We start from the raw sequence: 288,358 nt of genomic DNA, 5'->3' as shown, positions 1-288,358 counted from the left end.
TCTCGGTTTCCATGGGGTTAAGACCATGAAATAAAACTTAGTGGCCAGGGTCCACCTTGGTGGAACTTGAACAAAAAAGTACTAACCACAGCCTGGAACATCAGAGTGGAAAGAATATATACATAAAGAAACATGAATTATACTTCAGAAAGAGTACAGAGCTATGAATTTTGGCCTAAAGATGATTTCTTGATCTCCTGAGAATCTCTAGAGCACTTTTTATTGATGAGACAGAAATGAAAGCAGTCATTAACTTGTGCAACACTAAAAATAGTGCATAAATGGGAGGATGTGAGCACCATGTATCATTCTGGATAATGATGAAAGATAATACATGGCTTTAAGACATTGACTTACCAAGGATATCAAGTATTCTTTCATAATAAATCCCAGTCTCCTTGCATTTCTCTGTGGACCATATTTAAGGCCAAATGATAAATCAAGATTACTAAAATGAGACTCCGTATTCTAGATTACATTAAAATCTGAAAGCATTCATGCCATGTAGCTGAAATTTGAGAGGTTACTTGTATATAAAGGATGAATAATAGAATAGCCGTATTTCTTAGCACTTGCATTTTGAATATATGAATTTTTGTAGCAATAAATAGAAGGGCAAGAGGAATGGTAAATACATTTTTTAAATAATTTCAAGTGATTTGTTCATAAATGTGAAATATTGAGTATGGTATATTATATAAAAAATTAATACTGATCACTTTATAACTGAAACTCATTGTAAGAAACACCTTATGTTTCCAGACAATCTTGGCTTTCACGTCAGTCTAGTTCAGGAGAAATAGAAGATTGATGAAATTCAGCTTTGCTACAGATTTAATGGATTTATAGAGAAATGGTTATGAGAAAAGGGAAAAAGGAAAAAAGAAGGTTTGATGTGGAACTATGGAACCACTGATCCAATAATATGAAGGAGGAAAATTTCCAGTATAATCTAAAGTAAAGAGATTCATCTTCTCAGAGTTAGTAAGAATATATTAAAACTCTCATCAAGGAATATCTAATAATTGACAAGGTTTATGTACACCAACATATATTATATATAGGGACATCAATTTATCATATTTCACTACATTTTTCTATTGTTAAAAGAAAAGCAATTGTACTTACTTGTTTTGGTGGTTAGGTACACAGATTTCAGGTCTTAGTTATTGACTTATTTTTGACTAATTTTGGGAGAAATCCCTAGAACAGCAGAGATAGCAGTTGAAAATTGTTAAAGATAAATTGCTTTGGTGATGAGTTTCTTAATTGAATCTATTGAAGACATAAATATAATTGAGGTAAATTATGTCTGTTATATGAATTTAGAGAAGAAATACTATCAGCATTCTTTTAACATGCCAACTTGATTGTTAAGCATTGTAAGTGAGTTAATGATATTTTTCCATTTTCTTCTCCTTATATTTCATGTTAAAAATGAGTACTCACAAATATACAATTTAAGTCACTTATATTATATATTTTTACCATGTTTATTTATAAAAATTGATAATTACAAATATATGTATACATATAAAATATATTCTAATTAGTTTGTGCTATTAAATTTCAATAATCAAGATAAAATTTTAAGCATATGTGTTTATTTATTTGACTTCTGTGATTCTTCAGTCATAAGCATATATGTGTACATATTTACATTTATAGCTCAAAGTGACATAGATTAAATTGATATGAATTGTTGCTGCCTTCAGTACCTAGAAATATAACAAAGAATTTTACCTGTGTTGAGAGTTTACTCCACAACCACATTGGGCGTCATGTCAAATGTTTGTCTTATCTTTTCAAATTGAAAGCCAGATTTCTTTTCTAAGACAGAATATATGCTAAAATCCATCTCAGCCTAGTTGCATTAATGACCATTTTCTTTTCTCATGACACTTAATCTTATTATGTGGGGGGATGTCTTAGAGGAGATGAAAGATGGGAGATGATGCCCCAAGAAGATTTTATTTAGAAACACAGACTGAATATAGAAGAGTATAGGAAGTGGTTTGGATCTGGGAAGTAGAGAATAGCTTCAATTATCCTAGAAAATAAGAAAGAAATGTATTTATGGGAAACGTAAGCCTGAACTGAATTAAATATGTATAGGTCAATTTTACTTAAACTTTTATCTGGAGTATAAGGCACTATAAAAGCAATAAACAGATTGATATCTATTACACTAACTTGACAGAGTAAGTAGAAATTAGATTTGGCTTAGCAAAAAAAGCTGGGATGTGAGAATCATTCACTTGCTGTCTCATCCTAGTTTTCTGACTCCTAGATATAAAATTTGAACAATTTGTTTTGATAGTGATGGTGGTGGTACTCATTGAATACTAAATACTTTCTAGGCAAGAATCAATGCTTTACATGACCTTAAAAGTCCTTTCAAGTCTTATATTTGGAAAACAGTAGATGGAAGCTTGCAACAAAGAGGGACAGAAAGTAATGACTATGGATTTTATTTGAGACTATTGAGAGAACTGAAATCTATAGCAAATGTATAAGAAAGTATCATTAACACTTAATGATGGGATGCCTGTAGGCTGTTACCTCCGGAAGTAGGTAAAGTGCAAAAATGAAAGTTCATCTCTGGTGAATTTAAACTAAATAAAGCTCATTCTAGATAAAATTTATATATCACTTCTGAACCTTGAGTCCTAAGTTTTCTAGACTGGAAATTCACTGCCCATAATGATTAATTGCCCATTTTTCCTTCTCATTCTGTCTGCACTTTTTAAAACTAGGTGCTCATACAAAGTTTAGAGTATAATGCATTTCCTGGGGATTTGAATTTTAAAAGCCAGTTTTATACTGAATCAGACATCAATACATTATGGATTAGGACTCAAAAACCCAGTGCAATCTTAAGACAAATCTTGTGATATCTAAGAAATATTATCTTATGCTCCCAAGCTCCCTAAATTCCAGTTTGAGAAACAGGAGGTTGACTTACGTGTTTGGGATTTGTCTGTCTAGGGAAGAAGAATTTTTGTGGCATAACAGTATGTATTCTTTTTACTGTTCCCTATTCTCATAACATTCAACATTTAACAAATATTTATACAGTGTTCTTGTGTTCACAATATCTAGTTATTCTCTCCTATCTGGGCTAGCAGAAAAATACATATTGTAGCTTATTTGAAATCAATCAGGGTCACGTGGCTAGTTCTGGTCAATCACATATGACATAAAGTGAAAATTGCCACTTTTATTCTAAGACTATAAAAATATGTTTTACAATTATACAGAGTCTCTATTCTTTATATCAAGAATGGAAATGGCCATGGACTTCAGCTGGTGCAGCTAAAAGTCACTGTGCAGAGCAGGGTACCACATTAACCCGTGCATAAGCACATTTGTAGGAATTGCTGCATGAGCAAAAAGTAAACTTCTGCTTTATTAAACCACTAGGATTTGAGTGTTTCAAATAAGGCATTATAATGTAATAAATACAAGCACTGCTATGTTTCCAGCATGGTTCCAGATCCTTGGAATTCACTGAGGGCCAAAATGAGACAAAAATCCCTCCCCTGCTAGAGTTTACTGTATAGAGGATCACAACATATGCAGTAAATATATTGGAAATAAATAAGGGGCTGGTGAAGGTGTGGAAGAAGAGCATAAGTAATATAACATTTGTGGTAGGTAAAATAATGACCCCCCCCCCCAAAGATGTCATTCCCGATCACTGAAAACTTTGAATATATTTCCTTACATGTCAAAAGGGACATTACAGATGTGTTTAAGTTAAGGGTCTTGAAATGGGGAGTTTACCCATGTAGGTTAAATGCAATCGTAAGAGTTCTTTTTTTTTTGCTATGTGGGCCGCTCACTGCTGTGGCCTCTCCCGTTGTGGAGCACAGGCTCTGGACGCGCAGGCGCAGCGGCCATGGCTCACGGGTCTAGCCGCTCTGCGGCATGTGGGATCTTCCCGGACCGGGGCAAGAACCCGTGTCCCCTGCATCAGCAGGCAGACTCTCAACCACTGCGCCACCAGGGAAGCCCCGTAAGAGTTCTTATAAGAGAGATACAGGGGGCTCAAAGTCAACTAAGGAGATGTGATGATGGTAGCAAAAGTTGGATAACGGGGACAAAAGCCAAAGAATGTGGTGACCTCTAGAAGCCAGAAACGACAAGGAAATAGTTTCATCCCTAGAGAATCCAGAAGAATGAAGTCTTGCCAACCCATTTTAGACTCTGACCTTCAGACTGTAAGATAGTACATCTGCGTTAAGCCACTGTGTTGTTTAAGTTTATAGTAATTTACAGCAACAATGAGAAACATATACAATTACTTAAAAAGAAGTGCTACAAGATCTGCCTACTTTTTTGAGAATAGACTATATTTGGGATTGTAATAATTCAGGTGAGAGGTGATGATAGCTAAAACCTTGTTGGTAAAAGTAGTTAGAATTAGTAGGATTCTGTATATGTTTTGAAGGTAGGAATTCCCTTATTGGTCAAATGTGATGACAGAAGAGACCATGTGAAATAATCTAAGAAAGTAGAGGAATGAGTAGACTAATAAAATATATTGTGATATACTATAATTGCAAGGTGAACCAATGGTCCACTTAAGCTGTGTGTGGACATGAATTTAATGTGGTATCAGTTAGTACATTCCCCAAAGTCTAGTGAGGCACCTTGCATATCATCATTAAAGATCTGATGAATAAATTTAAAAAGGCTTGAAGTCCTCTAAAAGATACTGAATTCATATCATAGGGATGACATTTGCCTGTTTGATTTTCTACTTCTTCTTGTCCTTCTAAGGCACATTTCACACTAATAATGGGGGAAAAAAAAAAGAACTACTCTGTTCTAGATGCTTGAGAAACAAACTGAGATCTGCATACAAGAGGTTTATTTGAAAATATTTCTAGAGAAACATAATTGGGACTAGGGCAATCGAATTGGGATATAATTCCAATTAATCCTACAAGGAGTTGGAATGTATCTTGAAAATTGTTGCAATTGAGATAAGATAGGTGGAACTCCGTACCCCTTTATTAGCCTATCATTGGATATAGGCTGCCCAGGGAGTGGGTGTAACATTGTTCAAGCCAACATATTTCAGCCTAGGGCAATTCCAGAAGAAGGACTAAGATGTCAGATAAACAATAATGTTAGAAAAGTTCTTAGAGAGATAATTTTCAGTTACTAAATTCTCCACTTCTTGGTAAATATCCAGAACACTTTGTAATATAATTACCTCTTTTTCCACAGTAGCAACATTTAAATCTTTATCCAATACTAAGGTCTAAAATATAGAAAAAATATAGGGTCATTGAGTCAGATAAGGATTATAAAACACTTATTCTGGCTGTTCAGTAGTTGGATACAATAATCCAAACCTTTGCTTCTAGCTTCTCTAACTCTACATTTTGAAATTAATAATAAATAAATAAATAAATATCTAATTATAGTCCATTAAGTTGATTTTATAACCTCCTGATGATTTTCAATCTGAAGTTGGAAAAAGATGGACTACAAAACACAGAAAAACACTTACTCTTCATCCATTTAGCAAGAATTCGAGAAATTTCCTGGGCACAGGTTCTATCCATAGGTAAAGTGGTCATAGAATATATCATCCAATCTCAGATTCTTTGAGAGTAAATGAGGCATAAACAAGGACTGTCCCACTCTACATAGTGGGAGTTTTCCATCGCTAAGCCAGGTCAAGGGTCAAAGTAAAGAAACCAGAAAAGCACAGCAGTGAGATCCCAGCAGTTGTTTGTTCTCTTCCCTATTATTCCTTTTGTTTCTTGTGTCCAGAAAAAATAGAAAAAGAGGAAATCAAAAGACATTTGCTATGTACTAGAAGCTACTAACCGAGCTTGGATAAAACAGGGGAAAAATATTAATTTGCAAGTTAAAGTCAAACCCAAATCAAAAAGTATCAACTACACTTGAATTGGAAAAAGCCACACTTGCCTGTGAAATGACACACAAGAAAGCACTATGTTACCAGGTTATGATGCGCTGAATAAAGTAGCATATGCATATACCTGATGTCTCACTGAAACTCTCAGAGGTTGCAAGTCATGGAGAAACTATCTTCATGTGTAATTATGAGACAAAAAAGCAACCAAGGAATTTAGCTTTATTTGGATTCTCAAGGTTTTGTTTTGACTATCAACTTTCCCAATTCCTCATACAAATCTAGCATACTTCTTTGTAACTGTATTTAATCAAAACTGGGTTTTAATTTTTTTCAGAATTTTATAGAATTTTATTTGGTGTGATGGTTAATTTTATGTGTCATCTTGGCTGGGCTAAGGGATGCCCAGATAGCTGGTAAAACATTTTCGCTGGGTGTGCCTGTGTGGGTGTCTATGAAAGATTAGCATTTGAATCAGTAAACTGAATAGAGAAGGTTGACCTCACCAAAGCGAGAGGGCTTCATCCAATCCACTGAGAGACTGAGTAGAACAAAATGGAGGAAGGGTGAATTTGATCTCTCTGCTTGAACTAAGACAACCATTTCTACCCTTGACATTGGTGCTGCTGGTTCTCAGGCTTTCAGTCTCTGACTGAATTACATCACCAGCTTTCCTGGTTCTCCAGTTTATAGATCATGGGACTTATCAGCCTCTATAACCATATGGGCCAATTCCTACAATAAATCTCCGCTTATTTATATCTATATCTATATATATACCTATATCTATATCTGTCTATCTATCTGTCTCCTATTGGTTCTGTTTCTCTGGAGAACCCTTACTAATATATTTCATTAAGTATTTCACAGGAAGGGGTTGAAATGAATGCAGTAGGATACATTATCTTTCCTTCTCCCACCAGATCATTTGAATTTATATTTTTACCCAAATAATTTTCACAGAGTACTAATCATTAATGTTTAGCTTTTCTAATTTGAATGTGATTTCAATGGAACTTAAAGCAGAAAAGGAAGTATATTTACTGGAGACTAACTGAAACCAAAACCAAAGATATATTTTAGGAAATAGTATAGCTCACTTCATAAGCTCTTCTTACCTTCAAATTCAACACCATCTCCTGGTCAAAAGGAGGAGAGGGAATTCCCTGTTGATCCAGTGGTTGGGACTCTGTGCTCCCACTGCCAGGGCCCCAGGTTCAACCTCTAGTCAGGAAACTAAGATCCCACAAGGCGACGCAGCCAAAAAAAAAAAAAAAAAAAAAGAGGAGAGTTTCAGAAGGAAATTTCAGAAACCTGGAGCTTTTGAAACTAAAGCACCCCATATATAACATGGAATAGAAAATAATATAAACCGTTCTCAGTCATGCCACTGTTTTTCTTTACTATAAAAGCAAAGTTTTCCTGGCTTCTTTCTTATTTGATGATACCTAATTAAGCTATGAATTCATTACACACACTCCATGGTTACAACTTTAAATGTTTTCCTTAAACAACAGTGAAAAAACTGGTGAATCATATCACTTCCATACTATGGTAAACTTCCCCTCTCACCTACTTACATACTTATACTACATACTTACATGTAAACGTATCTGAATAAATATGTTCCTGCTTACAAGGTTTTTCTTGCATAACAAATCAAGACTGTTGTTATTCATTCATTGTGTGTGCCCAAGTGTTTAGAAACTTAGTATGCACAGGTTCACATTTGCACATTCATAGTTCATTTCTGCTCTCATAGTGTAAATTGTCATCTTGAGAAATCTATTGTCTGTCACTTTACTCTGCAGAGTGGCCATTCTTTTGATAATGAAAACTATTGAATAATGTGATTCTTTTGTAGAACTAGATAATAAATTAAAAGAAAATAATAAACATCTGAGTGGTAAGAATAACAGAAAATCTATCTTATTTTCTGTTACCTATTATTCATTAGAGTAGAATTGAGTAATTTTTCTCAAACAATTGATTTTAGAAATGTAGACTTTGTGTTCATTTTGCAAAACTTTGCTTTACTCATTTTTATCATAAGTAACATTTAAAAATTAGTGTTTTTTAAAATGTATTTTAATTTTCTCTTAAAGAAATGTTAGTGCTTATGAAGTTTAAAAGCTAATTAATAAATACTAAAACATACAAAATAAAAGTATTAAGTTATAGCATGGAAACTATACATAATCCAGGACATGAAACTAATATTGAATTAATGTAATAATCTTAGAAAATTTGGAAAACTTTCTATTTTATTTTTATTTATTTTTTATTTATTTTTTTTAACATCTTTATTGGGGTATAATTGCTTTACAATGGTGTGTTAGTTTCTGCTTTATAACAAAGTGAATCAGTTATACATATACATATGTTCCCATATCTCTTCCCTCTTGCGTCTCCCTCCCTCCCACCCTCCCTATCCCACCCCTCCAGGCTGTCACAAAGCACCAAGCCAATATCCCTGTGCCATGCGGCTGCTTCCAACTAGCTATCTACCTTACTACGTTTGTTAGTGTGTATATGTCCATGACTCTCTCTCGCCCTGTCACAGCTCACCCTTCCGCCTCCCCATGAAAACTTTCTATTTTAATACAAAGTTTCTTTTTTAAAAAAACAGTAATATTTATGTAGCTGCTTTTGTAGTAGAATAATTATTTTAAAATTCAGGACAAAAACTAATTTGCAGGAAAAAACAATAACACAGAATCACAGGTAATTTCACTTAAAAAGTCTTCCATTCTACTATGGTTCAAAAAGGATATGTTTTCATTTTAAAAAATGGGCCATAAAACTTTATAACAGGAAAAATTTAATAACTCTTCTTTCCAAAAAAACAGATTTTTAAAATACCATGGACTCAATAAAGAGTCTTAAGAATTATTTAGGAAAAATCCTTAATATTAACATTCACACAGCTTATAAACAAAAAGCATAGCATCTATGGCATCCCTGAGTACCATACACTAAGCTCAATGAAGGATTACTACAAGCAACAAAATGCAAATAAAATGAACAACCTGGAAGAAATGGATAAATTCTTAGAAAAGCACAACCTTCTGAGACTGAACCAAGAAGAAATAGAAAATATAAACAGACTAATCACAAGCACTGAAATTGAAACTGTGATTAAAAATCTTCCAACAAAAAAAAACCCCGGACCAGATGGCTTCACAGGCGAATTCTAGCAAACATTTAGAGAAGAGCTAACACCTATCCTTCTCAACACTTCCAAAATAGAGCAGAGGGAGGAACACTCCCAAACTCATTCTACAAGGCTACCATCACCCTGATACCAAACCCAGACAAAGATGTCACAAAAAAAGAAAACTACAGACCAATATCACTGAAGAACATAGACGAAAAATTCCTCAACAAAATTCTAGCAAACAGAATCCAACAGTACAGTAAAAAGATCATACATCATGATCAAGTGAGGTTTATCCCAGGAATGCAAGGATTCTTCAATATATGCAAATCTATCAATGTGATACACCATATTAACAAACAGAAGGATAAAAACCATATGATAATCTCAATAGATGCAGAAAAAGCTTTTGACAAAATTCAACACCCATTTATGATAAAAACCCTCCAGAAAGTAGGCATAGAGAGAACTTACCTCAACATAATAAAGACCATATATGACAAACCCACAGCCAACATCGTTCTCAATGGTGAAAAACTGAAACACTTTCCACTATGATCAGGAACAAGACAAGGTTCCCCACTCTCACCACTATTATTCAACATAGTTTTGGAAGTTTTAGCCACAGCAATCAGAGAGGAAAAAGAAATAAAAGGAATCCAAATCTGAAAAGAAGAAGTAAAGCTGTCACTGTTTGCAGATGACATGATATTATACATACAGAATCCTAAAGATGCTACGAGAAAACTACTAGAGCTAATCAATGAATTTGGTAAAGTATCAGGATACAAAATTAATGCATAGAAATCTCTTGCATTCCTACACATTAACAGTGAAAAATCAGAAGGAGAAATTAAGGAAACACTCCCAATTTACCATTGCAACACAAAGAATAAAATACGTAGGAATAAATTCACCTAAGGAGACAAAAGACCTGTATGCAGAAAACTATAAGACATTGATGAAAGATATTATAAAAGATAAAAACAGATGGAGAGATATACCATGTTCTTGGATTGGAAGAATCATCATTGTGAAAATGACTATACTACCCAAAGCAATCTATAGATTCAGTGCAATCCCCGTAAAGCTACCAATGGCATTTTTCACAGAACTAGAAAAAAAAGTTTCACAATTTGTATGGAAACACAAAAGACCCCGAATAGCCAAAGCAATCTTCAGAAAGAAAAATGGAGCTGGAGGAATCAGGCTCCCAGACTTCAGACTATACTACAAAGCTACAGTAATCAAGACAGTATGGTACTGGCAGAAAAACAGAAATATAGATCAGTGGAACAGGATAGAAAACCCAGAGATAAACCTATGCACATATGGTCACCTTATCTTTGATAAAGGAGGGAAGAATATACAATGGAGAAAAGACAGTCTCTTCAATAAATGGTGCTGGGAAAACTGGACAGCTATGTGTAAAAGATTGAAATTAGAACACTTCCTAACAGCATACACAAAAATAAACTCAAAGTGGATTAAAGACCTAAATGTAAGACTGGACACCATAAAACTCTTAAAGGAAAACATAGGAAGAACAGTCTTTGACAGAAATCACAGCAAGATCCTTTTTGATCCACCTCCTAGAGAAATAGAAAGAAAAATTAAAATGAACAAATGGGACCTAATGAAACAAAAGCTTATGCACAACAAAGGAAACCATAAACAAGATGAAAAGACAACCCTCAGAATGGGAGAAAATATTTGCAAAGGAAGCAACTGACAAAGGATTAATCTCCAAAATTTACAAGCAGCTCATGCAGCTCAATATCAAAAATACAAACAACACAATCCAAAAATGGGCAGAAAACCTCAGTAGACATTTCTCCAAAGAAGATATAACAATTGCCAACAAATACATGAAAGGATGCTCAACATCATTAATCATTGGAGAAATGCAAACCAAAACTGCAATGAGGCATCACCTCACACCAGTCAGAATGTCCATCATCAAAAATCTACAAACAATAAATGCTGGGGAGGGAGTGGAGAAAAGATAACCCTCTTGCACTGTGGATGGGAATGTAAATTGATACAGCCACTATGGAGAACAGTATGGAGGTTCCTTAAAAAACTAAAAATAGAACTACCATATGACCCAGCCATCCCACTACTGGGCATATACCCTGAGAAAACCATAATTCAAAAAGAGTCATGTACCACAATGCTCATTGCAGCACTAGTTACAATAGCCAGGACATGGAAGCAACATAAGTGTCCATCTACAGATGAATGGAAAAAGAAGAAGTGGCACATATATACAATGGAATATTACTCGGCCATAAAAGAAACAAAATTGAGCTATTTGTTGTGAGGTGGATGGACCTAGAATCTGTCATACAGAGTGAAGTCAGAAAGAGAAAGACAAATACCATATGCTAATACATATATATAGTATCTAGAAAAATAAGGTTCTGATGAACCTAGGGGCAGGACAGGAATAAAGAAGCAGAAGTAAAGAATGGACTTGAGGACACGGGGGTGGGGAAGGGTAAGCTGGGACGAAGTGAGAGAGTAACATTGACATATATACACTACCAAATGTAAAATAGATAGCTAGTGGGAAGCAACTGCATAGCAGAGGGAGATCAGCTTGGTGCTTTGTGACCACCTAGAGAGGTGGGATAGGGAGGTTGGGAGGGAGATGCAAGAGGGAGGGGATATGTGGATATATGTATACTTATAGCTGATTCACTTTGTTATAGAGCAGAAACTAACATAACATTGTAAAACAATTATATGCCAATAAAGGTGTTAAGAAAAAAAAGAAACAATATAAAAATATTAATATTGGTGGGAAAAATATAAATAAAGTACAGGATGTTTTCATTTAAATTAAGATCAAGGGAAACTGATAATAAGTTGTTAACCTCCAAAAAATTTTGTAAGATTGGTTGAACAAGGATTTTTGAATAGAAACCATTTTCATTTTTGTGTGTTCTGTCAGTCAAAATCACAGCAGGTTTTTTGCTTGTTGTTTGTATTTGCTTTGTGGAAATGAATATGATGATCCTAAAATATTTATGCAAGTCCAATGGACTTAGAACTGACAAGGCTGCCTTGAACAAGAATAAAGATGGAGGATTTACACTAGTAGATATAGATTATTATCAATTTATAGCAATCATAATGTGTGGTATTAGCACAAGTATATAAAAATACACTCATAGAACAAAAGGGAATGTCCAGAAGCAGATCACACATATACAGTCACCTGACATGGTCAAAGAAACATTATAGTGCAGTGGGTAAAAGATAGCATTTTTAGTAAATGTTACTTTGGAAAAACAATGAATCTTTTACTCTTCCTCACACATACACACAAAAACTATAAATTGTATATAGCTCTAAATGTAAAAGTTAAATAATAAATCTTTTTAAAAATTTGACTGAATAGATTCATGATCTTGGATTAGACCAAACTTTCTTAAGCAATACCCAGACAGCAATAAACCAAAATGATAATATATAATACATTGAAATTAAGAAATTTTAACAAAAGTAAAATTCTGAACAAAACAGAAGTAAGAGAGAAAAGCAAGTTACATAGTAGAATATACATCTTAATATCATGAATGATCCGTTGGATGAATCAATAAAAAAAGAAGGCAGGGAACCTAATACCAAAAAGGAAGAACAAAAGAAAGATTTTGAGCGACTTTATATAAAAGAGGATATCTATTATCTACACTGCAGTACACATGTGAACGTACTAATCTTCATACAAACCCGTCAGAATAGCTCAATTGAAAAAAAAAAGAAACCAAGCAAAACAAAACAAATAAACTAAAAGAAGGGTTGGCAAGAATTCAGAGCAGCCAGAAACCTGGAGCACTGCTGGTGAGAGTATAGATTGTTAAAATCACTCTGGAAAATTGCTTGGCAGCATCTCTTAAAGCTGCAAATGCACCCTCCTATTTCCAGCATATGTATATGCCTCACCAAAATCTGTATACACGTTTACCGAAAATTATGAATAATTATTTCTATAACAGCATTAGCCAAACATTGGAAACAACTCAACTGTGCATTAACAAGAGAATGGATATATTGCAGTATATTCATACAATACAACGGAAGATAGAAAACAGAACAAGCTACCATTTAACACATGATAGGATACACCTTGCAGAGATGATATCGAGGAAGAAAACCCAGCAAAAACCAAAAAACCAAAAACCAAAACTCAAAAAGGGGAGCAGCCACAAAAAGTACATTCAGTGTGATTCTATCTAATGTGTAAAAGCAGACCTCCGTAAACAATGTTAGAAGTAAGGATGATGGTTACTCTTAGAGGAGATACTGGGAAAGCACCATAAGGAGGTTTCTGGGACACTGGTAATGTTTTTCTTCATCTGGATGCTGGTTAGAACATGTGTGCTCTCTTTATGAAACTTTATCAAGCTATATACCAGTGATTTCTATATCTTTCTGTGTGTATGTTATGCTTCAAAAAAGTTTACAAGAAACACACACACACACACACACACACACACACACACTACACCTGACAGTACATAGCAAGTGGATAGTATTGGAATTTGCAAGCATTTTTAATAATCTTAGTAACAGATGAATCCCCAAGGAAGTGCTGAACATTGCAACCTGGAAAGAATTCTCTCATTTCATAGTCATTTCAGCAAGTGAAGTATGTATGATTTCATAGTCATTTCAGCAAGTATGATTAGGTAATGCAGCCATAAAGGTAAAAAGGAAGTGAATACTTTGACAAAGTTGCCTCTGGATTCCATGGACAAATATTCATTTGGGATGCATGCCTTCATTTAATAGGTGGTTTACCAAGTGTTGTTCCCAGGCCAGCAGCATGAGTATCTCTGGTAAGAGACATACTGAATTCTAAACTCTGGGGGTGGGTCCCAGACACCTGTGTTTTAACAATTTCTCCAAATAATTCAGGTGCATGCTAATTTATTTTTTTGTGTTTTGCCATTTAGTAAGTTATCTAGTACATTGTCGATGATGAATGAACAGCTTCTGAATGAATAAACAGTGATTTGCATGATAAATGATATATAATTATTTATCGAATTGCACTTAATTAATTGTATCTAACATACAGGAATGAATCAACAAAATCTGAATAACTTTCATGCTGTTTTTTGTTACTTTAGTTCAATAATCATGCATTGACATGAAAAAAGGCAGAGAAAGAGTGAGGAATCTAATTTTTGTTGGCATTTGAGTACCACATTTCCATAGAGATCTTGATGTAGTTCCTAAAGTTTTAAAAGAACTCCAGACAGAACTTCTTGATCATGGACCATTGATTTGGACACAAGATAAAATAGAAGTGGAAAAAAGCACTCAAACACTGACTTGTGAGGGAGTGAAGCTTTACTTAAAAAAGAATGAAAAAAAAAAACCTTCTCTAATGTAATAAAAGAGTAAAAAACACAGAATACAGAGTATCTTACTACTAACCATCATGAATTAAAGTGAAATACCTAAGGCTATAGCAGGGAATCAAGCTAGTATAATCAGAGAAATGATCTGTCTGCCTAAATCTGAATGCCTAGCACTATGTGCACTTTCTGAATAAACGTTATATGTGGCATCAATCTCATAGAATAAGCAGAGTTTGAGCTAAGGTGTCATAATTCATAAATCCGTGAAAATTTCATGAGTACCAGAAGTCAGTTATCACTGAAATGTTTTCTCTTTTGAAGCTGAGGTCACAGATCATTAAGCAGCTATTTAGGTATAAATGTTGCAATTAAAAACATCAAAGTTGATGTGCAGCTAGAGTCTCTGGCTTAGTAGTTGACTGTTAATCAGAATTGGTATACTGCTACTGAACTACACATCTTTTTTTTTTTTTTTTTTTTTTTTTTTTTGCGGTACACGGGCCTCTCTCTGTTGTGGCCTCTCCCGTTGCGGAGCACAGGCTCTGGACGCGCAGGCTCAGCGGCCATGGCTCACGGGCCCAGCTGCTCCGCTGCATGCGGGATCTTCCCGGACCGGGGCACGAACCTGTGTTCCCTGCATCGGCAGGCGGACTCTCAACCACCGCGCCACCAGGAAAGCCCTGAGCTACACATCTTTGCGAAAAGATTTCAATTCCCTTTCACAGACACTGGACGGTAACTTGAATTCTAAACAAAATAGAAATTAGAAATATTCAATGGCATCTGAAGAGGAAAATATTTAATAAAGTCACTCTATTTCATTATAACTTGATTTATTAAACCAAAGAAGACACCCATTAAGTTGTGTTACTTCTATTATATCAATCACTTTACTTATGAGTTAATGTCATAGAGATGCAAAAAAAAAAAAGATGCCATTATATATGGAGATTTTATTAGTTTTAGTGCTTGTATCATTTAACATTTTTGCAATAATAGGCTCATTTCTGTAGCCACTGATTAATTGATTGGTCGATTGATCTTCTACTCACAGTTTAATAGTAAAAATGTAGAAGTTTGAACTCGAATCCCCCCAAGGGTCCTCTGTGTTGAAATTATGCCTATGTATTAATAAAGTAACCTCATGTTTCTATATTTTCTTCAAGTAAATTATGCTTCAAATGCTATCATGATTTTTAAATTTTACTGTGCAACTTCTGGTCAGATTTTGACTCATTTGGGTAATTTTTCATAGCTTACACCAAAAGTTTCCCCTCTAAGAAGGAGTATCAATAATAGCTAAGTGTTAGGAGTTCAAAATTGTGTTTGAAAGATTAATTTGTAATATTCCAATATGTAATATAGCTCTACAGCTTACATTTTCATCATTGGACACTCTTTCTTTCTATATTTATTTAATATCATCAGTTCTCCCCTTCATTGTAAGAGAACTGGAGTCATTACCTTGGAAGCTAAACAACTCTCTTAAAAATCGATGATTCATATAAAAATTGTCATTTTGTGGACCAAAAATTATTAAACCCGATAATTTCTTATGGTGCAAACGAATGATATATATGAGATTGATGAATTAAATTATATCAGTTTAATAGAATTTTCTCAGCTTTTTTAAGGTACAATTGACAAGTAAAATTGTAAAATATTTAAAGTATACATGTGATAATTTGATATACATATATATTGTGAAAGGATCCCCCCATTAAGTTAATTAACACATCCATCACCTCATATATTGTGTGCTTTTTTTGGGGTGGGGGAGGATATTGCAGTTCTATTCTCTTAACAAATTTCAATTATACAGTGCAGTGTTATCAGTTATAGTCACTATGTTACACATTAGATCCTCAGACCTCCTTTATGTTATAACTGAAAGTTGGTAACCTTTTACCAACCACTCCCTATTCTACTCCTTGTATCTATGAATTCATCAGCTTAACTGGTTTTTTAAAACGTGTAGCATTTGTCAAGAATTTTGCTAAATATTAAGAATACCATGGTAAAAAAAGAATCATCTGACAAGTAAGAACACATGGTCCTATAAACAAAGTCATAATGCTAAAAAGGTTTTAAGTTTATTTTTATTTATATTATTGTAATAACTCCATACATATTCAGATATAGCACACAAAAAAAAGGGAAAGGATAATTTATGGTCCAATAAGAGAAGCGTGCAAGTGGGACGCAGAGAAGAAGGAATCTAACGTGTCTTCCTAGTCCTCTTCATGTGAGATTCTTAATAGCCCACTCTGATAAACCCAGAAATCTCCCTCTGACAATTAGTCCCACTTTTATATAAAAGGCTCTTTTGTTATTTTACCTGTCTACTGGCTCTTTTATTGCAGATAAGCCTCCTTAAAGTCTATTTTCAAATTTTCTTATTTCATCTCTCTCCTTCCCATCACAGCCCAAGGTGTTTTGGGATATTCTACTTTTTACATCAACATCTTCAACATATAATATTAAATATATACAAAAATATATGAAACATATATGTAAGTTATAAGTATAATGCTAAATGAATAATTGAAAATGAACAATTGTAAATCTGTATCATAACTCATGAAGTAGAACATTACTGGTATGTTTTATTTACCAGGTGCTCTTTTCATGTCCTGCACTCTTGCCTCCCCTGAGGTACAAAAACCTCTAACTAGAATTAGTGTTTACCCTTTGTTTTTTAAAAATTAGTTGTACTTATATACATGCCTAAATATTATACTGTTTAGTTTTTATTGTTTTGGGGATTGTTAAAATTTTATCATGCTTTGTGTAATCTTCTGGGACTTGATTTTTAGTCAACATTTTATTGCTAAAATTAATCCACACTGTTGTGTGTGAATGTAGTTTATTTGTGTTCACTGATGTATGACACTGATATATAACGTGTTAACATACCACAACTCATTTTCTTGTTGACCTGTTGATGAATAGTTGACATATTTTGTCTTTACTCTTTTTTCCTTTTTTTAGCAAATAATGTAGATCTGGGCATTTTTTTACATGTCATTTGTTGAATATGCTCAAGAATTTTTCTGAGATGCACACTTAGGACAAAACTAATGCATCACATTTGAACCATCAACTTTATTATATGTTTTTACCTTGTGATACAAAGTGATTATAATGATTTACCTTCCTACCAGATTATAGAAAATGAAAAATGGACTTTGTCCTTAAGATCATGAACATTGGAGCCAAACTGCCTGGGATTACTTTTCCTTTGAACTAAAATGCACAACTGAAGTACACTTAGAAAACCACACAAATGTAAGTGCACAGCTTGATGAATTCTCATAAATTGAACCTATCTTTATAACAAGCACCTAGATCAAGAACCCCCAAATTACGAACACTCATGGGTCTCTGCCTGTGTTCTTTTCCACTATTACTTTCCCATCCCTTCAGAATAACTGCTATCTTTACTTCTAATTCCATAGATTAGTTTTGCCTGTTTATAAATTTTATAATACTGGAATCACAGAATGTGTATTCTTTTCTGTCTGGATTTTATGGCTCAATTCATATTGCTTAATATAATAGCAATCCATACGTTCTCACAGGCAAATAGAATATCATTGTATAAATACACCAGGATTTATTCATCCATTCCATTGTCTACTAGCAATTAGATAGATTTCTGTTTGGGCCCATTTCTAATAACGTTGCTATCAGCATTCTCGTACATGTTTTTTTGAGAATGTACATGCATTTTTGCTGGGTTACTTAGAAGTAAAATTGTTGATTTTAATATGTTCATCTTTAGTAGATACTGCTGAACAGTTTTCCAAAGCAGTTCTACTGATTTTTGCTCTCTGCCAGCGGTGCACGAGAGTTGCAATTGCTCTACGACCACAACTTATTTGTTTTATTTCTACTTTGTTTTGTTTTGTTTTCACTTTAACCATTCTGGGGGTATATTTCGGCATTTCAATGCAGTTTTATTATGTATTTTACTCATGATTATGTTAGTAGAGCCCTTTCAAGTCGTTTATAGACCATTTGCACTTTCTTTTTGTGAAGAACCTGTTAAATCTTTTGTCAATTTTTTAAAAATTGATTTTTCAATATTTTTTCTTAGCAATTTTATTTGTATTCTGGATGCAAGGACTTTGGTAAGCTATTTATTTTAAAGATTATGTCTGTGGCTTGTCTTTTTTAATCATTTGATGTTTCTCTTTGATGATGGCTTATACGATATAGTCCAAATTATCAAGTATTTCCTTCATGATTATTGCTTTAGAGTCCTATTTTTTTAAATATTGGAATATCCCAAGTACAATATGTTGTTTTCCTATATTTTATTTTAAAACATTATTGTTTTCCTCTTTGTATTTACACCTCTAATCCATCAGGAACTGATTTTGTGTATGTTACGAAGTGGGGGCGAAACTCCCTGGTTTGAATCCTCAGTCCAGTAATTTTGCTGTGTAAACAGGGTAAGTTACGCAACATATTTGTCCCTAAATTTCTTCATCTGTAAAGTTGGGATAAGAATACTGTCTAACACTTGTTATGACAGCTGCTGGGACTGTTGTCAACACTTAGCCCTCATCTGTCAACTTCTTTTAGGGAGGAATTCAGCTGAAGAGAGCTGCCTCACTAACCCCCTAGCCTGGGGTGTCTGGCATCCAATGGCTGATCAACACAAGTGATAAAGTCCCAGGTCTCTGTCACTTCAACTCAGACAGTTCTCACAGTCATTCTATTTTCACAACCACCATCTAGTTGGCTAAGGAGTGTCTTGAGATTACATCACAGCTTGATTCCTTTTTCTGTTCAACCTGACTTCCTTCTTTTCTCTTCCTCAGGTGTTGTTCATAGGAGCAATCACTAATAAACCTCCTGCATGGCAAAGTCACCTTCCTTTTGAATAAACCAAACCTGTCACCCTACCTTGTGGGAATCTTAGTTATGAGGATTAAGTAAGTTAATATATGTAAAGCCCTGGAACACTGCTAATTACTGTCTAGTGTAATCAAAGGAAGACCAGTGAAGGCTCTTGGGAGAAAATAGCCTCCACATTAAGGCAGGAATGGTAAACAGCTCTTAGCAAGTTTAAGTTTGTTAGGTAGAAGGAAGTATGTTCCAGGCAGTGGAAATAGCACATGCAAAAACTCTAAGAGAAGAACTAGAAACTGAAAGACATTCCGTATGGCCTGAGAACAATATGGGAGGAGGTAGTGTGTTCAGAAATAAGGCTGGACAGGAGAGCAGGAGTCAGCTCTTTCAGTCTGTTGCCAACTTTTCCAAGAGATTTGTATTTTTTTACTAAGAGGATGAAATTGCCAAAAAGAAACCATTACAGGAATTCATAAATATCGGTGTTGTGTATTTCCAAGATTACTCTAGCTCCAAAGAATTGAATAAATTAGAGAAGAGGTATTAGTTGGAAAACTATATTAGTCTAGTTTATCAGTGAGAGTGACATAAACTAAGTGCCAAATGATCCAGAACCAAAAGTTAGGTGCTAGCAATAGAGAGGAACTAAAATTAACATGATTTAGTAAATTATTTGTTATGGGGAGGGTGGGAGACAGAGGTCATGGTTAATGCTCTTGCTGATGGCTTTAGTAACTGCATGTGTGGTATACTCTTTGTTGAGCAAGGGAAACAAGAGGAAGAGGTTTGACACAAAGTGAAAAACTTATTTTCAGATATGTATTAGACTACCTATTTGAAAATCCACATGGATTTTTTTAAAATTAACATTGTAAAACAAAAGAGGTTTACATGGTAGGTGCAAATTTCAGTGTTTTATATATTTTAGTGTTAAAAGCACATACTTATTAATTTAAATTAGGGAGTGAATGAACAAAAAGTAGACAAAAAGATATTATCACTGGATCAAAAGGTATTTTATGACTGTGGTACTTCAGACAATGTAATATTATTCAGTGCTAAAAAGAAAGGAGCTATCATGCCATGAAAACACATGAATGAAATTCAAATGTATATTACTAAGTGAAAGAAGCCAATCTGAAAATGCTACATACTGTATGATTCCAATTTTATGACAAAGGCAAAACTGTAAAGACAGTAAAAAGATTAGTGATTACCACGCATTTGGAGAGAGAGAGAGAGATATGAATAGGCAGAGCACAGAGGATTTTTAAGGCTGTGAAATGATTCTGTATGATACTATGATGATAGATATATGTCATTATACATTTGTCCAAATCCCTAGAATACTCAACACTAAGAGTGAACCCTAATGTAAACTATGGACTTTAGGTAATAATGATGTGCCAATGTAGGTTTCATCAATTGTAACAAACGCACCACTTTCATGAGGGATGCTGATATGCTGGAAGTTACACATGTGTCAGGGTAAGAGGTATACGGGAAATCACTGTGCCTTCTGCTCAATATTTCTGTGAACCTAAAACTGCTCCAAAAAACAAAGTTTACTTTAAAAAGGTATTTTATGTAGTCTAAGTTTCAGTAAAGATTTCTGCTTATATGGCATATATTAAAAGGACAATAACATAAATAGATTGCCAGGTATCTTTCTATTTTACATCCATTCAAAAACAAACAAATAAATATTATCTATTAAAAGGCAATTAACCATTTAACATTAACCACAATTTAAAAATGGCAATTAACATTAACCACAAGGAAAATACCCATGAGCAAAATTACCAAGAATCTGTGTCATATGGCTCTTACATTTTAGTAGTAAAAATCACACCCTAAAAAATTAGTATAAGAGTCAGTAAACAAAAGTAGTAGCACTGATATAAATGACTCCACAGCTCCTCATATCACTCACACTGAGAGACCACCTGGGTTGAGATTTGGAGATTTCCAAGTATCTTCAGGGCTTGTGGAGCTGTGCATGAGTCCCTTGGAGGGAGTGGGGAACAGAACCGTGAGTGGTGGTGATTATTCCAACCCTAAACCAACAAAAAGAGGCTCTAAGGAGACAGCATGAAGTGCTTAAGTTGTGTTTCTCTGCACTTGAGGGAACACCTTGAGCTCTTGTCTGATTTACAACTAAGAAAGGGGGAGAGACTGATGAAGTTGTTTATTGAAGCAGAATAAAGGTGATTTTTTGGTGTTTGACATTTCATAGTTTGTGAGGCAGAGCATTTGAGAGCATTTCTCTTGAGTCATATGAATCAACTCAAGAAAGAGAGCCAGAAAGGCATCATTTTAGGTTTTGCCCAAGAGAGGGAAATAGAGCTCAGCAGAGAGAATCTAAAAGGATTCCTGGTGCTGAGAACTGAGGGAATATCCAGTGGGAATTTGCTCTACAGGAAACTGTAGGTATGAGATCCCCAGAACGAGGCAACTTTTCTCAAGACAACACACCCAATTAGTCACCTGCTAAATCTGAGATTGTTTGTGTGCATCATGGTGAGATTTCTTAAGTGAAATTTTTCCTGATGCCCTTCCTTTGCACCTTTATACTCTAGGTCCTATGTCAACATTATCAGATACCACAGTTATTTTTCTGGGGGAGAAGAAGCATTATGTAGGGGAAAGAAAGAGAACAACTTGGTCATAACCCCACTTTCTTGAGAGTGGCTTATATAAATGAGGAAACAGTCTCAACTTTAGATCATATTGTGTTGTTTGATTTTTACCTGGTACTAGACATTTAAATTCTTGAATTAGAAATATATTTTATGGTCTAAAGTGCTTGTAATGTTTTAAATTGCCTAAAAGTAATCATAAAGTTAGGGACACTGGCCAGCTTTCCATCCAGGAGCAGGGAAAAAACAAACAAAGCTTTCAATACAAATTCCAGGAGATAGTGGGAGAAAATGATTTACCATTACAATCAATGAGTTGTGTGCATTGTGCCTTTTCAGTGAACCAGAAACCCACACACACAGACGTATACACACACACAGAAACTATTTTTGTTGCTGTTGTTATTGATAATGTGAAGGATGAAAGAGTAATCCATTGACTCCATGTGTAAAACATGAATACTAAAATTCTACAAAATTTCCCCATATACCCAACAGGCTTTTTAAAATTAAATGTGAGATATTTAAGTGCTGGTAAATATTAATTGTATTTTTATATTATCTGTCTTCTCTTTTAAAAGGTACTCATAATTGATTACTTTTACATTTTAGAATATATTTCATAGGCTTATTGTATAGTTATGTAGACATGACTCTATATTTAGTTGGTTTTATCGCCAACATTAAGCTCTTTTTACTCTCTTCCTCTTCAGTTTGCATTTTGGTTCATCTTTCATTCAAAGAGAGATTTTATTTATGTAATTTATTCAGGAAGTTTACTTGAGTGATATACTTACTAAAGTCTTGCTTCAATGATTTTAATCAGTGAATAATTTATAAGCACCTACTATGAGTCAGGGAAGTCTGTTTGCTTAGTGCATGACAGGTAGTTTGGCTGAGTAGAGAATTCTTGAATTTTGAGTCTTCTTTGTATAACTCCTCAGCTACCACCCCCCAAAAGCTCTTGAGTTGTATTTGCATTAGAAATGTCCTTTAAGGTTTCCAGTCTGTTTTGTTTTTTCTGTGTATTTCGCTCATCTCCATTCTGCATAATTTGGATGCTTACACAAGTTTTGAATATTTGGAATAAAACCATTTCCATGAAATAACACTTTGTATTAGCATCTTTTACTTTTACTCATAGATTCATGTTAGTCTTCATTCAGAAGAGTTTTTATTATTAACTTGAGTTATAAATAACTTGAATTTCCTGTTCTGTTTTATCTTGTTTATAGGTTGGATTTTCTTCATCTGTCAAAGGTCTTATATTTTCTTGTAATTATCTTTTTTTCCCATTAATTTGTCATTTGTCATTATTTTTCTGTAATTTCCAATAGGTTGTTTGATGCTTACTGGACAAAATCATGCCTATCAAACTTTAAAAAAAAAAAAAAACTTCTCCATCTTTTTAGACTGTTTTCTCTTTATGATCAATTGCTCTAGCTTTATAGCCAAGATATATTCTCTTGAATCTGGAGGACAAAATAAAAATTGTTCTGAAGTTTTGTTCTGTTTATGGCAGTGAAAGTGTTTTCATGGTACTATCTCCTTTGATTAACAATAGAAGACTCTGGCTTTTTGGGTAAAAGTCCTAGAAATAATTCTCTCCTTGTAGTAACTGCTCATTCTGGAAAAGGACCATATTTGTGACAGCCAAACATGAAAAGACTTTTGATTTGTTGTGGCTACCCAGTCTAAAAGTAATGCCTACTTCTCAAATACTCTGCCTCCTAGGGCTGCCTTTTATCATTCATTGAACAATTAGTGATGCCCTATATCACTTGAGGAACATAGCTTTAGGCTAGGAAATACTGTTTAGAAGGAGAGGTACTCTGCCCTCATGGAGTTAAGAACATGCCCAATACTTCCCTTTGGGTTTATCAGGATTCCTCTGTGAATGCATAGCATTCTTTCTCAAAACAGGATATTCCATTTTCAAAGCAAAAGAAATCAAATGTCTTCCTTCTCTGTCAGGTGTCTGTTACTCTTTTGAGTGCACTTAGCAGAAATCCCTGGTGACAAGTCTTATAAAATGTCCTTTTGAGTTTGAAGCAGTGATATGGATTTCACCACATTTTTATTTATGTTGGTCACAAATCTAGTGTCTGTCTGGTGGGATAAGAAGGAAGATGAACACCCATGTTTATGTTGTTTGTGAGTCAGATGTCACTGTTGTCTCACAATTTCTAAAACTGTTCAGACTTTTTTCTGTGGCAGAAGACCTCTCTATCAAAGAATCACTTTGTCTCATGGAAATTAATGTACTTGATTTTTATTTGAATTAATTGAGAAGCAACTCTAGATATATGGCTATTAATGCATGTAAAATATTGCATGATTTTGTTCAACTTTAAGTGCAAATATATGCTCACATTCATTACCAACCATTAAGAATTTGATAAACCTATCCAGCAGATGGCAGTGTTGCCCCAATTTGGTGGATGTTTAACTGATTATTTTGGTCATAGCAGTTGGGGGGGGTACAATTTCATTTAAAGGGAATCTTTTTCAAGTATAAAGAAATATGGTACCATCTACACAGAGATTCAATAATACATATAAACTATATCAAGAACTTTTCTGTGTAGAAATGATAAAATAGCATAATAAATATAAGAAAATCAATACAAATAATTTTCAAAGAACATGTTTTTTAATAAATTATATATAATTATAATAAAAGTATATGCAAATATAATTTATAAATATAGTTGATAGTTATGTATAATTTATTAAAATAGACTTTTTAGAAATTAATGATTTTTATATATTTATTTTGCTTATATATATACATATGTAATACGATTTATTTTATAGCTTGAATAGACATAATCAATAGATCCATATATATGTTTTTAAAATATTTTTGTGCCAATTTTATAGTATAAAATAAATCATATTTATTTAACTTACTGAATCCATGGACTAGATTTTAATTGAAGCAGTTAATACAAGGAAAATAAATGTTAATGGTTCCTCATACCTATTGGGAAACTTTATAAAAGATCTTGAAGAGTGACATGAAATATGAATTCTAAATATGATAGGATGTTGACAAAGACAGTGTCAGCATGGCAGGATAAGAGAATTAGCTAAGGAAGTGTACGTATCATCAGGACTTAGAAGGCCCATACGTACTTTGACATAAATTTTTGTTTGTTTGTTTTTTATACTGTGATTTTCCTGTCATTGGTTTCATTTTATATTTGCTGGAAAAGTTAACATGACCCAAGGAATTACATTTGGGATTTACTTTTCCCAGAAAAACATTTAGTAGACTTTTTATAATCAATTTTTTTTTCTAATCAAAACGTGATCTATAAGCTTTTCATTTAAGGGGGAGAATAAAGGACATGTGTGTACTGATCGGTTTTACTAGAAAGCATATATTTTGAATTTACTATTTCTGGCAGTAACATGAGACTTTCATTTTTGATTGGGAAATATGCACTATAAATTAAAACATAGTTGAACAAATATATGTAAAAATGTTATTCAAAATTTACTCTACCATAATCATTCTAATGTTTTGAGGAAACCTTAAATACAGTGCTTTTCAAGGTGTGGTCCCTGTGCTAGCAGCATCAGTATTACCTGGGAACGTGTTAGAAATACACATTCTTCGACCTCACCCCAGACTTAAAGAATGAGAAACTCCGGGGTTGCTATAGAGCCCACCAGCTGTGTTTTAACTTCTCCAACAGATTCTGAAGCCATGAAAGTTTGAGAACCATTGCTCTAGTATAGTGGTTTACAACCTTAGCAGTGGAGTAGAATCACCTTGAGATCTTTTTCAAATGACTTTGCCTGATCTCAACCCATGTTGGTTCTGATTTAGTAGGTTTCAAAATATTTTTAAGCTTTCCATTTCTTACAACACTGTACATAACACAGTTACACTGTAATATGTTACTGACCTAATATTTTGTATGTTCCACAATGCTTTTTCTTTTTTCTCTTTTTCTTTCTCCCTTTTTTCCTCTTTTGTCATAGGCTACTGCTATACATCCAAAGGGAAAAACAACAACAACAGCAACATTTCTACATTTTAACAAAATCTATCATTATACCATGTTGACTTCGTAAACTAACTTTTCTAAATTAATCTTATAGACTCACACATGGCCCACCTCTAAATTAAATTGGCAACTGTACTCCACTGGGAAACAAATCATGGAGAGCAAACACTGAATCTCTGTCCAAAAAAAAATGTAATCTATTATTTTGTTTGATTATAAAAATAACACAAGCTTACTATATAAAAGTATAAAGAAAAAAGTAATTTACCCACAATTATCAATTTTTAATACACACAATTTATATAAATATAGAAATTTATAATATATAGTATACACATAAAACAATTATAAAAGTTAATATATTGCTTTGATGTATATAAAATTTTATGCAAATGTATTTATTATATATGTGTATATTGAATATTAAGTAAATAAATCTATATAATCTCATTAATGAAGTACATTATGCCTTATTTAAACATTATTATACTAGTTTTAATTTTTATAAAAATTCTGCAATGGTAATTGTATACTTTTTCTGCATATCTATATATCCAATCAATAAATACATAGATACATAAATAAATAAATTATTATTTTTGGCATTTTAACAATTTATATAAATGGTAGAATCATACTTGTCTGTCACTTTCAGTTTCCTTTTGGCTCACAATTATATTTTTGAGATTTTGTTCCATGTCTATCCTCTTATTTATAATATTAGAGTTTAATGCAAGATTAAAACATACTTTATTCATACTCCTAGGTACTGTTCTTTCAGAGAAAATTATGTTTTGCAATATTTTATGACATTACTAGAAATGAATATTGTTGTATATATTTCTTTGTCCACATGTGATCCTTCTCTCCAGAGTAGAAATCTAGATTAATCAATGCTGCGTTACATAGTCAACAGTTCTGCAATCACTAAAATGCTTTTCCCAAGTAATTGTGCTAATATGAACTGCCTGTGAAAAAATTTTAATGGTCCATTACCCAATAAGCTCACTACAGTTTTATATAATGGCTTTTTATTATTATTTATCTTTTGCTCCACTGATGGTTGTGAAATAGTAACATACTGTTTTAATTTACATTTACATGTCACTGGAATTTAAACATTTTCTCCAATTGTTATTGATTAACAGTTTGATTGTTAATCAAATTTTGAGTTTCTCTGTTGTAAGAGAATTGTTGTAGGTGAATTGTCTGTTCATGTACTTTGGACTCTTCTTTGTTTGTTAATTTTTTATTAACTTATAACAGCTTCTGTCATGGCTGCTAAAATTGTTCATTATTTACCTATAAATATGTTTTCCTAGAGGGGCATTTGTATACTCACTTTGCTTAATGGCTTTTGTTATTGATAAGTTTTAATTGTATAATAGATAACATTTTTTTACATTTTGTCCTTTTATTTTCTTAAGAAAGCTGTATTGTTACATATTCTCCTTTGTTGTACTCTAAATGTTTTACTTTTCTTATGTTCATAATGTGGCCTTTATTCCTCTCAAATTTATTTTCTTCATAGGTAAGACAGAGACCAGATGAGGTTGGTTTTTGTTTTTATACCTGTATAAGTAAATTATTTTTCTAGGACTGTTTATTGAACATAAATTTTGGAATGAAATCTTATTTTCAGTTTTGGTGAGTCTCAGCCCCAGAATCCCCTATTCCAGAGCATCCAACTGGAATGTGTGTGTTCACAGGGTCCCTCCCTCTGGCACAATCTGAATTCTAATTCCTGTCTACTCAACATGGTGAGACTGCAGAATATTCCAAGCAGTATTTTTTGGGAGGTTATTAAACATTTCAGCTTCTGCCCATGCAATGAAAATGAGTGTGTATCAGGCTTAGTTCTGCATCTCGCCCTTCTTACTGAGCCTGTGTTCTTCAGTCTCTAATTTTGTCTTAGTGAATCAAGGAGGCCACCAAAAGAACTCTATTGCTTTCTTCTTGAGCAGCCTCCCTCTGCCCACAAAAGGCTCCTGTTCTCAACCTCTATCCTGCATATGGGATGGATGAAGGGGCTACAGAATATCAGCTCACCTCCCCATGGTTTCCTGGCTCCCGAGTCTTGGTCCTTGTGGTCCCAGTTTCTCCAGAAGCCCCCTTATGTCCTTAAATGGATTCTAAATGTTTTATCTGTGTTTTCTAATTATTCTCAGGAGAGTTTTATTGCTTTAGGCTACTCCATTATAACCAGAAGCAAAAGTATAATGTGATTAATTTTATATTTGAATTTGTTTAATTTATTTTATATTCTTAATTTGTGTGTCTTGCATTTACTGTGCTTTATCCTTTATTTATATGGAAAAAGCATTCTCTTTTACTCTGTCCTTCTATTTGTGTTTTAAAGTTCTTATTACCCTAACCCCCAACTCCCTCCTTAGAAGATGTATATTTAAGGATATACTTTCAATAATTTTCTTTACTATTGTAGCATGCATAATTGCCATAGGAGGTCTGAAGCTAATAAAGAGTTCTATCCTACTCCTAAGTAAAAGAAGAGACTGATAGCTTTAACATCGCGTACCTGCTCTCCAGTTGCATGCTATTGTACTAGTTATTTTATTTGAACAAGTTTTTAAACCGCCAAATAGTTCTTATTAAGATTTCAAATCTTTTTAATTTCTAAAAACCATTGCAGGCACAATATTTTAAAAAAATTACATGCTTCTTTCATCTTTTTTCTCTTCTGGTTTCCAAAATACATCCTTTATTTAACTTTTCATGAATAGCAATGGATAACATTTTCAAGTTTGACAATGTAAAAATGTTTGTATTTGTCTCACTCTTTACTTGTAATACAATAGGACATGAAACTGCTTTTGGTCAGTTCATTATTTAAGTGCTTAATAATTAATAATTGTTTTGAAACCATGTATGGTGACTGATGTCAACTAGATTTATTGTGGTGATAATTTTGCAATATATACAAATATCAAATAATTACTTCATACAGCTGAAACTAATATAATGTTATATGTCAATTTTTCCTCAATTAAAAAAAGAAAAATAATTAGTAATTGTAAGCTTTTTGGGGTAAACTTGTTTTCACAAGGAGACCCCCTTGTTGGTTTGGCTGGAGGAACATAATCACAAATAAGATTTTTTCAAATCTTCTTTATTTAGTTTTCCTCATTATATAATGAAGACAACTTTGAAGTTTCTGGACTATGTGGCAGTGGAAAGAAAGCAAATCTCAAACGAAGCACAGGTTTTGATTACATTTACTTCTGAGACAAATCTTTTCTACCTGAACTCCAAACAGAGTTCAGTAATAATTTCAAATTGTCCCTTTACAATGGTAAAAACTATTTTGCTTAGTTTAATGTTTAATTCTGAGTACAATTTTTCAAGCTTTAACTAAGATCCCAATTGAAACCTCTGCCTCACAAGAGTCCAGAGAGTTGATCTATGGCCCTCACATAGTTTAAACTGAAGTTATGTGTTACCAGGATCATAATCCCCACCATCGGAATCCACGGCTCAAATCTATTATCTATGTATCTATGTATTTACCTCTCTCTCTCTCTCTCTCTCTCTCTCTATATATATATATATATATATATATATATGTAGCGAGCAAGAGAGACCACAAAATGTAAGGACTTTAAATGACCCTAGCTCTCTAGCAATTATGTAGTTCAGTTTATCACTGTGGGACAGAATTATAATATTTTTGACAGATGGTCATCAACCTGTTTCTGTTAGGCAGCACACTATACATATTAACTGCTCATTTCGTTCCCCAATTGCTTTAGTTGCTGAGATAGTATATCAAATCCACTGATTTTTATTATCTTTATTTTGTCTTTGTTTCTGAAATCAATATCTTCAGGAAAATGCTATCATGAATGACTGGAACTATAAATGGATACAGCTAAAAATACACTCCTAAGGATAACAATTCACTGGAGCGTTTTTGGATAGAACCAGCCAACTTCAATAAGTCACTTTACTTTTTTTTTTTTTAATCTTTTTTGAGGTATAATTGCTTTACATTGTTGTGTTAGTTGCTGTTGTATAACAAAGTGAATCAGCTATACGTATACATATATCCCCATATCCCTCCCTCCCACCCTCCCTATCCCATCTCTCTAGGTGGTCATAAGTGGAAAAGAAGAAACCTTTATTTCTGGGTTAGTAGCTAAGTATAAGCTTCTTTTTACTTCCAATGTAATATTTAGATAAGTAAAATATCCTAGCATATGATGCAGTATTGATTAAGAATGGGAGCTTTGGGCTTCCCTGGCAGCGCAGTAGTTGAGAGTCCGCCTGCCGATGCAGGGGACACGGGTTCGTGCCCCGGTCCAGGAAGATCCCACATGCCGCTGAGTGGCTGGGCCCGTGAGCCATGGCCGCTGAGCCTGCGCGTCCAGAGCCTGTGCTCCGCAAGGGAGAGGCCACAACAGTGAGAGGCCCACGGACCGCAAAAAAAAAGAATGGGAGCTTTGGAGTGAGTTCATCCCAAGTTGTATCTGACTCAGCACTTACTAGCTTTGCCTATAGATATTGGGAAAATTTCTTACACATTTTACCTAATCTGTAAAATGGGATGAAATGATATCTTCATAATGAGCTCTTGAGGAAATTAAATAAAATAGCACATATAAAAGATTTAACACAATGACCAGCTGTTGATGGGGAGGAGAGTCATATTGAAAGATATTTAGGAGATATATAGAGACCACTCCACAATTTTTATATGATAATGGCTTACAGAAGAAAATTTGATTGGCAGAAGGTGTATTACTTAGGACACAGATTAAGACAATGGCATATGTATTGTGGATGCATTGTAGCAGGACCCATACATAGGTACTGAACTCTGTATTAGTTATGGTACAAGCTCAGTTACTGTGACAAAGGTTCAAAAACAGCAGTGGCTTAAACAAGATAGAAGTTTGTCTGTCAGGTAAGAGTTTTATTATGGACAGTCCAGTGTTGTTATTGTGGTTGTATTGTATCTGGGACACAGGCACTTTGTATATTGTTGTTCTGCCATTTTTCACATGTGGCTTTGACCCCTTTGCATAATAAAGGTGTTATATTTCCACCATATCCATATTCCACGGGGTAGGAAGGAGAGAAACTAATGGAGATCATAATCCCTTCCTTTAAATCTGAGTCAGGAAGGTGACCATGTCACTAACATTCCATCACCCAAAACATAATTACATATACCCACCTGCAAAGGACATTGCAACATGCAGTATTTATCTCAGTTACTAGGAGATCAATTAAACTCACAGAACCTCTGTTATTTAAGGGAAATGGGGAAAGTGGGTATTGAATTTCTTCCATGGTTTACCAGTTTAGCCACCCAAGTATACTTTTCTCACTCCCTCACTTTCCAAATGAGAAAATGACAATAACATGTCTTAATAAGTTACTTTATCCTACTCCAAGTCAGGATCTTTAGTTTATGAATGATCCTCTACATAAAGGAGAAATTACCTGCACCCCCCCAAACCAGATATAAAATGGTAGACTAGCAGACAGATGATCACAATTAAAATCTTCCTCTAAAAAGGAGATAATGGGAAACATAAATTAATCATCAACTCATGATAATGATCATATTACAGAAATTATGGGAATTTCTTGCCCTAAACATTGAAAATGAGTTAGCCCATGTGACAGCCTGGATCTTGTTCTGTCCATTGCTCTCTGTGGTCCCTGGCTTTGACCTCTGAAGGATGTTTCTTGCCCATCATTTATTCTGGAAGTATTTAATGTGGGCATTGGAGAATATAGCTGTTGGGGATGTAAGATATTGCAACCCATCTTTTCCTGCAGGCAAATTTGGGATTCAGAGGATCAAACACTTCCAATAAATTACCCTATAAAATAAGAAGACTATCAGTTTATTGGTGGACAGGAAGTTCCAAATGCAAATAAGCACAGTTAGAGGTCACATTTTGACAATTTTTTTAAGAAAACACTGACTTTTGATTACTACCTTCTGTGCTCTTTACATTATTCTTTCATTTGGCTTATTAAAGCCATTCGATATAGTAGGCTTGGATGGAAGAGTAACTGTCTTAATCTCATTTGTTATCATTTAGCTGGCTTCCAATGTCCATCCAAGAATATAGAGGGAACTTCTTAAATAATGGGAGAATCTAGAATAGAAGTTATTTGAAGCAATACACCTAAAGTTGTGTGTAGCAATTGCCATCACAATCTGTCAGTCAAAATATAACTTCCCTGGTGGTCCAGTGGTTAAGGCTCTGTGCTTCCAATTCAGGGGACGCGGGTTCGATCCCTGGTCAGGGAACTAATATCCCACATGCCGCAAGGCAAAATAAAAATAGAAATAAAATCAATAAAAAAATAATTATATGGCCACCTCTAGAGGTAAAGGCATATGAGAAATGTATTCTGTGTATGGGGAGTGACACATCAAGATGTTACTTAGGATGTTATTAATAAAGAAGGGAAGAATTGATATTAGAAAATAATTAGCAATCTCTAACACTGAAAGATGAACACTTGTTTTGAAGCACAGTGCTTTTTATATTAATTAAATTTAAATGGGTTAAATCTTTCAATTAAAAGACAAAGATGTTGATATGCCATTTACAAGAATGATATCTAAAATATAAGGATGAAGAAAGGTTGAAAGTAAACAAACGATGTGTATGAAAAAATTGCTAGGAATATGTTAGTATTAGAAATCAGTATTTAAGACAAAAGAGTATCCAGGAACCAAAAGTGAATGCCCAAGCAGATCCTATACCAGACTTGCTGGAACAATTTTTATTGAGAGGAAATCACAAAAACAGCAGTGGTGGCAAGTATGTGGACCCCCTGTTGCCCACTCAGGAGCAGATATAACCAATTTGCTTTGCTGTACTCCTGAAATTAACACAAAATTGTAAATCAACTATACTTGAATTTAAAAAATATACATGGGCAAAGAAGAAATAATATTGGATATTATAAAAGTTTCATATGGATCTTATGGTAAATAGTATATATCTTAAGTTGTGGCTTATATCTAAAAATTATCAGAGAGAACTATTTACCTTCAAATACAAATGTTAGAAAAAAAGGGTAACAGTTAATGAGCTAAGCATCTATCCAATAAAAATGCATAAAAAGCAGCAAACTAAACTTGAACAGAGGAGTAGGAAGGAAGGAGGGACAAGTATGAATAGAAATTAGTACAATAAGAAAAGATCAAATAATAGAAGAGATCAACAAATCCCGAAGAGTTCTGAAAATACTAATAACCTTGGTAAACCTCTTGAGAGAAGGATAAAGAAAAAAGAAAAAGCAAGAACAACCAATTTGAGGATTAGTTATAAATTAGAATATATATATTAGAAAAATATAACTTTCCAAACTTACCAAGTTGTATCACAGCAATAAAATTTCCTCTCACATTTCAATTACAGTAACATATGGCTTCACAAATTAATTAGTCCAAACATTCAAAAAAAAAAAACAATACAAATTTTTAAATAAAATACTAATGAAAGAACACTTCAGCACATTTGATGAAAATTTATAGAAAATTTTAATAGAAAAAATTTGATGCTAACATCTTGGACAGTCTGAGAAAGGAATATAATAGCCATTCTTGTTCATGAACAAAGGTACAAATATTCTAAAGAAACATTATCAAATCAATCCCAGAAATTTATAAAGAAGATAATAACTTATCAAGTAATAGGGTTTGTCCCTGGGATTCAAGATTGGGTCACACACAAAGACATCAATTGATGTAAACCACAACATTGATAGAGTGAAGGAGAGAGAAATATATATTAATTTTCATAGATGCAAAAAATATGTTTGATGTAAACCACAACATTGATAGAGTGAAGGAAAAAGAAATATTTATTAATTTTCATAGATGCAAAAAATATATGTAATAAAAGCCATTATCCTTTTTTTTAGGTGGAGGAAGATGATGGAAATCAATTTTTTTCACCCTTCCAATAGGACAACTGGGCAGGTTCTACTGTCTACACATTTTCCTAAGACAGTATTAAGGTCACTTACATACATATTAACTCATACATATTTGGCAATGAAAATATTGAGTACTATGTCCTGTGGCTATTTTTGTTTGTTATTTATTGAAGTACAACTGACATATAACATTATATTAGTTTCAGGTATACAAAATAATGATTCGATAATTGTAAACACTGCAAAATGATCACCACAATAAGTCTAGTTAACATCTGTCACCATACATAGTTACAAGCTTTTTTTTCCCTTATGCTAAGAACTTTAAAAATTTACTTTCAACAACTTTCAAATGTGCAATACAGTATTATTAATTATAGTCACCATACTGTACATTACATCCCTAGGACTTATTTTATAACTGGAAGTTTGAACACAAGGTACAAACTGCCAGTCATTATCCTTTCTTGATTAAAAAATGTCTCTAAGCTAAGTACTGATATGGAGAAACTCCTTTTTCTAATAAAGAGTATCTTCAAAAAATCAAAGCAAGCGTACTTATTAGGGGATCATTGAAAGTTTACCTTTTGATAACAAGAACAAGACATTAATGCTCGCTAACACAACTTCTATGTATCACACTGCAATTGTAAATGCACAATATAAAAAAGAGAAAAGTGATAAACAGTGTCAAGATTAAAAGTCTACAACAAAATCCTTATTATTGGCTGATATGATTATATTTATATATATACATAGATATTTCAAAGAATCTTCATACAAGTTATCGTAATGAGGGCTTAGGAAATTTTCTAATTACTATTTTAATTCTAATAGAATTTATTTTTATTTCTAGATTACAGAAACAACCAGGAAATAACACAAAACTAACAGTAATAAATCTGACAAATAATGTAAGGACCTCTATGAAGAAAATTGTATAAGTTTATTGAGAGACATAAAAGAAAGCTAATAAGTGGAGAGATACATCAGATTCTCCATATTCAAGAATTGCAAGAATCAAATATAATAGATGTCCACTGTTTATAATTTATATTTCAATGCAATTTAAATCAGTCTCACCAGATGTGTGTGTGTGTGTGTGTGTGTGTGTGTGTGTGTGTGTGTGTGTGTGTAAATAGTCAATTCTCTCTGGACAAAAAGGAAAAAGGTGGGGCTTGCTTTGCAAGAATCAACATATAGATAAATTGATAGAATAAAAACCTCAGAAGGCCCACGTATATATCTTAATTTGATACACAAGGATATTATTTTTCAGATCAGTGCATCAAATTTTTTTGTTTTAATAACAGTGCTGAGAAAATCGAGTAGCTAAATAGAAAAATATAAAATTGAATTAATATTTCCCAACATACAAAAAATGCAGGTAAAGAATGTAAAAGCAAAGCTACTAAATTTTAGGACAAAATGTAAGTAACTTTAAAAAAATCTTGAGATAGGGAAGAATATATGAAACAAAACATTAAAAGCATAAACATCAAAATAAGTTTAACTACATTAAAAAAAAAGACATCTGTTCATTAAATAACACTAAAATGAGAGTGAAAAGACAAGCCACAAAGTGGTAGAATATATTTTCAGGGACTATAACTAACAAAAAAAAATTTAAGTTCTTAAAAATTAATAAAAATAGAAAAAAATACAAATACCACACAGCAAATTAATTTAGTAGGAATATCATACTATGAAGAATACAAATACCCAATAAAATATCTGAAGATGTGTTAGTCTTAAGAGACAAGTATACTAAAACCACAATTAGGTATTATTACACTCCCTATATATTGGCAAAATACTTAATTATGAAATTCTAAGCACAGGAGTGGAGTGGGGCACACACGCTGTCACATACTGCATGAGTAAAATTGGTCTAAGAACTTTGGAAAACTATTTGGCATTGCCCAGTAAAGTGTAAGATGCACAAACTCTACAGATCAGCAATTCCACTCTTAGGTACAAACCTTAGAAAATTTCTTGCACATGTGTGCAGAATCATGTACAAGAATGTGAACAGACACATAGTTTATTATTGCCCAAATCTGACAAATATTTTAAGCAAACAGTAACAGTAATAAATAGATTATGGTAGATTCTAAAATGAAACAAAATATAACAATTAAATGCAATACAGCTATAGGCAATGCATATGAAACTCAATATTGAGTGAAAATACATGCAATATGATTAAATTTATATAAAGTTTGGAAAGAAGCAACAGTATGCATACAAAGTTTATAAATGCATAAATTTAGAATTATTAGCATGGTATGATGACAATAGAAATCAGAGCAAAGTAGTTCCTCTGGGAAATGTGGGGATTCATGTTCAGGAAGGGGCACTTTTGGGACTTCTGCTATGATGGCAGTAATTTATTATTTGAAATAAGTGATCAATACATCAATGCTTGCTTTTTATTATTCTGGAAACTCTGCACATATATTTTATGCACATCACATTAAAATATGTGATGAACCAAAATAAATGAAGAAAACATCTTAATTACTGACACTGTAAGTCCCATAGACACACCATATCCATTGTTTGTGAAAAGAAATTGATATGGTAGTTTTTTCTACTTTAGGTAATGCTTCTCTTTGGATGAGATTTATGATGGAAGAAACCTATAATGACTCTCTTTTATGCTCCTTATCTAATTAAACAAGTAAAACAAATGCAAAAACGTTGTACCTTAGCTTCTCAGGGAGAAAATTAAAGCAATATATAAAAAGCAGTATGCTTATTTGAGAAGATAAGTTCAGTTTTGTTTTGTACTTGTTGAGATTGACATAAACATTATCTTTGCAAAGAAAGTTTTCCTATTTTATTGATTAGTGAATTAACACTCCCAGATCGAAATGCTGATGTCCATGATTTAAAACCAGTTGTAGAGTAGATGTTTTGATGTGGATGTTAAAAGGGTCCTTTAATACTACTAAATTTTATGCAGTTGACTTTGAAATATAGTTAATAAAATTTTGCCACTTTGTCATGGTCCAAATGTTTACATGTTCTTTACTAGAATTATCTACTTATGCTATAGTTGCTAGCAGTGCATAGCCTTCACAAAATGACTTAATCATGTAATGTAGGAGATTATTCTTTGCAGTAGGAAGCATCTAAATGTTAGAATAGTTTGGTGTTTATAGCTTTTAGTTTGTCAGTATAGTTCCCCAAACTATATAACAATCTTATTTCTCCATCTTCTTTCTTTTCTTTATCAAAAAAGTAAATATTGGGCTTCCCTGGTGGCGCAGTGGTTGAGAGTCCGCCTGCCAATTCAGGGGACACGGGTTCGTGCCCCGGTCCGGGAAGATCCCACATGCCACGGAGCGGCTGGGCCCGTGAGCCATGGCCGCTGAGCCTGCGCATCCAGAGCCTGTGCTCCGCAAAGGGAGAGCCCACAACAGCGAGAGGCCCACGTACCGCAAAAAAAAAAAAGTAAATATTTTAAATTATAGTTTTATAAATATCTCCAGGGAAGAAAGATGGGCAATTATAAAAGAAGAGGACAGAGAAGGAGGAGTAGGAGAAAAAAAAGAAAGAGGAGAAAGAAAGAAAATTACAAAAGGAAGGAAGAAGGTGGGGGTGGGGGTGGGGAAGGAAGGAAGGAAGGAAAGAAGGGAGGGAAGGTGGAAGAAACAGTGTCTTGCATCAAAGTTGCTTATTACTTTTTGTATTTCAATGGAGAAAATACTACGTATAAGCTACTTAATAAGGAAAACAGGTTTGGGTATGTTCAAAAGGGCTTGGGTAAGAAATATCTGTGGTGAATTGACAAAATGGGACCACTCAATAAGCACTAGAATGGCTTAAGAGGGAAACATAGGTGAGAGAAAGTTTCAAAGTTTTTCACTTGTGAAATAGAATTCATGTTTTTGGCAAGACAAGAAAGTTTTACACATAAAAATTTTCTCTGCCCTTTGGCCTCCTTTCTCCGCACTACTGTGCACTGTGTATTTGCATTATGCTTCAGCCTAACCTTCCCCATCAGCAGAAATACTTGCTCAACCATGACGAGCAACATTCCTCTAGATCAACGAGACAAATCCTTAAAAGATAACATGCTTTCTTGATCTTGTAAGGGACCAGATGACGCTTAGATCTGGATTGTGTAAACTGTCAGTGATAGGTCATTTAATGTACAGCCCCGTCTCAAAAAAACTTAAATAAATGTACCTTGATTTCTAACACGTGGAACAGTTCTCAGAACCTTCTGAGATGAGATGCTCTTTCCTGTGCTATAATCCTCAAATTTAGCTCGAATAAAATTTTGTACTTCTTTCATAGATTGGCTTTATTTTATTATTATTTTGCGGTACGCGGGCCTCTCACTGTTGTGGCCTCTCCCGTTGCGGAGCACAGGCTCTGGACGCACAGGCTCAGCGGCCATGGCTCACGGGCCCAGCCACTCCACGGCACGTGGGATCTTCCCGGACCGGGGCACGAACCCGTGTCCCCTGCATCGGCAGGCGGACTCTCAACCACTGCGCCACCAGGGAAGCCCTGGCTTTATTTTTTGAGATTAATTTTTGTTGGCACACTGCAGAAAAATAATGACAAAGGGAAGGAAGAAAAGGATTGGCATATTTATTTGCTAATTTGCTGGTTCCATGATACAAACACTGAGCTTAAAGTGGGGGTGAGGCTGGGAAGTAACACTTGAAACTCTTGTTCTAATCTTGTATAAAACATTGAAATTTGATTATAGGACAAGCAGTCCCAGAGCTAAATTAAGGTATAAGAATCTTTCTTGTCAGAATACTCATTCTCATCATCACTTGAGTCTTTTCATATTCTTCACAAAATCAAGAGTGATTTTATGTCAATCGCAGAAGTTTAAATCTGTAAATAATATAGTACCTGATAATTTTTTGCTTAGTTGGTAAAAGCTTCATCTTTTTCTCCTGAAATATTAAACATAATCCATCAAGCTTGCTTCCCAAACTACTGTAGCCTACATCCAGTAGGATAAAAAGTTTATAATTTTACTTCTTTATTCTCCCTAGCTTAAATTCCAGGTTTTTCTGACATTTTATACTTTCTTTGGTTCCTTTTTTTTTTTTAAATGAGTATTCCTTTACTCTGTCACTTTCATCCTGAGTCATTATTTACCACAATATTTCACATTCCTAGTCCTTCTATCATTATCTGCTCACGTACAACATTTTCTGTGCAAGTTTCAGTGTTCACCAGCTTCCTCTCCACTTCCACTCTCCCTGGTATAAGAAATAATTTGTAAAGTATTGTTTAGTTACAATCCTTTCTCATGAAATGTATCTTGGCTGGGTGTGGAATTGTTGGTTTGCAGTTCTTTTTCTCAAATAATCTCTGGGAAGTTGTTTCGAAACCTGATTGCACGTTAGAATCACCCAGAGAGATTCTAAATAGTATTGCCCACTGATCTACTTATAGAGATCCTAATATATTTGCTCTGGGGTTAGACACATTGTTACTGTCTTTTAAAACTCTGAGACGATTTTAATGTGCATATAGGTTTAAAAACCATTGACCTAAAATAAGGGTTTATATCTTTGTTTTCATTATTTCTTCAGCTTCTAATTTTACAGATAAGGTTTTTTTACATCATATTATTCTTCCCTCCAACTTTTTTTGGAACATAATGTGTGTTCTTTCCATTTTTGGAAACCATTTTCTTTTTTTTTTTTTTCATAATCCAGGTACCTCTTATCTTTCTCTGGGTGGGTCTTCTCTTTACCTTGTCTACAATTTGGTCACAACTACCTAGTTCTAGTCACTTAAAATTGTTCCAACTCAGCATGCAGCCATTACCTATCACTCTCCTATTCCCAAGAATTTGGCTGTACTTCATACATACTTATAAAATCTTTCCCATGATACTGGTCTTTAAATTATTTTATCTCTTTATACCTCTGCATAGTGCTTTATAGATTTTTGTATATGAAAACCATAAAAGGGATTTTGTAAGGAGTAGGATATTTTATTTACAAACTTCTCCAACAAATAAATACTGGGCTGAGATACTCATAATTCACTAATGAGTACAATTAGTTTCCATGCCCAAGTAGGACTAAGAAAGTGAATTTGCTGGCCTGGGAAAAGAATCCAGTTAATCCTTCCTGCAGTATATGCTAAATCTGGGTAAGCAGGAGCCATATTCCAAAGAGTTTATATAAGGGGGCACATGCTTTAGTTATCCCAAAATGTATTAAATACTTATTATATTGGACTAATCAATTCTGAGACCTTAAATTCCTCAGGCACCAGTTCTTTTGCATTCTAACAGCTGAGTGCCCTGAAAATTTTCAGTATCCTATAATTGCCCTGTTTTAGGTGTGCCAAAAATTAAGATAATACTTATTCAGAATTTCTAATATGAAGACTAATCCAAGGTATGGGAAAATTATGAACAGTCACATACACTAGTAACTTCTAAAATTAATTTTAGCGAATCTATATTTGCTGTCATTTTATCTCTAAATTTACAATTGTTGTTAGTATTTTCACATTACTTTTATTACATTTATAGCATAAAATATAAATATATAAATGTATTATACGTACTATTACCTTAGGTTCTAGAGGCAAGAAGTTCAAAATCAGTTTCACTCAGCTGCAAACAAGGTGTCAGTAGGGCCACAATATCTTTAGAGACTCTAGGCAGAACGAATTCCTTGCCTCTTCCAGCATTCCTTGGCTTGTGGACACAAAACTCCCATCTTTGGTTGTCTGATCCTATTACTTTCCCTCCCTCCTCCTGTGTGTCTAATCTCTATTTTTTTCTTTTTGTAAAGATACATGTGATTGCATTTTAAGGTCCATCCAGAAAATCCAGAGTAATTTTCCATCTCAAAACCTTACATTTAATCACAATGCATAGTCCTTTTTTTGTCATAAAAAGTGGCATTCACAGGCTTTAGAAATTAGGACATGGATATCTCTTGGTGGGTCATTAGTCACACCTTTCTATTCAAATGATGTTCTTAATTATGATGTCAGAATATGTAAATATATTTAGCATCTACAGATAAAAATAAACATGGTTTTATTGCAGTATATGAATTAGTACAGATAATACAAAAGGAAATTTATCCCATTTATATAGTTTTTTGGTTGAAACATCTATAATTGAACCTGTTAACTAGAGAATCAGTTGTCTGATTATCCTTTGAAGAAAATTATCCTTACAATATATATGTTAGAATGAAAAGCAAGAATTTATTTTCACTTAAGCCAAGTTCATTTACTTGATAACTCTCGCTGAACATATACCCTTTCTTTTGCAATATAAAAGTGAGTTTTTGCTGTAACTATACAGTATCTATTATGAAATTACTTCATGAGCTGTTATATGAATGTACAACATGTTAGCAAAATACTAAGAAATTTATAATATTAGTTTTCTTCCAAGTGTGTGCAAACCATTATAAAGTGAAGGAAAAACTGAGTTAACAGAGGTTCCAAAATTTAGTGGCTTAGCAAAAATAAATGTTTATTCACTTACTTAGGTAACAAACCTATGGTGATAGTCTTGGTTGGTGAATGGCTTTGTTCTACATGGTTATTCTGGGAAACTGTTTTTTTTGGCTATTCTATCTTCTCTTAAGCTGTTCGCTTCATATGCCATGGTTCACAAGCATATTCATTTTTGTGTAAGGGAAGAAGAAAGAGATAAAATGTGAGATACTTGAAGCTCACATGCTGTTATTTCTTTTTATGTCTAATGCAGGATTCTGCATATTGAATAAATGTTCATTAATTGAATATTGTTTAATTACATTAAATGTGTTTTTATTTTATACTATTCTCCAAGTCTCATGCAATTGAGGATTTATTGACTGAGAAGATTTTTAAAAATCCTCCACTAAAAACACATTCATTATCTGTTCCTTAGTGGGATGATATCTAAATTCCAGTATCATGATACATTATATTTTAGTCACCTTATTTATACACTGTCTTCCATATTTTAATTAAGGTATTTAATTATCATTCCAGGCTTTACACTTTCTGATCATAATTTGTTAACTACTTTGATATGTGTTCATCACCAGCCATTTAAACAAAAATCAATATGGATATTTTTAATTAAAAAGGATAATGCATGTAAAATATGATCTCTTAGCAGTGGAAATAATATTTTTTATATCAAATACTAAAAAAAAATGTACAGCTTTGGGGAAGTTTTATATTGATTTTTCTAATTCATCAGGCTAAACTTCATTTGCAAAATTTTCAACAATTATTCTATTTTTACTGTTACTAAGTCAGACTGCTTTAGTCTGACTTAGTAACAGAATTGGGTTTTTTAGTGTTAAATTGATGAAAATTATTATTTCTCTATTCATTGTATAGTTTTGCCACTCATTTCTACATGCACCTAAAGCAACAGTGGTGTTGATAAATATGTAGCCTGTGTAGCTACATGACGTTTTAATAAGAGGATCTCCTTGGAGGTCAGTTGGTCTGAACTTCACAGAATGTTTGAGTAATAAATGTAAACTTTGGCAGGAGGTCTCAGGAGGTGAGGAGAAGCGTTATTTACCCCATCCATAAAAGTAAGGGGGTAAATGAGATTTTTAATCTTGTAAATTATTTTAGTTAGGTGAATTTGCTAATACTTTTCTCACTTGTTGAGTGTGTATGTGCACCCACATGAGTATATTTAAAGAAAGTTTTTCTTTTCAATTGTTTCTAAGTTTCCTAGTCCAATGTGATGTTGATAGAGCAAAAACTGAAGCCAATAAATAGTACCCATTGCTATTGAACTATTCACATATTAATAAAATCTATTACTTAATGGCTAATTAAAAATAACTTTGAACCACAGTTTTCATTTGGAAGGGTCATTTTGAATTTTCTATATCTCAGAAATTTGCATTCAGGATTTATGAGTGTGAATGGATTTTTTTTTTAAATCTGATGGTTAGAATGTGTTTGCATATTTATAAAGCAATAGTTTTTATTTTTCTTAAAATCCAATGATTGTATATAATCACAACTATAAAAAAGTTCAAAAAATTAAAAATAGTACATAATATATAATGATAACAAAGGAACAGCTGGGAATAGTTGAGATCAGGTTTGGTTTTGCAAACAAGGTTATCTCAGTTAATACTATCTTTAGAAAAGATTTTTACCTTACCATGTTATAAAAATTCTATGAATGAGATGATTCTAAAATCTATTGGCATTGCAAGTTAATTATTTGAACTTTTGTTAAATTTAAGTACTATTTCTATTTAAATATTCTTAAAATAAGAACCATATAAATTATCATAATATTTTCAAAGAAAAAAGAACAATTTCTAATTTTCACATTAATAATTATAGAGAACTTAAGAGAGAAGGGGGAAAAGTAGGGAAAAAAAAGAAAAACAAGTTTTTGACTACAAGGTTGATTTTTTTCACTTACCTAAGGTCAGGGAGTTGGTTTTCTGTCCTTCCTTCCATCCCCTTCGCCTAAACAAAAGCTGGGTGGTGGTAGATACTCAAATATTCCCAAATTACTAAATTAATGAGTGAGTGGAGGACAGTCTTCTTACTCCTAAGTTCCAATTTTCATGCTCACACTCCCCAAATGAATAAAATTAAAACAGATTCAGCTAGGATTCTTTAAAGTACAAACATCTTGTTCAAAAGAGAGATGAAAGTCTTTTTTGCTCTCTCTCAATTGGGCCTCATCATGTATATTCTTCTTGCTTCTTATCTACCAAACCAGCCAACTAGGATTTTCCTGCTTCCTTCCTAAATTGATTTAAGTGAGTCCTACATAGAGAGTTCAATAGTATATCAAAAGCAATATATATCAAAATTAGTATGAGAAGAGCAAAGGAAGCACAGGTGAGTACTCCCTATAAGTTTGTATAGGTTTGCAAGAAAAAGGTCAAAAATTTAGTTCTGATCTGTATATTCAAAGCAAACAAAGAAGAATATCCTCACATGTCAATATATAACACATTCTTATTACTAAAAATAAGTGTAAAACTCCATGCTTCTGAGATCTGAGCAAAAGTTCTTCTTTTAAGCCTCATTATTAGATACTAAAGGTGCCAATGACCAAGGAGGGGAAGTACTTTTCTTTCAAACAATTACATTTATTAGAGTATAGGTAGTGCAACAATAATATAAAAGACATTTTCCACATATAAGCATCTGTGAATAACTCATTTCTTATCACCCTAAGAATCTGAATTGTTTTCTGACAGTCAATACAAGTTTAAATTGCTTTAGTTTCTTCTGTTGAAAATAATTTTCACATGCATCAATCAACTTAAAGAAGCCAATAACTAGAGAAACAAATTGAATGTGGATTTTGTGTTAAATGAGTACATGGGAAAGAGAATATTTATTGAGTATTTATTATGTCATATTTTTGTTAGGCTATTTCATACATATGAGGTATGAGGCAGTGTGTCAGTGAATAAAGAGGCAGGACATAGAAGTTATCAGGAGGCTGACTCTGGAGTTATTTAAAGATTCTTAATCTCAGGTCTCTCACCTGTGAGATGGATATAACAATATGTTTCCCAAAAATACATATATGGGAAATGTTACACCCTTCCCCATGTGCCTAACATACATGAAGATGAACAAAACCAGTCAGGGCAGCAGGCTGGTGGAAGAGCTGATGGGGATGGTTACTTGGCCCCTTCTCAGGGATCTTAGGGGAACTTCAATATCAATGTCACACAAGTATGTGTTTTTCCAGACATTTAAATTCAGGAAGGAATTGAACTAATGAGCCCAATCTTCTCTACCTTTGAAGCTGGAATAGTGAGGGAGACTAATAAGCAGATAGGCATTTTCTGTGTTCTTCCAGAGAGCACTGGATATGGTAAGATACTCACTTGCATCCAACCTATCTACCCCAGGAGTTCACGATGGCAAATATTTAAACAATTGAACTGGAAACCACAAAATGAACTCACAGTAAGAGACAATAACCTATGTGAGGGCTCCAACTACTAGGGAGGTATGTATTACAATGAGAATACTTGTCAAATGAGATGCAACTATTGAAGGAAGGATAAATGGATGACATACATCACACATACAAGCACACCCACACACAGACACACACACACAAAGAGATCCATCTGCAACAAAAACAACATTCTCTGGAGCTTAAATATATGATTATTAAGCTAAAAATTAAATACAGATTAAGTACAGTATAGATGAAATAAATGATTTGTAGTTGCCCTCTGAGGCTCGAATTAATGATCTGGAAAATCAAGGGCAAGAAGATCTCAAAGCACAAAGCAGAACATTAAGATGAAGGAAACAATTTATAAAAAAAACTTTGAGGGCTTCCCTGGTGGCACAGTGGTTGAGAGTCCGCCTGCCGATGCAGGGGACACGGGTTCATGCCCCGGTCCAAGAGGATCCCACATGCCGCAGAGCGGCTGGGCCCGTGAGCCATGGCCGCTGAGCCTGTGCATCCGGAGCCCCTGCTCCACAACGGGAAAGGCCACAACAGTGAGAGGCCCGCGTACGGCAAAAACAAAAACAAAAACAAAAACAAAAAAAACCAAAAACTTTGAAAGATAGAGCTGAAAAGAGAGAATGGAACAGATGTGGGAGAGGCAATAATTAAACAATTTATAGAAGAGAATTTCCCCTTGGTAGGAAAGATCTGAGTCTACAGATTGAAAGGTGTCACTATTACTCAGGGTAAATTAATGAGAAACACACAGAGAGGACAAATTCTGGTTAAACTCCTGAGCTCTAAATAAGAAGATTAAAAATATTACAACTTTCCAGGCAAAAGAACAAAGATGGTCAACTGGCCTTGGACTTCTGATGTGTAACACTGGAGGTGAACACAGTGGAATCCTCCATCCCCATGTTATCATTCAGGGTGAAATGGATTCTTATCTTACTGTAAAGTATGTGGAAACAGTATATACTGATTTTAAAGAGAAGCATCATAAAAGTATTTTAATATTAAAATAAATTCAAATGGTAAAATACTTGTTACCTGGGGAAAAAATACATATTTTATATTTATAAAGAAGCTACACAATTAAATAAAAAAAGGGCAACAATGAAATCTAAAACTCAAGAAAATAGGGCATGAAATTTGATATTAACAGTATAGAATTTAGAAGTTTTGTAGCATGAAAAAAATCTTCGAATATAATGATCAGACCCTAGTGTTGGTTGATGATTTGTGGCAGAAGTGACCTATATTGGTCCTGAATATTGCTGATAACATAAGAATGAAACAAAAAACAAACAAAAAATAAATGAAATAAAATTTCTAAATGAATAACAATTTTCTAAATGAAATGAAACCTTTAATGTTTTCTAGAAATTTTCTGTTTATTAACAGGAAAGCAGACCAAAAATGAATTGAAGGATAAGGAAAACAACCTCTGGAATACATGACAGCACCACTGATGGAATAAATGACAGAGAAGACTGTCAAAATAATTCAGAGCTTGCAGTAAGATGAACAAGGTATTAGTAAGAAGGAATAAGGCAATAATTCTTCTGCCACCAAGAGTACACCAAATTAATTCCTGATTGATTAATTCTTGCATATAATACAATGTTTTATATTTTGTTTGTTTTTGTGCTTTGATTTTATCGCAAGATCCCAAGTTATACTGCACATAATTTAAATTACTCCCATTTAACCACTTCCCTATCCCATCTCTCTGGGTTTCACACCATGGGGTTTGCCTAAAGAATATTCTAGTGCCCTTTCTCTTCTTTTTAATATCTTTATTGAAGTATAATTGGTTTACAATGTTATGTTAGTTTCTGCTGTATAACAAAGTGAATCAGCTATACATATACATATATCGCCATATCCCCTCCCTCTTGCATCTCCCTCCCACCCTCTCTACTCCACCCCTCTAGGTGGTCACAAGGCACCGAGCTGAACTCCCTGTGCTATGTGGCTGCTTTCCACTAGCTATCTATTTTACATTTCGTAGTGTATATATGTCAATTACATTCTTTCACTTCATCCCAGCTTACCCTTCACCCTCCCCGTGTCCTCAAGTCCATTCTCTACTTCTGCTTCTTTATTCCTGTACTGCCCCTAGGTTCATCAGAACCTTTTTTTTTTATACTCCATATATATGTGTTAGCATACAGTATTTGTTTCTCCCTTTCTGACTTACTTCACTCTGTATGACAGACTCTAGGTCCATCCACCTCACTACAAATAACTCAATTTCGTTTCTTTTTATGGCTGAGTAATATTCCATTGTGTATATGTGCCACATATTCTTTATTCTTTCATCTGTCGATGGACACATAGGTTGCCTCCATGTCCTGTCTATTGTAAATAGTGCTGCAATGAACATTGTGATACATGACTCTTTTTGAATTATGGTTTTCTCAGGGTATATACCCAGTAGTGGGATTGCTGGGTCATATGGTAGTTCTATTTTTAGTTTTTTAAGGAGCCTCCATTCTGTTCTCCATAGAGGCTGTATCAATTTATATTCCCACCAACAGTGCAAGAGGGTTCCCTTTTCTCCACACCCTCTCCAGCATTTATTGTTTCTAGATTTTTTGATGATGGCCATTCTGACAGGTGTGAGGTGATACCTCAATGTAGTTTTGATTTGCATTTCTCTAATGATAAGTGATGTTGAGGATCCATTGCTGTGTTTGTGGGCAGTCTGTATATCTTCTTTGGAGAAATGTCTATTCAGGTCTTCTGCCCATTTTTGGATTGGGTTGTTGTTTTTTAGATATTGAGCTGCATGAGCTGCTTGTATAATTTGGAGATTGATCCTTTGTCAGTTGCTTCCTTTGCAAATATTTTCTCCCATTCTGAGAGTTATATTTTGTCTTGTTTATGGTTTCCTTTGCTGTGCAAAAGCTTTTAAGTTTCATTAGGTCCCATTTGTTTATTTTTGTTTTTATTTCCATTACTCTAGGAGGTGGGTCAGAAAGGATTTTGCTGTGATTTATGTCATAGAGTGTTCTGCCTATGTTTTCCTCTAAGAGTTTGACAGTTTCTGGCCTTACATTAAGGTCTTTAATCCATTTTGAGTTAATTTTTGTGTATGTTGTTAGGAAGTGTTCTAATTTCAATCTTTTACACATAGCTGTCCAGTTTTCCCAGCACCATTTATTGAAGAGGCTGTCTTTATTCAATTGTATATTCTTTCTTCCTTTATCAAAGATAACTTGACCATAAGGGTGTGGGTCTATCTCTGGGCTTTCTATCCTGTTCCATTGATCTATATTTTTGCTTTTGTACAGGTGCCATACTGTCTTGATTACTGTAGCTTTGCAGTATAGTCTGAAATCTGGGAGCCTGATTCCTCCAACTCCGTTTTTTTTTTTTTTTTCTCAAGATTATTTTGGCTATTCGGGGTCTTTTGTGTTTCCATACAAATTGTGTAATTTTTTGTTCTGTGAAAACTGCTATTGGTAGTTTGATAGGGATTGCATTGAATCTGTAGATTACTTTGAGTAGTATAGTCATTTTCACAATTTTGATTTTTCCAATCCAAGAATATGGTATATCTCTCCATCAGTTTGTATCATCTTTAATTTCTTTCATAAGTGTCTTATAGTTTTCTGCATAGGTCTGTTGCCTCCTTAGGTAGGTTTATTCCTAGGTATTTTATTCTTTTTGCTGCAGTGGTAAATGGGAGTGTTTTATTAATTTCCCTTACAGATTTTTCATCATTAGTGTATAGGAAAGCAAGAAATTTCTGTGTATTAATTTTGTATTCTACTACTCACCAAATTCATTGATTAGCTCTAGTAGCTTTCTGATAGAATCTTTAGGATTCTCTATGTATAGTGTCATGTCATCTGCAAGCAGTGACAGTTTTACTTCTTCTTTTCAAATATGGATTCTTTTTATTTCTTTTTCTTCTTTGACTGCTTTGGCTAAAACTCCCAAAACTATGTTGAATAATAGTGGTGAGAGTGGGCAACCTTGTCTTGTTCCTGATCTTAGAGGAAATGCTTTCAGTTTTTCACCATTGAGGATGATGTTGGCTGTGGGCTTGTCATATATGGCCTTTATTATGTTGAGGTAGCTTTCCTCTATGCCCACTTTCTGGAGAGTTTTCACAAAAAATGGGTGTTGAATTTTGTCAAAAGCTTTTTCTGCTTCTATTGAGAATATCATATGTCTCTTATCCTTCAGTTTGTTAATATGGTGTGTCACATTGATTGATTTGCATATATTGAAGAATCCTTACATTCCTGGGATAAACCCCACTTGATCATGGTGTATGATCCTTTTGATGTGCTGTTGGATTCTGTTTGCTAGTATTTTGTTGAGGATTTTTAGATTTATGTTCATCAGTGATATTGTTCTGTAGTTTTCTTTTTTTGTGACATCTTTGTCTGGTTTTTGTATCAGGGTGATGGTGGCTTTGTAGAATGAGTTTGGAAGTGTTCCTCCCTTTGCTATATTTTGGAAGAGTTTGAGAAGGATAGGTGTTAGCTCTTCTTGAAATGTTTGACAGAATTCACCTGTGAAGCCATCTTGTCCTGGGCTTTCGTTTGTTGGAAGACTTTTAATCACAGTTTCAATTTCAGTGCTTGTGATTGGTCTGTTTATATTTTCTATTTCTTCCTGGTTCTTCCTTTCTAAGAATTTGTCCATTTTTTCCACGTTGTCCATTTTATTGGCATAGAGTTGCTTGTAGTAATCCTTCATGATCCTTTGTATTTCTGCAGTGTCAGTCGTTACTTCTTTTTCATTTCTAATTCTGTTCATTTGTGTCTTCTCCCTTCTTTTCTTAGTGAGTCTGGCTAGCAGTTTATCAATTTTTTTTATCTTCTCAAAGAACCAGCTTTTAGTTTTATTGATCTTTGCTATAATTTCCTTCATTTCTTTTCATTTATTTCTCATCTGATCTTTATGATTTCTTTCCTTCTGCTAACTTTGGGTTTTTTTTGTTCTTCCTCTAATTGCTTTAGGTGTAAGTTTAGGTTGTTTATTTGAGATTTTCCTTGTTTCTTGAAGTAGGATTTTATTGTTATAAACTTCCCTCTTAGAACTGCTTTTTCTGCCTCCCATAGGTTTTGGGTCATCATGTTTTCATTGTCATTTGTTTCTAGGTATTTTTTGATTTCCTCTTTAATTTCTTCAGTGATCTCTTGGTTATTTAGTAGCATACTGTTTAGCTTCCATGTGTTTGTATTTTTTACAGTTTATTTTCCTGTAATTTATATCTATCTCTTAGCCTTTATATATATCTCTTAGCCTTGTTGTCTGAAAAGATACTTGGAATGATTTCAGTTTTCTTAAATTTACCAAGGATTGATTTGTGACCCAAGATATGATCTATATGGAGGGTGTTCCATGAGCACTTGAGAACAAAGTGCATTCTGTTGTTTTTCAATGGAATGTCCTATAAATATCAATTAAATCCATTTGTCTAATGTGTCTTTTAAAGCTTGTGTTTCCTTATTTATTTTCATTTTGGATGATCTGTCCATGGCAAAAGTAGGGTGTTAAAGTCCCATACTATTATTGTGTTACCGTTGATTTCCACTTTTATAGCTGTTAGCATTTGCCTCATGTACTGAGGTGCTCCTATGTTGGGTGCATAAATATTTACAATTGTTATATCTTCTTCTTGGATTGATCATTATGTAGTGCCTTCTTTGTCTCTTGTAATAGTCTTTATTTTAAAGTCTATTTTTTCTGATATGAGAATTGCTACTCCAGCTTTCTTTTGATTTTCATTTTCATGGGATATCTTTTTCTATCCCCTCACTTTCAGTCTGTATGTGTCCCTAGGTCTGAAGTTGGGTTCTTGTAGACAGCGTATATATGGGTCTTGTTTTTGTATCCATTCAGCCAGTCTATGTCTTTTTGTCGAGCATTTAATCCATTTACATTTAAAGTAATTATCAATATGTATGTTCCTATTATCATTTTCTTTACTGTTTTGGGTTTGTTTTTGTAGGTCTTTTTCTTCTGTTGTGTTTCCTGCCTAGAGAAGTTCCTTTGGCATTTGTTGTAAAGCTGGTTTGGTCATGCTGAATTCTCTTAACTTTTGCTTGTCTGTAAAGGTTTTAATTTCTCCATTGAATCTGAATGTGATTCTTGCTGGGTAGAATAATCTTGGCTGTATGTTTTTCCCTTTCATCACTTGAAATATGTCCTGCCACTCCCTTCTGGCTTGCAGTATTTCTGCTGAAAGATCAGCTGTTAATCTTATGGGAATTTAAAATGAGTTATTAAATAGTCCTAAAATGAGTTTATTTCTCATAAAAGCACTAAAATATTAGTTCAGATGTTGTCCCAAGAGAAAGAGTAAATGAATGTGGGTGTTCACTATTGCTCATTTGGAGATCAGTTTATTTATAATGAAAAGGAATCACCTTCATTTCTAAACGTTTTTATAAAAACACCTATATTTAAAACCATAGTGTCATTTAGACTTCTAAGCTGGAACTATGAATTCCTCTTTGAATCAAATACTGTCTCAATTAATGCCAATTCACAAATGCTGTATTAACTAGTTTTTTGAAACATGTAGCTGCTTTTATAATTAATACAATGCTCTTAGTTTAAAATGAGTTTATTGCATCTGATATTTGTTCTCATGAATAAGGAAAATAAGAATCCTATTACCCAAGAATCACAGAAATATTTTACACTAAAAAATACTTTTAAAATACAGAGGCACTATCCAATTATTATATGCCTTAACTCTTGTTTTTCTCTGCACTCTATATTAATGTTGACAAATCCTTTTTACCATTATGAATGAAAAAGCACCATAATGGAGCCACTGATAAATGGAAATATGCATTTAAATTCAAATCTCCCTTGCTTTTCTGTTAAAGACTTGTCACTAAAATAAAATGAGTGGCATTTCTCTAATCCAGAGAAAATTAAATTATTGGACAGAATTTAAATTTATTTGGGGGTTTTTTCCTCTTTGGTTTTCCTCAATTTGTCTATGTATTTCTTCTATTTTGGAAACTGGTATAAGACATCTAATTAATGACCATAGCTAAATTCTTTTTGCATTCTTTTAATATACAGACACTGTAGTAAATGTTTTGCATACTTTATGACATGAATTCTTCCATGAAGTTGGTTATATTCTTATCTTCATTTTAAGAAAGAGAAAACTGAGGTTTGGAAGGAAAAATATTTGACTTTTATTACCTGACTCAAAAGTCATGATCTAGCACTCAGTTAGGCAATCTGATACCACAAACCAAAATGTAGATAACTCAAATTGTGAGGGATTAATGTACAATTCTATACAAAGTTTTTTTTTTAATATATTGGAATTTTTTTTATTGTTGCTTTTACAGAAAACACTATGAATTCCTGGTGTGACACTGACTCAGAAATTTTGTAGTGACAGCCTTGATGTTTTGTTCCTTTTCTTCTATTCTTTACTTTACTAAGGGCCTACTGACTCATATACTTCTGAAAGGAGGCTTAGAGAGCTTTTATATTAAATCAATACACAAAACATCTCTAGGAAATAATCTTATCACAGTTGGCTGTAATTTAACAAGCCCTGATCATACAGGACTTTAAATGATATATTAAGCCAAACACTTCTATCTGGATAAAGCATAAGTAAAAGCATATTATATTTTAAAAATATGTGCTTTTCCATATTGGTAAATGAAATGGTGTGAAAATTAATTTATTCTTAATTTTGGCTTCCATGTTTTGGTTTCTTATTGTGTTCAACCACTAGGAGTTTTTCCTATTTAAGGAACTTCATATCAATTTTTATTTCAGGTGAAGTGTTTACAGGAATATACTGTTTTTATTTCAGAAAGTTTTTCAATATTTTAGCACCCCTAGTGAAATTTTTTTATGTTTTATTTGTATTTTTATCTAATTTTTTCCTAAATTTCACACATATTTGTTTCTCATTTTGAAAAACTTCAAACATATATAAAAGTAAACAAGACTATAATGAACCCATATTTACCTATCACTTAGCCTCACCGATTATTAACACATGGTCAATATTGATCATCCATAATTTTTAGTATCTTTAAAAGAGAAGAATTGAAAATATAATACTATTATCACACATAATTTTTAATACTTAATTCTTTACTCTCACTTCTGTTTCCTAATGTCTTTCATCTTTTTTGCAAATATCAGGTTAAGCTTCAAACTGTTTGTGGGCACTTCTTCCTGGCATGTTTTCATTTCTAGATTTTATGGGAAAATGTTTTCCTGAAATTCTAAGATGGTGAGGTATGAGGACTGTTTTTCAGACTTCATAGTGCTATAGCTCTTTCATCTCTTTGGTTCCAACTCTTAGCAGTGTTTCCTTGCTGTGAGGTTTTGTCCTGGGTGGATGTTTTGGTTTATTAGTTTAAAGAATTTACAGACTCAGCATTCACCTTTTCAGTACTTACCATGAATCCATGAACAGGAGTGCAAAATTCCCTCCCACTTTCACTCCCTGTTGACTCATCACTTTCCCTGATACAATTTCTAGAATGTATTTGTTGGCAATTTGTTGGTTGCCCTCTTCTCAGATTTGTCAGATGCCCTTTGTTTCCATCCTTTTCTCTCATACAGATTCTAATATCCTGTGGGCTTGAAGCTATGTTTTTTCCCTATATGCTTATATTTATGGATTCCTAAATAGTTACATATGGCACTATGGTAAAAGTCATTGTATATTTTTGGTTTTGTTAGTCTTGCTGTCCTGCCACTACCTTCCACCAATTCCTTATTTCACACGTACTCTTGAATTGTAGTTTAGTTGAACATAAAATTTAGATGGTTGGGTCTTTATTTGGTTTGTTTTTTTGGTCTTCAGATTTTGAAGATATTATTGCATTGTTTTCTGGTGCTTATTGCTTATTGGTGCTTATTGCTGTCAGTGAGAAAAGTATTAACTCTTTGTTGTTATAATTGTATTTGTCCAATAATTAACAATGAGATTAAAAAGAGACACAAAAACTATTGGCTGTTTCTTCATATCACAGGTAGTTTCATTCAACACTTTAATGTACTGTTTATTTAAATTTTCATGTATTTACATTTTCTTTTTTGTTGAAAAAATAATTTATATTTTCTTCAGATATGACATTTCTGGTAATAAATTTGGTGTATACCAGGAAGAATTATATGATGGATTCACAAAGCTTGGACTTAGAAGTCGGGAGGTACATTTTTGTCTCTGTCATTAATTAATTAGATCATTTTGGAATATTTCACTTAAATATTTCTTCTTAGGATATTATATCTTTTATGAGGACTAATAATTTATTGTTCCTGCCTTATAGGGAGTTTGGAAATACAAAATTAAATTTTAAATATGTACAGAGAAGAAAATTACTCTATCAACATAAGCATTATTTGACCATTATTGTTTTTTGTAATAATATTACAAAATAGTATTTTTATAGGACAAAATTGTATGATGCTTACCTGAAAATAAATGTCATAGCTGTAATTATATGTACATATGGATATATACACATATAAAATACTAATATGTAATACAGCTTTTTCAGTATCAGATAATTCTTAGGAGAAAAAATGGCATGTTTTGATTGGCCCCTATTCGAAATTAATATGTCTCCAACTATGTTATGTATTCATACATACATAGGAAAAATACATAGAAAAAATAGCATAGAGAGTAATTCTACAGAATAAAAGACATTATTGCTTAGAGGAATAGAATACGAACAATATACAATATTGTTTAGCTTATTACAGCAGAAGTTAGAATAAAAATAAAAGTATCATGATACTTATATTACAAATGTTATATTTTCAGAGTCATATTCTTGAGGGACTCACTAAACAACCAATCACGTTTCTGTTAAAATGCAAGATGTTATGTTTTATTTAAAATTGTTTTGGGAACAATCATTGAAAGTTTCACTAAAATGAGAAATATTTTTGAACATATTCCTTTCATTTTTTATCAATTGAAGAATTTATTCACAGTGTTAAGCTGGAAAAGGATATGACAACTTCTTTTTTATTCATTTTATAGTGATACATATCAATCATGTATGAACAAGACAATGGTTCTTTTTAATAATCAGCTAGGCATATAAAGTGTACTTCAAAAAAATTAAAAAGTAATAATATTATGATTTATAGTAAATCTGCATGTAGCAGTATTGCTTCTGACAAGGAAAGCAAGAAACACATGGGCTATATCATTATGAGTACTTATGCTAACTAGAGTGAAACAGAAATGTTCAACCTATTTTTTTATCATCAAGTTCAGGCAGAAGGAAAAACTTAGTTCAAGCTTTCAAACTTTACCTTTTTAAGAGGATTTACTATCTTTTTTCCTTCTCAGTGAGTTTTTGTTTTAACCAACCTCAACACACACTCTGTTCTGCTAGTTGCCAGGACACTTTGCATTTGAACTCAGAGTTCAATATGTCAGTTTCATTTTGGTTAATTAAAATATTATCGCTAAAATCACAGCTGTTGCTGGGGGTAGGGGTAAAAAACAAGTTTAGAGAACAGAATGTTGTGTATGTGCTGCGTATCAATGTATGCATTTTAAAATTACTTTTTTTCTAATTATAATGCAAAGCTATTTTGCGTTGAGATGATTGATATTTAAGTATTGCAACAAAATATAAGCAGGATATTTTCAAACAATTTCAATAATGTATAATCTTTTACTTGTATGTTTCTTTTATATGTTAGGTATAGTAATTTGCATGTATTAGATTATTACCTAATATTTTTATAACAAAAACCAAATCTTATTGCTGATCTATAAAATCCTTCCTTTTGTGAGTTTATATTTTAAAATAGGACTTAGTTTTCTGTAAGAAAAATGTTCTGAAAAAAAGAAAATCTCATTGAATCTTTTTATGATCATACATTTAATTAAAGCCACATGATCCCATACACATAAAATAAAATTAGGATAATAAATTTATTATCCATTATGAAGTCTATTTTCCATTATGTACAATATAGTGAAGGTCCAAGAGGTACAGAAAAATCACATCAAAACTGAGAAAAATACATTTATCTGAAAGACTTTTTTTCCTCTCTACCCAACAAAATGTTCCTTAGAGAACAGTATGATGACTATTGCTCAAATGTTATTTTCAGGAGCTTTGCAGAAGTTATTTTTAAACTAAAGGTTTTAATTCACTTGTTGCAAAGAGATTAGGTGTCCAGTTTTTGCATAGTCCTGTCTGAGGCCTGCAGGGAATGCTTGTTCTGCATCTACACCAGTCTTTGTGATAGAAGATATGTCATTTTTACATTTATATATATGTATAACTGAATCACCTTGTTGTACATCTGAAACTAACACAACATTGTAAATCAACTACACTCCAATAAAATTAAAATAAAATTTAAAAACATGGTATTACAAGGCAGAAAATAAGTGTCACACAAAAATTTGTAAGACAAAGTACTATAAGAATACAAAAGTGCTAAAAGGTACTTTCAACTGAAGGCAGACAAAGACTGGGGGCAGGGTGGGGGGCGGGGCAGTGGTCATGAGAAAACTTCAAGTAGGAAGTTTTATTAACGTATATTTTTATCAGTGCTAAGGAAATCCAGTTGCTCTTGCCAAATCTCATCTTTTACTTTGTATTTCTTTTTTGCTAGAAAATTTCCTAAAAATTTGAACATTTGTCAGGAAATTTTTGAAATTCAAAGTGACTTAGTATACCAAATCTCATGCAAATCCATTTCCATTAGCAGTGTTCCTCAATTCAAATGAATGAAGATGTATTCACATAAGTGGACTGGTGAATCCACTTATTTTTTTTAAATATAAGACATGGCCCAAAGGATGAATTGGGTCTGAAAACATTTCCAGAACATCCATTTCCAATGTATCACATATCATCTGGACATATCTAATATCATTCACATTAGCTATTCTAATGATGATCTTGTCCCTATTTTTTTTTTGAGGTCTATCAGAGCATTAGGCGGCTGTGTTTCTCAAGGACTAGAAGTATGTTTCTGTGTTTTGTTTTGTTTCAATTGTTTAAGAACAAAAGTTTACCAGTTTTCATGCACCTGAGTAAGAGTTTGATGAAAAAATAATTAATAGAACAACAGTATTTTAAAAATTAATAATTTTCTTTAAATATTGAATGTCAAAACTTCTTTTGGAAGTAATTCTTTACTATGAAATTTCACCAAGCTAAACATTTAGATATGAACATCATATTGCCTGGTTCCCACTGAGAAGCCAGTGACCTGACCCATCCCTGATTTAGATTTTTTTCATTTATTTATCAAACTCCGTAGAGTGCTCTTTGTCAAGCACTATTTTAAGTGTTTACTAAAATACCCATACAGTATGCCAACCACGAGAGAGAAAACTATTGCTATTACTGTGCTTTTATTACAGGTGAGGAAACAGAAGCAGAGTTATGTACCATGCCCAAGGTCACACAGCTGGTAACTTGATAGATCAGGATTTGAACCCAGGCAGTCTGTCTCCAGAAGCCTCCCTGATTCTGACTGGATTTTTCTCTCTTCAAGAAAATTCAGTCAGCCAATCAGTGAGCCAATCCCCAGCATCTTTTCAGGCGGTTGAGGTCAAATGATTTTTATAATGATACTAAATGTTATTTGTCATTTTTTACCTTGATACCCTCAAAAATGTACAGTGGAGTTTTCCAGAGGTTGCATGATATCTGATTGTAACAGCAAATGTTACATCATTAAGCCAAATGTTAAAGAGTTTCATCAAAATGTAAAACAATGACGTTCTTATTACTATATTTTTGATTGTTCTGGAAATAAAGTTATCTTATAAAAACATATTACATTGATATAAGTAAAACATATTTAAATAAGTAAATATATTTACTTTCTTATTTTAAATAATTATTAGTAAATATTTTCAAAATGTTTCATTTAATGTCTAATGTGGAATATATATGTAACTTTGTAAATTTCATTCCGTGTAAACAAAACCCCTTTGAGATTCTGAAGTTTTAAGAGTGTAGAGGGGTCCTAAAACTAAACATTTGAGAATCACTGCCTTTGGAACTTGTTTGGGGACTAAGTCACACATAAATTAATTACAGTTTGGGGTTAAATATACTCTTTGATGGAGGATTATTATTTTATCTCCCTGATTAAATTTTAATTTTATTATGGAGTTTCATAGCTTTAAGACAAAAAAAATAAGTTTTTAAAAATAAAATAAAACTTGAAAGTACATACACAAAAATTCGACTGGTCTCAATATCTTTTATTTCTTATTCATAATTATAAAGTTACTTAAATCTCCCCCTAGGAAAGGTGACTTCTACCACAGATGATTCTTACTAGACCTCACACATCATGCTCACTTTTACTTAAGCTGAATTGCTTATACACGTAGCACAACATGATGGAGAAAGCACAAGTTCTTGAAATGAATAAAGTCTGAAATAAATTTATTTTCCACTACTTACCAGGCATAGTTGGTGAATTTGCTTGAACTCTCTGATCAATAATACTGACCCTGAAGATCTGCTGTGATAATTGTATGAAACACACATCATTTAATCCTAGCTGAATATCAGTTTTATTATCAGTAAAATTATGATAAAAATTGTTTTGAAGATTCTTGCAACTCATCCATAAATAGCACTTTGGATACTTTTATCAGTGAGAAAGCCTGGAATAAATATTAGTGATTAAAGTAATTACCTAGTATGTTGTAGGCACTAATAAATGAGAATTTCCTTCCTACTTCTTCTTTAGAAATTTACAGCCAGATCTAAGTTTCATGACCTAGATCAAATTTAATGTTTTCACTAAATTCTACACTCTTTTCCTTCAGTAAATTTCAATGTTTAGACATATTTATACTTATAAGCATATACATGCTCATAAAATGTAGTATTATTTACATGTTTATATGTTTACTGTGTCATAATGTAGTAACAAGTATATTTTAGAACCATATTGTTAAATTTATAAAAATTCAGGATTTTTATACCCTCCTGGTAAGTGGGCATCAGGCAATAAAATTCTTTATTCCAAATAATTGCTTTTTTTATCTTGAAGTCTAATTTGTATGATATTAACATTGACTCATAAACATTATTTGGACAGTCAATATATTTTAAGATAACTTCCCTCTTGTAATCCTTATATAGTTAAATTTATTGTTTCAGAAACCTGTTGCAGTAAAATTGTTCTTTAATATTATGCACTAAGGCTGCTGTTTAAGATCAAGTAATGATTCAGTGGAAAAATATTTTGTGTATTCAATTTTCCTGAGCACATTCTTTTCACAAGTGCTATAACAAAAGTTAATATGGACTTAGTCATCATAGTCACAGGAAACTATTCCTCATTCCTCTAAAAATGGAGGGGTATAAATGCTGGAATGATCCAGGATGACCTGAACTCTGGTTGCAGGGTCCCACTTCTACTAGGTCTTTGGTCCTATTCTCCAATCATCCCGGACCTAGTGTAAACCATACTTTTTTCCAAGGGTGATTTACAGATTAACTGCTTTATCTAATAATGTGTTATGCAAGATATTAATAATGACTTGGTCAATAGTAATCCTGCAAATGGTACCTAATTTTATTTTTCATTATAAATAACAGTTGCCCAGACCAATATTTCATATTAGGGTATCACTTCAATTCTTGCAACTCATGTGGATTTAAATCACTCTGTTCTTAAATTTTTTATGTTTCAAAGTATCATTTTTTTTGCTATAGGATTGTATTTAACTGATTAAGAAAGCAAAATAAAATGTTGTAAGTAGTAAATATAGAAACTTAATTCACTAAAATTGAATTCATAAAGGAATTTATATTTCAACATTTTTGACCATAAATTCTAGAACACTTAAAAAAATTGGCTAATATATGTAATTATTTCTTTTCAAACAAGCTTTGAATCTCAAAACAAAGAGATTCTCAAAAACAAAGATAAACGATGAGTCACTATCTTTACATGTGAAGCTATAGAATACTTCTGCAATTTAACTACTTTCACTATTTTTCTTAAAAAACTATTTTTGGAGAAAAAATAAAGCAGACATGGGAACACATATCTGTTTCAATATCAGTGGTGTTGAAATAAGGTAAAATATGTATGTGGGAGGGGTATGGGGGACCAGAAGACAAACAAATCTTATAAACAGTGATAAATATTAATAAAATATTAATAAAGTTAGTCTATGTACACTTAATGTTACATATTATAAAGATGATTACTCAAAATAAACTACGATGTCATTAAACGTGAGCATATTGGAGAATAATATATTGAATAAATGCAATAATGCTACCAAAGAAGTATTTTGCTTTACATTATACAATATTCTAAACATGTTTTTCTTCTTTTGAATTTTACTTAGAGATTTTTAAAAAGCTATAATCATAAAATGTATATGATAAATTTTAGGAACTTCTCAAAGAAATTATAAAGTTATGAAATAATGTAATATGCTTACAGTAATAAAATCATATGAAATAGAAAAAGAAATTCAAGATAAAATGAAAAAAAGAACATATTTATCTTTTCCAGTTTATTTGCAAAAGTTAAAGTTACGTATTGTGAATTTTTCAGTTATCACACTTCAAGAATTAGACTTTCTAAAAATACATACTATTACCTGAGTTGTATTAATGTTTCCCTAATACTTGTCCATATGTCTGATTAAACATTCAATTTCTAGTTCCAGATATGAAATTCAATGGAATTTTACACAAGTTCCAGGCTTATAAGGCCTGGGCAAAACACCAACTGGTTGTAAAGATGCCATTTCCTTAAAACCTGATGGAAAAGAAGGGGAGGATCTGAAGCCAAAATCTGGAAGTTTTTTGTTTTTTTTTTTTTTACCACTTTTTTACCACTTTTACTGTGATTACAGTTTTTCTACCATCTTATGTGGAAACCTATATTCTAAGTCAGGAAAAAAACGGTCAGCTTCTTTTGACAGCTTGTGAGTGTAAATGCAGTTTAGTGACATTTCTTTTTTTAAGACGCTGATTTGTTTATGTGTATTACACAAAGTGAATTTTCATTAATTATGCCATTATTATTATTTTAGAAGCATCAGGCAGATCTGTAGTGAAACAAAATGGTAGATAGGTCTTCCCTGAATGTAAGGTAAGGTTTGGAGTCAGGCAGATCTGAAGTTCAAGTCTCAGGTCTGCCATTTGTTAGCTATATCACCTTAAGTAAGAGTCTCTGATTCTTAGATTCTTCATCTTTAAAAATGTTAACTTTCTTGACAATAAGCTGCTATTTTTATAGTGCTTAGGAGCTTGTTTCTAACATCCAACAATTAGAGGTGGCTATTATTTATTTACCAGTTAATTCATATATTCTGTTTACATCATTGTAAAATAGGTAGCTGATCTTGTACATTTTTTACTGAAGTATAGTTGATTTGCAATATTATATTAGTTTCAGGTGTACAATATAGTGAGTCAACATTTTATAGATTATACTTCTTTTAAATTATTACAAAACAATGGCCATGTTTCCCTGTGCTGTACAATATATCAGTGTTGCTTATTTATTTTATATGCAATAGTTTGTACTTCTTAATCCCATACTCATATCTTACCCCTTCCCCCTTCCTTCTCCTCATTGGTAACCACTAGTTTGTTCTCTGTATCTGTGACTCTGTTTCTATTTTGTTATATACATTTATATGTCATATGCTTCAGATTCCACATATAAGTAATAACAGAGTATTTATCTTTCTCTGTCTGACATATTTCACTAAGCTTAATATTTTCTAGGCCCATCCACATCTCTACAAATAACTCAATTTCATTCTTTTTATGGCTGAGTAATATTCCATTTTATATAGGGTACCACACCTTTTTTATCCATTCATCTGTTGATGGACAATTAAGTTGCTTCCATATCGCGGCTATTGTAAATAATGCTGCAATAAACATTGGGGTGCATGTGTCTTTTTGAATTAGTGTTTTTATTTTCATCAAATAAATACCCAGGAGTAGAATTTCTGCCTCATATGGTAGTTCTATTTTTAGTTTTTTGAGGAACCTCCATATTGTTCTCCATAGTGGTTGCACCAATTTACATTCCGTCCAACAGTGTACAATGGTTCCCTTTTCTCCACATGCTCTTCAACATTCATTATTTGTAGATTTTTCCATGATAACGATTCTGACAAATGTTTGATGATATCTCATTGTGGTTTTGATTTTTATTTCTCTAATGATTAGCGATGTTGAGCATCTTTTCCTGTGTCTGTTATCCATCTGCATGTCTTCTTTGGAAAAGTATCTAATCAGGCGTCTGCCCAGTTTTTAATTGAACAGCTACATGTAAAAGAAGAAGATTAGAACACTTCCTCACACTATATACAAAAAATAAATAAACTTGAAATGGATTAAAGATCTAAATGTAAAACCTGAAACCATAGAATTCCTGGAAGAAAACTTAGACCACTAAATTGTAGCAATAGTTTTTTGGATCCCTCTCCTAAGGAAAAGGAAATAAAAACAAAAATAAACAAATAGGACCTAATTAAACTTAAAGACTTTTGCACAGCAAATACAACTATTGACCAGAGGAAAAGGCAACCCACAGAATAGATAAAATATTTGCAAATAATATGACTGATAAGGGGTTAATATCCAAAATGTATAAACAGCTAATACAGCTGATCATGTACTTTTGATGGTGGTAAAAATGACCTTAGAGAATACTGAAGAAATTGGAGCACCATCTCTTTCTTCTGAGTCCTCATGCTTCTTATGGATGTAGATGAGTCTATTTTCTGGAGTTGAAATTTTTGAGTCTAATCTATAGGATTATACTTTAATATATATAACTTGATCCTTTGACTATTGATACAAAATTGTTTAGGCCAGTGGTTCTGAAATGTGGTGTGGATTTGCGTAGGAGTGCCCAAGACTCTTTGAAGAGATTTGCAAATTACTTATTTTCATAATGCTACCCGGATGTTGTTAAGCCTTTTCACTCTTGTTTTCTCATGAGTGTACAGTGGTGTTCTCCAGGGACTACAAGATACCTGAGATCACAATAGATGAAATCCAGGAGCAGATATGAGATTCCAAGCTGTTTATGAACTAAAACATTACAGAGATTTGCAAAAAGTAAAACAATGCAACTTTTCTACTTTTCTTTTAAAATATAATTATTTTCCAAAAACTATGTTACTTATGTTAACATGTGGTATTATTTCAAAACAAATCAAAAGTACACTTAAAATATCTATTATTTTATTTTCTAATATCTGAAGTAACAACAGATAATCCACCAAACCAACAAAGTGCTTTGTGTGTGTGTTGTTCTCAATCATTTTTAGAGTCTAAACAGGTTAAAAATAAAATTAATAGAGAGTTTTTATCCAAGAATCAAGGAAGACAATTAAAGAATAAAATATCAGGGTTAATCACAGTAAAAAACATTAAGGGAAAAGGAGAAAAAGAAGACATTTCTTACAAGTTATGGACAGCAGAGAAAAGACAAGCAGAGATAGATGGAAGAGAGAACTGATCTGATCTCTATTACAACCCTGTTATCCTGGCAGGTGTTATTTCAGGAAGACCTGGCTTTCTGTCTGCACATGCTGCCACATTAACGCAAAAGATTATTGTTGGAAACGCCATGGAATGTCATTGTTAAGCAATCACAGAGCCAATTAATTGTCCCTTGTGCAGAAGGGTGTTTCTTTGTATTCAGTATTGATTTACTTTAACAAAATTCTATTAATACATTTAGGAGTGAATTGCATTATTTATGATGTATTCCTCAATATTTTGAATGTGTTTTATATTTATAAAGTACACATTTATATATTTAGAAAATGTGTATGCTTTAAACTGATAATAAGCTTGGTGACATGTGGATAGCTTACATATATTTAAAGTTTGATATTTTAAATAAGTAGAACCATAATACACACTTGCTTTATTAGGGATGTAGGGATTAGAAATTTTTATTCTATTTATTCATCCTGAACATTAATACAATTAAATATATTGTTACTTATAAATAGTACAATTATTTTATTTTAGAATAAAGTTTTAAGTTAAACCAATTACTCAGTAAAAGGAAACTTGAACATTTTCTCTTGATCCAGTGATGAAAAAAAGAACTTACATTGAATCACACTATTAACAAAGATATATCTTTTATCTCATTAAAGGAAATTATAAAAGTAGAAGAACAGATAAAACAATTAGCATCTCAACTCTTCTTATTTTGTTTCTAATTTTCATAGCAAGATAAAAAATTCAGAATATCCTATTTATATACTTATTCTCCTTTACTGATAAAAAATAGAAGAGATCAGATTAATTACATTATTATGAACAAGTGAGATTGTCTGACTTTAACCACAGAAATCAAATATGAAGCAAGTAGTATTGACTTTCTAGGTGACAAAATTTGATTATGCAATTGTACAAGAATGTTTCAACATATGGTATATAATGATAAAATAGAGAAGTGTTTATTTCATATGATTACATAATGGATATATACTTATTTTGAAAATTTGAAAAGTACAGAAATCTCTAATGAAGCAAAATCATGAATAACTATTACATCAAGATTATCAGCATGGATAGTGAGATGTGGCCAGTTAATTTATGGGACATTTAATCTTTAACAAAGTGTAAATCAGGTTTCTTCAGGTCAGTGTCAACTGGACAATGACATAGGATCCAGGATTCAGCATCAAGTTATAAACTGTTAACTCCATGAGCTCTCTATAAAAATCCATCAGAGGCGATATGATTCCCTCCAGCATTAATCGGCTTCATATTCTGACAAAATCTTGGAAAAAATAAAAATAAATTCCTAGAACTTCTAGTTATTGCTCAATGGAACTTGTTCTTTTAAAATTCTTCAGGAGTTTATGCTTCAGTAAACTCTTTCAACTATTGATTCATTTATATGAATTGAAGATACATGGCAGTATATAATAGTAAAAATAAAAAATGCAGATTTAACTAATATATAGACATTTGTCAAGAAAATATGTTATGCTAAAAGAGAGTACAAATTAGAAATTTAAATTTAGATGGATTTGCAATGAGCAATCTGAGTGTAAGAAACTTGGGGGGAGGTTATGACTTAAGAGTGGGTGTGACTCATACAGTTCTTAAAGGACTGTATAAGCCAGCTCAAACAGATGGCTGCCTTGTGGCAATGCAGGTCCAGTACTGACATTGCCAGATACCAGGTACTCTCATTTTTTTTTTGAGAGATGGAAAATATGGATCTTTAAATAAAATATCCTGTTTTTTAAAATATGTTGACCAAAGACAAACTAACCAACAAACTGCTGTGTGCTTCAGCAGGCATACATCTTCCTCTCAGACACCTGGTTTAATGAACTGTTTACCATTGAGAGAATGTTAGTCAACGTTACAATTCGTAAGTGAAATTTTAAGCGTATAACACTGGGAACTATATTTGGAATTTACATGTCCAAAATTATTTTATAACTTCTTTCTTTTAAAAGCAAATAACCATTAAAACAAAATAGCCCTACCTGCAGACTATTTGATTAAATCCTTTATTGTTTTTAGACTTCCTCAGATTGACTTGTAAACATACTTTCTGAAATTCCTAAAGTTTCCTTTTCAGACCTCCTGTTCTTGAGTCATAGAAGAAATATTATCTTGTTTCCTACTGAAGTCATAAAACAGAGGCTTATAATAGTGTAAGAATTTTTTTTCTTGAGCACTTCAGGATGCTCCACTATTTATATTCTGCAGATATAGATTTTAAAGATAAAGAAAATTCAGAGAGAGAAAGAAGAAAGTTTTTATTGTTTTACCCATAGACTAATGTTACTTTTGTTTGTTTTAAAAATATGCTTACTATTTCCATCAAGGTGAATTCCACCCAAAATTGACATTTGTAAACAAAAATATCTTGAAAATTTCTTACCTTTATTTACTGTTTATATGGGTAGAGGAAGAATTTTTCTTTCTGAATGAAAGTTGAAAGGTGGCTACCAGAGGATGTTCTTAAGCGTTTTCCAGTGTCTCCTATGTGATTAACTCTTGGGATTTTGCTGGATTGAAATAGGGCTTTCTCAAACCTTGTCTCCAATCCAGTATCTGGCTGCACAAAGGGTAGTTTTTGCTCCAGTTGCCCTTAGTCAGGGATTTCTTCTTTTACCAAATATAAGCCTTAGAAACCTATACTCTGTTCCATGGGCTTTTCTTGTCATTTATATTAGGGAACTGCCCATTTTACTGAGCCTTACTGTGTTATTTTTGAACACAGAAAGAAATAAAGCCATTCACTTTTGACAGAATGGATGGCACGTGACTCTGGAGCCTTATATGTCACAGAGGTTGATTCTTCTGGTCGGTGCAGATTACACCTCAAGAGACTTTGAGTAAATGGGAGTGGAAGGTGGGGTGGGAAGGCAGTGAACAGACATCTCCCATATATTTCCTAGCAATCCATACTCCTGTGCACCAGAGTGAAGACTGTGTGTTAACGATTATGTTTTTTGAATCACAGTTTTTCTGGTTGCAGTAGTTACCAGTCCTAGGGTACTTGTATAATTATTGACTATTTTCTTTATATTTATATCCTGGTGAAGTTTTAAGTATTTTAAAAAACTATTCATCAGTATATTGACAGAAAACAGTGTCAGGAATTATAAAGGAATGCTAGTCTGATACCATTTTTATACTGAACTTAAATTATTATATTTCAAATTCTATAGTATGACTCTTTTTAGGAGAAAATTACACTTAAACATAGTGATATAAATAAATATTAACAATAACGAATACACATTGGAATAGAGAGAATATACATAGTTGAAATTCATAAAAACCGTAATGAATGCTGCATAGTTAAAATTTTTTCAGCTTCCTTCTAAGTGATTACCAAAGACAAAATTTCTGTAATTTGTGTGCTATGGACTCCCAGCAGGTCCTTGCTGACTCAGTGACTGAATAATAAGTAGACTAATTTAAGTTTAATATCTCTTCTGTGCATCCTTTATTAGTGGTGTGGAAGAGCATTAAAAAGGCCAAAAGTCAGTCAACAGGAGAGATAAATAATAATATCCTGATAATCTACTGAATTAGAGAACTCTGTGTACTGTATCTGAGAAGCATATACATTCAAATTGCCTCATCCTGAAAGAAAGACACTCAAAGTTTGAGTTTTAATTTAACCAGTAATTTAAATGGTTATATTCATGTTTAATTAAGTAACTAAATCTGGGCAAATAAACAAAAGAACTATACCATTTCAGCACACATTTCTTCAGTATTTACTTTGAACTCCAGAAAAATCATATTGCAATGGTGTCCTTGGAAGTATTACAAACCTATTAATAGGTTAATTTGTCAAATTATCTTCATTCCTAAGTGACTGTGTCATGATATATAAATGAAGGATGAAAATATATTAAATCAACTTGTAGTAAAAGATAAAAATTATAGGAAATAATTTTAATTTCCTCTTTGAAAAAAAGGAAGTTTTGAACTATTAAATAAAATGGCATAGACAATTTTAAATCTAGCAGTGTGAAAAAAGAAATTGTTCCTAAGGCTTTTTATCTCTAGATAGAAACCAGAAGACTTGTTTACACTTTTTGGATGTGAAAATCTAATGAGTAATGACAACAGCTTCTGGGCAGATGACTCAAATCTGTTAAGAATGGGTGTGTCATATAGATAAAAAGGAAAGAGGACAACTATAATTAGGAAAGCCATTCTGATCACTGGTTTGAAAATCAGCAGTACTTATCCTTTGGTCTTTGGATCAATGAGCCCAAGACAACTTGCCTACTGAGACTTACATGTGTTGTCAGACTAATTGGAGAAATTGTTACTGATGCCGTAAATGGGATTGAACTATAGCACCTTTAAAGTGTCAACACTTATGTAGAGGAGGGTTTGGGTTAAAAAAGAAAACAAAACATCTCTCACATTAGACAAATCAGAAATATAACAATTCTACAGGTGATATGGTGACCATTAAAGAAATATGGAAGAATGAGCAGTGTACAGGCTGTGGGATCGTGATTGCATCTCTTAATTTTTCTGAGATTACTGTTTCATCTATAAAGAGAGAAAACAGTATTTTCCTCTCAGGTTTGGAATGAGGATCACTTCCTTGAAGATCATCAAAATTATAAATCGCTAATCAATCATTTTTTTTATAGGTTACAAAGGCTTCTGCATGCATAGTGTTATATAAGGCATTTTGACTTCACTCCAAAAGGTTTTCTCAACTCCTTTATGGATGAGAATGCTCCGGTGTGTATTCTTGAATATTGTGGCTAATTTTCCAGTAAGTTAGTAGATATGTCCTAGGGGCTCAAATGAGTAAAATTTGGAAAATGTAGAGATAAACATATATAAAGGATTTCTTTCCTTCACGACTTCTCAGAGCCTTAAATATGCTGATGTGCTTTGTGACTTTCCAAGGGTATGTGGGAAATAAACTCTGTTGGATCTCAAATATGTTTGACCACAGACACTTTTATTTATGGACTATTTTGAGAGACTAATATGCAAGGAACACTTTGGGATGTGGTGCTCTAGTTTTCAGATGTCCTTGTCTTCAGAAGCAGCTGTATTGTTTTGCAAAGTCTGTGATAAGGCGCAAGGACAAAGAAGATAATCTGCCTCTTTTCAAATCCTGACATCCCCACTTACTCAACTTTTTAACCATAGGCTAATGTTATGCTTGTTTTGTTATGTTATGTATATTACATATGGTATGTTAAAGATATAAAGGATTCAGAAAAGTGCCTGATATGAAAATGCTCAATACAAGTTACAAATTTGGGAGAGTTGGAGAGCTATAGGAAACAAAGACAATGCTCTAAAAGAGTGCATGTAAATTATGGTTTTCTCAGGGTATATGCCCAGTAGTGGGATTGCTGGGTCATATGGTAGTTTTATTTTTAGTTTTTTAAGGAGCCTCCATTCTGTCCTCCATAGTGGCTGTATCAATTTACATTCCCACCAACAGTGCAAGAGAGCTCCCTTTTCTCCACACCCTCTCCAGCACTTATTGTTTGTAGATCTTTTGATAATGGACATTCTGACCAGTGAGAGGTGATACCTCATGGTAGTTTTGATTTGCATTTCTCTAATAATTAGTGATGTTGAGCATCATTTCAACTATAATTCAAAGAGAGACATGTACCACAATGTTCACTGCAGCACTATTTACAATGGCCAGGACATGGAAGCAACCTAAATGTCCATCGACAGACAAATGGATAAAGAAGATGTGGAACATATACACAATGGAATATTAACCATGAAAAGAAAAGAAAGTGAATTATTTGTAGTGAGGTGGATGGACATAGAGTCTGTCATATAGAGTGAACTAAGTCAGAAAGAGAAAAATAAATACCATATACAAACACATATATATGGAATCTAAAAAAAAAAACAAAAGTACTGATGAACCTAGTGGCAGGGCAGGAATAAAGACATAGACATAGGGAATGGACTTGAGGACTTGGAGGACAGAGGGGGAAGCTGGGGCAAAGTGAGAGTAGTATCGACATATACACACTACCGAATGTAAAATACCTAATGGGAAGTATTATCATAGCACAGGGGGACTGGCTCGGTGCTTTGGGATGACCTAGAGAGGTGGGGTAGGGAGGGAGGGAGGGAGGCTCAAAGGGGAGGGGATATGGGGATATAGGTATGGGTATGGCTGATTCACTTTGTTGTACAACAGAAACTAACACAGTATTGTGAAGCAATTATACTCCAATAAAGATCTGTTTTAAAAAAAAGAATACATGTAAAAATCTCACAGGCTCTGAATCCTAGCACAGAGGCAGTAGTTTGAAAGCCACCTGGGTCAGAGCTGATAGTGATAGAGCAGGATAATCAAATAGTTAGCTTAGAAACCCCATTAGGGGATTGAGGATAGAGAGGGAAATTTAGGGGGCTTTGGGAGACCACAGTAAGCTTAATGATCACTCAAGAAAGTAATGGGAAAATCATGAAACAATGTAGGTTTGCTTGACTCATAAAGCAGAACAAGTCATTTAGCATCAAAGCCAGATTGGCTTGCTTAACAACAAAATCAATCAATCAGTCAATCACTAATTGTTAGAGAAATGCAAGTCAAAACTACAATGAGGTATCACCTCACAACAGTTAGAAAGGGCATCATCAGAAAATCTACAAACAACAAATGCTGGAGAGGGTGTGGAGAAAAGGGAACCCTCTTGCACTGCTGGTGGGAATGTAAATTGATACAACCACTATGGAGAACAGTATGGAGGTTCCTTAAAAAATTAAAAATAAAATTACCATATGACCCAGCAATCCCACTACTGGGCATATACCCAGAGGAAACCATAATTGAAAAAGACACATGCAACCCAATGTTCATTGCAGCACTATTTACAATAGCCAGCTCATGGAAGCAACCTAAATGCCCATCGACAGACGAATGGATAAAGAAGATGTGGTACATATATACAAGGGAATATTACTCAGCCATAAAAATGAACAAAATTGAGTCATTTGTTGAGACGTGGATGGACCTAGAGACTGTCATACAGAGTGAAGTAAGTAAGAAAGAGAAAAACAAATATCGTATATTAACACATGTATGAGGAACCTAGAAAAATGGTACAGATGAACCAGTTTGCAGGGCAGAATTTGAGACACAGATGTAGAGAACAAACGTATGGACACCAAGGGGGGAAAACTGCAGTGGGGTGGGGATGGTGGTGTGCTGAATTGGGCAATCAGGATTGACATGTATACACTGATGTGTATAAAATTGATGACTAATAAAAACCTGCAGTATAAAAAGAACAAACAAACCAACCAAAAAAACAACTAATACTAAACTTTCTTTAGGTTATTTGTATGGAAATATGTTGATATAAATGTTTCAGACATTACATGAAATTTCTAAAAATCTTACATGTTCTGGTATAATGTTGTAAGTCATAATTCTAGTTATTACTTTAAAATGTATATCTCAGAAATTAAATTTTTTTTAAAAAAAGCTAACTTGATTAGCAACAAAACCATGCAACAGAAGCATGAGACATGCCCCAAAACAATAAAACAACTGTGGCATGAGACCTACATCCTGCCCAGTGAGCTCAGCAAGTTAATGACCTCCAAAACATGCTCTTTGACCCCTGGGTCATGCTTTTTGCACAGTGCCCCCAAAACAATAAAACAATAGTGGAGAATAAGGCCTACAACCTGCCCAGTGGTATCAAGTTAATGACCCCCAGGATATGCTCTGTGCACACAAAGAAACAATCATTTATGGAAAGGTGGCATTTCAAAGTGAGACCTGAAGTAATTGTACTGAGACCTGAAGTAATTGTTCCAAAGTGCCATGACAGTCCTGGCCTGACCATGTAGGGACAAGAAAACTCCCCTGCCCACCCTGGAGGAGGAGCCAGTGATGGAAACGTGCCGTCTACTCAAGAAAGACAAAGAAGGTATTCTACATCTCCTGCCTCTTCCTTTGATTATAAAAACATAACCCACTAAGTACTCGGGGCAGCTGCAACATTTGCCTGCCCACCTGTAAACCTCATAAGTGTCCTAGTCTAAAAAAATTCACTTCTTATCTATCACTTTGCCTCTCGCTGAATTCTTTCTGCACTGAGACACAAAGAACCTGAGTCTCAGTAAGTCCAGACACCAGGTGAGGGATTCTAATTAAAGGACCGTGAGTTCAAGTCCCAATCTAAGTTACATCAGTTTCAGACCTACTTGCGAATCTTGGAGAGGCAGGAGGCAGCTGAGAGGCCCCTGCGGGTGGAGACTCTGGCTGCAGCCATTTTGGGGATCTTGTTCTACCACACTGACACTGGGGCTGGCAAGTGTCCTTCTGGAATCTTGCCTCTAGCCTATTAGTGCCAGGGGCTGGCCCCACCCACCAGTGGCCCCACAGCAGTTGTACTCCACCAGGCATTGTAACCAGCTACACTGGGAGCCTGTGCCACCCAACAGAACACCCACAGCACTGCACAAGGCAGGGCCTTACAGCCAGCCAGGCCAGGGGCCCACCCCAATGACCAGGGTGCCCACAAAAGTCTGCCTGCTGCAACAGAAGGATTCATGAAGCCCACAGAGGGAACACCCCTGGAACATCTAGCTCTGGTGGCCAGAGGAGAGAAATGATACTTAGCAACCATTGACTAAGGGGCATTCTGGCTCCATATTATATGCTCTTAATGACTATGTCATGCTCTCTTTATTTTAAGCACCTCCAAGTCCTTTTTACATAGTCAAACTATTAATACTTACACAAGTTTTGAGTCTGTGGAGCAAACAGAACACAAAGGCAATAATTCCAGAGGGGAAAATTACTAGAAAGAGGAAGTGTCCAGATTCTTTCCATTATGTATCAAGGACTAAAAAGCAATACAAATGGAAAAAGAATTTTTTTCATAATAGCCATTCTTATAGGTGTGAGGTCATAATCTCATTGTGGTTTTGATTTGCCTTCCCCTGATGATTAGTAATGTTGAGCATCTTTTTTATATACCTGTTGGCCGTTTGGATGTCTTCTTAGAGAAATGTCTATCAAGTCCTCTGCCCTTTTTAAAATTCGGTTATTTGATTTTTTGTTACTGAGTTATAGGAGTCTTATATATTTTGGTTATTAACCCTTTATCAGATATATGGATTGCAAATATTTTCTCCCATGTTGATTGTTTCCTTTGTTGTGCATAGCTTTTTAGTTTGATGTAGTCCCACTTGTCAGTTTTTACTCGTTGCTGTGCTTTCGGTGTCATATCCAAGATATCATTTTCTTGACCAATGTCAAGAAGTTTCCTCTTGTGATTTCTTCTAAGAATTTCGCAGTTTCAGCACTTTGTATTTACATTTTAAGCTAATTTGATTTTATTTTTGTGTATGGTATAAGATAAGGGTCCAATTTTATTCTTCCACATGCAGATATCAATTTTTCCCAATACCATTTATTGAAGAGTCTATCCTTCCCCATTGTTTATTTTGGCACACTTGTTGAAGATTAGTCGACTATATACGTGTGGATTTATTTCAAAAAGCAGAAGATAACGAGAATTAGTGAAGATGAGAAGAAATGGGAACTCTCAGACCGTATTGGTGGGAATGTTAATTGGTGCAGCTGCTATGAAGAACAGTATGGAGGTTTCTCAAAAAAATAAACTAAAAATAGGACTCCCATATGATCCAGCAATTCTACTTCTGGGTATATATCCAAAAGAATTGACATCAAGAACTCAAAGGGATATTTGCATTCCTATGTTCACTGCAGCATAGTTCACAAGAGCCAGGCTATGGAAACAAACTGCATGCCCATCAAAGAAAGAATGGATAAAGAAAATGTGGTAATGTACCTACAGTGGAATCTTAGCCTTTAAAAAGGAGAAACCAGAGGGAGGAGATTTGGAGATATATGTGTATGTAAAGCTGATTCACTTTGTTATAAAGCAGAAACTAACACATCACTGTGAAGCAATTATACTCCAATAAAGATGTTAAAAAAAAAAAAGGAGAAACCCTTGTCATATGTAACAACACAGAAGAACCAGAAGGACATCATGCTAAGTGAAATAAGCCAGTTACAGAAGGACAAATGCAGCATGATTCCATTTATATGACATATTCAAAATAGTCAAACTCATAGAAATAGAGGGGAAAATGGTGGTTTGTGGGAACTGGGGTGAGGGGGAAGAGGAGAGTTGCTCTATAATGGGTATAGAGTATCAGTTGTACAAGGTGGATAAGTTTTAGAGATCTACTGTACAACATTGTATATACAGTTAAGAATTCATTTTATGCACTTAAAATTTGTTGAGTAGGTTTCATTTAATTGTTCTTACCACAGTTTTTTAAAGTTACCATCTTTGTTAATTTTTATAAACTAGACTGGGGCAAAATTGTGGAGCAAACTAAGCTTGTCTCAATTTTTCATACAAAATACATAATGTTAACAGTATCCCTAGCCAATGGGATGGCACCAACACCATCGCCATGACTGAACTTCTTTCTTTAGGTAATGCATCCTACTCTAGAATCCTCAAATTTAACTTCCCCAAGCCCCAGTTTCTGCTAGATAATAAATTAACCCATGAATAATGAGTTTATGTGCTTCTCTTTCTGAGTCATATAGGTACTTTATCATTATTGTTTGGAAAGTATTTTATTCAAAATATTGCTACGGATAAAAATTCTAGGTTTGTAGATTAATTTTGAGGGTATGAAGTTTCCTTTGTCATCTATAATTCAACAGAGTGATTTGAGTCAGTAAATACTAAGTGCCAAGTGTTGGTAATACAGAGAAAAAGAATATGAATCCTAACAGTAGCTACCTGCTGAATGGGGGACAGATGAAACAACATAAAGAGACTAAAGAGTCAATGGATACAGGTTTTATTAAAAAGCCTATTATTGTGATTATTTGATTAATGAAATATTTCAATGTAGACAAAAGAATTGTTTGACAAATGGTTTTTCCTCACCCAATTAAAATATTACAATCTTAGATTTGAGATGGATGCTGACAGTTGCTAGTGAGATTACTTTCCTCATGATACAAGAATCTACTTTACATCATGTGACTGAAAACGGTAATGTATGTAGCCTTTGCTTAAATATTACTCATAATGGGCTGAATTTTTAGGTAATTATTCAATACATGGAAATAAGAATGTATCTTCTTGATTTATCTACATGTTTATTCTACTTTTGACCTCTGGAGTAAAAAGAGCTTATTTCTAGAGGGGAGCTTCAAGATGGCAGAAGAGTAAGACATGGAGATCACCTTCCTCCCCACAGATACACCAGAAATACATCTACACGTGGAACAACTCCTACAGAACACCTACTGAATGCTGGCAGAAGACCTCAGACCTCCCAAAAGGCAAGAAACTCCCCACATACCTGGGTAGGGCAAAAGAAAAAAGAATAAACAAAGACAAAAGGATAGGGACGGGACCTGCACCAGTGGGAGGGAGCTGTGAAGGAGGAAAGGTTTCCACACACTAGAAGCCCCTTCGCGGGCAGAGACTGCAGGTGGTGGAGGGGGGAAGCTTCAGAGCCGCGGAGGAGAGCACAGCAACAGGGGTGCGGAAGACAAAGCAGAGAGATTCCCGCACAGAGGATCGGTGCCGACTGGCACTCACCAGCCCGAGAGGCTTGTCTGTTCACACGCTGGGGCAGGCGGGGCCTGAAGTTGAGGCTCGGGCTTCGGTCGGAGCACCGGGAGAGGACTGGGGTTGGCGGCGTGACCACAGCCTGAAGGGGCCAATGCACCACGGCTAGCCTGGAGGAAGTCCGGGAAAAAGTCTGGAGCTGCCAAAGAGGCAAGAGACTTTTTCTTGCCTCTTTGTTTCCTGCTGCGCATGGAGAGGGGATTAATAGTGCCACCTAAACGAGCTCCAGAGACGGGCGCGAGCCGCGGCTATCAGCTCAGACCCCAGAGATGGGCATGAGACGCTAAGGCCGCTGCTGCCGCCACCAAGAAGCTTGTGTGCGAGCACAGGTCACTATCCACACACCCCCCTCCCGGGAGCCTGTGCAGCCCGCCACTGCCAGGGTCCTGTGATCCAGGGACAACTTCCCAGGGAGGACACACGGCACGCCTCAGGCTGATGCAACATCACACCGGCCTCTGCCGCCGCAGGCTCACCCTGCACTCCGTACCCCTCCCTCTCCCCGGCCTGAGTGAGCCAGAGCCCCCGAATCAGCTGCTCCTTTAACCCCATCCTGTCTGAGCAAAGAACAGATGCCCTCAGTCAACCTACACACAGAGGCAGGTCCAAATCCAAAGCTGAACCCCAGGAGCTGTGCAAACAAAGAAGAGAAAGGGAAATCTCTCCCAGCAGCCTCAGGAGTAGCGGATTAAATCTCCACAATCAACCTGATGTACCCTGCATCTGTGGAATACCTGAATAGACAACGAATCATCCCAAATTGAGGAGGTAGACTTTGGGAGCAACAATATATATATTTTTTCCCTTTTTCTCTTTTTTGAGAGTGTGTATGAGTATGCTTCTGTGTGTGATTTTGTTTGTATAGCTTTGCTTTTACCATTTGTCCTATGGTTCTGTCTGTCCATTTTTTTGTTGTTGTTGTTTGTTTGTTTTTTATTACATAAATTTCCTTCTTAATTATTTTTTATTTTTTAATTTTAAAAACTTTATTTTATTTTACTTTATTTTATTTTTTCTTCTTCTTTCTTTCTTTTTTTTCTCCCTTTTATTCTGAGCTGTGTGGAGGACAGGCTCTTGGTGCTCAAGCCAGGCCTCAGGGCTGGGCCACTGAGGTGGGAGAGCCAAGTTCAGGACACTGGTCCACGAGAGACCTCCCAGCTCCATGTAATATCAAACAGCAGAGATCTCCATCTCAACACCAAGACCCAGTTTCACTCAATTACCAGCAAGCTACAGTGCTGGATACCCTATGCCAAACAACTAGCAAGACAGGAACACAGCCCCATGCATTAGCAGAGAGGCTGCCTAAAATCATAAGGCCACAGACACACCAAAGCACACCACCAGCTGTGGACCTGCCCACCAGAAAGACAAGATCCAGCCTCACCCAACAAAACACAGGCACTAGTCCCCTCCACCAGGAAGCGTACACAACTCACTGAACCAACATTAGCCACTGGGGACAGACACCAAAAACAACAGAAACTATGACCCTGCAGCCTGCGAAAAGGAGACCCCAAACACAGTAAGTTAAGCAAAATGAGAAGACAAAGAAACACACAGCAGATGAAGCAGCAAGGCAAAAACCACCAGACCTAACAAATGAAGAGGAAATAGGCAGTTTACCTGAAAAATAATTCAGAATAATGATAGTAAAGATGATCCAAAATCTTGGAAATAGAATGGAGAAAATACAAGAAATGTTCACCAAGGACCTAGAAGAACTAAAGAGCAAAAAAACAGTGATGAACAGCACAATAAGTGAAATTAAAAGTTCTCTAGAAGGGATCAATAGCAGAAAAACTGAAGAAGAAGAATGGATAAGTGATGTGGGAGATAAAATAGTGGAAATAACTGCCATAGAGCAGAATAAAGAAAAAAGAATGAAAAGAATTGAGGACAGTCTCAGAGATGACTGGGACAAGAGTAAATTCAAGAACAATCAAATTATAGGGGTCCCAGAAGAAGAAAAGAGAAAGAAAGGGACTGAGAAAATATTTGAAGAGATTATAGTTGAAAACTTCCCTAATATGGGAAAGGAAATAGTTAATCAAGTTCAGGAAGCACAGAGGCTCCTATACAGGATAAATCTAAAGAGAAACATGCCAAGTCACATATTAATCAAACTATCAAAAATTAAATACAAAGAACAAATATTAAAAGCAGCAAGGGAAAAACAACTAATAACACATAAGGGAATCCCCATAAGGTTAACAGATGATCTTTCAGCAGAAACTCTGCAAGCCAGAAGGGTATGGCAGGACATATTTAAAGTGATGAAGGAGAAAAACCTACAACCAAGATTACTCTACTCAGCAAGGATCTCACTCAGATTATATGGAGAAATTAAAACCTTTACAGACAAGCAAAAACTAAGAGAATTCAGCACCACCAAACCAGCTTTACAACAAATGCTAAAGGAACTTCTCTAGGCAGGAAACACAAGAGAAGGAAAAGACCTACAAAAACAACCCCAAAACAGTTAAGAAAATGGAATAGGAACATACATATCGTTAATTACTTTAAATGTAAGTGGATTAACTACTCCAACGAAAAGACCTAGACTGGCATAATAGATATAAAATAGAGACCCATATATATGCTGTCTACAAGAGACCTACTTCAGACCTAAGGTCACATACAGACTGAAAGTGAGGGGTTGGAAAAAGATATTCCATGCAAATGGAAATCAAAAGAAAGCTGGAGTAACAATTCTCATGTCAGACAAAATAGACTTTAAAACAAAGACTCTTACAAGAGAGAGACACTACAAAATGATCAAGGGCTCAATCCAAGAAGAAGATATAACAACTGTAAATATTTATGCACCCAACATAGGAGCACTTGAATACATAAGGCAAATACTAACAGCCATAAAAGGGGAAATTGACAGTAACACAATCATAGTAGGGAACTTTAACTCCCCACTTTCACCAATGGACACATCATCCAAAATGAAAGTAAACAAGGAAACACAAGCTTTAAATGATACATTAAACAGGATGGACTTAATTGATATTTATAGGACATTCCATCCAAAAACAACAGAATACACATTCTTCCCAAGTGCTCATGGAACATTCTCCAGGATAGATCATATCTTGGGTCATAAATCAAGCCTTGGTAAATTTAAGAAAATTTCAATTGTATCAAGTATCTTTTCTGACAACAATGCTATCAGACTAGATATCAATTACAGGAAAAAATCTGTAAGAAATACAAACACATGGAGGCTAAACAACACACTACTTAATAACCCAGAGATCACTGAAACAATCAAAGAGGAAATCAAAAAATACCTAGAAACAAATGACAATAAAAACACTATGACCCAAAACCTATGGGATGCATCAAAAGCTGTTCTAAGAGGGAAATTTATAGCAATACAATCCTACCTTAAGAAACAAGAAACATCTCAAATAAACAACATAACCTTACACCTAAAGCAATTAGGGAAAGAAGAACAAAAAAAACCCCAAAATTATCAGAAGGAAAGAAATCATAAAGATCAGATCAGAAATAAATGAAAAAGAAATGAAGGAAACGATAGCAAAGATCAATAAAAATAAAAGCTGGTTCCTGAGAAGATAAACAAAATTGATAAACCATTAGACAGACTTAGCAAGAAAAAAAGGGAGAGGACTCAAATCAATAGAATTAGAAATGAAAAAGGAGAAGTAACAACTGACAGTGCAGAAATACAAAGGATCATGAAAGATTACTACAAACTCCTATATGCCAATAAAATGGACAACCTGGAAGAAATTGACAAATCCTTAGAAGTGCACAACCTTCTGAGACTGAATCAGGAAGAAATAGAAAATATGAACAGACCAATCACAAGCACTGAAATTGAAACTGTGATTAAAAATCTTCCAGATGGCTTCACAGGCGAATTCTAACATTTAGAGAAGAGCTAACGCCTATCCTTCTCACACTCTTCCATAATATAGCAGAGGGAGGAACACTCCCAAACTCATTTTACAAGGCCACCATCATGCTGATACCAAAACCAGACAAAAATGTCACAAAGAAAGAAAACTACAGGCCAACATCACTGAAGAACATACATGCAAAAATCCTCAACCAAATACTAGCAAACAGAATCCAACAGCACTTTAAAAGGATCATACACTACGATCAAGTGGGGTTATCCCAGGAATGCAAGGATTCTTCAATATACGCAAATCAATCAACGGGTTACACCATATTAACAAATTGAAGGAGAAAAAACATATGATCATCTCAATAGATGCAGAGAAAGCTTTCAACAAAATTCAACATCCATTTATGATAAAACCCTCCAGAAAGTAGGCATAGAGGGAGCTTTCCTCAACATAATGAAGGCCATATATGACAAACCCACAGCCAACATCGTCTTCAATGGTGAAAAACTGAAAGCATTTCCACTAAGATCAGGAACAAGACAAGGTTGCCCACTCTCACCGCTATTATTCAACATAGTTTTGGAAGCTTTAGCCACAGCAAACAGAGAAGAAAAGGAAATAAAAGGAATCCAAATTGGAAAAGATGAAGTAAAGCTGTCACTGTTTACAGATGACATGATACTATACATAGAGAATCCTAAAGATGCTACCAGAAAACTCCTAGATCTAATCAATGAATTTGATAAAGTAGCAGGATACAAAATTAATGCACAGAAATCTCTTGCATTCCTATATACTAATGATGAAATATCTGAAAGTGAAATTAAGAAAACATTCTCATTTACCATTGCAACAAAAAGAATAAAATATCTAGGAATAAACCCATCTAGGGAGACATAAGACCTGTATGCAGAAAATTATAAGACACTGATGAAAGAAATTAAAGATGATACAAATAGATGGAGATATATACCATGTTCTTGGATTGGAAGAATCAACATTGTGAAAATGAATCTACTACCTAAAGTAATCTACAGATTCAATGCAATCCCTATCAAACTACCAACGGCATTTTTCACAGAACTAGAAAAAAAATTTCACAATTTGTATGGAAACACAAAAGACCCCGAATAGCCAAAGCAATCTTGAGAAAGAAAAATGGAGCTGGAGGAATCAGGCTCCCTGACTTCAGACTATACTACAAAGCTACAGTAATCAAGACAGTATGGTACTGGCACAGAAACAGAAATATAGATCAGTGGAACAGGATAGAAAGCCCAGAGATAAACCCACACACATATGGTCACCTTATCTTTGATAAAGGAGGCAAGGATATACAGTGGAGAAAAGACAGCCTCTTCAATAATTGGTGCTGGGAAAACTGGACAGCTTCATGTAAAAGAATGAAAGTAGAACACTTCCTAACACCATACACAGAAATAAACTCAAAATGGATTAAAGACCTAAATGTAAGGCCAGACACCATCAAACTCTTAGAGGAAAACATAGGCAGAACACTCTATGACATGAATCACAGCAAGGTCCTTTTTGACCCACCTCCTAGAGAAATGGAAATAAAGACAAAAATTTTAAAAATGGGACCAAATGAAACTTAAAATCTTTTGCACAGCAAAGGAAACCACAAGCAAGATAAAAGACAGCACTCAGAATGGGAGAAAATATTTTCAAATGAAGCAACTGATAAAGGATTAGTCTCCAAAATTTATAAGCAGCTCATGTAGCTCAATATCAAGAAAACAAACAACCCAATCCAAAAATGGGCAGAAGACCTAATTAGACATTTCTCCTAAGAAGATATACAGACTGCTAACAGACACATTAACGAATGCTCAACATCATTAATCATTAGAGAAATGCAAATCAAAACTACAATGCAATATCATCTCACACCGGTCAGAATGGCCATCTTTAAAAAATCTACAAACAATAAATGCTGGAGAGGGTGTGGAGAAAAGGGAACCCTCTTGCACTGTTGGTGGGAATGTAAATTGATGCAGCCACTATGGAGAACAGTATGGAGGTTCCTTAAAAAACTAAAAATACAACTACCACACGACCCAGCAATCCCAGTAATGGGCATATACCCTGAGAGTCATGTACCAAAATGTTCATTGCAGCTCAATTTACAATAGCCAGGACATGGAAGCAACCTAAGTGTCCATCAACAGATGAATGGATAAAGAAGATGTGGCACATATATACAATGGAATATTACTCAGCCATTAAAAGGAACAAAACTCAGTTATTTGTAGTGAGGTGGATGGACCTAGAGACTGTCATACAGAGTGAAGTAAGTCAGAAAGAGAAAAACAAATACCGTATGCTAACACATATATATGGAATCTAAAAAAAAAGAAAAAAATTGGTCATGGAGAACCTAGAGGCAAGATGGGAATAAAGATGCAGACCTACTGGAGAATGGACTTGAGGATATGGGGAGGGGGAAGGGTCAGCTGGGACAAAGTGAGAGAGTGGCATGGACATATATACACTACCAAATGTAAAATAGATAGCTAGTGGGAAGCAGCTGCATCACACAGGGTGATCAGCTCGGTGCTTTGTGACCACCTAGAGTGATGGGATAGGGAGGGTGGGAGGGAGGGAGATGCAAGAGGGAAGAGATATGGGGACATATGTATATGTATAACTGATTCATTTTGTTATAAAGTGGAAACTAACATACCATTGTAAAGCAATTATACTCCAATAAAGATGTTAAAAAAAAAGCTTATTACTTATTTCACATGACAGCTTTTAAAATCCATCTACACTTTGACGTTCAGATCAATGATTTTAAGACAACTTGAGCAGCAAGGCTACATGTGTTGTCAAATAATCAGAAAAATAGTTATCAGTGCATTGAATACTAATGAACTTGAGCAATGTAAGAAAATTAAGACTGAGATGTTACCTTTCCCTCACCCACAGTTCTTCTCTTTTCTTTGCTAAGCACTTCCGATTCCAACAACTTTTATTTATATGACACAGTTGGCAGTGCTCTTACCATTCTCACGTCCCTGATTCCAATATTTAGTGCAATTTTTTAGTAATCTTATTAAAGTTTGCTATGCAGACACACAGGTGTGGTCAGTCTTACACAAAAGCGAATGATCCAGATTGTCTTCTTGTCCTGTGAACCTTATTGTCTTATTACGAGATGATAACTAAGATAACTTTTTTACTTGAACTTTTTACCAACCTGCTTAATGCATTTTGAAATTTATTCTTTCATCCTGGATGGAAGATTTTATATTGATTCAGGTTTATATATACAGTTGTATCGCTCATTTCATATTAATTTTCTATTTGGTAAAGATACTACTGATATTAATTCTTTCATTCAATTCATTGGCTAATATTAACAACTCAGTTTTATCTACAAGTTTTAATCATATGTTTGTGTTATCATCTAAGTTAAACATTTATTAAATATCATAGCACCATTTGGCTCTTTATTATCTTTTCTCTAGCTCGACCTCACTCTAATAATCAACTTCTTGAAATTTAATCACACAGATAGTTTTAATTATACCCGCTTATCATCAAGCTGTTGTTATTCAAACATCATCTCAAGGATAATATGAGAAATTGTGTCAAGTGGCCTACTGAAATCAAGATACATCAAAACTATATTATTTTCCTGAAATCTAAAACAAATCTTTGAAATATAAAACTAATTTGTTGCAAGCCAGAGAGAGATGCATCAAAGGGTAGAACACTCAGGGCCTCCAAAAATAAATAAATAAATAGACAAAAAAGACATTATTTTGGCATAAAGTGATTTCTTCAAATTTGTCTCTAGACCTCACCCTGTGATTTAATGTACCTTATTCTATCATGGTTCTTGATATTTGGCCTTACTAACCTCACTTAATTGGTTTCCTTGTTTTTCCCTCCAACATTATCAGATTTCAGTTTCTTCCTACTACTGGTTGTTTAATCATGCCTACAGATCTAGTTTCATGATTTGTCTTCCATGACGGCCTTCTAGTAAAACACTATCCTTTAGACTGACTCCAACTACAAAACTATGCCCCACCTCCAGATTCTGATAACCTTTCCCAAACTTGTTCTTGCTGAATTCTAAACTTTCATGGTTATGATAACATATGTTGTATTTATTTATTTAATATTTATTTATTTATTTGGCTGTGTCAGGTCTTTATTGAGGCATGTGTGATCTTCCTTGCAGCATGTGGGATTTTTCATTGAGGCTCTCTTTGTGGCACATGGGCTCTTTGTTGCTGTGCATGGGCTTCTCTTTAGTTGTAGCGTGTGGGTTTTCTCTCTCTAGTTGTGGCACGGGCTCCAGAGCATGTAGGCTCTGTAGTTTGCAGCACATAGGCTCTCTAGTTGAGATGCACGAGCTCAGTGGTTGTGGCGCACCGGCTTTGTTGCCCTGTGGCATGTGGGATCTTTGTTCCCCCACCAGGGATTGAACCCATGTCACCTGCATTGGAAGGCAGATTCTTTACCACTGAACCACCAGGGAATTCCCAACATTTGTTGTATTTAAATTCTTATTTTGATGTAATTCAAAAATGGCCTTAAAATGCTAACTCAAATACATATACATTGGCACAATATCAGAATTCTTGACATTTCAGGCAGATATTGGTATAGGTATCTTTTGGCAAGAATGATTATCCTATTTAATATGGTGCCAACTTTTGTCAGTAATGCTAATTAAGAAATTCTAACCTCACTTCTACCCACTCCTGAAACATTCACCTGACTATTTCACTTTAATATTTTTTCAGAATTTTGAGATAATTTTTATTTAAGAAAGAGTGGGGTCCAAATGACTTTTGTCTGTGAATTCTTTCAGAGCCAATAATACCTATTTTATCCACTTCTGTTTATTTCCATAGACTAACCCATAATATAAAAGTTTTTAGCTAATATTTATTTTTCTAAATTAATACATTAAAAACATACATAATTTAAGCCAATGAGCCTATTCCCAAAGATATTTGTGAGAACTACTAGATAATAAAGATGGGTGGAAATTATTTTAGAACTCATTGAAATAATGGTTCTTAAACTTTTATGTTCATCAGAATCATCTATGATGTATGCTTAAAGTATAAATTACTGGACCTCTCAAATAAAAATTATTAAAAGATAATCTCAAGGAATAATCATATTTTTTTATAGTTCCCAAGTGATATCTATCTACTGTTCACCAAAATTTGTGCTAGAGTGAATATAAATTTTTTGTTCTATATATAAAAACAATAAACATAAAGAAGTTAGAGTTGAATTAAGGGTGCTCTGACATAAAGAACTAGAAAGAAAAGAAGGCAAGCACATTGGTAGAGAGCTTTATTTACAGTTTAAAAATTGGGGTCAGGATATATTCTGTGGACTCAAAAGAATGTTGGAGACATTTTGGAGACTGAAATAAAAGGTATGAAAATTAGTTACTTTATTTTTAGCTAAGTTTATTTTAGTGGAGGGATAAATAAGCTGAATATGAGGAGATCTGTAACAAGGATATTTAGATGAATTGCTTTAATTATTTTAACAAATGGAAAACATAACTGCTAGATAATATGAAACAATCACTTTAAAGAAAGAGACATCCATGAATTGTAACAAAATGTCTTACAAATTGGGAACTTGAAACTGTATCTTTTTTTTTTTTTTTTTTGTGGTACGCGGGCCTCTCACTGCCGTGGCTTCTCCCATTGCGGAGCACAGGCTCCGGACGCGCAGGCCCAGTGGCCATGGCCCACGGGCCCAGCCGCTTCGCGGCACGTGGGATCCTCCCAGACCGAGGCACGAAGCGGTATCCCCTGCACCGGCAGGCGGACTCTCAACCACTGCGCCACCAGGGAAGCCCTTGAAACTGTATCTTGATCAATGTTACACTCTTTGTTGTTCTACTCACTCCACTATTTTGCTGAAAGCTTTCAAAGGTCTGCTAAATACTTCTCATAACAAGGAGCTCTTGACGTTCTGAAGAGAATAGGATTAGGGCAAATCCGATTTTTAGAAAGTCAATTTTACATTTGTTCTGTTTTCTTTAGATTTCACATCTTTTTTTTTTAATGTTAGTAGTATTCTTCACAGTATTTTAAAGAATTGCCTTTCTATGTATTACTTTTGAGGAAAGTCTGAAGAGTGGAAAAATTGATATATCTCACAAAAATCTTAAACCTTTGCACCTTAGATTTTTCTCATTCTAATAATAGTTTCCATTTTGCATGTAACAGTTAGATGCAATCCTCATCTTACAAGGCATTTACAATATTCTCCAGAGCTCTGTGGTATGAGGATTTCTTTTGTTAGTTATATTATATATTATTCTTAATTGTCAATATGTTTTGTGTTCATCTGGCAATTCTAATTTTTACTTTATCTTATTTTATTATGTTTTCCCAACATTTCATTTTAAAAACATTTCAAAATTACAGCAAAGTTAAAAGAATTTACCAGTGAACACCCATATACCCACTACTTAGATCCTACTATTAATATGCCTATCAGTCCGTTTTGGTTTTGGATGCATTTAAAGGTAAATTGCAGACATTAGCAAACCTCTCCCTAAAAACTACAGCATTTATATCATTTAGTACTCAATACTTATTTTATGTCTTTTGAAATAAAATGAAATGCAAAAATATTAAGTGCACATTGCCTAACTTTAGGCAAATGACTTCACCTGTGTAGCCAAATCCCCTATGAAGATATAAAATATTACCATTTTCCCTGAAAGTATCCTCATGCCACTTCCAAATCAATTCCAATCCCAACTTTCCAGTGACAGCTACTGTTATGATATTTTGGCCCATTCTAAAATTTCATATAAAGAAAATTATATGATATGTTCTAGTTTGTAAAGCTTCTTACCATGTAATATTCCAGTGCATTTTAATTATGCTGTGTAGCTTTTACTATAAGAATACATATACATAGAAATTTCATTAAACCTCATTATACTCCATTGCCAAGACTTTGCTTATTAAGAAAAAATACTTTAAAAAAATCAACACAAAATATACTAAAATTACATGTGTCATAAAAAATTGGGGAATAATATTTTTATTATATGATAAAAATGATACAAGAAAAAAATCTGAATTTGAATTTCAAGTCAAGATTAGGTGACACTTCATTTCCCAAGTTTTTTTTTTATTGTGCATAATCTTAACTATCAAGAATATAGTATCAAATCAGTCTGACTTTTTCTCTACAGCCAAAAGCATTTAATGATAATGCCAGTATTAACACCCATGAACATTTTGAGATTTAGTTGAAATGTCATGTAATATATCTTCATTAGAATACATGTAGTTTATATACAATGGAATATTACTCATCCATAAAAAGGAATGATATTGAGTTACTTGTAATGAGGTGGATGGACCTAGAGTCCGTCATACAGAGTGAACTAAGTCAGAAAGAGAAAAACAAACACCGTTTGCTAACACATACATATGGAATCTAAAAAAATGGTACTGATGAACCTAGTGCAGGGCGGGAATAAAGACACAAACATAGAGAATGGACTTGAGGACACGAAGAGGGAATGGGAAGCTGGGACGAAGTGAGAGAGTAGCATTGGCATATATACACTACCAAATGTAAAATGGATGGCTATTGGGAAGCTACTGCATAGCATGGGGAGATCAGCTCGATCTTTGTGATGACCTACAGGGGTGGGATAGGGAGGATGGGAGGGAGGCTTAAGAGGGAGGGGATATGGGGATATATGTACACATACAGCTGATTCACTTTGTTGTACATCAGACACTAACACAACATTGTAAAGCACTTATACTCCAGTAAAGATGTAAACAAATGAACAAACAAATAAATAAAATACCACACACACACACACACACACACACACACACACACACACACACAATACCTATAGTTATACAAGGACTTTTAAAGTTTGATTGATTATATTAATGATATTTTGAAGAGTCCCAACATATTAACTACTCAAAATAATGTTAACATATTAATATTTCTTTGTAACATATAAATGTGTTATAATTATGAGTATATTGAAATGATAGGATACGAAAGTGTCAGAGAGAGACACCACTAGTCACACACCATGGATATAAAATAGGCTTTACTGGGGGAAAATTTACATAAAGCTTAAGTAGAAAAACATCACAGTCTCAAAAGTTTAACCCTGAGCCTGAAGTTAAGGCTGAGTATAGATGGACTATATCCACCATGGTCAACTTCTCAGCAGAGAAGCCACCATTCTTACAATAATTTCATATTTATTGAGTCAACTGGTAGCAAACAGCTATACAAACATGAAAAAATAGAAGTGCTCTGGTTGAGAAGGTGACCAGATAAAAAGGAGAAACATTCAACAGCAGTTACAGGTATCAGCTTATTCTTGTATTGTGCCAGGCCAGACCTGCTGAGTCAGACTTTTACTAACCTACCAAAGAGGGGAGGAAATTAGCCTCCAGGACAATCCAGATTCATCTCTCCTTAATTTAGCCCTCAGTGTTTGTGGAACTATTGCATTTTTTTCCCCCTTCACCTGTGTTTTACTTCAGGTTACAGAGATAGTTGAGACATTTTCTGGGATACAAACATCAATAAGCTCAAACAACTGGACCAGATGGGAAGTGACATATCCAACATTGTAAGGAAGTTAACTTATGAGCTATTGCCTTTGAAAATTAAGGAAGGTTGATTGGAGCTTTTCGTCCATATCTATAAAGAAAGGAGAGAGATATTTATCACCTTCCTCTGGTCTCCTACCATTTCCCTGGACTGGATATCATGCCCTCTCATGGAAGAGATAGACTGTCCCTGTTCCATTTTTGGAGTGATGTGTTCCATAGAAACCCAATAATTGTCTTTTTGTCACCATGAATAACATCTGGAGGCAGAATACTGTGGTTGTGGAATCACCTGAAGCAAAGTCTGTGTCCTTGTTTATGTTTACCCTGGTGTCCACCATCTGAGCAATATTATCTATCTATCTGCTGAGGTCAAACAAGGTACAGTAAGTCCCCTTCATATGAACCTTCAAGTTGCGAACTTTCAAAGATGCAAATGTGCGTTCCATCAACGTCATGTGTGAGTGAAATTGCAGCTCGCCCTCTATGTCCTGTTGCTGATGATTCTTCAGCTCTACCATCTCCCACTTCCTCTCCCTCCACTAGTCAGTAACTCTTCTTGCCCATTCACTTGATGCCAACCCCGGTATGCCAGCTGTTGTACTGTACTACTGTACTTTTCAAGGTACTATACTGTAAGATTAAAAATTTTTTCTTTATTTTTTGTGCTTGTTTGGTTTTTATATATTATTGTGTGAAAAGTATTATAAACTTTTCACACAATAAAAAAAGTATTATTAAAGTATATTACAGTACAGTACTATATAGCTGATTGTGTTAATTGGGTACCTAGGCTAACTTTGTTGGACTCAAGAACAAATTGGACTTACGAACGCACTCTCAGAATGGAACTTGTTTGTATGCAGGAGACTTACTGTACTCTAAAGTAGGAGGATCACTTTGGTACTTACTATCTCCTCTCACAGTCTCTTTGTTTTCCTGGCTCTTGGAGGCATAGAGAATCAGCTAAGCCTGTATGTTCATGTGTAACTTTATATAGCTGACTAGAATTGGACCAGTTGTTCCTATAGTGGTATCATTGAGAAGACCCACAGAGCAGCAGTTACATAAGTCAGGAAAATTTCATATTGGTCCTTCTAATTCTTTTTGGCAGTTCCATTACTATAATGGCTTACAACACGGATTTAGTGGGCTACAGAAGAGAAGATAGCTAACATGTTTAAATGGCTTTGTAAGTCCAGATGGTTTTCTCTATATGTGTCACTTCATACAGGCATTTACAAGAATAATATGAAGATCAAATTCATGAATAAGTTGTGCGTGTGTTTCCAGAGGATGGTAACCAAATACTTAAGCTATGTAGTCCTGAGTAGACCAACAGTCTTACCCAAACAGGCCATTAGTAACACCTCTTTCTACCCCCTGCTTCTTCCCAAAATGAATAAAGATATATGTTAGTCATTTTAAGGGATGTATAGTGTATAGCTCTGTTTCTCAACCAGGGTGATTTTTCCTGCAAGGGACATGTGCAACATCTGGAGATATTTTGGTTGTCACAATTGGCGGTGGTAGACGATGTTATCAGTACCTGGTAAGTAGAGGCCAGGGATACTACTGAACATACTACAATGCCCATGATAGTCCCCAAAAGAAATTATCTGATCCAAAATGTCAACAGTCCAACACTGAGTAATTCTACCTTATCTTTAGAAATAGTATTAGAAGAAAACGCATTTAATAGATTGGGGCATCAACAATTTATCATCAGGATGAGTAACTATAATATTCTATTAGTTTCATCACAACTTCAGAGGTGGAATGTTTTATCAGTCTACCATACTATCAGTTAGGTGTCAAGTGTTTCAAGTAGTGCTCCATTGATTCAATTATTATTATTATTATTTTTCAAAGGTTTCCCAATGTATAATTGGAAGCAGCTATCTCTTTACAGTGTCCAGTTAATTAGAGTTATAGTTTTCATTTCACAGTGGAACTATCTGAAACTTGCCCCACTGTATGGTAATTTAATTTTGAAAGGACCTGCTGCATAATAAGAATATTTAAGTCATAACTTTTCTTTCAGTGAAATGATTTTTCTCAATTAGGGCTTAGTAATAGGCTGGCAGTAATTGCTCAGAAGCAATCCAAAGATCCAGGAATCTCAGAAAACACAAAGTAGATTAATTAAAAATAAAATCATACCAAATGACACTTTTCTTAAACTGCTAAAAACTATAGGTTAAAAGAAATCTCAAAAACAACCCAAGATAAAAAGTCATATCATGTGCAGAAGATCAAAGGAAAAACTAACAGTTGACTTAGAAACAATGGACCAAAGAAAATAGCCAGCACCTTCAAAATGCTGAAAGAAAAAAGAAAAACAAAAACTATTGATGCAGAGTTCTCTAGTCAGTGACTATATACTTCAAAATGAAAATGAAGAAAAAGGAATTTTGAGATAAATGAAATTTTATGCTAACTGCACAAGTTGAATTTCAAACATAAGATCATAAGTTGATTGAGAATAAGAAGATGAAAAAGATAAAATGCACAACACAAATTATAAAAAAGCTGGAGTGGCTGTATTGATATCAGACAAAAATAGAATATGAGGCAAAGAGTATAATGAATGATAAAGAGGAACATATAATTCTCATAAAAAGATCAATTCATCAAAAAGGCATAACTATCCTAAATATATATAGATTGGACAACAGCATTTCAAAAAAAAAAAAAATTAAAGCAGAAATTGACAGAACTAAATGGGGAAAGAGATTCCAGACATTTATAGATGGAAGTTTAAAATCTTCTCATTCAAAAAATCAGGAAGGAGAGAAACTTGAATAATATCTATCCACTTAACCTAATTGACATTTAAAGTCTTCCCTCAACAAATTTCAAATGCTTGAAGTCATACAGAGTATGCTCTCTAACCACAATGAATGAGATTAGTAAACAGTAACATGAGCGACCTAGAAAATCCCCAAAGGATTTAAATCGAACAACAGCCCTCTCGTTAACTCATGGATTACAGAAGAAAACACAAAGGAAATTAAAAGATATTCATAACTGAATGCTTATGAAAGTAAAACTGAATTTTGTGGGAGAAGCTAAAGAAGTACCTACATTTATTTCTTTTTATGTTTATATGAGAAATAAAGCATCAGTATCTTCCCAAGGGTAGGCATCACTGTAACAGTTTGCCAAACATCCATGAGCACATCACATTGTACTTGGGTTTGTCCATGACTTTGATGACCTGTCACTGATGAGCTCAGGAGAGTAAAGTTATATAACAGGCTTGTTAATTAAAGGCAAACTGATTTTGGTTTTATTCACAGAGTAATACAATAAACAAAGCATTAGCAATGTCCAGGGCTACAAACCAAGTGCCTGTTATTACAGCAAAACTATTCTGATATCCAGCTGTAAAGGCACAATAGTGACTACTTTCTTATCAAAAATTTTATAGGGCTTCCCTGGTGGCGCAGTGGTTGAGAGTCCGCCTACTGATGTAGGGTACACGGGTTCGTGCCCCGGTCCGCGAAGATCCCACATGCCGCGGAGCGGCTAGGCCCGTGAGCCATGGCCGCTGAGCCTGCGCGTCCGGAGCCTGTGTTCCGCAACGGGAGAGGCCACAACAGTGAGAGGCCCGCGTACCGCAAAAAAAAAAAAAAAAAAATTATAGCCCTCAGTAGTTCTTTCAGTGGCCAGACAGCTTTGGCAGCTGGAGACATCATAGCATAGAGCCTCTCCTATACTGAATCTTGTATATGAAGACATATTAGTTTACTAGAACTGCCATAACAGAAAAGCACAAACCTGTTGGCTTAAATAGCAGAAATTTATTTTCTCACAGTTCTAGAAGCTTGAGTTCTAGACGTTTAAGATCCAGGTGTTACCAGGGTTGGTTTCTTTAGAAGATTGTGAGGAAGAATATGTTCCATGTCTCTCCCCTAGCTGCTGGTGAGTTGGTGGCAATTCTGGATGTTCCCCGGCTTGTAGAACTATCATGCATTCATTTTCACATGGTTTCTCCCTGTGTATCTGTGTACAAATATCCCCCTTTTAAAATGACCCCAGTCATATTGGATTTAGCTACCCACAGCCCACACTGAATGATCTCATTTTAACTTGATTACTTCTGAAAGACTCTATCTGCAAATAAAATCTCATTCTGAGGTACTGGGAGTTAGACCTTCAATGTACAATTTACACAATTCAACCCATTGTAAGGTTTATTACATTCTCTTCTTCTGGGATGAGATATTGTTAGAACTTTACAATATTAGCAAGCTTTTTGAGTACAGACCATTTGATGTTATGAATTTTCCAACTTTCATAGTAGACAAAAGCAGAGCCTGTAATGTCTGTAGCCAAGCAACATGTCTATGCAATCTTGCACCTACAGTATTTATATAATTTTACAGCTTAACAAAAGAAGAGCAAGGACAAACCAGACACAAAATAAACTGAAAGCCATGTCAGCTCCAAGGTCTAGCTAGTTCAGGAATGTTTTGAGCACCACTCGCTCCTCTGGGAGGAAGTGCAGAGATCTGTTCCCTGACCTGGTTCTTGTCTCTACCTCATTCATACTATTAATTCTCAAAAGCCCAAGAGTTGACTTATTTAATTTTTGCTCCATGGGAGAAGGCAAATACATTCTGGGATTTTGTATCAGACCATCTGCTTGGTTGTGCTTCAAGTCCTCATATTTATGAGCTCTGCTAGTCTCGTTGATCTTATTATTTCCCCAACCATCAGCCATAGAGTACATATACTCTTGCGGGACTTTTCTGAGCTCCAGTTGTCTGGCCTCCTTTTCTCTGCTACCATTCTCACTACCTAGGGTTTTCGTCTGGTAGAAAATCCACCTTTTTGTTCAATGATCTGCACATTTTAGGAACATTATTTGCTTTAAGTTTCTTATGCTCTTTCAACTGCCTCTTGTTTGGGAGTTTGGGTGACTGACAGACTACTCTGCTGCTGCCTCGTTACCCTTACGGTCTGGAGCAAAGCTGTCTGAGGCTTTGATGGTCCTCGTCTAGCACACCCTGTGGCTGCCATACTTCCTCTGGGGCTACCAGCCATCACATCTATGTTGCTCTCGACAAGGTTTAGAATGGATGTCTCAGTGGCCCTTATGGAAAATGCTGAGTTGGGACACTTCACAGCTATTCTACTCACTTGGAAACCTGCAGAACTCAGTCACCAGCATTTCCTATGACCTGCCACTGTCCCTAGAAGGAATATTTTCCACTATGATGTGGTGTATGTGGGTTGGACAGACACTATTTTCAAAAACAATAGCATTGATACAATAGAAGTATATCCTTTTATGGCCATTACCCATCTTTTATAGGAGTTATAGATACGCAGTATGTTATGAACTGAATGTTTTTCCTCCAAAATCCATGTGTTGAAATACTAACACCCAATGTGATGGAATTAGGAGATGAGGGCCTTTGGGAAGTGATTAGGTCATGAGAATGGAGTCCTCCTGAATGGGATTAGTGCTCTCACAAAAGAGACCCAGAGAGTTCTTTCATTTTTTTCACCATGTGAGGACAGAGTAAGAAGATGTTTGTCTAAGAACCAGGAAGCAAGTTTTCACCAGATACCAAGTCAGGTGGCACATTGATCTTGGACTTCCCAGCCTCCAGAACTGTGAGAAATAAATATTTGTTGTTTAAGCCACTCAGTCTATGGTATTTCTGTTATATTAGCCCAAGGGCCTAAGTCACGCCACTAATGCCGTATGTGCAAATATAAAGTGAGGTTTACTAGGAAAAAAATGTACTAGCAGAGAGGTAATAAAACCTCTAATTTATCAAATCTATATTTACTTATATAAACTGCACAGCTTATTCCAGACACAGATAGGCTGCATTAAAGTCAACTTTTCAGTTAAGAGGAATCCTTCCTTGTAATTCTCACTATATGTTTAGGGGCAGTGGGTGAGAAACCTCTGTGTGACTATGTAACAACAGAAGCTCTCTAGTTGAGGAGGGGAACTTCTGAGAAAGAAGAGCCTCTAGAATTTGCAGCTAGAATCAGCCTGTTCTTCTACTAAGCTAACTTGGACCAGCCGAGCCAACTTTCTACTAAATTACTAAAAGTTTTTCTTGTGTGTGGAAAATGGGGTGGGGAATGAGTCTCTTTGACATTCAGATCTGTCTCTTCTTAAAAAGCTATAGAACTAAAATATATTAAAAAGAATAACAGTTTTTAGCAATGTTTATCCATTATACATCTTTAAGGAAGAAATCTCTGTATCACCACTAATATATTGATGACTAGCTCCTTCTTCAAGTTACCTGAGCAGTTTTACTTGACTGCATGCTAAGCAGTTTTGCCTCCAGAACCGTGGAACATCACAGTTGAGTTTAACTTAACTGGATATTGACACCTTTTTGTTATAATAGTCTAATTGTCTAAAAAGCTGCATTAGAAGAGGCAAGTGGGCTTTGAAGAGATGGAAGATAAAGAGTTTCTAAGGGTCCTTTTGTCACTTTAAATTGTCCTGAAGAATCAGGGTAAGAAAAAAGTATTTTAAAGGTATATTGGAGCCATTAAGAGAATTTAGAACATTTTTGAAATATCTAGTCCTTTAGAGTAATTCATAGTCCTTCATGTTACATAAGCATATTCATCAGTTAACCAAGGCACACATTTTATATTAATCCACAAGTCAGATTTTTCAGGAGCTCCTTTTATATTTCCCCAATCCAATACTTTTTTATCATTTGAAGTATGCGTGTTATTTATTTACCTACTTAAAAAGATAAACTGTTTTTATCGTAAGCCGTTTAGTGATAGCAGCAGTGCTTTTTTATTTTTGAAAAATTGTCACATATTATACCAAATACAGAAGCATTTGCATGTGCAGAACTAAAACTATTCCCTGCAAAAGAGCCTAAAGTTAGAGTAAGGCTGTGTAATGTCAAAGCTCTAAATTAAGCATGACATCTTGCTATTGACTCATCTGTCTCTTCTTCTAATTACAGATATTTATATACTAATGACCATAAAATAAAATCTGGAGCTATGCACTAGCAATGCCTTCTCTGGAATCTTTCTCCTCCTAACATGAATAGTTATTTTCTAGATGTCTTCTTGTGTTTTTAAATACTACTGTTCCATCTAAAGAAGCTCTTGTATTGGATTTTCATTAAATTGTAACCAGTAATACGTAATGAAAGGCTTTCTCCCGTTTATCCTCATCTATTTTCATATTCAGGACTATTTCCCTCCTGCTCATATATTTATGTTTCAATGTACTTTGCATCTCCCTCAGGCTCCATAAATCATCTATGCCAGTTCTTCTGTGGTTACTGTGTTACGTAACATTTCTTTAGAGCAGCCAGGTCTCTCCCCAGGTGAGGCTATTTTTTTTTCTCCTGGGAAAACTTGAATATATTTTCCTTGTTCAGTGACTGATTTTTATTTTATCTCTGTGCATAGCTCTAGCCCTGACACTGAATTTTAGCTGCTTTCTTGCATCACATCTAGAAATTAAATAAAACACTGAGAGAGCACTGTACAGATTTAAGAGATTTTGATGCTCTTAATCTCACTAACACATAGATTTTTCATTTCATGAATGATCCAATTTTTTCCAAAATCTATTCATTACAGTAAGCCAACATATTTCTACAAATGTCCCATTTTTTAAAACATTGGATAATTAGTGGACTAGAGGAATGTGAATATAAGTTATTTAGCATCACATCTTTTAACGAACAGCCTATGGTCTCCTAGTCCTAACATTAGTGGAAAATTAAAAAGACACAACATCAGTTTGGAGCTTCAGATATGGCCTTTGTTCAGAGCAACCCCAGATGGTCTACTTCTGGTCCCCTCAGTGACATCACCAATTCCTTGGAAAGATGTGAGACAGCGTTTCATAGCTGAGTGTGTTTACTGTCAAAGGAAATTATAACCCAATGGTTACCCCAAGAAGGCTAGTTTTCTGAGAAATGAATTATAATGTTCATACCTCCAGGGTGACCCTTAGAATGACCTTTGGCCTAAGACTATAGAACAGAGAAAAATTCAACTTTACGTGTTGAGCCATACCATTTTTTACTTTATAATATTGTTTTCCATTAGGTTATGTGCTGCAAGGACTAGAGACAGACTTTTAAACACATTCAGTAAATATGTTTTAGGAAATAATTATAACTGAGAATATCATACCATTGTTATGGGTCATATCCTTCATTTCATAAAGGTCTTATTTACTAAAAGACCTTAAAAATTCTATCTTAACATACAACTGAATTCTAGACACCCTTAGTAATTGTGCAATCTTTACTCTGTAGTATCAAATTATATATAAAATATTTTAACACCAATGGCAAGAGAAATAGCACATTTTTGTTGTTGTTGTTAGGAGTCTGTAGAGTTTGGGGAACTCCTAGGCTCATATGCTTTTTGTCTGGTTACCTTCCATGGTGTTTTGACAAGCTCCATACTTGTTAGCACTATCAACAGAGTATAGAGAGAAATGAGACAACCCTCAAATTCATCAACTTTCTATTTTCCTCTATTGGTCAAACATTTCTAAAGAAATAGGCTAAGATGATGACTTAAATAAGTAGCAGGACTGTACTTACCTTGCACATAAGGGAACCATGTAGAAGAAGCCTGGCATGATACACAGGAATGATGATGAGGGTCCAAGTGAGGGGTTGACAGTACACATGGAGAGGAGAAATTTATTCAGGATACATTTAAGGAGCCAAACCTGAAAGATTGCTTGGGTATTTAAAGTAAGAAAGAGGGTTAAATTCCAAATTTCTAGCACTGGTTGATATATAAATAAAAATAACATTTACATAGACCGAGGCCAGAGATGGAAACTCTGGGTTGGATAGTGGAAGAAAGTAAAGATTAATTCATTTAATTTTGGATTTGAGTTTGGTATATGCATGGGATATCTTGATACCTTCCCTTTCTTAAATTATTCTCAATAGCTAGAAATGAAGGAAAAGTCATTGAATACTATTCAATTGACCTTTTGACCTAAACCCTGACTGACTTTTCCAGGTGACATGAAAAATATTTCCAGAAAATATGTCAACAAAATAATTGAATGTCTTTCTTAACCACAATTATCATGGCTTCTAGGATCATTCCATTTACAAGAAGATGCTAAAATCATTATTAATTTTCCTGCACTTTGAAGGTTATTTCCACATAAGTTGTTGCCAGAAATAAAAGCTTTTCTTTTATGAAATGATACAACTCAGAATTCAAAGGAAGACAGGAAAATATGGAAAGAAAGTAGGGCTGTCTTTTTTCTACATCCACTTCAGCCTTTCTTTTTCATCACATATACAGAAACACAATGCTTTCCTCTTTCCAGATAAGTATGGCTTTGGCTTTCATATATTGAATCTACAGTTAGTAAAAAGGAGTAGCAATAAACTACAATGAGCAGGTTTGAAAATTTCCTGTCTTAAATATTTCCATTGTTTTGGACCGTAATTGTAAGTGATAGAACAGAGGCTGTTCACTAAAGATTGTAAGCATTGGTTTTGAACGTAACCTCAAATAATTGGTTGACTTTCATTTTCTTTTGCTCGTGTCTGCATGTATGCTCACATGCGTGTGTGTGTGTGTGTGTGTGTATGTGTGTGAATGTGCATGCTTTTATGTGTCCATTGTAAGCAATATGTTTTTCATGACTAGAAAAAAGATTGAAATAATACTTTAAATATAATCTTGAGAGTTTTTATTCTCGCTTATGAAAGTCCCACACTATTGTGTTTCGTAGGAAGCCTCTAGAAACTCTCAACTGGTCCCCACGAGTTAGTGGTGGAGCATCACCTGGCCCAGGGAAGCTCTCCACCAGGTCTCACTCTTGTGAGAACTAGTAGCATCAACATTACCTGTAAGCTTGTTAGAAATGCAGACTCCCTAGCCCCACCCCCGAAATATGGAATCAGAAACTGTATTTCAACAAGATTCCCAACTACTACGAATGCACAATAAATTCTGAGAATTCTACTCTACATCAAGTTTCTGTGTGAATTGGAACACTCTGTATGACAAATACCATGAGAAACTAAACACTGATGCCTTTGGCATTAATTTTTTGAATACCTGGCCAAATGAGATAAAATAAAGAGGCCTGGAGTCAGAAAGAGCTGTTTCACAGTTGAAGCTGAGACATGTGTTCATCCATACACTGCTGCATTCACCAGCTTGACAATAGTGCTTCTTCTGTCATTCAGCCTAGGCTTCTCCTTCCAGTCCATTCCCTGAATACTCTTATGCACCTTCAGGTGTTGTTCACAATGCCGTGTGACATTTTTATAGCAGTTAACTATCTACGCCAAGAAGTCTAGTAAAGGAAATGACACCAGTGATTAAAAATAATGGTTATAATTAAGTCTTAGTTGTCTTCAAGCACAATTTGAGTTATTTTTAATCAATGTTTCACATAAAGAAGGCATAATGATTATCCACATCCTGGGAGAAAGGGAGACTGTGAATAATTGATACACATGACTAATTATTGTCCACTGATGTTGCTACATTCTATATAGCCATGCATTAGATTGTTAGCACTTGAAAACATTGACCATTCTAAATTTTAGTTCTTGACTCTGTCCATTCCTGAGTATAGACGTTAGCCAGAAATGGAATAATTCAAATTTGGTGACAAAGAAGAAATGGTACAAAAGGAAAAGGACAATTCACACAAATTCTATAGCTAGCCTCTAACTAAGTTCAGGGTTTGCTTTGTAAGCATGTATGCATTCATCCATTTCTAAGAATTGTGCAGTGTTCAACTGTTTTTGGTGCTGTATTCAGAGCTGGAGAGCAAGTAGAATCAAGTACACTGACTTAGAGCATGCATGCTCAACAGGGGGGATAAGGCACCCAAGAGAGCAAAAACTGGTTCTTTAGGAGAAAAAAAGAAGTTTTACTCTTTTTTTTAAGTATGAAGCACAGGTATACATATAATACATAAACAGACATATACGTGTTATCTGCGGTATTAAATTATCATGTGGGGTGATTAGAAAAAGCAAATGTCTAGAAAGGCACCATAGGGGGGTGATAACAAAAAAAGAAAGTTGAGAAATGCTGACTTGAAGGAAAGTGAAACCTAGTAGCAGCAGTTGCAACTCCAGAATTTCTATATTGAGGGGAAGGGAACTTCAGAATGATAGTCTGGTTGGAAATGGGACAGGATTAGGGGGTGGTTGTAGAAAAGAGGCAACTTTGCTTGAAGTTTTATTCCATTTGCATACTGTGGAAGCCAGAATTCTAAGATGGAATCCCAAGATTCCTGACACCTAGCATACATGGCCGGTGTAGTCCAATCCCCTTGAGTGTAGGCAGGATCTGTGAGTATGATGGATATTAATTTCATGATTCAGTTACACGGCAAGGGTGAAGTCATTTTGCAAATGAAATTAAGGTTCCAAATTAGCTGACTTTGAGTCGATCCAAAGAGGGATTTTGCTCAATGGACTTGCCCTAATTAGGTGAGGTCCTTAAAAGAGGGCGAAGCATCAGAAATATTCTCCTGGTCACCTTGAAGAAAGCAAACAACCATTTTGTGAACTGCCTATAAAAAGAGATGACTTCAGGGGCTGAGGGCTCCAGTCCTATAACAGCAAAAAAAGGAATTCTGCCAACATCCACATAAACTTGGGAGAGGACTGTGAGCTTCAGATGAGAATGGCAGCCCTGGGTGACACCTAGACTGCAGTCTTTTAAGACCAGAAAGAAGCAGCTAAACTGCACCTGGACTCTGGACCCAAGGAAACTGTGAGAAAATAAGTGGGTGTCTTTACGCTGCTAAATTTGAAACAATTTGTCACACAGCTGTAGAAAACTAATACACACTCCAAGTACACTATTTTTATTTAGATTTGTGTTATTTGATACAGATTTAGAGGGTGATATTAATACTAAAATCTACCTGCCACAGCTGTGCTACCACTGGCAGCAGAGTAGTTTTATAGAAAAAAAAACTTGATGAGAGGTGAAGTGCTAAAGTTAATCATCATTTTTAAGTATTGCCTAGGATGAACATTCTTTTTATGGTGATTTCAATTGGAGTTTTTAATTGTCAAAATTCACATAGTACTCAAAATTTAAAACTATGTTCCAATACACACCAATTGATCTGTCTTTCCACCTAAGGTAGGTATTTTAATTAAACTTGGGAGTGGGAAACAGTAGCATCTCTACAACCAAGCTGACTAACCCAAGATGAAATGGTGCTTCAGTCATGGGTCAAAACTTAGGACACAGTTCTTTCTCAAACACTTTCCCACTCTAGCTCATTCTAGTGATGTTTTATCTATTCGTTTAGAATCTAAACTTCATCTGATTTATGATATTGCTTACCAGAAAATTTCACATTAGGAGAAGTGAAGAAGAAAAAAAATTTATTGTAAAGGCAGATAAATATGCATGACTGGAATAAATAGATACAGCTATGTTTAGTACTTTTATTTTAATGATAAATGTTAATTCTCTTAAAATGGCTCTAGTTATGATATGCTTTATGTTTCAACTTAAAACTGACACATCCTATAGTAGTGGCTCCTTTACAAGGTAAAAAATTGAGTGTTCAATTTTAGATCTGATTATTGATTATTGATTAAGAAGTTCTATGCTGGGGAGATTCTCTGTCAGTAAAAGTTACAAAGAAATAAGAAAATATTTCAACCCTCTGTGATGTAGAAAGAAGCCCCATATTCTGTATACTGAGGGAATCCACATATTTGTCAATATTTAATAAATTTCTTTACCAAACATTACAATTACTTCTTTTTCTCAAAAATTGTATCTGTGTCCCTACATCCTCAATTCCTAAATCTCACATTATATTTCACACAGTTTACACTCACTTTTCAAGTCTGAAAAATGCTTCTATTTCTGTGTGAAGTTAACTCTGAAGAACTGAAAAAAGATACTTATATAAGCTGAGTGCATGGTACCTTTTAAGCTGTTTATAACTCACACAGAGCAATGCTACTTGTAGCACCTCTAGGAATCTCTTCTGTACAGATGCCTGGGGTATATTGAACTACTACAGTACATACTGTGTCCCTTTGAAAGATTTTCTGAGTCATCCAGGATAAGCAGGTTCTACATTAACAACTTTGATAAGCGCCACTGTAGAGGCATTTGAAAGCAAAAAAATCTTGTTCTATCATGTCTCCATAAGGGTCCACAGAATGGTGAACTATAAGATCACAGACTGGAAAATTAGGATAAAAATCTCTGCCATTCTTGGTCTCCAATTCATGAAACTGTATTGTATTTCCCCCTTCAGTTTACCCAAGCAGCTAGTTTCTGGCAAATTCCCAGTCATCATCTCTCCAAGTATTTTTTCTTGTTGGGGGGTCTTTTTGCCTGGTCATCAAATGGTGACTCCCAAACTGTTCTCATGAAATTGACTTTCAATACTTGTAATAGGCTGAATAATTGCCCCCCAAAGATGTCTGTATCCTAATCCTTGGAATCTGTGAATGTTACCTTATATGGTAAACAAACAAACAAAAAATCTTTGCAGTTGGGATTAAGATAAGAATTTGGAGATAAGAAAATTATCTAGGTGGGCACAATGTAAGCTCAAGGATCCTTATAAGACATAGTCAGGAAATCACTGAAAAAGGTAATGTGATAACAGAAGCAGAGATTAAAGTGATATAGCCAGGAGCAATGCTAGCAGCCTCTAGAATCCAAGAAGCAAGGAACTATTCATTTTGATTCTAGCCCAGGGAGGCCCACATCAGACAACTTATCTATAAGGCTGTAAAAGAACAAATTTGTGTTGTTTTAAACCACTAAGTTCATGGTAATTTGTTACATCAGTAATTGGAAACTAACACAATATTTTTCTTCCTAGACATGTATTTGAGGAGGGCGAATGTAATAATTTTAAGGGAAAGAAGTATGAAGCATTTAAATCTCTTGTGAGGCTAAACCTGCCATATATCAAAGCTCATGAACTTTAAGAAGTAATTCACATAATTTTCCAATGTAATCCTATGTAGTAGCTGCTATTTTAATATGCATATTCACATACTTAGGCAATAACAGAAAGACATTCGACCTCAGACAATGTGGCTTCAGAACTGATATTCTTAACAACTGACACTATGCTGTCTATATGAAACTATACCTATCTTCATCAAAATCTTCTCCTAAAATCTTAACAGGAATTCTATTAAAAAATCAGTTGTCGCCTGCCGATGCAGGGGACACGAGTACCGCAAAAAAAAAAAAAAAAAAAAAAAAAAAAAAAAAAAAAAATCAGTTGTACATTAGTTGAAATAACTAATGTACAAAATGAATAATGTAACGGAAGCAACACAATTCAGCAAAGAATGTAAAATATGTGCATATGATGCCCTGCTGTCACACAAAGCAAAAAGCTCTGTGCAGAACTTAGCCTTCCATGCGACACACTGATGACTATCTAGGACCGATGTGGCCAGGAGCCAAGTTTCTTCATTCTTTGATTCTGCAATCATTTCTCATGGACCCTCTACATGCTTCTTCACACTATGCAGGTCCATTACACAATATTCACTTAAAAAATATCGACCGAACACTCCATGTAACAGCGTCAGAAACTCTAATAGTAAATACATATTCTCGAATGTGGTTTATTTTATTATTTTTTTTTTTTGCGGTACGCGGGCCTCTCACTGTTGTGGCCTCTCCCGTTGCGGAGCACAGGCTCCGGACGCGCAAGCTCAGCGGCCATGGCTCACGGGCCCAGCCGCTCCGCGGCATGTGGGATCTTCCTGGACCGGGGCACGAACTCGTGTCCCCTGCATCGGCAGGCGGACTCTCAACCACTGCGCCACCAGGGAAGCCCTCGAATGTGTTTTTATTACAACTGTGGTAAGGGTTACAAACATCCCCACAAAATATCATCCTTGTATCCAGAGGTGATAATTGCAGAAATTATTTATTGTGCAAAGATAGTCTTAAGAGCTTAGAATTTATCTTTTTACTATGCACACCCTATCAATTATATTTGCATTGCTTTAGGCATATCTTGAGATATGTTAAAATAATTATAAATATAATTTATCTCAAGTACAAGGGCACTCTACAAAGTTGCCCCTGCTTTCTAATGTTATTAGAAATTCATACTAAATGTGAGAAGCTAATCCTGAGGTTAAGAAAATACTAGCTGGTTAAAAATAGTGACAGGGCTTCCCTGGTGGCGCAGTGGTTGAGAGTCCTCCTGCCAATGCAGGGGACACTGGTTCGTGCCCCGGTCCGGGAGGGTCCCACATGCTGCGGAGCGGCTGGGCCCGTGGGCCACGGCTGCTGAGCCTGCGCGTCTGGAGCCTGTGCTCCGCAGCGGGAGAGGCCACGACGGTGAGAGGCCCGAGCAAAAAAAAAAAAAAAAAATAGTGACAAAAAAAATTCTATCGTTACTGTTACAACTCCCTTCTCTACATACCTATTATTTAATTACTGAAAGTCTTGCCATTTCACTCCCTGGCCCCATTTCTCCCCAGCTATCTATCTAAACCTCTAAATTCCATACAAGCTTTTAATATACTCTGATTGATACAACAAAAGTGGCTTGTTTCACCACCAGAGGCATTTTTGTCTCTGGTATTAGAATGCCAACATGTAAACATTCCACTATGACTGGAATTTCAGGCCATCTGGGTTATTTTTTAAATGCTTCTGGTTCTCAGCTCACCAACTTAATCATTTCTGCTTGTGCTACTTACAGTTAATGACCTAGTCATATACCAGAATTTATTTCTGTCCTTATTATACATCATTTAGCAGAGAAAATTCCAGTAAAGTGGGCAAAGTCCGAAATGACAGGTGGAGTATGATTTCATAGGCCTCTTGAAATTTATGTGAGCAATATTAACATTTCCTGGCTGCACACTGTCCAGAAGATTATCTTTATTGAGAAAGAGCATTTTCTTCTGTCGTTGATTTTTATTACTCAATTGTTCTCCAGCTGCAGTATTAGGATTTAAAAGCATAAATATCCTAGCTAGAAGATGCCTGTTTGCTCTTGTTGGGGTTTTAAAATTTGAGAGTTTATGTCTTTGTTTACTAAAAATATAAGTTGTAGTTTCCATAGATGTTATTATTACCATGCTATTAAAGTTGTCAGACAACATCCTTATTAATTTATTTTTATTCCCTCCAATTTATTCTCTCCTATTTTGTAGCAGATCGCTCTGTCCTTAGTAAAGTATTTAGTGGGTTCTGCTATATTTATCATGATTACAGAAACAGTAAATACAATAATGACTATAAAAAAGTTAAAGTCAGTCCATGGTGGCTAATATTATGGGCCCTGGTTATAAACACCAAAAATCAATTTAGCTGAGAGAGAAGAGCTTGAATTTAAAGCAAGCTGCCTCTATGGGCTTTCTCCCAATTAATGAAACTCAGTGCATCTTCAAAAGAAAATAAAGGAGTATGGATTAGGAAAATATTAAGTGCTCCAGATATCTTTTGTAAAAATAAATTTAATTTTTCTTTCTCAGCTAAAAAGCTATTTTATCTCAGATATATCAAACAGCAGACCAAAATGAATATTTCAATTTATTTTGGCAACATTTCCTTGTAATTATTTTGAAATGAGGAACTTGACTTCAAATTATTTTCTGACTACTAAGTAGGACACTGTTTTTAATGAGAAAATTTACAGTAGATTAACTGTGTAAGTTATCATAGGCTCACAGTGCTAAAGATTGCTTTCTACATAATGATTTCTCAAATGCTTTGGTATTACTGCACTGAATGTTACCACTCAAATGTAATGCTGTAAAAGAAAACAGCTTTCAAAAGCTGTTTATATACCTAAAGGATAAAAAACCATGATAAAGGGGTTTCCCTGGTGGCGCAGTGGTTGAGAGTCCGCCTGCCGATGCAGGGGACGCGGGTTCGTGCCCCGGTCCAGGAAGATCCCACATGCCGCGGAGCGGCTGGGCCCGTGAGCCATGGAGGCTGAGCCTGCGCGTCTGGAGCCTGTGCTCCGCAACGGGAGAGGTCACAACAGTGAGAGGCCCGCGTACCGCAAAAAAAAAAAAAAAAAAAGAGTTGTCATGGCCCTTTATTCTTGGCAAATTCAGCAAGACACAGGAAAACAAAAAGCCCACAGTGAATTTCCAGCACTCAAGCACTCATATACGCATCTCTCCACCACATAATAGAAACAATTGATGACTTAACTTTTCATACAGCTGTAGTATACTTTGGAAGAAATTTTAGAGTACTAGTGATGTACAAGTGATGTATAACTACACATTTTTAGATGAATTTGTCCTGTTTTAGAAAAGATGGACTACTTGAATAAAACGGAAACAATCAAAAGCCCCATTTTGTTCAAATACTGAAAATATAAAATTTTAATTATAAAATTTAATTATTTATTTAGCAAAGTAACTGTTAAACCATATGATATGGTTTCATACTATTCAAGATTTATAGGTAACTGAAAGATTATTAGCATGAAAACAAAGTATACAATTACTTCTCTCTTAATTTCTCAAAAAAAAAAAAGTCCCCTGGATGAATTTAAGGAGAAAATAGATAATCAAGTATCATAGTTAAGACATCTGTTTATCTGAATACCAGAAAGCTAGATGACATTACATGAGACTATAGTCACTATATTATTTTATAAGTAATAAAATATACTAGTTTTATAATTTGAATAAAATTTTAAAAGGTATTCAAAGAGATACAGTATATTCTAAGAAATAAAATATGACTTTTAAAATTATTTTCAACTTGAGGTAAAATACGGAAAAGTAGGTTTTATTCATTTTAATTTTGAAGAAGCTGAAGTTCAAATTATTTAAGTGCTCTGTCTAATTTCTAGGGCAGAACAGTTGCTTGCAGAGACAACAATTTTAAAATTGAATCTTTGAAAGTTTCTAAGATATGGCAAATCACATTATTTCTTCTTCCTGGTTTGAAAATAAAAAGTGTATAAAATCAGAATAAATCACAATTATTACTGGTGTGTCATTTACCATATCAAATAATGTGTTAAAATCTACAGTCTTTCTACAACTGGATGGTAACTGTCATTTTATATGTATATGTCTTACCTTCACACTGAGTACATTAACTCCTTTGGAGTAAAAATCTTTCAAAGTACAATTATTTATTGAAACATTACTTTTGTTTTCTCCTTGTATTTTCTCCTTCTTCTTTAGTTTAAGCTGGTTGCTAGGGATAATAATTCCTTGCCTTGTGGATTTGGGCCAGGCTTGAAACATAAGCACCAGTGAATTAAGCTTCTAAATATTTTTTTCTAATACCCTAAATATATTCAAGGGATGCTCACTAAGGACTGGAAGAGAGAGTGAAAGAATATTTGGAAACTAAGAAGGAAGTAGATTTTCAAAAAAACTGTGAAGGTAGCAGTAGTCTATGGTCTCACTTCTATTTCTTAATGAGGTCTTTCCTGACCATCTTATTAAAATTGCTTACATTGTTTCCTCCTCTATTTTTCCCTTATATATAATTACCTTCCAACATACTATATAATTTACTCATTTGCTCCATTTCTTATAATAGTCTGTCTTCTTCCCCTAAAAAGCAAGTTCCGTGAAAGCAGAACTTTGTTTTATTTATTGTTGTTTCCTATTTTACCTAACTTTAAGAGTAAAAGCCTATTACACTTTTTTTTTTTTTTTGCGGTATGTGGGCCTCTCACTGTTGTGGCCTCTCCCGTTGCAGAGCACAGGCTCTGGACGTGCAGGCTCAGCGGCCATGGCTCACGGGCTTAGCTGCTCCGCGGCATGTGGGATCTTCCTGGACCGGGACACGAACCCGTGTCCCCTGCATTGGCAGGTGGACTCTCAACCACTGCACCACCAGGGAAGCAGGCCTATTACACTTTTTAAAATGATGACTAGCAAGACAAAATAAAGAATAAGGACATCAAAAAATCTGGAGTTTTCTAACTTGAGGGTAGGCCAGTAAAAGAAAGATAAATATAGCTCAGATACAAAATTTTAATTCAGCATGTCTTATAGAGGTATATGAACTGTATCCAGTTATTTTATGAATCAATAAATAACTGAGTTTTAAATTAATTGGACTAATGGATGACATAGGTACAGTGTATGAATATTGTAACAGGTGACATTTACACTGATTAACAGGATAATTAAAGAATGTTGATAGTCACAGTGCATGAAAATGATTAACAATTCACTACTTAATCCCTTTTACGAAAAGAAGGAATGCAGCAAAGCTGCTTTATTCAGAAGATAAAAAGAGAGAGAGGTCTATTTTTGTCAGACATATTTTTAAAAATCCATTTTGTAAGTAGTTTCTTTTTCTATGAATATGTATTTTTTTAAACAGAAGGAAAAAAGAATTTGAATTTCTTTAAAATTGTGCTAGATCAAGTTCTTAAAAACCTATAAACGGCCAGTCTAAGTATTTTGTAGCCGCAAGGAATGAACTCATAAAAATGAAAGTGATCACCTGTTTATTGAAACTCATTTGTTAATGTTTTCTTTTTAAAATACACCTGAATATCATGAAAGCTAAATAAGGTGATGATAACCTGCTTTTCACTGTTCTACTTCAGATTAGTCCAAAGAGAATAAAAACCTGTCAGAATTTAAAGGTATAGCTTTATATCTTCATTCATCTCTAGTTATTTTTTTCAGTTAAATTCCTGTCTAGCACAGTGACAAAGAACAATTTTCTAAGTACAACCTCTGTACTTCCTCTTCTACGTTTTCATATTCCTTACCTCAGGTAGGCATTTCGGAATAGTGAGAAAATACAAGATACTGGAGGGGGCTATGAATTCTAGTTCATTCATTCATTAACTCCATGTAGTAACCAGAGCAAGTTGGCAAACATTTCTGAGGACCAGTAATTTTTTTTTTTTTTTTTGGAGAAAGATGGATATAAAAAGAATTTGGCTGATTTTTTAACATTAAAAAATGCATATAAAGTTGAAAGTACATATTATGTATTCAATAAAAGATCATTCATGTTTCATTTCCCCAATCCCCAATCCCAGTAACTAACAATGCTCTCAGTTACCTTTGCTTTTTTTTTCTACTGGATCCAATAAACGCAATTAGTGTAAACTAGATGTTTATGATTCATTCTTCTCTAGGGGGTATTTTTATTTTAGTAACTCTAAAGGGATATGTTAAAAGAAAGAATTGAATGTCCTTTCATAGAATAGAGATGTTAGCAGATGATTTAGGAATGGGAGCAATAATACTTAATCACATTATATAGACAATTGCCTTGTTCTATGCATAAATCAGGTAATAATATCTGTTGTATGTTTTCCCTTTTTATTTTAACTTATTCTAGTTTATTCCCTGAGTTTCATAAATTTTGTTTTGAAGGGTGAGATTGAATGATGAGTAAATATATTTGGTAGAATTAAACACTACTAAGTAAATGTTAATTGAGTATCTACTATGTGCATGACATACTTATAGATGCTAGGAATATAAATATAAGGAAGAAATAGACACATACATTTTCCTTAGAGACATCTGTAACACAGAAAAATGGAAGAACAGTGGACTTAGGTAACTACAGCTGGATCTGCACCTTAGAGTTAATTTATTTTTGTGAGATTTAAAGCCCCCATCTATCAAATGACAAGGTGGAACTGATTATTTTAAGTTTTCTCCAGTCTTAAGAAAGTATATATAGGCTTTTTATACCAGAAGCCAATAAATCCAGTTAGAAGAAATCAGCTAAAATGTTTAGCCAATTGCCAAAGACAGAATGTGGGCTAGTATGAGAGTATAGAATTTCATGAGCTTCATACACAGGGAAATTCATACCTGTTCTCAGGCTCTTCTCTACAAACCTCTAAAGACACATGCAAAAAAGATAAGGGTCAAAGCCAGAGACTGGTGAAAGTTTCCTCTGTGGCTCAGCCCTCAGGGAAGAGAACAGCAACTGCTGTAGAGATGGCATGAGGTCATGCAGACCTCTTCTCCCCAACTCCCTTGTGGAAAAAGGCTTTAAGCTAAAGTGGGGAGAGTGCTGAACCTCATTGCCAACAGGACACAGGTAACACACTGCAGCCAGAACTAGGCCATAGACCACTAAGAACCACATTCTGCTGGGAGGGGAGGGCCAAAATCACTGAGAAAACCCCATCCATGAGACAAAGACACACAGCACCCAGACTGATGCTGAACAATAACAGAGCAGCATGACCAACAAAAGGCTAGTGAGAACTGAATAAAAAAGAACCGCAGGGCTTCCCTGGTGGTGCAGTGGTTGAGAGTCGCCTGCCGATACAGGGGACATGGGTTCGTGTCCCGGTCCGGGAAGATCCCACATGCCGTGGAGCGGCTGGGCCCGTGAGCCATGGCCGCTGAGCCTGAGCGTCCGGAGCCTGTGCTCCGCAACGGGAGAGGCCACAACAGTGAGAGGCCCGCGTACCGCAAAAAAAGAACTGCAGTTGACCATAAAGAAGGGGGAAGAGCAAGGAGAGACACACTCTCTGAGTTGTAGATGAAAGAGAAGATGTAAACTGAGTATGGAGAAAACATTATAAAAATATTTATAGAAAATCAGCCTCAATCTAACCACAAGGCAACGCCAGAGGAATTTAAAGCTGGGCTTCACTGAGAGTAACTGTGGCAACAACAAATGCCAAATACAGATCAGGTTCTCAGTGACTCAGAACCCGCACCAGAAAGAAAATGTATGCTCATTTCCAGGAATGAATAATGTTTATTTCATTTTCTACTGTCATACATAGATATCTGGCATTCAATCAATAATGATGAGTCCCATAAAGACCAAGTAATTATACTTCTGGGAAGATGGCCTCCGCAAATAATCTGAAAAGTTGAATCGTTTTTAAGAACAATAATTTTTCAATAGACGAGTTTTTGGTGCCAGTCATGTCTCACTCACCCTCCCTCCCAAATTATTTCAGGACTGCTTCTCCAACTCATAGGTGAGAATCTCAGGAATTTCTACCCAAGCCACAAAAAAAATTAGCCAGGATGAAACACTTGACCTACCTAAAGAACTCTTAGCTTTGGACCAATTATATAACCTGTTGGTGTTAGTTTTCTAGTTTATGAACTAGAGATAATATTTAGTTTATGGTTTTGTGATAAGTATGAGATGTATGTAAAGTACAGTGCTTAGCTTGTAAGTGCTCCGTGAAGTTAATTTTCTTGAATTATTATAATTCGTCAAATAAGAGTCACTAGCAAATGACGGATTAAAGCATAGATCTTATTAAGTTTTGATATAACAAATTTATTTAGTTCATGATATTTAATATATATTTATTCTGTTTTTAGTGTTCCATTAAGCTCCCTAAAATTGCAATATATTTAGGAATAAAACATATTGCTCCTTGGAGTTTATTGTAGATACCTCTTATTACCTTAGTTACCTACCTTAGTTACCTTAGTAGAATTATTTAAGTCCTCATAGTAAATAGCATTTTTAGTATTGTTAAAAAGAGTTATAGAAAATATAAGCAGTGATTTAAAAAAGATTAAATACTATATAAATATTTTGATATTTTCATATATTACTTTCTTTTTAAATCTATTTTCTAATAAAAATCAAATATTCTTAAGGTATACAATATAATGTTTTGATATACATATACAAGTGAAATGATTACTAGTGTCAATCTAATTAACATATTTATATATTCATATGCTTATATAGTTATCTTTTTTTGTGATGAGAGCACCTGAGATCCAATCTCTTAGCAAATTTGCAATATGCAATACAGCATTATTAACTATAGTAACCATTCTGTACATTAGAGTCTAGATATTATTCATCCTACATAACTGCAGTTTTGTATCCTTTGATCAACACCTCTCCATTTCCCTCAACTATTTTCACCTGGTAACCATGGACAAAATGAAAAAGCAACATACAGAATGGGAGAAAATATTTGTAATCCATATATCTAAGAAACAATTAATAGCCAAAATATATAAGGAATTCCTACAACTCAATAACAAAAAGACAAATAATCTGATTAAAATATGGGCAAAAGATCTGAGTAGACATTTTTCAAAAAAAAGACATATAAATGGCCAACCCATACATGAAAAGGAGCTCAACATCACTAATCATCAGATAAATGCAAATCAAAACTTCAATGAAATATCACCTCACACCTGTTAAAATAGTCCTTATCAAAAAGACAAACAATACCAAGAGTTAGAGAGAATATGCAGAAAAGGAAATCTTTATTCTCTTCTAAAAACAAACATAAAATAATGGAAGGCTAATAGAAAAGTTGACTTGATTTTATACATTTATAAATATAGTTCCTTCTTAGCTTTAATTCTTATTTTTAGATTCATAAAATTCTTTTCTTTAAGATTTAAAATCATTGCAGAATTATTGTCCTTCCTAGTTATAGATTTGTAGACTCTTTTAAAGAGTATCTATACTGTTATCAAAAACAGTGTTTGATAGTATATATGTGTTTATCATGTAATTTCAGCTTTTCTAGGAATTTTATAAATGCAATGGGAGATTTCTTTATTTATACTGAGATGTTATTGTGTTCAGTTAGTTCTGAATAGGTCAAATACCCTCATGTGGTTTAACCTGGGCACCAGCTGTTAATGTTTACACATAAAATGCAAAGTGCAAAACAGAAATTAGCTTAGCAGAGCACTGATCATGAATGATGCAAAGGCCAAAAAGAAAAAAAATATTTACAAGGCTTTATCTTCAACCATACTTTTTCACTTCAGATCTGAATCTGAGCTTTTTCTCTCCCACCTTTATCAAGTTGATCCAATTTTTTTAACAATAGTGTTTATTATTTCCAAAGGAATATTATAATTTAATAGATAAGGAAACAGTCAAATAACCTCCCTGGAAGGATAAGATCAGATGTTTACCCAGTTACATTAATTAAGCCTGGGTATGTAAAAAGCCCTCCACCCAAATCTTTCCTTCCTTATTCTACAACTAAGTTCTCACAACTAGTTATTTTTACTAATTAAGATACAGTAGTTGCCACTTTATATCATATTTGGGACCAGTTATCTATTATACAATTATAAGCATTATACTTGATCCATTTATAAGATCATTTAACCTCTCCTCCCCAAACTGTGAAGGCATTGGAAACTTTGGGAGAAGGATTTTAATAAAATAAGAAAGAGGATTCTATTCCAAAGGATTTGAATTTGCCCCCAATGAAACATTGGAAATTTTGTGAAGTTGAGAAACAGTAGTTTACTAGAAATCAGAATGAGCTTACTATCTCATGCAAAATCATCTGCATTTCATGAAAGTTCAGAAACTTTTGACTTATTTCATATTTGCTGTAGTGAACGACAGCGTAAAAGTGTCACACATTGTAGATGCAATTGCAAATATAAGCAATTAAATTTTTCATTTCAGTGAAAAAAACCAAACATTTTCCTCTATCTAGATCATTGAAAATATTTCAACAATAACAATTTCAATCCTCATAACCACAGGAAAATTTATTAATTCTTTGTTTTATTCCCTATTTTTTTCCACCTTTCATTAGTCAGTGGTGGTTCACTTTCAAAGCAGAGTAGAGATTTACTGGTACAGTCATTAGTGCAACAAATTCTAAAATATAGAAATGTTTTTTCCTTAGAAATAAGATGATAGAGCAATTCAGGCACATAATTAATATACAAAAGTCTGCCGATTTGTATAAATATTTAACAATGTATAAAATATATATAAGGCTGTTTGGCAATAAAAATTGCACATTTTCTGCTCCAAGCAAATCTTCACAACCAAATTAAAACAAATATATTAGAAAAAATGCTGAGAGACTCTTAAGTTTGCTGCTACTAAAATATTCATACTTACGCATCAAATAATATGCCCAGGTCACTAACAGTTTATTGAGTTTTCCAAAGTCACGATTGGTTTATTTGCTACTTTCCAGAAGTTTTTTCTGTTTAAAATTTGCCATTTTCTCTCCATGGGTTTAAAAGAGTTTGCATATCTTATTTGTTTTGTTTTAAGTGTATTTTTGTTAACATTGTCAACATTGCATAGAAAACTTGATATAAAGTGTTAATTTACATAAAAACTCCTGTTTGCCTTTTAATTTGTTATAGCTTTAAGTTATTTATTAAATCAGTTCTTACATATAGTTACTTTAAAAAGTTTAAAAGATGACCAAATGAGCTGAGAAAATAGACCTATTTTCTAGGTCTATTCTATTATTAACACAATACTGGAGAATAAATATAAACCAATCTTAGATTTAAATTGAGATCATTTAATAGTGTTGCTTATTAAATTTATCTTCGTAATTGCACAGTTATTTTCTTATCAGAAAAGATAAGAAAAGAACAGTGCTGCAAAACTGTATTTTTTCTTAACAATTTCCTATATAATAATAAACATTTAAATAGAGTCGGGTCAGAATAAAGGCAAATATTTATTTGTGGTTGATTGATAAAGTAGTAATTGATAATAAATATCCCTAGGGTTGGACACAGGAAAGTTCATTTAGAGTAAAGTGTGACAAAAAGGCTACTTTTAGAATAGCAAAATTATTGGCTAATCCAGTCCACCTGCATAGGGTTGGGGCTCAATAAATGTATCAGTTTTCTGTTGTGGCTGTAAAAATTGCCAAAACCTTAGTGGAGTAAAACAACATAGTCATTTACTATCTTACAATGGTAAAGATCAGAAGTCTCAAATGGGTATTGTTGGGCTAAAATCAAGGTGTCCGCCGAGCTGCATTCTCTTTGAAGCCTGTGAAAGCTCTAAAAGTCTCCTCATTTCCCCACCTTGTCCACTTTCACCAGGGGCCCCTGGTGGATACATCTGGCTCATCCAGATAATACAAGATAATCTCCTTATTTTACAGTTAATTTGATTAGCAACCTTAATGACAACTGCAACTTTAATTCTCCCTTACCATGTAACAGCACATGTTCACAGGTTTCAGGGAGTAAGACATGGACATCTTTTTTTGGGGAGGGGAGTGCCGTTATACTTCCTACCACAATAAGTAATCACAGTATACGAAAAGATATAATATGGTGTTAAATGTTATGATATGATGGCAAAAACAGGAATTAATATGTGTGAGGGAAAGGCAGAGGAACAAATGTCCTAATATAAAGAAGAGCTGAAGGGAAATCACACTGGGTGAGATGATAATATTGCATGTTTATGAGGTGTTTTCAACCATAATTGGGGGAATTACTATAACTTTTATTATTTATTATTAACTTTCCTTCAGCTTAAATCGAAGTCAAATTTACTTTGTTTAATATTTCTTCTTCTTTGTTTTCCAGAAGCTTACATTGTTTACCCTGCCATTATGCTACATTTCATGGTATATTTCACAGGGTGGTTAATTTAATTTGTACTTCTTTTTACCATAAAAAAGTTATACTTGGATATGTCACCCAGTTAATATGTATAATTAAGGAATGTTTTACTAATTTGATCTAGTGAGTAGATGCTAGACATGGGGAAAACACAAAATGTATCCTTGGTGTCAAAAGTAAGGAAGGTCCATATGCATCTGGAAACATTTCATTTCAGTGTCCTTTGTAAAGCTAAAATGTCCTAAAATGCTGAGACTCACAGACAAAAGGCTAAAATCCTATAAATCTGAATTCAGATTTAGTAGGCCACTCCTCTCTTTTTCCTTATGATATCACTGATATTGTGGGTACTGAGGCACTGATTGCTGTCAGAGTGGGAGAAGGGAAAGGAGATGAAATGAGAATTGCTGCTACTAAAATATTCATACTTAGGCATCAAATAATATGCCCAGGTCACTAACAGTTTATTGAGTTTTCCAAAGTCACGATTGGTGATTGGTGCAAGGACAGAGGCTGCCTTTTCTTTCTTTCCTTCTTTCTTTTTTTTTTTTTTTGACTTTTATAAACCTTTGACCTAGGATTGACATAGGAATATAATGCACTCACATGTGACTAGTTAGCCTTATAACATGAATAAAATTTTAAATTGTTATTCTTTTTTAATTCATCCTGTGTTTCCAAGAGACCGTATCCTGTTACTTGTAAAAATATTGACCTCTGAAAGCACCAGATGACCTAAGATAGAATAAAGTTGTTAATTAGGTGATTGTACAACTGGGAATAAGAAATAGGCATAAAGTGAAACTGACTGGGGATTTTATTTGTTAAAAATGTTATTAGATGAAGCTCCAGGCAAAGTTTACTAAATACTAATATAAAGATTATCTGATTTATCTATTGCAGTTTCTTAAGGAATAATTCAAATGCATCCTTCTTATATAATCAGCTTCTCATAGGAGAAAAAAGTGTTTTGTTCAGGTCAGAGACTCTTAAATTCAGGGAGTATAATAGTTTGTCTATTCTTTTTTTTTTTGAGGCTTTCCTCGATAGATATCAGTAGACTTTGGTCTTTTTCTTTTTTAGAATACATTACAACCACACAAAAAAACATGATCAAAAATAATGTTATTCATAATTTTCCAGCCCTGGTATAACTGGTTTTGTTTTGGCATACTGGTCTGAAATTTTTCTTGTCACATGTACAAATTTCACATTATAAAAATGACATTGTACAGATCATTATGCTTTCTATAAACCATCACATGATGCATGTTTTACTGTTTGTTCCAACATCTTCATAATAAAATAATTAACATGTGATATTTTATAATATAAATGGGCATGTACCTTAATTCAATAAATATTTATTGTCAACTAATATCTGACAAGGGAGCCGAGAATACTGAATGGAGAAAAGACAGTCTCCTCAATAAATGGTGCTGGAAAAATTGGATATTTGGATGAAAAGAATGAAAACAGATACCTACCAACACCACTCACAAAAATTAACAGGAAATGAATTAAAGACTTAAATGTAAGACTTTGTAAGACCTGAAACTGTAATGTCCTTACAAGAAAACAGGGAAAAAGCTTCTTGACATGGGTCCTGGTGATAATTTTTTTGGATATCATACCTATAGTACAAGCAGCAAAATAAAAAATCAACAAATGGGCTACATCTTTCAGAAACTGAAAATCTTCTGCACAGCAAAAGAAATAATCAACAAAATTAAGAAGCCACCTACAGAATGGGAGAAACTGTTTGCAAATCATATATCTGATAAGAAGTAAATATCCAAAATATGTAAAGAACTTAATTCAATAGCAACAAACAAGCAAATAACACAATTAAAAAAATGGGTAAAGACCTGAATATACATTTTTTTCAAAGAAGATATTCAAATGGCCAATAGGTTCATAAAATGTGCTCAACATCACTATTCATCAGGGAAATGCAATTCAAAACCACGAGATACTGCCTCATGCCTGTTAGAATGGCTATCATCAAAATGACAAGACACAAGTGCTGACAAGGATGTGGAGAAAAGGGAACACTTGTGCACGGTTGGTGAGAATGTAAATTGTATAGCCACCATAGAAAACACTATGGAGGTTCCTCAAAAACTTAAATAGAACTACCATATGATCCAGCAATTCTACTTCTGAATATATATCTGAAGGAAACCAAAACACTATATCAAAGAGATATCTGTACCTCAATGTTAACTACAGCCTATTAACAATAGCCAGGACATAGAAACAACCTAAGTGTCCATTAATAGATGAATGGATAAACAAAAGGATATATATATATATATATATAAAGGATATATATATATAGGAGATATATATATAAAGGATATATATATATACACACTAAACTGACTATGGTAATCATTTTGCAATATATGTAAGGCAAGTCATTATGCTGTACACTTAAACATAGAGTGCTATACATCAATTATATGTCAGTAAAATTGAAAGAAAAAATAAAGTCAACCAAAAAATATATATATATATTATTTTCTACTCTTGCACAAACTGTGATTTTTTAAAGGAGTATTTTAATGAATGAAAATAAATTTAAATACTCATTCATAATTCTTTATTCAAATTTATTCTGAAAAATGTCATGGAAAGCATTTCATCTTATTTGTTAAAATATATCAAGGATCATTTTACTGAGACTATTTCTCCATCTACTTCTTTCCTAGTACATGGGATGTCCTAAATAAAGCAAATTCAATCTAAAAAAACACATAGTGGATATTACAGTTTGCTAAGCATTCTGGTAGTACTGTGTGTGTGTGTGTGTGTGTGTGTGTGTGCGGTTAATGGGAGTAGAAGCAGAGTAGAAAAGACAGGGAACTTACTTTAAAATGACTTACAATTTGTTGAGTAAAAGTAGTGGACGAATTGTTATGAAGCATCTAGAATTACTTAGTTCTACAAGTCAATGATTATGACTGAAGGATTAAATTTGAAGAGGGAAAAGCCCATTTGAATTGGGTTTTATAGAATTTTTACAGGCAGAAAAGAATATGTAGAAAGAATATTCTAGGCTTAGGAAACAGTGGAAAAATTCAAGGTATATTTGGGGATCTGTATGTTTTTAATCAAGCAAGAAATTCTCAAGGAAATTATGATGAATTTGTGGTGATTATAAAAGCATTTCCCCCCCTGGCTGAATGCTATGTCTTAAATGCAGGCATTTCTTGTTTACCTTTCAAGGGATAAGTCAAAGCATGAAAAAGAAAAAATAAAAACCTAAAATTAGATAAAATAAACCTACCAGAATAAGATAACATTCTGAAAAATACTATATAAAATGTGAAATAAGCCAGACACACAAAAAATAGATAAATACTGAATGATCTCACTTATATGAGTCATCTAAAATAGTCACACTCATAATACAAGAAAGTAAATGGTGGTTTCCAGCCAGTAGAATGGTGGGGAATGAAAAAGTGATGGTCAAAGAGTACAAATCTTCAGTTATGCAAGATAAATAAGTTCTGGAGATCTACCATACAGCATGTGCCTAGCTAACAATAACGTACTGTACACTTAAATTTTTCTAAGAGGGTAGATCTTACGTTAAGTGTTCTCAGCACACACACACACAAACATCATCATCATCATCATCATCATCATCAAGGGGATAGGAGGAAGCTTTGGGAGGTTATGGATATGTCTATGGCATTTACAGTGGTAATGGTTTCATGGGTGTATAGTTATCCCCAAACTCACTGAGCCGTTTACCTTAAATATGTATCAATTTTTACATGTCAATCATATCTCAATAAACTGTAATAATGTATTTAAAATAATTTTTAAATGAAAAATAAAATATTCATAAAGAATAATACCATTATCTAAATTAAGGTCTCATAACAGTTAACAAATGTTCTATTCCATTGAGAAGACTAGATTTCTAGACAGAAATACAGTTAGTACTTGAGACAGCCTTAAAGGAATTTAACACAGTGGAGGTGAAAAGAGATGAAGGAGAGCACTTTATTGAAAAAAAAATTAGAGTAAATAAAGTTATGGGACAAAAAGTAGGATATCATGGGTAGGAGTGAGTCAGCCAGTTTGACTTGACCAGGAGAATCCTGTAAGGAAGTAGTAGGAGTCACAGTTTGAAAAGTGCATTTTAGACCTTAGTCCAAAAATATTAGGATATGAAGCTTGCATTTATTGAGTTGAAAGTGAGGAGTCTCTGGAATGTGTGTTTGTGTTTTTTCCTAATGTGTATTATGGTTAATTTTATATGTCAAGTTGACTGGACTAAGAGATGCCTCAAATCTCTAAGGGTGTTTCTGAAGAGATTAGCATTTGATTCAGGAGACTGAGGAAAGAGAACCACCTTCACCAATACAGGCAGGCATTGTGTAATTTGTTAAGGGCCGGAATAGAACAAAAAGGGAAGGAAGGGGGAATTGTCTCTCTCTCCTCATGAACTGGGACATCCTTCTTCTCTGGCTGCCCAAGATCAGAGTTCCTGCTTCTCGGACCTTTAGACTCCAAGACTTGCACCTGCAGCACACTGGTTCTCAGGCCTTGGGTCTCTGATTGAATTATACCACCTGCTTTCATCGTTCTCTGGTTTGTAGATGGCAGACTGTGGACTTCTTGGTCTTTGTAACTTCATGAGTCAATCCCTATAATAAATCTCCTCATATATGTTTATATATATCCTCTTGGTTCTGTGAGTTCTCTGGAGAACCCTGGTTAATAGTGTGTAGTATTTTCTTTTAATCCTTCTTGTCCCAAGGGGAAAAAATGCAGTTTCTAGAGATATAAAAAATTGCAAAAAGAAAATACAAATATGAGAGCAACAAATAATAAATTAATTAAATAAAAATATTTTAATACAAAACATGTACATGCATTGTGAAAAGCAAATACAATAGTAAAGTGTAACTTCTCCCACTTCCAAATGTTTATTTGCACATATATGTATAACCTATTTGTTTTTATGGTTTCAAAAAATTATATATATAGGTTTATACTATACTACAACTTGCTTTTCCTTCCACAATACATTATGGAATCCTCTTGTGTCAATATATACAGAACTGACTCATTTGTTCACTTTTTCAAAGGTTCTATTTAAATATAATATATATACAGGAAAGTGCACATATAAATGCATAGTGAGATAGATGTTCACAAAGCAAACTTTACAATAGAACCAGATCCCTGATCAAGAAACAGAAAATTAACTGTGCTCTGGAAGTTTCACCCCCCCGACCCCAAGCTTCTTTAAGGTCTAAGTTGTCTGATTTTGAAATTTAAGGTCTTTTGTGTCTGGCATCTTTTGGTCAATTTTATGTTTGTGAAATATATTCATAATATTATCACTGTAGAACATTCTCATTACTGTTTTAATATTCCTTTGTGTGACTGTACCATAATTTATTTACACAATTTACCATTAAGGGCTATTTGGGAGGGTTCCTGTTTGGAAATAATTGTAACTGTGCTACTATGAATACATTTGTTCATGTCTGACACACATACACACACAGATACATATATAAATACACACATTTATATTTCTGTTGAAATAGAATTACTGGGCCTTGGGATATTCATTTGTTCAGCTTTAACTTACTGACAGACTGTTTTCCAAAATGCTTATATAAGGGAATCACCCCACCAAAGGTATATGAAAGTGCTAGTTGTTTACCTCCTCTCTAACATTTTATTTCTTCTGTCTCTTTTACTTGACATTTTCCAGTGAGATTGTAAAAGTATTGTGGATTTATTTTGTATTTACCTGTTGGCTAATAAGATTGAGCACTATTTCCTATGTTTATTGCCATTTGGTTATTCTCTTTAAAAGTTTGAACATACCCCTTGACAAATTTTTTAAATTAGGTCATCTGTCTTTTTCTTATTGAAAAGTATTTTAACAGTGCTTTACATATTTGTACATGGTACTTATGTTAAATGTACTGTACATTGCAGATGTTTTCTTTCACTCTGTATCTTGCCTTTTCACTTTAAGGAGTGTGTGTGTGTGTGTGTGTGTGTGTGTGTGTGTGTGTGTGGTGTTTGGCTGGAATTGAGTGATTATTGCCTAAAGGGTTTCTGACTTGCTAGGCTGTCTTTTTCTTGGTACCTTTGCTAGAGACACCAAACTTCAGTTGGATCTTGGTTTGTCTGTGCCTGTTGGCATTTGAGGGACCTAGGAAACAAAAAGAAAATCCATGGAACACCACCATGTTGTTCCTTGCATCCTGAGGTCCCTAGACTGTCTGCCTTCTTCTCATCATTTTTCAGAGTCTTCTTATGTTTGTTTTATGTATAATGTACACATCTGACAGTTGTACTAAGTGGAAAGAATAGACAAAATATGTCTACTCTATTACCCAGAAGGGAAAGCCTGATGTACATTCCTACCTTTAAATTAGCAGTTTCAAGGATTTTATTGTTAATATTTCTTATATCTCCTTTATTTTATTTTTAAAAGATCTGTTTTTAAAAGAATGTGAATGACTTGTCTTTTTCAAGAAAATTCAACCATTTTATATCACATCCTCACCCTAGAGACTGCAGGCTTTTAAGAATGATTTCAGCAAATATATGCTGTTATTTATCCATCTGTAGAAGCTTAATAAATCCAAGGAAAGAATTCCCACCAGACTTAAATCAGCTGAGATGCCATGGGAATTTTACTAATTTTGTCTGCTCTAAAGCAGTTTGACCACCGCCCAAAATATTTGCTTATGAAAATTTGGTATATTTATTAATTTGATCTCAATTTTTTTCAAATGTAAACATTTCCCTACCTTTATATAGAATAATTATCTATCTCATTTAATAGTGTATTTTAGGCTTACTGTTATACAAATTCAAGCTAGATGTATTTTCAATCTCACAATTTAAGAAACTATTGACAAAAGCATTGTATTTTTACAATTTGAAATCTGTAGCTGAGAAGATAAAATTGAATCCTCTTTTGATCTAACAATAAATAATTATCTTATCATCTTTAATAACATTCTAAATTTTGCTTAGCAGTATCTTATACATAGTCGATACAAAGGTTGGCTGATTTTTATTTCTATACATTGAGGATTTCAGTCATGTTTTATAGATACACCTTTTGTTTTGCTGTCAAATTGTGTTGTATTTTCAGCAATACTTTATATTAAGCTATGTTTTTTATAGAAACTTTTTTTAGAGTATTTTCAACATGAACTATGTGGCAATTCCATATGTGAGCCTTCAGCAAATGGCTGGGTGTATAACTATTTTTATATAAAACAGAAACCCATCTGGGTGAACATTTTTCTTCAGATATTATAGTTATTTTCTAAAAGTTCAAAATATATATTGTAACTCATATGCAAGTTTTATGTAGTTAAATGTCTATTAAAATAGGTAGAGACAATGTGATGACAATAACCGTTTGACTGTAAAGGAGGGAATTCTTTTCTTACGCAGTTGGGAAGAGAACAATGGTTGTTTTCCAAACCCATGTACCTCTTCTTCTATAGACATAGAATTTTAGGGTGCCAGTCCCTTTTGCAGCTGAGTATGGCTATTTGACTAAGCCCTCAAAATAGAATGTGAGTGAAAGTGACATGGGCCAGTTTCAGGTTTGGTTGAAACACCTTGCTTGTGTTCTCTGCCACTCTTTTTTCTTTCTTGAGTATGCAGTTATGATAACCCAGCCACCTAATAAGTCATGCCTTGGAAATGACATAGTTATTGTCTTCCTAGGTTTTTCAACCTTGGCATGAAACATATTGCTCTTTTCCCTGTCTATGTTGTTGAAAACCCATCCTGGGAAGTTACATCAGAGAAAAAATAAACTTTTATTAGGTTTGAACCATTATGGTCTATCTATTACAGCAGATTAGTCTAAACTAACACAGAGTATTTAATTCAAAATTGGATTAGAGTCTAAATAAATACAGAGGATCATTATGTTTTTACATTGCTATTTATACTAATACAACTATTAAAAAAGGGATGTCTTGAGAGTTTACCACAGTGTAGTATAATTCCTTTCATGTATGCAGCTTTTTGAACTTTGCTTAAAATGGTAGATGGCATTGAGGGATAATGGCAAGTCCTATACAGATGTACCTGGGCCTGTTAAATGTTTTTTTTCATTGTAGTAGGATTATGGAATTATATTTTTTCCGGTTTAACACAATGCACATATTATACTTTTGTAAACCAAAATATAAACAAGTTTATTTTTTAAATTAAGTATATCAATCACATCTTAAGAGAAAGCCTGTTGTCTTTCCTTCTATATACATATTTGTTGATGTCCTTCAGCCAAAGACAGGGACGTGGTTGAATAAAGTTGGACTTATTGCCTTATTGCTGAGTGAGAACACATATAATGGGTAATTATGGGGCTTCTCAGTAAGAAGGTATCCACAAAATGTATTACATATATGTTCTGTGCTTCTAAGTAATTGGGGGGAGGGTTAAATGAAGCAGGATTTTGCTCTGGACTAGATGTGCTTAGAAAGCAAGAATGATTTTAAGTATCTTAACAACTTTTATTTAAAAGATGAGAATAACAAAGTGGGGTTAAGGCTACAATTTTAAAAGATGCTGCAGTTACATATATTAGTCAGGAAATGGGTGTTTAGCCACTGTTTTACTTTGTAAAATGTTACTGTTTTTGTCGGTGCTTAGACATGATTATTAAGTTGTTACACTTTTGTTCTTTTTCCATCATGATCATAAGTGGCCTTGCTTGATGTTTGTATTTTGTACAATTTTTTATGTAAAATAGGGGGTCATCAGAGCTTAGTTGTATCAAACCAACTTCTAGCAACATCAAGTCTTAATTGTCAGGGCTGAGCCAGCTACTTACTGTCAGGAGTTACTTTTCTACTTCTTAGGCCCTGCTTTTGTCCAAGGGTACATGAAGTGAGGACTCAGGATAGTAATTTTTGACCCAGATATTTACTGTTGCCAAGATTTTTCTCTTCAGGAGGTTGTTCACAGCACATTGCCTGCTGTTTGAATAGAATTAGTTTTTCCCATTCATTTTGGTGCATTTTAAATGACAGTAGAATTTAAAAGACTGAACAAGATACTTCAGCCAACTGCAAGAAAATAGTTTTTGGTCTTTGTGATAGGCCTTGAAGAAGACAGAGGCCTGAATAACCAAACGTAGGCAATAAAATCCTGTCCTAAATCCAGCTGTGCATTTCTAAAGATCAAACAAGCTTTTCTTTTAGCCTAATCACAGGTTATTCTACGTGACCTGAAGTATTTATATATGTGCAGCAAGAAGTGTTTATTATAGGATAACTTCCTCCTTGGCTAGGTAAATAGAAATCAAGGTTATACATTTGTCCACAACAATTTTGACTAATAAATTCAAGTTTAAACTGGTTTGTTGGGTTTCCAGAGCATAAATTATGTTCTCAAAAGAAGAATCATGGGAATATAATATTTATCTCATTAGGAGATAATCAGTTACTGATTATTTTAGGTGGGAAGATTCTTTGAACAAGGTTAAGCAGTTCCTGCAAAGCAGACTAGAATGTCTCCAAAGAAAACAATCTAACTATTGTAACAAGGATAAACCCAAGAGTACTTTCCATTCCTGGTGGTGGGCTAGATTTTGCAGGTAGGGTTGTAGTTCTTCAGCACAAATATCTACTGATATGGGCTCAAAGTTCAGTATTAACAAGACTGAAGTTTGGGATTAATTATGTGAGGAAAACTTAAGTATCAGAAGAGATAATTTAAAAATGTTTATCTCCTGAAATGTTCAAAGGAACAGCTATTAAATGTTTTTGTCAGTTAAGGTTAGGTAGGGGATGAAATATCCATCAGTTGGTTAATTTCAGAGCAATCACAGAAGATCATAGTGTCTAAAAGTAACAAGATGAAGGTAAGAAAGAGCACATTGATAAAACTTTGTTAATTAAAAGTACATGTCTAATATAATAATATGCAAGAGTAATGATAGAATAAAAAGAAAGAGGCTACTGAAGAATTAGAAAATTAATCTTGTTCTCTTACTTTGCTCAGAAGTTGCCCACTTTTGCAATCATTAACTTGTTCTACTGTCTTGGGAGAAAGCAGACCACTTCTACAGTTAGTTTCTGGTGAATTTCTAACAATCCCTAATTTGAGGTTTCCTAATGGAACTGATATATGGTAGTCATGAAAAAGTTATTTATGTCTTTTTAGCTGGAAATCATAAATCAAAGGATAAACACTATGGGGTTTTACTGTTACATCAGTTGTTAATAACACCAGATAGAGTCTTTTCCATTGTATTCAAGATCAGTTTTTCTTTTTCAGAAGACTAAATCTCCATGTTCCAGATCATGCAAAGGCTACTTTGGTGATATTTTTGGATATGCAACTTGAATATGTTTGTACTAAAGCTGGAGGTATCATATGCGTTTCTGGCAGCATCTAGTCATATTGGCCAGTAATCTCCCTCACAATTCTAAAATTCAGTAATCTCCCTCACAATTCTAAAATTCTAAAATTCAGTAATCTCCCTCACAATTCTAAAATTCATGGGACAGTCTATTATTAACTCAGGGAAACTTGGGGTGCCTAGATGTAGTTGATTTCATGATCATCAAGGATACAGGCAATACTTTGAGGCTTATAAGTGTTATGCTTTCTAAGAATTTTGATGTTTATAAATGTAGAATTCCATTAGTTATCTTTACAGTTTCTGAACTTTGTGGGAAATAAGGACAATGAACTTTCTAAGTAAATGACAAATCTTTATGGTTTTAAATAACAATGGCACATAAAAGTGTGTCCATTTTACTGTAGAGATACAATGGGATACTCAATATGAGGAATACACAGCTTTCCTGCAAGGAAAATCTCCAAAGCAGCCTAAGAAGAAGCAAAAACAGTCAGAAGATAGTTATAGCCCATTGGGAGGTATTCAAATGGGACTTAAGGGTTGGCTCTTTTCCATGTCCTACCTTTGCATTCTTGACAAAGTTATGTAATTGGCAAATAGGACATTCATAGGAAAATACCCTTAATATTATCTCACCAAGTTTGGTTCAATATCATTGCCAATATATCTCTGCTGTTACGAATATTTTCAAGAATCATTTTTCTAAATTTCAGCTTTCTTAGGGTTATTTTCTTAAGCAATAGTAAACTGCATAAAATTTCTTTAATTTGTTGTGCTTTACTATATGTGGTTTCTAGAGACATCAGGAAATATTTGCTTCCAAAGTATTTTAATGTTATCAATGAACCCATAATCATACCTACTATTAGGATAAATATATGCTCTTTTATAATTTGTCAGTTGGAAGTTCTTGGTGAGAGCAAAGAATCCAGTTGATTAAACTGATGTAATTTCTAGAATACTTTTATATTTCAATAGCAAATTCACATCAGTGATAGCAGAGCATTCTTAGTAATTTTTAGACTTTTTTGAAGTATGAACCATTGACAAACAAATTTAATTAAGGTTTATCCATAGGACTTTTAGAGAGTTTGGGTATGGTGTGGATAGTACTCAACATAGTTAAGAATTATTGGCTTATCTTTCTTCAGATTAGAGAACAAAGGTAGCTGTGTTTAAAGTACTTCTGCAATAGACAGTGATATGTGAATGGGAGACAACACTAATTCATAGGAGGAAAGGCAACTAATCATGAAGTGGTATTTCCTGTCAATAGAAGAGTCTATAGGACAGAGTATCTTTAAGTTTAGTGGAGATCATCAAATGAAAATAACTGAAGCAGTCACCACTTTTGTTGCTACTGCCTTTATACAAGATGGATATGCCTTGGCTTTTGGATTTAATGGAAGATTGAAATAAACAATGGCTCTTTGATGGTTCCCATGTAATAAGGGCAGAGGCACTTATTGTGCCTGTGCAAACATTTTGTGAACAAACGTAAAATAGGGTTTTTGTGAACCCAGAATCTTGGAAACTAATCTGTTTGTAGTTTGTAGACTTTACCAATCTTTGAATTTAGTCATAAGTTTACTTTTTCTTAACTTGATGAGTACCTAAGCACTCGTGCTCTGCGAAAGACAATGTCAAGAGAATGAAAAGACAAGCTGCAGACTGGGAGAAAATATTTGCAAAAGACACATCTGATAAAAGACTGTTACATGAAATATACAAAGAATTCTTAAAAATCAACTATATAAAAATGAGCAATCCATTAAAACTTGGGCCAAAGATCTGAACAGAAATTTCACGAAAGAAGATACTGGTGGCAAAAAAGCATATAAAAAAAATGCTCACATCATATGTCATCAGGGAAATGCAAATCAAAACAGTGAGATACCACTACATACCCATTAGAATGGGCAAAATCTGGAACACTGACAACACCAAATGCTGGTAAAAATATGGAGCAACAGGAATTCTTAATTCCTGTTGGTGAGAATGCAAAATGGTATAACCACTCTGGAAGACAGTTTCTTAAAAAACTGAACCTACTTTGCCCATATGAGCCAGCAAATGCGCTCCTTGGTATTTACCCAAAGGTGTTGAAAACTTATGTCCACACAAAATCCTTCACAAGGATGTTCATAGCAGCCTTATTCATAATTGCCAAAACTTGGAAGCAACCCAGATGTCTTTCAGTAGGTGAATGCATAAACAAACTGTGGTACATCCATGCAATGGAATTGAAATATTCAGTGCTAAAAAGAAATAAGTTATCAAGCCATGAAAAGACATGGAAGAAATTTAAATGCATTTTACTAAATTAAAGAAACAAATTGGAAATGGCTACGTACTGTATAATCCCTACTATATAACATTCTGGAAAAGGCTGAACTATGGAGACAGTAAAAAAAAAAATCAGTGGTTGTCAGGGGTTGGTAGGGGAGAAGTGATGAATAGGCAGACCACAGAAGATTTTTAGGGCAGTGAAAATACTCTGCATGATCCCATAATGATGGATATATGTTTTAATATATCTGTCCAAAGCCATGGAATAGCCAACACTGAGTGAACCTTAATGGAAAGTATGGACTGTGGATGATTAAGATGTGTCAGTGTAGGTTCATCAATGGTAACAAATGTACCACGCTGGTGGGGGATGTCAATAATGGGGGAGGTTATGTATATGTGGGGGAAAGAAGGTATATTGGAAATCTCTGTACTTTCTCCTCAATAGCGTTATGACCTTAAACTTCTTTAAAAAAGTCTTAGTTTTAAAATACACAAGCATTAAAATATATTTATATTAATAAATTTTTAACATAATTACAATTTTGAGATTTCTAGTCAAATCTAATTACCTTTCTCTTATAAGATGAACTGAGAAATCTTTGTGTTACCTAATGATCATTTCAGGAAAACCAAAAATGATATAGGCAGAGAGATAGGCATTATTCATACATATGTATGTATATTCATACATTCATACGTATTTCTGAATTTGAGAAATGTAAAGTTAATAATAGTTTTTAGACAAGATATGGTATATATATTTAAAGAAAAAGCATTTATAGACACCATTGTAACAACATTCAGTAATAACAACAATAATTGTTAGAGACTTAACCTTTTAAAAAGTAAGAAATATTTCCAAATTTATTTAACCATATGTCAAAAGGAAGAGTTAACAGAATATATTAGTGACAAAAAAGAAGCACTATATATGAGCAGAAAATAACTTAGCCATTTTATAAAATAAATAACAAAGAAAGAAACAATTCTAACTTATTTTGTATATTATTCATAAAACAGTTTATATTGAGTTAATTATTAATATACTTTTATATGGCAAAGATGCATAAACATACAAATAGGGAATAAATTTAAAGCTTTTAACTAAAGCTTTAAAATATAATTAGCTATCAGCATTTTAAAGAAAATAATATATGTATCATTACATCTGTTCCCTTGAAAAACTGTAAGAAACTAACACAACATTGTAAATCAACTATAATCCAATAAAATTAAAAAAAAGAAAAACTGTAAGAAATTTCTTAATAAACAAGAATAAAGTCATATCCATTATGTTTTATACATATTCATATTTCTCTGTAATTATTTTAGGTAGTTTGGTCATTCACTTATATTAATCATCAACTTTAAATAATGATTTAAACCAAACAGTGGTTAACCAAATTAATAATTTTCTTTTCTTTCCAATACAAGAAAAAAGAAAGCATAACAAACAAAACAAAATAAAAAATGATACATTGAAAACTGTTTAGCTATTATTTTTCTTCATGAGAAATCATTTTATATTATTTTGACAAATTTTGAGATGACAAAAAAAGAAATATATACATATGATATCACAAAAGACCTTTACATGTTCTCTTAATTTTAGCCATTCAAATAAATAAGGTAAATTATGTTTAGTGACCAATGTTAAGCACCTATTTCTACTTAGAAATTGACCTGGTACATAAGGCTTATGTACTAGTTAACATAGTAATTTTGGATAAGGATAATATTAAATAAACTCTCTAAAGGATGTCAGTCATTAACATTCCATTTATTTATATATTACATATATTATTTTATATATTTTATATTTATATATTATGTATTATATATACATATAGTTTTTAACAAGTTATAGACACCTGATAATTTACATAACTCATAAACCCAGTGCAGGAAATTCTGGGAGTTTAATCTTAAATCATGAGATACTTTAATCTTAAATCAGTTTAATCCTGATTTTATATGAGCTAAATATTGTGCTGACTTTTTTTAATGGTAAACTAAATTTTAAAGACTCTTTAAAATCATTCCAAAGGCTCTTCTGTCTTGGAACATTTTCTTTGTATCTAGTAGCTACAAATGAAGGCTATTATGCAAAAATACTTTTAAAAGTCATAAAAAGAAACAAAACAGTTTAATTACTATCCTTTCATTCTTTTAGACATTTTTGACTGCCTTTCCAGTTTAGATATTCCTATAGTGTGCATATAAGAAAACAATCATTTTTTTCTCACCAATCTTTAAAATTTCAAAATTGAGGAAAAAAAAAGCAAGAAGTAAAACAAAGAAAGTGAAGTGAGATGGAGACAACTTCAGACATATATAAAATTATCATTAAGAAGCACTAATGTTCTCCCTCTGCTAGGAGAAGGCAGAAAATTTAGATGCAGTAAAAGGCATTTTGACATGTATACACAAAAAAAAAAAGAAAAAGTGTGGTTGAATTAATAACTTGGGCCCTTAAAAACTTAACAAGCTGCATACTTAAAAAATAATGATACTTACTAATCCCTGATGTAGAAACATAAGTGGAGTACTTCATATGCTAAGCAAAGTATTTTTCTTCCTTCAAAGCTGTTCTTTGTTTGCACTTCTCAGTAGAACAATTCTGTTCACCTCAAAATTCCAAAAAGTAACCACTGCAATTTCAAATTATCCTAATTAAATTGTGCCAGTCTGAGAAACATAATTTAACATTATAGTAAAGAAATATGAATAAAGAGAATGTTTGGCCTGGAAGAGTCACATTTTATATTAAGAAGGCAACATGAGAACAACAATGACCAATAACAATGATGTTTCTGCAAACTTGTGTCTTTGGAAATTGACCAAAGACCAATTGACAAAACTTCTGATTCTGAGCAGATAAAACTGAGCAAAGAAGTTCTCAGAAATGTTAATACAAGACTGAGAAAGAAATTCTTTGTAAGGTCTCAAATGATAAGAGGACACATTTCTCAAAACTCTGGTCTGAGAAGAAATTAAGAACCCCTCGACCTCAGGGTTGGTTTGAGGAAGCTGATCATGCTACCATTCTCTCAGTTTTCCCCTTTTAAAGATTACAAAAACTTAAAAAACTGAAGCTACTTTGCCCATATGAGCCAGCAAATGCACTTTTAAAGATTACAAAACAAAACAAAACAACCAAAAAACACTCAAGACAAAAGACAAGTAAACAAGCCATAGGAGAAGAAATTAGAAGACTAGGGGAAAAAAAATCATTAACAAACAATAGAAATCCAGACAACCAAAATTCCCAGAGGACTTTATTTCTTGGCAAACAAGCAAAACAGAGTAAAGCCAGCAATGAAGGGTCTCAGCAAAATACTCGTGCCCCATTCTTAAGTTTACCATCCAATTACGGGCATGGTAGCCTCATCTCGGCCTCTCCCTAGTGATTGCCTATGTGCACACTATTATTAGTGCTCATCTGGGCAGTGAGCGCTTTAGCTGGATCTTGAGGGCTTTAGCTGGATCTTCAGCTGGATCCATTTCTCCCATAAACCTCAGGGGACACATCTGTAGTCAGACAAAATTGGGATTATGGCATCTCTTCCAGGTTGCCCATTTTATTGACATAGAGTTGCTTGTAGTAATCTCTCATGATCATTTGTATTTCTGCAGTCTCAGTTGTTACTTCTCCTTTTTCATTTGTAATTCTGTTGATTTGGGTCTTCTCCCTGTTTTTCTTGATGAATCTGGCTAATGGTTTACCAATTTTGTTTATCTTCTCAAAGAACCACCTTTTGGTTTTATTGATCTTTGCTACTGTGTCCTTCGTTTCTTTTTCATTTATTTCTGGTCTGATCTATATGATTTCTTTCCTTCTGCTAACTTTGTGGGGTTTTCTTCTTCTTTCTCTAATTGCTTTAGGTGTAATGTTAGGTTGTTTGAGATTTTTCTTGTTTCTTGAGGTAGGATTGTATTGCTATAAACTTCCCTCTTAGAACTGCTATTGCTGCATCCCATAGGTTTCGGGTCATCATGTTTTCATTGTCATAAATTTCTAGGTATTTTTTTATTTCCTCTTTGATTTCTTTTTTTTTTTTTTTTGCGGTACGCGGGCCTCTCACTGTTGTGGCCTCTCCCATTGTGGAGCACAGGCTCCGGACGCACAGGCTTAGCAGCCATGGCTCATGGGACGAGCCACTCCGCGGCATGTGGGATCTTCCCCGACCGGGGCACGAACCCATGTCCCCTGCATCGGCAGGCGGACTCTCAACCACTGCGCCACCAGGGAAGCCCCCTCTTTGATTTCTTCAGTGATCTCTTGATTATTTAGTAGCACATTGTTTGGCCTCCATGTGTTTGTATTTTTTACAGTTTTTTTCCTGTAAGTGATATCTAGTCTCATAGCTTTGTGGTCAGAAATGACACTTGATATGATTTCAATTTTCTTAAATTTACAAAGGCTTGATTTGTGACCCAAGATATGATCTATCCTGGAGAATGTTCCATAAGCACTTGGGAAGAAAGTATATTCTGTTGTTTTGGATGGAATGTCCTATAATTATCCATTAAATCCATATTGTTTAATGTGTTCTTTAAAGCTTGTGTTTCCTTATTTATTTTCATTTTGGATGATCTGTTCATTGTGAAAGTGGAGTGTTAAAGTCCTCTACTATTATTTTGTTACTGTTGATTTCCCCTTTTATGGCTATTAGAATTTGCCTTATGTATTGAGGTGCTCCTATGTTGGGTGCATGAATATTTACAATTGTTATATCTACTTCTTGGATTGATCATTTGATCATTATGTAGTGTCCTTCTTTGCCTCTTGTAATGGTCTTTATTTTAAAGTCTATTTTGTCTGATATGAGAATTGCTATTCCAGCTTTCTTTTGATTTCCATTTCCATGGAATACCTTTTTCCCTCCCTTCACTTCCAGTTTGTATGTGTCCCTAAGTCTGAAGTGGGTCTCTTGCAGACAGCATATATATGGGTCTTATTTTTGTTTTCCATTCAGCCAGTCTATGTCTTTTGGTTGGAGCATTTAAACCATTTACATTTAAGGTAATTATTGATATGTATGTTCCCATTTCCATTTTCTTAATGATTTTGGGTTTGTTTTTGTAGGTCTTTCCTTCTCTTGTGTTTCCTGCCTAGCAAAGTTCCTTTAGCATTTGTTGTAAAGCTGGTTTGGTGGTGCTGAATTCTCTTAAATTTTGCTTGTCTGTAAATATTTTAATTTCTCTGTTGAATCTGAATGAGATCCTTGCTGGGTAGAGTAATCTTGATTGTAGGTTTTTCCCTTTCATCACTTTAAATATGTCCTGCCACTCCGTTATGGGTTGTAGAGTTTCTGCTGAAAGATCAGCTCTTAACCTTATGGGGATTCCCTTTTATGTTATTTGTTGCTTTTCCCTTGCTGCTTTTAATATTTTTTCTTTGTATTTAATTTTTGATAGTTTGATTCATATGTGTCTTGGCGTGTTTCTCCTTGGATTTATCCTGTATGGGACTCTCTGTGCTTCCTGGGCTTGCTTGACTATTTCCTTTTCCATGTTAGGGAAGTTTTCAACTATAATCTCTTCATATATTTTCTCAGATCCTTTCTTTTTCTCTTCTTCTGGGACCCCTATAATTCAAATATTGGAACATTTAACGTTGTCCCAGAGGTCTCTGAGACTTTCCTCAATTCTTTTCATTCTTTTTTGTGTATCCTGCTCTGCAGTAGTTATTTCCACTATTTTATCTTCCAGGTCACTTATCCGTTCTTCTGCCTCAGTTATTCTGCAATTGACTCCTTCTAGAGAATGTTTAATTTCTTTTATTTTTTTGTTCATCATTGTTTGTTTGCTCGTTAGTTCTTCTAGGTCCTTGTTAAAAATTTCTTGTATTTTCTCCATTCTATTTCCAAGATTTTGGATCATCTTTTCTATCATTACTCTGAATTCCTTTTCAGGTAGACTGCGTAATTCCTCTTTGTTTGTTTGCGTGGTGGGTTTTTACCTTGCTCCTTCATCTGTTGCATATTTCTCTGTCTTCTCATTTTGTTTAACTTACTGTGTTTGGGGTCTCCTTTTTGAATACTGCAGGTTCATATTTCTCTTTGTTTTTGGTTTCTGCCCCCAGTGGGTGAGATTGGTTCAGTGGTTTGTGTAGGCTTCCTGGTGGAGGGGACTGGTGCCTGTGTTCTGGTGGGTGGGGCTGGATATTGTCTTTTTGTTGGGTAGGGCCACATCCAGTGTTGTGTTTCAGGGTGTCTGCAATCACCTTCTACTCTACTTGAGATAAAATGTAGAATATTTAATCCTATCTTCAAGATCCTATTGTGTTTGGTTCTTGTCCTGCTCTCCAGTCCCCTCTGGTACCATTCTCATTCTACCAGTACTTTCCAGACTGACTAGTTTTCCTCTTAACATCAAGGTCATCTACCTCTTTCCTGTACTCACTGCCTAGAACGCCCTTCCCCAATACTATTTTTTACCTAGTTAACTCCCCTTACATTCACTTGTTCATTTATTACTTTATCAGGTACTTACTGGACACCATTTCTGTGCCAGGCTTAGGCACAGGGGATACTTTCATAAGTGAAACTAGCAAAGTCACTGTTATTTTGCCATTGACTCTCCACTGAGTGCTGCTGTGTCACCTGCTCTGTGTTCCATGGGTTGTAAATTGTCATCTTTACCTTATAAAAGGAGCATGTATCATAATCTGTATCTTTGGCATATTTCCATCAGTGATTTTCATACTTGTGGAAGAAATATTACACGTCTTTTTGCCTGCTTTTGGACATTTTTACATACTCTTAAAGACAATTTATCAAAGTCACTTCTAACTTTATTTTTTATCAATAGTGTTTACTTAATATCTATTTCCTCTGTGCAGTTTAACAACTGTAGTCTTTTGAAGAAGCATTGTTTTTTCTCCTGCTTTTTTTGTTTGTTTCCTGTCTTGTGGTATTTAATAACACTGACCACAATATAGATTTATTAAATGAATTAATATACATTCATTTTTTTCTTCCAAATTGAGAGAAACTACTCCTTTGACAATAAGAAGGAAATATTATGGATACATCTAAATAAACTTTTAGATTTCTAAATAAGAAAACCTTATTTTCTGTTATTATTCAGGATATATAATGACTATAATAACTACAGATCATGAATTGGTTGGTGTCCAGAATATTGTATCACTGAAAGCAGATAAACATAGATATTATTTGGCTCCACTTCAAGTAGTATTGAGATTTTATGCAAAATAATGTGTTTTGAGTGAACATAAGCAAATTTAGACGATTAGCATTGTTCTTTTTTTTTCTTTTTTTAAAATAAATATCAGTATCCTACAATAATTAGAAGTAAGTGAGTACTGTAGGTTTCCTATCCATATTCTTGCTACCAGGACACACCCACTTCCACAGATGCCACAATGAAGCAAATAAAAAGAGAGATAAAGAATATCTTTCATCTACTTACCATTTGATAGCTCCATCATTCATAAACAGTACTTCCTTCTGTCAAAACCTAGCAAAGGAGTTTGGGAAATATTATTTGCTTACCTCTAGCTCCAGTAATTCAGAGAAGGTCATATTTGGGGCGAATACATTATTGGTACATAACTGGAGCACTGGAAGTCTCATCCTGGGTAGAAAAGCATGAAGAGGTCTTTAGATATTTATGGGAATGATTCTAAAATATTTCTAGCCAATACCACAAATTTCACCAGTAAGAGTCTAATTTTGACTCTCATTATGCTAATGATACAGATAGCTGAAGTGTATTTCCTGCCTCTGGTACATGGTATTCAAACCCCTTAGAGTTGTATTCCTCATTAGGGAACAGAGTGCCCCAAAGGCATAGATTAAAACTCACCTCCACTGATATCACACTGCCTTTACTAAAAATAATTAAAATAAATTAGAAATTAATTCAATTCTAATTAAAACAAATTAGAAAACACTTAGCATTATGAAATTGTTTTCTTGCTCTTTTGCTATTTTATTCTAACTTTGCTGTTTCACCATAGGGGTAAGATTATAATCACTACAACAAAACCAATGGAATCAGTTTAATTCAGGGTCCACAGATACTAGTAAGACTTCAAAGATCTTTTCTTCTACTTTACCAATACTTCCTCCTCCTGAGAGTATGTGAAGAGATAGCTCATGTTTACTGTAATACTTTTTTAGGCTACAATGTGTTCCTTTGCTGTTATCTGCACCAACGACAGCAATATCACTTCAGTGCTGAAATAAATAATTGTCAAGTGACTTCTTATCTTGGTAACTTGTTCAGCTCCATGCTGCTACAATTGTCAATATTGATATTTGTTATTAATATCCAATGGAACCTTAACAAAAAAATTACTCATTTTTTTGCATCCCATCTTCCTAGAACATAAGTAAGAGTCTATGAAAGGAAATATGATGCACTTCAGGAGTCTAGACATGTTCATTCGTGACTGAACCCAAAAACAAATCTAGTTCAGATTGAATTTGGAATCTCTGACATATTTACATAGCTTAATGTTCCAGAAAAGCCCAAAGTGAAAATCTGAGCTTAGTTGTTTGTAGAAGTGCCCTCTTCCAGCTTTTATGTGCAAACGCTAATCAGATTATGAGCAACATGTGCTTTGAAGAATAAAGAGGAAGGTATGATTGCTAGTGAAGAAGTTGAAGTGACAAGGGCACTGGAGGGAATTTTATATCTTCCCTCCCACCTGGCCAAAATCATTCTTTATTTTAGTTTACCATGTAGAGGATGAATAAAGCCAGTAGTGGAGGGAACCTGTATTTATGAGAGACTTTGTGTATTCCTTTAGGGTCTAGGTAAAAAATGCCATAACAGAGTTGAGGAAGAGCAATTAAGCTTCCTCACATTCCTCCACTTCCAACAAAACATGGAATAATTGTGGCACACTAACCTGGGTGTTGCAGCTTTCCCTCAGGTCTTGGTGTTTTCACACATGACACTGACCCCACAAACAGTTGAGGGCTTCCTACTAAAGCGAACATAATGGAATAAACTAACTCAAAATCACTTGTAAGACACTTAGCATTAGATAAGGTTGAGGTACTAATATACCATAGACATCAATATTAATGTTACCTTGTTTTTCCTCATTTGTAGGTAAATCAGAATGAATGGATTTTCAAGGTTTGGATAGATTGCAGACATCAACTATAGTAATTCTAAGTGTCATATATCAATCTTACTGTTTTCTTGGTGTCTTAAAATAGAGTATTTTACCAGTTTCATAATTTGTATACAAAGAGTGCCTTCTTCTGAAATCAAATCCATGAAATTAATTTTTTCTAGACTGTCCTCATGGAAAAAAGATAAAATTAGAAATTCTTTGTAAGGCTTCTGAAAAAAGATATCATTGGCATGCAATGAGGCAAGAAATAATAGTTATTGAAGAAAATTAGTCAATCATTATGCCACAAATATATAATAGGATTTTTATTTCTAACCAATTTACTAATCAAATTACCTAATTAACAACTTCTGTAGGAAGATATTAGATTATTTTTGGAAAGACTGTAGCAATGTTTAAGGAAAATCCATTTTATTAGTCAGTTTAGCTAGAAATGCTGTCCTTTCCATGTATATAATTACAGTCTTTTGTTATGAATGTTTTTCTTTCTTAAGGCTATTTACAAGACATGAAACTGTTTTACGTGTCTTTTGGGTTGGTGTTAATAGAAAAACATGAACTATACAGATTTTCCCTAAAATAGCAGTGTCCATTCCCTTTAGAAGCTCAAGCCTTTAAAAAGGTAATACAAATACAATTACAATAAATTAATTATTGTGCACATGGCATTTTACCTGAGAAGACAGATTATCTTGGATAAAATTAGGCAAAAGTAATTCTTATTCTATCAAGCACTCATCTTTGGATCAGTGTGCGTATGTGTGTTTTCATATGTGAGACGAGTTTGCATATACTTGAGTAGTTGTAATTTGGTTTAAAACCAAAACAAAAAGAAAGAGAAACTAAATGGGATTTCCGTTTACTGAACTCCTATCATGACCCAGTCACTGTGACGGATGCTTTACATATGTTAACTCTTTTAATTATTAATTAGTTAATTAATTAATTAAATGATGAAGCAAGGAAGTATTATTGCCTATATTGGTCTCTTAGGAATCTATGATACATTGGTTATAATCTTGTTTAAAAATGTGTATCAAATGTTTTAAAGTTTATGAATTAAAATAATAATTTGCCATGTTTTGATCTATTAAATAAGCTTGTATTAGATTTTCATTAAGTGAAGAATTGTTATAAAATTGGCTGTCTTCTTCATCTCTTGTAGGATATATATATATCTCTTATCTACACATATACCATGCCATCAAAGGAAAATAAGAAGTGTACCATCAACAGAAAAATTATCTTTGGGCACTTCCTGATGATAAAGGCATGCAGAAGATGAGATTTTATTAAAGAAAGAAAGAATGGCCTAAAAGGAGTCTCCTAATTGGTTCTCAACTTGCAGGTTCTGATTGTGAGTAACAAGATAGAAATTACATTGCAGATGAAATTTCAGAAAAGTGAGGGAAAAAATGAAAATTCAAAAATCTTGCAAAGAGGAAAACAATTATTTACAAAGCAAGAGTTATCAGGTTTCTCAGATTTGAAGTTGATGAAAACATAAAATTCTGTACCCAGCCAAAATAAGATTTAATTCAAAGGATGAAATAAAAAAATGCACAGAAATATAAGGATTCAGTGTTTGCAATCCATAGATACTCTTCCAAATAACTCATAGATGACATTTTCAAGCCAAATTAAGATGAATATAAAAGCAATGTTTGGAGTTTAACAATATAGTGCCCAAGGAAACAAACAAAATGATGGAACATATTAATTAAAAAATAATTTAGGACCAAAATTCAGGTTATCTTAAAGAAATGGAAAGACAAGGGAAATGAAAAAATTAAAGCATACCACAGTTCTTGCATTTTTGACTGAGAGAATAGAGATAGTGATTAATTTTATATTTTTTATTTAAAGTGTGTTTATAGGTGTGCTAAACATTTCAGGCTGAAGACTTCAAGAAGGTATCTGTAACACATTATTTTCAAAATATTAAGGGAAAGTTATATAACAAGAAGTTGATCAATGCAATAAACCTCAAAAGCTATGGAAGCGTGTGTGTATGTGTGTGTGTGTGTGTGTGTGTGACCAGAAATTATTGATAAGTAGAAAAATAAGAACACAAGAATAATTCCAAGCATGGCTGTAATCACAACAAGTTAAGATTAGTTAAAATATCTTATTAGCACACAGGTACACTAGGATTAGGTAAGAAAACAAATTTTAGCTATATGATATTTTTAAGGCTTATATCTAAATAAAAATTAGAATAAAGATTAGAAGATTGAAAATGAAGGGATGGATAAAAGTGTTAACCATAAAAAAAGGAGGTATAGCAACATTCAACAAAATAGCTGAACAACAACAAAATAATTATAAATGATATAAAATCATTTACCAAGACTTTTGTAACAACTATATGTAGACAACTATAACTAACACACGTTTTTAAACTCATATGAACATTCACATGATGCCAATCAATCAAAAAATTCAAATTCGATGAAGCAGAATTCCACCTCTCTAAGAATAAAACAAAAATATTATACAACAACAAAAGCATAGATTAGGAAAGAAGAAAAGCTGTTTAAGTGGAATTTAAATGTCACAATGAAGAAACCACACATCAAAACATATGGATTAGAAGTAGAGTAAAAAGATGAATGCCAAATGGAGAAAATTATTATTTTACAGATAAAAGTTTAGTATCACTAGAATATAAAGCATTTAAAAAAATTAGTAGAAAAAACTCTAACAATATTCTAGTAAATGATCATGAGATTTCAACAACCATGTCAAAAAATTCCAATAGACTGTACATATGTTTTAAATGCTTAAAATTACTGCAGTGGATAGAAATACTATGTAAAAATCCATGTGTCCATAATGATATTAACAAAATAATCCCATTGATCACTATTGAGCAATCCATTGTGCTCAGTAGGTAACATCCATCCTTTCTAAACACTGAGGGGAAACAAGGGATAAAATGAAACATTTTCTTTCTTTATTGTGTGAACTGTATTTAATAACCAAATAATTGATGTGGGGAGGTCTTCTATACAGAAAAAATCCAGTTAATAAAGACTAAATAAATGATAACTGCAGAGCATTATCATTTTGCAGCCTTTAAGAAATGATGGATTTAGACAGTAATTATCATTGGTTGCAAAAAACATTATATAAAAGGTTCATGGAAAATTTTAGAATGCATGGATCAAGAGGACAACATATAAACTCACTAAACAATCTCAACATCATGAAAAGAAAGATGACCAGATAGCATATATACTTTCTTATATATTGCAATAGATAATACAGTGGACTGCCTATAAATTATTCTTGCCAAAACACTGAATTTGAATCTGATAGAGCTTCTAGATCTAAATATCAATTTACCAGCATTATAGAGGATAGAGGCATATATAAACCAATGCCATGACATTGTAATCAGTCAAATCCAGAATGCAGGACATTCTACTAATAAATGGCAAAAGGAAAGATGAGGAGGGGAAGTAGAGATTTACAGATTCACCAGACTCATTATCTGGAACTTGCTTTATTCTGACTTAAAGAAACCATCTAAGAAGAAAAAAATAAGATAATCATGGAAATTAAACATTATCTGATATTTGTTAATATTAAGAATCAATTTAGAAACTTTTCTGTTAAAAAGAGAAATAAGATAAGGATTCCAGCCATTCTTGCTTCTATTCAATATTACACTGAAAGTTCTAGCCAAGTTAATAAGACAGATGAGAAGAATTAAGATGGACACAACCTCTCATCAGTGGATGAGTGCATGATCTGGCTTAAATTTTCTGGAGAAACTATGTCAAAATTACAGTAATACAGTTAAGAAAGATGACCAGATACAAGATAAAATTTAAAATATATATCCATAGACTTCTAGTTTCTAGTTCTGCATGTAAGGAGCTTGGAAGTGGCCACTCCATCCTAACAACAAGTAAAGAGCTGACAGACTGAAAAATTAACAACTCTTCTCAGACCATTGTGAGACTGGAGGGCACAGGGCAAACCACTGCCCTCACAAATGGAACAGGCAAGTGAATACTCTGCAACATCCTGGAACAGTCTCACAAGCTGAATCCACCAGAGAAACTAGTTCTCTAGTAGAAAAATATAAACTGCAATTGAAAAAATTCTGGAGGCTCAGTGCAGGCAACTCTGAGTTAAAAACTCCAGGGAAGTCCAGTCATGGCAGACACCCCACAATATTGGGAGATTTACTTCCAGGAGCTTGACCAGGTTCCCATAGAAAATATCAGAGAAAAATTCCTTTATGTTTCCTGAAAGTAGGGGAAAAGGAATCATTTTGAGATATGTCAGAGCACACGGTTCTTAACAAGACCTGCCCTCAGTAGAAACTAGTTAACCAGAGCTTAACTTGCGGGGTTAATATCAGAGCCTAGTTGAACTGGGGGAAAAGAAATACACAACTTTAGTAGGCTGTAGCCTTCCATGTAGGAGGAGAGAAATAACCAACTCTAGCCCACCTTAGGCATCCTGTCCTGCCTAAGAGGAGGTGGCGGGAAAAAAAGAGGAACTCTTGTGAAGGTCACAGTCTAGAAGCACAGGTTCAGTACTTTCTGAATACCTCATTTAAACCATACAAATGTTTTCTAAATTAGGTGTCACTGTTGTCCTAATTTCATAGATGAGACATAGAGAGATTATGTTATTTGCTCAAGGTCACCAAGCATATAAGTAGCTGAGCCCAGCGTTGAACCCAGGTCTGTTCGTCTCCAGGGTCAATGCCTTATTCCCAAAGTGGTTAATGGTTAATTGTGGAGCAAACATGCTACAATGGAGGTCTTAGATTTATAACAAGCAATGATCTTGGTAAAATCTAGTAGATTGATTAGAGTTGATACAGTGTGAATGAATTTGAGCAAATACCTTGAGGTGATGGTAAGATTTAAATAAGAGGATGGAGGTAGCATGGGGATTACAAGAAAAACATATTACATAGTAAGTAGCAAAGATTCGTGTTTTGTAATCTGCTACTGAGCAATCAAAATTTGGCTAGTGTGACTGAGGAACTAAATATTTTTTTATGCAACTGTAATTTAAATTTAAATAGCCTCATGTAGGAGGCGGCTGCCCTATTGGGTAGCACAGCTCTAAATGCTTAAGCCAATTTTAGAGAGTAGAGAATGAGGAAAAAGTTAAAGAAACATAGTCTTTTAAAAAAAGTTTATATGTAACTAATTAATACTTGTAATACACAAAATTATAAAGACTATAATACAATAATTGCTACAAATATTATAATCTATATTTATATAAACCTTTCTGTATGTTCAATAAATTTGATTAGTTTAAGTAGAATTTTAAAAAATATGTAATACATTGTAAGAAAAAATTGCTGTTTTCTTAGAAATAAACAGGAAAACAAATCAATGCAAATAAATCAACTTTTTAATTTTAAACATATTATCTAGATATATTTTCAATTTCAAAGTACACATAAAAATAATCTCACTCAAATTTCATTGTTTCTTCTTAAATGTAGAGAAATTTTGGGAACAAATTTCATTTAAAAAGCACTAAACCAATAAATACACCATTACTATGAGTAAGAATTCCAAATCTCTGATTCTGTTGCAGAGAAAAGGTCATTTTAAATAAAACAGAGCATATTTGATTATTGAGTAATACTTTTCTTTTAATGAATTGGAATTCTGTAAAACCATTGCATAGACAATATCATATACCCCATGTATATATAAATAAAATTATTTGCTTATGTTATTTATGCCTAGATATCTATGCATTTTATTTTTATTAAATAAATCTAATTTATTTTAAATGTGATAATTCATTTCCAAGTCTTTAAGGTTATTTCCTACTATTTGTAAATAATTGCTTTTATTTCTTATTTTCTCCAACTTCTTAAATTTAGTTTACTAAAATGTGGAATGACATCTACTAATGAAACATTTGCCTTTTAATTTGGATGGAAAGTCTTACAACTTTTCAGTTTCTTGGGAATCAAATTGTTCATGCAATCATCATTCAATTTAAAAAATTCTTGTTCTTTTACAATCTAAAAGGAAAAACTACTAAAGGGGAAAAAAAGGCAAAGACTCCAATACCCAAACAAAAATAAAACAAAAATAAAACTGTTTTGGAGACTTTTACTCTAAGATAATGTTCCACCTCAGCATTGCTCAAGGAACACTGAGTAATGGTATGCAGTAAATGACTTCAAAGAACATTGAAAATAACTATCTCAATATTTCAGTAGACTGATTATAAACAGAGAAGATGTATGAATGTTAATAAAGCATAGCATAAGTTATTACAGAATATATTTGGCAACATATTTCTGTCTGTGGTATCATTATATATGTTTTACTTTCAGAATTTAGATAATGTTAAAATTTAAGATAAAAATTCTTGATGGTGATTATTTCTGAGTAACAGTTAACACAATAAAACACATTTCACATGAAATAAACATTTCTCAGTTATTCAGCTCTTAAAGTTTCTTATAATGGGGAGCATGGCTTAAAGTGTCAGATTATATGATGTTATTTTGAAGAGACCAATGTTAAGTTATTAAACTAAAATATGAGTCCCTTCAAGTTATGATAATTCTTAGAAAATAGTTTTACTTTTAATTTAAAATATACTAATGATTACATAGTAAATTTTATATATAGCATAAAATAACTGTTCAATTATATATTTACATATGATCATATATGATTTTATAATTGACCTTAGTTTGTTTTATAAAATGGAGGGCTTAATCCTCTTAACTTTTAAATTGGACTAAAATTCTTCCCATCATAATTTTAGTTTACTAATTAAATATATATCATTCATATTTGTTTTCAAATCCATGTAGAAAGGGTTGATAAAGAACTTACAATACAGCAGAAGCATTTAGAATATAAGATAAAGAGAAAAGATAATGAAGGCTTTTTCCCCATGAAATTTTTTTCTTCTTGCTTATACTAAAAAACTATTTTTCTATAAATAGATCTCTATTCTTAATGGGGCAGTTGCCTAAGTGTCATCATGTTGCTCAACTCTCCACAGCACCCTTTTTTCCTCTTCTATTAGACATGATCATTATGTTTGAAATACTGGATAAAAAACAAAACAAAAACAAAAAAACACCCTTTTTCCTCCTCTCATAACGTAGCTCATTCACAGTTATGCCAAATGCTCTTTAGAGTTGGCAATGAACAAACTCACCACAGAACCTAAGGTTTTAAGAGGTAGTTTGAGCTTTGTCAACTAAATTGATGCTGCCTGTCTCAGCTCATCATTTTATTATGTAGTGTTTAATCAAATTGGACATTAAATTTTTTAATAATATTTAACCAATAAAATGTAATGACATCTTACAATATATTAAATCACTACATAGGAAATAATGGATTTATCCATCTTAGGCATGTCCAAAGTTCTGATTCTTTCAAATCACTTCCCACTATTCTCTACCACATATTACCTTTAATGTATCATGTTCATTCCCAACTCAAAATAATTATTTCTATTATTGCCTCCCCTGAAATGTTTTTATCCTTTTACTCTTTATATTACTGTTCATACTTAGCCATAGCTGCCAATAAAAGGTTTCTGTCCATTGATTTATTTTTCCAGCCTCCTCTGCCTGACATTAGTGTCTCATTCCCTGAGCTCCGGATATATCTTTGTGTTATGACATACCCACATAAAAACATGTCTCTCTGAATTGGTTTTAAATATATGGAAAGCAAGCCCTGAATCTAATTTACAAAATGAAAATTCTTCAGTGCTTAGAATAGATAGACTATACACATGAATGGGCTCAATAAATACCTGTGTAGTGAATGTATATGGCATTCAAATTATAGAGGGATAGAGAAATGTATTCTTTTTTTGTCAATTATGAATATAGGGAAGGCTTAAGTTTTGTCTACTTCTGAATGCACCCCTGCCACTGGAACTGGTGCATTCCAATTCCAATGCTTATGACATTTAATATTTTGGCTTCTAAATGGATATAACATTTCACTATACATGGCATCATTAGATTACTTTTATCTTAAATAGAAAGAATATTTTATTTTTGAATTTTAAAAGGTCATTTTTCCCTTACCTGACTAAACCACATCCTGTTCAAATAATTTTATTTCCAGTTCCTTCTACTGGAAATTGAATAAATTGAAGCACTGTTCTTTTATAATGTATGATAGGCTTGTAAAAAATGGCTGCAACTTTACTGCAGCTGGGGGAAAAAAAAATCTATAAATCAATTGGTGGCAGCTTCCCCAGCCAAAGATAGCTGTATGTCTTTTAAATTTTTAGTGAAGATTAAAACTTTGTCATTTCAGTGTATCACTCAATTTAACATCACTCAATTTAACATAATATTCTCTGGAGAATGATGCAGGATAATGATATGCTAACTGTAAAGATGTAATGACAAATGTCTGGGATAGAAGCTATCCTGGTTTGAATTTTTTTCTTTTTAAAATGCAAGGGGTCTTATATAGGCTTCTGAATATTGTTCTCTGATAACTAGCTAATAAAAGTATAGCCTCGGGCTTCCCTGGTGGCGCAGTGGTTAAGAGTCTGCCTGACGATGCAGGGGACACAGGTTCGTGCCCCGGTCCGGGAAGATCCCACATGCCTCGAGCGGCTTGGCCCGTGAGCCATGGCCGCTGAGCCTGCGCGTCCGGAGCCTGTGCTCCGCAACAGGAGAAGCCACAAGAGTGAGAGGCCTGTGTACTGAAAAAAAAAAAAAAAAAAAAGTATAGCCTCATCTGTTAACTGGAAATGATGACATTCTGATAAAAAGTTAAAGATACCATCTACGATAGATGTTTAATAATATGAATAACTCTTCAATTTTACTGTTTTTGTGCTGAAGCTGTACTGATATTGCAGCTCCATTAATAAATGTAAAAAATAAGCTTCAGCAATAAAGACAAAGGAAATATACCTTGAATCACTGATTAGGACATACTCTAAATTCATTTAAATCTTATAAAAGTTTGATTTAGGTGTATACATATATATATGGAGATATATATGGAGATATATATGGATATATATATATATATATCTCCTTTTTCATAAATAGATTTTGATTGTATGCAAACACTAACAACTGATATTTTTTATTGAACTTATGTATCTGTTTAATAAGTTTCTCCTGTGATATCAAACACTGTATTTCCCTATAATTCTTACCCAATATATGTGCTGAGTTCTTCCTGGTGTACATAGAAAGTTACTGAGTGACAGACTGCAAAATCATTAAGACTGAATATCTCCTTACTACAAAAGAGATCTTCAATTAATGTGGATTAATTTTTCACAAAAATCACAAAATAAATATTATACTTTTGTAGGCCAATGGGGATAAAATTTTGAAGGTGAAGTTCATATTTTAAGAAGCAACATTCTTTTCTCCCTTTTATCTTTACAAACTCATTCATTATCCCTCCCCTACCATCTTCCCACAAGAAATTTTATTAGAGTCTTCTTGCTGCAATGCTCATCAATTCCTCTCTCATCCTCCCACATTCCTCATTTTACTGGTTAGAGATTTTCAATCCTTTAGCCTGCACTGATACGTTAGAATTTGACTAAATATGATGCTCCATATCAGGAACTGAAGGAGAGTTTTCCTGGAATATCAAAACGAGATGCCCAGATGTCTACTGGATTCCCGTATATCTCTGGGTACCCAAAGTGCTGCTTTACATCTTTTGCTGCAGAGAACAGTGTCCTTTCTTATTGAAAAATGATCTGTATCTTACACCATTAAGCTTTATTACTCTAGTGTACTTTACTTGTGACAACAGCAAAGGACCCCAAAGACACTGTAATTGAACCAGTGTGACTCTCTGCTTACTCTTCTCACCTTGGGAAGTCATCCTATGTGATATTTACATTGATTATTAATACAATGCTACATATACAATCTAAATGCCTAATACAAGACCTAGTATTGTGACTCAGTCAACACTAAATGAATCCAAGTTGGTGAAAATAATGTTGCTATATTTCTAATTGGCTTGTTGGTTTGCAACCTCCTTGGGAGCTGCCCAAGTGTAATCGGCAACCACCCCTGTATGTGGAGGGCAGGGAGAGACTGAAGAAAAGGCAGACTATGTCAGATTGGTAGGTAGCAGTTTTAACAAGCAAGGGAACTTATGATGCTTGTCTTGGGCAGCGACAAGATTAATAGGTTTCTTCACCTACTGGGCAGAATCTTAAAAGTTTATATAGAGGTCTTAACTGGACTCAGTCGCATGCCCAGTTCAGACAGCCACAACACCACATTCCTATTTCAAAGCTGTATCCTTGGAGTAGCTGCTGGGAATGGGCGAAGCAAGCAGCACACACATTCCAAGGACAGGGGAGGGGATGGGGAGCCTCCAATTGCCCAGGTTCAGCTCGTGGGTCAACTGGCAGTCACATCTTCTGATGACCTCCTCCAACATGGCTTTGAATAGAAATTATACAATAGGAACATTAAAGAAACAGATAAAATTTAGTTCAAATTATTGCAAGTGCAACATAAATAGGTAAAGTATACATGTAAATTTGTGCACAAGGAATGATAAAGTTTCCAATACCTAAACTGTGGGAAAAGTAAATGTGGACTGGAAACATGCACAAGAAGCTGCCACTGTCAAATATTGCTTTGAATATGAATTATGAGAAATGCATACCAGACAAAAAGTATTGTGTATGCATGTGTGTGTGTTTGTGTGTTTGTCATGAAACTCCTATTCAGCACTTTGCATTGGAAAATATCTGTTGATTATCGTATTTAGAGACCTTATCTTGTAAAACGGAAGAATACTAGAAAAATATAGAATGAATGTTCTGCCTCTTTGCAATTCTAAGTAAGATAGTCTTTGAAAACTCATAATTCAGAGGAATTCATAGTAAAGAGCATCTTATAAATGAGATCAAATGATAAAAAAAATGGTTGGTGATGAAAAGATATCAGAAAACTTGAGAAGCTTGTGACACCCAAAGACGCAGCTGGAAACTCTCTGGAACATTGCTATAAACTCTCATTACCCTAGCTTGATGACAATTGTTCATGCTTTTCACAGCTGTTTGAATTGCCAGAGCAGCTGTTACCTGCAAAAGATTATTTGAAGAGATTTGTCTCCTGTAGACCAGCCAATAGCCCTCTTAAAAAGACTGACATGCAGAGAGCGAATAATTCAGCAACAGAAGTAAAACAGATACTAAATTAGGTCTGAGGTGTCAATTAAAGAAACATTGATAATTCATGGGGATTAGTGTTTTGATTTCTCAAACTTGTCTCTCTCAAACCACTAAAGTGATTTCTGTAATCAATTTCTCCCTCCTTTAAAGGAAGAATAACTTTGGCAAATTTATAATTAATCATGATTTGGTATCTTACATAGATAAGTTGTCTTAATTACTTACTATCCTGATAACTGTTAAAACTGAACACTGATTTCTTTTTTTTTTTTTTTTTTTTTTTTGCGGTACGCGGGCCTCTCACTGCTGTGGCCTCTCCCGTTGCGGAGCACAGGCTCCGGACGCGCAGGCTCAGCGGCCATGGCTCACGGGCCCAGCCGCTCCGCGGCATGTGGGATCCTCCCAGACCGGGGCAAGAACCCGTGTCCCCTGCATCGGCAGGCGGACTCTCAACCACTGCGCCACCGAAGCCCCTGATTTCTTTTTTTTACATTTTTTGAAAGAAAAGAACCTTGGCAAAATTATCTTTGAGAATTTATAAACATTTTTAATTCTTCAATTAATTTTTAGACCTTTAGCATTGAACAGATGATCATGATCTGCTGAAAGTTCACTGGTAACTTTCCACCTGTCACGGAACTCTGTTTTGAAGACACTATAAATGGCTAATTGTTATTGATAGCATTATTTTTAATCTTTTTTATCTTATTTAATCTGTAGATATTGAATTTGTTTGAATGATCTTAATGAAGTTCAAAACACTGTGTCAAGTCCAGAGAATTCTGTTGTTCTGTGTGCCCTATAGATTTATGTAAATTAGATCTTTTTTCTTTAAGCCCTTTAATACTAAAGGTCTTTCATGTAAGAATATTCCTTTTGATCTCTCTAATAATACAGGTGTGTAAGAGGATTTTGTGAAGGCTTTTCAAGAGTCTTATTCACTTCCTAGTAGCCTCTTCAGTTGTGCACACAAAGGATGATATGGCAAAACAATGAAGAGGTTTTTTTCCTGTAATATTAAAAGATGGCAATTTGTAAAGTTTAAAATAACACTTCAAGTGACTGAGTTTGCTATTTATTAAGGCACAGGGTAGGGTTAAATATACCTAACTTATACTTGCACAGAGTAATTTTGTTATTATGATCATAGTTTTTGTCATGAAATAGCTAATATGTTTGTTCCATCTTTATAATTTGTAGCTAATTTTTTTCTTCATAGTGGAATGTCCATAAAATTTAAAGTAAATATTTAAGAATTATGAGATAATCTAATCATAATATAGTCCTTGTTATAGGGCATCTATACATCTATATATCATATTTCTTGTAAAATTGAGACATGTAATTGCATTCAATGCAGACATTCTGAAAGGTAGATATGAAAATTTATTTCATTTTTTAAAAACAGTGTTGATGACTTCAATTCTATAAAAAGAACACTTTTTATAGAACCACTTTTAGAATTGGTTAAAGTGTTTTCAGTATTTAGATTTGTACAACAGAGTTTAAAATTGGAATTCATATGATTACTTTATTTTAAAATAAAGCCCATTATTTTGAGATAATGAAGCATTAATAGTGCATTTTGGCATTTCTAAAATAACTAGTCTTGACTAGGGAATGGACTACAAAGAAGAACAGGGAACATACATAGCCTAAGAGAATTATGTTGTCTATATTTGACTTAAATTTTTAGATATTTTTACTTTGTTATAGTTTTCTGCTGATTTGTTTGTCCAGGGAAAATAATTATTTTTCACTTAATTCTAAGTTTAAGACAAAAGTGTGAAAATGTAAATAAAATTAGTCTTTCCTCTTCCATTTAAAATTTGTCATGTTTGCTATATTTTGGCTATTCTACTAAATGTTTCATATGTAATAAAATATTCAATTTTCATAGCAACCCTAAAATACAGATATTATTATTATTTTGATTGTTTGAATTTTAATTTTGGCAGTAAATTTGCATATACTGAAAAGCATAAATATTAAGTACTAAATTTCATGAATTTAGACAAATGGAATCAATAACCCTCAGTAATCAATAATCCTCTCAGAGTATATATATATATATATATATATATATAGAGAGAGAGAGAGAGAGAGAGAGAGAGAGAGAGAGACATACATATTTATATACACATTATATATATATACACATATATAATATATGTGTATATATATATATACACACACACAGTCACACAAACACACATATACATTTTTTTTCTCCTACTCCCAGAAATTTCCTTATATTTTTTTCTTTCTGGTCAATTCATCTACCAGAAGCAACCACTGATTTTTTTTTTAAATCATAGATTAAATTGTCTCTTTTCTAGGCATTAATAAAAATAGAATCATATACTCTATTGTGCCTGGCTTCTTGTGTTGAGTATAGTGTCTGTGAGATCCATTAATGTGATTGTGTATTAGGCATTGTTTTAAGTGCTTGATAGTATTCTACTCCCTGAATTTATCAAAATCTGTCTATGCATTCCCCTGCTGATGGTTGTTTGGATTGTTTCCAGTTATAAATGATTATGACCATTTCTATACAAGTTATTTTGTCAATATACGTATTTATTTTTCTTGGCTAAATACTTAGGGATAGAATTGCTGAGTCAAAGGGTAGGTGCATGTTGAACATTAAAAGAAAGTTAAGACATTCACACCTGGGCTTTTCCCTGTGAACAGACTTTGAGTACTAATTAATCTCTTCACTTACAATAGCTCTATACAGATTATCTATTTCTTCTTAAGTTTGTTTGGTAGTTTGTGTCTTTCTAGGTATTTGTCCATTTCATTTAAATTATTTAATTTGTAAATATACAATTGTTCAAAATATTTTTTATACTTCTTTGTATTTCTGTAATGTCCAAGTAATGTCACTTCTTTGATTAATGACTCTTGTAATTTGAGACTTCTCTTTATTTTTCTTGGCTAATCTAGCTAAGGTTTGTCAATTTTGTTCATCTTTTCAAAGAATGAACTTTGGTTTCACTGATTTTCTTTTTGGTTTTTCTATTCTCTACTTCATTAATTTCTGCTCTAATCTTTATTATTTCTTTTCCTGTGCTTGCTTTAGGTAATATTTGCTGTTCTCATGTCTTTTTGTTCCTCTAGTCCTTCTTTGCCACTTTATTTTGTGTTAAGTGAATATTTTCTAATGTAGTATTTTAATTTCTTTAATGATTTGTTCACTGTTATTTTTTTGTTTTGTTTTTTTGCTTTTTTTTGTTTGTTTTTTAGTGATTTCTCTAGGATTTCCCATATATATCCTAGCTTACCAGCTTCAGATTTATGCTATATTTGAAAAGACATTTTTAGTGTCTTTTATAAGTACAAAACTAACTTTACATGTGTTCTTTCCTTATTGATGTGGATTCCTAATTACCACTGGGGTCACTCACTTGCTTTCTGCCTGAAAAAATTCCTTTAGTATTTCATGTAAGGCAGTTCTGCTCCCAGCAAATTCTCTGTTTTTATTTAACTATGTAAGTTTTTATTTTGCTTTCATTTATCAAAGGTAGCTTTCCTGCATATGGATTCTCAGTTGAGAGTTTTTTCTTTGAGAATTTTGACTATGTTATGCCACTCTCCTCTTGCCTGCATTATTTCTGCTGAGAAGTTAGCTCTTAATCTCGTCAGGTTTCCCTTGTAACACCCAGTGATTACAGCAAATATGTTTCATTGAAATACTGAGCTGTTTCCAATAATAGAGAAAACTCTAGATAGGTTGGTTTTCTTGAGAGATGTTTCTTTCTTTCTAGGGGGCTCTGGGATCAGTATAACTGCTGCAATTTTTAACTTATGGGAAACTATCCTCTATGAAAGGAGTGTTTCCATTATATCCTTATAGACAGGGGTCCAGAGTAAAAAATCCCAGTCTTACCCCTCACAACTATTTTATTAATTTTGCTTTATTTACTTTTTCTCATTTTTATTTCAATTTGATTTAATTTATTTACTTCTCTCTTTACCACATTTGCCTCTATCTTGTCTTCTCTGTCCACTAAAAAGAGTATCCAAACAAGACTTTCTGCCTCCAATTTTTGTTTGTGTCTAGTTGTCTTCCACATTGCAGTGAGTTACCTTACTGCTATGCAAAGTTGAAAATACTTTTCCTTGCTTAAAAATTTTGGATGACTTTCTATTGCCCCTATGATAAAAACGAAACTCATTTACTGTTTAGAAGGCTTTCCAATATCTCATTCTTACCATTTATTTTCTCTTACAGCTTGACTCCCTTCTCTTCACACTCTAAGTTCTAGCTATGCTGAACTCTTTTCATTCCTTGAATACACCATATTCACACTTATCTCTGAGCTTTTGTGTATCTTTCCCCTGTATGGAACTTTATCTTACCTCTCCTTTTTTTTAGTGTCTCAGCTCACCTCACCTGTACCAGTTTCAACGTCACTCTTTCTGAGAAAATTTTTGTATATAATTCCCACCCTAGTTGTACTCATAAAAACATAATTTTCCTGTTAAAACATTCACCTGTGGAGGTAGAAACCACTGGTCCCTTGTACACTATTGTTTTCCACAGCTGTCACAGTGCTTAAAACAATAGTAAACCCTTTTTAAAAAATAGTATCTCCAATGACTGTGGCTAATCTTTAAAAATAATTGGACATCAGAAATTTTGAAAATACTGCATACTTGAGAATAGATGCTCTTGAAGTTCTAAAGATGTAATCTGAAGATTTGATGCTGCAAATAATTTATGTAATTATTCACATATATTTAAATTTAGTAGAATTTACCAAAATGTGATTCATACAAAATGGTGGTTCAAAACTCCAGGGAATTGTTATGTAACCATGAAACCTAAAGAGCAAACTTCAACTAAGTTGAAGTATATTTCTCTTTTATTTTATTTCTCTTTTATTTATGAAGTATATAAGTTGAGTATATTTTATTTTTCAGATTGTAAAGCTGTCATGCAGACATGCTTAATATTATCAGTGTTTTCTGGTACATTTATGAGGAAAAGTTATAGTTTTAAAAGACACTGGATTATTAGTGTATCATCTAAATTAATTCAAAAATTTATATGAAACCTTGCATAACATACTAGAAATTAGGCTTTTCTATTTTTCTTTAATTACTATATTTTTCTATTTATTAATTTATTTCATAAAAGATGTCCTAAAATTTTCTTGTTGAAGGTTTTTTATTAAGTAATTAAAATTACATTGGCAATGATATTGCCAAACTTTACATAACTTTATGTTCATTTCTCATATTATTTTACATTTTGGGAATGGCAGCCATTTAATATGTTTTTCAGTATCTCTCCAAAAATACCATCTCTATACAATGTTCTATATACTATCTTATCTGACACTTCTCAAAGGTTCCTTGTATATTACAATCTATAGCCTCTAAATGAAATACTGTTTTCTTCTTATCCAAATAATGTATCAGTCAGGGACCTGACAGTCAAGGCTTATCTGTTGTAGTCAAGGATAACCTAAATGGGAAAAGAACTTGAAAAAGAATAGATACATATATATGTATAGCTGAATCACTTTGCCATACACCTGAAACAAACACAACATGGTTAATCAACTATAATCCAATATAAAATAAATTTTTTTAAAAAAAGGATAAAGAAACCAACAAGGAAAAGTTAAGCAACCCAGGATCAGAAATATCCAAATACTTTTTCACACCAGTGTCTCTTACTGTCACTTCAGCCTGGATGGTAACAGTGTCTAGAAAGAGCTGAACCAATGGGAGAAAAGCTACTCAGTGGAAGACATGGCCATTGGTAGAGGAGCAGGCCAAGACAGAGGGATGGAAGTAGGGAGATATGACTATTTACCTCCTTCTTCTGTGCCTTATGCCCCCTATTGGTCAATGCCAATCAGATGCCAGAGGGAAAAATGAGTCTGAATGATTAAGTTCATAAAGGAGAACCTCTCAGGGCACAGAGCAGGTCAGAGAGGAAGATAGATTTGAAAGGGAAAAATCTGTGCTTGTCCTTTGTTTAGACAGAAAAAAAAACAGGTCAACAACTCAGAGGAAATATAAAAATCTCATCTGTCTCTGTATTTTTTGCAAGGGAATATCATCACCAGTGGATTTCAGGTAAGGTAGCAGGAAAAAGTAGATTTTAAATAATTATTACTGATACAACCTCCACTTCCGTCCTTTGTCTTGAAGGTCTAAGATTATATTCAACAGTCCTTCTACCAGCATTCCAGGTTCCCTTACTTTCATTAGCTTCCTGGTGTGTTGGGGAATGCTATTTGGTATGCTTTATAGGGACAAGAATAACAAGAGGCAGACCAGAGAATGCCCAGAATCTTAAGTATAGTCTTACTTGCCTCCACTTCTCTCCTTATAATCAAGATCGATCACCAAGGCAAATACTTGGAGAATTTCTCTTCTTAGCTCTTGAACTGAATTGAGATTGTCTGCTAATTCAATAGCTGCAAAACAGGGGATGTGTTGATTTGCCATAGTTATGATACCACATCTGGAACCACAGCTGTAATTAGCACCACTGCCTGAATAAATCTGTGATAACCCACAGTTACTCTCCAAGATCCATCCAATTTTCGCACTGATCAAACAGACAAATTAAACATGGATGTGATAGGAATTATCACTCCAGCATAATTCAGATTTCTTACTGTACTAACAACTATAATATTCTCAAGTATTCAGTGTTGATTTGGTCATGTTGGTGAGAGCAGCTCTACTTGGCCCTGCCTACAAAATTAGCCTTCACTATTCTTGTGAGATTTCTCAGTTAATAAGTATGTATCTCCATTACACATTTTGGAATGAGAAAACTACAGCTTAATTCTACAATCCCACCAAACCTTCTAAGACATGTACTGAGACTCAGACTCCATCAGTCACCTGAATTCCATTAGCACCACTCTAACTAGGAGACCATAGCATTTTGGTTTCCCAGGAAACAGGAAATCATGTCAATCCAAAGACAGGAGGTCTGGGTATTTTCCTTTCCAGAGGGAAGAGTCACCCTGATATATGGCCAACATTCCCTGTGGGGGTAGCTTAGACAAAAAGGAGGAATTAGAGTGTACATTTTAGTGTTTGCACTGCAGAGTTCATTCTCAAAAAAATGTGGTCTGACCCTTAAGTGTTGCTGTGTCTCTGAACTGGTTTACTATCCCAGAAAATATGACTGAATATAGGCCAAAAATGTATAAACCAAACATTTCAAAAAAGTATATTCTGAAATGGGCAGAATTGGTGAATAAATAGCATGACCTCTCTTTCTTCCTACCTTCTACTCTCTCGTTGGTGCCTCCCTTTGATTAACTTCAAGCAAAACATAGATGGCAAAAGGAGTAGGAAAACAAAACCCAGGAAACAGAGCAGCAGTTGCGGTGTTAGAAAGAAAAACAGAAAAGTAGAGAAGTATCATCCTACAGAAGAGCCGTGTGGCTGACAGGGTCTTGGTGTTCTGGCAGTGTGTCAGGCCTGAGCCTCAGAGGTGGGAGAGTTGAGTTCAGGACATTGGGCCACCAGAGACCTCCCAGCCCCACGAATATCAATCGGCAAGAGCTCTCCCAGATATCTCCATCTCAATCTCAATGCTAAGACCCAGCTCCAGTCAACATCCGGCAAGCTACAGTGCTGGACACCCTATGTCAAACAACTAGAAAGACAGGAACACAACCCCACCCATTAGCAGAGAGGCTGCCTAAAATCATACTAATTTCACAGACACTCCAAAACACACCACCGGAAATGGTCCTGTCCACCAGAGAGAAAAGATCCATCCTCATCCACCAGAACACAGGCACCAGTCCCCTCCAACAGGAAGCTTATGCAAACAACTGAACCAAACTTACCCACTGTGGGTAGATACCAAAAACAATGGAAACTAAGAACCTGCAGGCTGAGAAAAGGAAACCCCAAACACAGTAAGTTAAACAAAATGAGAAGATAGAGAAATACGCAGCAGATGAAGGAGCAAAGTAAAAATCCACGAGACCAAACAAATGAAGAGGAAATAGGCAGTCTACCTGAAAAAAGAATTCAGAGTAGTGAGTAAAGATCCAAACTCTTGGAAACAGAATGGAGAAAATACAAAAAATGTTAAACAAGGACATACAAGACCTAAGAGCACACAAGCAATGATGAACAACACAATAAATGAAATTGAAAATTCTCTAGAAGGAATCAATAGCAGACTAACTGAGGCAGAAGAACAGATAAGTGACCTGGAAGATAAAATAATGGAAACAACTAATACAGAGCAGAATAAAGAAAAAAGAATGAAAGGAATTGAGGACAGTAGCAGATACCTCTAGGGCAACATTAAACCACCAACATTCGAATTATAGGTGTCCCAGAAAAAGAAGAGAAAAAGAAAGGGACTGAGAAAATATTTGAAGAGATTATAGTTGAAAACTTCCCTACTATGGGAAAGGAAGTAGTCAGTCAAGTTCAGGAAGCACAGAAAGTCCCATACAGGACAAATCCAAGGAGAAACATGCCAAGATACATATTAATCAAACCAGCAAAAATTAAATAAAATACTAAAAGCAGCAAGGGAAAAGCAATAAAAAACATACAAGGGAATCCCCATAAGGTTAACAGCTGATCTTTCAGCAGAAACTCTGAAAGCCAGAAGGAAGTGACAGGATATATTTAGAGTGATGAAAGGGGAAAACCTACAACCAAGAGTACTCTACCCAGCAAGGATCTCATTCAGATTTGATGGAGAAATCAAAACATTTACAGACAAGCAAAAGCTAAGAGAGTTCAGCACCACCAAACGAGCTTTACAACAAATGCTAAAGGAACTTCTCTAGGCAGGAAACACAAGAGAAGGAAAAGACCTACAATAACAAACCCAAAACAATTAAGAAAATGATAATAGGAACATACATACTGATAATTACGTTAAATGTAAATGGATTCAATGCTCTAACCAAAAGACATAGACTGGCTGAATGGATACTAAAACAAGACCCGTATATATGCTGTCTACAAGAGACCCACTTCAGACCTAGGGACACATACAGACTGAAGGTGAAGGGGATGGAAAAAGATATTCCATGCGAATGGAAATCAAAAGAAAGCTAGAGTAGCAATTCTCATATCAGAAAAAAATAGACTTTAAAATAAAGACTATTACAACAGAGAAAGAAGGACACTACATAATGATCAATGGATCAAACCAAGAAGAAGATATAACAATTGTAAATATTTATGCAACCAACACAGGAGCATCTCAATGCATAAGGAAATTGCTAACAGCCATAAAAGGGGAAATCGACAATAATACAATAATGGTAGAGGAATTTAACACCCCACTTTCACCAATGGACAGATTATCCAAAATGAAAATAAAAAAGGAAACACAAGCTTTAAATGACACATTAAAAAAGATGGACTTAATTGATAATTATAGGACACTCCATCCAAAAACAACAGAATACACTTTCTTCTCAAGTGCTCATGGAACATTCTACAGCATAGATCATATCGTGTCACAAATCAAGCCTTGGTAAATTTAAGAAAATTGAAATCATATCAAGTATCTTTTCTGACCACAGTGCTATGAGACCAGATATCAGTTACTGGAAAAAAAAAAAAAAAAACTATAACAAATACAAACACAAGGAGGTTAAACAATACACTACTAAATAACCAAGAGATCACTGAAAAAATCAACGAGAAAATAAAAAAAATACCTAGAAACAAATGACAATGAAAACATAATGACCCAAAACCTATGGGATGCAGCAAAAGCAGTTCGAAGAGGGAAGTTTAAAGTAATACAATCCTATATCAAGAAACAAGAAAAATCTTAAATAAAAAACCTAACCTTATACCTAAAGCAATTAGAGAAAGAAGAACAAATAAACCCCAAAGTTAGCAGAAGAAAAGAAAGCATACAGATTAGATCAGAAATAAATGAAAAGGAAAAGAAGGAAACAATAGCAAAGATCAATAAAACTAAAAGCTGGTTCTTTGAGAGGATAAACAAAATTGGTAAACCATTAGCCAGACTCATCAAGAAAAAAAGGGAGAAGACTCAAATTAACAGAATTAGAAGTGAAAAAGGAGAAGTAACAACTGACAGTGCAGAAATACAAGGGATCATGAGAGATTACTACAAGCATCTCTATGCCAATAAAATGGGCAACCTGGAAGAAATGAACAAATTCTTAGAAAAGCACAACCTTCCAATATGCAAATAAAATGGACAACCTGGAAGAAGTGCACAAATTCTTAGAAAAGCACAACCTTCCGAGACTGAACAGGAAGAAATAGAAAATATAAACAGACCAATCACAAGCACTGAAATTGAAACTGATTAAAAATCTTCCAACAAACAAAAGCCTAGGACCAGATGGCTTCACAGGTGCATTCTATCAAACATTCAGAGAAGGGCTAACACCTATCCCTCTCAAACTCTTCCAAAGTACAGCAGAGGGAGGAACACTCCCAAACTCATTCCACAATGCCATCATCACCCTGATACCAAAACCAGACAAACATGTCACAAAGAAAGAAAAGTACAGGCCAATATCACTGATGAACATAGATGCAAAAATCCTCAACAAAATACTAGCAAACAGAATTCGACAGCATATTAAAAGGATCATACACCACGATCAAGTGGGGTTTATCTCAGGAATGCAAGGATTCTTCAATATACACAAATCAATCAATGTGATACACCACACTAACAAACTGAAGGATAAAAACAATATGATAATCTCAATAGATGCAGAAAAACTTTTGACAAAATTCAACACACATGTATGATAAAAACCCTACAGAAAGTAGGCATAGAGGAAACTTACCTCAACAAAATAAAGGCCATAAATGACAAATCCACAGTCAACATCGTTCTCAATGGTGAAAAACTGAAACCATTTCCACTAAGATCAGGAAGAAGACAAGGTTGTCCACTCTCACCACTATTATTCAACATAGTTTTGGACGTTTTAGCCACAGCAATCAGAGAAGAAAAAGAAATAAAAGGAATCCAAATCAGAAAAGAAGAAGTTACACTGTCGCTGTTTGCAAATGAAATGACACTATACATAGAGAATCCTAAAGATTCTACCAGAAATCTAGAAAAGCTAATCAATGAACTTGATAAAGTAGCAGGATACAAAATTAATGCACAGAAATCTTGGCATTCCTATACACTAATGATGAAAAATCTGAAAGAGAAATTAAGGAAACACTCCCATTACCATTGCAACAAAAAGAATAAAATACCTAGGAATAAACCCACTGAAGGACACAAAAGAGCTGTATGCAGAAAAGTATGACACTGATGAAAGAAATTAAAGATGATACAAACAGATGGAGAGACACACCATGCTCTTGGATTGGAAGAGTCAACATTGTGAAAATGACTATACTACCCAAAGCAACCTACAGATTCAATGCAATCCCTATCAAACTACCAATGGCATTTCTCACAGAACTAGAAGAATAAATTTCACAGTTTTTATGGAAACACAGAAGACTCCAAATAGGCAAAACACTCTTGAGAAAGAAAAACGGAGCTGGAGGAATCAGGCTCCCTGACTTCAGACTATAATACAAAGCCACAGTAATAAAGACAGTATGGTACTGGCACAAAAACAGAACTATAGATCAATGGAACAGGATAGAAAGCCCAGAGATAAACCCACACACATATGGTTACCTTATCTTTTATAAAGGAGGCAAGAATATACAATGGAGAAAAGACAGCCTCTTCAATAAGTGGTGCTGGGAAAACTGCATAGCTACATGTAAAAGAATGAAATTAGAACCCTTCCTAACACCATACACAAAAATAAACTCAAAATGGATTAAAGACCTAAGTGTAAGGCCAGACACTATAAAACTCTTAGAGGAAAACATAGGCAGAACATGCTATGACATAAATCACAGCAAGATCCTTTTTGACCCACCTCCTAGAGAAATGGAAATAAAAACAAAAATAAACAAATGTGACCTAATGAAACTTAAAGGCTTTTGCACAGCAAAGGAAACCCTAAACAAGATGAAAAGGCAGCCCTCAGAATGTGAGAAAATATTTGCAAACGAAGCAACTGACAAAGGATTAATCTCTAAAATATAAAAGCAACATATACAGCTCAATAGCAAAAAAAACAAACAACCCAATCAAAAAACGTGCAGAAGACCTAAACAGACATTTCTCCAGAGAAGATTCACAGATTGCCAACAAACACATGAAAGGATGCTCAACATCACTCACCATTAGAGAAATACAAATCAAAACTAAAATGAGGTATCACTTCACACTGGTCAGAATGGCCATCATCAAAAAGTCTATAAACAATAAATGCTCGAGAGGGTGTGCAGAAAAGAGAACCCTCTTGCACTGTTGGTGGGAATGTAAGTTGATACAGCCACTATGGAAAACAGTATGGAGGTTCCTTAAAAACTCAAAATAGAACTACCATATGACCCAGCAATCCCACTGTTGGGCATATACCCTGAGAATACCATAATTCATGTACCACAAAAAGAGTCATGTACCACAATGTTCATTGCAGCTCTATTTACAATAGCCAGGACATGGAAGCAACCTACGTTTCCCTTGACAGATGAATGGATAAAGAAAATGTTGCACCTATATAGAATGGAATGTTACTCAGCCATAAAAAGAAATGAAATTGAATTATTTGCAGTGAGGTGGATGGACCTAGATCTGTCATACAGAGTGAAGTAAGTCAGAAAGTGAAAAACAAATACTGCATGCTAACACATATATATGGAATCTAAAAAATAAAAATAGGTTCTGAAGAACCTAGGGGCAGGACAGTAATGAAGATGCAGACATAGAGAATGGATTTGAGGACACAAGGAGGGGGAAGGGTAAACTGGGACAATGTGAGAGAGTGGCATGTCCATATATACACTACCAAATGTAAAATAGATAGCTAGTTGGAAGCAGCCACATAGCACAGGGAGATCAGCTGGGTGCTTTGTGACCACCTAGAGGGTGGGATAGGGAGGGTGGCAGGCAGACGCAAGAGGGAGGGGATATGGGGATATATGTATACATATAGCTGATTCACTTTGTTATACAGCAGAAACTAACACAACAATCTAATGTAATTATACTCCAATAAAGATGTTAAAAAATAATAATAAAAAAAACAAGATCGATGGCAAGAAAACACTATCGATACAGACCTTAGAGATTGGCCTCAAGGTATAGCAACCAAAGTAGCTTACACAGACCTTGTAGAACAAAAAGAATAAACATCAGAAAAGCAAGCCAATTATATAGAACCAACTCTTCTCTTAAGTGTGAGATTGGGAATCCACTACAGTTGAAGAAATGCCTTAGACAGACCTTTATACTTCACAGAACCACTAATCATAAGCTCCAAATAAGTGAGAAAATGTTTTAGTCAAATTACTAGCAAATTTTCGAAACATCTGGGAACATGTACATTTTTTCTTTAGAGTTGAGCAGATTGAATAATATTATGTGATAATAATCCGTTAATAAGAGTAATAATACTATATGCAATTGAGAATAAAATAATATGGTGTTCCATGCACAACTAAAATCTGTGCATAACAATGCATTTAATTATAAAAACTTTCCATAAGATCACTACTGATTTCACAGATATTTTATGTTTCACTTAAAATGAAACCTAGAATTTACATCATTTTTAGTAAGCACATGTTCTCAGTACCATCTTAGTTAAAAAAAAAAAAATACAGGCACTGCCATTCTTTTATTTTTGAATAGAACCTAGTGGTACAATGACTTTATCAAAATTGATCCACTGTCCTAATTCAGAAACTGTCTTCTCTATTTTTTACAGATATCTCAGTTATGCTCTTTGTTCCATATATTTTAACAAATGTTTATCAGCACATTACAAAATCAGTCTAAGCTAGTATCCCAGATATTAATAATTCCTCATAATTTATAATGTGAAAAGTTGCTGATCCCATCTTGGTAATCTGGCATGCAAAATTTTATAAAATATGTTTGACTGTAATCTAATATAGAAATATAGATTGACATCTTCTACTAGAGCTGCTGTCAGTGGGAGTGATTATGAAAGAAAGAGGCATGAAGTGAAACAAGAATGGATCTGGCATACAAAATGATTCATGACATGACTCAAAAGTAGGAGGAAACTTATAAATCATTCCATTTATTTCTAAAAATAAGTGTTAGCAGGTTTTTATTGATGCATTTAAAAGTTCTCCATGTGACAACATCATTATAAAAACTTAGAAGCAATATTCCTACAGGTGAAACAGGGGAAACTTCAAAATAACGTTGACTGTGTTTGGCTGAACAATCCCAGTTGAATGATTATTCTGGATACTTTCAGTCTTTTGAAGCTATACGGCTTTAGAGTTCCATAAACTGGAAAAATGGAGTCCACTGAGGACATTGCTGAGCTCCTGAACTAAGGCGTCCCTTAAATAACATTCCTGGGACATTTCTAATTGCAGTGTTGAGGTCACTTCTGAAAGCACTTAGATTTGTTCTTGTCAGTGGAGTGGCCCTGACTTTTCTACTAGAATTGCTTATAGATTCACGGAATCACCTCTTCATATAAATCTGTGGCTTAAACCCTGTTTTCAGACATTTTCAAAAGAAAAAAATGATCACAGTTATATAAAATATATATGAATTTCTAATATTTCTTCATCTAAAATACATCTGTCTATGTTTAAAAGTAAATCTTTATCTTCCTGGTTGACAAGGGGACTTGGAAAACTCTTATAATACACCTCCCTGTTATCCATATTGCTCTAAGCTCAAAAGAGCACCCACCATTCTCAATAAACATCTGTCATCTCTGTGATCAAAGAGGATGTTCCTGTGGTACCCATTTTTTTCCCCCCCAGAGGGTAAGAAGTGGAAGGAGAGAGTGAGGCAACTAACTTTGCTTTCAAGGATGTGAAAGCATACCTCACATACTCTCAAGAAAGTTGCATACCTCACTTTTGCTCAGTTCCATTGGCCTGAATTTAATCACATGGCTACATGTAGTTGCAAAGGAGGCTGGAAGGTGTCATCACCCGCTTGAAAGCAATATGCCCTGCTAAAAATCAAAGTGGAAAGAAAGAGAGAAAGGAAGAGAGAATGGATATTTGGAAACACTAAGAAATTTCTCATACATTGTGCATATGTTGACAATAGGTTACTATTAATCTTTAAATTCTACCTAAAAATAAACATATTCATGGCCTTGTGTGGAAATTTATTTTACACTTTATTGAAATACATTAAATTATTAGATACAACTATAAACCCTCATAATTTTATAAATAAATAAGTCTATTTTAAAGGAGATTTGAATTAAATCATGAACTATATATTCCTCAACTCTGTGACAAAAATTATATGATAATTGATATATTCTTTTTATATATATATATATATATATATATATAATCTTCTGTTATGTGTCTACATGATGGTTAAAGTCATTGAAGAAAGGAAATATTCTAAAACATTTTTCTACAATTTCAACTTAAACTTCATACAATAATGGATTTTAATTCATTTGGGATACTATCCAGGGGAATACAGAGCATAAAATGTGAAAATCATACTTGTTATACTATCTATTTTACCAACAGAAAAACTTACAGCCCAGATCTCATACCTATAATTATAGTAAGACCCTAGTAAATAAAATGTCTTTGGGATGTAGCTTTAAAATTCCTATTGATCATCTGTGTGAAGATTCAGTGAGACATGGAAAATGGACCCAGAAAAAGTGCTTGAAGCTCATCCTGAGGATGTTATTCCTGAGAGAAAGCATTGCCCATATTATACTACAGTGATAGCGCTGACAGAAGGGAGGTGGTTTAAGACATAATAGCATAAATAAAATATTTGAAGCTAACTTTAAAAACTTTTAGGGTTGGCCCTTAGAATATGCGTGTGGCAACCTCCTGCAACTCTATTGCAAGACACAGAGAATATCAGATTGAAATGGATAATGTATTGAATCTACAGGGACTCACTGGATCATGTACTTTGCATGTTAGATACATGTTTTCCTCAGACTTCCCAGAACAACTGGAACAATTTGGACTTCAAGTTATGTGAGACCAGAGCACAGAGTTGGGTATCAAGAGATAAGAATTCTGGTTCTCTTTCTTTCACTTAGTAATTGTAACCCTGAAAATCAATTCAGTTCTGGGTTTAACAAAAACATTGAATGCTTTGGACAAGATTATCTCCAAGGGCCATTCTAGCTCTAATAGCCTGTGATTATAACTGTCTCAGCTCTACCTTCCAGCATTCCTTTCTGGCCAAAATTCTTTGCTTGCCTCAATTTTTCTACCTCCTCTTTTACAGCATTTCTTTGGATCTTTTATTTTGTGAACCAGAGGAAAAATACACTGTTTCTACCAATGGATTTTACTAAACAAAGGATACAACTAATTATATTTTCTTTGTATAGGAAGGGTGAATTTTTCATAGGAATGTATTTCATATTACTCCAGAAAGCAGGTGGTATAATGTGACAAATCATTGATTTCTTCTCCATTCAATACATTGTCTTTTTAAAAATATCATCAACAACTTCTTTATGACCCTAGTTAATACTTATTTTACCATTCTATTCTTCACTTTGACTCCTCTTTTACGTTATTTTTCTTTTTGTTAAGGTTGGACTACATTTTACTAAAATAAGTGTGGAGTGTTCAAAATAATTAGTTGTAAACACTTTATACTCCTTTATACTCCTTTTTAAAATTTTTACTCAAAAAGAAAAATCAGTTAATCAATGGATTGTCACATGTAGATTGACTTTTTTTAACTTTTCATTTTATATTGGAGTATAGTTGATTAAGTGTTGTGTTAGTTTCAGGTGTACAGCAAAGAGATTCAGTTATACATATACATGTATCTATTCTTTTTCAAATTCTTTTCCTGTTTAGGTTGTTACATAATATTGAGCAGAGTTCCCTATGCTATACAGTAGGTCCTTGTTGGTTATCCATTTTTTAAATTTATTTATTTATTTATTTATTTATTTATTTATTTATAGATCTTTATTGGAGTATAACTGCTTCACAATACTGTGTCAGTTTCTATTGTACAACAAAGTGAATCAGCCATATGCATACATATGTTCCCATATCCCCTCCCTCTTGCGTCTCCCTCCCACCCTTCCTATCCCACCCCTCTAGGTGCTCAGAAAGCACCAAGCTGATCTTCCTGTGCTATGCTGCTGCTTCCCACTAGCTATCTATTTTACATTCGGTAGTGTGTATATGTCAATGCTACTTTCACTTCGCCTCAGCTTCCCTGCCCCACCCGGTGTCCTCAAGTCTGTTCTCTAGGTCTACATCTTTATTCCTGCCCTGCAAATAGGTTCATCAGTACCTTTTCTATTTTAGATTCCACACATATGCGTTAGCATACGGTATTTGTTTTTCTCTTTCTGACTTACTTCACTCTGTATGACAGACTCTAGGTCCATCCACCTCACTACAAATAACTGAATTTTGTTTCTTTTTATGGCTCAGTAATATTCCATTGCATATATGTGCCACATCTTCTTTATCCATTCATCTGTTGATGGACATTGAAGTTGCTTCCATGTCCTGGCTATTGTAAATAGTGTTGCAATGAATATTGTGGTACATGTCTCTTTCTGAATTATGGTTTTCTCAGGGTATATGCCAAGTAGTCAAATCTAAACTCCCAATCTATCCCTCCCCCAGCACCCTTCCCCCCTGGTAACCATAAATTCATTCTCTAAGTCTGTGAGTCTGTTTCTGTTTTGTAAATAAGTTCATTTGTATCATTTTCTTTTTAGATTCTGCATATAAACTTTTTTATATGTGGAACTTTTAAACTTTGCATTACATTCGAGTAACATTGTACTTGTCAGCTTCAGCCAATCTGCTGCGCTGCCTGCCATTTATCTGGGGCTCACTTACTTCGCCTTTCTTAACCTAAGAGAGGTAGGCCAAGCACTTTCCCCCTCATCAGTTGGCAGGTGAATATATACATAAGATTACCTCATGCTATCCCTGCTCTGTGCTCCCTCAGTACAACCTACCGCCTTTCTTCTCAATACACATTGATGCTACTTCTAAAGCTGTGAGATTAAAAACAAATCTACATTTCCTGTTAATCTAGCATAATCCTATGTAAAACAAAACTGTCCTTTATTTGAGTGCCACTATTATACCAATTAAAGCAAAGATAGTTATAAATGACTGATTTCTATTTCAGAGTTTCTTTCTTTCGAAACAAGATGTAGTAAAATAACATTGTGAGAAAAGAACAAACTATTGGGCAAACTCCCCAATAGTTCCTAGAGTTAAAATTTACTCCTATTTCTAAAATGTTATGTATCATTACACTCAAAATTTGTATTACATTTTCTCAGGTTAAGTTTTATAAGGATTCTGTAGGGTCACAGACTTCGAATTTTGGGGAGGAGAGATAGGTTGTTTTCCAAGTTCAGATTCTAAACTTTTATTTTATCCTTGTAGGTTGCTAATGAACTAAATTAAAAACAGCAATAATTATTAGTCCTGACAGGAAAATTTTCTGTGCTGTCCACATCAAGCAGTCATTGGATATAGTCTCCCTCCAGAAGGCAGCATGACCAAGAATGAGATGTTTCTCATTAGCGGAGGAAAATTCCTGGAAAGCTCTACAGCTACAGGTAATCAGCCTGCAGCACTGTCGCATCTGGGGGAATAAGTTCAGGTAATTACTGGAGGGGCATCTAGAGAGTGGGTCACAGTGTCAATGACAGCCCCCTTTGCACTGTTTGGAAACATTGTTTAAATAAAAACGTCTAGAAGAAGCAAGATTCTGATGGGCTTTTTTTCCTGGGGGAAATTTACAAGTGGGAATTTGGTGGGACAAACTACAGCACCTGTCATGATAGCTGGTCTTGAGGCCACAGTCAAAACTAGACTTCTTACTTATCTTTACTATCCATTTTAGATTCCCCTCATTCTCAGCTAGCACCTCTGGGGTCTGGGTGGCTTATCTAGTGCAATAACCTCAAATTCTCATCTCTGAGGGGTGTTAGCCACTGGCCACTATGCCATTCTTAAGCCATGATGCTGAACTTGTCTATTTATCATGAAAAGCAAGCAAAGGGTATTAAGAGGTGCCCAAGTGATGACCTAGAAGAAAACTGATTCCTCCCTGACCCACCCATTTATTATGCAACAGCAACTATACCTCTTGATTATCAGGAGTCTGGTTTTAAAAGGTTCAGATATAAATTTCAGCAACATTTCTGGTTTGACTCAAGTGTTGTGATTTCTCAGCAAAGGCACTTAGTATAGGTAAGGGAAAAAATGAGTACATTCAGGTTTCATTTTTGCTAGATATTAAGCTGAAAACCAATCTAAGATAATAAAACTAGCACCAAAATAAAAATTAGTGCTTTTAATGAAGAGCATATACATGTAGGGGAGCAGAATTTGCCACCCCAAAATACATCTCTTTGGCATATTAATTTTTTAAGCTGGTTATTTTCTAAGAAACAGCAGACCTGGGAGAAACTCTGCAAATCAAGTGGGAATGATCCTTTTGTAAGAATCACTTACATTTATAAGAGGAATCTCCATTTGCAAGAGTGTATTCCTCTCTGTAACAGGAAGAGGAGGATGACCAAATCTCTAGAAACTCTTATCAATGGAGAAGGCAGTGAATTAAATCTGCATTAACAACCTTACCCTTTTTTACTGTGCTTTTTCTGGCAACCTCCCATAACTGACTCTCTCCACCCTAAATATCCTTTTTTAGTCTTTAGCTGAACCAAATATGTAAAGTGAAGTCTTCAGCCATTTTGGCAAGTTACTCAGTTTTCCTGGATCTCTCCCATGTATACAGGTTATTAAACTTTTGATTTTTTTTCTGTTAATCTGTCTCATGTCAAATTAATCCTAGACCAGCCAGAAGAACCTAAAAAGGTATAGAAAAATTTCTTCCTCCTTGACACACAAAAACAGGTCATGATTATTAATGAAGCAGTGAAAACGTAAAGGTGTTAGTGCAGCTTTAAAAAAGATAGAGGGTGGGGAACTGATGGAGGAAAGAGAAATGTTAGATAGCAGAAGAGTCCTCAGCAAGAATGAAGACTGACTACTGGATAAAATGGAAAAACAAACATATTTATTCATCTGATATACTGTTTTAGACATTTGGCAATGATGTTTTTCATTTGTGTCTAGAAAGATATATTTTCCCTGTGTGCTAGGACCAAAGTTGTTGCAGATGTTTTGTCTTTTGCCTCCTCAGTGCTATTGCCTAATGTTTAAAATGATCTGAATCCTTATAAGGCAGAGTAGCCCAGCAAGAGTTTTGATTTCCATCTAGCCATCGAGCAAGATTCACAAATTTTCTAGTGTATAATTCCACAAATGGACAGTAGGCATACTTCTAAAATCATTGGCAGGAGAAAGAAATCTTGTGTTTTAAAAGAGGTAAAAGAAAATTCTCCATTATATTATGTATGCCCAGGAGTGAGATTGCTGCATCATATGGTAGTTCGATTTATAATTTTTTGAGGAACCTTCATACTGTTTGCCAGAGGGGCTGCACCAACTTACATTCCCACCAACAGTGTAGGAGGGTTCCTTTTTCTCCATATCCACATCCTCGCCAACATTATTTGTCATCTTTTTGACAATAGCCATTCTGACAGGTGTGAGGTGATATCTCATTGTAGTTTTGATTTGCATTTCCCTAATGATTAGTGATGTTGAGCATCTTCTCATGTACCTGTTAGGCATCTGTATGTCTTCTTTGGAAAAAATGTCTATTCAGGTCTTATGCCCACTTTTAAAATTGTTTTTTTGATACTGAGTTGTATGAGCTCTTTATATATTGGGGATATTAACTCCTTACCACATGTATCATTTGCAAATATCTTCTCCTAGTCAGTAGATTACCCCATTTTATGATTTCTTTCGCTGTGCAAAAGCTTTTAAGTTTGAATATTTTATTAGGCAACAACATTTAAAATTTTTTTACTGGAAGGTACATAAAAAGTAACCATAAGAATAATTTACTAGGACAGTGAGGGAAAAACTACTTTGGTTGCAGAACTCCTGCTGTATCATCATGAGGTGGGAGGTAGATGCCCCACCCTCACACTCCAGGCCAAGGGAAAGCAATTAGAGATTCCTTCCCTGTGGACCGATACTCCAAGATGAGAATAGCAGGACAATTGAGAGAGGAGGCTGGACCCTGCCCAGATAGAAGACAAGAGACCACATATTCCTCAAATAAGGTCAAAAAAAGAGGGGGCACTACCCCATAGTAAGTGATGTCAACCTACCCATAGGCCTCTTTGGTGGAATCCATTCTTGGCTGAGAGATGCGTGCACACACATGGGAGGATCCTGAGATATACCAAATATGGTATATCTCAAATATATATACCAAATATGGGCTCTGAACCAGGCAAATCAAAATGATTGGCCAAAGAAAACCCGCAAGAAATGCCCCCTATAAGTGATTCAAACTTCCATGAGGGCGCAACTCTCTCTCTTAGTCCGCCCATGTGTCTATCCACAAGTACTGTATTCTTTTTCTCCTAATAAACACTTTACTTGTTTCACTACTTTCCATCTTTGTGGGAATTCTTTTCTGCAAAGACGAAGGGCCAGGCCCTTGTCACTGACCACTGGTCTAGTGACTAGGTTTCGGTGCTTTCACCATCAAGACCTGACCTCAGTCTCTGGCCAGGAACCAAAACCCTGCTTCAAGCCACTGCAGGCCAAGGCCACCGGAGATCAATCACACCAACCAGCTATAGTTGAAACAAAATACCCTGAAACCAAAAATGTGGTACAGGGAATAGCTGATGTTAGGTGTTGGGTAAGAGAGTTTGGAGTTCTTGTTTAGTGTGAATGGTTCATGTAATAAAAACACTGTGTCTTCTAAATGGAGCACCCAAAGCCTATATGCACAAATTATGTTAAATTGCAGATTATAATACAAGTATTTACTATTGCAGTGCACCACTGGTGAGGTAAAGGTTACTGTACAGCTGAGTGAACATTGTCCAGCAACATTCAGCATTACAAAGGCAACTAAATGGAAAAGAGATTGTTATGAAGTTCATGACATCTTTTCATTGGTTATATATTCATAATTTGCATAAAATCAAAAGCAAGTTTAAACTTTGAAATGAACGGAAAAAAGACAGTATTTTACTTTTTAGTATTTAGATTCCTTAAATAGGAACTGTATTATACCCATAGCCAATATAATGTCAGAGCTAGTGTTAAGCATGTAAATACAGGTTGATAAATATTGAATATTATAAAGTTTGCATGAATCTACAAGGTTTTAAGGCCAGCACTCTCAGTGTCACTCCTGTCTTTTGAGAGCCCCATCTTGCTGGGCATGTGATGCTACCAACTTTGTCCTTGTTTCATGTAACTTCCTTTCATTCAGTGAATACATTTTTAATGCAACTCTTTCCTAGACTGAAGTTTATTTTTTTATCTATTTGGACTTTGATCACTTCATCCATTACTTGCTGTTTTAACTGATGTCATTTAAGTTTTATTTTTTCTCATTTTCTGCTTTGTGGGCTAAAAACTTACTATTCTCCAAAATAATCATATCCTTTTTCAGAGTAGCAATCCCAGACATTTTCTGAAGAGCCATCTGCTGCATTTCGGTGATCACATCTTTGTAGATGACATCCTTGTTGTCATATATGATCCACTCGAATGAAGGTGCATTTCTGCTTGCTGAATAGTAAACACACTAAGGTATGGGTGTCAAAGAAGAGCTCTTCCTCCCAGAAGTGACAGCTCTCCTTTTGTGCTCTAGTGCAGTGACTGACAGAGGAATTAGCTGTCTTGGAGGAAGCAAGAGCTGCAGCTGCCACCACCACCACCAGGAAGCTGCATAGACAGCACCAGACAGGACGGGCACAATTTAGGACACCACTTGCCTCTATTTTCTGGGGGCATTCGCTGGGTGTCCCTGCCTAGCTACAGGGTTCCCAGTCTTCAACTCCTAATAGTCTTTTGGGGCTGGTAATGCAGATCCAATTGATGACCTTTTGGACATGGTGGTACTAAAAGCCTGATTGGATTGGATGTTTAGAGAACAGGAAGCAAACAAGCCTCTCATGGAGTTTGGTTCTAAATTGAAACTGAGCATTTGCCCAGAAGATAAAATGTCCCAGGGAGTTTTTTTGTTTTGTTTTGCAGTAAGGCATATTGCAGTGTGCTTGTATAGGGGAATGATATAACTGAGGGGAAATTAATTATTCAGTAGGGAAAGGAGATACTTTCAAGAGCAAAATCTCTAAGTACATCAGAGAGTTGGGATCCCGGTCAGGACTGGAGTGTTGGACTTGGGAATGGGCAAGGCCAGTTTATGTATTGTAAAGGGGACTGGCAAGGTGGGGAATGTGGGTTCCAATGTTGTTTTACTTTTTAAATCTTGAATCTTTGTTTTTTGTTGCTGGTACTCCTTAAGTGTCTGACAGTTCTTGGATTTGTGTTCAAATTATTAGGAGATGACTGTACTAATTGCAAAAGGTATTTTAAGTGTATTTCATTGGAAGGAAAGGCTGCCTGCTGGCTATCTAGAGATATGGGTGGAATGTAGACTGGAGGTCTCACTGACTAGGGTGTTGACAGAGAAGAGCAACCAGTCTGCCTCTCCACTATGCTTTTACAGTATGAAAGAGAGAGCGCACCACACTCATCTTCATTTTGGGCAAAATTCCCAGCATATTGTTCACTATCTTTGGATATGATATTCTCAGTTTCTGTTTTGGCCAAATCTACTACTTCTCCAAACAGAGTAAGTAGGGAGAAGAATTCTGACACATCTGATCTTCCATCAATGAATTCTTCTCAGGCCAATGTGATGTTAACACTGCTGCGTGATAAAACCTCTCCACTTTATTCTCGGAATTGAGACTTCCCCACGAAGCCTTTACCTTGAAAATTTTTTCTCTAATTGTCAACATTTAGCCTCATAAACCTGCTTTATCTTGTTGTGAATGTAAAGAAGAGTTATGTTTGAATAGAGACTTACTTATAAGGTTGCTGACTCACCATTTTCTCTTTCAAAATTTTGCAACAGCTTTCTAGCCTTTCATTTTTTTTAACCTTCCTCCTGAATGTATTTCAAAAGTGGTTGCTTTGATTTGTGTTTTGTTTCAGGACTCACTTCAAATTCAACGAGTCATTTGTTTTTCTGGGGGGGCATGTTATAAGAAAGTTATTATTGATATTTGCCTAGACTATAAGGTATAATATAAAAATACCTTTAGTATTTTCATGAATTTTTGCAATTAAAACAAATGTGTTCTGGGTTTTGATTTTTTAAAATATATTCTGAAAAGCATAGTTGATTCTTCTTATATTTTCTCTTTTTATGTGTAGAAGAATTTCTAAGAAGATTTTTCCAAATGAAGCAATTCTTTTCCTACATTCCCAACAAATGCTAAATATGGTAACTGTCCCTAGTGTCAGTAGAAGTTTTGCTTGTGTAAACTGACAAATCAGGTCCCGTGGGTGGAATTTGACAGCTGTATAATGCCATACTGCAAATTTCTCGACAGCTGAGCACAGGAAGTAATTCCATTTGAAGATTTGAAAGTTCAGGAGAAATTTAGTTGAGTAGAAGGAAATTTCACGAATTGGAACATACATAGGATTTTGAAACTGTTTTTGTTTTTTCCTTTGAAAAGTATCAATGACCACAAATTGTTAAGACCTCAATTTTACATTGCTAAGCATATACTGTTCTGCTTCTTTGTCTAATCTTCCAGTTTAGGGACTGAAATAATTCATGGTTTCAATAATAATTTTAAAACCTTTTATGGTCATAAATTGATTACCTAAGAAAATACTTTTTATTTTGTATATTAATGTAAAATTTAATATCTTGGAAAGAACACAAAGATAATAAATACATTTTGATGTTAGAATTAAAGCTTCCATGAATGACCCTGTTTTCAAATGAACTCTTGCAAATGAAATACTCAATTCGTTCTCTGGTACTGCTGGAATCAATTACATTGTTCTTTCATTCATTTGTTAATTATTAAGTATAAGCTATCTGTCCAGCAATAGTTTAAAAACTAGTAGTCAATCATAATAGATAAGATTTCTGCTCTAGGATTTTAGTCTACTTCAGTCTGTTGAAATAAATTTTCAAAATAATGTGTAATAGGAACTGTTACATAGGGACACTGTACAGGATTATTAAAAATCAGATAAACCCAGATTAAAATGGTAGCATTACCACTTACACACATAATAAGTTTAGCTATTCAATAATACTATCTTTAAAATTAAAAAGAGAATGCTTTTTTGTGCTTAACAAATAAGTATTCAATAAATTTTATCCATTATTTTAGCATTAACATCAGCTATAATTGTCCACAGTTATATGCTACGAGAGTGCAAAAGAGGTATCCCTATGATTATCTTGGAAAGCTTCAAAAGTTCAGTTTTATTTTCCTAGACTTTAAAAGAATAACAAAAATTTTCTAAACATTCAAGTGTACAGATTTTCCAAAAGTTGAAATAGCCCAAGAAAGGTATTAGTGGTTTTTAAGGAATTATATGTGTGTGTATGACTAGATGAAAGGGTGTCCAGCAAAAAGATAGAAAAGTTAGCTTGGATTCAGATAAATGAAATAATTTATGTGACATAATCACTAATACAGGAAACTTAAGATCCCCTAATTGGAATAAGGAAGATCCTGAACTTCTATCTAGTACATTGGTCTTGAGAGACTACTGAAAAGCTTGACCAACTCTGTAACTTTCCTAGATCTCTTAGCTTAAAATGTATTATTTTAAAAAGAGATAGGGCTTTAAAAGAACAACAATAAAAAGAATTATATATCTTAAAGGAAAATAATAAAATTTTGATACTTAAATTTAAAAAACAGATAGAAAAACATTCCTACATCTATATCTGGGTGAGATAAACAATAAAAAGGAGAAGTTTTAGGTAAGTGATCATTCCAAAGATTTGGAGGAAAGTGAGTTTCTCATCAATTTTTTGGGGGAAAGAGTATTATATAAACCTAAGTTGATGAGGTTTGGAAAAGAAAAAGAAATGTTTGGTGGCCATTTGGTAGAAACAAATGGTGATCTTTCTTTGGCATATAATTAACTTCTGAAGAGTAATATTCAGCCTCGAGGGACAATGAGGCAGTTTTGAACTCCACCTTTTAGTACAGCTCAAGGCAGCTATTGGTGATGTGTCGTTTCTCAGAAGTAAGAGAACTTTTGTTACGCTTTAATTTGTACTGAACTCTTCCAGACAAAATTAACCATGCCCCTCTAATGTTTCTGTGTTTCTTCAGAATTTATGGGGTCTGTGTTAGCTCTCAAATGACCTTGTTTAATTTATGAGTGAATTGTGCAGAGTGGTTCACAGGCACAGGAATGTAATATTGTAATAATTATATTAAAAGGATTTTTTATTATGTAGTTTCAGCTAAAGGCATGGTTATCCACACACTCCGGAGCAAGTGTCATTTTCAGCTGCCCTAGGAATGGGCTGTCCTGGTTACATATCTTATGGCCAGAGGGATGCTAAGCCCTGCCATACCTTCCCAATCCACCAGGTACTTAACATTGACACTGAACAAAACTTGGCATGTCCCAGAAATACACCAGGTGCTCCACAGACCCTTTTAACAATAAGACATAGTGAAACCACTCAGTTTATAAAGGCAGAACAGCTATCAGAGTGAAAAAAAATCATTACTTTCTTTCAGCTTAAATTTTTCTTGAAGAAAATATTTTTTTAAAAGAAACTTGTCTTTGTGCAGAGGGCCACAAACTTGGAACTTTCTACTACCAGCACTCCAATGTGAGCTTTCTTCAGCCCATAGTTTTCTTCTTCAAATGTTGTTTTGTTATGTCACAGGTTTGTGACATATACAACAGGCTTGTGTTCTTGTAAAATTCACAGGCTGTAGACTGTAGAGGACTACTGTAAATAAGCAGAGAATCATTTATGCCTCTGAAAGGGCAGAGTATTGTTTTAGTAGATCAGTATGTTACCTGAGCCAAGGTCACACCTAATTGTGAGAAAACTGTAACTATGGGATTTTGATCTGGGCCATAGCAATTAATGTATATATATATCATCTATTGATCTATTGATCTCTATATATATTATATATATTTCACATATATCTCATGTTCTTTCACAATTTCACAAGACACAAAGTACAGAAATGTATGGGGATCACAATAATCTTTACCATACTAGCTATATAAAATACTTGTGATAGGATTTAAATGGTGCTGCCAGATGGACTACAAGAAAGGACACCAGCCTTATCTTTCAGCTATTTTAAAATTTGGCCTTTACAAATCTTTCAACCCTTTCCTGAAACCTCTTGATACAAAGGTGACAACTACTATAGATGCTGATAGCCTCTGCATATATATAGAAAATCTCCTTTAATAGGTTCTGTCCTCAGATGTTTATGAGGGATGTATCATGAAAACAATGAATTTGTTTTTTATCAGCACAGTTCAGAAAACTAAGTTATTTATCAAGCAGAAGAATAACTTAAGGACATAGTTAATTATCTGGAACTTTTTACTTAAATACAAGGGGCATCTATTACACAGTCAGATAATTGAAGGGACTCATGAGATTCCACATGGTATACTCATGTAAGGTTTTAATAAAGAAAAAGAATGTGGTATAGCAAGAGAAATAAAGCAAAGACAAATATCAGAGAAGCCCTGTTGAGTTACCAGGGCCCATTCTGAACTACACAGGATGCATTCTATCTTCCAACTATCAAGACAAAAATGCTTGATGCCTTGTTTTAAAGGCAATCACAGTCCTATACACAGGGAGGGGTCTCTTAGTCCCATCTGGTCACATAGCTAACATCAGCCTTCATGATCATGCTTAATAGCAGTAACCAAGAGATCATAATGGAAACCATGTAAAAACTATGAATGTGTATATTTTCTATAAACAATGTTGACAAGCTGGTTCAGCCTGCTCTCTGATCTCTCAGACCTCAGTATAGGATTATAATAATCACTATTTAGTTTGTTTCAATCACGTTTGACCAAGGTCAGCACCATGGCTTTAGGCGTCCCCTGAGATAAACTCCAGGTTGCCACAGAGCAGCTGATATTAACCCTATACCTACAGGAAGGAAAACCAATATATGTGACATTTTCGTACAACAAAGGCAAAAATAAGATTTATAAAAGGAATAAAAGATTCAAAAGACAAAACCACAAGCAGTTTGGAAACAGTGAATTCTGAACATTTAGGAAGGTGGGAGATGATAAGTTATCACTTAGTAGAGGAGTCAGCCTAAGCATTTTATTCTTAATTAGGCTGACCAAGGGTACAAAAAAATAATAATTTCAGTTGTTTACAAATTCTGCCTATAAGATTGATGTACAGAGATGTTGCTGGAAATATACACCAGGTACCTTGCTAAAAGTTTTATCACAGGTTAGATCTATACCAATTTCCTTATCATAAGTTCTTAATCAGATCTGGGGGAGAGAGAGAGATCAAGAGGCGAGAGGGTATATTTTACATTGTGGGATGCAGTTTTAGACAGAGCCCAGAATACTCAAACATGGCTCCGTTTTAGACACTGACTATACAGACATGATTTTGTAGTCTAAATTACATCCTTGTTGTAATAACTATGATATATTTCAGAATATCAACCAAATTAGTATAAAAAGCTGTTACAAATTGCTAATTGAATTTGTGAGGATTTTTGATGTAAAGAAATCTAGAGTTGCTATCATAAACTGTTTCCCCAGTCAACTACTATATCTTAATTTTATATCCAACATAGGTTATGAGCTTCAGCAAAGCAAAGAGTTTGATTTTGAAATACCTCTCCTGTCTCTTTATTTAACATAATAGACATAAATAAGAAACATATTTTGGGTGTTTTAATACAAAATCATCACAGTAATCAGTTTTAGAATCAAAAAGCCATTTGAAAATAGCCAGCACAGGAGGAATTTCACTGGGTATCTTCAAATTTCTTGCTTATTCTTGAAACATAATGATAAGCAGCTAATTGTGAAGACTGGCAAGCCTTTAAAATATAAATGCTGTTTCATTCAACCTCATTTTCTTGGTTTCTCACCACTAGACATAGGAAGGAAAAAAAGTAAATGCAAGTGAATACAGGGTTATGCTACTCTGCATAGGACAAATTCAATCAATTGTTCTAGAATTAATTCTTCATTAAAATGTATTCATTGATGAGATCTTTCTGAAATATATTTTATATTGGCTGAAATTACTTAAGATTAGTATCAACAAAAACTTAAATTTAAAAAATACTTTATAAAAGGTTGGCCTTATAGTATTAATTCTAAAACAGAATTTTAAAATAAGGAATTTTGCCTTCCTTCAAAAATATTGTTATTATTTATTTAAAAAGAATTATGAAAAAGTAAATCTGAGCTCCAGTATATGAATGATTGATATAAAATGAAAATGACCATACATACATAGTTTCTATTGACTGTATTTGCATTTGTACTGCTACCACTTACCTTCTGCAAAAGTTATTTGGCTTTTTTCCTTCTGGATAACCACCTGTAAGGTCTCCTCATGCTTTTGTTGTTAGGTATAATGAATTATAAACAAACATTCTCATGAAACACTGGTGACCCACATACAGATAATCTCTAAGAAAACATAAATCTGTCATCATAATAAGAGAACAAGCAAAAAAAAAAGCTTCACTCTAGAAAACTCCTGTACAATTCCACATCTCAAAAAATAATTGACTAACTCTACCAGAAAAAGAGCAGATTTTGGTATAGATGAGGACTATACCATTAGCAAGTAAGGTATAAGAAATCTATTAACTTTAAAATTAAATTACTCTCTTCTCTTTTTTTAAATGAAAATGATGTTTTGTTTTTATTTCCATATATGTTAATTTCTTTTCTTTTTCACCTATCATCAAAGGTTGTTTCTGTTCCTTTACTACCATTTGACTGATCAATAACTAGATACACAGTCCTCTTTGTTTTGTTTGTTTTAGATACATATTCTTTTCCTTTCTATAAGCCCTAGTGTTGTTTGATGTTTATCTTCTTTTATTAAATGTATGTTAAAATCATGACAATAAAATGATAGAGATTCAAATGTTTACTTATTTTTCCTAGAATTTTATATATTACATATATAATATACATGTAAATCAGTGTGGGTCATAGGAGGGTTATACACCAAAACAAAACAAAGAAAGACAAATTGTAAAAACTCTTACTACATCAGTATCAGTTTGACTGTATCTTATGTTCTAAGATCAAATCATAAAAATAATGATAATAAAATCCCTTACATAATGATAGCACCAACCAATATGTCTAATTCCTTATCCTGTTGGTCAAGCCTTACCCACCTTTTGTTGTATTTAATTTGCTGGGTACTCTTTGAACAATAGTAAATACAAATCCATATAATAGTTCATCATTAAAATATTCAACAAAGAAGATCCACTATATTTAATGATTCCCAACTTCATATTTTTTCCTGCTTTGCAATTGCTATAACATTTTTAAATGTTAATTTTATTGCTTAGCATTGGTGGGATATTGAATGTTTTTTCCTTCCAGGAAGATATATTTTAAATTTTAAGAATAAGCAATGTAAAATTATAAATGTCAAAACTGCCAGGAAATGATTCTAAAATTAGAAAAAGAAATAAAATAATACCAGAATTGGATTTTATGTTAGAAATAACATTGTGAGTAACTTGTAATCATGACTAAGATATGAAACAGTTTGTAGTATGGATATAAATGATATTTGTGAAAATGATATTAGTTTTATTTCTTTAAATACCTTACTGTGCTAGATTGTGGCCAAACTCAAGAATTCTGGCTGGTGAATTTTTTCTCTCTTTTTCTTTTTTCTTTTTTTTTTTTTGACTAAAGTGTACTTATTACTAGGCAATTAAAAAGGAAAAAAAGCAACTCAAGCTAACATAGTAAACATCGTGCTCTAAAGCAGTTCAGGAAATATTTTGACTTATTGTGTGAATAGAAGAAAATGTCTTCTCTTTCTGATCACTAATAATTTTTCCTTTACGTTGAAAATTCTAATACCCTACACTCAATAAAATATGTTTTTTCTAAGAAGGGTATTTTATATCTCTCTATTGGTATGACAATCAGTGGCATATTTTTTAATGTTTCCTTTCATTGATCATCTTCATACTAAGGGGGACAAAAAAGCAACGGACTTTTTTGTTTTTCAAAGTAAGAGGCTACCTTCTGTGCAGGATGGGTTTCCTACAGATGTGTGAAGGAGGTTTATTAGGGAGTGCAATTGAGAAAAACACCTGTGGGGTTATAAGAAAATCAGAATTGTGCAGAGAGAGAGTGAACTGTGATGAAGCTGTGACAGAGGGCCAGCCAATCCTGCAAGTTCAGGAGCTGGCATGACCTCTGAGACATGCTTGGCCTTTGTACATCAACATCAACAGATGGAGGCTGCTACCAGGAAAAGGGTAGCCTTGGGTGTCATTTCAATCAGGGCAATTCCTGGGGAGGAATTTAACTGTGAGCCTTCAACAGCCAATATGATTTAAGGATAAATTCATTTTTATATAATATATACTTTACTCAAGTGTTTTCTCAGAGTCTGGTCCCAGGATAGGTGTGGGGAATATAGAGATAAGTCAGACATGGTGATGTTTACTCTCAAGGGAAGATACCATAAGAGGGGATGATAAGCCTCTAAGCAACGAAGTGCAATAGAAAAAATAGATCTAGGACCTCCCTGGCAGTCCAGTGGTTGGGACCCCATGCTTCCACTGCAGGGGGTGTGGGTTCAATCCCTGGTCAGGGAAGATCCCACATGCTCCTCAGAGAGGCCAAAAAAAGACCTAAATCAGTGACTTTAACCAGGGGTAATGTTGTCACTTGGGGGTAGTTAGCAAGATCTGGAGACACTTTTGGTTGTCAGAACTTGGTAGGATGCTACAGGCATGCTAGAGAGTAGAGGCCAAGGATGGTGCTAACCATCTTACAATGCACAGGACAGTCCTCCCAATCAAGCTTTATCTGGTCCAAAATGTCAATAGTGCCAGGGTTGAGTAACCCTGACTTAGATGCTTTGACAGAAATATATACTGGATGCAGTGGGACAAAGTAATGGATATAGAAATACTAAGGAATTTTTCAGGAAGTGACTCATGGAAAAGGTGATGGGAAGGTGTTCATTGTGTAGGAAAGGTGAGGGATAGAACTCCAGGTATCTATACTGTAAAGACAAAGATGCATAAAATAGACAATGTGGCAAGAACGTCAAAAGTAATTCAAACTAATGTTGGAGACACAGTCAGGGCAAGAGAAAAGAGTTTAAATATCATTCTAAGTGTTAAGCAAAGTCACTGATTGGCTTAAAGAAACTGGCATGTGCCCATTAGTCTGTCCTCACCACACATACAGTAGGTGCATTCCTTTGCACTTCTTGTCAGTTCTCTTACTTCATTCACCCCTTACCTTGTTCCTAGATAGGCATTTGATATCTCTGCTCCTGAAGTAGGTGTTGGCATGATCTCTTTTTCAGATCTCCTCAAACCTGCCATTGATACAAGAGGAAAGAAAATAATTGATAAGTCAGAGAAATTAAATGTAAGAGAAATTAACCAGTTATTTGTAGGATGGTATTATAATTATCTTATGCTACCAGAGGCAGCATGTTGGGGGAGGGAGGATTGGATGAAGGTGGTCAAAAGTACAAACTTCCAGTTATAAGGTAAATAAGTCCGTGGGATGTAATGTACAACATGATAAATATAATGAACACCTCTGTGTGTGTATTTTATTTTTTTAACATCTTTATTGGAGTATAATTGCTTAACAATGGTGTGTTAGTTTCTGCTTTATAACAAAGTGAATCAGGTATACATATACATATATCCCCATATCTACTCCCTCTTGCATCTCCCTCCCATCCTCCCTTTCCCACCCCTCTAGGTGGTCACAAAGCACTGAGCTGATCTCCCTGTGCTATGCAGTTGCTTGCCAATAGCTATTTTACATTTGGTAGTGTACATATGTCCATGCCACTCTCTCACTTCATCTCAGCTTACCCTTCCCCCTCCTTGTGTCCTCAAGTCCACTATCTACATCTGCGTCTTTATTCCTGTCCTGCCCCTAGGTTCTTCAGAACCTTTTTTTTTTTTAGATTCCATATATATGTGTTAGCATATGGTATTTTTCTCTTTCTGACTTACTTCACTCTGTATTACAGTCTCTAGGTCCATCCACCTCACTACAAATAACTCAATTTTGGTTCACTTTATGGCTGAGTAATATTCCATTGTATATGACATAAATCACAGCAAGATCCTCTGTAACCCACCTCCTAGAGAAATGGAAATAAAAACAAAAATAAAGAAATGGGACCTAATGAAACTTAAAAGCTTTTGCACAGCAAAGGAAAACATAAACAAGATGAAAAGACAACCCTCAGAATGGGAGAAAATATTTGCAAAGTGAAGCAACTGACAAAGGATTAACCTCCAAAATTTACAAGCAGTTCATGCAGCTCAATATCAAGAAAACAAACAACCCAATCCAAAAATGGGCAGAAGACCTAAATAGACATTTCTCCAAAGAAGATGTACAGAATGCCAACAAACACATGAAAGGATGCTCAACATCACTAATCATTAGAGAAATGCAAATCAAAACTACAATGAGGTATCACCTCACACCAGTCAAAATGGTCATCATCAAAAAATCTACAAACAGTAAATGCTGGAGAGGGTGAGGAGAAAAGGGAATCCTCTTGCACTGTTGGTGGGAATGTAAATTGATACAGCCACTATGAAAAAGAGTATGGAGGTTCCTTAAAATACTAAAAATAGAACTAGCATATGACCCAGCAATCCCACTACTGGCCATATACCCTGAGAAAATGATAATTCAAAAAGAGTCATGTACCACAATGTTCATTGCAGCTCTTTTTACAATAGCCAGGACATGTAAGCAACCTAAGTGTCCATCAACAGATGAATGGATAAAGAAGATGTGCCACTGTGTGATATATATGAAAGGTGTTAAGAGGAAATCCTAAGAGTTCTCATCGCAAGGAAAAACAAAATTGGTATGGGGATACACGTCTTGACAAACTAAATTTTCTCTCCCCATCTCATGTTTTTATTCTCTTTGCTCTTTGAAGTTGCACATGGTATTTTTTTGGAGGGGTTATCTCACTTAAATAAATCAGTGAGATGAATTGTTACTCTTTTAAATGAACTATCATCATCCCTCTGAAGGAGAATGTGTTGCTTCATTATCAACAGTAAAATATCTTAAAATGGTATTGTTCTTTGACATGGAGGTCAACTTCTGAATTTCCATCAGGAAATTGAAGAGAGGTCCGGAACTAATGTAGTACTGAAATTCATTCCATTAATTTGTGTGTCAGATTTTTTGAAATATTTACAAATTAATACAACCTTCTGATAACAAATATCACCCTCTTAAAAATCTACATGCCCTAGGCCACTATAAAAACTGCATAGACCTTGGATAAACAAGGTCTGACTCTATGGCACAGGGAACTATATTCAATGTCCTGTGATAAACCATAATGGAAAAGAATATGAAAAAGAACCTATATATGTATAACTGAATTACTTTGCTGTACAGCCGAATTTAACACAACATTGTTAATCAACTAAATTTCAATAAAATAAATTAAACAAAAACTTTGTAAACCATAATCAATCTTACTTTTAGAGATCCTACTCTACATCAAATATATTCAACAATATATCAAATGTATTAAAATACAACCATCTTTACTTTGATGATAATATTTCTGCTATAAATACTTGAATAATCTTAAGATGTTACTAGTAAACTGGCTTGCCTGTGTGGAATGCAACTATTATGCCTACTTAAAATTTCTTATGAAATAAGAATCTTTCAGCAATAAAGTGTGCCTATACGGTGAAATTTTAGCAATATTAAATGTAGTCATTTTATTAAATTAACAGTGTTACCTTTAAGGTAATTATTAATTATGATTTTGTTGCTTTAAACATTTTTTTTAACTAAGTCATTATTCCCATTATTCCCTCAAGTATTTTCACAGACCCTTGAAAATCTTATGGGAATTAGGTGCCTATATGTGTGAGGTGACCATAAAATTTCATATATAAAATGGCCACATACATACCCTTTGTTATGAAAAGTCAACCTATAAAATTTTATACTAAATAATTGATAAAAATAAGTATAATAATTTGTCTATAAATATAATTATTGTAGAATATTCATTGTTTATAATAGCAAAAATAATATTTTAATGAGATGAGCTTAATGTATATAGTACATATTTACAATAGAATAACATGTAGATGTTGAATGTGACTATTGTAGAATTTGTGGAATAATGGAAAAATAGTATGTTAAAATTTTAAACACAATTTATAAAATGGTATCCACACCCTGATTCCTTTTATAACATATGCATAAATATAACATCTGAAGAATAAGTACTGACATGCATAAAAAGAGTGTTTTCTTCTAGTCAGAGATTTTGTGACTTTCTTTTTCTTCACTTTTATTATCCTTATTTTCTACTTTTCCTATGAGAGTGCATTATTTTTTTTCTTTTAACAGTCATTCAGTAAATATTTATTCAACATATGTGTTGCACTGTGCCAGTCCCCAAGAGGGATATAGACATACTCTCAATGCATTTATGGTTAAGTGAGGAGTCAGACATGTACATGCAGCAATGTAATAGGGCCTTTCGATGAGGCCAAGCATGAGCTGAGTTCTATGAGTGTATGTATGAAAAATGAAAACAATCATAGTTAAAATTGGTAAAACATATATAGGAAAGTATTAAATTGATATAAAAAACAGCCCAGTAGCTATTCAATGGCTTCTGAAGCTAGTGTGGTATAGTATTAATAAGCTTAGTATTTGTACCTTGATATTTATGTTATTTTTTAATAAAATATTTTTCAAATTACAAAAAAGCACCCAACTACTAGCCATTGAATAAAAAATAATAATTAAAGATAAATAATAAACTAGAAAACTACAAACAAGTATACTGAGTTTCATTTACATGTTCTAATAATTTTACCAAGCTATCAGACTGCATATGGCTACATAAAAGTTTTCTTTCCTTGTAAATTTGAAAAAATAACTACATTACAAAATTGCTATTTATTGATTACTTACTCATTCAATTTTTTGTCTTGTCATCATCTCCTAATTAAAACTGTTCATGACTTTAGTTTATGAACGTCTGTTCCTCATGGAAAAGTTCACACTTTCCTTTAGGAATGTGATACAAATAAGATTCTACAAATGAACTATACAACAATTATTATTTATTGATTTCTTCTTTAGTAATTTACCAAGGCAGGAGCTGTGGGAGTGGTCTGCCATATTGGGAAGAAAATTTTATCATTGACATTATTTAGAATTGATAAATATAGTGATAATAAAAAGCAAACTGAAATCAGCAGGTTTATGATTGCTTTTAAATGGTCTACAGACTATGCTTCCCTCCCACCCTACAATGGTTGCTTATAGTTTGGAGCCCTCCTACCTCACTCCTTTAGCATGCTGTTGTGCTACTCCAAAACATGTATGAATTTCAAAATGCATGAGTAAAAATGTTACAGGTTAATTATGTATTGATACATAAGCTTGTAAGCTTTCTTGGGAAACTAAATTAGACACCTGCAGAAATAATTAACTCAATGACTAATTTAATAATTTGTGAATTAAGATGTATGATGAAAATACTAATTTAGCTTTAGAATCCTACTAGTCTGAGAGAATTCTGCCATTCAACAAGTATTTGTTGGGCATTCATTTTGTTAGTTTAGAAATACAAGTATCAATATGCTAGCCATGGCCACTGCTCTCAAAGAATCTCATACAGTGAGATAAACAGATTACAGGTGAGAATTTCCAAGAGTTTTGAGTGCTATTTATGAGAAAGATTTGGTGTCACAGTTGTAAATGAGGATAATGCCAAAGAAAAAGAAGGACTGAATTTAAGCTTTGGAGAGAATGACTAACTTCATGATATAAATATAAGCAATGATACTCAATGGTGAATAATCCAAAGTTTTCTTATTCATTGCTGACAAATGTATTTTTATGGATGTGTAGCATGAGTGTGCACAATGAATTACTGCCAAAAAATAATTTAAATAATGAGGTCATGGGAAATTTGAAGTACTTAATTTCCTGAATTATATTCCATATGTAAAAATGCTAGTTTCTTTCTCCTTTCTGGGAATAGCTCTTTGTTAAGCAGATACAACATAACAATCTGAGCATTCACTCTGCTGATTTGTATTCTCATTGTCTTTATGGTTCACACTTCCCTGAGGCCACAAAATGTCTTTGTTTGAAAATATTTCCTTTCCATTTTCCACCTAATAAATGTAAATAGTGATAGTGCTAAGGACTTAATTAATCAGAACAGGTGACTTAAAAAAACATTAGAGCAAGCTTTGCAATTTAGATGGGCTGAATGTTGATTCAGGGGAATGAACTCTTTCTTAGGTGGGACAAAAATAAAATTGACAAATTCACTGTAATCACTTATTAATTGAAAGCAATTTTAGCAGACCACTTAAAAAAATAGAATCATCTGTTATAAACAAAAAATTAAGTGAAACAACTACTGGAGGTAAAAAGCACCTACCAAATGTTCTCTTCCCCTGCACCATGTGGCAGGATGGAAGTTTACAATTTTTTTAACTTAGTCTTGTAACTACCAGGTATATATTCCATATTTTCAAATCTTTATTAATTTTAGGTTTGAATTAAGATGCATATCACTAGGATGATACCTATCAAAACAAGGAACAATATGACATGTTTTGAAAGCCACTGTGTTTGGAAAAAGCCTTCCACATGTACACAAACACATATACAGTGTCCCATTTATTTTCTCACTGTTTCTGTGGGTCAGTTGAGTCCCTCCTCAAACTCATATTTAATACGGAACCCCCAGTACATCAGAATGTGACTGTATTTGGAGATAGGGTTTTTTTTAACAGTAAGTTAAAATGAGGTTATTAGTGTGGGCCCTAATCCAATATGCCTGGTGTTCTGATAAGAAGAGGAGATTAGGACAGAGACACGCACAGAGAAAAGACCATGTAAGGACAGAGGGAGAAGACAACCATCTACATGAAAAGAAAGAAGCCTCAGAAGAAACCAAACCTTGATCTCAGACGTCTACCTTCCAGAATTGTAAGAAAATAAATTTTTGTTGTTTAAGCCACCTAGTCTGTGGTATTTGTCATAGCAGCCCTAGCAAACTAATATAGCATGCAATTAAAAATTGTGACACAAATTAAGCTTATGACAAATGGAACAGAATAGTATAGGGAAAGAATGATTTTATTTCGAATATATTTTTTAAATATATCTTTATCCTATGTTACTCAAAGCACTCTAAGTACTATAACTAATATACACAACTCTTGTTAAAATGTGAAATAATTTTGCAAAAGAAAAAATTAAATATAATAATGAATATGTCACTCTACAATTGATTTGTTCCCTATATAGTACAAACTCAGATATTGATCACTGATATTATAGTCTGAGTGAATTTGATATTCATTTATACAAGATGAAAAATGCAGAATAACAAGGCAAAAATAAATAATGATAATAATCTTAATAGTGGGAGAAATTGTATATTGCATTTTCCCCATAGACCCTTTTCTGCCTATTTAATCTTAATTTTTAACTCTTACCTTATCTCCTTATTAAAAAATCTCAGTCCCTTTCTTTCCTCTAAACACTGACCATGTATTTTCATTCTCAGACAAAATTGAAGAAATTAAAAGAGAATTTACATATTTTCCCATCACAACAAACTATTTGTATCTGTGTGCACATATTTCTTCTCTACTCCAGTTCCTATGAATGAACTATGCTTGCTTCTAAAAAATTTTTTCTACCTGTTTACTATAGCCTATCTAATCCCTTCAATATGACACCGATATATTTTAGCAAGTTTCTCTTTTACTTCTGTAACATCAGTTTTCTGCTATATGGGATCATTCCCATCAGAGTACAAACATGCTGTAAATTCTTACCTTAAAAATCCCTCCCTCGATCCTAATATCTTTCCACCACATACTTCTCCTAAATATCTGCATAGAGCTTTTCCACACACAGACCTTCCACCGAGCTCCCACTATCTCCTAAACCCATTATCACTAGGCTTTTATGCCCAATAAGGCAACAGCTCCTTTTTGTATGGACTATCCACATTTATTCCTTAAACAAGCACTTATCCTGCATTTGTTACTTACAAGAAAATATTGTGGACAATGAGGATACAGCAATGAATAAAACAGACCAAGCCCCTGTCCTCCATGAGATGGATAGTAGCTTTTATATTGTTACGAATAGAAATCAGATAGCAGGAAAAATGAGGGCTATAGAGCTTGCTACTCATAGTATATGCTGTAGACCCCTAGTATTGGCATCACCCGGGACCTTGTGAGAAATGCAGAATATCAGTCCTCATGCCAGTCCTACAGAATCAGAATGTGCGTTTTGCCAAGATCCCCAGGTGATGCAAATACACATTAAAGTTTAAGAAGCCCTGGAAAACAGAAGACACCTACTGGGAAAATGTATGATAGACATCTTTAATAATTTAAAGGTCAGTATTTATCACTTATTTTAATCCATGATTGTCTCAATGCTATCTTTGCTTAGTGTTATTTCTATGGTTTACATTATAAATTCCTCTATTAGTTAAGATTTCATTTAGCTGAAAGAATCAGAAAACCCAGTCCCACAGTTGTAAAAAGTTATTGCCATTCTTTCAGCTGCTCAACAGCATTACTACTGATATATCTCTGATTATCTTAAATATTCAGCAATGTTGCAAGATGGTTTTTTGCCTTTAAGCTAGAAAAGAGAGAAGGAATATATCAGGCATGGCTTTGTTTTAATAAAAAAAAAAATAGAATCTTTCCCCAAAGCACCTCCATCCCAAAACTTATCTGCTTATTTATTGTGTGCTAAAGCTGGGTAATTTGCCCAAAACTAGCTGCAAGGGAGACTAGGAAACTGAGTATACGGCTCTCTAGGTAATATAGAAGGAAGTAGTAAGAGACGTGATTAGAAATGTCTTTAGAGTAGAAAAGCAGCAGTGTCTGCAACAATATTATAGATAAATCTACTGTGTTTTCAAACCTTAAATAGATAGAAATAATTATCCTCTACTACAAATATCACCACCATGTCTAATATCTCCATGCTCCTTCAGAAGCACCATTGTCGATCCTCTCTTAGTGGAGAATTTCAGGAACAACTCAATATCTCCCTAATGGATCTGGTGGTTTAGGTGACTCCTGGGAGTAAGGTCATATGCTAGGGACACAAATTCCATATAAACTATATGTTCTTCCCATTTAAAGTGAAAATAAGGAAACACTTTTGTGGTAGACAGGTTCTCCCTTCCTGTCTTTGAAAAAGTTTGCTGACATGTTTTGAGGTACCTAGGAAGAGATCCACATGGCAAAGTAATGAGAGAAACCTCCAGCTGATAGCCAGAAGAAAGTGAGGTGCTCATCTGGACAGCCTGCAAGGCTAACACTTGGACTGCAGCCTTGCAGAAGACCCAGCCATGCTATGCCTGGGCTTCAGACTATAACACGTATTTAAGGATTATAAGGCACTGTTTGGTGTTGTACAAACTACAAAGCTACAAAGATACTAAAGACTTAGCACATGAACAAGGAGTGTTTTTATAAAAAGGGATAAATGGAACAGGTAAAATCCAAGTATAGCATGGTTCTCCTTCAATAAATAATCTACTCTTCTGGTGTTGTAAAAGAGTTCAAGTGAATATTGCTACTGTTAATGAATAGATAAATGTCTGTGTCCCCCAAATAAGTGGCCAAATAAACACAAAATAATATTAATATGGCTCTTTCAATACAACTTTTTCAATATATCTATATCAGCATAATTCCTTATAGTGATTGTCTCCGGTCATTGTACTCTGTGCTTAAAATGTCAACAGAAAATGGGTAATTAGAGGAAGTATCTGTGTATTGAGAATTTCCATTTCACTTACAATAAGTTTAAACCCAACAGTGGTCACTATAACCAAATCCAAAACAAACATAATAGTTGAATTTGAGAATAGCAGTGAGTAAGTCATAAAGGTTAACTTCCACTGAAAGATTTTATAATGTTAAGTTTGTTCTACATGGTAAATGTATGATTCTGAAAGGTTTAAGATCACCACAGAGAATAATCTCCATTTGGAAAGAATATAGGAATTGAATGGAAAACCACAATGGTGGGAGTATTTGGCATTTTTCAAATATAGTACATGTACACTACTAGATGGCTTTCCCAAGTCTTCACTGACATTTAGACAGGAAGTAGTGGATTTAAATCACAAAAAGAGAAGTTGGAGATTAAAAATTCTTATTGACTTTCATGGTTATGAAATGGAATACTATTCTTTCCTGCAAATTATTTATAAAAATAATTTCAGTATTCAAGTGTTTTCAGTACAGAGTAGCCAAAATACCAAATGAACTCGGTCTTTTATCTTTACCTCCATATTCATTAGCAAAACTAATGAAAACTAATCCAGCTAACTGCTCTCAGTTTTAAAGATACCTTTGGCTTAATACATATTTATTTAACTACAATTAATCTAAATATATTGATCATATACAAACAGTATGCTTGACATTTAGGAAGTCAAGGTTTGCATACTTGGAAGAGAGAAATCTGAGGGTAGGAAATCATGTTATTTATGGGATGAGACACCTTCAGATAAGCTAGAAACTTCAAAATGAGCCTAACTAAAATGATGCATGTGAGTAGAGAAGAGGAAAAACACTAACATGGGAGGAAAAGTTACAAAAGATATTCAAGGTATAATAAGCAGATTCTTCTTTCTGAGCTAGAGAAGGTACCTAGTAAAAATATGATATACAAAGGTTGAGAAAGAACAGCCTTTATTGATGTTCTAACTTCTTACCTGAAAAAAATGTCCATTTTTCAAATAGACATGTTAGGAGAGTGGATAAGTGTCCATGTTAGTAACCATAATAATAATAGAAAAGAAATACATTGTGAAATGTATACAAGATGAGGTAAATTTAAATTAAAATTTTAAGTGTGTATTTCTAATAGCCCAATATTTCTACTTGCCACCTTTACATTAGGGAAGCACTCAACAAGTGCAAGAAAACATACACAAGAATGTCCAGGGCAGCAGTATTTGCAACAGCAAAAATAACATAAATACCTAATGCCCGCCAGTAGGAATACAGATAAGCATTGGTTAATCCATACTTTGGAATACTATGAGAATTTGTGTAGCTCTATGTATACTACCATGAAAACATTACTAAGATGTACTGTTAAACTTAAAAATTCATAATAAAAATACAAACCATTACCCAACTATTTATTAAGCATTGATTATATGTTACTCATTATTTGGTTGTTTATTTCTCTACCATAGGAGCATTTTAAGGATTTTTAAACCAGAAAGAACTTACCATACTAATATTTGGGCTTAAAACCATACAGAAAATTCTTCTCAGCTTAGGTTTTTTTCTTATTTTTTATATTTCTTTACTTTCCGACTTTTCATTATACTCTTTGTGTGGCTGGGATGACGAAAATTCCTGGAGTCCTTTTCTCCATCTGAAGTACCTTTCATGCCCTGTTCAGTAGAAATGATCTGCCAAAAACGTAGATAAAGAGATACGTCTTTAATCTTACAAGCTGTCTCCTTGCAAAGGATCAGGAAAATGATTTTTCTTTTAACAGTTGTCAGCATGCTTGACATCTGTCACAAAGGCTTAGGCTCTATTTTTATTTTTCCTATTGAAATCATGCTCTGACACCTGCCCCTTTGATACTTTTAGACTGATGCTGTGAAGAACTGAGTGTTTTTAAGTCAAAGAACCCACCATATTTCCTTTCTTTATTGTTGGGTTCAAAAATAAGATTAAAAATAAAACTTATTTTCAATAGGATAGATGTGTAGAAATATCTAAATTAAATAAAAATACATCATTATCCTATGAACAACAATATTTCCTTAAAAAAGATATAACTGATCTTAACATATTCAGTCTTCTCAAAAAGTTTTAAATAACATGTATAAAATTATCTTCTATATTTATCAGAACACCATTAGTGGTACTTAGCATAAAAAATAGGCATGTATGTTTCAGTTGTTTCTCAGTAAAACCTAATGACAAATGCTATAGTAACCATACACACAGATGTAACAAAAGTGCAAGTATGTTTATGAATTTTAAAGTGGTACTTTGTACTATTTGAAGAAAAAGTTATTGTTTTATGTGACATGGCAGGAAGTGTAAAGAATGTGGGTGTTTGCATGAGGAAAAGTAAGACAGTATTAAAGGTCAAAGACATTAGCCTCACCTTCTCTTTACAAAATTGCCAAAAAAATATCCCCTAGTAAAGGAATCATTACATATGAGGCTGCTATTTTGCCCTAAAAACAACAAAATAATGTGTTGGATAGGGACATCAGAAAAGTGATAGAGTAAGCAGCTCTAAACATTCATCTTCCACAAATATACATATATATACATACATACATACATATATACATATATATATATATATGTATATATATATGGCAAAATCTGTCAGAATCCTGTCAGAACTCTGAAAAACAAAGATTTACAGCAACACAGCAAATACTGAATCAAGAAAAAAGCAACTTGAAAAGAGTAAGAAAGTTGTGGTTGTTTTCATTTTCACTTGCTCCACCTGATTCCCAGTGTGATAGCAGTCTTGAAATGGCAACAGAGTGTGTTCCTAGTGTGGAACATGGATCCCTGGTTTTGGAGGGAGCATAAGATCTTATTTACAAATTACTGTAAATGTTTATAATAACCTGTCTGAGAGCTACCTGAAGGACTAATACAGGCACTCAACTTTGTTTTGCCTAACTTAGAACTCAGGCCAGAAGTGGCAGGACTTGCTTAACAAATGCTGGCAGGCAAACTTACAACTTCAGATGTTTAGGATTAAGATATACACTAGAAAAACTAAGGCCTGGGAGGAAAAGCTGGGGGAGATTCTTAGAGAAAGCAGGATATTCAAAACAACTGAGTATTCAGGGACATTTAGAAAGCCACATGCATGCACAGGGCAATAAATATGCTTAGAAAACAACTAAGAAGAACATAAGTTTTACTCTGGGCTGATCCTTAGGCTCAAACCTACCTTAACAATGAAGGAATGTACCAGAATAGAGCTAGTCTGCAAAGACTGGGAGATGAGTTTGTTTATTATTGTTTTACTTTAATTTTTTTGGTATTATTATTGCTGCTTTTATGTTTTGTTTCTTTTTAGCTCTTTCCTGTCAAGGAAATATCTGTGAAAAATTAGCTAAACGATAAGCTAAGGAACAGACTTCAATGACTGAACATGAAAAGAAATACTGTCTTCACAAAAATAGTTCTTAAAAGTTACTATACAAATGGACTAAAACAGCTTTTCAACATTCAAAAAGTCATCAATCTTGAGAATGGGGAACTTTATTTCCAGTATTACCACATTATAATATTTCAATGTACATTTTTCAACAATAAAAAAATCATAAGGCATAGAGTCAAGGAAATATGGCCCATTCATAGATATGAAATAAATTGATAAAAATCATCCATGAGGAAAAAAACATCAGATTTTTTAAAAAAATCCCTTTAAAACAACTATCTTAATTGTGTTTAAAGGACTAAAGGAAAGCCAAGACAAAGATCTAATAAAATCAGGAAAATGATGTACGAACAAAATGAGAATATCAATAAAAGGATAGAAATTATAAAAAGAAAACAAATAGAAATTCTGGTGCTGAATAGTACAGTAACTGAAATGAAAACTTTAGAAGATGGGCTCACATCAGATTTGAACAGGCAGAAGAAATAATCAGTAAACTTGAAGACAGGACAATCTAATTTTTTGAGTCTGAGGAGAAGAAAGAAAAAATAATAAGAAAAAGGAAACAGTCTAAGTGACCTGTGAGACACTGATAAGCAGACCAACATATCCATTATGGAAGCCCTGGAAGAAAAAACAGAGAGAGAAGAGACATGAACAATATTTGAAAAAATATTTCCCAAACATGTCCCACATTTGATGAAATACATATATCTACAAACAACAAGAAGATCAATGAACTCCAAGTAGGATAAAGTCAGAGATCTATACCTGAACAAATTAAAAGCAATTGGTTAAAAGCCATAACAAAGAGAGAATCTTGAAATGAAGGTGAAGAGAAGCAACTCATACTGTACAGAAAAAATTAACAGCCAATTTCTTATCAGAAACTATGGAGGCCAGAAAGCTATAGGATAATACATTTAAAAGTACTGAGGGGCTCCAGGAAGATGGTGGAAGAGTAAGACACAGAGATCACCTTCCTCCCCACAGATACATAAGAAATACATCTACACGTGGAACTGCTCCTACAGAACACCTACTGAACACTGGCAGAAGACCTCAGACCTCCCAAAAGGAAAGAAACTCCCCACGTAACTGTGTAGGGCAAAAGAATAAAGAAAAAACAGAGACAAAAGAATAGGGACGGGACCTGCATGAGTGGCAGGGAGCCATGAAGGAGGAAAGGTTTCCACACATTAGGAAGCCCCTTTGTGGGTTGAGACTGTGGGTGGTGGAGGGCGGAACTTCGGAGCCGAGGAGGAGAGCACAGCAGCAGGGGTGCGGAGGGCAAAGTGGAGAGACTCCTGCACTGAGGATCGGTGCCGACGAGCACTCACCAGTCCAAGAGGCCTGTCTCCTCACCCACTGGTGCGGGCCGGGGCTGGGAGCTGGGAGCTGGGGCTCGGGCTGCCGAGGTCAGATGGCAGGTAGAGGACTGGGGTTGGCAGCGTGAACACAGCCTGAAGGGGGTTAGTGCACCACGGCTAGCTGGGAGGGAGTCCGGGAAAAGTCTGGACCTGCCGAAGAGGCAAGACACATTTTCTCCCCTCTTTGTTTCCTGGTGCGCGAGGAGAGGGGATTAAGAGTGCGGCTTAAAGTAGCTCCAGAGATGGGCGTGAGCCACGGCTAACAGCGCGGACCCCAGAGATGGGCATGAGACGCTAAGGCAGCTGCTGCTGCCAGCAAAAAGCCTGTGTGTAAGCACAGGTCACTAGCCACATCTCCACACCCGGGAGCCTGTACAGCCCGCCACTACTAGGGTCCCATGATCCAGGGACAACTTCCCTGGGAGAACGCACAGCGTGCATCAGGCTGTCGTAACGTTACGCTGGCCTCTGCCACCACAGGCTCGCCCCGCCTCCGTATCCCTCCCTCCCCCTGGTCTGAGTGAGCCAGAGGCCCTGAATCAGCTGCTCCTTTAACTCTGTCCTGTCTGAGCAAAGAACAGATGCCCTCAGGTGACCTACACACAGAGGCGGGTCCAAATCCAAAGCTGAACCTCAGGAGTTGTGCGAACAAAGAGAAAGGGAAATCTCTCCCAGCAGCCTCAGAAGCAGTGGATTAAAGCTCCACAATCAACTTGATGTACCCTGCATATGTGGAATACCTGAATAGACAACGAATCATCCCAAATTGAGGAGGTGGACTTTGGGATCAAGATATATTATTTTTTCCCCTTTTCCTATTTTTGTGAGTGTGTACATGTATGCTTCTGTGTGAGATTTTGTCTATATAGCTTTGCTTTCACCATTTGTCCTAGGATTCTGTCCGTCCATTCTTGTTTTCTTTTTTCTTTACTTTAAAATTTTTTTTCATAATAATAATTTATTATTTTAATAACGTTATTTTATTTTATCTTACTTTATTTTATCTCCTTTCTTTCTTTCCTTCTTTCTTTCTTTTTTCTATTTCTTCTCCCTTTTATTCTGAACCGTGTGGATGAAAGGCTCTAAGTGCTCCAGCCAGGAGTCACTGCTGTGCGTCTGAGGTGGGAGACCCAACTTCAGGACACCAGTCCACAAGAGACCTACCAGCTCCACGTAATATCAAACAGTGAAAATCTCCCAGAGATCTCCATCTCAACGTCAAGACCCAGCTTCACTCAATGACCAGCAAGCTACAGTGCTGGACACCCTATGCCAAACAACTAGCATGACAGGAACACAGCCCCATCCAATAGCAGAGGCTGCCTAAAACCATAAGGCCACAGACATCCCAAAGCACACCGCCAGACGTGGACCTGCCCACCAGAAAGACAAGATACAGCCTCCTCTACCAGAACACAGGCACTAGTCCCCTCCACCAGGAAGCCTACACAACCCACTGAACCAACCTTAGCCACTAGGGACAGACACCAAAAACAACGGGAACTACGAACCTGCAGCCTGTGAAAAGGAGACCCCAAGCACAGTAAGATAAGCAAAATGAGAAGACAGAAAAACACACAGCAGATGAAGGAGCAAGGTAAAAACCCACCAGACCTAACAAATGAAGAGGAAATAGGCAGCCTACCTGAAAAGAATTCAGAGTAATGATAGAAAAGATGATCCAAAATCTTGGAAACAGAATAGAGAAAATGCAAGAAACATTTAACAAGGACCTAGAAGAACTAAAGAGGAAATAAGCAATGATGAAAAACACAATAAATGAAATTTAAAATACTCTAGGGGCTTCCGTGGTGGCACAGTGGTTGGGAGTCTGCCTGCCAATGCAGGGGACACGTGTTTGTGCCCTAGTCTGGGAAAATCCCACATGCCGCGGAGTGGCTGGGCCCGTGAGCCATGGCTGCTGAGCCTGCACGTCCGGAGCCTGTGCTCTGCAGTGGGAGAGGCCACAACAGTGAGAGGCCTGCATACTGCAAAAAACAAAAAACAAACAAACAAAAAAACTCTAAAAGGGATCAATAGCAGAATAACCGATGCAGAAGAACGGATAAGTAACCTGGACGATAAAATAGTGGAAATAACTACTGTAGAGCAGAATAAAGAAAAAAGAATGAAAAGAACTAAGGACAGTCTCAGAGACCTCAGGGACAACATTAAACGCATCAACATTCGAATTATTGGGCTCCCAGAGGAAGAAGAGAAAAAGAAAGGGACTGAGAAAGTATCTGAAGAGATTATGGATGAAAACTTCCCTAATATGGGAAAGGAAATAGTTAATCAAGTCCAGGAAGCACAGAGAGTCCCATACAGGATAAATCCAAGGAGAAACACACCAAGACACATATTAATCAAACTATCAAAAATTAAATACAAAGAACACATATTAAAAGCAGCAAAGGAAAAACCACAAATAACACACAAGGGAATCCCCATAAAGTTAACAGCTGATCTTTCAGGTGAAACGCTGCAAGCCAGAAGGGAGAAGCCGGACATATTTAAAGTAATGAAGGAGAAAAACCTACAACCAAGATTACACTATCCAGCAAGGATCTTATTCAGATTTGATGGAGAAATTAAAACCTTTACAGACAAGCAAAAGCTTAGAGAGTTCAGCACCACCAAACCAGCTTTACAACAAATGCTAAAGGAACTTCTCTAGGCAAGAACACAAGAGAAGGAAAGGACCTAAAATAACAAACCCAGAACAATTAAGAAAATGGGAACAGCAACATACATATTGCTAATTACCTGGATTAAATGATCCCACCAAAAGACACAGACTGGCTGAATTGATAGAAAAACAAGATCCATATATATGCTGTCTACAAGAGACCCACTTCAGACATAGGGACACATACAGACTGAAAGTGAGGGGACAGAAAAAGATATTCCATGCAAATAGAAATCAAAAAAAGCTGAGTAGCAATTCTCATATCAGAGAAAATAGACTTTAAAATAAAGACTATTAGAAGAGACAAAGAAGGACACTACATAATGATCAAGGGATCAATCCAAGAAGAAGATATAACAATTGGAAATATTTATGCATCAACATAGGAGCACCTCAATACATAAGGCAAATACTAACAGCCATAAAAGGGGAAACTGACAGTAACACAGTCACAGTAGAGGACTTTAACACCCCACTTTCACCAATGGACACATCATCCAAAATGAAAATAAATAAGGAAACACAAGCTTTAAATGATACATTAAACAAGATGGACTTAATTGATATTTATAGGACATTCCATCCAAAAACAACAGAATACACATTTTTCTCAAGTGCTCATGGAACATTCTCCAGGATAGATCATACCTTGGGTCACAAATCAAGCCATGATAAATTTAAGAAAATTGAAATCATATCAAGTATCTTTTCCAACCACAACGCCATGAGACTAGATATCAATTACAGGAAAAGATCTATAAAAAATACAAACACAAAGAGGCTAAACAATACACTACTTAATAACCAAGAGATCACTGAAAATTGAAAGAGGAAATAAAAAAATACCTAGAAACAAATGATAATGAAAACACAATGACCCAAAACCTATGGGATGCAGCAAAAGCAGTTCTAAGAGGGAAGTTTATAGCAATACAATCCTACCTTAAAAAACAGGAAACATCTCAAATAAACAACCTAATCTTGCACCTAAAGCAATTAGAGAAAGAAGAACAAAAAAATTCCAAAGTTATCAGAAGGAAAGAAATCATAAAGATCAGATCAGAAATAAATGAAAAAGAAATGAAGGAAATGATAACAAATATCAATAAAACTAAAAGCTGGTTCTTTGAGAAGATAAACAAAATTGATAAACCATTAGCCAGACTCATCAAGAAAAAAAGGGAGAAGACTCAAATCAATAGCATTATAAACGAAAAAGGAGGAGTAACAACTGACAGTGCAGAAATACAAAAGCTCATGAGAGATTACTACAAGCAACTCTATGTCAATAAAATGGACAACCTGGAAGAAATGGACAAATTCTTAGAAAAGCACAACCTACTGAGACTGAACCAGGAAGAAATAGAAAATATGAACAGACCAATCACAAGCACTGAAATTTGAAACTGTGATTAAAAATCTTCCAACAAACAAAAGCCCAGGACCAGATGGCTTCACAGACGAATTCTATCAAACATTTAGAGAAGAGCTAACATCTATCCTTCTCAAACTTTCCCAAATATAGCAGAGGGAGGAACACTCCCAAACTCATTCTATGAGGCCACCATCACCCTGATACCAAAACCAGACAAAGATGTCACAAAGAAAGAAAACGACAGGCCAATATCACTGATGAACATACATGCAAAAACCCTCAACAAAATACTAGCAAACAGAATCCAACAGCACATTAAAAGGATCATACACCATGATTAAGTGGGGTTTATCCCAGCAATGCAAGGATTCTTCATATACACAAATCAATCAATACACCATATTAAACAATTGAAGGAGAAAAACCATATGATCATCTCAATAGATGCAGAGAAAGCTTTTGACAAAATTCAACACCCATTTATGATAAACACCCTCCAGAAAGTAGGCATAGAGGGAAATTTCCTCAACATAATAAAGGCCATATATGACAACCCACAGTCAACATCGTCCTCAATGGTGAAAAACTGAAACCATTTCTACTAAGATCAAGAACAAGACAAGGTTGCCCACTCTCACCACTCTTATTCAACATAGTTTTGGAAGTTTTAGCCACAGCAATCAGAGAAGGAAAAGAAATAAAAGGAATCCAAATCAGAAAAGAAGAAGTAAAGCTGTCACTGTTTGCAGATGACATGATACTATACATAGAGAATCCTAAAGATGCTACCAGAAAACTGCTAGAGCTAATCAATGAATTTGGTAAAGTAGCAAGATACAAAACCAGTGCATAGAAATCTCTGGCATTCCTATACACTAATGATGAAAATCTGAATGTGAAATCAAGGAAACACTCCCATTTACCATTGCAACAAAAAAGAATAAAATATATAGGAATAAACCTACCTAAGGAGACAAAAGACCTGTACGCAGAAAATTATAAGATGCTGCTGAAAGAAATTAAAGATGATACAAACAGATGGAGAGATATACAATGTTCTTGGGTTGGAAGAAACAACATTGTGAAAATGACTCTACTACCCAAAGCAATCTACAGATCCAATGCAATCCCTATCAAACTACCATTTGAAAACTGGCATTTTTCACAGATCTAGAACAAAAAATTTCACAATTTGTATGGAAACACAAAAGACCCCGAATAGCCAAAGCAATCTTGAGAAAGAAAAATGGAGCTGGAGGAATCAGGTTCCCTGACTTCAGACTATACTACAAAGCTATAGTAATCAAGACAGTATGGTACTGGCAGAAAAAGAGAAATATAGATCAATGGAACAGTATAGAAATCCCAGAGATTAACCTACACATATATGGTCACCTTCTCTTTGATAAAGAAGGCAAGAATATACAGTGAAGAAAAGATAGCCTCTTCAATAAGTGGGGCTGGGAAAACTGGACAGCTACATGTAAAAGTATGAAATTAGAACACTCCATAACACCATACACAAAAATAAATTCAAAATGTATTAAGCACTGAAATGTAAGGCCAGACACTATCAAACTCTTAGAGGAAAATATAGGCAGAACACCCTATGATATAAATCTCAGCAAGATCCTTTTTGACCCACCTTCTAGAGAAATGGAAATAAAAACAGAAATAAACAAATGGGACCTAATGAAACTTCAAAGCTTTTGCACACGAAAGGAAACCATAAACAAGACCAAAAGCCAACCCTCAGAATGGGAGAAAATATTTGCAAATGAAGAAACTGACAAAGGATTAATCTCCAAAATTTACAAGCAGCTCATGCAGCTCAATAACAAAAAAACAAACAACACAATCCAAAAATGAGCAGAATAACTAAACAGACATTTCTCCAAAGAAGATAACAGATTGCTAACAAACACATGATAGAATGCTCAACATCATTAATCATTAGAGAAATGCAAATCAAAAGTACAATGAGATATCATCTCACACCGGTCAGAATTGCCGTCATCCATAAATCTAGAAACAATAAATGCTGGAGAGGGTGTGTAGAAAAGGGAACACTCTTGCATTGTTGGTGGGAATGTAAATTGATATAGCCACTATGGAGAACAGTATGGAGGTTCCTTAAAATCTAAAAATAGAATTACCATACGACCCAGCAATCCCACTTACTAGGCATATACCCTGAGAAAACCATAATTCAAAAAGAGTCATGTACCAAAATGTTCATTGCAGCTCTATTTACAATAGCCAGGACATGGAAGCAACCTAAGTGTCCATCAGCAGATGAATGGATAAAGAAAATATGGCCCATATATACAATGGAATATTACTCAGCCATAAAAGGAAACGAAATTGAGTTATTTGTAGTGATGTGGATGGACCTAGAGTCTGTCATATAGAGTGAAATCAGAAAGAGAAAAACAAATACCATATGTTAACACATATATATGCAAACTATGAAAAAAAAGTCACGAAGAACCTCACCATTGTAAAGCAATTATACTCCAGTAAAGATGTTTAAAAAAATAAAAGTACTGAAAGAAAAACTGTCAACTAATTCTATATCTGCCAAAACTGCCTTTCATAAATTAGGGATATATTTTTGACATTCCCGGACAAACAAAAGCTGAAGTAGTTCATTTCCATTTAGACAAAAACTCTGAAAGGAATCCTTCCAGCTGAAATAAAATGACACTAGACAGTAACTTGAAGTTGTATAAAGAATTAAAGCTCTCTGGTAAAGGCAAATACGTGGTCAAATATAAAAGTCAGTATTGTTATAATTTTGGTTTGTAACTGCATTTTTATTTCTTACACGATTTAAAAAGCAAATGTATAAATATAATTATAAGTGAATGCTATTTGGGCATAAAATATAAAAATGTAATTTGTGACAACAATAAGATGAGGGTGATGAAGCTGTAGAGGAGCAGTGTCTGTATGTGACTGTAATTAAGTCTGTATACACAAAATTAGACTGTTATAAATTTAAGATGTTAAATGTAACCCTCAGGGTAATGACAAATAAAACACTTAAAGAATATACACAAAAGGAAATGAAATGGGAATCAAAATCAACATTCCATCACCTCCCCCAAATTTCTGCATGTTCTCTTTTAATAGTCACAACCAGCAACATACTTAACCACTGGTGACTACTTATCTGTCATCTATTGCTAGAGTTTAGTCTTTTAAAAATATCAAAATATATATGGAATCATACCGTGCATAACTTTTTGAGACACACTTCTCAAAATTATAATTATCTATTATAATTCACATAAGGCCTTTGAAATTCATCCAAAGTAGTGAATGTGTAAATAGTTTGTTCCTTTTACTTGCTGAGTAGTATTCCATTGCATGGATATGACACTATTTGTTAATCCATTCACCCACTGAAGCATGTATGGACAGTTTCCAGTTTTTGACTATCATGTATAAATGTGATATGAACATTTGTGTAAAGGTGTTTGTATGATATAAATTCTCATTTTTCAAACTTTTTTATTTTTTTGGTTTGGCCATATGAATTGCTTTGGACAACTGATGTTAACAGACACCATATGAACACAACCTTGAACTGTGCTCACTCATTTGGACTATATATGTTATGCTCCTGCATTTAAACAAAAAGAAGAACATGTCTCAGACAGTTCCTGGTCAAAGGAGGATGGGAGATTGTTGGAGCAGACCTGAACTTAACTTTCAGATTGTAGACAAATCTACCCTAAGTCATCCAAAACCCTGACTACCCAATGAGTTGACAGGAAAGCAAGCAATTAATGCAGATGATTGCATACCACTGAGTTTGTGGGGGTGATTTCTAATGTGGCATTATTGGGCCAATAACTGACTAATCCTATGAATAAATGGAAATTTTATTAATAAATAACATGCCTAAAATGAAGTTCCTTTATAATAAAATGTCTATTTCCATACATAAATACATAGGCATGAATGTACAGTAACAGATGGAATTAGATACAGAAACGTTATATTGGCAACTCTAGTGAAAAACTCTTGGTAAAATTTGAAAAGAACTACTATGAACAGTGTCATATACTTTTCCTTCAGTACTTATATCCCAAAAAGATCAGTGTATTTGAAATTATGTAAAATATTTTTTATTAATATATGAGAGAGTTAAGTCTTGGGCTGAGATAAGCTATAAACAGGTTTATCATCCATATTCTGTCTTGTAGTCCATTTGAAAGTCCTGAGGCATAGTGCTTACCTGTGTAAGACAGTTTTAATGTGTACCAAGATGTTTAGCATCCTTGTTCCCTGATTATTTAATATAAGAAGAACTCACAACCATTCTGAGAAACAAAAACACTTCCACAAATTTTTAAAGTGTCTTTCTAGTAGACAGTAAAAACCACACAAGAAAATCACTGATTTAAACGTACAGTAAGCCTGAGAACAACTCAGTCACTTGAAGGGAATCTGGATATACCTACATCAAGAAATACTTACAATTATACAGGAAGTATTTCCATGATTTAATAAAGGGGAAAACTTGAATTTCAAAATATTTGCAACCTGGAGTACAGAGGGTCCCCAAACTACAAAGTAGAAGACCCTCACAGCATCAGGTATACACCTGGCTGCTGTAAATATAAAAGAAAAATGCAACAATGAATAACTTCATTGATCTAAATAAGAGGACAGCAAAGGAAAAAATAAAAATTAATTGGAAATTATCTTAATTAGCAGTTCAACTACATAGACCCACAAAACCCTTCTGTTACATTTATATATATCTCAAAGGGGAAGCTTCATAAAGAAGCAACTAAGTGTTCTCTGACACATATTTCAATTCCAGATTCATATTGATAATTGTACCATAAATCCAAGTAACTATCTTAGCAAATGCTCTGATATTAAAGTACACTTAATGGATATATCCCAACCCTCTGTAGTGTCAACAAAGCCACCTTCCAGTGCATTTAAAGCAAATTGGATAATACAACTTCACTGTAGTCTGTGACTTCAGATACATATGCAGTAAGGGAAGCAGGGCATTTCAGAAAATAAATATAGAAAAGGAAGAAAACTATAAAAATAGTTTTTAATTCAGGTTAATTGTTTAGACTGATGAAATAACTCCTGGTTGAAGAGAAAATTATGCCTACAAATCATTATTCAAAATGGTGAGAGGTCCCATTTAAATTTAATTTAGTCCAGGGAAGAGAACCAGGAATAATACCCTTTTGAACAGGGTGGAGGATGACAGGTTATTTTAAGTGTATTTATTAATAGTCTTTTCCTCAATATTTCAGTACTTTTTTTTTTACAAATTAACATCTCTAAGATTAGACTGTGTCTTACAAATTGTGGTTTCTTAGATAAAATACAATAGTGTGTCAATCTTTTCTAATTTAAATAGTCTATTTTAAGTACTCACTTGGGTAAAAATCCATTTTTTCCTGAAACATTCTTTCCCTCCCTATAAGGACATTTGGCTTACTCAGGGTAGCATGAAATTGCACTGGAAGGAGTAGGGACACCTGGGACTCACACAAAATGCTTCAACTGTTTTCCTCTTTGCCCTTTGGCTTCCACATTAGTGCCTTTTCAGGTTCCTGTACTGCTTGTTGGCATCTGCTACTGAAATAAGTGTGAAAAGGCAAGACATCTTTGCCTTTCAGTCATATTCTCCATACAATCTATGGGGCAGCAAATCCCTCATAAAGCCTCTGCAGCCTGGTACCTCTCCTTCCGCCATAGGGACTCTCCTGCATGTGCTGGATCTCAGTTATCTGAGATCTTTCATTCTCTGGGGCTTTGGGGAACATATGCATAAATTTCATGCTACCATGAGAATTAAGAGAGGTCAAGGAAGACTATTTCATGCCTTTTCACTGCTGATCTACTCTGTGCTGACAGTAGAATTCTCTGTTTATTCTAGGCTTTATTGATATGGATCCATTTGGTACAGCTCTCTCCTCCGAGGGATATAAACTGAGAGCTAGTACAAAACCCTGTCCCCTCTTCTTCTCCACAAACATATTCGACACCACCATTCTGGTTCCAAGAAACAAAGCAGAAAAGTGGTCTTAATGAAAAAAAAAATCTTTTCTGATCACTTCTGGGAAATAAAGAATCTACCAGAAAGATATGAAGGTTACTTTTACCTCTGTTTTGGATATATCCTACTATCAGAGCTCAATGCCACATACAATTAAATCAAGTAATTAATAATTTTTACTCTAAGTCCTTTCTCACCAAGGGACTTTTTGATAATTTCCTTTTCTGTAAAGTAACCTGCTCAGAAAACATCATACTCGAGCATAGTCACAGAACGAATTTCTTAGGTCCTATATTTATAATTTAGCTTAAAAATATGCAATATATGGTCTGTATATTTTCAGTCCTTGGTTGGTTTTGTTAGTATGAATCAGTATTCTGCAAGACTCTCAGAGACTCTAACAAGAAAGAATTTATGAAGCTACAAGGCTGGGATCAAAACTGAGACTATAATGACTTCATGAAGATGATATGACTCTTTGAGGACATATCTGAGTAGCTATTCAGATTTCTGTAAATACCATCTCCCTACTTGCCTGCAAATTTTAGTCTTTTGCATCCAAATTCTCACAAATATTTCTTATCTCTACCACAGAATTTGCTTCAAATCCCCCATCTAAAATATTCCTAAATAGAACTTAGGGTATGGATTAAAAGCCTTTACCATATTAGACCAATTGTTAGAGAAAAAGTTCCCAAAGCATACTATTGTCCACAATAAGTAATAAAATGTTCATATCTTCAAAGTATTAAGAATGATTTTAAAAAGGTTAATGTAAGATTAAGCTAGTAAGATAATTTATTTATAAAATTCAACCTTAAGATGTCAATATAAACTAAATATGTGAGACAAAGAGGAGCTTGATACTTTGAGACAAATATTAGCTAAATTTAATTTAAGTCTTTTATCCAATGACCTGTAGGAATTTCCACAACTTCTGGAATTTTCAAGCCAATCCACAATTTCTGGATTTTTCAGAAAAATTCATTACTATTTTTACTTGAATATCCAGAATTTTAATCCATGGCCTCAATGAGATGTTATTAGAGCCCAGAGTTTATCTCTGCCTGCTACTCTCTTTGCTCCATATCAACTCAGATGTTTTCTTTTTTTTTGATTTACACTGGGTGATGGTGGTAGTGGGGAACTTACAAGGTATGTGTACAGAACAGAATTTACTATAAGGTTGTGTAAACAGAGGAAATGTATATTATATTGTAGAAAAACTATAAAAAGTTTAATATTATACACCAATGCTTATAACAATTCCTTAATCAACTTGGAAACTAATTAGGGTTAGATTAGGTCATGAGGGTGAAATATTCTTGGTGGGATTAACGCCTTTATAAAATGAGAAAGAGACAGGAGATTCTGCCTCTTTCTCTCCTTCATTCCAACCCCTTGTCCCCCACCATGGAAGGGTACAGCAGTAAGGTATCCATCTGCAAACCAAGAAGAAGGCTCTCACCACAAACTGAGTCTGCCATCACCTTAATCTTGGATTTCCCAGCCTCCAGAACTGTGAGAATGTTTTTTGTTTAAACCACCCAGTCTATGGTATTTTGTTATAGCAGCCTGAAACTAAGACAATCATCTTTCTCCATACACTCCAATATGCTGGCATATTATGTAGACTTTGTATGCTCTTTTCCACTCTTAGTATGCTCCCTGTTCTTAGATGTTTTCCAAGTCATCTTCATTACTAATCCTGAGTAAGATATATTATACTTTTGACATTGTCCCTGAGGCTTAACCTGAAACCTATAAAGGGCACATTTTTCCATAATCATATAGGAAATTATAGTTTTGTGTCATATGCCAATAATGTAATCATACAAAATTATCAACATACAAGTTTTTGATTTCAAAATTTATTTTGATGTTATTGGTCTTTGACCAATTTAGTTATACTGCAGGACATAATGGATCTATCCCAGAACTGTATTATAAAATAAACAAAGAAAAACTAGCAGAAAAGTAGAACAATTCATCAAAAAGTTGATGAATTTAAATATCCTGGAAAAGTGATTATTTTCTAATTTATATTTTTGACAGTTGCCCTTTTCTGTGTACGTACTGGATCAGTTGAAAGCCAGAATTACAGATTGATAATAGAAGTGATTAAGTTATCAATTGGATTAACTTAATAACCATGTTTTAAATAGGAATATATTAAGCAGTTTCATTCTTAAGGAAGAAAAAAATATAGGCTAAAAGTATAAAAAAATCAAAATTAAGTACAGTGAATTAATTTTGTACGTCTTTCCTTTTCCAATAAAAATTTTTTTTCATCTGAATTGATCTTTCCATCTATTATCTATTTTTCATCTGAAAATATTTTTTCCCAAGTTAAAGAAAAGTAGTAGGGAATATCCTATCCAACATACATTTATAGACCATATATCAAGTCATAAAATTTAATACATATGTTCACATAGGTACACTTTGAATGAAATTATTTAAACACCTTCAAGAAATTGCATTTAGAGTATATACAAAAAGAAGACTAAGTGTGAGGTCTCCTCTACTCTAAATGTATCATTCTCCTTGATCAGTAGATTCAACACTCTGATCCAGTTGAATAGTTGCCTGCTGCATTTCTCCATCAGTATCTGTACTGTCAACAATAGACACATCTTCTTAAAAGAGAGAATTATCCTTCAGGCAAACATTGTCAGGTGGCTACACTGTCCTTCTAGGAACTTATTTCTGTGCTTTGAAAAAATTTATATGTTTATTAATGAATTTTACAAAACAATTCTTACTTCAAAAATATTTTTTATAACTATTGTCAAAAATATATTTCCTTTATCACATTTATATGCATATTTCCTATTTTTAACACAAATAATCTGTCATTTAATATCTTAGACTTTTATTTGACCAATGAAAAATGGTTTCCTGAAGGAATGTCACATAAATTGGTCATAGTTACATTTTTTTTCTCTTTTAGTTCATCAGCTGAAAATTCTTCGTATTGACTATAATGCCCATTTTCATGTATATACCATTGAAGAATTTAAAAAGCAACTTATGCATAGTGACAAATTTAAAATGACTTCATTCTGAAACTGCCATTTTAAGGCAGTTTCTGTAGTGTGATTAAAAAACAGAATGTTGCAAGATTTGAAGTGCTTTGGCCTTTTCCATTTCTTAAAAATAGCCTTTAGATTCCCTTTTGACTTTTAAGAACAGACCAAGATGATCTTTTCCCAGAAAACTTTGTCTACTAAAAGGTCAAGAAAACTATTGCGATCCCTTAAGAAGTTGAATAGGAACTTAATTTTAAGAGCTGTTATTAAGAAAATGATATTATTTATTGTTATTAAGTGTTAAATAAAATTTAAAATGTTATTAAGAAAATATGCACTATCTAAGGTGGTGCATATTCATCAATTTATAGGAATTGTTGAAACTTTTTGAGAGTTATTTGAATATTCTCCTCTTTTGCAAGAATAAAGAAAGTGTCATTGAAACTGGGGTTTAGAAAATTCAAAACTAAATCATTTTAAATTTACTGTCAGGGTTTTAAATTCATATATTATATCAGACTGTAATGGAGTTTAAATCTAGTTATCAAATCTTTAAAATTGTGATCCACCAACAATTTTAATCACTGGAAAACTTCAGACTGTGATCCATCTGATTCTCACGGTACAGTGCACAGTGCCTATGTTCTAATATCAAGCCATTTCATGGAAACGGGTTCTATACCTCTCCTCTGTTGTCTCCAACACATCAAAAACAGGTTCAATTGTGCATGCAGATTACTAGGACATTTGGTAATTTGTGCTAATATTTCATTTCTTTATTAAAACTGTTGACAGAGAAACTAAAACTTGTTTTCTCTGAGGGTTCCTATCTACTTTCCTCTTTTCGTCTTCCTCTACTCTATGCCACTGTATCAACTCCAACTTTGTCTGACTCACATGTATTGATCATCTTTTAGTCATAGCTTAAGCATTACTTTTTTCCAAAATGGCATAAATGACCCCCAAACTATGCTTACACACTTTCCCAGCATTACTATGTTTGCCTTTTTTGGTATTTATCACACTTTAATTGTGTAATGGCCATTTTTCATGCTACATTTTAAGCTTTTTGAGGTCATGGACTATTTTTTTTTTCCACTGCATCCTAAGGGTCTAGTTCAAAGCCTAGAATATAATAAAATATATAATAACCTGAAAATGGTTTGTTGACTAAGGAAATTGCCTATGCTTTTCTTTGCTGGCCCAGCGCAGGATCTTCAGGCTCCCTTCTCCTGGCAGTTTCCTAAACACTTGTTTTATTTTTTTTCCTCTCTGCTTCTCCTGATGCTCCAACTTATTCTCTTTTTCTGAGTTCTCATGTTCTATGCAGACTATTACATGATGGAATTTACCAGTGCCCTGTCTTAGTCCATCTTTCCTTCTCCCTCTATATTTTATTCCTAGATGATGCATTCCTAATTTTACCACAATTACTACCCATAGGTCCAAAACTCTCACTATTCAAGAACAAATGTTTGTATTTGCATCCTCATGTATGTCTTGCAAGAAATTAAAAATACAGAAGGTCAAAACTGATCTTATGATGTCCCTCTCAAATCTACTTATCATGTTCTTTAGCTTATTAGATGATAGTTCCATTACTTTAATTTTATGATCTGGAAAAATAATCCCATATATATTTTTATTTCACCCTTTAATGTTTTTTGACATCATTTTCTTCATTCCCACTGACTTCAAACTAGAATGGACCATCACATCATCCTTATAACCATTTCCTGCCATATTCATTCTTGATATAAATAGAGTGAGGTTTGGAAGAATTGATCTGTGTGTTGGAATTTTAAAAAGAAATGGTTTGTTAGTAGTTCAAGATAAAAATATCAAGCAAGTGATACTCAAGAAGAAAATGGTCCAAACAATCATCAATGTTTATTGAAGGCATACTTCTAAAAAGAAGACAGACATTTTAGGGCAAAAGATTAAGGGATTAAAACAAGTAAAGAATAGTGCTTGTAACTGAGTAAATATACCATGGGTCCTTTGCCTCAGGCCCTGTGATGGGGAGGGGAGAGTGAGAAGTTATTATGAGAGTTATTTTTATCCATGCACGATTCCAATTCAAGATGGTAAACTGAGCATATAAAATTTTATCTTTTTTTCTATTAAAATCCCATATAAATAATAAGATAAACACAAAATTAAATCTACAATAGCCTAGTTAGAATGTTACTATTAAAAACTATCATTTTAAACAAATTTTAGGAATATGAACAGTGGATGTGAGTGTATAGGTGGATGAAACAAAGCAAGAGAACTGAAATTAATTTGGAGCATGTCTTTTCAGAATCCTGGAGAGGGATGGCATCAAGAGATGCAGAGAAGTGAAAAGTAAGGCAGCAGATTGAGTGATTAACTGAAGATGCGTGGAGAAACAACTTTATCTTTACCCCACTCCTTCCCAGCACAGCAGTTTTCTTTTTGATCTCTAGGCAAAAGTCTCTGAGGAAACTGAACAAACTACTTCTGGGGTGCAAGGATTTTAGTGAGAGTACTGCAGAGTAAAAGCTCTCTCTGCTTTTACATCTTGGAGGGCCCAGTTTGCCCCTTGGGCACCTTCCCATAGAACCTAAAATGAAGCTTGCTGAGGAAAATACTCTACAGATGGGTATTAAACTTCTAGCTAGTTACTAATTCAAAAACTGTTGGAGGATATAATAGCAAAGGAGACTCCTGCCTACTGCTATTTTAACCAGCCTATTCTTTCCATTTTAAGTATAATGCCCAAAACAAGTGTTAACAGATACACACAAAAATACAATATTAAAGAGAAAATACCAAAATGAACAGTGAACATTCAATTGAGGAGAATTTTTATAAAAGTAATTAATATCCACAGACAATATTTTTAAAGATGAAATCTGTTAACAAAATAATGACACTCTGAAAAAGAGGAATGGAATAAGAACTATCTGACATTAGTAATGTCATTTTTAATATAAAGTGTTAATTAAAATGGTTAAGGGTTGACTTAAAGAGTCTAGAATATAGCAAACAAGCAAATAAATGGGAAATACAAGGGAAGAATAAATGCTATAGGGGGACCTACCTAATAGTTCAGCAAAGAAAAACAGATAATATGGGAGATGGAAGTTATTAATGAAACAGTTTTTTAAAAAAGTTCTTTTGAACCAAAGAAGTAAAAAAGAAAAAAAACTTAAAATTCAAACAATCTACTGAGCAGCATGAATTAACAAAAATAAAACTACCTGTGGAATTGCAGAACACCAAGGATAAAATAGACAATGCTGAAAGATCAAAAGTGAAATTAATCAAGACAATAAAGGAGGATATGCTAGAAAAAAATGAGACTCAGATTAGCATCGGTCTTCTCATAAACAAATTATTTTCTATCTAGAATTCTAAAATGTAAATTATATATATATATACAATCTCACCCTTGAGAGATAATACGTGTGTGTGTGTATATATATATATATACACACACACACACACACACACACACACACACATACACATACATATATACATACACATTAATAAACAAAGGAGCAAATAAAAGATGCAACCAAGAAAAAGGGTAATAGAAGAACTGGAAAACAGTAGATCTAATACGGAATTATAGTATAGGAAAACGAAATGCCGAGCTTAGTGTTTTGAAGCAAGTCTTTTTCTGCGAGTCTGCTCCAAACTGGAGCAGAAAACAAGAAGTGTCCAAAAGGAGGATCACCTTGGTGAGAATATGAATCTTATGATTTAAAGGATAAGACTGATGATGCAGATAAACTTGAGAATATGACCAAGGCATCTTCTATCAATAGCAATAAAACAGAGTAACAAAAACATTAAAAAAGACTTAGAAATAAGATTTTAAAATGTACAAAAGAATCATGACCAAACAGGAAGAAAATTAAAATGTGCTATGGTTTTTCACAATTGATAGAATGTAAAGAGGCTAATTCATATAACACTGAACATCCTCTTAATGCTTTCAATCAGAATATTGACACCGGGGTTGGGAACAATATTTACATAGCAATAATCATGTAATTATTTTCATTTTTAATCAATCTATAGGAAAACATCATTTTGTTTTTAATTATGGCTTCTGTGCTGGCATTCAGCAACAGTAATGACAGAAACATAGAAGACAAAGTTATTTATGTCTATGAAAGTATTTTTAATTAAAAGATGAAAATCAAAAGGGTGTGAATTATCTACGTGTACAGAGGAAATTACACAAAGCTAGGCAATGTGCATACTCTCAGTTGGAGGTACAAGATTCCATGGCTCTTGGAACCACTTAAGAGACCACAGATGACAGTTACCATCTGGTTCCATCAAGTACATTGAAATGCTCTGCTTTGCCATTCTCAGGTTTTCTTTTTCTACCCGTCTGGCCTATCCTGACTGGTATGCTGAGCTTGTCTGCTTATATGGCAGGTAACTAATTCAAACCAAACTTAGCACGTTTGTGAATGCCAAGATTGAGACCAGCTGAATAAAAATGCATCCTAGGCATCCCTAGCTTTTAGTAAGACCAACCTAGAGAGCTGAATACATATATTGTTAATATTATCAATGTTAAAATAATAGTGCAGTTAGCTGAAACTGTGAAACAGAAGTGGGGAATAGATGTGGGAAGAGAAATCAAGGATGATAATAACCACATATCATAGATGAGGGGGTCAAGAGTGTCTGAAGCTAGCAGAATAAAATATAACGCTTGAAATATATTATGAAATGTTAAAAAAGATTTTAAAATAACAGGACAATATAACTATCAAAATATGGAGAGAGTGAAAGTTACATAGGAGAAAGCTGCAGCTATCCTACTGTTTCATTAATAAATAATATTTATAGTTAACAAAATCAAGAAAGAGATTCATAAACATTATTTAGAGCTATGCAAGGAGCCTCACTGGGAAAAGAGTGAATTTAGGAATGTTGGTGTAATTGATCCCTATTTTAAGTTTAAGTTTCTGTGGGTAGATTTTTTTTTTTACCATGTTATATCACTTAGTTACTTTCTTCCATAATGCTGTATAACAAAGACCTGCAAAATCAGTGGCATGAAAACAATAAGCACTTATTTCTTGCTAACATAGTTGCAGTTTAGCTGGTGTGACTCAATCTTGGGCTCTGCTGGGCTAAATGTGTCTCACTGTGGAAGCCAAATTGTAGTCAGAAACTACCCATGTATTTCTTCTTATTGAGATGACAGAAGCTCAAGGGAACAATGCCAGTCATATAAGCACATCATAAATCTCTACAAACATCATGCCCACAAACATTCCTTTGGCCCGAACAAGACAAATAACCTAGGCCTCTGTCAAGCAGCTGGGCAGTACATTCCACTATGAGATTTTGACAAGGATGTGTACATTGTAATTTCATATAGGAGAGTGAAGAAGGATCAATAAATTAAATTTACCATACATGTCCATAAATTACTTTGAAGAAAAGAATACTTGTTAAAATTTAATTTTAAATAAATATAAAGAAATACACCTTGTCATGTCCTTACTCTGACCAAAACCTTTCAATGCCTTCTATCTTCATCTGAATAAAAAACTCCAAAATAATTAAATATCCTGAAAGACATTGCATGAGGTGGTTTTTATATATCTAACCTCATTTGGGAAGACTCAGCCTTATTCATTAATCACATTGGACTGCTCTTTAGTCTTTCTTTACATGTATGCTCTTTTATTCTGCCTGGCTTGCTACCCAGACATGCCTTTGGTTAGTTAATTTTTAGCCATTCTTTGAGTACTGCTTGGGCTTTAGATTAATGATTTGTTGTGATTGCTGTTTGTTTTACTTTTGCTCTATACTTCTCATATGAAATGATCATCTATCGTGAAATTATTTGTTCAGGGGCTTTTCTTCCCTGTTAAGCTACTGGGTACATAAGGAAATGACCTTTCCTGGACAACACATCACCAGGATATAATATACTGCCTGGCACATATTTATAGAATGAACAACCTATCAGGATTTTCGGTATACAAAATTCATCCATTTCTACTTGGACACATTCCATGAAAAAGTGGAAATTTAAAAAAAATTTCCTCACAAATGTTTTATTTAACCAGATAGTACTATCTATGTTTAATCTATGTTATATTGGCTGAAATTAATATTTTTAATTCATGCATTAGCAGAACATTTATTAACTACATCTACCTTATAAGTATAAGACTTGTCAAAATGCAGACTTTAGAAAGATGTCAATGTATATAGAGTTAATAAAATAGTGTTGATGTACTGAACTGTATTAAAAACAGTAATTGTATTTAGCATACCTGTTTATCTGTAACTCTTATACAAACAAATTAAATATGGTAGGTGCTCTTGTGTGCTGTTACTTCCCTCCATACAAGTCAACACAAAAAGTCAAAATGACGGATGGGCCTAGAGATTATCATACCAAGTGAAGTCAGTCAGACAGACAGACAAATATATGTGAAATCTAAAATATGACACAAACGAACTTATTTAAAAACAGAAGCAGACTCACAGACATAGAAAACAAACTTGTGCTTACCAAAGGGGAAAGGGGAGCAGGGAGGGATAAATTAGGAGTTTAGGATTAGAGGATACAAACGACTATATATACAATAGATAAACAACAGGGTCCTTCTGTATAGCACAGGGAACTATATTCAATACCTTGTAATAAACTGTAATGGAAAAGAATATGAAAAAGAATACACACACACACACACACACACACACACACACACATATATATATATAACTGAATCACTTTACTGTATACCGGAAACTAACACAACATTGTAAATCAAACATACTTCAAAAAAAAAAAGTCAAAATGAATTGATTCCATACCCCACCTCCCCATACACTTCACTATAACATATTCCTAAATTATAGTTATGCAATATACAATTTATTTTTTACCTTAAACATTATTATAAAACTAAACTAAGAGTTTAGTTTCTTTTCTTTTTATCATCTGTTTAACAAAGATTTATTGAGAAGCTTTGTCAAGCATTTGTGATTGGGGGTAGAGTATTAAATAAAATGGACAAAGTTCCTACCCACAGAGAACTCTTATTCTAGTAGGGGAAAGAGAGAGAGAGAAAAAAAAATATATATATATATACACTATAATATCAGTAAGCAATAATTACTATGAAAAACAATAAGATGTATTTAGAATGATGAGAACAATCTTTGATAGAGACTTCATTTGAAACATGCTTATTCATGCACTGAATTGGTCAGTGGAACAGTTATTCTTTCATACAATCTTTGATAGGAAGAAACAAAGAAAATAATCTTTGATAGGAAGGCTTTTTTGAGATGATATTCAAGTGAAGATTCTGAAGATAGGAGTGAGCTACATGAATAACTGGGGGAGCAGCACTGTAAAAATGATGTAGAAACCACCTTATGAGAAACTTTGTGAATGCAATTGAGATATTCATGAAAGAAAGTTATTAAAATTTGAATTAAAATGACCCAAAGTATTAATATACTCATACCAGAGTGTTATTGGATAAATAACATTTTTTTTCTATTTTATGAGATTGTAAAAGACTCGTAACTGTTGAAGAGTATTTACTGGAATATGAAACATCTGTCATGTGATCCTCTCTTATTTGGTAAGCAATAAAGAAGAGAATGATTTTTGAAAGCTACTTGAAGCTCTTAATAACTAATTAAAATTCCAGAGAAAAACAGCTCTTATTTTAAACACGGAACCACTAGAGTATTAGGTACTTGAAATTGAGTAAATATGAAAACACTACACACTGAAATCTAAACAAACCAGAAGCCTTATTACAGCTGCTATTATCCCTGACATTCTGCCACTGACCATACAAGTATTCAATTTTTATCATTACAATATCTATGTGCACTTCTGAAGATGGCCAAGTAATTTGGTGATTTACATCATTTTCATTTATATTTAATTGGTTTTTACCATTGTATGAGAGAATAACTGTTCCACTGACCAATTCAGTGCACGGAAAGCATGTTTCAGATGAAGTGATTGGAGATTCAAGACTAAAGAGAGAGAATAAAAGAGACTGAGGAATATTTATGAGAAAGAGATTAAGGAAAGCAGAGAATTAAAAATTGAGTAGTTTCACATACACACAATGTGAATGAATACAAAGAGCCTATTTGGAGCAAAGAAATTCTATTAGAGATTTTCTGACTTTAAAGTGTGATTGAAATGCAATTAGAGAACTAATAGAACAAATGAAGAAAGAGAAAAATAAGCAGATAATAGCAGTATCTTAAAGATAATTAAGATATAATGACCATAGGGTATTTCTTGTTTAGGATGATGGACATAACGTGTTCACCTACATTGCCTTACAAACACACCATTAAGATGATGAAAATTTAATAAAAAGGTAAAAGTTGAAAGAATAAAAAGAACTGAAAGGGTCTATCAGTGAATTAAATATTTCAAAAGCAATTCGTAAGATGAAAGGCATATACAAGGCTATGACGGTAAAATTTGAGACAGAGGTAAGGAAGTCAGAATCTTTGTGAAAAGTAGGAGCTCATTTACTCTGCAGAATCTGCAGGAGCCCAGGTACTAAGAAACTGTAAGCCTCACAGATGGCAGTAGTGAGATATGTTCTGCAATTGCAATAAAAGATCTATAAATGGAACATCCTCCACCCCCTCCCCCAACACACCACAAGCACACACACATAACATCATGAGATGAACGCCCATTCACTCATTCATTTTTACAGGTTCATTTTTACAGAAGGAGAATAAACCCTCTGAGAAGAAACTGTGTAGATAATGTGTGTGGGCATTAGTTACCCAGGGCACATATCTCCCAATCTATCTATTTATAGGCTCCAAAACAAATATTTACATTTTCAATTATAAAAAATCAGATTCCTAATTACAATTAAGTGTACTTTTTTATTGTAAATTATATGGCAATCAAGAATCACAAGACACCTGAGGAAAGCTTGCAAAATGAAGGGAAAAAAACAATACATAGAAGAAAGTACTCCTTAAATATGTCAATTATTCAAAGAACATGGAAACAAATATAATTTCTGATAAATAAGACTTTTAATTTGTTTTGATATTGTATTCACTAAATAAGTTTCTAGGGAAAGGAACTTCCAACACAAGAAACAGTCTTGGGAAATTTAAAAAAAAAAATTTTTCAACAAATAGTGCTGGAACAACTGGACATTTACAAGCAAAAAACAATGAGAAAAGGAAATGAATCTAGACCCTGATCTTACATCCTTCACAAAAATTAACTCAAAGTAAATGACAGTTCTAAATGTAAATTTAAAAAGTCCTAGAAAATAACGTAAGAGGAAATCCAGATGACTCTGAACATGGCAGTGACTTTTTTATATACGACACCAAAAACACAATCCATGAAAGAAATAATTGATCAGCTGGACTTGATTAAAATTGAAAATTTCTGCTCTGTGTCCAGAGAATTAGAAGGCAAACTACAAAGCTGAAGAAAGTATGCAAGATACATCTGTCAAAAATGCCATTGGAATTTTGATAAGAATTGAATTAAATCTATAGATGGCTTTTGGGTAGTACGGATATATTAATATTCATTCTTCCAATCTGTGCACATTGGATAACATTTCACTTGTTTGTGTCTTCTTCAACTTTTTTCATGAAAGTCTTAGTTTTCATTGCACAGATCTTTGACTTTCTTGGTTAAATTTATTCCTAAGTAATTTATTGTCTTGTGAATGGGATAGTTATATTTCTTTTTTAGCTTTTTTGTTGTTAGTGTATAGAAACTCCACTGATTTCTGTATGTTGATTTAATATCCTGCAGCTTTATTAAATTTGTTGATTAGTTCCAATAGTTTTTTCAGGTTGAGACTTTAGGATTTTCTATATATCAGATCATATTACCTGCAAATAATGACATTTTAATATCTTCCTTTCCAATTTTGATATCTTCCTTTCCAATTTTGTCTTGTCTACTTGCTCTGGCTAAGGTTTCTAGTACTATGCTGCATAAGAGTAGTGACAATGGGGAACTTTGTCTTATTCCTGATCTTGGAGGAAAAGCTTTCAATATTTCACCATTGGGAATGATGTTAGCTGTGGATTTCTTATATATAGCCTTTATAATGTTGAGGTATGCTCCTTCTATGCCCAATTTGTTGAAGGTTTTTATCCTGAAAGGATGTTGTATTTTGTCAAATACTTTTTCTGCATCCATTGAGATGACCATATGAATTTTATCTTCCATTCTATTAATGTGATGCATCACATTTATTGATTTGCATATGTTGAACCATCCTTGCATCCTAGGGATAAATTCCACTTGGTCATGTTATATGATCTTATTAATGAGTTGTCAAATTCATTTTGATAACATTTGTTAGAAAATTTTTGCATCTATATTCATGAGAGATATTGGTCTATAGTTTTCTTTTCACAGAAATAGAAAAAAAATCCTAAAATTTATATGGAGTCACAAAAGACTCCACTTAAGTCCAAGCAATTCCAAGAAAGAAGAACAAAGGTGAAGGCATCACACTTTCTAATTTCAAACTATACTACAAAACTACAGTAATTAAAATGGTATGATAATTGCATAAAATTGGACCTGTAGACTGATGGAACAAAATAGAGACCCTAGAAATAAACCACCACGTATATGTTTTATATCTATCTATCTATATATATATGCCAATATATAATGGACACTATTTTATATATATATGTATATATACACACACACACACACACACACACACACACACACTCACCAATGTACAATGAACTACTATTCAGCTATGAGAAAGAAGGAAATCCTGCCATTTGCAACACAGTGGATGGACTTGAGGGCATCATGCTAAGCAATATAAGTCACATAGAGAATGACATACTGTGCATCACTTATACATGGAATCTTAAAAATCTGAACTCAAAGAAGCAGAGTGTAGAATGGTGATTACCAGCGCTGGGATGTGGGGGAATTGGGGAGATGTTGTTATGGGGTACAAACTTATAACTAGTACATTAAAAAGTTCCAGAGATGTAATACAAAGCATAGTGATTACAGTCAACAATACTGGATTAAAAACTTCACAGCTGCTGAGAGAATTGATCTTCTTTTTACCACACGAAAAATGATAATTATGTGATGCGATAGAGGTGTTAGCTACATTAGTAATCATATTGCAATATATAAATGTATCAAATCAACACATTGTACACCTTAAACTTATGCAATGCCTTATGCCAATTATATATCAATTAAAGATAAATCTGACAAAGAACTATTATTTTAAATATACAAGGAACTCTTAGAACTCAACAATAAAAAAACAATCTGATAAAAAATAGGCCAAACACCTTAACAGACAACTTACCAAAGAAGACATACAGATAGCAAATAAGCAGAGAAAAGATGTTCTACATCATATGTCATCAGGGAAATGCTAATTAAAACAACAATGAGATATCACTACAAAACCTATTAGAATGGCCAAAACCCAGGACACTGACAACACCAAGTGCTGACGAGGTATAAAGCGGTGGGAATTCAAAATGGTACAGCCACTTTGGAAGACAGTTTGGTGGTTTCTCACAAAACTTACCATATAACAATGCAAATGCAAAACTTGGTATTCACCCAAGGGAGTTGAACACTTATGTCCTCACGTAAACCTGAACATGGATACTTATCACAGTGTTATTCATAAATGCCAAAACTTGAAAGCAAACAGGATGTCCTTCAGTAAGTGAATGGATAAACTGTGACACATTCAGAAAATGGAATATTATTCAGTGCTAAAAATAAATGAGTGAAATCCAATCATAAAAAGACATGCAGTTAGCTTAAATGCATGTTACTGAGTGAAAAAAGCCAACATTTTAGGTATATATAAAATTTACAGTGTAGTTAAAGGAGTTTAAGACCAGAAGAATAATTTTGCAATATATACAAATTTTGGATCACCCAAGTTATACATCTGAAACTAATGTTATATGTCAATCTTATCTCAAAAAAATTCAGGAAAGGGCTTCCCTGGTGGTGCAGTGGTTGAGAGTCTGCCTGCCAATGCAGGGGACATGGGTTCGAGCCCTGGTCTGGGAAGATCCCACATGTCACGGAGCAAGTAGGCCTGTGAGCCACAGCTACTGAGCCTGCGCGTCTGGAGCCTGTGCTCCGCAATGAGAGAGGCCACGACAGTGAGAGGCCCGCACACCGCAATGAAGAGTAGCCCCCACTTGCCACAACTAGAGAAAGCCCTTGCACAGAAACAAAGACCCAACACAGCCAAAAATAAAAATAAATAAATTAAAAGAAGGCTCAACATTAAAAAAAAAAAATCAGGAAGAATAAAAGCTTCTCCTTTTTCACTTTTTATACATGTATTAATTAAACTTTGAACAAATTTAAGAAATATATTAAAAATATTTCAGGAAAGATTGAATGTATCAATAGCTAAGAGGTCCAAACTCAATTCGTTATGTAAATAATGTTTAAATACTATGTACATATATTATCTGCATACATACTTCGTAATTAAACTTGAAATTCTGACCTTAGTGGAGCTAATATTAGCATTTTGAGAAAAATTTTGGTTCAATTGAATTAATCAAAAAGTAGGTAACAGTTCCAACTTGGTTGAGACCAAATGATTGACTTTATGTGGAACTCAATCAAACCCTCTAAAATAGTTTATCTTGAGTAATCTTTCATAGTCTTATTTAATCTATACACTAAATAACAGTAAAAAAACAAAAAAAACTTTTTATTTTTAAATCACAAAGCATTTAGATATGGTGGGGAAAAAAGCAATAAAGCATTCACCTGAATAAAATATTTTATTTCAAGGAAAGTTATAATGTAAGTGAATCATGTTTTGAAAATGTGTCAAATATGTTTTGAAGTACTGTTATATTTACTTACTTTCTTGAGTTCTAGGTCAAAACAGGTATCTGACTCTTTTAAATTCAGTTTGTTATAAAACAGAAATATAGATCAATGGAACAGGATAGAAAGCCTAGAGATAAGCCCATGCACATATGGTCACCTTATCTTTGATAAAGGAGGCAAGAATATACAATGGAGAAAAGACAGCCTCTTCAATAACTGGGGCTGGGAAAACTGGACAGCTACATGTAAAAGAATGAAATTAGAACACTCCATAACACCATACACAAAAATAAACTCAAAATGGATTAAAGACCTAAACGTAAGGTCAGACACTATAAAACTCTTAGAGGAAAACAGGCAGAACACTCTATGACATTAATCACAGCAAAATCCTTTTTGACCCACCTCCTAGAGAAATGGAAATAAAGACAAAAATTAACAAATGGGACCTAATGAAACTTAAAAGCTTTTGCACAGCAAAGGAAACCATAAAAAAGACGAAAAGACAGCCCTCAGAATGGGAGAAAATATTTGCAAATGAAGCAACTGACAAAGGATTAATCTCTAAAATATACAAGCAGCGTATGCAGCTCAATAGCAAAAAAACAAACAACCCAATCCAAAAATGGGCAGAAGACCTAAATAGACATTTCGCCAAAGAAGATATACAGGATGGCAACAAACACATGAAAGGATGCTCAACATCACTAATTATTAGAGAAATGCAAAACTAAACTACAATCAGGTCTCACCTTACACTGGTCAGATTGGCCATCATTAAAAATCTACAAACAATAGATGCTGGAGAGGGTGTGGAGAAAAGGGAACTCTCCTGCACTGTTGGTGTGAATGTAAATTGATACAGCCACTATGGAGAACAGTATGGAGGTTCCTTAAAAAACTAAAAATAGAACTACCATATGACCCAGCAATCCCACTACTGGGCATATACCCTGAGAAAACCATAATTCAAAAAGAGTCATGTACCAAAATGTTCATTGCAGCTCTATTTACAATAGCCAGGACATGGAAGCAACCTAAGTGTCCATCAACAGATGAATGGAGAAGATGTGGCACATATATACAATGGAATATTACTCAGCCATAAAAAGAAACGATATTGAGTTTTTTGTAGTGAGGTGGATGGACCTAGAGTCTGTCATACAGAGTGAAGTAAGTCAGAAAGAGAAAAACAAATACCATATGCTAACACATATATATGGAATCTAAGAAAAAAAATAAAAGTCATGAAGAATCTAGGGGTAAGATGGGAATAAAGACCCAGACCTACTAGAGAATGGACTTGAGGATATGGGGAGGGGGAAGTGTAAGCTGGGACAAAGTGAGAGAGTGGCATGGACATATATACACTACCAAACGTAAAATAGATAGCTAGTGGGAAGCAGCCGCATAGCACAGGGAGATCAGCTCGGTGCTTTGTGACCACCTAGAGGGGTGGGATAGGGAGGGTGGGAGGGAGGGAGACGCAAGAGGGAAGAGATATGGGAACATTTGTATATGTATAACTGATTCACTTTGTTATAAAGCAGAAAATAACACACCATTGTAAAGCAATTATACTCCAATAAAGATGTTAAAAAAATCATTGTTGTGAAAATTATGTTTGCTACATTTTAACATTAAGCCACTCATTTTTAGAAAATAAAGCATTTTGTCCCAGTCTTCAGAAACAATTACTTTTTATGAGTTGACACAGTTTTTGACTGAGTCTGTCAGAAAAACTTATATAATGCTCTTGCTGTAATAAATGGGATATTCAGGCTCTAGTTTCCATAAAAATAGATTTTTGAAAATAACAATTCTGGGATTTATTAGATTTTCTAGCAAAACATTGTAATTATCTCATACATCAACCATAACTAGTGCTTATTACAAGTGCCAGTTGTGATCATTTGCTGATTTTGTTGATGTTCAAGGAATATTATAGATGTATTTGAAGTTTACCTTAAAATGATGAGTTCAGAGCACTGAGTTTTCCCTTAAATTTTTTGATAAATATTTGTATAGAGAATGTAATAATTTTCTATCAGAATTTGTATGCAATACAACTGCATGGTGTTTAATTGATTCTCTTTTCCCTTTGATCCTAGAAGGGCATTAAGTATCTATCCTTGGGGATGTGAAATTCAGAACCTATTTTCTGTTTTGTTTCACATCCTCTGATTTTTCTGGCTGTACACTTGACTGTTCTTCAAATTAGCTGAACTGATACCTGAGAGTAGCTCATTGTATCAATGAGAAAGCTTAGATCAAGGGGGAAATATAAGCTGACTTCTTGAATATGATAAAGCATTTAATAATTAATTAAAAAGCACCCAAATATAAAGTTTCATGCACTCCTCTCAACAACTTTTAAGAATTCAAAAATATAAGCTAATATGATCACTCTGAATACTCTATAAATTCAGGTGTTATATGCACTATTTCATTGATATATAAAGGTTATTTATAACTTTGTAGAAGATGAAATAGAAAAAGTATGCATTAATTATCTTACCTTTGATGAGTATAGTGATTTATTTGATATTTTTCCCAATTGTATTTATATTTTCAATGAAATCATGCTATATGATTCTGGAGTGATTGATGATTAATAAATAGAAAGATAAAACTTAAATGTTACTACAAAACTGACAAAATGATTTATAGGTATGTTATTGATATAAACTAGGGCTACTAAGGCATATTTAGGTGAAGGTAGTTTTAAAGCAATATTATTAGAGGCTTTGACAACAAAACAAAGGGTCAAAGTAAAATACTGCAGATTTATCTTATGCTCCTATATCTCCCTCTCACAGATTCCCAACAAACAGTAGGTGATTAAAGGACCTGAGATACCCTGTAATAGAATACTGCTTACATTTTAGTAGTAATCATTTGAAAAATAAATATAAGCCCTACTTTTGGAATGACATTTTTTAAAGATTACCTATTAACACTACTCAGAACAAATTTTTCTTAGCACTAATTTTAGTAAAGTGGGAATTATAAGGGAGTTCAAAAATCTATGGCATTTCATCTCCCCTAACCTCAAAGATCTGATGCCAATTTTAAATGTATGATTTAGCAGCATGATACACATCTAAGACTCTGAAACTATACAAACAATTCTTAGCCTATGGTTCCTGAAGCAATATAACTATTGCACCAGCTTTATTATCACAACCTGATGAATGACTGAGTTAAAAAAACTTGAACATCTAGTAAACTCCTGAGCCCCAACAACTATTTCATTCATTAAAAAGGGTGAATAAATCTATATGTAGTCTTGTACTATAAATATGTGATCACCAGTTAATAACTCAGTATCTCTGGTGGCTCAGATCAAAAATCTGTCTTATTTTTAGAATTCAGTACTTTAGAATATCCCTAAACATTTTACTAAAGGTTAAATTTAACAATCCTTAATCTAGGATAACAACCCTTGGACTGTCATTTCATTTTCACTTCCTCTTCTTCTTCCCACCTCTCCATTAACTCCACGCCATCCAAAAAAAAACCCAAATTGTATGCTGTACCACTTGATGACAACTTATATTCAACAATATAATAGGCATATGAAATAGGTAGAGATTTATTTACAATTCCAAGTTGATATTTTTCTAATTTTCCTTGTTATACAGAGTAACTCTGCATTACATTATAAATGATCTTACTTTGTATATGAATTTGATTCTACTTTGACTAGTTTTCCAGCACCATGATAAAATAATAACGTAATAATTTAAAATTTATTTTAAATCAGATTTTTTAAAATGTGTGCACCGATTAACAGGAAATACTTTATGGCCAATGCATTACTTTAAAAAATTTAATAAAATCTTGATTGTTCTTTAGGTGGTAAAACTAGTTTAACATCTTATTTTTCTGGATTTATATTCTTATAAAGGAAGTGAAGATGTCCCCAGTAGATTTTTCAGAGCACAAGGGCTTAAAGATTGAGAATATATATTTGATTGTTAAATTCTTTGACAAGCACGATAAAAAAAAAAAATCCTCTTGATGAGGTTTTATAGATTATTGAATAGAAGTCAGATAACCCAAATCCTGCCTGGTGAAGAGAGAATTTTATTGAAATTATATTCATATCAAAAAAAAGATTAAAAATTTTCAGAAAATCTCAGAGGTAATTATCCAGGCAGCTTCTGGCATGTGATTGTTTGCTTTTGAAACATTTTAGAATCCCCTGAGCAGCAGCGTTAAAAGCTTAAGTCTAGACATGAGGTCTTCATCCTTCATCATCACATTCTATGGAAAGAAAAAGTGATATCCTGGTGACTAAAACATAGGTACTTATTGATAGGGCTTTTCATTTAAAAATTATTTATTTTTTCTTGAATTCATTGTGACTCCCAAATCTGAGGTCTCATGTCATTAGCCAACTTGGAAAATCATGTGTTGTTATCTCTTCAAATAATAATTTTCTTCAATTTTCTCTACTCATGACTTCTAGAATCCTATTAAACTGGTGTTGATCCTTCATAAAGCTTTGGAAGCCTATTTATATTGCCTTACCTCCAGGATCAACATGAATAAATTGTACTGTTTTCTTTAATGCGAGTCAGGTCTGTTGTACCTTTGCCAAGAGAGAAGGCCTGAACCTGGCAATTAGGGCAAATTAGCAGCTATAGAAACAGTAAAACCAATCAGGAAGCATGTGTGCTATTTGGAATAGCATTTGAATCAGTTGGGACTTCTGTTTGCAGGTAGCCAGAGAGCTCACTTCCAACTGACTATTGAAAGAAAAGGGCATTTATTTCATAGATCACATACTTTCATAGGTTACATATTCCACACTGGTTCCTTGCCATTTGCTTCTGTTCCGCCTCCTTTGTCTCTTTCCATTTTCAGATACAGCTCATTCTTCAAACATCCACATGTCATCAGCTGTCACCCTAAGTGAATTACACTTATATGAACAAGGTGAAAAATGGTTGCCAGAAGTTAGGCCTACATCCTCCCAGGTCCAATAAAATGGAAAGAGATTTGGTTTAGTTTTTTTTCTTCTGACAAGCTTTTACTCATGTCCAGGATTGATTCTGATTGAAACATTTTAATGGGTATATTTCAGCTGACATGGATCAATGTGGCCAGAGTGGTCAAACTGCGCTGTTTGGAAAAGGTTATGTCACACTGTGCCTAGTGAACATTTGTGCTCTTTGACCCTGGGCAGAGTCACATGCAGCAAACTTGGAGTTAGTTATATGTGTAGCACCATCTAAAATACATGTACCACCAATGGGTAAGATGTAGCTCCTAAAAGACATTTCAGGCACTCTTACCAGTAGCAAATGGAATGGTTGTTAGATAAGCAAAATCAGTACATGTTCACCTTAGTAAGACATTTAAGGTAATTGACCAGAAAACAAATTTCACAATTTCTTACACAGAATTAGTAAAAAAAAGGATGTATATGATACATATTGATTGAATTCAAAATTACCTAAATATGAAGTTAATATACTTATTATATGCTAAATTAAATATATGCTTGTGATAGGTTTTACTAATGTTTGATAAATATTTAACTTTTTTTCCTGTTGTGCTCCTCTCTGAAATGGGATTTTTCTTTTTTTTTTTACATCTTTATTGGAGTATAATTGCTTTACAACGGTGTGCTAGTTTCTGCTTTATAACAAAGTGAATCAGTTATACATATACATATGTTCCCATATCTCTTCCCTCTAGCGTCTCCCTCCCTCCCACCCTCCCTATCCCACCCCTCTAGGTGGTCACAAAGCACCGAGCTGATCTCCCTGTGCTATGCGGCTGCTTCCCACCAGCTATCTATTTTACGTTTGGTAGGGTGCATATGTCCATGCCACTCTCTCGCTTTGTCCCAGCTTACACTTCCCCCTCCCCATATCCTCAAGTCCATTCTCTAGTAGGTCTGTGTCTTTATTCCTGTCTTACCCCTAGGTTCTTCATAACATTTTCATTTTTTCTTAAATTCCGTATATATGTGTTAGCATACGGTATTTGTCTTTCTCTTTCTGACTTATTTCACTCTGTATGACAGACTCTAGGTCCATCCACCTCATTACAAATAGCTCAATTTCGTTTCTTTTTATGGCTGAGTAATATTCCATTGAATATATGTGCCACATCTTCTTTACCCATTCATCCGATGATGGACACTTAGGTTGTTTCTATCTCCTGGCTATTGTAAATAGAGCTGCAATGAATATTTTGGTACATGACTCTTTTTGAATTATGGTTTTCTCAGGGTAAGTGCCCAGTAGTGGGATTGCTGGGTCATGTGGTAGTTCTATTTGTAGTTTTTTTAAGGAACCTCCCTACTGTTTTCCATAGTGGCTGTACCAATTCACATTCCCACCAGCAGTGCAAGAGTGTTCCCTTTTCTCCACACCCTCTCCAGCATTTACTGTTTCTAGATTTTTTGATGATGGCCAATCTGACTGGTGTGAGACAAAGTGAGAGAGTGGCATTGACATATAGACACTACCAAATGTAAAATAGATGGCCAATGGGAAGCAGCTGCATAGCACAGGGAGCTCAGCTTGGTGCTTTGTGACCACTTAGATGGGTGGGATAGGGAGGGTTGGAGTGAGACACAAGAGGGAGGGGATATGGGGATATACGTACATGTATAGCTGATTCGCTTTGTTATATAGCAGAAAACAACACTGTAAAGCAATTATACTCCAATAAAGATGTTTAAAAAAATTGAATTCTTGAAGCAATGAACTTATTACTGTTATTAAATCTCAACCACAGACTGCATGCATTTTTAGAAGGGAGGTATACATAAGGTGCTTCTGCTGCATACTAAAGCATGATGATTGATTTGAGAAAAAGCATTTGTGCAGTTTTTTGAGTTGCAAGCTAAACTAGCTGTGTTTTTCCTAATGAAGCACCATATTTATTTGAAAGAATGGCTATCAGACAAATTATTTTTCAGAACTGGGTATTTAACAGACATTCTTCAAAGTAAAGAAAGCTTGTCACTTCAAGGGAAAAAAAAAGCTGACTATATTTTTAGTGATAAAATTTGAGCCTTCAAGTGAAAATTGTAATTTTGAAAAACATGTGTCTAATACCTTAGCTTGCTAACAGCCTGATACATAAAAATATTAAAAAAATTAAAGTCTTTAACTTATTTTTATTGAAGTATAGTTGATTATAAAAATTTTTCTCATGCGATTGCTAGTGATATCAACATATAGTTATTTTTGGTATTACATAATAAAATATGTCAGCATTTGGAAGATATGCATAATTCAGTGAACAGTATTTTCAAAATAACTGGTGGTTAATTCTAAAATCATCCATTTAATGAGTCAGTCCAAATGCAGGATAGATCAATGGATTTGAATGTAACTAAACAAAACAAAAAGTTCACTGATAATGTTTCATAATTTACACTGCAGCTTTTAAGAAGCTAGCAATTGCCATGTTTTGGTATAGCACTAAAGAAGAATATACACTGTTACCTAAAAAAGTCATTCAAATACTTCTGTTTCTAATAATGTAACATTTCTGAGTAAGGTTGGATTTTCTTCATACACATCAACATAAAAACACATTCTGCATAGATTGAATAAAGAAGATATGAAAATATGTCTTCTATTAAGGCAGAAATAAGGGTAATAATGCCACTTCTCTCAAAAATAGTTTTTCAAAAATGTAGTTTTTAAATGTCTTTTATACCAACCTGTAATAGATTTATTAATATTTTATATAAGTTAATATTTTAAAAAGTTTTCATATTTAATATATAAATATCAATAGATACAGTCAATGATATACTGAAGTTGGCTTATACTGAAGTTGACTGGTACGTGAGAACTAATTGTTTAACATTCTGGAATTTTGAGAGGGAATTGTTAAACTAATGACAGCTAGAAATTTAAGATGATATCAAGATTTACTTCATACAAATCACAAAGGTTACAAATCAGGGCTGGGTTTTTTTGTTTGTTTTGTTTTGTTTCAGATACCTGGTTTATCAGCTACCACTGACATAGCTCACCTAAATAAAATTTCTGTGGATTTCTTGGTAATTTCAGAGTATAAAGAGTTCCTGAGACTAGAAAGCTTGAGAACTGACTTCAAATATATGATATTATTATATTTATAATTAATCACAAGTTCTAAAACTAAATATAATTCAAATCCTATGATAAGTATTAATAGTTATGGGATGACTCAAGAAGAGTATCTGAATTATGGGCAGAGTTGGGAAAGTAACCAATACTTATTGAACATCTAACATGAGCCAAAGTATCATGTGATATGATATTCCATATTTTAGTTTGTATATGAAGTAACCGTATCTATAAAGGATTATTAGAGAAAAGCATTAGAGATTCAGATATAAAGTGAAAATTTCTGGGATGCTTCTTTTGTGGTATTTCAAACTTAGGGGGCTTTGAAAGATGGGAAAGGATATTTAACTGCAGTTGAATTAATCAAATACACCCAGAAATTAATCTCTTCTCTTGGTCTTTGATGGTATCACCTCAATTGCAGCTCATCATTCCTCATTTGGATTATTAGCGTGAATTCATCAAAATATCTAGAGTGTGTAATCTTTTGCTTAAAATTCCCCAATGGCACCCCATCTCATTCAGAGTCAGTCAGAATCTTAGTAATCATCTACCTACCTGCCTTACATAATCTGGTCCCCAAATAACTGAATACTCTCACTACTATTCAACCACTTACTTCTACCCATCCTGCCACATGTGATCTCATGCTATTATATGAAGAAATCAGACTCGATACGCCATTAGGACCCCTAAATATGCTGTTATCCTAGCCTTGAACTTCCTTCACATAGATGGCCACATGGCTTTTACCACACTTCACATGCCTTTACTCATATCACTTTCTCAGCCAGTCTCACCTCATCACTCTATTTAAACTGTAACTCTGCCAAGTCACCCTTCTCCCTCTTCCCTGCTTTATTTTCTCTAATTTTATATCTTCTAACATAAAACTGTTATTAATTTCATTTATGTTCTGTCTCCATAACTAAAATGGGTGCTCTTCAAAGGCAAAGATTTCATGTTATTTTAACAATTTTTGTATATTCAGCGATAATAATAAAGCCCAATATGTAATTTGTGTTTATAAAATATAATTTGAATGTATGAACAAACAAGGACAGGAAACAGAAGGTTTTATCTAATATTGTGTTTAGGGGACATCCAATAATAAAGTTGGCAGAACTTAAGAACATGTGTGTGCAGAGCAGTAGGAAAGGATAGAGCCAGGGGATGAAGTAGGCAAGGTAAAATCATAAAGGGTTATTCATACCATGTATAAAGTATTAAATAAAGACAGTTTGAATCACAGGAATGTACAATAATCAGAATTAAACATTGTAAAACAGATAGAAGGAGGAGGAGAAAGTGAAGGAGAAAAAGAAAAGGATAGAAAAGTGAATAAAGTAGAGGAGAAAGAAGAGCTAGAGGTCAGGAGAAGGGTAGAGGGCTATCTAACTAAACTGAGTAATAATGAAGGCAGAGATGGAAGCTGAAGTCATGAGATTTATATAATTGGTTTAATTTCCATTACAACAGACAGAAGATAAGGCTGAGAATGGAACCCTTGAAAAATATAAATGTTCAGGAGATAAGTAAAAAAACATTAAAATGAGAGTAGAGGGGGCAAGACTAAAGAGCAACAGTGGCTTTGTCAGGTAACTGTATATTGGAAGAAGTGGTCCACAGGGTCCACTTGGTTCAGCACCTAGGAATTCATGTAAACCCTTGATAGCAGAGTTCATTAGTGTGGTAGAGAGAGAAGCCTTCTCATATTCTAAAATGAAAACTTACAATATCCAATGGAATGGCCCATGCAAAACTCCTCACATGCTATTTCCCAAGATCTTAATTTTGCCAAGATCTAGTTTATCACTTGACTAAGGGTTTTCCCTATCTAGAAGTCCTTTAGGTATGTGGACAATAATAATTAAAGCTAGAGTCTCCCAACAATATTCATTATGTTATATTAACCTCAACTTCTGGGAAACCTAGTAGTAGTAAACATTACTAGCATAAGCAAGTTGATGCCAGTAAATGAATAAGAAGTAGCAAGACTTGACTTTACTGCAAGAAGTAGACAGGTTATGGGAAGGGTAAATAAAGAGTGATTTTTGACAGAAACAAACATTAAATACGTTTTTTAAGGCAAGTATGCTTTCAACTATATGTGCAGTACACAAGTGCATATATGTGAATGTATATGCTTGGTAATATGTTGATCAGATACTTAGTTCAAGAGAAGAAAGGACACAGTATGGTGTCTCCTTGGCAAATCCTTTAAGAGTAATTCCGTTATTTAAGAAAGCATCCCATTCGACTATGAAAAAGTGACGATATTTGCTACATATATTTCATCTACAATATCTCCTCATAATAAAGCTGGTTATTGAACACATTTCACAAACAATCCATTAGATCGACAAGAGAAGATGCTTCTCATCATCCCATAAGATCACTTTAATATTACTTTAGTGCTGTGCTAATGAAAATGGGAAATGCAGCAGAAGCCTATATTCCCAAGTAGGAAAACGTAAGCACAGATGACCAATTGATTTTGAAAAAGAAATGAGCACTCCACTTTTTGTCCATACCCTAACTTTCAGAGCTGGTTATTTTCTTCTGCCCTGCCCCCATACAGTAGGCATGTGAAAATATAACAAAACAAAACTTTTGACAAAGTTTAAAGACTGATGCAAGGGAAGAATTCGAAGCATTTATTTATATCACTAAGTAACTCCACAGGAAAATAATTAAACATTTGTAATCGTCTTCAATTCAAAATCCCACTAAAGAATTTGAAAATCATTTGATAGTCTTTCCAATTTTGTTACATGAGCTATAGCGAAGGTTAGTGAATCTGATCTTATAAGAAATTGATGCCACTGAAAGAGTCCTTCTCATGGAAAATGCTATATGATCTTGGACAAAAAGTAACTCAACAGTGACTAACGTTTACTACAAGTCAGTAGATCCTCCCCCATTTTACTTTATTGTTGTATAAGCCCCAGGATCCTAGTATAAACTAAGGGAAAGAGAGAATACCAAAAGGACACATACTGTGGACTTCTCACTAACCTTTGCAAGTGGAAGCTCAGAGCCAAGTTTGATTTAAATTGAATAAATGCCATAAATCTTGCAACTCAAAAATCATAAAACAATTTATACCTGTTTCCTGCAAAATTCCTCCTAGTCATCCAGTGCTTATTCTGATTATGGGTTACCAGGAATAATTTACCTTAGATAAAGCCTGGTAGATAAATTTAACTAAAAGTAGAAAGTTGGTCAAGCTTGGTATTGACAAATTAGAAAAGTAAAGAAGCTATTTTATTTCAAATGTTTCTTTTAAATCTATTGAACAATTCATGCTTAAAATATCCACAGTATGTGTATTAAGAATATGACTTGGTATAAAAAATATGGCAAAAAGGAGTTTTCACTAATGGAGAAGTGTAGCAAAAGATTTTTTTTTTTTTTTTGCCTATTAAACTCGGCAAATAAATTTCACAATCTTTGTGTTCATCTCTAACCAAATTCAAGTTTTCAGACTTTAATTAATGATACTAAATAAATTGCATCAAAATGAAATAGATTGTTTTTCATGATTTAAGGTGAAAATGTAAAGAAAAATATCTTAGTATCATTATTTAAACCTCTACTTATATCATTTGGCATGAAATTTTGCACCCTTGTTATGGAAAAAAGGTTAACACATTTTTGAGTAGAAATTGAAGAGTCTCTTCATAGATTATTTAGCACATAGCTTTAACTTCATTGAACAGGGATCCCAAATAGCATTATCATAAACCATATGAATGATTTCTATCTGATATGACAGTCTAGACCCTAGAAGTATGGTATTTTGACATAGTACACAACATTGACTAGAATACAGCCTCCTTCCATGTTGTGTCATTATCAACCCCAAAGTGGATACTTTGTCCACATGACCTAAAAGGTCTCCACCACAAAAACACATGGTCCAGAAATCTGATAAAAGAGTAGGGAAGGAAAGACATTCTCTTTCCCTTTAAGGACACAACCTGGACATTTCAAAAACCACATCCGCTCTCCTCCCAATGACCCAAACATGATGCAGACCTAGCTGCAAATCATGCTGGGAAATGTAGTCTTTATCCTGGACAGCCATGTATACTGGTAAGATTTGGAATACTGTATCTATGAAACACTGTATCTATGAAAGTGGAGAATGAGTGTTGGAGAACCATAGCTGTCCTTGCTACGTTGTCTCTGCATCATGTTCTCTTTCAGTTTTTATCCCCATGTAAATAAAAATCTAGAAAGAAGTCATTTGTTCAAAAGAACTGAATTTATAGCAAGAGCTTTTCATACTTTTAAGCAGGTGAGTAAAAAGCACTTTCACGTTCTTGAAGTCAAGTGTATAGAGGTTAAAAAGGGAAATAAATAATTAAGAGAAAATCAAGGGTACTCTTTAAAATTAGGGATTAATTTATTTAAGTATATAATGTTGTACTATAGATTAGTCCATAGCAGACATTAAAGCTAACTGGTTTGAACATATTCATTTATTCTCTGTCACTATCCAACAAAAGTCTTTAATGTGACTTAAGTATTTGCAACAGAATAAATTAAATAGATAGATTAGATAGATAGGTGATATAACACCTGAATGATGGAGAATTAAAGTCAACTTTCTAAAGAGGAACTAGAGAGCCAGTTGGCACACAAAACTCATACTGTAGTATTTAACAGTTTTAAAGTGAGAATTCTTATTAGGATCTGGATTACTTTTTTTCTGTACAAAGTCACAAAGTTAATTTGGAAGCAATATGAATTATATAATTCATACTGTCCATAAGATGAGGGCAAATTACTTTTCTAAGTATAAATTATAATATAAATTTTACAGTTCCTCAAGAAGAGGTATGTGTGTGTGTGTGATGTAGTAAACAATGTTTCTAACATCATTTATGATAAAGCAACTTGAGTAGTTGACACACCCTAGAATTTAAATCCCACAGTGGTAAATATTTAAACATCTAGCAACTGGCCAGCTGTGTAATTTAGGCAAGCTGCTCACCCATTCAACAGTTGAATTCTCAATTTTGAAATAATGATACCTACATCAAGGTCATTGTGGCAAATTAATGATACCTTATATTAAGAATTTAAAAGAAGGTAATTAGCTTTCCAGTCTATATACCAAATATTTATAAAATTTACAATATAAAATTGTCTACATAAAAATATTTCAGTATTAGAATCTACTTATTTGTTGAGACCTCCTATTTTTTCATTTATTTCAAGTGTGTGTAATTGCTCATTGAAGTGTCTGTGTCGTCTAGGTCTTGGCATCTGTGGATAGTTTTTCTCTCATTCAGGTTAGGTTTTTCCTGGTTCTTATAATGATGAGTAATTTTCAATTGAATCTTGGATATTGTGGGAATTATGTTGTAAGATTCTGCCTCTTATTTAAAGATTCCATTTTTTCAAGTCTCTTCTGGTACCATACCGGTGAACAAAGGCGGGTGGTCTCATTACTGATAGATGTGGAGGAAGTCCAAGTTTCTTCCTTGAACACATTACTGTTGGTGGAAGCTCCCACCTTGGCCTCCACTGATATCTCCCTGGTTGAGAAGGGTAGGAATGCCTCTTTACTGCTTTCAGTGTTATGTCCATTGACATGGTGAGGGGTAGCTCCATTACTCCCAGGCAGTGGTGAAAGCCCTAACCCTCCACTGGGCCTCTTCTGACGCCATCCAGGACTGTTATTGCCAGCTGAGAGTGGAACTCCAAGCTCCCCACTTAGTCTCCATGGCACTGAAAGTGGAAGGAGGCTTTTTGCCAACCAGCAGGGATGATAGTCCTAGTTCCACACTTGGCCTTCATGCACCACAGATGCGTGCCTGTGTGTGTGTGTGCTCACATGTGAGTGTGTGACAAGCCTTTAACAGTCTTACAAGAGAGAAAGTCTAGGCTCTTTATTCAGCCTTTGCTGGTGGATGTGGAGTCATGATTTTTTCTGTGGTGTTTTGGCTGGAATAGAGTAGTTACTGCCTGGAAGTTTTGTGTCTTGCCAGACCTATTCTTCCTTTTCCTTTGGCTAAACACACCAGTCTTTTGAGGGCTTTTTAGCCCACTGGTATTTCCAGATTGCTGGTTTCTCTAACATTGAGGCTAGGATATATGAAGAAAAGTGAAAACCCAGGGGACCCACCATCATTTTGTTCCCCAGATCCTGAGGTCCCTCGCTGGTATGCCTTTTCTCTCTACCTTTCAGAGTTTCCATATGTCTGTTTTATGTATAATGCCCATGTGATTTTAGTTCTACTTAGGGGGAGGAATAGGGAAAAGTGCATCTACTTCTTTCCAGAGGTAAAAGTTCAGTCTTTTAATTATAAAGAAGAATATCTGAAACATACAAAATAATACTGTAACAGTTATGTAATTTTTAAAGCATGTTAACATAATGAACACCTATTCATTCACTACCTGATCCTAGAAGAACATAAACCTGTGCCCATCCCCCAGCTTCCAGGTATAAAATAAATTTTGTATTTATCATTTCCTTCCTTTTAGTAGGTTTTTCAAGTTTCACCTATTTTATATTTAAAAATACTATTTTTCCACACACAAGCATACATGTGTCTTTTTTTTTTAAACTAATGGGATCATCTGCATACTGTTCTACAATTTGCTTATTAAAGTAACTATACTTTGATGTATTTGCCAGCTCTTCCTACAAAAGTCTATTCTGGAACAATACTGTTCTTGACAAAACAGAAACTGAGAATTAGTATTAATGTATTATACTTGGCTTTACTCAGTTTGGCAAATATATTGCTCTTTTTCATTTGACTTTCCCTCATTTGACTTTTCCGTATATCCACCATTCCTTTGAGTCATATACATAAGAATTAGAGTATGCTAGCAGTTTTTGTTCATTGCTCTTCATTTTCTGGGTAGGCATATTTATGGAGGCATGGTTTTAGCTTGCTTAATATATTCACATGAGCATTCACAGAGCAATAAATTGTATCCTGAAAGGGGACATGCCACTGAACTTATTCCAAATGTCACTTCTCATTTCAGCATCTCAAACTGTGGTATAAAGGAAACAGTCTGGATTTCTCACCTGTCACACTTTTTAAAATCAAAGTCGAAGAGCACATTCTAGTTAATGAGCACAAACTTGAACCAAATAAGTTCATGAAATTCACAGACAGTATTGTTTAGCTGCTGCTTCTTCATACATCTGCTAGTTCTTTGTTCCTTTAAATAAAATCTACATTTGCAAGGTATTCAGAACTGAAGAATGCACTAGAAGCTGACATAAACTTGCCGTTTTTAGCATTATTAAAAGTGAAAAGACCTATGAATCTTAATTGGCTTTTGATTTAATTATAGTATATCATCCATAGTTACTTCTAATAACAAATCTTAAAGCTTCCATTTATCAAATTTCAAAAGTTCACTAAATTTATAATAAAAGTTTATTATGATTAATATTTAGTTTGATTAGGGATAATATACACTTATTGGTTCTTATTTTCTCCTTTTAAATGGAAATGTATTTTGGAGTACATCTTAATAAAATAGTAGAAGTATATTGAGGAAAAGTAATCTTTCCTTTTAAAAATGTTCAAAAAGTTATACAAATCCATTTAAGAAACATATATATATAATATATATATATAGTACTCAGTGTGTCAGTAACCTTTTAAGTATTTTATAAATTAAAATTTTTTTTTATTGGGGTATAGTTGCTTTACAATATTGTGTTAGTTTCTGCTGTACAGTGAAGTGAATCAGCTATATGTATACATATATCCCCTCTTTTTCGGATTTCCTTCCCATTTTGGTCATCACAGAGCATTGAGTTCCCTGTGCTATAGAGTAGGTTCTCATTAGTTATCTATCTTATACACAGTAGTGTATATTTGTCAATCCAAATCTCCCAATTCATCCCATTCCCTCTTTCCCCCCTTGGTGTCCATACGTTTCTTATCTACATCTGTGTTTCTGTTTCGCAAATATGTTCATCTGTACCATTTTTCTAGATTCCACAAATATGTGTTAGTATACAATATTTTTTTTTCTCTTTCTGACTTACTTCACTCTGTATGACAGTCTCTAGGTCCATCCACATCTCTGCAAAAGGCACAATTTCATTACTTTTCGTGGCTGAGTAATAGTCCATTGTATATATGTACCACATCTTCTTTATCCATTCCTCTTTTTATGGATATTTAGGTTGTTTCCATGTCCTGGCTAGGTGCTGCAATGAACATTGGGGTGCATGTATCCTTTGGAATTATGGTTTTCTCTAAGTAAATGGCCAGGAGAACTGTTTTGTCATATGGTAGTTCTATTTTTAGTTTTTTAGGGAGCCTCCGTACTGTTCTCCATAGTGGCTGTATCAACTTACATTCCCACCAACAGTGGAAGAGGGTTCCCTTTTCTCCACACCCTCTCCAGCATTTATTGTTTGTAGAATTTTTGATGATTGCCATTCTGACCAGTGTGAGGTGATACCTCATTGTACTTTTGATTTGCATTTCTCTAATAATTAGTGATGCTGAGCATCTTTTCATGTGCCTCCTGGCCATCTGTATGTCTTCCTTGGTGAAATGTCTATTTAGGTCTTCTGTTTTTTGATTGGGTTGTACTGAGCTGCATGAGCTGTTTGTATAGTTTGAAGATTAATTCTTTATCAGTTGCTTCATTTGCAAATATTTTCTCCCATTCCGAGGGCTGTCTTTTCATTGGTTATGTTTTTCTTTGCTGTGAAAAAAGCTTTTAAGTTTCATTAGGTCCCATCTGTTTATTTTTGTTTTTATTTTCATTACTCTAGGAAGTGGGTCAAAAAAGATCTTGCTGTGATTTATGTCAAAGAGTGTTCTGCCTATGTTTTCCTCTAAGAGTTTTATAGTGTCTGGTCTTACATTTAGGTCTTTAATCCATTTTGAGTTTATAAATATTATAAATATTAGTTTAGGTCATCTATATAATAATCCTGTGAGGTAGGCACTATTAGGATCTCCATATTATAGATGAGGAAACTGAGGCACAGAGAGGTTAAGTGATTGCCAAGGGATGGGCAGCTAGTTAGTAGTAACTAGGAAACAAATCCAGGCAGTCTGCCTCCAGAATTTATTATTTACCATTAAACTATGCTACCTTGATTATACACACACACATCCCTAAATACTGTGGTGATAATAAAAACAATAAATAAATTTCTTAATATTTAAAAAACTAGAAAAGCAAAGTTCTTCCAAGTAAATTTTTTGAGACATATTTTTATTTTTCTCTCTAACCTTACACATGCGTTTTCTACTTCTGGTTAACACCAAATAACCATTACCTTTCTGATCAATAGTACTTGCTAATCTATGTCTTTATCTCCATTAAAATCTGACTGTAATTACCTTTATACAATATTTCCTGAATAACTTGAATCATTTCTTTAGTAGGTATTTTTTCATGTTTCTTCCATATTTTTATCACCTGTGTACATGTATTGGTTGACTGTACTCTTTAAGTGAGTTTGTGTGAGTGCCCCGATGTCAATTCAGCTGTTTTGAAAAGAGTGTTCAAGGCAGGCATTGAGGGGAGGGGCCCAGGAAAAGGGCATGCTCCACAGTCTCACCTAACAACAGCTGGGCCATGGTCACAGAGAGAAAAGGGAAGTGGAGCTCATTTTCCCTGCCTGAGGAGATTTCTCACCTTTTGTTTGCAGTTAAACAAGAATGTATATCTTCAGGAATCTAGAGTTTTCCAGGTTAATTGGGCCTTCCCTTATTGACTACAGGTGTAAACATGACTCAGCTATCTTTGTGCATTTCACTTCTGCCCCTTAACAGTATTGTAGCAGTCAATTAGTTGTAAACAAACATTAATGAAGGACTTCCCCAATGGCGCAGTGGTTGAGAGTCTGCCTCCCGCTACAGGGGACACGGGTTCGTGTCCCGGTCCAGGAAAATCCCACATGCCTCCCTGCCTGAGGGTTATCCTAGAATTTTTCTTTTCCTCCAGTCAGAGGAAAGACAACCTCTCTGTCAGCTGCCTGCCAAAGTGGCCTTAGTTTTACTGGAGAGAAAATACAGGCATAACAATGTGCCTCCTGTGTGTATAGTTTGTTTTTGTTAGGCACCAATAAACGTGCTTGGTTGATTCACAGCCACACTTTATATTGATATTAACCAATCAATTGCGAGCAGTCAATGTTCAAACAAAATCTTATATTAGTGTAACAAGTGTATTTGTATTTTAAGCCTGATACTTTTACAAATTTAGACAAAAACCTGGTGAATATATATAAAAAGACTAAATGAGATTAAGCCTAAAGAGATTTTCCAAGTATGTCTTCCAAACACAGTATTTATTTCAGCAGTTTGCACTTGGGAGACAATTAGGTGTTTGAAACAAATATTATTTGAACCAACAGATGTGTGGATAATAAATGAACATTATATAACTCAGAAATGATTTTTGTTGTTACCCATTAGCACTTGTCAATAAAATTATATATATAGAAAAATATACACTGTTTGGGATTAAATGATACGAGGATACAATGTTCTTCCTGTATTGGATACCCCCCCACCCCGCCACACAGCCCCCACTGCCATCACTTTCCTATTGCTGCTGTAACAAGTTAGAACAAACCGAGTGGCTTACAAAACACAAAGTATTATCTTTCAGTTCTGAAGGTCAAAAATCCAAAATGAAACTTACAGGGGTAAAATCAAAGTATCAGCACGGCTGATTTCTTCAGGGGCTCTAGGAGAGAATCCACTTTCTTGCTCCTCCCAGCTTCTAGAAGCTGCAGGCATTTCCTGGTTGCTGGCCACAGCACTCCAACTCCCTTTTTCCTCCCTCCTACTTATAAAGACCTTGTGATTGCATTGAGTACAGCTGGATAACCCCATGCATTGAGTAGAGCCAGATAACCCTAGCCTCCCCATCTGAAACTCGTTAACTTAATCACACCTACAGAACCCTTTCACACGTTACAGAGATGAGGATGTAGATGTCTTTGGGGAGCCATTATTCATTCAGCCTATTTCCTCACCCACCAAAAGTACTCAAAACCGTGTGTTTCCAGCATGTCAGTGGTCATTAACAATCATGGATAACCAAATGTATTTCTGCCTCAAAGAAAAATCTTCAGGAATCTAGAGTTTTCCAGGTTAATTGGGCCTTCCCTTATTGACTACAGGTGTAGACATGACTCAGCTATCTTTGGGCATTTCACTTCTGCCCCTTAACAGTATTGTAGCAGTCAATTAGTTGTAAAGAAACATCAATGGAGGGCTTCCCGGGCTTCCCTAGTGGCGCAGTGGTTGAGAGTCCGCCTGCCGACGCAGGCCACACGGGTTCGTGCCCCGGTCCAGAAAGATCCCACCAGCCGCGGAGCAACTGGGCCTGTGAGCCATGGCCGCTGAGCCTGCGCGTCCGGAGCCTGTGCTCCGCAACGGGAGAGGCCGCAACGTTGAGAGGTACGTGTACCGCAAAAAAAACAAAAACACTGATCCCCAGCTTCCTCATCATGATTACTGAATTATGAGATACACTGTGGGCATAATGGCATGAACATAGATATTTTGGAGAGGAATTTCCTACCTCCTCTTCCCCATCCCACAACGTTTGAGAACTATTACACTATACACATAATGAACAATGAACCTCCCAGAAGCAATGCACCAAAACTATCCTCTAATCTTTATACAAAGATTGTCCATGAAAATATTAAGGAGAGATGTTTCCTATACCACTTACTACATTTTTGTTTAACTGCAAACTAAAGGTGAGAAATCTCTAATTAATGAGCTCAAGGAGGTGTAGGGAGTATGTGTTCAAAATAGGTGACCCCTACATTACTCAACAAGAGATGAGTCTTTTAAACTAAGAAAAACTCTACTGAAAGACCCAATCATTTAAAAGAAATATCAGCTTAAATTGATTTACACACCTTTACTGAGAAAGATGATGAGAAAGAGGACCATTAATTACTATGCCTTTTATTTCTACAAATTTAATGTCTGGGGGGAAAAGTAGTCTATTTTACTGTGTACTATGTTTATAAAGGATAATTTACAGTTCTTGTTTAAGGAAAAATATGATACCTTCCAAAATGTAACATATTTTTGGTTATACAGGTTTTGCCTACATTATTCTCCCTGAAAAAAAAAAAACACAACAAACCTGACACATTCCTTTATTAAACTTTAGTTGTAATAGTAGGAACTATCTTAATTTATTCCTCTAATTATCTCAGTAATCTCATGGTGTTTAATATAGAAATGAATTAGTTAATGAATTATTTTATTCAATGTAACCTGTAAAAAATTGTAGTGGGTGGGAAAGCAAGTGTTCCTTTTCACTAAAGGAAGCAATTTAAATATCTTCAAATTTATTCCTTTTTTTTTTTCAAGAGAACCTATAGAGTAAGTGAACTTTTAAGACTTAGTGCTATGGCTTTTCAATTATATTCTCTTGGCTTGCTGAGAAGGGAAACAGGAAGCAGGAGGAAATTGAAACTGTAAGATTTATAGGGGAGCAAAGTAAATCTGATTTGGAATAATGAACATTTTCATGCCATCAAGAAGAGTGCTTCTGTATTTCCATAATTTTTGGCAAGGCACTTTTATATTTTAACAGTCTTGTTGTTTGTCAATGAGAGATAATCCTTAAGGCCATTAATTTTTATACCATAAGATATTTAAAAATTCTCATTTACTAGAATTACTATGTATGAACAGGTAACAATGAATTGGAATGGACACATTATGTCATATTAGAACATTACAGGAGATATAAAAATATTTTAGAATTAAGGTGTCAGAAGTTGACAGTGGTCTAGGAAGGCGTCTATTTTGTTTGTGTTCTGCAGTTTCACATTCCTTCTGAATGGAATTGCCTTTACCACATCCCCAAGAGTGAGTAGCTTAAATCTGTATTTGCACACAAGTAAGTAGGCTCTAGGATATGCCTGTTGGAATTCCCTGGCGGTCCAGTGGTTAAGACTCTGCACTTCCACTGCAGGGGGCACGGGTTCAATCCCTGGTCAGGGAACTAAGATCCCGTATTCACTCGGGGCAGCCAAATTTTTTTTTAAAAAAAGGATATGCATGTTGAGTCATTTTAATGGTGGAGAACTAAGTTTGCAATAAGGGATTTCACGTTTCTGTAGGAACAACCATTGTTCTTCAGAAGTTAATCAGTAGAACTGTTATTAACATGCTATAACTTTTGCTGTGTGTTATAATGATATTACAGACTCTGTGAGACTTAACAAAAGGCTCAAGTTTCCATAGCTATCCATAGTCTTAACCTACATTTCTAGAAATAAATGGGACGATTCTGTTCCTTGCAAACTGGAAGAGTGTACGAAATTACTCAAACACCAGTGACTGTAGCAAATAGTGACTTTTCAGGGTATGACGGTAGTTTAGGTAAAGGCAGGTGATGTAGAAATTCTGTGCATAGGGCCTAAAGTAATGTAAAGTTTCTTACCAAATTTTAAAGAATGCCTGTGTCCAGAAGAAGTGTTCTAGTGCCTAGACATCAGCTTGATAACAGTGTTCAACCATTATGTCTATACAGTACATTAATAAAGAACATCATGCGGAAGGTGAGAATTATTTTCACACATTCTCTATTGTTAAGCTTTTTGAGAGAAGAAAAAAATGTAAAAGACTGATTTTAAAATATGACATGAGGATGCTGAGCCTCCTAGTAAAACTCACACAGTTGGGGACCTCTGGCTTTGCTGTTTATTAACAATGAGGCTGGTTTACATGACACTTTCATGTAGAAGTAGGAGATTATCTGAGATTTTAAAATGTGAATTATAGTTCCATTGTACTTCCACTGAATTATGAGCCAGGGAATTATTTAATATTATTGGAGTTGTTCGCTCGGAAGCTGATTATATGTTCTCTTTTGTGCGTTAATGAAGTATGAGATTTCTTGCATCTGCAGGAAAACTTAAATGTCATTCTGAGAATTCTTTTTCAGGTAAATTGCATATTTCACTGTTAGTTTGGTAAAAAGAATTCTAATATGAAGATAATGTTATTAAAACTAAAAAAAGAAACAAGGGTCTTCCCTGGTGGCGCAGTGGTTGAAAGTCCGCCTGCCAATGCAGGGAACACGGGTTCGTGCCCCGGTCCGGGAAGATCCCACATGCTGCGTAGTGGCTGGGCCCATGAGCCATGGCCACTGAGCCTGCATGTCCGGAGCTTGTGCTCCGCAACGGGAGAGGCCACAACAGTGAGAGGCCCGCATACCGCAAAACAAAAACAAAAAACCAAAAAACACAAAAAACACACAAAAAAACAAGGGAGTATTATAATTTCTTAAATTATTCTCAGACTTTGGAAATATAATTAAATATTTTGTGACTAATTTGATATAGGTGGCTATAATATGGGAGAAAGGTATAAGGTATATTTTTCAGAGCTGAGTGTGGGGAGGGGTGATTATGCTTAAAAAATAAAAGATCTGAGTAAAATAATAGATCTGGATACAATAAAACTTGGTCCCACTCTGCAGTTTACAACCCAGTATAGTTCAACAGAAAGACTCAGAGCTGATTTGTATATAATCTAATAAAATGCCATTTCTACTCATCTTTGCTTTGTTGTATTGTTTCCATGCTACAAACTTGTAGCAGTTTTTCCTCATTCTGATTTTTTTTGCTCTTTACACAATCCTATCATTACATTGATGATGCTAATTACAATCTGATTGGTATAATTATACATGGAGCTTTTACTCTGTACCAGACTGTGTGCTAAGCCAATCAATCCAATGCAATAGGAATCAACAGAGTGGTTATAACTGGATTAGCTCTGGAGTCAGATGCACATGCTCTATTTTCTGATCTATCAATGATGAACTTTGTGACACTATTATCTACCTCTCTATGTATTAGTTATCAGTAAAATGGAAACGATAATAACATGTACTATTAAGACTGTTGTGAGAATTAAATGATTGCTTGGCATGTGATAACCAATTCATAAATTATAGTTGTTATTAATATAATTAGCTCTATTTTACAGTTGAGAAAACTAAGGCTTAAAGATGTAAAGCTATCTGTCAATATCATATAGCTACCAAATGGTTTACACAGGGTTTGGATCTAGATCTTCGTTCTGACATCAGAACCACACTTTTAAATACGATGGCCATACTACTGTTTAATATCACTAATCTAGTTTTGTCAATTATTTTCATATGTTAACCTTTTAACCATGGAGAAACGTAAACTCTCTATATAAGGAGGCTGAATGTTGACTTAGTATAATTGAAGATGGAAATATTATGCTTTATGCTGGGTATGGTAAATGTTGACCAATATTGTATGTACATAGATGAAGAATTTATGATCTTCATATATTGAGAAATGCCCCTTTGCTAGCACATATGCACACTAAAATATTTCTTGTTGGAACAAGGAAATACCTTTGTGAACAGATTCATGAGTTCCTATGTATAAACTGAAAAATGAATGTAAATTAGAAATTGTGAGTTGTAGGATGGAAAAAGCATGGCAACTGGTATTTATGGGGAAATAAAACTAACAATTACTGACAGAGTACCGTGGCTCTACATGTTTATTCTGATATTAATTATCAAATGATCCTGTAAGTCATTATTATTCCTATTTTAGAAGTAATAAAACAGATACTCATATACGTTGGGTAATTTGTTCAACATCATAGTAATGGGACAAAAGATTAATAGAGACCAACAAAAGAAAGAAAAAAAGAAAACAATTTATTTAAAATACATACATCTGTTGCAATTAAACCTAAAGCTCATTTAGAATGATATTCTAATATCTGGTGACAGTTTTAATTAAACACCTCCCAGATGCATCGTTGGATGGTTTTGGCTAATACAATTACCAGCACCAAACCAGAGATGAGCTCCATTTTCCCAGTGTCATTTAGTTCAGTGGTCCGCAACCTTTTTGGCACCAGGGAATGGTTTTATGGAAAACAGTTTTTCCACGGACAGCGGGTGGCACAGGGGGATGGTTCAGGCAGTAATGTGAGCAATGGGGAGCGATGGGGAGTGGCAGATGAAGCTTCCTTCGCTCGCATGCTGCTCACCTCCTGCTGTGCGGCCCAGTTCCTAACAGGCCGCGGACCTCTGACTTAGTTGACCCAGCTCTTCAATTCGGTATGCATTTCACTTATCTTAATGTGCAATCCTATATACGCACTGAAATTTGATTGTGTTTTTAAGCAAAATTGTTCCATTTGGTTAACTTAATCTATTTGGGGGATTGGTAAATAAATTACTAAAAACAAAACAAAAACTACTAAGATAGAATTAGTCAGAGCTGATCTTGGTCAAAATCACTAAATGATAGAAGCAGGCCAGTATTACAGGGAGCATGACAATATTACAGGGAGTTTGGGGCTGTGGGAGCACTGTCACCAACTCGTCAGTGGAAAAGTCATTCAACAGAAAGGAAGGGGTCAGCCAGTATCCCCTGAGAGAGTCCCCTGGAAGCCAGTTCTATTTGCTATGATTGAAAGATGGAATAAAGTAAGCACAAGACTGTAGAAAAAGTATTTATGCTGTTAAATGCATTTCTTCAGTTTTCGGAGACAACACTGATTTTATCCCAAGGACAAAAATACTATTGTAAGAAATGGGGATGTGAAGGGAGGATGAGATTCAAATTAGACAGGAGGATAATCAAGGCAAGGAGATCACCTAGTAGTATTATTTCTAAAATAGAGATAACAGTTACTTATAGGATTGTCCTAAAGATTAACTTAGATCACATGTAGGATAGTGTCCATCACATAATACAAACTGAAATTTTATTTTGTTCTCCTCTCTCAAACTCTTCTACACAGATACAAAAACAAAAGCCCCCATTTATGGATTAAGTTACTCTGTCAAGTCTCCCTCAAGGAATATCAGTAGAACCACAATTTTTTAAACATTCTTGTCTTTTGTGATCTGCTGCTTTTAGTAGTCTCTCCTTGCAGAGCCAGAGTTCCTGACAGGAACTGTGTGTTTGCTTTGGGAGCAAGAGACTCCAAACTAAAATGTGAATTTCCTTTGCTGTAAAACTTGCAACGTATGTAGGCAATAATGGCATGCTGACTTTAGCCAATATGGCTCAGTTTATTGTGTTGCCCATAGATATTCCTTACCTTGAGGAAACTGGGATTCATTCCCACAAATAAAATGCCTGAGCTAAAGACTAGGAGGGTAGGGAGAAACACAACAGGGAGTCTTATTTTCTTCTCTATTTCTTGATTTGAAGTCAGCTTCAAGTGAGTGGATGAAAGCTTCAGAGATACCCCACTGGCTAAGAAAGTTTAGGACCCTCACTGAGGCCATAATTTAAAACAGATGATTTGTATTATCAATTAGATAATAAAAATAGAAAACTACCCATCTTTATACTATAAAATGTAAATATGGTAGTAAGAAGACAGTGGTTAATTTTTAATTAATTCAAAAAGTTTTTAGTATTTTTTAAAAATTTGGCTTAAATTTTTTGATCTCAAGTATCTTAAAGTATATACTGTATTCCTTTTCTTTTCCACCTGTGCATGTTCCATTCCCTTGTTTAACCATTTTTATAAATCTGAAAACTATTTTTTAAGACTCTATATAAGACCCTACATAAGACTCTAACTTCTTATTTTTAGTATTCACGTGTTTCAACAAACCCATGATTTGGGTTTGATTGTACTATAGACATATTTTATATCTTTCTCTCATTACATATTATATTATATGTAATTTATTCAATGTATGAATTAATTAGATATTTACTCTGCCAGGTAAGAGGAATACAATGATAACTGAGGCATTAGACCCTAATCTGTAGGATTTCATAGAGAAACCAGAGAAACCTCTGGATATGGTGAAACTGAACATGTCTATACTCTATGACTCTGATTCCAAGACTAGGTATTTTTCCTAATGAAATAATCAGACACATATACTGAAGCTCAAAGAAAATACTGCAAAAATGGAGACAAATATCAATTTTAATTTTTACATATTACTGTGAAAACAGTTCAGTGTATTTTCAGAGCTACTAACTTTACCCTTCCATTTGAAAATTTGTCTCTGACAAATATTTTTATAGGATAACATTTGTCAAATAAGTTCTCTTTTTGTATGAGTCTTTTGAATGTTCACTAGATGTGTCAAAATTTGGGCCTTAATTTCACTCAATTCTGGTATAGGTGATACATTTATCCAATAAAAACAGAGTTTCTCAACCTCAGTATAGTTGATATTTTGTAATGTAGTTCTTTTATGCGGGTCTGTTAAGTACATTGTAGAATGTTTAGCTGCATACTTAGCCTTTACACACTAGATGGCAGTTGCACTATCCAAGTTGTAACAACCATAAACACCTCCAAGGCACAGCCAAATGTTCTCTGTGAGACAAAATTGCCTTTGGTTGAAAACCATGTATAAAGAGTGGTAGATCCATCAAGATTCTTTCAATATATTGAGAAATTCAAAAGTTTAATTATAGATTTGCAAAATTAAACCTTGTCTACAATCTGTTCTATCATCTTTTAATTTGGTTTCACTCTGCTCTGTAGAGATAAATTTTAAGGTCTTCCCATTTGTAAACTTTGTTTCCAATAATTACATTTCACTAGAATCTACAAAAGATTAAGTTTTTTAAAGCTCCATAAAGTGAATAGTCTGTTTCAAAAATTTTGCATATGTTTAACAAACTGCAATCAAATTTAGGAAAATTATGAAACTATCCATGCCACTGTAAAATTACACTTATTAAAAAATAATTGTGCATTAATTTTGTATCCTGCAACTTTATCAAATTCATTGATTAGCTCTAGTAGTTTTCTGCTGGCATCTTTAGGATTTTCTATGTATAGTATCAGGTCATCTGCATTCAGTGACAGTTTTTCCTCTTTTTTTCCAATCTGGATTCATTTTATTTCTTTTTCTTCTCTGATTGCTGTGGCTAAAGCTTCCAAAACTATGTTGAATAATAGTAGCAAGAGTGGACATCCTTGTCTTGTTCCTGATCTTAGAGGAAATGCTTTCAGTTTTTCACCATTGAGGATGATGTTGGTTGTGGGTTTGTCAATGGTACAAGATAGAAAGTCCAGAGATAAACCCACACACATATAGTCACCTAATCTAGGACAAAGGAGGCAAGACTATACAATGGAGAAAAGCAGTCTCTTCAATAAATGGTGCTGGGAAACTGGACAGCTACATGTAAAAGAATGAAATTAGAAAACTTCCTAACACCATACACAAAAATGAACTCAAAATGGATTAAAGACCTAAACGTAAGACCAGACACTATCAAACTCGTAGAGGAAGACATAGGCAGAACATTGTTTGACATAAATCACAGCAAGATCTTTTTTGACCCACCCTCTAGAGTAATGAAAATGAAAACAAAAATAAACAAATGGGACCTAATGAAACTTAAAAGCTTTTGCACAGCAAAGGAAACTGTAAACGAGATGAAAAGACAACCCTCAGAATGAAAGAAAATATTGTCAAACGAAGCAACTGACAAAGGATTAATCTCCAATTCATGCAGCTCAATGTTACGAAAAGAAACAACCCAATCGAAAAATGGGTGGAAGACCTAAATAGACACTTCTCCAAAGAAGACCTACAGATGGCCAAGAGGCACATGAAAAGATGCTCAACATCACTAATTATTAGAGAAATGCAGATCAAAACTACAATGAGGTATCACCTCACACTGGTTAGAATGGCCATCATCAGCAAATCTACAAACAGCAAATGCTGGAGAGGGTGTGGAGAAAAGGGAACGCTCTTGCACTGTTGGTGGGAATGGAAATTGACACAGCCACTATGGAGAACAGTATGAAGGTTCCTTAAAATACTAAAAATAGAACTACCATATGACTGAGCAATCCCATTACTGGGCATATACCCTGAGAAAACCATAATTTGAAAAGACACATGTACCCGAATGTTCACTGCAGCACTATTTACAATAGCCAGGACATGGAAGCAACCTAAATGTCCATCAACAGAGGAATGGATAAAGAAGATGTGGTACATATATACAATGGAACACATTAATCAGCCATAAAAAGGAACAAAATTGGGTCATTTGTAGAGATGTGGATGGACTTGGTGTCTGTCATACGAGTGAAGTAAGTCAGAAAGAAAAAAAAACAAATATCGTATATTAACGTATATATGTGGAATCTAGAAAAATGGTACAGATGATCCTATTCGCAGGGCAGGGTTAGAGATGCAGACATAGAAAACAGACATGTAGACACAGGGTGGGAAGGGAAGGTAGGACAAATTGGGAGATTAGGATTGACATATACACAATACTATGTGTAAAACTGATAGCTAGTGGGATCCTGCTGTATAGCACTGGGAGGTCAGCTCTGTGCTCTGTGATGACCTAGATGGATGGGATGGGGGGTAGGAAGGAGGTCCAACATAGAGGAGGATATATTTATACATATAGCTGATTCACTTCATTGTACAGCAGAAACTAACACAACATTGTAAAGAAACTATACTCCAATAAGACAAAAAATTCAAGAAAAAAAACCTTGTCAAAACCCCCAAATATTTGTAAAGTATTGATGATAGGAAGCAAAAAGACCATGTGAATATTGACCTCCTAAAACATATCATTTAAATTCAATATCTAATATGTTACAGAATTTTTCTAATTAAAATATTATATTTTTCTATGTTATACATACTTGTGCATTTTGAAAATTATGGCTCCTATTTTGATTGGTTATTATGTCTTTATTAAATACAATAGCAAATGATTAGTGTACTACAATCAGTTTAATATACATTGTATACTATATTGAGTTTATAACATAACATTATCTTGAGCACAATTCCTTTAAAATTTGTATTTTTTTCTATGCTGAATTTTTTAGATGAATTTTCAGTAGCATTTATAATATCAAATGTTTCCTCTTTGACCAAATCAACTTTGAAAGCTTTATTTTGAGTACATGAATTGTATGAAATGATGGAACCATTATTAGAATAAATTGATTTTCTATTGGAACCTGATGACACTGGCCCTATTTTAAGTGTTTGCAAAGCCCTTCTTCCAATAGAGCCAACACTTCACAGCTATGGCTTCACTTTTTGTAAAAGCACAAAAACCATGGACTAGTTTAGTAAAATGTACTCAGTAGAGCATCCTTTGATCTAAATGGAAAGCGATGCTCTACAGGGTGATGTGTCAAAATGCTTCCTGCTTCCTGCAGCTCTCTGTTAAATCATCAGCTTCCAACACATTCTCCTTTGAAGTGCTATTAATTTTGAAGTCTTTGGTGATTCTTCCTTAATAGATTTATGTCTTTTAGTTTTTACATGGTTATTAATACCATTATTACTAATTATACTCACATCATCAAATTTCTTGAGAAAAAAATATATTTAGTGCATAATTATTAAACTCACTCTTCTGTTTTCTTAAATTCATTGCTTCCAAAAGTGTTTTCCCCCAAAATAAATAGGATCAACATAAAGAATGAAGTAACAATTGCAGATTTATTTCAGTGGCAAGTTTTCTGTGATACAAGTGAAGCTTAAGCTCCAAATTTTTTCAGTTGCACCTGACTTTTCCAATGTCCTAGAGGTAGTTCTAGCAGTGTATTCACAACTTTTTTTTTAATTTGCAAAACTAGGGTACTTTACCCACCATACTTTAAGATTGATCTCTGTTTCTCTTCCCACTCCTAACCACTTTTTTCCTCTTGTTGTCTGATGTTGGATCAGCTACATGCTATTCTGGGATATAGCATAATTTGAGTTGGAAGCACATTTAACATTTACTAAGCTATATTTAGATGCCTTGGTGTCCCTTTTGCATATATTTTCATGGTGTAGGAATGTCTTATAGAAAATCTTCTGCACACTGTTCAGACATATCTGATATCACGTGCCTTGAAAGTGAAGTGCCAAAGGCCATATTCCAATGTGAACAGGACCTACAGAGCCAAGTATCAGAAGAATGTGAGGAGTGGAGGAGAAACAAGGTTTGACAAATAAAGAATGAGAAACCAGTCTATGAAAATTTTTTCCAATGAACAGGTGTGTAAAATTATAAGTGGAGGATTCAGTTTTCATTAACCTCTAGTCAGAATGGAAATTCTCTCCAGTCAGGAATATACTCTGAATATAAAATGTATAGCAATAAATGTCACACACTTGGACACACAGACACACATGCATGCACACGTTTATTATAAAAAATAAAGCTTATCAAAACTGAGTTTTAGAGAATAAACGGAAGTTCTATAAACAGCAAACCTGTGTATAGAGTTTCATACATTTTGCATCTCGACATGTCAGATCATATCTTAGTGTATCTAATACATCTCTTTGTGGTGAAGAGTGCCTATTCGAAACAACATGCCAAATTGCCACCATGTGTGGTAATACAGTTTGAAGAAAGAAGTATTCCAGTGACAAATCTCCTACACGTATTTGTCAAGAAGTCAATGTAGGCACTACAAGATTAATAGATTAAAAATTATGTAGATCAAAACAACACAGTAGCAATTTAAAAATTATTTGAATTATTCTTGTCTATGCTATAATTTGAGATTGATTTTGTATGTTCTTTCAGAATTATTGATTACAGTAACATTTAAAGTAATTATTGTAAAAGTGCATCCCATAGTAAATTAATATATTATGTAATATTGCCAAACTTTGAAATGTTCTAGTTTATTTTCCAAAGGTAGAAAAATACTCACTTTGTATTTAATTTTGTTCTTATAATGTTGTATTTTTCTAAAAAAGTCTTCATCTTTATAGATTTCTGGTCTTATAAATCTTAGATCCATTCCCTGATTTAAACTATGGAAAATGACAACCATTTTGGTAAGATAATTTATATTTCTCTTTCTACAGCTGGGCTGTTCAACCTCTATTTCCCAAGTATTTCATACCTACTGTATAATTTCACATAAACACTCATAAACCATTACCTTTCTGAGCTAAGGGTGTAGCATCCCTCCTCTGGACGCAGCAATAGTTTCGGATATCTGCCCTTTGAATTTTCTCATTTTTATAGTGGAGTTAATAATAACACATATTTTCCAGTAATGTTTTGAGAAATTAAATTGAATGGAATAATTTTTACCCTAAATTCCAGATGAATATCACATCTATTATCATTTTTCTTGTTGTGTGTGTATGTGTGTGTGTGTGTTTTTTTCTGTCCATGAGATCAGCTCTCAAAATAAGTTAGCTTAACCTAGGCTCTTACAGCTCCAAATCCTTTAGACTCAGTTTTGTCTTTCATTGCTTTTTATGTACTCTAGGAAAGAACCATTTATGGCATTAAATACTATTCCATTTTCCTTCTTTTTTTTCATCATCACGAGTCCATCAAACAGGAAAACATTTTGCTCTCAGATCCTTCAGTTGGTTGGTTGAATGCCAGGTTAGGTTCGGGTAAAGCTAACTTTAACATGCATTTCCTTTTAAAACTGCTACTTCTCTTTGGATACAAAAAGGTTTTCTCTCTTTCTAAAGTAAATTAATGTGAATTTACCAAGTATGGAAGAGTTTCTTTTTTTTTTTTTCCTTATTGAGTTACGTAGGTCTCTGAAATGATGCTATGTTTACTTATGAATTCTTTATTCTCTTTCCTATTTGCCCAGGGAAAAGAAATTGAGGGTTGCCCTGGAAATAGTTATTTGAGAGTTGTCTCCCATTGCTGGATGGAGGCAGTGAGGTCTGTATCTCCTTCTCATAGGCATCTTCTTGTGAATGTCCTGTCCTTCTGTTTAAATCTTCTGGCCCAGGAAGCATTTCATTAAACGCTCAAGTATGTTGGTTCCTATTCTTCTAAAATTTCATACACATAGTATATCAAAGTTAGCCATCTTTTATAAATAGGTGTGAATAATTTGGACAATTCATTCAATATAATGATTCCCAACTGAAAACCAGTGTGTCAGATACCTTCCAGCACATCATGAAAATCTTCATATCCATTCCAGCACACTAGTCCTTACCTGTTTCCTTTTCCAGTCCTTTCCTGCATGAAATACTAGACACTTGCATAGCCATGTGCTCTTTGCCTTTTCTTCAAAGTTACTGCAGGGCCCAGTACTCTTCTATGTACTGTGTACATAAGTACACTTCTCATATGTGTCTCTATGTCTTAAATGAGAAAGGATAATGGTGAGTCTAGGTACAATTTTAAAGTTAACTTTTGGTGGACTCTTCCTTGAAATGTGACCAAGCTTGGCCATGTAAAATTCCAGTGGACAGTGAAAATTGGGAAAATCTGGGAACTGAACCCAAGAACTATTTCCAGGTCCCAGACAGATATCTAGAAAAGATTTTCAAATGTATATTTTGCCAGGAGATCAGTTCAGTTGAGGATGAAATGATATGAAAAGAGCTACTTTTGCTGAAGCAGGTCAAAGGTAATGGGGTTCAAATCAAAGGACTATAGAGGGTTTTCTAGGAGGATCAGAGAACCGAGAGACAGGGAAATTAGGAGTCAAGAAATTTATAAGTTTGGGGCAGCGGTTAACAGTATCTCATCTATCGGACTTGAATTTAGGACAAATTCAGTTCTTTGTGGGGGAGGAATATGCAAAAAGTAAGGAAGAGCCCTGAGCTAGAGAGTCTGATATAGTTTGTAAGTAATAACGCAAGAAATAGACCCAGGAAAGTGACACTGGGAAAGGAAGTTACCATGAACCCACCTACAACTTTTACTTACTAAATATGTAACATATTATTTTAATACACATAAATATACATATATATACACATACACAAGCATGTCTATTTTACCATTTTATTAAGTTCATATAAGGAAGTTTAAATACCATGGGAAGATCTGCAAGTAAATAAATTGCTCTACTGAAAAAAGATTTATTATATATCATGTACTATCCAGTGTATTATATACTAATTATTCTAAGGATACTAATGCACATTCACTGCCTTTAACAAGCTCAAAGTCCAGTAGGAGAGACAGACTATAAGAGAACAATTACACATGGAACTAAGACAAGGGTAGGTTATGCAGGACTTCAGGATAACAAGTAACCAAATCTTGCTTGTTGAAGTGGTAAGGAATGGATTCGTGCAGGAGGTGATCTGAACTTGGATCTTTTGTGAATATACACCAATAATTTTAAAAGTGCACACTGTATCCTGAATAACACTATTCATTACAATGCTGAAATCCAGTCACCATTTCTGAGATGCAAAGAGGAAGCTGGAAAAGCTCATGTCTCAATTCTGAGATTCAAATGTTGGACTGCAGTTATCTCAGGGTATTTTGTCTCAGAGAACCTTTGGCCTTAGAGTCAAGACTGGGCTTAAGCTAAAAAAAATCCAAGTATTTCTGCTATGGGGAGAAGGGAATACCATGCCTGGAATTTAATCAGGGCTTGGTACAGATTTTCCCAATAATATATAGTCTTTTGTCTCAGAAAGATAGTTAAATTGTCAATAGTTTAGAATATTAAGAGTGTTTATTTTTTACATTTTAAAATAGGATAATGGGGGATAATTAGGCAATAATTAATGTAAAGTGCAAAGATTGAAAATTAGCATATCACTGAAAAAAATAATTTCAACAAAGAAAACTATCATCACAAAATGCAATCAATATGTACATATATATTGAATTCCTTCCTTCTTTGCTCCCTTTCTTCTTTTCCATTTTTTTCTTTTTCATTATCACATCAATAGGTAAACATTATAAAAATTATATAACAGTAAACTTCCAAAAACTAACTAAGTGATGTGATTTTACAATCTCCCAATAGATAATTGTTGTTGAAGGATTGAAATAAAATTTGGAAAACAGTATCATTCTCCTTCCCATGTGAAATATACCCACTTGGTTCCACAATTACCGTCCTGTCTGCTCTCCTCAGATGGACAAATTTATATTTGTATCATGTATGTTTTCACTGAACACAATATTTCAAGAATATGATGGCCCACTGGAGTCTGCTATGGGTCAAGTTGTGTCCTCCACAAAAGCTGTGTTGGAGTCTTAAAACCTAGTACCTCAGAAAGTGACCTAATTTGGAGATAGGGTCTTTACAGTGGTAATCAAGTTAAGGTGAGGTCATTGGGGTGGACCCTAATCCAATGTGATTGGTGGCTTTATATGAAGCGGAAATTTGGAAGACATATACAGAAGAAAGACAATGTGAAGGCACAAGAAGGATGTGTTCTATAGGCTAAGGAATGTCCAAGGCTACCAGAAGGTAGAAGGGAGGCATGGAAGAGATTGTTCCTCATAAACCTCAGGAGGAACCAATAACTGCTAACACCTTCATCTAGGATTTCTAGCCTCCAGAACTGTGAGACAATTAATTTCTGTTGTTTAAGCCACCTACTTTGTTACATAACATCAGACCTAGGAAACTAATATAGGTTCAGAGAAAAAAATGGTCAGCCCTCTCCTCTACATAATTTTCAATCAGTCTCTTAAGTTTGCATTTGCTTCTATTTCATTTTGCTATCTGTCGAAAATTCTTTTGCTAACTTCTAAGTATGAAAAAAGAAAAGTTACAAATTATTACTTTGGAATTCACTTTAAATTTTAGCAATTAATGTTATGTGTAAGTCATAATATAACTTTAAGCTAAATTATTCTGTCTAAAACAGATCGTTACTGTTTGAGAAATATGCTATACTATGGAAATAATAAAACTTTTAAAATAAATACTGCTATGGGTTGTGAGATACCACAGATCCTTAATGAGCTATGACACGGGATTACTTTACATAGAATACATGTTTAAAAGCTTGAACAGTACAAATAACTGATTTTCTATGATGCTATATAACTTTTCTATGCCTGACTAGCTGCTTGCATTATTTATAGCTCTGAATTTGTGATGGAAACATAGGTTAAGAATCATGAATCTTTATGTCTCACTTGACAAGGCAACTAATACATCACTAAGCCTCCCCATTCTTGTAAACTTACCTGTAAACCAATAGTGTCAGTCCTGAATTATTTTTGATATTGAATCTATTGATGAACTGAAAAGCTTAAAATTAAAGTCTGATTTATGCTGTGATCAAGAGCATGGTGTTAGAGCACCAAGTGATCTGTGCAGATTATAACCACAAATATACTTCAGATTCAGCTTTGTACCTCTGCTATGAAGCTCTAAGTTCCCTTTCTATCTCCCTCAAGGAGATTCCTTTGGAAAAAAGGGCTGATAAACATCAGTCTCTCGAATCCTGATGACTTTGTGAACAAAGCATCTGATTTCTCCCCCTCTGTAGTTTCATTCAGGTGGAATTTTAAGACTTAAGAGATGAATTTGTTCTGTGATCTGTGCTCTATTACTTGTAGGCAAGTGTTATGGATCAGAAAACTACTCATTGTGTTTCATAGAGGTTCAGAAGCGCTTGATATCGCTCCTGGTTAAGGGAATAAATTTGTGACTCATTGAAAGCTTTACTTTACCACATCTCTAGGCTCTATTTGAAGGCTAGAACATTAATTCTCTCCAGCTTATCTCATTTAAACAGACAGGTTTCTATGATAGCAGGTTATCAAGAGACATGTAGACATAGATGAATTCAAATATGCAAAAAAAAGATAAACCTACTGGGCCAAGATAGCAGAATATCAAAGGTTGTGTATTAAGCTGGAATTTCTTTTGGATTATCTTAAATGTAAATGAGTAAATATCATCAAGCCTGAGGATGCTGGCAGCAGGGCTCTCTGAAATGCTATTACTTCCTCCCAAATATTAGATATGACCTAACCAGCCCATGGGATTGTATTGATAGCTTAATCATTTTATCATACCAACAGATGAAAGAAATGAGATTTTTGCCTTCAATTTTATTTTCTGTTTTTCAATCTTGAAGTAAAAGTCAATGAGCAGCATTTCCCTTGGATTAAGTGCTTACTTTGTGCCTATTTATGGATACTATTTGATCAAAATTGTAAGTTTTAAAAGAGTTATCTCTGGATTTACTCATATTTTGTGCTTATGAAAATACACATGTAAATACATTTTAATGCTTATAATAAAATCACATAATGTAATGGACCTCCTTACCAAATTGTAGAAATAGTAGTGAAAAAAGAAATAATATTTACCTAATAAATAAGTGGTCAATTGCTGTGTCTAAAAATTATTTGAAAATGAATTATTTTCAATTTACTGGGGAGACTTGGGGTTTAAATATATATAACATTAAGAATCTCTTCACAGAGTAAAGAGTAGTATTAATTAAAGTTTAAATTTTCTCAAGACTGTAGAAATATATATTTTCTCACAGATATTAACAAGCTTTGTTAAATGCAAATAAATTCTATGGAGAAAACAGTGATAAAATATTTTTATTGAAACAACTATATTGATAGCATTCCAATGACTAATTTTATAATTTCTATTCAATAGGGACTTAAGAGGAAAATTGATCCTCAGAGAATGACATTTTCAGGGGAGTATAGTTTTTTCTTCTCTGCCTTGAATGGGGTAACATATCCTTGAGTTCTTCAAAGAAACAATCAAATTTCCATCATCCAATAAATGCACAAAACTCAATAACTATATAAAATATAGCATTATTTATTCAAAAGGTATATTTTAGGAGTATTAATTTATTATTTTCTGTGATCAAATGTTTAAAATTTTACCCCATTTACATGTTCATTTTAATGGTCAATGGTTTCCTGTGTATTTTCTCATAGGAATGAAATTATATATAGCCTAATAAAGTGGTCCTTCATCATTTGATTGCCATGATATACCTTAATACATCCTCCTCTCAGGAACACTGGCTTACTAAGCAGTGCCAATCAAACCAACAATGTGGGTTGTCAGGCCACATCCTCCTCCTTCCCTGGCAGAATGGGCATATGTTTTCTGAAGAAGTCCCACACTGCCTACCTTTATGGTTTTCTTTTTTTCTTTTTTCTTTTCTCCATTCTCCTTTATTCCATGAACACCTAGTTATAAGCTGCACAAATCAAAAAATAAAGGCAGAGAAGGGTGTGGGGCAGATTTTTATGATGTGTAGCGGCTGGGAAGGAAGACTGGGTTGGGAACCGGTCCTTCCCTCCACACACAGCCCTGGACCAGGGCTATGTCCCCCGCAGTGGAGAATCTGGGGAGGAGGTGGGCAAAGATCCAGGGTCGCTGAGACCCCTACACCCACAGCCCATCCCAAAAGCCCCTTCAATGTATGGCAGGGGTAGAATGGGGAAGGGAAGGAGTTTCAGAGATGAAGCAAAGTGAAAAATCAAGTTAGTGGATACAGAAGAAGTGGAGTCATCATGGTAAGGAGATTAAAGAAGGAAAAAGTAGGTAAAGGGGCAGTGAAAGGTTCTCACTGAGACCCCCAGGGAGAGGTGGGGGTCAGCTGGCCTGTTAATTTAATATTAAATTGGGAGTGGGAGTTGAAGAGGAAATCTTCAACTGGAAATCACTGGCTATGAAACAGATGTATTTAATCATATGAATATATACAAATATAAGCTTTAGTATAACATAAAAATGACTTTTTTCAAAATTTTTTGTTTAAAATATGTTGTAGTTTTTAAAGGAAAAGTTCTTTCTTTATATTACAGATATAAAGAAGAGTGAAGCTCTTCAATAAGCATCAACATTTACTAAATTTTAAAATCTCACCAGATGCCAGAGATATAAACATAAATAAGACAGTAGCCTTTTCCTTTCATTTAAGAGAGACTAGGGACACCAAATTTTCCATTTGCTTATCTACCTTTCTGAGTCTTTCTTATAGTTAGGTTGGGTGCCATGAACAGAACAGAAGTAATGTGAACATTATTTCTGAAGTAATGTGTGCCACTTTTAATTCAAGTACATAACAGCTGTTTTCAGTTCTCTCTGCTGTTACTTCAGCTCTCAGAATGACATCAGGATCAATGTATTAAGATGGTACTGATCCATAAGACTGATATGATTTGAAAACTTGAATCACTTCCTGAAAGGGAAGTGCACTGGAGAGAATTTAGGCCCTTGGTCAAGCCCCTGAGATAGTGTGGTTTGCTTGTTATTGCAGCATAGCTTATTCTGTTCTAACTAATGGAGTCCATATTACTTCAATTGCAAGGGATAGAAACCTAATTTGAATTAACGTAAGTAAAATAAATGAAAAGTATCACAATGATACTGAGTTTACCTCATTTGAATGGTCTATCATCTCAACTACAGGGAATGTAGGGACACAGATGGGCCTTAAGGATAACGGTAAACAGTGTTTTGGACACCTCAAAAGTGCATGATCTCTAATCTCTGCTTCTCCATATTGTGACACTATTCATTTCACTGCCAACAGGCTTCCTCCACATGGGAGTAAACATGGCTCTGGGAGTGACACAACCTTAAACATGTAATGTCTGTCACCCAAATGCCCCCCTTTACTTAGTAAAAAAAAAAAATCTAGGAGAACACACTGATTTGGTTACTTTTGTTCAGTTGCACTTACTCAGATAAATCAACTTTAGTCACCTTAGTGGAGCTCAAACTGAGTCACAAAACCAAGTCTTAATAAAAAAAATATGGCAGATAACTAGACTATGGTAGCTCACATATGAATCACTTGTTTAAAGTAATGAAGTGAAGCTTTACTAAGAAAAACATAGTTATTTCTAGGAGTGGGAGTGAGTGGTATTTTTTAAAATGTGTATAGTTTCCTTCAATAAATTACTTTAAAATTAGCAAAATCTAATTCATCTGGTTTATTCATTCTACAAAAAATCATAGAGTTCCTACTATAGGCCAGATACTGCTGTAAGTATTAGGGATAAAGTAATACACAATATAAATAAGGCCTCTGGCCTCATTGAGTTTATATTCTAAATTCTTGCCTTCAATTTTTCTTTGGAATTAAATATCCAGAAAGAAAGAATAAGCAAGACATTGTCAGTTCCTATGGGGCTAAAAGTTGTCCTTAGGTAGTTAATATTTAACTAAAACTATAATGTAAACTAAAACAAACTTGCTTTATCAAATATCTGTGCTTCTAAGCATTAGGAAGAAGAACCAGACAAATAACTCAAGCATGGTGATTAAGTGAGAACATGAGCATTAAGATTTAGCATGTCTTCCCAGTGAACAGGAATTTTAGTACATTTGTCAGTCAGGGTTCAGTGAAGAAAGCATGGTTACTATTAGTGAATGAGTGTAAGTGACTTAGAATGAAAATTATACCTTACACAGATGTGAAAAGAGCTGGTAAAGGAAATGTAGGAGGATCAGGAAATGAGTCAATATGGGTGAACTGAAGAACTAGTATGGGTAGATAGGTAAGACACTTAGGGATATCTGAGACACCAGTCACTCTATGCCCTGCAATGAATTCAGAAAGGGAAACTTGTAAAATGATCTCTGGGGTGGCTTCCCTGGTGGCGCAGTGGTTGAGAGTCTGCCTGCTGATGCAGGGGACACGGGTTCGTGCCCCGGTCTGGGAAGATCCCACATGCCACGGAGCGGCTGGGCCCATGAGCCATGGCCGCTGAGCCTGCGCGTCCGGATCCTGTGCTCTGCAATGGGAGAGGCCACAGCGGTGAGAGGCCTGTGTACCGCAAAAAAAATAAAAAGATCTATGGGAAGTTGATGCCCCTGTATAACTACTGTTTTTATGCATCTGCATCCAAGCATCCAGTAGTGAAACTGGGGACACTGTAGGAAAGCAGGTTCGACAGTTGAAAAGACATGGAACAGTGTGACTTGCTAGATACCTCTGTGGGCCTGTCACCGCATCTGACTGTAATAGCCTTCCAATAATAATAGTTGTTGGAGAGACCTTCAAGATGGCAGAGGAGTAAGACATGGAGATCACCTTCCTCCACATGAATATATCAAAAATACATCTACATGTGGAACAACTCCTACGGAACACCTACTGAATGCTGGCAGAAGTCCTCAGACTTCCAAAAAGACAAGAAAATCCCCACGTACCTGGGTAGGGCAAAAGAAAAATGAAAAAAAAAAAAAAAAGAGAGACAAAGGAATAGGGACAGGTCCTGCACTTCTGGGAGGGAGCTGTGAAGAGGAAAAAGTTTCCACACACTAGGAAGCCCCCTCACTGGTGGGGATGGGGGGTGGGGAGCTTCAGAGCTACAGAGGAGAGCACAGCAATGGGGTGCAGAAGGCAAAGCAGAGAGATTCCTGCACAGAGGATAGGTGCCAACCAGCACTCACCAGCCTGAGACACCTGTCTGCTGACTCACTGGGGTGGGTGGGGGCTGGGAGCTGAGGCTCAGGCTTTGGACGTCAGACCCCAGGGAGGGGACTGGGGTTGGCTGTATGAAGACAGCCTGAAAGGGGCTAGTATGCCACAGCTAGCTGGGAGGGAGTCCAGGAGAAAGTCTGGACAGCTAGCTGGGAGGGAGTCCAGGAGAAAGTCTGGACTTACTGGAGAGGAAAAAGACCATTGTTTCAGGGTGTGTGAGGAGAGGGGCTTCCTGCTCCATGTGTCCACAGACAACAGGGCACCACCTAAGTGAGCTTTAGAGATGGGCGTGAGCCGTGGCTATCATCTCAGACCCCAGAGGTGGGCATGGACCTCTACCACTGCCGCCGCTGCCACCAAGGGTCCTGTGTGCGAATGCAGGTCACTTCCCACACCCTCCCAGATCCTCTGCAACACACCACTGTCAGGGCCCTGTGATGAAGAGCCAACTTCCCCAGGAGAACACATGGCATGCTTCAGGCTTTTGCAACTACATGCCAGGCTCTGTTACCGCAGGCACTCCCACATCCCAATTATGACTAATGTACTCCTCCCTCTCCCCAGCATAAGTGAGCAAGAGAGTCCTAATCAGTCACTACTTTAACCCCCACCAGTTTGGGTGAGGAACAGATGCCTGAGGGCAGTCTACACACAGAGGCGTGGCCAAAATCAAAGCTGAACCCCAGGAGCTGTGCGAACAAAGAAGAGAAAAGGAAATCTCTCTGTGCAGCCTCAGGAGCAGCGGATTAAATCCCCGCAACCAACTTGGTAAACCCTGCATCTGTGGAATACCTGAATAGACAACGAGTGTTTCCAAAATTGAGGCAGTGGACTTTGGGGGCAACTGTGGACTTGGGGTTTGCCTTCTGTGTTTGACTTGTTTTTGGTTTTATGTTGATCTTAGTTTAGGTTTTAGTGTTTGTTTTCATTTGTGGGTTTGTTTACTTGTTCAGTTCCTTTTTTTTTTTTCCATTTTGTGAGTGTGTATGATTCTTAGTGTGATTATGTCTGCTTAGCTTTGCTTTTACCATTTGTTTTGGGGTTCTGTCTTGCCATGTGGCTGTCAGAGCCTTGGTGCTTTGGCCAGGAGTCAGGCCTAAGCCTCCAAGGTGGGAAAGCCTGGTCCAGGAAGTTGGACCACCAGAGACATCCCGGCCCTAAGTAATATTGATCAGCAAGAGCTCTCCCAGAGATCTCCATCTGAACACTAAGATCCAGCTCCACCCAACCCCCAGCAAGCTCCAGTGCTGGATGCCCCATGTCGAAAAACTAGCAAGACAGGAACACAAACCCACGCATTAGCAGACAGCCTGCCTAAAGTCATACTAAGTTCACAGACACCTCAAAACACACCACCGGATGTGGCCCTACCCACCAGAGGGACAGGATCCAGCCCCTCCCAACAGAACAGAGGCACCAGTCCTCCCCACCAGGAAGCCTACACAAGCCACTGAACAAACCTCACCCACTGGAGGCAGACACCAAAATAACAGGAACTACAAACCTGCAGCCTGCGAAAAGGAGACCCCAAATACAGTGAGTTAAACAACATGAGAAGAGAGATATATGCAGCAGATGAAGAAGCAAGGTAAAAACCCACCAGAAAAAGCAAATACAGAAGAAACAGGTAGTCTATCTGCAAAAGAATTCAGAGTAATGATAGGATGATCCAAAATCTTGGGAATAGAACGGAGAAAATATAAGAAACGTTTAACAAAGACATAGAAGAACTAAAGAGCAAAAAACCAATGATGAACAACACAATAAATGAAATTAAAAATACTCTAGAAGGAATCAATAGCATAATAACTGAGGCAGAAGAATGGAGAAGTGACCTGGAAGATAGAATAGTGGAAATAACTACCCCAGAGCAGAATAAAGAAAAAAGAATGCAAAGAATTGAAGACAGTCTCAGAGACCTCTGAGACAACACTAAACACACTAATATTTGAATTATAGGGGTCCAAGAAGAAGAAGAGAAGAAGAAAGGGTCTGAGAAAATATTTGAAGAGATTATAGTTGAAAACTTCCCTAACACGGGAAAGGAAACAGTCAGTCAATTCCAGGAAGTGCAGAGAGTCCCATACAGGAAAAATCCAAGGAGAAACACACCAAGACAAATATTAATCAAACCGTCAAAAATTAAATACAAAGAAAACATATTAAAAGCAGCAAGGGAAAAGCAACAAATAATATACAAGGGAATCCCATACAGTTAACAGCAGCTGATCTTTCAGCAGAAACTCTGCAAGCCTGAAGATAGTGGCAGGATATATTTAGAGTGATAAAAGGGAAAAACCTACAACCAAGATTACTCTACTCAGCAAGAACCTCATTTAGATTTGACGGAGAAATTAAAACCTTTACAGGCAAACAAAAGTTAAGAGAATTCAGCACCACCATACCAGCTTTACAGCAAATGCTAAGGGAACTTCTCTAAGTAGAAAACACAAGAGAAGAAAAGGACCTACAAAAACAAAAACAAAACAATTACGAAAATGGTAATAGGAACATACATATGGATAATTACCTTAAATATAAATGGATTAAATGCTCCAACCAAAAGACACAGACTGGCTGAATGGATACAAAAACAAAACCCATATATATGTGGTCTACAAGAGACCCACTTCAGACCTAGGGACACATACAGACTGAAAGAGAGGGGATGGAAAAAGATATTCCATATAAATGGAAATCAAAAGAAAACTGGAGTAGCAATTCTCATATCAGACAAAATAGACTTTAAAATAAAGACTATTACAAGAGACAAAGAAGGACACTACATAATGTTCAGGGATCAATCCAGAAAGAAGATATAACAATTGTAAATATTTATGCACCCAACATAGGAGCATCTCAATACATAAGGTACATGGTAAGAGCCATAAAAGGGGAAATTGACAGTAACACAGTAATAGTAGGGGACTTAAACCCCCCACTTACACCAATGGACAGATCATCTAAAAGGAAAATAAATAAGGAAACACAAGCTTTAAATGACACATTAGACCAGATGTACTTGACATTTATAAGACATTCCAACCAAAAAAAAACTGAATACACTTTCTTCTCAAGTGCACATGGAACATTCTCCTGGATAGATCATATCTTGGGTCACAAATCAAGCCTCGGTGAACTTAAGAGAATTGAAATTGTACCACATATCTTTTCCAACCACAACACTATGAGACTAGATATCAATTAGAGGAAAAAAACTGTAAAAACTACAAACAGATGGAGCTAAACAATATGCTACTAACGAGGAGTAGATCACTGAAGATATCAAAGAGGAAATCAAGTAATACCTAGAAAAAAATGACAATGAAAACACAGTGACGCAAAACCTACAAGATGCAGCAAAAGCAGTTCTAAGAGGGAAGTTTATAGCAATACAATCCTACCTGAAGAAACAAGAAAAATCTCAAATAAAAAACCTAACCTTACACCAAAGCAATTACAGAAAGAAGAAGAAAAACAAAAAAAAAAACCCCAAAGTTAGTAGAAGGAAAGAAATCATAAATATCAGATGAGAAATAAATGAAAAATAAATGAAGGAACAATAGCAAAGATCAATAAAACTAAAAGTTGGTCCTTTGAGAAGATAAACAAAATTGAAAACCGTTAGCCAGACTCACCAGGAAAAATTGGTAAAAGATTCAAATCAACAGAATTAGAAATGAGAAAAAAGTAACTACTGACACTAAAAAATATGAGGGATCATGAGAGACTACTACAAGCAACTGAATGCCAATAAAGTCGACGACCTGGAAGAAATGGACAAACTCTTAGAAAGAACAACCTTTTCAGACTGAACCAGGAAGAAATAGAAAATATGAACAGACCAATCACAAGCACTGAAATTGAAACTGTGATTGAAGATCTTCCAACAAACGAAAGCCCAGGACCAGATGGCTTCACAGGTGAATTCTATCAAACGTTTAGAGAAGCGCTAACACCTCTCTGTCTCAAAATCTCCCAAAATATAGCAGAGGGAGGAACACTCCCAAACTCATTCTACAAGGCCACCATCACTGTGACACCAAAACCAGACAAAGATGTCACAAAAATAGAAAACTACAGGCCAATATCACTGATGAACATAGATGCAAAAATCCTCAACAAAATACTATCAAAGAGAATCCAACAGCACATTAAAAGGATCATACACCATGATCAAGTGGGATTTATCTCAGGAATGCCAGGATTCTTCAATATACACTAATCAATCAATGCAATACACCCTATTAACAAATTGAAGGAGAAAAACATATGATCATCTCAATAGATGCAGAAAAAGCTTTTGACAAAATTCAACACCTATTTATGATAAAATCCTCCAGAAAGTGGGCACAGAGGGAACCTATCTCAACATAATAAATGCCATATATGACAAACTCATAGCCAATATTGTTCTCAGTGGTGAAAAACTGAAACTATTTCCTCTAAGATCAGGTAAAAGACAAGGTTGTCCACTCTTCCCATTACTATTCAACATAGTTTTGGAAGTTTTTGCCACAGTAATGAAAGAAGAAAAAGAAATAATAGGAATCCAAATCAGAAAAGAGGAGGTAAAACTGACACTGTTTGCAGATGACATGATACTATACACAGAGAATCCTAAAGATGCTACCAGAAAACTACTAGAACTAATCAACGAATTTGGTAAAGTAGCAGGAAAGAAAATTAATGCATAGAAATCTCTTGCATTCCTATACACTAATAACAAAAAATCTGAAAGAGAAATTAAGGAAACGTTTCCATTTAACATCGCAATATAAAGAATAAAATACCTTGGAATAAACCTACCTAAGGAGGCAACAGACCTGTACTCAGAAAACTATGAAAACTGGTGAAAGAAATTAAAGACTCTACAAACAGATGGAGAGATATACCAGATTCTTGGGTTGGAAGAATCAACATTGTGAAAATGACTCTACTACCCAAAGCAATCTACAGATTCAATGCAATCCCTATTAAACTACAAATGGCATTTTTCACAGAACTAAAACAAAAAATTTTACAATTTGTATTGAAACACAAATGACCCCATATATCCAAAGCAATCTTGAGAAGGAAAAATGGAGCTGGAGGAATCAGGCTCCCTGACTTCAGACTAAACTACAAAGCTACAGTAATCAACACAGTATGATACTGCCACAAAAACAGAAGTATAGATAATGGAACAGGATAGAAAGCCCAGAGATAAACCCACGCATATATGATCACCTTATCTTTGATAAAGGAGGCAAGAGTATACAATGGAGAAAAGACAGCCTCTTCAAGAAGTGGTGTTGGGAAAATTGGACAGCTACGTATAAAAGAATGAAATGAGAACACTTCCTAACACCAACACAAAAATAAACTGAAAATGAATTAAAGACCTAAATGTAAAGCCAGACACTATAAAACTCTTATAGGAAAACATAGGCAGAACACTCTATGACATAACTCACAGCAAGATCCTTTTTGACCCACTCCTAGAGAAAAGGAAATAAAAACAAAAATAAACAAATGGGACCTAATGAAACGTAAAAGGTTTTGCACAGCAAGGGAAATCCTAAACAAGATGAAAAGACAACCCTCAGAATGGGAGAAAATATTTGTAAACAAAGCAACTGACAAAGGATTAATCACCAAAATTTACAAGCAGTGTGTGCAGCTCAATATCAAAGAAACAAACAACCCAATCCAAAAATGGACAGAAGACCTAAATAGACATTTCTCCAAAGAAGACGATACAGATTTCCAACAAACACATGAAATGATGCTCAACATCATTAATCATCAGAGAAATGCAAATCAAAACCACAGTGAGGTATCAACTCACACTGATCAGAATGGCCATCAACAAATCTACAAACAGTAAATATTGGAGAGGGTGTGAAGAAAAGGGAACCCTCTTGCACTGTTGGTGGGAATGTAAATTGACTTAGCCACTATGGAGAACAGTATGGAGGTTCCTTAAAGAACTAAAAATAGAACTACCATATGACCCAGCAATCCCACTACTGGGCATATACCCTAAGAAAACCATAATTCAAAAAGAGACATGTACCACAATGTTCATTGCAGCACTAATTTCAATAGCCAGGACATGGAAGCAACCTAAGTGTCCACTGACAGATGAATGGATAAAGAAAACAGACACATATATACAATGGAATAGTACTCAGCCATAAAAAGAAACGATATTGAGTTATTTGTAGTGAGGTGGATGGACCTAGAGTCTTTCATACAGATTGAAGTAAGAATGAGAAAAACAAATACTGTATGCTAACACATATATATATGGAATCTAAAAAAAAAAAAAAATGGTTCTGATGAACCTAGGGCCAGGACTGGAATAACAATGCAGATGTAGAGAATGGACTTGAGGAGACAGAGAGTGGCGGAAGGGGAAGCTGGGATGAAGTGAGAGAGTAGCATTGGCATATATACACTACCAAATGTAAAATGGATGGCTAGTGGGAAGCAGCTGCATAGCACAGGGAGATCAGCTCGATGCTTTGCGACGACCTAGAGGGCTAGGATAAGGAGGATGGGAGGGAGGCTCAAGAGGGAGGGTATATATGTATACGTATAGCTGATTTGCTTTGCTATACAGCAGAAACTAACACAACATTGTAAAGCAATTATACTCCAATAAATGTGTAAAAAAATAATAGTTGTTACTTAAAATTACCATCCAAATCTTCTGCAAGGTTTCTTTTGGCCAACTATAACTCAGAACCATACAGGGGAAGCAGATTCTAGGAAACACAATTCTTGGTTGGCTCTATGTTAATATAAAAATATACAACGTAGTAAGGGAATAGAATAGTATTAGTTTTCCCATAATAACAGTTAAGGCAAATAGCTAATTAAATAAAATATAGTACATTAAAGGACCTTCAAGTGTCCTCCATTTTATTTGGAAATATAATTTTTTTTTTTTGAAAATTGAGTAGGAGACTGAACATCAAAAGGATATGAAATGTTTACACAAAAACACTTCAAATGATATTTGTATATTTAATCATGTCACTGAGTTTTCACTGTCAAATAGATATTCTATCTGAGTAAGTTTTTTTGTTATCGCGTCACTTAGGAAATTATTTTAGGCAGAGCACTTCTCAGTTTTAGATGTCAGAAATCCAAATCATATTTTTTTCAATACATAGAGGGAATTTATTTATTTATAATGAGAGTTCAAGGGAAAGCTTTCAGATACAGACAGATGCAAACACTTAAATGTATCATGATGCTATTTTTCTCTTTCAGTACTCCAATTTTCTCTGTGTTGACTTCAGTATCAGCCAACCTGCATTCACATGGTAGAACAAATAAATTAGTCAAGAGCTCCTCCAAGGTTTCATTCTAACATCAAACCACATGAGAGTGTCTTTATCCCCATACTTTGCGCAAAACTTCAAGAGATGGTACTTATTAGCTTAGCTTGGCCATATTCCAGTCTCCAAAACAGTCACTGTGGCTGGGGATGCAGCACTGATTAGCCTGGCCTAAATTATACACCCATTTCTGCAAAAGTAGATAAGATTCTTTCACACTCAAGCATCTGAAATTGGTTCCTAAAAAGAAAGTGAACTAGTGTTGCTATAACCAGGAGGAACAGATTGTGGGAAGGTGTTATGGGTTGAATTTGGATCTTATTTGGAAATAGGATCATTGCAGATACAAAGTTAAAATGAGATGATTAGGTTGGCATTAATCCAATGTGACTGGAGTTCTTATAAAAAGAGGAAATTTGGACACAGAGATATTCACACAGGGAGAGTGCCATGTGAAGATAAACTCAGAGAGTGGTATGAGCCTTCTACAAGCCAAGCCAAGGAATGCCAAAGATTCCCAGAAAACTACTTGAAGCCAGGCGAGAGGCATGGAACAGGTTATCTTTTATAGCTTTCAGAAGGAACTAACCCTGCTTACAACTTGATGTTGGACTTCTAGCTTCCATGACCGTGAGGCAACAAATTTCTGTTGCTTAAGCCATCCAGTCGGTTGTACTTTGTTCAGCAGCCCTAGCAAACTAATAGGGAAGGCAAAACCAATAATTGTTCATTACAGTAGATATTCCAGATGCACTCTCTTTAATACATGCCAGCATTTACTATAATACACCAAAAGCCTAGTTATACAATTTTATAAACTTTTTTTCAAACTTTTAACATCAAAACATGAGATACTAAAGGTTCAAATCTATTTGCATGGTAGCCTATACCTGTTGATCCCCACTGATATCAGACTTTCTGTCTGACTGATGTCATGATGTTCCCCAGAGTCTGAGTTTCTTGCATGACAAGATAGGTATTCAATAAAGATTTGTTGATTTCAAGAATTATAATTGTAGCAATACAGTAATGATCTACTAATAGTGGTGTTTGTGGAACATGCTGGGTGCTGGATTAGTCACCTTCATGGAGAGAAGCAAAGGACACAAAAATTCACTTTGAGAAGTGTATTAGTTTTCTATTGCTGTTGTAACAAATTACTATAAACCTAGTGACTTTAAAACAATATAAATGTATTGATATTACCTTATAATTCTGTAAGTTAGAAATCTGAAATGGGTCTCAAATGGCTAAGTTCAAGGTGTTTGCAGAGCTGCATTCCTCTCTGGAAGGTCTAGAGAAGGTCCATTTCCTTGCTGCTTCTAGCTTTCAGTGGTCAACCACATTCCTTGCTTCACTCTGAGCCCCTTGTCTCCATCTTCAAAACCAGCAAAGTTGCATCCTGATCATTCTTCCATAGTCACATCATCCTCTGATTCTACTCCGCCTTCCTTTTCCACTTTCAATGACCCTTGTGAATACAATGGATTCACTTGGATAATTTCTTAATTTTATGGTCAACTGATTAGCAACTTTAATTCCATCTGCAACCTTAATCCCCCATTGTCATGATATAGCATATTCTTCACAGATCCAAGGGATTCAAATGTGGACATCTTCGGGTTGCTATTATTCTACCTACCACAAGAAGCTCACAGAGATTCCCTTGGGGGTGGAATAGGGAAGAGGGAGGAAGTTGAGATAGATTTATTTAAGGTTTCCAGCAGAATGGCATATAGTTCTTTTTAACTATAAAATGGACACTTAATAATTGAGAAAGTGCATTATAATGTTAGCACAAGTTCGTGTGCCTGATACATAGTGAGGCCAAACAAACCGAAATGTCAGAGTTTGGAGCAGAGAAAGGTTTATTGTAGGGCCATGCAAGGAGGTGGGTGGCTCATGCTCAAAACACCCTGAGCTCCCTGAAGTGTTTCGGAAAGTGTTTTTAAAAGCCAGCTGAGGGAGGGGTTGCAGGGTATGTGATCAGCTCGTGCACAATTCTCTGACTGGTTGATGGTGAGGTAACAGAGTGGTGTCACAGGGTTTACATCATCAGTCCTTAGGCTCCAGGAGCCTGGGGCTATGTGCTCAAGGTCATCAAGCAGTTAACATCTTCCATTTGGTGCAGCGGTGGGGGTGGGGGTGGGGGTTGGGGGGTTCACATCTGTAAAACAACTCAGGAAATGTGCATCAAATCCAGGTACTTCAGAGAGGAGTTAAGCAGAGGACACAGGAAAGCCTGTGCCCAGAAGGCCCCAGAGTCCTGCTCCATTAAAATAACAGTGCCCTAATTCTCCCTTTCCCTTTTGGGAGTTGTCAGCAGAAGAACAATTATACATTTACATTGTCTTCTTTTCTACAATGCTATTGCCAACTACAAATTGGCACTTGCCATCTGTCTCTACAAGGATTAAATCACGAGCTGCTGCAGCTGTCGACCTTCAACACACCCTGAAAGGAGTTCAGGGTGGAGATCAGGAATGAAGCACTTTGTGCTCTGGGAAAAAACTGGCAGAACAGGTCTTCAGATAGTTAGAAATTTTCAGAAGATTTTATTGAGCCCAATTCTCGCATCTCCTTACATCTAGGAAAGCACTAAAATCCTTCACGGTGACGTCTGCTCATCATGACTAGCAGTAACCACAAGACTAGCAGAAACTTTCTGGAGAAAAATATGTGCTTGATTGCATGTACTGCCCCTTCACCAAAATCACCTATGTACTGACCTTTCCCCCTACCTCTTTGGAGCAGTGTCTCAAAGCTATCTGAAATGCTGTCTCCCAGGCTATAGTTCTCATCTTGCCCCAAATAAAACAATTCAAATATTTTTGAATTCAAACAATTCAAACAATTCTCACATTGTGCATCTTTTGAATTCTAGTCACATCCTCTAAAATGTTAACTCTAGTTCAGTACTATATTAATATAAAGCATAAGCTGAATTATATTCGGGAATGTGTATTTTTAGTGTTTCAAAGATATGAAAAATTGATCCAAATATTTTCTTAATCCAAAGGAGTACTAAATTATGCAGAGTTAATTAGATGAGAGATGATAGAGAGTAAAATATGGCCCACAGACATAGTAAGAAAGAAGGAAAATAGACCTTTCACTTATTTTTCCTCTAGCATTTTTAGCAATTCAGAAAAGCTACAACCATAAAATATTCAATGGGCAGTAAGACACAGGGTTATAGTTTTTTGCCCTCAAAGATGAAGTTAAAATATGAAATCACACTTTTAGGACTTTGCAGAATCAGGGTGACCTGAAGTGCAGGACTATATAATTCCTAAATCTTCTGGTTAGAAACCTTTTTAAAAGAGTCTAATCCTTGAGGGGTGAGGATTTTCTATAAATAAATACATTGATATAGGGGTTCAAAACCAATCACAAACTCTGAAGGGTTAGAGAAGTTGAATTTTGGTCTAAGTTATGTTGAAGATTATGAGCCATTGCTTAAGACTGTGTCTATGCTTCATTCTTATGACACGTGTTAGAGGTTACGGTTGAGATTATTATGTGTAAGAAAAAAATATTCTAATGTCTTGAAGACATTTGGGGATAATTTCTTACTCTGGATACAGTTTTTTTTTTTTTTTTAATTCCATAATCTGATTTGTGAGCCAGAAAGAGATTAATACATTCAGGTTAAAAGAGAAAATAACCAGCTCAACCTTTTACTTACTCTCTGAACTATAGCTTCAGAAAACATTTTGTAAATCATATCCCCTCCACATTTTTTCACACCTTATAATTTCAACATTTTATGACTTAACAGAATAGCCTGACTGGTGTTTATAGCACCTTAATAATTAGGATAGCAGGATGGATTGCTCTGCCTTTACATAACTTTGTGGGGCTTCTTAGGGTCATGAGGAAATATTGTGTTTTCTCTGTGCTACTTCTTTTACTTTTTGTATTTTTTTCTTTTAGGGCAGAAGCTGAATAACTGCTATGGCAATGACAGCGATATGGGCCATTCCATTCTCTGAGCTATGCCTCAGAGTCTCTACATAGATTTAGAATATAAAGTTTTCATGGGTGACAGGGATGGAGGTCATGAAGAGGGGGAATTATGATTCAAGTTAGTCTCCACTGATTCCCATTGGTATAAAACTTCAACCAACCAATTTAATCACAATAACTGGATCTTTCTGGCTTTTACTGAACTCAAGTTGGTTGGTATAGCTTTGACATGTTAATAGCTGGTAATCAAAAGATGTTCAAAGATGAACAGACTGATTTAAATTTGCTGAATGAGTCTGTGGAGGAAAAACCAGATTTGGCTATGTATTTGAGGTCTGGGAATACAATGCATATTATTCAGATATATTGAATACCTAATTGTTTCCCGTAGCTGGAAGAAAATACAACGTAAGTTCCAGTCTTTTACAGTCTACATTTCCATTTCTAAAAAAGTAGAATATGGTTTAAAGTAGAATAATGACTTCCTAAATAAAACCTTAAATTTGACAAGTAAGGGTCTCAGAGCACTTCTTAAAATACATGATAAGAAAGACATAATACATTATAAAATGTCACTAAAATATTGTGGATGTTGCATTAAACTCCAAAGCATCCGAAGCTGGCTCTGAAGTCCCGTTCTGATCAAAATGACATCCCTGAGGGAGTTGCTATTCTCTAATGTATTTTTTTCATGTTTTTCTTTATGCAGTAGTATTTATTATATGCCTGTTACGTCAAACTTTGGAGGAACAAAGATAAAGAAAACATGGTAATAGTGGTGTTCAGGAGCTCCACATTTAATGGGGGAGGGAATTTGTATAGAGATAATTTCAGCACACTTTGAGAAGTACTACAAATGTATGAAAAAAGTAAACAAAGAAGAGTAACTAACAGCTTGAGGCTGACACATACACAGAAGGAATTTAGGTCTGGGAAAGATTTTCAGATGTACATCATTTAATGATGTGAGCTTCAAAGGAGGAAAAAAGAAACCAGGCAAAAAGAAGAGTGTATTCATCAGAGTCTAGTCAGGAGACAGAAACCACATTGGTTAATTTGAACAGGGGAAATATAAAGAATATAAAGAATATAAATGTGGCTAAAAGAGGAAAAAGAGAACTCAAATACCAATAAATGGCAAATACAGAAAGCAGCTACTACCTCAAGGGCTGAGGGAGAGTACCCAAAGAAGCAACAAATTTGGAAAAATGCACCCCCTCTCTACTCCCCACTTCAACCCCAGGCTGAGAGTCAGACCTCACTGGAGAGAGTGAACAAGCAACTTGCCAATGGTGAAGAAATTTGCCAGAAGGGGGGCGCTCAACCTGGATTATGGGAGCAGTCTACTGTGGGACTCAGAAACCTACTAGAGGATGAGGGTAGGTCAGGGTTGGTCCATAAGATCCAGTGCTATGCGCCTGAGACCTTCACTGGGGTGCCTGCAGGCAGGAGTTAGTCCAGAGGATGAAGAAAGAGTGCCCCTGGGGTTCCCTCAAGCCACCGGCAGCTCTACTGGAGGAGCAAAGAGGAATCCTCCTTGGCCCAATAAGAGAAACTTATTCCTCTTATGGCCTTCAGTGACCCTCCAGCACACTTAATTGACAAAGCCTTACCATGCACCAGTTGGCCAAGGAAAAATGCAGAGCCAAAAGCAGAGCCAAGATGAGTGGATGAATTCTGAGAAGCAGTAAGACTTGTGGGACATTGGCTTCAGATGAGCACAGAAAAGCACGGAGAATTTGGGAAACATCAAATAGTTAAGTGTGGCTTGGAAGGAGTGAGTAGTTTTGGTAAAGTGTGTGGAGTGGCTGGGATAGTTGAAGCCAGAGAGTCAAAAAATTATAAAACAATTCTAAGCACATCTTGAGGACAGAGACTAGGTGAGATTTGTTCTTTTGAATACTCTCATAGTAGCAGTAGTACCATATGATTGAAAGCATTTAAGGGAATGAATCTCATTCCTGAAAGTATATCAGAATCACCCCAGAAGATTTAAAATATTACAGGACCCTGTGCCCATCCTACATCTCCTGTATCAAAATCTACACAGTGGTACACCTCTTAAACCAGGAGATTCTAATGATGATTTAACTGGGTTTTGCAAGCATAGTGAATAGATGACAACGAACCAAATCAAGGCAATAGCAGTGAAGATAGAAATAAGGAAACATAATCTTCTAAAATTCAATATATTAAGTGACCTTTTTTCTAGCAAGCAACTTTGTACATGAAATATATGTAGAGTTGTCTCTAGCAAAATTTTATCTTTTGTACCCTTCCTTTCTGATGCTCTCTCAACAAGTAATTCAAATACTTATCAAAATTTGTCGGGAAAGGTTCTCATGTCAATTACTTGTATGTTAGTGTGAATTTAAACCAAAGTGTTTATTTTCCCCAGATCCATTTGAATTTTATGTCTGACCTTTTATTGCAGAATATAAAACTTTGTTCTTCTTAGAAGAATTCAAGCATCAGGAGGATGAGGAGGGCAAGGTGGTCCCTCCTGTTTCACTAAAATTACATAAAGAAACGATCACTCTCTCAACATTTAAGCTGGTTTAAATGTTGTAAAAAAAAAAGAAAGAAATATTAAATCCAAGAACCAAAATTCTCATGACCCTGAATTAAATAAATCATCGTGTACGTGTGTGTATACATATATATATATATTTATTTATATATTTCACTTTGATTCATTTCATGTGTCATTTTCTATCTGGTAAGGTGTACACAAAAGAGCCAGGTTTCTCTAATATACCTGGTGTATTTGAAGGTTTGGTCGTGCTGATGTTCTCCTGTGCTTAAAGAATCAGAAGATAAAGATCCTAAAGGAAGAGCAGAATCTTATCTAATGATTATACTTAGCAAGTCTGAGGTTCTTGAAGCAAAGACTATGATATCTGAAGATTTTTTAAGTACCCTAGTAGAATAATTAACAAATCATTAGTGAAGCAAAACTCACATGACATTTTCTGACATTTAATTATGGTGTGCTATGTTGACAATTAAAAAATAGATTTGAAAAGGCTGCATGCTTCACTGCAATTTATTTTAGTGTCTGAAAAATTAGTTTAATCAAAAAATTGGTTCCTCCCTTAAAGTGGCCAGTGCAAGCAATTAAAATGAAAATAAAAGTCCACTTGGTTTGCTTACATGTGAAACATATTGAATAGATCTGCATGAGAAATTAAACAGCTTTCAGATCTGCAGCAGCTGCACTGTACTCTTGATAACCACTTTATGTACTGGCTCATCAGAAAATAGCTCACAAGGTTTGGAATTGTGGTTAATTAAAACCGAGGCAAAGAGAAAAAGCAACTGCTCACAAGTTGCTGTCTGGAGTTCCCAAACAATTTCTGATTCATTCCATCAGCAGAACTGCCACAACATAGCACTGCTTTGGCAATACACAGAATAGCTTTCGAAGACCACCCAAGAAAGAGGAAAACCAAGGCTGTTTATTATACAGTATCTTATATCTTGACTAGTTGTTAAAAAGCCATGTCAAAGCCAAACACATTTCTATTACTGACCCATTTATGATCATTTAAAATTTTAAATTATTTGCCCCTTTGACTTAATTCACAAAGGACCCTAAATAAAACACAGATTTTAGGGGAAGAAAGTTACAATGATTGTTTAATATTTCAGTGAATTCTTTGCTTTTCTAGTGTATCATCTTTTCAAGGTCTCTGGATAATACAGCCCAGGTATGGTTGATGTTGGCGGTAGATAATCTGTTTTAGATAAATAAAGGGGTGTCCTGGGACCCGGTTGAAGAGAAATAAGATTGATATTCGAGAAATGAAGACATATTTTGAAGACAACAGTTTACTGAGAATTCAGCTCAAGTGATCAATGCAAAAGGCATCTAGTAAACACTAGAATGAGTATGGGAAGAACCGAAAACTACTGTGCAAAGGGCTCAAGGCACACACCATTAGTGGAGATATAACACAGGGTTTACTGGGAAAAAATATAAGCAGACATCTAGTAGAGAACACATAACCCCTCTGCCTGCCCCAACACTCATTGTCCCATAGCTTAGGCCAGACATATACAGTCATCATGGCCAACACAGAGTGTCCAGTAGAAAGTGTCTCCTTTCCTGTAACACTCTACATATTCATTGGATTAGAGAGGAGACAACATCCATAAGTTATAAAACAAGAACTCACTGGTCAGAGAAGTGAACATATTATAAAGGAGGAATCTCTGAAGTTTACTGCCATGTGTCAGCTTGTTTTTCTGTTGACCTCACCTAGACCTGCTATGCCAGCTCTCCTCTAATCTACTAAAAGTGGGGAGACAATGAGTCTTCAAATCTTTGGTGACTTTATTCAGGAATCTGATTGTACCTTTCCTTCATTCCTTTGCCATGTGTTTATTACATCATTGCTTACTTGCCTCACTGTTAATTTCTGCACTGTGTTAGTTTATGCCAGAAGCAATGTAGGGTTTTTGTGCCCAATGCGTGCAAAACTCTGTGGTAGACCCTGTCTTTTATTATCATTATTTTCTTACGTTCTTCTCTCCTTTATAAAAGATGTCTTGGTGTTAAAACATTAAGGCATGCTTTATATAGCTCCTCAGAGAAACCTCAGCAGAATGAAACCCTAATTTCTCATATGAGTTATGTGTTTGTTAATGCACCCCTTATTGTTTTTTTTGTTCTTTCCCTGTATCACTTTCCCCTCTCTCTCAATTATGTTACCTATCTTTATTTAACTTCTTGTTTTAGGGTCTACTTTGGTTGAAGACCAAACTAAAACATACTTTATATAATAAAGTACACAACTTACTGCCTGGTTCACGGGTTTCTGAATGAACTTCAGCTCCCCTGCTTGTTTAGAATTCCTTTGGCATTATGAATGTTTATCTACTCTGTTCTATCTCTAGTTCTTTTGAAGCAATTTGTTTACTAGTCTCCTCTCCAATGAACTTACAGAAACTTGCTATTATCTTAATATTGTTACAGCTTTGCTCTGCTATATTTTTACTTAAATAGGAAATCATTTCAATAGGAAATGAAATGAAAAGCCACAGGCCAAGAGAACAAATCTCTACCATAGTTTAGATACTTGTAGTTGGTGTGTTGGGGAAATAGTCTTGGATATGGATCCTTTTCGCAATGTCTCTCAGTACTCCCAGGCAGGTAATGAACTATTCTTATAAACTTTATCTCCATTGATATGTTCTGTAATAAGTGAATCATTAATGTCATAATGACACAGCCCCAATACATCCAAATAAGTTCTATATGAGACACATACTGTGTGTTTTCTTAAAACATTTCATGGTAAAATGTAACAGAATAAATATTAATTTGCTTCACACTTAGCAGACATACATTTTGTATGGTACAGCTTCACTTCTTTAATTGGAATAAAGCAAATTTTATGACAATGAAAAGGCATCTTGGACTTGACATAGACCAAGAGTTACCTAGATGAAGAAGGGTAAAGGCAAGTCCTTCAAACTCATCTAAATGGGTTGAAAGGACTATTTGTATCAGAGTCTAAATAGCACCTCTACCTATTAGGGCCACAATGAACACAGAATTTATTGACTCCAAAATTCCACATTCATGTCTCAATATAGTCATGGTAGATCACACATGCTCTCTATGGAATGAAGTACCTGGTGGTGAATGCAAGGCTAAGAATATAATAAAAAGACTTTGTCTTGTCAACTACTGTGCTCTCAATTTGTCAGGTGTTCAAGTGTGAATCCAAAAACTCAAGTCTCTTGGGCTTCCCTGGTGGCACAGTGGTTGAGAGTCTGCCTGCCAATGCAGGGGACACGGGTTTGAGCCCTGGTCTGGGAAGGTCCCATATGCCGTGGAGCAACTAAGCCTGTGCACCACAACTACTGAGCCTGCGTGTCTGGAGCCTGTGCTCGGCAACAAGAGAGGCCGCGATAGTGAGAGCCCCGCGCACCTCAATGAAGAGTGGCCCCCGACTGCCACAACTAGAGAAAGCCCTCACAGAGAAACAAAGACCCAACACAGCCAAAAAAATTAATTAATTAATTAATTAATTAAAAACAAAACAAAACAACAAATCTCAAGTATCATCTGATCAATGTGGATGAACACCACAATAGTACAAGAAGATTTTTAAAGCTACTCAGTGAGTTTCTACTCTGTTTCTATCATTGGAAGTAGAACTCAGTGGAAGTAGGGGGGTTTTGGGTTTTTTTGTTTGTTTGTTTTATCTTTTCATTATAAACTGCTAATATATACTTATTAGGTGCATATCTTGCTGAATAAAGTAAAATTTAATCACCTTAAGAAATAAAATTTGCGAAGTCAACATCTGCTGTTCCATACAAAGTTCTTATTTTTGCCCACTTAGCACAGTACATGATATTGATAAACTGAGAGATACTCATTGACTTTCTCTTATATTCCAAGGGGAGGTAATTAAAAACAATTTTAGGAATCCTTTACTCCATAGCTCACATACGAGTTTTGGCTTTTTTTCCATGTAATCTACTGAAAAACAGTAGTAACAAATCAGAACAAAGGAACACTGCTTTCAGTCTTAGAGGGATCTCTTTTCCTTTTCAGACAAGAGCAAATCTCTAACTGTGAAGACTGATATGAACCATAAAGGCACCGATGTATTTTTCACAGGGGGAAAAAAGAATAAAAGAAACAGAAAATAAAGAAAGAAAATTTTTAAAAAAGATTTGTGTTGATAGTACTTAGTGTTAGTAGGATTTCTGTTTGGCTACAGCATAGACTAAATTTGTTTTCATAGAATTATCTTAGAACCGACCACCGTGTACTTCATTATTTCCAAAGAAAAATATTTTCCAAGTTTGGAATAATTGGCATAATAAGCAAAGATTCACAACACAATCTGTTAGAAAATACATAAGAAACAGGTCTTTTTTTCTCTGTTTCTGTCTCGCTCATTACATATCTACATTTTACATTGATAAATATGTATATATATAAGCACCTTACAATGTTAAGTCAGGTGAAAAATATTAGCATCAAGTTAGAGATTCTAAAGTGTTGAATTATATAAAAATACAGTTTATGGCAGGTAAATATGATATTGTTGATACACTTTGGAGATAAAAAGAAAAGGAAAAATGGCCTTGCACAATGTCATTTAAAGAACATCACATTGTCAAAGTGTACTCAGAACACTTAATAAGAGTAAATGTTCAATATGAAATGTGAAATACTGTGATAACACCATGCTATAAAACTTAAATTTTAAATAATTTTTTAGAAAATGTCTAAAAAATAATTTTGAAATATTTTATATTTTTGATTAGTGGTTTTCTTTATTTGCACTTTAACATTCTATGCAAAAATCAATACTAACTCAATTATCTTTAGTCATTACCTGGGGGGTCAATTTCAAAAACCCTCTTATTCCCACTATTAAATAAAAGCAACACTAATGACATTCTGTCAGTTTCAAATTGACTGATTTATCACATCATTATACAGCCATCCTGCATGTGCAGTTTGTTTGTGGAATGGTATAGCTTGAAAATAACAAACCACTATGTTCTCTATAGTAGAAAATGTTAGAAGAAAGGCAACTCACATACTGGAACACAAACGGTGCTGGAATGTTTAGATGCATTTTATTTTATATTAGCTAAATGTCAGTCACACTTGTAATCATTTAGAACTGTTCTAAATCTCTAAGATTTCAAATTCTTTCTCCTCTTTCCTTTCTACTATCTGCTCTGCTTTGACTACATGATAGGTAGACCTCTGAAATCAGTCTTCCTGTATAGTTCTGACTATTGACCCTATAAACATAGATTTTATAATCACAGCTTGTAAGCTGGTAGTGGTTATTTATTTAGGATGTTGATGGTCAGAACAACAACTTGAACTCCTAAAAGAGTTCAGAAATTCTGACTGGTAAACTCCTAAACTTCAGACTCAGACTATGCATTTTAATAAAAATTAAAAATATCAAACAGTTATCTATCCTAGATTTGGACAGACACTATTTTCACCTTCTTTTAATTTCCTAGTTATGGATATATACAGAATTCCAGGAAAAAATGTAATATAAAAGTGTTTTTTTCTCTTTAAATTATTAAAATCATTATATCAACCATATTATTGCTTTTGGTTTTAGACTATCCTCAAAAGTGGGAATGTAAATTGGTACAGCCACTATGGACAACAGTATAGAGTTTCCTTAAAAAAACTAAAAATAGAGCTACCATATGATCCTGCAATCCCAGTCCTGGGCATATATCTGGAGAAAAACATGGTCCTAAAAGACGCATGCTCCCCAATGTTCATTGCAGCACTGTTCACAACAGCCAAGACATGGAAGCAACCTAAATGTCCATCAACAGAAGAATGGATAAAGATGTGTACCTATGTACAATTGAATATTACTCAGCCATTAAAAAGAATAAAGTAATGCCATTTGCAGCAACATGGATGAACCTAGTAAGTCAGACTTACTTCACTTCTCTCTCTCAGAGAAAGAGAAATATTGTATGATATCCCTTATATGCAGAATCTAAAAAGAAATGATACAAATGAGCTTATTTACAAAACAGAAACAGACTCACAGACTTAGAGAATGAACTTATGGTTACCAGTGGGGGAAGGATGGGGAGAAGGGATAGTTAGGGAGTTTGGGATCAACATGTACACACTGCTATGTTTAAAATGGATAATCAACAAGGACCTGCTGTATAGCACAGGGAACTCTGCTCAATGTTATGTGGCAGCCTGGATGCGAGGGGAGTTTGTGGGAGAAGGAATACTTGTATATTTATGGCTGAGTCCTTCTGCTGCACACCTGAAACTATCACAACATTGTTAACTGGCTATACTCCAATATAAACTAAAAAGTAAAAAAAAAAATTAAGAATAAAAAAAAAGTATCCTTTTAATGTGTTGTTGGATTCGGTTTGCTAGTATTTTGTTGAGGATTTTTACATCTATGTTCATCAGTGATATTGGCCTGTAATTTTCTTTTTTTGTGATATTTTTGTCTGGTTTTGGTATCAGAGTGATGGTGGCCTCATAGAATGAGTTTGGGAGCGTTCCTTCCTCTGCAATTTTTTGGAACAGTTTGAGAAGGATGGGTGTTAGCTCTTCTCTAAATATTTGATAGAATTCGCCTGTGAAACCATCTGGTCCCGGACTTTTGTTTGTTGGAAGACTTTTAGTCAGTTTCAATTTCAGTACTTGTGATTGGTCTGTTCACATTTTCTATTTCTTCTTGGTTCAGTCTTGGAAAGTGTACCTTTCCAAGAATTTGTCCATTTCTTCTAGGTTGTCCATTTTATTGGTGTATAGTTGCTTGTAGTAGTGTCTTATGATCCTTTGAATTTATATGGTGTCCATTGTAACTTCTCCCTTTTCATTTCGAATTTTATTGAGTTGAGTCCTCTCCCTTTTTTCTTGATGAATCAGGATAAAGGTATATCAATTTTGTTTATCTTCTTAAAGAACCAGCTTTTAGGTTCATTGGTCTTTGTTATTATTTTCTTCATTTCTGTTTCATTTATTTCTGCTCTGATATTTATGATTTCTTTCCTTCTACTAACTTTGGGTTTTGTTTGTTCTTCTTTCTCTAGCTGCTTCAGGTGTAAGGTTAGGTTGTTTATTTGAGATTTTTCTTGTTTTGTGAGGTAAGATTGTATTGCTATAAACTTCCTCTGTAGAATTGCTTTTGCTGCATCCCATAGGTTTTGGATTGTTGTACTTTTGTTGTCATTTGTCTCTAGGTATATTTTTATTTCCTCTTTGAGTTATTCAGTGATCCATTGCTTACTTAGTAACATATTGTTTAGCCTCCATGTGTTTGTGTTTCTTATAGTTTTTCTTTCGTGTAACTGATTTCTAATCTCATAGAGTTGTGTATAGAAAAGATACTTGATATGATTCCAATTTTTAAAAATTTACTGAGGCTAGATTTATGACCCAAGATGTGATCTATCCCAGAGAATGTTCCATGTACACTTGAGATATATGACAAACCCACAGCAAAGATCATTCTCAATGGTGAAAAACTGAGAGCATTTCCTCTAAGATAAGGAATAAGACAAAGATGTCAACTCTCACCACTATTATTCAACATAGTTTTGGAAGTCCTAGCCATGGAATTCAGAGAAGAAAAAGAAATAAAAGGAATAAAAATTGGAAAAGAAGAAGTAAAACTGTCACTGTTTGAAGATGACACGAAACTATGCGTAGAAAATTCTAAAGATGACACCAGAAAACTACTAGAGCTCATCAATGAATTTGGTAAAGTTGCAGGATACAAAATTAATGCACAGAAATCTCTTGCATACACTAATGATGAAACATTAGAAAGAGGAAACACTCTCATTTACCATTGCATCAAAAAGAATAAAACACCCAGGAATAAACCTACCTAAGGAGGCAAAAGATCTCTGCTCAGAAAACTATAAGACAGTGATGAAAGAAATCAAAGATGACACAACCAGATAGACAGATATACCGTGTTCTTGGATTGGAAGAATCAATATTGTGAAAATGACTATACTATCCAAAGCAATTTACAGATTCAATGCAATCCCTATCAGATTACCAGTGACATTTTTCACAGAATTCAAACAAAAAATTTTATACAATTTGTATGGAAACACAAAAGACCACGGATGGCCAAAACAATCTTGAGAAAGAAAAATGGAGCTGGAGGAATCAGGCTTCCTGACTTCAGACTATACTACAAATCTATAGTAATCAAGACAATATGGTACTGGCACATAAACAGAAATATAGATCAGTGGAAAAGGATAGAAAGACCAGAGATAAACCCATGCACCTATGGTCACCTTACCTATGACAAAGGAGGCAAGAATATACAATGGAGTAAAGACAGTCTCTTCAATAAATGGTGCTGGGAAAATTGGACAGCTACATGTAAAAGAACGAAATTAGAACACTCCGTACCAACACATAAAAAATAAACTCAAAATGGGTTAAAGACCTAAATGTAAGGCTGGATACTATAAAACTCTTAGAGGAGAACATAGGCAGAACACTCCGTGACATAAATCACAGCAAGATCTTTTTTGATCCACCTTCTAGAGTAATGAAAATAAAACAAAAATAATCAAATGGGACCTAATGAAACTTAAAAGCTTTTGCACACGAAAGGAAACCATAAACAAAATGAAAAGACAACTTTCATAATGGGAGAAAATATTTGCAAACAAAGTGACCAACAAGGGATTACTCTCCAAAATATACAAACAGCTCATGCAGCTCAATATCAAAAAAACAAACAACCCAATCAAAAAATGGGCAGAAGATCTAAATAGACATTTCTCCAAAGAAGACATGCAGATGTCCAACAAACACATGGAAAGATTCTGAACATCGCTAATTATTAGAGAAATGCAAATCAAAACTACAATGAGGTATCACCTTGCACAGGTCAGAATGGCCATCATCAAAAAATCTAGAAACAATAAATGCTGGAGATGGTGTGGGAAAAAGAGAACCCTCCTACACTGTTGGTGGGAATATAAATTGTTACAGCCACTATGGAGAACTGTATGGTGGTTCCTTATAAAACTAAAAATAGAGCTACCATATATCCAGCAATCCCATTCCTGGGCATATATCTGGAGAAAACCATAATTCTAAAAGATACATGCACCCCACTGTTCATTGATGCACTATTTACAATAGCCAGGACATGGAAGCAACCTAAATGTCCATCAATAGAGGAATGGGTAAAAGTTGTGATATATATATATACAATAAAATATTACTCAGCCACAAAAAAGAACGAAATAATGCCATTTGCAGCAACTCATGAATGGACCTAGAGATCATCATTCTGAGTGAAGTAAGTCAGACAAAGACAAATATCATATGATATCACTTATATGTGGAATCTAAAAAAAGGGTACAAATGAACTCATCTATAAAATAGAGTTACAGATGTAGAAAATTTATGGTTACTGGGGAGAAGGAGGGGAGGGACAAATTGGGAGAATGGGATTGACATGTACACATTACTATATATAAAATAGATAATTAATAAGGACCTACTGTATAGCACAGGGAATTCTACTTAATACTCTGTACTCAAGTATATGGAAAAAGAATCTAAAAAAAGAGTGGATATATGTACGTATAACTGATTCACTTTGCTGTACACCTGAAACTAATACAACATTGTAAATCAGCTATACTCCAATAAAGTTTTTTTTAAAAAGTATCCTAAGTATTACATTAACTAAATCAAACTTGGATTTGATTAGATTTTGTAAGAGATATATTATAAAGCGTATTTTTTTTTTTAATTTATTTTTGGCTGTGTTGGGTCTTCGCATCTGTGCGAGGGCTTTCTCTAGTTGTGGCGAGCGGGGGCTCTTCATCACGATACACGGGCCTCTCACTATCGTGGCCTCTCTTGTTGCGGAGCACAGGCTCCAGACGCACAGGCTCAGTAGTTGTGGCTCACGGGCCCAGTTGCTCCGCGGCATGTGGGATCTTCCCAGACCAGGGCTCGAACCCGTGCCCCCTGCACCAGGTAGATTCTCAACCACTGTGCCACCAGGAAAGCCATAAAGTGTATTTGTTAATAATTAAAAATAGAAAGGAATATAATAAAATTTTTTAAAAAAACAACTGAAACATTTAATCATTTTACTATGGTAAATTAGCTTCATTAATTTGAAAATAGAATTGAATCTAGTTAGCACCCTATTCTAAATGAGTTGCTCAATCAACTTGGAACAATTTCCAACTGATTTAAAGAAACCAATTGGGAATTGCTGAGTAGCTTTTAAAAATATTATGCTTTTAAGAATTCACCAAGGTTAATTGTTGTTATTTAAAACATCAGTCTCAGGCTAATATTCTAATTACTTGGTATGGAATATTCTAACGGAAGCATTTACTTTTTATGTTATTAAATTTTCTCATTGTCTTTTCAATATATCCCTGGATATTTAAACATTACCTGAAAAAATGTGCAGTATTATGTAAAATTGTTGTTATGGCAACAATTGTAGGTGAAGTAAATTGTTCATAGAGTGTCCTCAAATCTTTCAAGATCAGGTAATTATCAATTACATTTGTTAAAATATATCTGTTTCTATTTTTGTCACTTATTTGATTTTGTTGGAAAGTAATTCTAAAGAGAAAGAAGTTCCTAGAGCAAGTACAGTGTGTGTATATATATATATATATGTATATATATAATTAAACATCAGCTTTTAGCTTTATTGATGAAGAATATTTATAACTGTGTTAAGAAAAAACCCAGTATACTGAAATAATATGTATGTTCTATTGTTCCATAGCCTTGGAATTTATTCTTTCAGCTCATATGATCAGAATACTCTTATATAATAGAGACCATCATTAAAATACACCAGTTGCTAAGAAACTACATAAATCAAATTTTGTAAACACTAACAAACAATGCTATTTAGCTTGACTGAAAGACAACAGTTGTTAAATCACACTAGAAAGCAACCTCAAAATGCATGGCTGCTGCCCTATCTTCAAGAAAATAGAATACATTCAAGGTTTCTTGAAATATCTCTGTGAGTCAATAATGCTCCATGATGTTAATCCTAAATACATGACAATACTATATTGACACTTTGATTCAAATCGTTAAGCAGGCCACAGAAATTATTCCAATGGGAAACAGCCCTAAACATTTTTAGTTTTCTTTGTTTCAATCTTACTATGTGCCATGTAAATTTATCTTGTCCATTCTCCTCTAACACACCCTCTAGGAATACACATAGATACCCTCGTTCTTGCCTGCTGAACACGAATTTGACTGTACTCTCCAAGCTGAGCCTACATTGTTCCTCTTACTTTATGATAAAGGGCTATATATGATTAGTTTTTTTCCTTTCATTTTTTTTCCCATTTATATTCATCAGCTGTCCCAAACATCCCAAAATGATAACAATATATCTCAGCCACTGTCTACTTTTTTATGTGACTAGTGATATGGAAAACAGTATATTTCCTTAATGGGGGACTACTGATATTGTAATGGGGATTTAAAAAAAAGATATATTTACAATTTTATCTGTTTATGTGGGTATAGATGCATGTTTGCTAGTTTGTACATATTCATGTACATATTTTGTATCTTGAGCTCTTGGCGAAAAGTGAGTTGAGAAACTATACTGAAGATACTGACAGAAGAGGTTTGTCTCTACTTGATATATATTCATGATTTGAGAAACTTTAGCTGGAAGAAATAGGTGAAACACATAGTCTGAGGATACCATTTTTGGAAACTTAAAGAATAATCTGAGTAATTAATTATTCATAACTTTTCATTTTATTCTATTGAATGATGTGTCCTTACATGTTTCCTCCAGATGTAGGAAATAGAAATAATGTTCAAAACACCTGAATCGTATATAATTTAAATACTATTTCATTTATGTAAAGACAGTTATTCAGCAATTTTCATTCTTCATTACATTAAAAACATCTGGAATTAATTACAGAATGCCAGTGTAAATTAAATGTTACAAGTTTATTGAAAAAACTGTATGCATAATACTTGGATAGAATCCCTTAGATCCCCAATAACAGAGATTTTGATTTTATAAAGTAGGATAGAAAAAGAAGAAGAAGAAGAAGGAGGAGGAGGAGGAGGAGGAGGGGGAGGGGGAGGGGGAGGGGGAGGGGGAGGGGGAGGGGGAGGGGGGGAGGGGGAGGAGGAGGAGGAGGAGGAGGAGGAGGAGGAGGAGGAGGAGGAGGAGAAGGAGAAGGAGAAAGAGAAGGAGAAAGAAGAAGAAGAAGAAGGAGAAGAAGAAGAAGAAGGAGGAGGAGGAAGGAGAAGGAGAATGAGAAGGAGAAGGAGAAAGAGAAGGAGAAAGAAGAAGAAGAAGAAGAAGAAGGAGAAGAAGAAGAAGAAGGAGGAGGAGGAGGAGAAGAAGAAGAAGAAGAAGAAGAAGGTGGGAGGGAGGAGGAGGAAAATGGTGGGGGAAGAAGGAAAAGGAAAGGGGGAAGGAGGAGGAGGAAGCAGGGAACGAGGAATGGGGAGAAGGGAAGAAGAAAGCCAGAGCCATTGACAAAGAAGCAAATTTCCCAACACAGTTCTGAGAATTTTGAGGATACCAAAGCCTAAAAATATATGTAGAAATTTTGAAGATATCGATGTATAAAAAGTAGGCTTTATAAATTGTTTTACTGTTGTAAAGAAGATAGAAATGTGTGCATCACAAGGTATAAAGACTTCAGTATATGGTGCTAGAATAGGTTTGATTTTTGACATATATGCTTGTTTAACTTATATTCAAAATCAGCCCTCTTGATATATTTATTTCTTAATAAGTAAGATAAATGCCACGTCTCTCTGAAAGGTAAGAAGTTTTCCAGAATCTTTGATGTTTACATGGTAAGATGAATTTTGAATTTGAAGAGGAAGGCATTGCATAGAGCTTCTCCAACATTATTTGCCAACGGGACTCTCTTTGTGGAGTTCTCTGATATCACTTTGAAAAATACTGCTCTACTCATCATTTATTTTTCTTTAATGTGTCTCCTTTGAGCTTTGGTTTGAGAATGTGAAGTGTTACAAAAAGAATTAGTAAATTGTTTAACATATTAATTTTGTACATGCTACTGGTCATGCAAGGGGCAAGTTTCTGGAAATACAAAGATGAGTGAGAGTCCTGCTCTCAAGAGCTTATATTCAAGTGGAGGAGAAAGGCAGGTAAAAAGATAATTATTATACACACTGGTATACTCTACTAGAGGATAAACATGGAACTCTTGAACATAGGAAAGCATTTTACCTTGATTAGTGGGTTCTCTAGGAAGTAACATGAAAGTGAAAGTAAAAAGATAGGTAATGGTTAGCTATGCAATGTGGAGGGAATGACAGTGTAGGGAGAAAGAATAGAACAGTTCCCAGGCTGAGGAAATAGAACTGTCAGAGCCCTGGAAGCGAACAAGTTTTTTCATGGAAGTTTCCTATGAATTATCAAGAAGGAAATAATGAAATTGAAGGTATAAGCCAGGGCCAGATCACAGACACCCCAGTGGACCAATCTAATATTGTTAGACTTCATTTGAGGGCTGTTGGAAACCAGCGAGGATTTTAAATAGAGGGTAACATGATGAGATTTACATTTTAGGAAAATCAGTCCAGAAGGCTGTTTGGAACATGGATTATAAGATCAAAGCTAAAGAAAGGGAGATAGGGTTGATGCAGTAGGGATCCAAGCAAGAGATGAGGAGGACCTGGAAGTGAGAAGAAAGTCCTTATACTGTTTACATATATACTGTATTGTGAAATATATATATTCACTATATATATATATATATAAATATATATATAGCTATGTGATGAAAATGTATAAGTAAAATGATTTTTCTACAAATAAGAATAAATTTTAATATTCATTTATAAAAGGAAGTGTTTTGAAATGTTATTGGATTAATTTAAGTTTCGGGGACCTTGTCCATAAAAATTGGAAGAAAGATGCTAAGTAGAAATATAATACAATATGCCATGATTTTGTAATTAGAATATACGATTGAAATATTGTTTTACTCAAATAAAAATTAACACTGTAAAACATATTCTCCCCATGTCAGGTTTTTAATTACTTCCTTCTATAGTAATCCTATTAAGTGTTCCTTTGTAAGGTAAACAGGAATATTTTTAAGTCTACAATGAGATTACATTATATAGATTTGGTGTATTTTTATTTTTATTTAACACACTGAAATACAAAGTAGACCTCTAAGACTTTTTAGAAGTAGTAGTAAGATTTAACTATATTCAAATTATATAAACACACACACACATATATATATATGTTTGTGTAGATATTTTCTATCAGTAGAACTCCTCTGAATAATGCACATATCTATATATTTACTGTCAGTAGCACTCCTCTAAACAGATGCAAATAATTTATTTACCTGGTCCTCTGTTGATGGATAGTTTGATTCAAAGTTTTGCTTTTAAGAACAATCCTACAATAAACTTCATTGTACCATATGTATGTGCATAGATATGAGATTATAATTACAGGTAGTGTATGGAGATGGAATGGCTCAATCGAATAATACATTTTTTCTTAAATTTTGATAGTTACCAAAATTTCCTTCACTTGCACCAATTAATTCTACCATCTACCCAGGCTAAGAATATTTATTAACCTCACCAATACCTAGTATTACCAAGCTTCTTGGTCTTGCCAATATGATAGGTGAAAAATATCATATTGTTTTAATGTGCATTATTTGATTATAAAAGAAGTTGAGCACCTTTTTCAGGACCACCATTACTATTCACTCCCCAGTGATGCCCAGCTGAGAGGATGACTTAGAGCTGAAATGTAGGCTACAAACAGCCTCCCAACCTATGTGCTGTGGTGGGTTTTTTGCTGCCTGAGGAAGGGGAGCTTTTTCTAATTCAAAGCAAACTATCACAATAGCTAATAGAGGCACTGATTTGCTTAGATATTCTTTGGCTATTATTCTGTGAACTTGTTCACATTTACCTTGATATCTTTTAATGTTAAGCATATTTTTCCTATGTGATATGAGCTGCAAAAAAATTTCAGTGTTTCTTTTGGGTTGGTTGTTTTATTTTTATCTGTGATATTTTTTCACCATATAAAAGTTTTAAATTTTTTGTGGTAAAGTTTATCACCTTTTCCTTGTTATGCTTATAAAGGTATTCCCTTCTGTAACATGAGGAGATATTCCCCCATATTTTCTTTTTTATATTTAAAGTTGCAAATTTATGTTAAATTTTAATCCCTCTAGAATACATTTTGGTGTAGGACTGAACTAGAAACCAGCTTTATCTTGTTTCCAAATAACATCATTTTCCCCCACATTGAAATGTCACTTCTAACATTACCTCTAATATATATTGAAATCTATTTCTGGGTATTTTTCTGCTCTGGTTATTTGTCCAAGTACGCTGAACTAGTTTACCATTCTAGGTTTACAATATAATTTAAAGTAGGAGAATGAAATCTACCTCACTTTTTCCCCCCATAATCAATTGCCTAATCTTAAATGTTCACTATCATAGAGAATCTTTAGTTCCAAAATTTCAAAACAAACATCTAGCTGTCATTTTTATTAGTATAATATTTAATACGGAGTTTAAAAAACTGGTTTCAATGTGAATGGAAACAATAAAAAACTAGAAGGTAGTGGAGAGTCTTATGTGAAAATACATCTTGAAAAAAAAGGAACCAATAAATCAGAAAT

The sequence above is a fragment of the Leucopleurus acutus genome (assembly GCF_964270905.1).
Source record: "Leucopleurus acutus genome assembly, chromosome: 5".
In the NCBI taxonomy this organism is placed as follows: Eukaryota; Metazoa; Chordata; class Mammalia; order Artiodactyla; family Delphinidae; genus Leucopleurus; species Leucopleurus acutus.
Note: the sequence above shows the minus strand (reverse complement) of the source record.